This window comes from Peromyscus leucopus, chromosome 9 (assembly GCF_004664715.2).
Source record: "Peromyscus leucopus breed LL Stock chromosome 9, UCI_PerLeu_2.1, whole genome shotgun sequence".
Taxonomy (NCBI): Eukaryota; Metazoa; Chordata; class Mammalia; order Rodentia; family Cricetidae; genus Peromyscus; species Peromyscus leucopus.
In genome coordinates this window covers 59,339,110-59,616,953 of record NC_051070.1, presented here as the reverse complement: position 1 = coordinate 59,616,953, position 277,844 = coordinate 59,339,110, and the positions used below count along the sequence as shown (strand labels likewise).

Here is a 277,844-nt window from a genome sequence, read left to right as displayed (position 1 = left end):
TAACTCCCAATGGCCTGGAGAAAGGAGCCACTGTTTCCAGCTGGTAAGCTTGGAGGATGCGCTGTCTTTCCAAAGGCAAATTTCAGCCATGTGGTACCCGGAGCACCTGAGTTTAAGACCAAGCCCTTGCCATCCCACTGGTGTCAAGTAGATGTATCTGTTGAGATCCTGAATGTGCATAGCAGAATGAGACAGCCTGGCTTAACTAAGCCCTCAGGCCTCACTGCACCCAGCAACAAAAGAAAGTTGTGGGACAAGGAGAGGATGGATGGTCACATTCCCCAGCCATATTCCTATATCTGACTCCTGTGTCTTAGCTATTAAACTGCTTAGTTTGGGACCAAACACAACAGGATTCTGGCACCTGAGGAGAAAGCAGCAAATGGAGGAATGGGGTTGTTGTGATGCCTGAGGACAAAGCATCCCGAGGTGAGTGTGGGCAGACATCTCTAACCTCAGCACTGCTTTATACAGTCACAAAAACCTTCCCAATTTCATGATGACATATACCATCTGTCCATAGGAGCAGTGACTTAAGAACATGTACTTCAGAGCCCTGTTACAAGTGGGAAACATGTAATATGTGTGGATAAATGCCACTTGCTCAGACACATGAGCATCTAAATAGGAGAGTAAAGGAGATGTCAGGAGAGTTGAAACACTACTACCTTGGCAAAGTGCTTCTCTGCTCGTGGCCGTAATGAAATGAACTAAGAATATGTAATTACATATAATTGGATATAATTAAAATAAAGAGACACATCTAAAATACAAGCCTAATTAAAAAGTAAGAAAATTAACTAGGTGGGAATGTCAACAACGCTAATTTCATGATTAGTTGTTGGGTCATATACTTCCAATGAACTTGAATCAGGGTCAGTGTTCAATTCTTAGTGAAGCCACATGGGTCTGTTCTTGGTTCTGGCGCGAGCCTCCATGCTCCGCCTGCCTTCTTCAGAACCCCACGCTGTTTAAGTGAAGCTCAGCATGGGTGACACCCCTTGCAGCCAACTCTCCTTTGCTTGCCCTTCTCCCCCTTTGCCGCCCATGCCTTTCCCTGCCCTCTTCTTTTCTTCTGATGGGTCTTATAAATACCAATCCATGGATGACTAAGACATTATAAAGGAAAGAAAACTTCAGATGGGGATATCTGATGATCCTCTCCACAGCCAATCGATAGCAGGCCCAGGCCCAGGCTTTCTGAGCTCTTGATGAGACACAGTGGGAAGTACTCTTCACCTGGGTAGTGCTGAACCAGAATCTAAGCATGAGGACTCCATTGGGTACATCCACGAAGTGGGATATTCTCCAACAGTCAGCTCCGACGCTTCTGAACTTTCAATGCCATGGAAAAAACAAAGTAAAAAGCAAAGGGCATAAGCCTTTGTTATGGTTCACATCTGTAGTGCCAGAGCTTGGGAAGCTGAGGCAGGGGATTTCTTGAGGCTAGCCTGGAAATACAGAAAGACACCATCTAAAAATAAGTGAATTAAACACATATAATTGATTTGAAAATGATACAAAAAGATCTGGATGTGGCGTATATCCTGTTTGTTTGTTTTTCATTTGTGGTTTTTCTGGTCTACTTAACATGGGCTAGAATCATCTGAGAAGAGGGACTCAATTGGAAAAAATGCCTTCGTAAGATTGGCATGCAGGCAAGCCTGTGGGAACATTTTTATGATTGATTATTAATGTGGAAGGGACTATCCCACTGTAGGCAGTGCCATCTTTGGATGGGTGGTCCTGAGGCATAAAGGAAAGCAAACTGAGCAAGCCTGGAAGAGCAATCCAGGAAGCAGCATTCTTTCATGGCTTCTGCTTCAGTTCCTGCCTCCGATTCCTGCCTGAATCTCTGTACTGATTTCCTTCGATGACAGACTGTGATATAGGAGTGTAAGCCCAATAAACCCTTTCCTCCCTAAGCTGTTGTTGGTCATGGTGCTTTATCATAGCAATAAAACCCTAATGAAGACATGTTACATGTCTATAATCCCAGTACTTGGGAGGTGGAAAAAGAAGGAGCAGTTTGAGACCATGTGAGCTACATAAGACCTATGTAGAAAGATAGATGATAGCTAGCTAGCTAGCTAGACAGATAGAAAGAAGATAGATTCATAGAAGATAGCTACAAGAGACATTTTGGGAAAGTATGGTCACAGATTGCATACCAGCTGATATTACTGAGTTAATTTTTATTTTTCTTAGATCGGATATAATGTGATTACACAAAATACTGTCTCTTTTCTCCAGAAATGCATGCTGAAATACTTAAAGATAAGCCATCTCAAGGTCTGTGGTTTTGCTTCTAGTTGTTTCTTAAAATGTATATGTGAATATTTATAATGTATGCATTTGTGTATAAACAATTATATGGTAAAGGAGAGAACAAACAAATGATTGGCAAATTGTTTAGTTTGGGTAGAGGGCTTTAAAAATGTTTATTGTACCGCTCTTTCAACTCTTACATGGTGAGAATTTTTTCCATTTTCATATGTTAAAAGTTTAAAGGAAACAGGTGTATCAAAAATTAGCATGCAGTCAGGAATGATAGCACACAACTATATCCCAGCACTCAGGAGGCTGTGGATGCAAGGTCAGCCTGTGTTACACAGTGAGTCCAGAAGCACTGATGTACGTTGTGGCATCTGTTAGTCATTCAATAACTAACATGAAAGGTGTGGCTCAATTACCACACGTGGTCTGGAGCGTGCTGGCATTATAATAGGGTCTTAACCCGGAAGGCACAACCGCCCAGCCTTTGAGGATGGTTAGATTTGTCAATAGCCACTGTGGGGTGCCACCCCTGGTCTGGTGGTCCTGGGTGCTATAAGAAAACAGGTGAGCAAAACCATGGGGGGCAAGCCAGTAAGCAGCACTCTCCATGGCATCTGTTCTAGTTCCTGCCTCCAGGTTCCTGCCCTGGCTTCCCTTAGGGGTGAACTTGTAATCTGTAAGGTGAAATAGACCCTATTCTTTCCCAAGTTGCTCATGTTTTGTTTACAGTGTTTTGTCACAGCAATAGAAAACTTGACTAAGATACCAGCTAAATCAATGTAGCATAAATCTTCCATCACCATGAGTATCCGACTGCTCCTGAGACCTGGTTAAGGTCCTCACCCTCCACCATCCTCTGGTCATATTTGACAGCACTGCCTGTCCTCAGCAAGAATCATATTGGTTGGTTGAGCTAGAACCCTATCACGGCTGATGTTCCCTCTTCTTTCCCACCCTCTGACTCCTACCCTTTTCTTTGACTATGAATTCTTACTTAACTAGACTATTTGAACCTGAGCCCCATTTCTCTCCCCTACTGCACATGAGCCAATTTCTTAATCCAGTGCCTTAGACTGCTTGGTGATGCTACCCCTGTCTGTGGGCCAATTTTCTTATCACCATGGTCCCAAGCAATGTTTTTCTTACTCTACTTCAAGTGTGCCATTGAATATTTGTTTTCTGTAGCAGCTGATGAGGAATCGAGAAAGAATCAACTAGTCTACAAATACCACCTAATCACCTTATACCTCTGTCCCCTGACTCCTACATCTCATTCCTAGGAAGAGAAATTCCTCTTGTGCAGGGCCGGACATTGCAGAAGAAATAGAGCCTGTTTATGTGCGTGTTTATGTGTGTGTTCAGTCAGTTCCTCCATGGGAAACACTCATGGTTGTTAGGACAGACTTTCTTCCTCTTTTCTTTTAATTTTTTTATTTTTAAAAAAATTATGTGCATTTGTACATTAGTGTAGGTGCCTATGGATCCCAGAGGTAATGAATGGATCATGTAGATCTGACTTACAGGTTGCTGTGAGACACCCAACATGGGTGGTAGGAACTGAACTCAGGCCCTCTGAGTGATCTCTCCAGCCACTCTTTCCTTTTTTCCTTCCTTCCTTCCTTCCTTCCTTCCTTCCTTCCTTCCTTCCTTCCTTCCTTCCTTCCTTCTTTCCTCCCTCCCTCTCTCCCTCCCTTCTTTCTTTATTTCTCTCTCTGTGTCTCTCTGTCTCTCTGTCTCTCTCTCTCTCTGTCTCTGTCTCTCTCTCCCTCTCCTTCATTCTTTCTTCCTTTGCTATATACTCCAAGCCACCTAAAGCTCATGATCTTTCAGCTTAGCCAACAGCTCATTCTTAACCTCCTTTGAGTATTTGCCTAAACAGGCTTAGAGCTGGCAAGCCTTCCTCCACCTCTGATACTTGTGTCTCAATTCAGAAGTGTCTTTCTCAAGGACTTGAAGGTCAGTCCTATGAACTGTTATGGTTTGGATATGAGCTATTCCTTAAAAGCTCCTGTGTAAGGACTGATTCACCCAGCACTGAGATGACTGGATCTTCATGGGTTAACTTTGCCAGTTAACTTTACATGGACCTTCTTCAGTGAAATCAAACATTTGTTCTGTGAAAACCTGGACAAAACTGGAACATAGTGAGCATGATTGTAATTCTAGCACCCAGGGTGCAGAGGCAGGAGGATCTCTGTGAGTTCTAGACATTCTGGTTTACACAGAGAGTTTTGGCCAGCAGAGCTACAAAGTGAGATCCTGTCTCAAAAGAAAAATGTCGAAAGTTAAATTCAATCAAGAAATAAGAACATTGCTACTGATCTCAGAGAAACACAAAAGACTGAGAAGGAATGCTTGGAACAGCTCTCTGTTGGTAAATTAGGCAAGTTAGATGGAAAGAACAAATTCTTAGACATAAATTGCCAAGATGACCCAAGGCAGGATAGAGTCTGGACAGACCTGCAACAAGAGACTAAATTAGTAATTTTTAGAAGTCTAAGGCCAGATAGATTCTTCTCAATTATAGAAACATTTTTAGAAAGTCTTCACAAACTACTTCAGAAAATAGAAGAGACAGGGACATTTTTCAACTCTTTTTGCCAGGATTACTGTAATGCCACCACACTGTTTCCGGAGCTCAAATCCAGGTCTTCATGCAAGCTCAGCAAAGCACTGTGTCACCAAGAGCATCCCTGTTCCTGTTCTAGTCAGATGGAAGTATTTTCACCAAAGAAACTCATGACTCTTATGCTTTCATGTATCACAGAAATGATGCTTGAAAACAACTGGAAATATTAAATTAATGTGGGGTTCACCTAAGCTTGCTGTGGCCTTCATGGGCACATTTGATACGACCAAAAGGGTACATTTTTGGAGGCTCTGGACTCTGAAGATGTGAAAACACACCGTGTCCTGTGATTGCTTTAAATCACATGTGGAGCTTCTGCTTCACCTACAACCCCCCCACCCCCGCTTCACCACTCCTACCCCGACCCAAGCTGTGGGGATGGAATGGAATCCCCACTCCCACCCCATATATAGCTACTGCTAGAGACAGAAAAAAGACATGGACCCAACCATGCCCTTTCTCAAGCTGCTCTTCTGCAGATGGCCTCTTGTCAACCTCGTTTTGCCATCCGAAGCCCACCGTTAGATAAAGAACACGTCGTACAATCCATAAGCCGCTGGTCATGAGCAGAGTTGAGAGCTATTTTTAAACTAATTAAAAAACGCTTCAACTTAAAAAAAAAAAGTTTGTGTTAATTTGTGAAACCTCTAACCACAAGCCAACCCGTGTAATAGCAGATGTGGAGACTAATTACAGCCTGGGCAGAGCTGAGGCAATGGTCCAGAAAGGCTCAGAGAACAGACAGGCGATCTAGTCTCCCCAGGGAATTAGCAAACACAGCCGGAATGTCTTTCAAATTCAGTACAGCTCCTGATTTGATGGTTTCTAGACGTTACAAAGAACATTAATGAATAAGACAAAGAATCCCAAAGACAGCACAAGTACAGAAAAGATTTAAGAGATATATGCCAAAACAGAACCGCGAAGCCCGCGAAGCGGCCGGCACCGCCTTCCGAAAACCTCCCCAGCTGAGAGAAATAAAAGGGGAAATTTGTCTGAATGAGCCAAATTGCAAATTGTAGTAGCTTGATATCTGTCTGGGAATTTTAATTTGTGTGGTGGTGGTGGGGAACAAACTCAGAGCATTGTGCATGTTAAGCATGGCCCAGCTACACTCTCAGCCTCTGCACTGATATTTAAATACTTAAGGAACTAAGTCTCTATACACTAAAATGTCTGATCATTTTCTCCTTGGAAAAGGAGAATCTCAAATGAAAAGACTGGAAAACCTTACTGAGTATGAAGGACTATAATATTATGTACTTGTGGCATCTTAACTCATGTTATGTGTGTATGTGGTGTCTCTAGTTTGATCTAGTAAGCATATAAACCCATGGTTTTATATGGTAAGCAAGCACTTTAACACTGGCCTGCATCACCAATCCTTGGTCTGTGAGACAAGGTCATGCTATGGTACCACAGGCTGGCCTTGAACTATTTGCAGCCTAGGCTGGCATGTGTAGCCAAAAAATGGCCCTGAACTTGATCTCCTGTCTGCCAGTCTCATGTGCTGAGATTACAGGCTTGTGCCACCATGGCCAACATTATGTAGTGCTAGAGATTAAACCCAGGGCTTTGTATAAGCTAGGTAAGCAATTTACCAACTGAGTTACATACTCAGTCCTTGTTTGCTTTTGGTTTAGTCTTGAAACAGGGTCTCGTTATGTATGGTGGCTCACACCTTTAATTCTAGTATTCCAGAGGCAAAGGCAAGCAGGTCTCTGAGTTTGAGGCCAGCTTGGTCTACAGAGCTAGTTTCAGAACAGACAGCGTTACACAGTAAGACTGTCTCAAAACCAAAAGAAATCAAGGTTTCCCTACGTGGCCCAGACTGTTTCCAAACTTGCAGTTCTCTGCCTCTGGTCCTAAGTGCTGAGATTACAAATGCCTGCCGCTTGACTCAGCCTCATGAATATCATTGGGTTGCAATTATTTATACATCCTGGGTATTAAGCCCTTGTAAGATGTACAAGATGAAAGTATTTTCTCCCTGTGGGTTGCTACTGTTGATTTCTGTCCGCGATGAATATCACTTTTGTATTTTTATACCATCTAACTTTTTATCTGTCTGCTCATTTGTTGGCTGGCTTTTGTGTGATAATCAAGAAATCATTTCTATGCCATGTGCATGTTGGTTTTTTTTTGTAAGAGTTCTATTGTCTTAGATCATATATGTAGGTCCTTGATCATTCTAAATTAAATCATGAGTATGGATGAGTCCAGTTTTATTCTTCACATGTGGATACCTAATTATCACACACCATTGGCTGAAGATGACATCTTTTTCCCCCCAGTGAGTGGTCTTGGGACATTTGTGAATTCGCTGACCAAGGCACAAATGTTTCTTTCTGGGCACTGAGCCTCTTTTGTATCCACGTTCTTTTGATAATTGGCTTTGCAACGACTGTTGATATCAGGAAAAGTGATGTCTTCAACTCAGTTATAAGATTGTTTTGTCTGTTTGGGCCCCTGAGATTGTCTATGGTTTGGAGGGTAGGGTTTTTTTTTTTTTAATTTCTGAAACACACATTATTAGAGTTTTCATAGAGATTGAATTTAATCTTAGATTGATTGCTATGAGCAGTGTTGACATCTTCACAATAGGCTTCAACCCCACGAAAACAGGCATCGCTCTACCCATTTGCATCTTCTGTATTTCTTCCAAGAATATTTAACAGTTTTCAGGGAACCAGTTCGTGCCTTGGTTAACTTTTCTCTTACTTTATTCTTTGTGATATTGTTATGAATGAAATTTGCCTTGTTTATTTTCTTTGCAGATCATTCAAGGCAATAATCTAAAGTTTGGGTGTTGATCTTACATCCTGTAAGTTTAGTGACCTATGGGTTGTAACACACTGCTTCTGTCATTGCTGTTGTTGGTCTTTAGGGTTTCCTACCCAGAGGATCACAACATTTCTAAACAGAAAGAAGCGGTAAGGTCTCTTCGAGACGGAGCCATCTCGTCAGACCCTCTTCACCTTCACCTCAGGGTGTTGTCGCAGCTTCTCTCCAATCTACTATTTAAACAGAAAAGTTGGAGTCAGCTTACTGAAGGAGCAAACCCAAGTGTAAAGTATTCCTGTACGTGGGCTAGAAAGAGAACAGATACCCCCGAGTTCATCGTGTAGGAACCTTTGTGAGCAACTGGGAGTTCTTGCAACTGATTTTCAGAGAGAACACAATTATTAACAGATTAAAAATTGTGTCAAGCCGGGCGGCGGTGGTGGCGCACGCCTTTAATCCCAGCACTCGGGAGGCAGAGCCAGGCGGATCTCTGTGAGTTCGAGGCCAGCCTGGGCTACCAAGTGAGTTCCAGGAAAAGGCACAAGGCTACACAGAGAAACCCTGTCTCGAAAAAAAAAAAAAGTGTCAAATTAAAGATTATATATCCGCTAAGTGCAATTCTAAAATGCAGAAATCATTTAGAACTTTTGAGGTCAGAAGATTTTTCATGAAGCAGGAGTCTACAGGCATTGTTTAGAAGATCTCACTTGTGTCAAATGCTAGAGGGAAGCGACTTCCGTCAGCTGGATACCATGTTTGACAGACTTGGCTGCCTGCTGTGAAGAGGCAGAACATGGACCTCTGCCCTCCCTCTCTACTGCTTTAAAGCAATGGCCAACTGTGCAAATGTTTGCTGACTACACATCTGTAAGAATTGTGTCAACATTTTGAAATTGATTTTTCCTTTGCACGTATGTGTATCTCTGTGTGTGCTGCCATATGTGTGCAGATGCCCATGAAGGCCAGAAGTGGGCATAGGATACCCTAGAGCTGGGGTTATAGGTGACTGTGAGCTTTGGGAACAGAACTCTGGTATTTTGGAAGAGCAGTATGCACTCTTAAAACACTGAGCCATCTCTCCAACCCCAGAATTAATTTAAGTGAACAGCCTTGAAGTTGATTTTTGTTTGTTTGTTGTGGTGTAGGATAAGGGTGAAGAAACCCAAGATGGAAGCCAGCAAAGTCCTCCATGCACCTTAGGATTTTAAGCTTGTGTTTTGCAAACTATGGTTTAGGAAACCTCAAGTTCCAGGTTGGTGTTTGGCACCCTCTGGTGGAAACTTTGAACATATACAGCTCAGATAACTGTCAAAATTAGTAATGATTTATTATGTTATTTACTAAGTATCATTGAACTATAAAAACCCTTTGTGTGGCATTTTCTCTTCTTTATAAATACCTGATAACTAGACGTCAGATTCCAAAGTCACTGATCACAGAACTAGCACAGAGTGTGGATAGACCATAGCCACACAGCTGGCAAGTGGCAGAGACTGAAAGATGTTCTCATCCCTTATGGTGCCCCCCGTCCACTCACCAGATCAGAGCCTGGAGGCTTGGGGGCTCCTCAGTAGCTGGCTTACTATCTCTAGGAATTAACAGACCCTTTGAAGGGCAGTTCCTCCAGAGTCAGTAGGTCCCAAACGGTCAAAGCCCTTGCTTACAGAAAATAGAAGACATAATTAACATACTGTCCAATAATTACATATTCAAGCACAGATTATTTGTTATAATATACTTTCACATATTTCCCATTTAAATCACAGGTAAGGCATCAGAGTGGTCTGTGGTTGCTGTTATTTTGAAACAGGGTCCTACTCTGTTTGGCTTGGAACTCACCCTGCAGCCCAGGCTGACCTTGAACTCTAGACAAGCCCTTTGCCTCACTCTCCCAAGAGCTGGGATTACAGGGGTCAGCCATCATGGCTGGCCAAAGAGGTCTTTTAAAAGTGTTCCTTGGTGATTTTCATTTTAGACTAGCAAAATGAGAGAGTTTGTAATTGTCTATTCCAGAAGGAGACACAGCACCTGGTGAGACAAAAGTCACCAGTGTTTCACAGAAGATGCAAACGAATGCCCACTGATTCCCCCTGACCTTCCCAGAGACAGCCACACAGTCTAGGGTAGCAAAAGGATGGTATCCATGGCTGGATCCAGCCCCAACCACCTGGTACCTCTAGACTTCCTTTGGCACCTGGTAGCCTATTTCCTTGGTTGAGTGAAAACTGAGTGGTGTGAACCAAAGTGTCCTTCAGTAAATGCCCCCAGGCAAGCACCCACATATGAAAGCAATAACATACCAACAAGCAAACGTGTGTTACATCTGTTGGGAAAATGGGGGTTGCAGAATATCCTTCCAGTCCTGTCCCCCTGACTTTCTCTTGCCTCCTCAGCTTCTTTGTGAAGAGCAGAGGTTTGCTCTCTACACTTCCAGGTCCTCTAAGATCTCAACTTCTCTGTGAAGCTTATCCTGACAGCGAGCTCATCATTTTGTCTCCAGTATCTTTTCCAGGCCTGGGGACACCCTGAAGGGGTGCTTCTCAAGCTTCCATGGGTGTGAGACTCCCCTGTGGAAAATCAGACATGGAGCTTCCAACAAGCCCCCAGGTGATGCTGAGCCAGACTCCCTTCTGTTTTCTGTTAATAACCCAGTGCCTCAGCCTGGGACTGGGGAAAAAAGGAAAAAAGGGGTGGGAATGCTTTAGCTTAGGGTTCTGTTTCACCGAGGAGAAGCTCCATCAGTGATGGAACAGAGTCCCAGGGTGGGACAGAACATCATGTGGTTAGACCCAAGGAGTGCACCAGAGACCTGACCTAAGTGACTTTACTTTGAGATATCCACTCATTTGAAGGGGTCCAGGTGTGTCTGACCTTTGACATTACAACACAATGTTGTTATCTACAAAGTCCAAGCCCCAAAACTACTCAACAGAGCTACCAAACAAACAAACAAACAACAAAACCCCTCAAATCATCTAAAGTTTATGATTTTGTAGCATTAAAAACTATCCTGGGGTAAGTGTGGTCCACCCACTCACCTCTTTAAAGGTTTCATATGGTCCCCTCTTTCCTGGCTCTTAGTGGGGTTAAATCTTATCATGCAATTTGGAGACGATAAAGCATATTCAAATCATAGCACCACAGGGTTCTAAACCAGACTTACCACCACAGAGCAGCCTTTGCAAAACACCATGCCCAATCCTTTCCAGGCACACCCTCTCCTCATCTAACCTCTCAAAGCAGAGCCCCACAATTGGAATTTCTAGGAGCAGGCCGTATAACAATAGCAAACATCCAAACTGGCAGACTACAAGTCTCAAAAGCAGAGTGATCGTGATTTGTTTTCACACTTCAGACCAATTCCAAGGACTGTCCCTTCTCACACAATCACAGGACCAAAGCAGATGGGGACACGATGTAAACTAATCTTAGATGTTAGATGTTAGAATCTTCTTTCTGTGTGCTTTTATATCTCATAAGATGATCATAGGAGCTGCCAGAAACCCAACTTGAGACATTCTACTGAGACACGATTTAAACAACCAGGAATCTCACCTAAGGTTTTACAAAAAGCTTGTCTGCATAATTATGAGTGTCCCATTTTCCCTGGGTCTGCTTCTGTGTCTCAAGTTATCTTGGCTCTCAGCCCCAGGTAAGAAGTGATTGGAGCTGTCTCTGAGTCCCGGTGTGGTAGCACAGGTCTGTGATCCCAGCATGGGGGAGCTGAGGGAGCCGGTTGGGAGTTCAAAATCAGCCTGGGTGGCTTGGTGAGGCCCTGCCTAGAGACAAACAAGTAAAAGCAGATGAGCGGAAGCTCTCTATCCTACTTGCAGGGGTGTGGGGATTAGTAATGGAAGGGACCCCTGAGTTGGAATGCCCGCCTGAGCTACAGAAGCACTCATACTATCTCCAAAGATCTCAGTGGGGAACAGCAACAGGACCGACACAGCCAACAGGCGGTTCAGCCAGTGTCACCAAGAAACCTGTGTGCAGCCCAGAAGGAAGGCCTCAGGAAGATCATCAGTGCTGCTGGGCCAATCCTGGAAACACCTTTCTGATGGGGACAAAGGTTCCATGAAGCAAATTCTTCTTTCCTGCGATATATACCGTGAGTCCAGAGTAATACTGTGTCTTCAGGCATGCCTGAGGCCATTTTCTGTTGTTATAACCAAACGCTGGAGGCTGGGTCTTTCCCCCACCCTCATAATGCAGGAGGAGCAGAGTAGCCCGTGGGAACACACACAGGAGAACTTATCTTCACACAGAGGAGTAAAGTGAGAGAGGGCGCCACACTTGCCCTGTAACAACCTGTTCTTAGGATGCTACACTAATCCCTTTGGGGTAGGGAAGCTCTATGGTTTAATCACCTTTGAAGGCTTCACCACCTCACAACATTCTAACACAGGGTGCTGATCTCTGATACATAGATTTGGGAAACAAACTATAGTCAAGTGAGAGGAATCTGTGGAGAGCGGAATGTCTTGAATTCAATGGAGGTGTTCTCTTTTGTCTCTGGTGAAACTTAACTCAGGAGTTAGAATGTGGGATGCTCATATTCACTTAAAACTTGCAGAGTCAGTAGCCTCTGGGTTCTTGTCTCGAAGATTCAAATGATGAAATTCATGAGCAACAGGAGGATGTGTTTAGAAAGTTTTATTGAAGATTCATAGATGGGAGAGTAAGAGAAAGAAAACAGAGTCATGTGTCATAGGAACAGGTTCCCAGTAATGTGATACCATGAAATGTCTATTTTGGGGCTTTTAAAAGCTCTCCAGAAACTGAGGTGAGGTATGGGGAAAAGGATAAAATGGTCAGTCCCATTGGCCCAACCATGAGGTGTTCACGTGACTTCTCTCCGTTTTGATCATGTTCTTTTGTGTAGAAAGAGCCAGAGGAGGGTCCTCGGGGTTGGTACATGACTAGTCTAGCCAAAATGGTGAGCTTGGGGTTCAGTGAAAGGCCTTGTCTAAAAAAAAAAAAATAATAATAAGGTGGAGAGATAAATGAAAGAAGACATAGTGAGTTTAGCCTTTGACCTCCACACCTGCCAGTGTGGATGAGGACATCCACACCCAACATCCATACACTACACGGTGGGTGTGGGTGAGGGAACCAACACCCCCATGTCCATACATCATTTCGAGGTGAGAGAGAGAGAGAGAGAGAGAGAGAGAGAGAGAGAGAGAGAGAGAGAGAGAGATATGCCCTTGGTGAGCTGAGCCTAGTCTTGCTTGGAAGAGACTACCGTCAGCAAGCCCCTAGCGCTGGCGAGCAGAAGTCTGTGGGCAGTCACCAACACGGGCTTCACAACTTGAAGAGATACGTCAGCAAGGCAAAGGTGCAAAAAGCCTTCGCTGTCTTCCCGGGTATTTTCTCCACCTCTCTGGTAGAGAACGAGTGCATATGTGCTTTCGGAGCTCATGCAGGACTTTTGGTGCATCCAACGGACGGACATCTGTTCAACGCTCTTAAGCACCTGCCAGCCAGGCAGCTTCAGAAGCATGCATCAGATAAGCAAGGATTTTTTTTTTTTTTCTCATTGCAAATCACATAGCTACCCCAGTACAGATCCTTGCTGGAGCTGCGTGCGATCTGCTGGCTGAGCTCCCCCGGAGGCTGCTCGTGGAGGAAAACATTCTGTCAGGGCCTTTTGGACAACAGATTCATGTGCTTATTGCTTCACACCTGTGTTTTTAAATTGTTCTCCTCAATTGGAAACTGAAATGGAGGTGTAGACTGCTTTCAGTTCCCAAGTAACGTTAGCATATGTGCCATGTTTGAAACCCAAGCCCCACTCCTGGTCTTGTCTTTTTCTTTTTCTTTTTCCTCCTTCTTTTCATTTTCTGCATTTTTTTTTCTGCTCCAAGGGGGAAAATGGCAAAAGCAAACTGTATCTGCGCAGTGTATGTGTGAATACCCTCCCCTCATCTGGGCTGCTTCCGATTCCGTTCCTACTTTATTCTCTATCTACAAGAGCATCCGGTTCAGACCTGTACCCTCCTGCCCTTCCCATGGCTTGCCTCGCTCCACCTTTCCTCTCTCCCACCTGGACCATCACAAGGACAACACCCTCTCCAAGCTGTCTTGCATCTTCAGTGCCTTTTAACCGATTGTTCGCTCCTCATCCACAAGCATCACTCTTGCTTCTCTGTCTCACGTGGCAAACTTCCGGCCCCTCCTTGGGATGCTGCTGAAGCGTTGCTTATGTTGGAACCACCTCAGTCCCTCCCAAGCTGAAGCTGGTTTCCTTGTCTGAGGCTCACTAACCTCCCTGACATGTGCTCTGAGCGACTCTCAGATCTGCTGTCCTCTTCGCTTTACAGGAACAGAATCACAAAGCATGTGTTCCTGCATGCCCAGCCTCTTGCCATTCAGCGTTATGCCCATGAAAATTATCCACATTGTTATGCATGGCTTGATTCACTCAAGTTCATTGCTCTGTAGTCCAGTGGTTCTCAACCTTCCTAATGCTGTGACCCTTTAATACAGTTCCTCATGCTGTGGTGACCCCAAACCATAAAATTATGTTTGTTGCTACTCCTTAACTGTAATTTTGCTACTGTTATGAATCATAATGTAAATATCTGACATGCAGGATGTCTGATCTGTGACCCCAAGGGGGTCGTGACCCACAGGTTGAGAATTGTTGCTCCAGTAGCTCCTGGAAGTACGTTTCCCCATGTAGCAGCTTCTGGCTCTTGCAAACAGTGCAGCTGCAGACATTCTTACAAATAACTTTTGGTAAGTACGTGTATGTTTTGAACGTGGGCTGCTCACACCAAGTGGAAGTGTTAGGGAATAGTGTGGCAGAGTGGTCACAGTTGCATACATTCTTACACCCGGGTATGAGAATTTTAGATCTCAATACTTAATATTTCCTTTGTAGTTTTAGTCACTAGATTGACGTGGGGCCTAGACCCCATTGGGGCTTCCACTTGCATTTCCCTGCTGACCAAGGGATTTCACCACCTTCCCACAGGCTTGTTTTCTGTGCAATGTCCCTTTAAGGAGACGCTATGGTCTTTTGCTTGTTTTCCTATTGAACAAATGTCTTTTTCAAAAGCATGGGTTTGTAGGACTTATTTATGCATTCTTGATGAAAGATTTTTGGAATATTCATTTTTCAAATTACTCATATCATTCTATGGGTCATATTTGATTCTTTCAAAAATTTTAGATTTACTTATTTTATGTGTATGAGTGTTTGCCTGCATGTGTGTCTGTGCATCATGTGTGTGCCCGATGCCTGTGGAGGGCAGAAGAGGGTGGTAGATCCCTTGGAACTGGAATTACAGATGGCTGTGAACCATTCTGTGGGTGCTGGGAACTGAACCTGGGTCCTCTGCAAGAGCACCCAGTGCTCTTAACTGCTGAGCCATCTTTCCCACCCCTACTTTTTATTCTTTTAATCATGCCATTTAATGAGCAGCCACTCTTCATTTCAGTGTACTGTTATTGTTGTTGTTTTACTCTTGGGGGGCACCACTCAACTCCCAAATAAATACACATGGAGGCTTATTCTTTCTTATAAATGCCTGGTCTTTGCTTGATTAATTTCTAGCCAGCTTTTCTTAGCTTATCCTGTCTACCTTTTGCCTCTGGGCTCTTACCTTTCTCTATTTCTGTATATCTTTTCTTTCCTTCTTATTCCATGTCTGGCTGTGTAGCTGGGTAGCTGGCCCATTCTTTTCTTGCTCCTTGATCTTCCTGCCTGCCAGCCTCGCCTATCCTTTCTCCTGCCTGGCTACTGTCTGTTCAGCTCTTTATTAGGCAGATCAGGTGTTTTGGACAAGCAAAGTAGCACAGCTTCACAGAGTTAAACAAATGCAACATGAAAGAATGCAACATATCTTTGCATCATTAAAACTAATGTTCCACAACATAAATAAATGTAACACATCTTAAAATAATATTCCACAACAGTGTTTTATGTCCAAAATTGAATATATTGAATATAATGTATCTAAAATGCGTTGATTGCTTGGTGCATGCCTAACAATTGTTTTGTGGATGGCGTTGTTTTAATTATTTGAAAAAATTATGTATTTGTCTACTTTAAGGTCACAAAACAGTACTTTTTCCTCTATCATCTGTGTTGTATTGCTTTTCATACTAGGAATACAATCCACCTGGTGTGATAGTTTTCTTTGGTGTGAGGTAGGGATCAAGGTTTACTTTTCCCCATGTGGTAGTACAATTGCCCCAGCAACATCTCCAGAAAAAAAAAATTCCCCTCTCCACAGCCTGTATGCTCAAGGATTTGAATATCATATATCCGCAAATGAAATTATGAGTTTTATCTTTAATTCTGTAGGTGGTCCACACAAGCCTTTTTTTTTTAAAGACAATGATATACTTCCCTCCTGTTAGAGCCACTATTATCATCACCTGCCCCCCAATTTCACAGAAGGAAAATCCAAGGCAAGGAGTTATTAAGGCACTTGCCCAGTTCACAGACAGCTAGCTCATTGCAGGGTGACCCAGAATTGGACTCCAAGAAGCCTCGCTTTGCAGTCTCTATATTCTTTTTGTCCTTATGATATGCTGCATCTCACTAGTAAGCTTCATGGGGACATTAATTTTGGTGATGTTATGTAGGCTGGCTCGTGACTCTGATGGGAGAAATATAGACAGACATTAGTCAGGGAGTACTCGGTGGTGGATTTCCAAAATAGAACAACAGTGATGGAGAGAAGAGGTGGATTTGACCAACATCACTAAACCAAACTTTGTGATCCACCCCAGTGAAAGTCAAAGCAAGGAGGCAACAGTGAGGGCTATGGATACATCAGCAGGGGGGCCAAGGAATGCATCACCTGGATAAAGCTCACACCCCCTCTTCCTCCTCCTTTCTTGCCCAAACTTACCTTCCATTTATTTCTCTTCCTCTACTTTATCCCTTATTCACATTAAGTGTGGGTTTTTTTTTAAACCTTGACAAGGCTGATCTGTGGCTCCTCCAATATCACTCTCTAGCACCAAGAGATTCACCCAAAACAGTTTGGCTCCAAGAGGAATTCTGGTGCCCAGTGTCAGATGTCTGTTTATCACTCCATCCGAAAAACTTCGGGTCGTTCTGTGTCATTGAGTCATATATTCAACTGAAAAGTGTTCACCTCCACCAAGAATCCTCCCCCAGATGTCATCAGCTCTAGCCATGTGTTGACTAAATTTTGATTCATAAGCTAAAACATGATGTCGCACTCCCAACCATTAACATGGGTCGGCTGCCACTCGAGGAACCAGTAGAAAGTCAGGGTCCTACACTTCTCCCTCTAAAGAGCTTTTAAATAGCCTTTCTGTGAAGCCAAGTTGTCTCCCTGGATGCCTTTACATGCTCAGTTCCTGCTCCAGATGGTTGGAAGAAGGTGGTTCTCATGCCATGCTGAGAAGTGATGCGGGAGTGGGTAAAGGGGATGCTGCTGTCTGGTCCTCCCCCTCTGGGACAGAGGCTCATCTCCAGTCCCTTGAGGCACCAGTTGCATAAGCACTTGCCACTGCCCATCCTCTCAGCAGTTCTATGAGTCCCCATAGTCTCTGTTTTACAGGAAAGACACTGCAACTCAGCTTGATCCACTTGCTGGGTTTCACAGCTAGTACTTTGCCATTGACTCACTCCTTCATTTATGTACCACCATATGTTTGGCACTATTCTAGGTTCCAGTAGGTGGAAGATCAAGGATACAAACTCAGAACACTGAGCTCATGCTCTCAACCATGATGACATGTATGTCTTCCTAAAACCCATGGTGTTAGCTTCATAGACACCAGGGCTGAGTATGGCAGGGCAGAGGAAATAGGAAGGCAGGAGGCTCCCTGGCACTCTGTCTCACCCTGTTTCTCTCCAGTATAGCCTCAGGCTTTTTAATCTGTTTGGGCTTCCATCCCTGGAGCCTTTTCTCTACACCTGGCCATCAGAGAAGTTAGCCCAGCACCCCAGACTTGAAGCAATCATCACCGTCACCTTGGTTTAACCTCTTTGTCACCTCTCCCCTTGACTAATCCCTAGGGACAGAGAACATGTTGTTAAACTCAAGGCCCAGAAGAGTCTTGCCTTGCTGTAGTCAGTTCATACATACACCTTGGCTCTCTCTTTCCCCTTATATAGCTCTCCCCAGGTCCCCAGGGCAGGCTCTCTTGCCTTCATTTGTTTACTCATGGCTCCAGGTATCCATAATGTTCACCCTGTACCTCCTGAAGAACCCAAAAGGACCAAGCAGATACCATAACAGGATGTCAGTCTTCTTTCAGAGATCAGGATTCAGTTTCAGTTTCCTGAAACTTGAGCAAGTTGTTTCTGGGAGGCCCATGAACAAAAGACATAGTCCTTGCAGTAGCTCCCTTTCTGCACATACTCTGACCGCTCAAGGTTCAGCCAGTTGTTGACTGTCTGGAACCCCTCACCAACTTAGAGCTACGTGCATGAGTCAAGGACAGAGCCTGGGCCACTGAGTCAGCCCCCACAGTCAGCACATGCTAGGCCAGCCAGCCTCCATGGCAGCTCAAGGACAAAGCCTAGGACTTGTCCAGGCCTGCCCAAAAAATGGTAACTGTAACCCCCAACTAACCCTAGCCAATTAAAAGTTACTACATGGGCCGGGCGTTGGTGGTGCACGCCTTTAATCCCAGCACTCGGGAGGCAGAGCCAGGTGGATCTCTGTGAGTTCGAGGCCAGCCAGGGCTACCAAGTGAGCTCCAGGAAAGGCGCAAAGCTACACAGAGAAACCCTGTCTCGAAAAACCAAAAAAAAAAAAAAAAAAAAAAAAAAAAAGTTACTACATGATTGCCACTGGCATAAACCAATCCTGAGTCTGTTCCTATGTAGTCTGTAGACTCCAAGCCCCCCTTGCTTTAAAAACCCTGCCCCATTGCTACTCGGGGTCTCTCCTGCTCTGTTGCTGCATCAGACAGATGGAGAGGCCCCATTTAACTTGTACTAACGACTCTTTGCTTTTGCATCGGATTTTGTCTCTTGGTGGTCTTTGGGGGACCACGCTACAACAAACCTACTTCGCCATTTTTGGGATAATCTCACCAAGGACCAGCCATATCTCAGTGTCTGCCTTAGTTATTGTTCTCTGTCCAGACTGGTGCCTGCTGACTCACCTGCAGGGCTCTTCTAGGGGTGCAACAGTTGAAGACGAAGAATATGTCCCTTTCCCTGGCTTCTGATGTTCCTAACACACTCCCCATGCCTCTCCCCATCCTGTGTATGGTATATGCATGTACATGTTCTTATGCACATGTGCATTCAAGTGGCTGTGCACAGGCATGCATATGTGTGTGTGTGGGGGGGCTGGTGGTAGATACTGGTATCTTCCTCAGTCACTTTCCAAACCTTATTTTCTGAGACAGGGTCCCTCACTGAACAGGAAGGTCACCTGTTCAGATAGGGTGGCCAGCCTGCCAACACGTTCTGTTGTTACCTCCCAAGCTCTGGGATTACAGTCATCTGACACAGTGCCTGGCTTATTCTGTGGGTGCTGGGGAATCTGAATTCAGGCCTTCATGCCTATGCAGCAAACACCTTACTGACTGAGCAATTTCTCTAGGTCCTATCATTTTATTTTTATTAATTTTAAATGTGTGTGTGTGTGTGTGTGTGTGTGTGTGTGTGTGTGTTTTAGAGGTATTATATATGTGATTGCAATTGCAGATACATGAGGTGTCTGGAGGCATTAGATCCCCCTGAACCTAGAGTTTTACAGGCATCTGTGAGCTACCTAATGTGGGTACTGGACACCGAACTCAGGTCCTCTGGAAGAGAAGCATCTAGTCTTCACTGCTGAACCATCTCTCTCCAGCCCTCCTCTCTTATTTTTTTTGATATAGGGTCTCATTGGGTATCCAAGACTACTCTGAAATTTCCTGAGTAGTCCAGCCTGGCCTCAGATTCCTGATCCTCCTGCCTCTGCCTCAAGAGTGCTGGGGTTACAGGTGTGTGTAACCATGCCTGGCAAGGAAGTAACATTTCCGAAAGCAAGTGCCGCTACTGAGCCATCATCATCAGCCCACTTAGCTCCCAGGGCTCCGAGAGTGGAGATCTTAGCCCAAGGGTGGTGGTAAACTGCGTTGAGAAGGCAAAATTCCCCTTAGTCTTTTCAGCAGCACAATAGCGGCAGGCACTATTTTAAACTCTCTGATAATTTGGTCTTAATTATATGGTTTGCAGAGGCACTAATAAGTTTACCAATCTGCCAGCAACACTAAACACACATGTCTTAGAAAATGCTACCCTTCTTTCTGCTTATTACAGGACTGGGAACTTGGGTAATTGTGAATAATTAAGAGGGGGTGACCAAATGGAGATTCGCAGGAAGTCTCTGGAGATATCAACAGAAGCAGGGAACCTGCAGAGTGGGCAAGGAGCCTCTGAAGGCTGTGGGGGCTGAGACTGTAAGCATCCATCCTTCAAAGCCGAACGGGAAGCAGAAAACCACAACAAGATGGCCAAGAAATTGCTTCTTACCCTATCAAGAGGTCCAGTGAAAGTTTTGACGGTCTCAGGATGCAAAGTGCTGATTGTGATGGTGTGTGACTCTAATCTTAGGGCTCATCATACTGAAGCAGGAAGATCTCAGGCAAGCCTACTCTGGGATACATGGAGACAGAGAGAGAGAGAGAGAGAGAGAGAGAGAGACAGAGACAGAGACAGAGATAGACAGACAGACACAGACAGAGAGAGAGAGAGACAGAGACAGAGACAGACACACACACACAGAGAGAGAGAGAGAGAGAGAGAGAGAGAGAGAGAGAGAGAGAGAGAGAGAGAGAGAGAGAGCAATAGGAGGCTTCTGCTCCCAGTGCCTGTGCCACAGTGGTGTAGACCCATGTGGTTCCTGAGATGGTTCCCACCATCTGCGCAGCTCCCAGCTTGGTTCTGCCACTCAACAGCCGAATGCCACCATCAAGTTACTGTGGGTGTTCCTTGGCTTCTTCACTGCAGAATGTGGCAAATCCCTGCCTGGCAATAGTCATACTTATATCCACAAGCATATGTGAAGCCCCAGCAGACATCTCCACACACAGTAGGGATGCAATTTCTATTCTTTCACTTCTTTCCCTGCCTTTTTACTTAAAACATCTTTTTGAATATGTGTTTTCTGATTGTACCCACCCCACCCCTCCAACTCCCTTTGGAAGCCCCAAAACTTCTTATCATTTCTCTTCCTCCTCTTCCATTAAATCTAATGTGTGGTGCCACATGTGCATAGATATGGCACCACCCACTGAAACAAGGGTAATCTACCAGTAGCTACACACGCTAAAGGAAAAAGGACTCTCTCTCAGCAGCCATCAACTGCCAATGGCCCCTCAGTTGGGGTGGGGCCTTATGAGCCCCATTTCCATCTATGCTGGAATGTTGACCAGGTAGCCATATCCTGATAGGAGTTCTTGAGTGCAACAGTCAATCATGCGCAGAAGACAGAATTTCACAGCATCCCCTCATCTTCTGACGCATACATTTTTTCATCCTCTTCTTCTATGATGTTCCCTGAACATGTGTGTGTGTGTGTGTGTGTGTGTGTGTGTGTGTGTGTGTGTATGTGTGTTATAGATGTCCCATTTAGGGATGAGCTTGCACAGTTTCAGTTCTCAGCACTTTGACCAGTAATGAGTTTCTGTATTAACTATGCCCATTGCAAAAAAAGAAGTTTCTCTGACCAAGCTTGAGAACATCACCAATCTATAGCTATAAAAAGATATTTAGAAGGCAGTTTGATAATATGACCATTCATCGATAGAGCCTGTGACACCGCCCCCCCCCCCAGTTATGAGCTTTTGACCATTGCCAGGCACAAATTCCCTCTTGTGAAACAGGTTTCAGATCCATATAGAAAGTGGTTGGTTATACTCATAACCTTTATGCCACTACTTGCCTGGCAAGTTTGGCTGTGCAGCATGCTGGGTAAAGCCATTGGTGTCCTTTCTCCCCCAGCAGAAGCTCCCAGCACTATGAAAGCTAGCCAGGAGGGGGGGACCTGACTCCCATCGTTGTCAGTGGATCAACTGTGTTTACTGAGGCCATAAATGACTGGTACAGTTCCTGACTCTCAGAAGTGTCTTGATCAATATTTGCTCAAGGAAGGAACATGTAAAATATGCTGTCTCCTACTTCATCAAGAATGTTGAGCACAGAGAGGCTAAGTAACTTGGCTAAAGCACCCAGCAAGTAGGTGGCAAGCGAGGCTTTAATCACGGCAGGGGCGTTGTAACTGCAGCACAGTCAAACTCAACATGACAGATCCAAGCTACAGTGTGGAGCTGGGCTCTGTGCCCTGATCTTTGTCCTGAAGTTTCAGTAATTAGCCAGAACATTTGTTTCAAGCAGGAAAAGAGAACACCCCGGCAGCTGAGGGAGTGTGAATGCCTGACTTCTGCCTAGCTTCTTTGGATAAAATAGAAACTTTGCTTCTCTGATATATGTGTTTAGGCTGATTAAACTCATGTTTGATTACAAACCCCAGGATAAAAGGAAAATAAATATGTTCATGCAGATGAGAGATTCCCAAAGGGAGGAGGGGGGAAAGTCCTCAGATAATCCTGTGGTAGCTGCTGTCCATAGGGGAGTGCAGGGTGGGCTGTCCCAACCTGCCATGGCAGCCTGCATTGAGACCCTCTATGAGGGACTCCAAAAGATCCAGAGAGTGTCCACGGCTCCAGGCACGCCACTCACAACCCTCCCGTGCTGACAAAATCCTGAAGATTTTCTGGCCTCTTCCCTCTGCCCTTTACCTCACACATCAGGCTGTGTGCTGTGTGTTCTCCTCCCTGAGGTTTACCGTCTAAGCCTCCAGCCTACTCCTTCTCAACCTACTGGGAATTAGAAATCAGTTCAGAAGGCCCAGTTGAAATGTATAAATCTCCTGTGAGTCTCTTTGTAGCTCCTTGGCAGGAAATGGCCATTTCCCTTGCAACCCCAAAACACTCGCTAGTTTTCTTGTTCTGTTCATCAAAATCCACCTTTTATTAAAATGACATTTATTTACATGCATCGCTGACTTCTCCTTAGAACCTACAATAATACTCTTTGTCTTCCAGCTCAGGACCTTGAGCACTACACAAAAGTGTGTAAAAAAAAAAAAAAGTCAGTGGATGAGAAAGCCATCTAAGTGTCCAACATAGAAAGCCAAGGTGAATTAAAGGTGACATGGTCCTAAAGTGTGGTTTTTGAGATATCATTAAAGAGATGGCATTCAGATCTCAAAGATGGAAAGAACGGTTTAGTAGGGTGTGACTGTGAACCCCAACACTGAGGAGGTGGAAACAGGAAGATCATGAGTTTAAAAACATGTTCGTCTATATAGTGAGCTCTTGGCCAGCCTTAGCTACATGAGACACCATCTCAAAAAGCCAAAACAACAAAACAAAACAAAAATTGGCATAGCTATCAACCTTCACACTTCCACGACCCTGGCAAGGCCATAGTTACCTACTCAACAGTCCATTTGCTTTCATGAATGTCCCTGTCCTCTTGTAGTAAGATTATGTGGGGCTGTATGAGTCCAGTAGCCAGTGGAATTTCAGCACCAGCAATTCTGCTAAGACAGAGTCAGATGAGCCTGGTGGTAACCTAGGCCTTCTTTTCTGTATTGACTGTGGCCAGGCAGGGGGCCCAGGCAAGGCAGCTACAGAAGACAGCACTTGTATCATCTGGGAATCTTAGTAACACTGTGGAGGAGAGGCATGATGGGAAGGGAAGGATGGGACATCCCTGTGTTGAGTTCCTGGGGCTTGAGTGAGGGAAACACCAAATGTGGATGTTATCACTGCCTTTATAAGTCACTATGCCAATCCTGAGTGAGGTAACCCAGACTCAGAAAGACAAATATGGTATGTACTCACTCATAGGAGGATACTATATGTGGAACAAGGATGACTGGACTGCTACTCACATCACCAGTGAGGCTACCTGGAAAACAGGACCCCAAGAAAGACACGAGGATCGCCCAATGATGGAGAAATGGCTGAGATCTACATGAACAACCTGGACATGAGTGGGAGCAATGAAGGGCGAGGGTCGAGGGAAAGAGAGCGGGAGATCCCAGCTGGATCAAGAACAGAGGGGGAGAACAAGGAATAGGAGACCATGGTAAATGAAGACCACATGAGAAAAGGAAGAAACAAAGTGCTAAAGAGGCCCACGGAAATCAACAAAGATACCTCCACAAAAGACTGCTGGCAATGGCCGAGAGACAGCCGGGACTGACCTACTTTGGTGATGGGATGGCCAAACACCCTAATAGTTGTGCCTGAAACCCCATCCAAGGACTGAGGAATCTGGACTCAGACATCCACGGCTAGGCCCCGGGTGGAGCACCGGGAGTCTAATTAGCGAGAAAGAGGAGGGTTTATATGAGTGAGAATTGTTGAAACCAAGGTTGGATAAAGCACAGGACAAATAACCAAACAAATGGAAACACATGAACTATGAACCAAAGGCTGAGGGGCCCCCAACTGGATCAGGCCCTCTGAATAGGTGAGACAGTTGATTGGCTTGATCTGTTTGGGAGGCATCTAGGCAGTGGTACCAGGTCCTGGGCTCATTGCATGAGTTAGCTGTTTGAAACCTGGGACTTATGCAGGGACGCTTGGCTCAATCTGGGAGGAGGGGACTGGACCTGCCTGGACTGAGTCTATCAGGTTGATCTCAGTCCTCGGGGGAGGCCTTGCTCTGGAGGAGGTGGGAATGGGGATAGGCTGGGGGAAGGGGAGGGGCAGGAAGGGGGAGAACAAGGGAATCTATGGCTGTTATGTAGAACTGAATAGAATTGTAAAATAAAATGATAATAATAAAAAAGAAAATTAAAAAAAAAAGTCACTATGCCAGTCAAATGATTATCAGTGGTGCTTAACAGGGCAGGGCACCCAGCACGTAGCAGGCGTTTTATAAATGCTGGGCCTGGTTTGCCTTTCTATTCTCCCAGTGATGAACCTGCCACTGTCCATCAGCAAGTTATACTGCAGAGAGGAGCCCCAGAAGAAGGTAACAAATAATTCAAAGCAGGCCAACAGCTGGTGATGCTGCTCCAAGGGTGACTCTGGTGGGTTCTTGTGGCAGTGACTCTGTGTCTCTGAAAGCATGGACACAGACATGGAGGAGCTGGGCATACTCCTGAAATGGGCACTTAGTTGCTTTTGCTAAAAAAGGGGGCCTATGGGGTAAACTAAAAGTAGGAGGAAGAATGGACCCTTCTGACTTCATTTTGTGCATGTTTCATCTACTTTGTGGGTATCTGCTTCCCTCTGCACACAAGTGGTGTCTGCCTAACCCATGTCACTCCTCTTCAAGTCTGAAGAAATAGGGATAAGGCATCCGAGTAAAGCTGCAGGTCCTAAACCTGAAGTCCAAGCAAACAGAAGAAGCTCTCAGGAAAGATTTGGTCCACTGTCCATAGTGGTGAGGCTGCACTCCTGGAGTGACTGTCTCCTGAGAGCTAGATCGATCCTCTCCCATGATGACAGTAACGAGGGCTTATTTAGACCTTCTTGGAGAACCAGAACTGAAACAATGCCAACTAGGTCCACCACAACTGACCCAGGACTGCTAATTATGTACGCCTCAAGCCCTGTCCCAGTTCTTCCTCTGTCTAAACTTAAACCCCACGCCGGTACCCCAAGTCAGACTTGGGGAGTCACTGGACTACTTTCTTCGTTCTTCTCTCCAGTGCGGCCACTTTAAATAGCTCTCCCCTCTGCTTTTACCACCACTTGTCACTGTAATCTGCATCCTGGGTACCAGGGGCCAAACAAAGTCATTCGGGATTCCCAGAGCCTAGGTTCTTGTCATAAAAACTCCAGGTACACTCCTAATTTGGTAACTTGACTTTTTAAAAAATATAGTGCAAAGGATGGCCCCCAGGTTCTCACTGATGCTAAGCAAGCACTCATCACTGACCTACGTGCCAGCCCTGTGGCTTCTGGCTCGTTCACCCACTCTTTAACAATTATAACAACGGTTATAACCCATCTGTGCCCTTTTGGGGTAGAAGACACGGAGACACAGGGATTTGTGGACATCTGCCATGACACCAGAGCAGAGGTCTGGAAGGTTGTGTGGCCGGGCAAGAAGGTTGTAAAATGAGGTGAGATTTAGAAGGCTGCAGAGAAGGGAAAGTGTCCCCTTTAATCCTATTTGTCCTACGGGAGTTTTCCAAAGCCAGACAAAGGATCTCCTGTCTAACCCCCGGTCTCACCCGCAGACTGTCCTGGGCAGTCTTTATGCTCCCTTTTCTAGCTGTGCGCACTTGGCTGCACAGATTTGAAAAAGGACAAAGGTTGCTTTAATGGTGTTAATGGGGGGTGATGAGCAAATCATAATCTTATAACCGAAATGGTTCACTCATTCGTGTGAGCTATTGAGAGCTAAATCTCTTCGGTAGGTGGAGAAGAAAAGGATTTGAAATTGCCTGCCACCCACCTCCTCCACAGGAGTCGGCATGCATTAATGAGGGAACACACCGCGCACTCTGAGCTCTCTGCAAAGAGGCTGCTTTGCCAATCGCAAACATTACTGTGACTCGTTAGTTAGGAAGGGTTGGAGAAACCGTGGGGGTGGGAGGCTGGCTGTTGCCTGTGGTGCTTTTCTTCTGGGGCTCCCCAGTTGCCTCTGAAGCAAAAAAACGTCTGCTGAGAAAGGACCCAAGAACAGAGTGATATTTCTGGATTTTTATTCTTGCAAGCCCCTGGTCAACATGTGGTGCCTTGTTGTGGCTCGGTGTGCCCCACTGCCACTTGTGAGCTTATCTGATGGGGAACACTTGAAGAATTTGCAAGTAAGTTAAAACTTGTTGGAAAACAAAAAGAAGTGGACACCATAAGAATAATAGGGCTTTAGGGATGGCCCAGGGGGCTAAGGCCCTTGTCACTGAGGCTCACAACCTGGGTTCAATCTCCAGAACCTACAAGGTAGAAGGGGAGACTGAGTCCCACAAGTTGTCCTCTAGCCTCCACCATGTCCCCTCTAAATAAATAAATAACAAATGTAATAAAAATTTTAAACAATGCCTTAAAGGACAGCATACAAACATATCATGGTCTTTGCATAGTAGCTTAAGATAAAGAACTGTGTATAGAACTACTGTCGAGAAATTAAGGGGCAGAAAATGATCTTAATAATAGTAACAAGAGGGTGGGGAAATGGCCTGGTCTATAGAATTCTTGCTGTGTAAGCAAGAGGGTGTGAGTTTGATCCCCAGAACTTATGTAAACAAGCTGAGTGTGATAGCTTCAGCTTATAACACCCTGGCTGGAGAGACAGACAGGCAGATCTCTGGGACCAACTGGCAGCCAGTGCATCCATTCTGCTCATGAAATCTCAGGCTATCTCAAAAAGTCAGGGTTGATGATGACTTGAGGATAACACTGGAAGTTGGCCTCTGCCTTCCTCATGCATGTGTACACATACGAGCAATCATAAATATGTATACACACACACACACACACACACACACACACACACACACACACACACGTGCAGGTGTGTAATAGTAGCCTTGACTTTGTAAAGCAGGTTGGACCTCACAAAGCACATCATCTCCTGAGATCCTGCAGGCTGAATGCAGGTGAACCAGTATTCTGATAGGTGAGCAAGTGATCGTGTTTGTGATTCACTCAGCTGGCCAGGAACTTGAGGATCACCACCAAAAAGGAACAGATCATAAGTGAGAGTAAAACATTGTGCTTTCAATCTATCTTTTTTGTTCCACTCAACAAATAAATAGAAATGTAGTAAAATAAAAAAAAAAAAAATACAGCCAGGAAGTGGTAGTGCGCACCTTTAATCCCAGCACTCAGGAGACAGAGGCAAACAGATCTCTATGAGTTCAAGGCCAGCTTGGTCTACAGAGTGAGTTCCAGGACAGCTAAGACTACACAGAGAAACCCTGTCTTGGAAAAAATACAACAAAAATAACAAAGATGTACACAACCATTAAAAAAAAAAACACAACTCAAGCAGTATTGTTGAAATGTGATTGATGTAGGGCTCATGGAGGTCAGAAAAGGGTATCGGATACCCTGGAATTGGTCAGGGATTGCTGTGAGCTGCCATGCTGGGGACCAAATCTGAGGAGGGGCATGGGCAAAGATCTATGAAAGGAACTTCAAATCTGTGCTTAAACTGTTTGGGCCAGCCAGGTGCCTTGTGATAGCATTTTATTCAACATGTAACTATGTATGTGACATAGTATTTTTACTGTTACTTTCCTGTGTTTATGTATGTTTGGATACGACAGTTCCTGGCACGATACTGTCTTAGTTAGGGTTTCTATTGCTTTGAAAAGACACCATGACCATGGCAACTCTTATAAAGGAAAGCATGTAATTGGGGTGGCTTACATTTTCAGAGGTTTAGTCCATTATCATCATGGTGGGCAGCATGATGGTGTGCAGGCAGACATGGTGCTGGAGAAGTAGCTAAGAGTCCTACATCTTGACCCACAGGCAACAATAGTGGTCTGAACTAGGGATAGCTTGAGCATAAGAGACTTCAAAGCCCATCCCCACAGTGACACACCCATTTCAACAAGCCACACCCCTTATTAGTGCCTCTTCCTTTGGGGGCCATTTTCTTTCAAACTATCACAGATCCCAAGCTGGAAAGATTTGCAGCCAAGGTACAATAGATGACATCATGTGACCCAGATATGTAGAAGGCAATACATTTAGGTTTGTGAGCACTGTGAAGTTTGCATGATAAATTCACCCGGTGACACATTCTTCAGAATGTTTCCCCTCCATTCAATGATACATGACTGTAGTAATAAGCCAGCCTTCAGTGAATGGCTGTACTTGATAACCACAAAACCCTTTAGGATTGACCAATTTTCACAATATTTTTGTTTCCTTTGAATAAAGTAAAACATGAGTGGTCTTAATTTTTTTCCAAAGTTTGGGGATGTCTCATCTCCTGTACTAAGGACTGGGAAAACACGTATGCTCAAAAATAAAACCCAAGGGCCAGGGAGCTACCTCGGACCATAAAGTGCTTCCACAAAATCATGAGAACCTAAGTTCAATGCCCGGCACCCATGTGAAAAGCCACCGTTGGTGACACTCACCTGCAATACCAAAGTTGGGGAGATGGAGACAGGAGGAGCCCTGGGGTTCTCTGACCAGGCAATCTTGCTTAAAAAATGGCGATCCCAGGCCAGAGAGAAAAGCTGTCTCAAAAGCTAAAGTGGACATGCCCTGAGGAATGGCATACACATACACTCTCACCGTTGCACATGTGTGAACATGTGTATATAGCATACATAGACAAATAAATGAGGAAACAAATAAAAACAATAAAACCTACTAATTCTCAATTCTTTTTAGGATTTTTAAAATAATGTAAACATGTATGTTAAATACCAGCCTTACTCACTCATTCGTTTATGTATTTATTTTGTGGTGCTGGGACCAAACCAAGGCTTCACATGCTCTGATGCTCACCGACATCCCTAGCCCTGTTTTTTGATATTGTCTCACAATGTTGGCCATACTAGTCTCAAATTCCTGAGCTCAGGCAAGGCTCCTGAGTAGTTGGGACTAAAGATGTATGCCACCATGCTCATTGAAGACAGGCAAGTTCAACAGTAGTTTTGGTAAATGATGGTAAATTATTATTGTTGTTATTATTATTACATATTTACTCTGTGTGTGTGTGTGTGTGTGTGTGTGTGTGTGTGTGTGTGTGTGCGCGCGCACGCAATCGTGTACATATAGAGATCAGAGGACAACTTTCAGGAGTCAGTTCTCATGAGCCCAGGAATCTTTTCCTTATCTGTATCAAGGCCAAGAGTGTATCTAAAAAGAACAAGCTACCCTTTGATAGCTCAAGTCAAATCCTACTGAGGCATTTCAATAACACACTGAGAAAACAGATAATTCACATTAAAATAATAGAAATATCTATTACGTACGATTGTTTTAAGCTGTTAAGATAGAAGAAACAATAAAACCTGTTGAAGTGGATGTGTGATGCGGGGAATCAGATATTGCCTACTTTGCTGATCTCTGCTAGAGAAGACTGAATGTTTAATAAAACTCTAATACATTTTTAAACAAAACACTTCTTTTTAAGTAGTCTTAATAATCACAGACTCTTAAAAAGTATTAACTGGGTCACAGACTGCTAAATTCCATATGATTTAAATGCATAAAGTTTCTAGGTGTCAACACAGCTAACACTGATGGTGATTTTGCAATCTTAAAACCTTTAAAAATGTTAAAAATTGAAGCACCTTGAAAATATAAAATAGCAAAACACTAAGACCTGAGGTTTTTTACCAGTGTTTTATACCTTTTAACAATTCTCAGCATATCCTGAAAGTGTCTGTGGTTGACTGTATGCCAATTCATGCTTAATAGTCACAAAAAAATATAAGTGTGTGTGGGATAACAGCAAAAGTCCTGCGCTGTTGGATAGACACAATTTATACTGGTTTCTGTGTTTTGTGTTTTCTTCATCTACAGATTGCCTCCCTCTTCCTGATAAGTGTGTGATTTCTGTAATGATGGTGTGTGTGTGTGTGTGTGTGTGTGTGTGTGTGTGTGTGTGTGTGTGTGTGTGTGTGTTTGGGTATACGTACATGTGGGGAGACCAGAGGTTGACACTGGGTTCTTCCTCAGTTGTTCCTCACCTCCGTTTTTGATACAGCATCTCTCGCTGAACCTGGAGCTCTGCCATTCAGCGTGGCTGGTGGCCCAGCAAGCTCCTGGGATCCTCCTGTCTCTACTTGCTCTGCTCGGAGACAACAGGCGTGTAGAGCCATGACCAAACCTTACGCTGGTGTTGGCAATCAAACTCAAGTCCTCACGTGTGTGTGGCAAGGCCGTTAGTGGTAAAGCCATCTCCCCGGCCCCAGTTTTCTTCGATCTATCAAGGTTGCTAAAGAAGAATTCATTAGCTTCCTATTTTTATATTTTCAAAGTTGAAGGCTACCCACAGTGGTTCTGAGGACTCCACACTAGCTCTTACCCCAACCCTGACAGAAGATCAAAAGTTCAAGGCCAGCCTCAGCTACATACTGAGTTCTAGACTAGCTTGAGCTACATGAAACATTGTCTCAAACAAATAAATAAACAAATAAACAAATGTTAAAAGTTCTTACCAATTGGATCCCCACCACAGGTATAAATGATAAATTGGTTGTTCTGAACTATTTGGGGATTCTCAGCCTTCTCTCGGGAGCCCAACATTCTTGGTACCTACCCCACGATGTTCTAACTTTTCTGACCTCCACCTTTACGTCTACTCTAACTGATTGGCCTGTGAGAGAGAAGCAGAGTTGGGGTTGGAGTGAATGGTTCTCAGGAGTTTTGACCTCCTGGCAAAAGAGGCCCATCAGCTTTTCTCTGGGGTCACAAACTGTGAAGTGTGAAGCTCGAGATGACAGGAGACATGCTTCCTTCATGAGGATGCCCCTGCGGAACAGGAGGAGAGGGACGATGGAGAGTGAGTCTTGGAAGTCTTGTGGACAGCACTCACTCACTCCTAAGTGAACTTGTGATTCAGCAGAGGTACCCTCTCCCCAGCCAGGGACTACTTTTCTTTATTTCCAAGATAAATCACTGTGAGTGTGGGAGTAAGAGGGTTTTCAGAAAAAAGAGAACCACTAAGTCCTCTCTCTTAGGAAAATCCTCTCTAGAGGTAGCCACTTTAATTCAATCTGGTCATCCCAGAATCTTGGCAATCATTTAAATGTCGGCCTACTACAACCGTTTTCTATCCGTGTCTCTTTCTCTTCAAGCAATTGGCCCATGGCACTGATCAAGTAGTGTGTGTGTGTGTGTGTGTGTGTGTGTGTGTGTGTGTGTGCGTGCGCGCGCGCGTGCGCGCGCTTATGCCTATGTTTGTGTAAGTATGCTAGGCTATAAAGGCCAGACCTTTTTTTTTTTTTTATGTCCACACTGGCCAATCAGTAAGGCCCTGGGATCCACCTGTTTCCAGTGCTGAGGTCACAGAGACATGCTGGCTTGTGTGCCATGCCATATTAGGGATCTATTACGTCTTGCATGCTTCCTGTGTCCTAAAATTGGACATGTATCAACCCATTTAACATTCACCACAATCTACATCGTGTGCTAGTTTGTTATTCTCATTTTATGCTCCAAGAAAAGGTAGCCCAGAGAGGCTAGGGAGCTTGTCTAAATTCACACAGCTCGTGTGGAGGTAGATTCAGGTGGTTGGCTCCAGGATTCTTGGTCTGTAACTACCCATGGACCAGGCATGTCTAGAGGCAGAATGTTGTGCTTCTCAGACACTCTTTCTGAGCCTCATGACCCTTCACCCTTCTACCTACCACATAACGTTCTAACTTCCCTCATTCCGTAGGAAGAGGTAAGGTGTTTTCAAACCTGTTATCACTACCTGACCACATTGGCCCAGGAGCTTAGTGATCTGCCCATCAACATTACCTGGAGCCTGAAAGAATAATAATCCCCCTGGTTCAAGGAGGAATTAATCAACTACATGGTACAACATTTTGCAGAATTCTGTCAGAATTTCTTTATACATGTGTTGTGATTTGAATATGAAATAATGTTCTCTATAGGGTCACGTGTTTGAGTACTTTGTCCTCTGCTAGTGATATTACACTGGGATATTATTGAGCCTTTGGGGCCTGGGCCTAGCTGGCACACATAGGGCCATGGGGGAAGGGCTAGAGTGTGTGTCTATGTGTAAGTATGTGCATGTGTGAATGCAGGTACCCACAGAGTGCAGAAGAGGGTGTCAGTTTCCTAGAGCTGGAGTTGCAGGTGGTTGTGAGCTGCTTGATGTGGGTATGGGAAACTGAACTGGGTTCTCGGCAAGAGCAGTACATGCTCTTAACCATAGCTTCAGAGCTCTCTCTCCAGCCATGAATGGTCATTTAAAAAAATGCTTTTCTATTTTAGAAGGGGAAGGGGGCTGGAGTTGTGGGTCAGTGGTTCAGAGAATTGGCTGCTCTTCTAAAGGACCTGAATTGAGTTCCCAACACTCACATGACAGCTGACAATCATCTGTATCTCCAGTTCCAGATGATCCAATGTCCTCTTCTGACCTCTGCAAGCATTAAGTACACAGGCCTTGCATTTACATTTATGCAGGCAAACCACTCATACACATAAAATAAAATAAAAATGTAATTTCACCGTAGTTTGAATCACTACTTTTTTCATGCATTTTATGTCTCAGTTGAAGCAAGTGCTTGTCACAGACAGGACACTGGAAGAATCTACCTCCGGGTATTTGTTTTGAAAACCAAATCCATTAAAACTATAAGGTCTGAGACAATGATTGTCATCTCAAGACCCAGGTGACAAATCTCCTACTTGGATGACAGGCACAGAGACTCCGGGTGTTGAAAAAAACAGATGCCTCTTTATTACTCTGGAGTACAGGGTGGTGAAGAGATGTTATGCATGGTGTCCTTAGGATTCAATATAAGGACCCTTGAGCAGCAGAGGGTCCATGCTTTGTGGATGTGTCCTGATGTGGTCCAAAGGACTCTGAGATCCTAACACCTGGATAAGACACTATCCCTGTGTGGACAACTGATGACAAGCAGAGGAAACCATTCCATTTCAGGTTGTTCTGGGCTGAATTATGTCTCCCAGATTCGTGTGTGTTAGTCCTACTCCTCAGTATTTCTGGTGACTTTGATTGGAGATGGGATTATTGAAGAGCTAATTAAGGTTAAGTGGGGGTCATTTGGGTATGTGCTCCTAATCCAAGAGGAATGGTGTCCTCATAAGAGATTATGATAGACTCATATACAGGGAAGACCATGGGCCAGGTGTGGTGGTGCAGGACTTTAATCCCAGTCTTTAGGAGGCAGAGGCAGGTGGATTTCTCTGAGTTATAGGCAAGCCAGAAATACATAATGAGATGTCGTCTCAAAATACCAAACCAAACCAAAACCACCCCCTCAACACACACACACATACACATACACACACACACACACACACACACACACACACACACACACCAAAATCAAAAGACAAAACAGAGGGAAGAGTGTTTGAGTACATAGAAGTCAGCCCTCTATAAGTTGAAGAAAAAAGCCACATGAGAAAATAACTCTGCCACCACCCTGCACCTTGACCTTGAACTTCCAGCCTCCAGAATTTGGAGCAGGGGATTTCTGTTGCTACTCCCTAAGTCTGTACTATTTAATTCCTCATCATGTAGGTTCTTGTGATCAAAGCCTTTTCACCAGGCTTGGTGGCAAGTGCCTTTACCAGATGAGACATCTCAATAGCCCATTATCTAGTAGATTTGGAAGGATCTGTTATAATTAATATTAACCTTTCCTTATTTAAGTACATTACTTTTAAAACTCATGGTTTTATAACTTATTGAGGAGTTGTTTAAAAACCACTCAATACATTTCTCATTTATTCCTTTTATTATTATTATTATTATTATTATTTATTATTATTACTATTTTGCCCCTCCTCCCCCTTTGTGAGACAGGGTCTTACTCTGTTGCTCTGGCTGGCCTGAAACTCACTGTGCACACCAGACTGGCCTTGATATACTTTGGCCTTTTTGATACACGGTCTAGCTATGTAGCCCTGGCTGGCCTGGAACCATTTATTCTTTCATGGAAGCTTGACTATATTGACTTTTGTCTTGTATACTGAAAGTTCCTTTATGACATTCACATATGTGTTCATAAGCATATACTTTCACATATAAGCTCCACTACAGAGCAGATTGAGAGGAGGAATTAGAAACCAAACCTCCTGTTTTGCAACTGATTCAGCTGAGAGGAGGCAGAACAGACCATAGATACACAATGAAAGCCATGGAAAAGGCTTTTGGACATTGGCGATTTTATCAGCAGATGGCAAGTGTAATTCATTGTAGACAAACTAAGAATTAATTGCAGAGCAAGGAGGCCAGGCCCGTGTTGTGTCTGGGCAGCAGATAATCCTCTAGCACACAGATCAAGAAGATTTAGGGATTATTCCTGAAAAAGCATGAAAACTATCAATCTAGAATCAGGTTCTGGAAACAAAGGCAAAAGGTGTTAACAAAGAGGGTCACAGAAAACTGGAGGTAGAGCCTGCTAATTTGTAAGTGTGTGCTCGGTCTAGCTGGTAGTGTTGTTAGCGACTGTTAGGCAACAAGAAATAATGGGAGAATGATCAAACCAAGAATCAACTGTATTTGCTTACAGGGCCTTCAAGGGCCATGCAGGGAGGTGGCAAGCTATCCTGGTAAGACTTTTGGGCATGGTGGGACCAGATCTGCAAGGATGCTTGAAGGTTTTCACGTTCACACATACTTGCATGCACATGCCTGCCTGTATAGGTCAGACGTTTGCCCACTAATGTAGATCTGCAAAGCCAAAAGTTTTGCTTGGGGTTTCCCTTGTCTCCTGTCTGAGCTGAGAGTCCTTAGTAGGTAGACCTGGGTCTTAGACACTGCTGCATGGCTGCAGGTTATCTAGCAATGATTGCCCCGGCACTGCTGGTTGAGAATGCTAAAATAAAGGGGCCCTCGGCGCCACTTAGCAATGACTGATGATGGCGATCCCTGATGCTCAGTGCCGCTATGTCTAATGTTTAAAAGACCTGGTGGGTGAGCCTTACATGTCAGTTCTGTGCAGACTCAGTCTCACTGTGCCTCCATGTGTATGGGGGGTTGTGGATCCTTTTTAAGTCTTTAATTTTCTTTCATGTGTGTGTACACGTGTGTGAGCCCAGGGGGAGGTCAGAGGAAACATTTCAAGAGTCAATTCTCCACAGCCACCTTGTGGGAACTGGGGCTCAAACTCAAGTCATCCCACAGATGTGCAAGTGCCCCTACCCTCTGCACCATTTGGCCAGCCCTAGAGTTTGTGACTTACTCTGTTTTGAATGAAACTGCATTTTCTCTCTGCTCTCTCCACACACTGGACCTTTCTCCCTCCCAAGTCTTTTCCTCCCTTGTTTAGCTTTTTTTTTTTTTTTTTTTTTTTTTTTTTTTTTTTTTTTTTTTTTTTTTTTTTTTTTTTTTTTTTGTGGAAACATGATCTCCTGTAGCCCAGGCTGACCTCAAACCCCTTATGTATTCAAGGATGATTTGGGGCTTCTGACTGCCCCTCTCCCGCTGCTTTCACCTCCCAAGTGCTTGATTTACAGGCTTTCATGACTCCTCCAGGCTTATGCAGTGCTGGAGTGCTGGGGCCTGAACCCACGGCTTCATGAACGCTAGGCAAGTTCTCTACCGATGGCGCTACATTCCCAGTTTCCTTGTTGAGTATATAGACAAGAACTGGCGATCTACTCCTTCAAATGGTAACTTTCTCTGGTAGGTAATAGTCATAAAATACATAAATATTTAATAAGCACTTAAAAACAAACAAACAAACAAATAAGGACTGAAGAGATGGCTCAGCAGTTTAAAAACACACACTGCTCTTGCAGAGGGCCACAGTTCAGTTCCCAGCCTCATCAGGCAGCTCACAACTGTTTGTAACTCCAGCTCCAGGGAATCAGATATTCTCATCTGGCTTTCATGGATATCCCTGTAACATCACACACTCACACACACATCCCGCCCCCCCCCCCACAGACTTTTTAAAAACTACTTTAGGCTGACCCTAAAGTTTATGTATTAAACTCTGTACCAGTAGATCTATATAAAAGTATCTATATAATATTTACATGTAGAAATTATATACCACACTACAGTAAACATCTGTGGACCCCTCTCAGGAGCTAGAGCATTGGAAACACTGCTAAAATGCCTGCCTATCCGTCAGTATCCTCTTGAGGTTTGTAAATCCTGCTCTAGGAAGATCAACATGGACTGACTGTGTGGTGCTGTGGATGTACAAAGTGATGTGTCTGTCAGAATATGAAATAAGCCTCCGCGTTGCTTCTTGCACCTGCAGCCGGCCTATTCTGCTTCCCAGCTGCCACAGCTTTTGCACAGACCCCCCAAGAAGCACATCTCAACATGACAATGACCCCTTGTTTTTACTCTCTCCTTTCCCACTCAAAGTTGAACTAGCAGTTGGAAGAGGTAGGCTGCTAGAATGGCAAAAGAGTCAAGGAAGTATTTGAATCAACTGGAAACATGGTGCAAATAAGTACAGCTATTGTGCAATTCCATGCACCTAGTGAAAGATGAGCAGGTGCCTGAGACCTGCCTTTTATGTCCATCCTTACATACACTGCACACTAACTGAGGAATCTCACCCAAAATACTTAGGGCTAGAAGTGTTTGGATTTGGGGTTTAGGTGGTTTTGCTTTAATATTTTTCACATGCTTTACTGGTTAAACATCCCTCATCTGAAAATATAAAATCTGAATAAACTGAGTGTGGTGGCACACATCTACAATTCTAGCACTCAGGAGGTAGAGGTGGGAACATCAGGAGCTCAAAGTTATCCTCAAATATGTAACAAGTTTAAGGCCAGCCTGGGATACAACTCAAAAAACAAACAAACAAACAACAATGACAAAAACAAACAAACAAACAAACAAAAAACCAAAAAAAAAAAAAAAAAACCAAAGCAAACAAAAACCAAAGGAAGAAGGACCCAAATCTGAAATGCTCCAAAATCCAAAACTTTTAGAGCTAGACACAAAACATTTCTGATACTGAAGTATTTTTTTAAAGGATTTGTATTAATTTTAAGTATGTGTGTATGTGTGCATGTGTGCATGTGTGTGTGAGCGCACTGCAAATAGGAGCACATGTAGGTGTGTGCATCTGAGTGCAGGTGCCTGTAGAGGCCAGAGGTGTCAGATCCCCTGCAGCTGGAGTTATAGATGAAATCACAGACAGCGCGAGCCTTCTGGTGTGGGTCTGGAAATCGAACTCTGGTCCTCTGGAAGAGCAGCAAGTGCTCTTCACTGCTGAACCATCTCTCCAGCCCCTGACTTGAAAGTATTTACAGTTGCTCTGTGACAGCAAATCAAGGTGCTACATGTAACGCACCTATTATTCTAGAGTCTGGGAGACAGTTCAGGCAGAGTGTGGCTGGGACCTCTACCCAGTGACCCTCATGGCTATGATGAAAATGCTCTCAGGCTTGTACAGACTCTACTGAAGCAGACTGCACTGCCATGGCAGAATTCATTTCCTTGTGAGTCTGGTACTGCAGGTCCTAGGGTTTTGCTGGCTGCTGGCTGAGACTAGTCCCCAGTAGAGATCTTCTCCCACATAGCCACGTGCTAGCTCAAGCTCCAGGGAAAGCCTTCCGTTCCATCAGACTTATGCCATATCAACCACAGATTGATAACCCATCATGGTTGCCATATTCTATTGGCTAGAATCAAGGCACAGGTCCTGGCTGCCCTCAAGAGGAAGGCATGAATACCGGCAGAAGAATCATTAGGGGTGGACTGGGTGGTAGACAAGGCCTTGGTATAGGAAAACCACAACAACAATGACGACAAAACAAACTGTTCAGCAGACATATTTTGTTGACATTTCTTTCCAAAGATCATGTGTGACCACATTAGCAGAAACTTGGCATTCTGCTGGCATTTTAGAACCAAATGATGCATTGTATAGTGCTGTTTGGAAGGAGCGGCTTATTGTATTAGCTAAATTTCAAGCCCTTTAATATGCTCCTGAAAGGGGGTTTAGTTTAGAAAATCGTGAGATAGAACTGATGAGAGAGAAGGAGCAATAGGAAAGCAGAAATTGTTCTAAAGCTTTAAGCTTTATTATTTGTGCATGTGCATATGTGCGTGTGCACACACATGTGCGTGTGTGCACGTCCATGAGTGTATACAGAGAGGTCAGAGGTCAACCTTGGGTCTCTGTTCCTCAAGAGCCATTCATTTGGTTCTGTGAGGCAGGGTCTCTCATTGCCTGGGGCTCACTGATTAGATTAGGCTGGCTGGCCAAGGAGATCCGGGGCTCTACCTGCCTCTGCCTTCCCAGCCCTGGGATTGCAAGTGTGCTCCACCACGTGCAGCTTTTTAATGTGCGTCCGAGGATCGAACACAGGTCCTCATGCCTGTCTGGCAAGCACTTTTGTATCTCCTCAGCACCTATTCTGCTAATTTTAAAAATGACAATTGGTTCTGTTTGGGTTAGGAAAAATTAATCTGAGCAGAATTTTTACTAAAATCAAATGCATTTCTACTAAATAAATATCAAACCTTAAATGCTGGTTTATAGGGACACCAGCTAGTTATTGCTCTAACTTCCACACTTTCATCAGAATTATTTGTCTGAAACATGAAGTTGAGGAGCTGGAGAAAGATGAGAGTGGGGTGTCAGTGGTAAGAGCACTTGCTGCTCTTGCCGAGGACCCCAGTCAGTTCCCAGCACTCATGGCTGACTACAATTGTCTATAACTCTGGGTTCAAGGTGATCTGATAGCCTCTTCTGACCTCTGCAGGTACCAGGCATGTATGTCAGGCAAAGAGTCACACACATAAAATAAAAAAAAAGAAAGAAACAGTCACAAAGTTTAATTTGTCACTTTTCTGATAAAAGCCTATAGGATCAACTTTAAAGTCTCATACCGATATCTATGAACCTTTCTGAACCTGGCCTACTTACCATCTTCCTCTCCTTTATGTGTCCAATGCTATAAACAACCCGCAGTTTCCTGGTCCATTGCTCTTCCATGTTTCTGCCTCAGTACACATCATGCCTCTACTTGGTGGATGTCTTTACTATGTGTCTAGAGACTTTGCTTACAGACCACTAGGACATTGCCTTGCTTGATTCCCCACTGGAGTTATTTATCACAGGGCTAAAACACAGAAAGTGGACAATAAATATTGCTTAGGCACATACCTCAGAATCCACTTATTCAAAGAATTGGAGGAGCTGGTTCCTACACTCAGTCTTGGCCAAAAGGGCAAGAAGCAGCTGGGATGATGGCTTTCTTATGTCTGTGATTTAAGGAAAAACATCATCACATGAATGAAGAATTGAGAATGCAAGAATGAACATGAGCAAATTAATGCAAAGAGGAAGAAGGCATCATGCCGAACTGAAACAGTCCAAGGCATTTTTGCTGAAGGAGGTGAAATTTCAAATACATACTGAAAGATAAGAAGGAATTTGAGCCTTTACTAGCATGACATCTTTTTTTTTTTACAGTAGATTTTCCTTAAAAAGTCATTTTTCTTTGTGCGCGCGCGCGTGCGCGCGCGCGCACACGTATATGGGCACATGTGTGTATATGGGTACACATAAGTGTGTGTAAGTCCAAGGTTGGTGTTGGGTAGCTTCCTCAATTGTCCCCCACTTTATATATGAGACAGGTTCACACTTGAACTCAGAGCCCACCAATACAGGCTAATCAGCTTTCCTGGGCATTTAGTTTGAGTAGTGTGGAATTATCGGGTGGCTACCACATTCATCCAGTATTTCCCTAGGTTTCTCTAGTGGCAATTGTTTTATCCACTGAGCTGTCTCCTTTACCTCCCCTTCATTGAAAATACTGGTTCGAATAACAATGGTAGGAAAAGTGGAGGAGGAAGACTTTGGAAATGACTAAAAAGCAAGATCAGAAGGTCTAGCATGGAGAAACGCAGGATACATGTTCCCAAGAAGGGCAATTCCTTGTCTGGGGTGTGCACTGGCTAATGGTGGAAATTAATAACTGTGTAAGGTGGAAGGAGGCTATGGATGATCTGAAAACTAAGCATGCCATTTGCATTTGGTAAGGCAGGTAATAGTGATCCATTCCATCTTATCTGGTGATGGTAAATGGGCTGCAGGGGAAACAAACAAAATATAAATGGGAGAGATTAGATAGAAGGCCTCTACTTGGATGAAAATAGTTCTTTATGGTTTTGTATTTCCTTATGATTTAGAAATCATCCAATAAGCCTATGAGTTTCTTACCACATGCTTTGTAGTGGGGGCACACAGAAAGTAATATTTTTAACACTCAGAAACTCAACCTGAATTAATATAAGTTCTATAACCAGCAAATACATTCACAAAGAAAGTGTTGACATTGGAATCCAAACCTGTCTGTTTTGTTAACGTCCATTGTGGCTAATTTTATGTAATAGCTTGACTGGTTAAGGGACGCCAACAGAGCTGGGGAAACACTATTTCTGGTTGTTTGGAGAAGGTGTTTTTGGAAGAAACGAACATTTGAATTGGTGTATTACACAAAATCTGTCTTCACCAAGGCAAAATCCCGCCCTCATCTGAGGGCGGGAGGGTGTCAGAGTGAGAAAGGAGAAAATTGAGAGGTGGGAGTGAAGTGATGGCTGGCTCTGAAGATGGAAAAGAGAAATGACCGAAGCATGCTGACAGATTCAAGACTCCAGAAAAGGCATGGAAGCACATCCTCTCTCACAGTTCCCAGGAGGAACACAGCCCGGCCAACACCGAGGGTTAGCCCAGCAAGATGCCTTTTGGAGTTTGATCTTGGGAAGGGTAACACAGTACGTTTTTGTGGCTGTAAGCAATTTAGTCTGTGGCAGTCTGGGCAGCAGATTCAATGAGCGAACAGGAAAGTAACTAGGGAGGGAGGACCAGTGCCTACTTAGCACCTACTGTGTACCATGACTGATCTTACAGAGAGCTTGTGGAGGAACAGTCTATTAGCCATTTTTGCATACAAGGAAAATAAAATGGAGAGCTGAAGTAACTTGTCCAAAGTGCTATAGTTGGGTTGAAATAGGAAATTGAGGGATTGATATCTGTTGTAAAAATGCCAAATTCCTCTCTTCAATCTCAAATGCTCAATCTGGGGACATATGTATCACACTGATTCTCAGAAATGCCTTTTTGATTTAATTTGTTGGTGCTCACCTCTCATTTTCCTTTAGTTGAGAGTAATTAGTCCATTTCACAGAAGTTGTGTATACATGATGAAGCTGTAACACTCTTTGGGAAGTGAACTCATGAAGCTCATATTCTTGCTTAGGTAACACAGATGAAAACATACGTAAGCTCCAGAAAGGTTTCCATCAATTCATCAATGTCAGACTTAGGAGTTCTTAGAGCCAAACAATGTCTTCACAGAATCTTCAATGCTGTTATCAATAATGGCCTCTTAGGGTTTGCTCCTGCTGTATTATCCACCTCTGTGGCACGGTAGGTATGCACACATCACCTGCCACCTCCAAACACCTTCCAACCTTATTATTTTTATATCCCAGCTTCTGTTCACACAATTTTGCCACATCTAGAACACTACTCTATATGTAATTGATTGTTTTAATTATTTCTTGGGCCCTTTTCCCAAAATTGCTTTATATAGAAATAAGCAAAATGAACAGATAATAAACGCACCTCTTCTACATTCTTACAAAAAACAGAGCATGTTCTAGTGCATTGCACTTTGTTCCTTTTGTATAACACAACATTGTAAAACTCATTCTGCATAACTAACAGGAAAAATTGACATTTTCTTTTTTTTTCTTTCTTTTTTTTTTTTTTTAACAGAGCTGAGGACCGAACCCAGGGCCTCGCGCTTGGTAGGCAAGCGCTCTACCACTGAGCTAAATCCCCAACCCCCCCCCCCCCGAAAATTGACATTTTCAATATCACCACATCATATTCTGCCACATACACACTGTAATGTATCTAATAGTTGTTCCCTTGAATTGACATTTGGATCTTTTACCCCCTTCATATTTTCATGTGATCATAAAATGCTACATGAAGAACTGAGTTATATGACTATACATAGACTTTCTTTTTTAAAAGTTTATTTTATGTGCATGGGTGTTTTGGCTACATGTGTATCTGTGATCATGATGTGATATACATGTTGCTGCAACAGTGGCATAAATGTGATGGGACTACCCAACCACTTCATGAGATAGAATGCACATTTGACAATGTTAATGAAGCCAAGAATTTGAAACTAGGTAAGTTATGTGTGCATTTTTGGTTATGGTTTGGTAGTTTCTTTTTTGTCATTGTTTGTTTTTGTTTTCATAATGAGAGAAAGAAAATGAAGTTGGGTGGGTAGAAAAGTGAGGAGGATCTGGGAGGACTTGGGTGAAGGGAAAGAATATGATCAAAATATATTATTTGAAAAAATATTTAAAAATAAAAAATGTAAAAAATATTTTATATACATGGGTGTTTTGTCTGCATGTATATCTGTGTAACATGTGTGAGCCTCATGACCTTAGAGGCCATAAGATCCCCTGGAACTGGAGTCAGAGGTAGTTGTGAGCCCCCATGTGGGTGCTGGGAATTGAACTCAGGTTGTCTAGAAGAGCATCCAGTGCTCTTTACTGATGAGTCATATCTCTAGCCCTATTTGTACTTTGTGATGTGTGCATATTTATCTATAGGGATAAACTTCCATAAGGAAGGTTATTGTCTCAGAGGGTAATTGCATTTGTAATTCGGCAAGTAGTGTCTAATTCTCCTCTGTAGAGTTTATACCATTTTATACCACCAGCCAAAACTTCAGTTCTCTCTCTCTCTCTTTCCCCCCATCTCTCTCTCTCTCTCTCTCTCTCTCTCTCTCTCTCTCTCTCTCTCTCTCTCTCCTCTCTCTCTGTGTGTGTGTGTGTGTGTGTGTGTGTGTCTATGTGAGTCTATGTCACATGGGAGCAGGTGCCCACAGATGCCAGAAGAGGGTATCAGACCTTCTGGAACAGGAGTTACAGGTGGTTGTGAACTACCTGGTGTGGGTGCTGGCAACCAAACCTGGGTCTTCTGCAAGAGAAAGTGTTCTTAATCATGGAGTCACCTCTCCAGCCTAAACTTCAATTCTTAACATCAAATGTCAAAATACCAGGTTCTTTAACTTTACTCTGCCGTTCTGAAAGAAGTTCCATTTCTATAGAAGTCAGTAAAATAGAAGGCAAGGGGATGATAAGGGGGATGCACACTTACTGTAGAAGGCAAGGGGATGATAAGGGGGATGCACACTTACTGTTAGGAAGCTTACATAGGCTCAAAACCATGTGAGGACCGTATGCAGAAGTCTCTCAAAGAGGTTTTGCTGACGGTCACCCCCAGATTGGAATTCAAATGTTCTGTCTCTGAGATGTGTGTCATCACTGCACTGTGACAGGGTCCTTCCTATAACTAACACAGTGAGTGACACGACATCCTTAGGGGTGGCACTAGTGGGTTGGACCAGGATGGTGGTAGAGTGGATGGCACAGGGTATGACTCAGGAGATGTCATTTAGCAGGGCTGTTTATGATGGAGAAGGAACTCCTGAGCCTTTTGGGACTGCTGTAAGATCTAAAAGGAACGATCTGGGAGGGTGTTTAATATACAGTAGGGTTCAACACCAACTTTCTTCTTTGCCTTTCTGAAAATAGCAAGGAATTAAGAAGGAAACTCCAAGGGCTTTCAAACAGGATTTATGTCACAACTTCCATATGGTAAAACCACCTTACCATACCCATAAAAGCTCTTTGAATGTGTTTAGAATTAATTTATATGTAATTGTACCATGCTGTGCTTTTTAGCTTTTCATTTTACATAGTAGTAGAAACATAGGGTCAAATCCTTAACTGACTGAATCATAGAAAGCAAAGGTTAAAAAAAAAAAAGATTAGGAAAAAGCCACACTAGCACTCTAACAAAGGTGCTTTAGTAGGCCTGAGTGGTCACTTAGCACAAGGCCATGTCAAAGCCAAGCTGTCAAGAAAAGGCTGACTAGAACAGGAAAGATTAACTAGGTGAAAGTGGATGGTAAAGCACATGCTTAGCATGCATGAGGCCTTGAGTTGATCTTTCAGTAAGTCTCTGTGGTAGGTTTATTATCACCATAACTGACTGTAGTTTTAGAACCCTCTGGATTGGAGAATATATTCTCCCCTTCCAAAAAAGACAGAATAATAAAATTGTTGAGCCAGCAATTACAAAGTTGAAATCACTTGGAAAGACTGAATCTTATGTCTACTTGAAATTTCAATTGTGACACTTTTTGATTCATAGTCTCTTTTGTAAGCCTTAGTGAGTGTAATTTACTTAGCTAATTTCACTAGTGGATTCTGTTCTTTCAGGGCACAGAGAAATAAGAATCATAAATATGCTATTACTGCCTGCTTTTGTATCTTATTTCATAGCTCCACAGTTTAAATAAAGAAAATATATTTAAAAGTACAAATTAATTGCACTCATTTCCTGGAAGTATTTCAAAATGATTTCTTTTATTAGAGCCACCAAATCTATTTCATGGAGTTTAAGTAGATATATGTTGGCATGATGCAAACATAACAGTAACAATAATGGCAACAATAACACAGATAGTTACCATTTATTTATTGTCTAGTACCTATGTGGTATCATGTTGAGAGCTTTGAATAGATTGTTACTGAGCACATTTTCAAAGAAGGAAGTATTATTCCCATGATATAAAGGTGAAAACCGAGGTTTAAAGAGATTATCTTGTTAATTCATGTTACCAACTTAATGAAACTAGAATCCAAGTTTGAGCAACTGTATTCAACACACGCCTTTAAGGTGTTATTATTTCAAATCCAGTAAAGAAGCAGTCTCTCATCTATATGCAGAAATAATTTTTACCTGTTAGTTCTGTTTTATTACCCAAGAAGGCAAAATGATTAAACTATAATAAGAAATAAAAGACGCAGATATGTGGTTTCTTTCAAAAGGTAGAATTTAGAATCACTTTCTCTAATGTGTAAGTAAAATCCTCTCCAAGCAGTTTTTTCAGTCTTTATAGGGTTTATTTTGGCATATATACTCAGGAAAACTTGTGTTTCACAATGGGGTAGTCTCATCTTTTACAGTCATTCTCAAAACTTGAGGAGCTCCAACACTGTTAAATGTCATATTCATCAAAGCAACTACTAAAGTTGTCAAAGTAATTTTTTTCTACAGAACCTCAATGCTATAAACATGTTGCCTATTTGTCTTCTTAGCATTCTAAAAGAAGTTATTGCCGTTATTAGACTTCACGGAAAGTGGGTTTAAAAATCTACAGAGGTTGATGAGAAAAACCCCGGTGCTTTCTTTTTACTTTTTCTCTTCAAAATCCTCCTTTCAGCTCATCAGTAAGAAGCAAGCAGTTTGCTGTGTCTTCCACTGAAAGAGCATTGTAATTCAAATCCATTCAGTGCTGCCTCGCTTGTGCCATTTGTAAGCCAAGCTTACATAGTATACTGCGCACCTATTTTAATGATATAGCACATTAACAAAAATTTCACTCACTTGAAGCCATGTTTACTAACAGAGCCTTAGCACCTCCCCAAAAACTCTCAAAGACAAGTTTCACACATTGAAATTGTCTGAACAAATAATTGATACATACAGCTTAAGCTCTTTTTTTCAAATTAAGGTCTTTGGGGAGTTTTAAAATTACACTAAAAATAAAAGGTTTGGTGGAAATGTTTGATTGTGCAGAAAACATTCAAGGTCACAAGATGCCCATTCAGTTCTTGCTACAACATGAGAGAGGCAACCAGGCTGATTTCTAGCTAGATTTTTTTCCTAGAATTTTCTTGAGGGAATGTTGGAAACTTTATTACAAAAGATGGGAAAGTTATCAAGTGCCAGGAAAATCAGGAGGTCAATACAGATGAGAGGTGCCTAAAGTGTGAATCAGTAAGTTTGTGGAATCTATGCTGACTTATGTAATTTTTTTTTAGAGCCCCTCAAGATAGGAAAATAACACGGAGGTAAGAGAGAGAAAAAAAAAAAAAACCAAAACAGCTCAAGAGGTGAGACACAGTCATTTTGATTGGGGGGGGGTGTCTAACTACACAATGAGGTCATCCTATCTCCCGGAAGTGACAAGTAATCACCTGCTTTGCACTAGCTCCGCCCCTTCCCTCAGAGGTCCCGCCCCTCCGCCAGAAGCCGGCCGGGTGTTAGGGGGCGTTCCTCCCAGAGCAAAGCTGAGAGCTGCGACGCAGAGGAAGGGGACCCCAAAACGTCTGGCACTGCCTCCTCCAGAGAACACTTTGGACCGCCTCACTCAGCCCAGCGGGATTCTGAAACGCCGAGGGGTCAACCTGATGGGTTTCGGGGTCAACGGAAGAGGGGAAGGGGAGCCCTGGCGGGGAGAACCCCCCGGTCCCCCGCCCAGCAGCTGAGGCACAGGAGGGCGGCCATCTTGGCCGGCAGGGTAGGGCCAGGAGGCTGCGGGCGCCGTGCGATTGGGGGGCTCGCCCGGAAGTGACGCCACCCGCCCGGAAGCGGAGGGGGTTCCCTGGCCCACTCCCCCCCGTTCGTCTGCTCCCCCGCTTCCTCCCCGCCCCCCTTCCTCTCCATTCGTTCCCCCCCTCCCCGGTCCCTGCCTTCTCCCCCCACCCGTCCCTCCCCCCCCAACCTCCGGAGCTGGGAAGAGAGTCAAGATGGCGGCGAAATCCGATGGCGGTGGCGTGGGGGTGGGCTTCGCCCAGCTGCACAACCTGGACGAGGCGGTGGGCAGCGGCGAGGAGGACGGGGAGCCCGGGGGAGGCGGCTGCGGCGGCGGCGACGGCAGCGAGCCCGGCGAGAGCAGCTCGCTGCACATCTGCCACTGCTGCAACACCTCCTCGTGCTACTGGGGCTGCCGCTCCGCCTGCCTGCGCTCGCTGCTGGGCAAGAAGCCGCGCCGCAGCGCCGCCGCCGCCGACGGGGGGACCAGCCTCTGCAGCCGCCCGGGGCCGCCGGCCGCCACCCCCCGACGCCCTCGGCCGGCCGACCGCAGCCCGCGTCGCCGCAGGTGGAGCGGCCGTGGCTCGACTGCCTGTGGATCGTGCTAGCGCTGCTGGTGTTCTTCGGGGACGTGGGTACCGACCTGTGGCTGGCCCTCGACTACTACCGCAAGGGGGACTACGGCTGCTTCGGGCTGACCCTGTTCTTCGTGCTGGTGCCGTCGCTGCTGGTGCAGAGCCTGAGCTTCCGCTGGTTCGTGCAGGACTACACGGGCGGCGGGCTGGGCGCCGTGGAGGGGCTCAGCAGCCGGGGACCCCCAATGATGGGGGCCGGCTACGGCCACGGCGCGGCCCGCGGCGGCCCGGGTGCGGGGGGCTCGGCCACCCCGGGGGCGCAGCGTCTGTGCCGCCTCTCCGTGTGGATCTGGCAGTCGGTCATCCACCTGCTGCAGATGGGGCAGGTGTGGAGGTAAGAGCACTGCGGGGTGGGGGGCGGGGGGCTGCGGCCGCGCGCGGGCCCCTTGGACGGGCTGGGCTGAGCAGGGTAGCCGCGCGCTGTCCTAGCGTCTCGCGACGGTCAATAGGATGCCTGGCCACGCCTTTTGGCCCCGGGGAGGCCCCAGATCCCTGTTTGCCCATCTCTTTCCCTGGGTCGTACTTGGAGGAGACCCTGCCTCTGCCCTCCCTCTTCTCTGCAGACCTCGATCCTGGTTGCCCCTTTCCCCCCCACCGGTGTCCCAAGGTAACCGGCGCTCGCTCTCTGCACTCTGGCTCGCATCCTGGAGGGGGTCGACCTGGCTTCCTCCAGCCGGTTGCACTCGGCCCTGCCACCCACCCCCCCTTCCCCGAGAGACATTTCTTTTCTCCCCCACCTCCCGTTTTCTCTCTGCAGTGGCCGGTGTGGGGCCTCTCCTTAAAGCACTCCTTCATGCCCCTCCTCCTCCTGCAACCCCAGCCCCTGCGAACGGCTCCACACCTCTGCCCTCCTTGAAGGAAAAATGACTTTTTTTTTTTCTGGAATAGATGTGCCCTTTTCCAGTGACAGGGGGAAAAAATGAGATGGTATCTAATGGCAGCAAGCGTTTGATGTTAACTCTCACCTCTGGAAAATCACTGAGCCATTGGGGCACCTATTCTGTTTTCAATGGCCAGGCCTATGTGTGATTTCTGTTTACATCCAAGATGCAAGCTTGGCCTCAAGGCTCCTTCTCTCCCCCCCCCCCTTCTGTAAAGTCCTAGTGCGTCAGGTGCATCCCTCAAAACCACTTGCCAAGGAACCTTAACTGTCTACCTCTCTGCCTAACCACGTAGAGTACCTGACTGGCTACCCCACCGACTGCCTCGTTAATTGTCTACCTTCTGTCCAAGTCACTGACTGATTGCTTCACTGTTTACATCTCTGCCTCACTGACTCCCTTAACTCTTCACCTCACTGACTGCCTTCATTGTCTACCTCACTGTCTACCCTCATTGACTACCCCACCGCCTGACTACCTCGCTGTTTACATCACTGTCTCATTGACTACCTTTCTGGTCTGCCTCACTGATTATCCTACTGGCTTTACTCACACTGACTACCTCACTGACAGGCTACCTCACTGGCTACCCCACTGGCTACCTCACTATCTACCTTTCCCCTGCCTGTCTACCTCACCAGCTCACCAACTAGATTTCTTCACTGTCTGTCTGACTACTTCACTAACTGATTGCCTCACTGGTTGCATCATCATCTCACTACCTTCTCTGTTAACCTCGTTATCTTCATTGTCTACCTCATTGTTTACCTCACTGATTACCTTCACTGCTTACCTAACTGACTGCCGAGTTGTTTACCTCACTATCTCACTGTCTGCTGTCTCAGTCTGTCTGCTTATTGAATACCTCACTAGACTGCCTTACCAAACTGATTACGTTCACTGTCTGCTGACTAGCTCGCTCTCTACCTCACTGATTACCATGGCTGTTCTCACTGACCATCTCACTGTCTACTTTAATGTCTACTGATTATCTCACTGTCTACCGACTGCCTTTCATCTACCTCACTGTTTACTTCAGTGACGGCCTGACTGATTACATTCACTGTTTACCTCACTGTCTACCTCATTGCCTGACTGGCTACATCAAGAAACCGTTGAAACCTTAGTCACCCTGTGCCCTCCGACTTAAATCAGCTTCAGTGTGTTCTGGAACCAATGACTTTGTCAGTGACAGCATTTACAAGGGGAACCATTTTTCTAGTAAAGCCTACACAGGGATGAATCCTTTTGGTACATTTCCTGAGGAGACTGGTCTAGACTATCTTCTATGCGAAGTAGATTTTAGGCCTCAGCACCTCAGCTGATAACTTGGGTTAGATGGAAGAAAGTTTGTGTTTTGAATGTTTTCTTCAGCTCTCTATTCTGACTCATCAGAACATCTGAGAAAGCATGAGATTGAATTAACACATTGTCCTACAGAGTTGATGTGCAGATTCATGAAAAAGTGAGCCTGGGTCTTGATTTTCCTGGTTCAGCCCGGTGACCATTACTCTAGTTGTCTTTGTCTGCAGGTAATTTGTTTCCTGCTGATAAAAAGTTAGGAACATGAGAGTAAAATTTTTAGTTATGAGCATAGCTGGTCAAATAACACGTTCAAAATAAATCTTAAATTTTAAATTTTAACCCCTTCCCTAAATAATTCATGCTGAATCAGTATTGGGGATATAATTGTTCAGATATAATTTGGAGGCTGGTATGAACAGTTAGGGGAGAGGGTCAAAAAGTGGGTATGCGAGTGATCTTGAACTCTCTTAGTAGGGATTTTACAGCATGTATTTGACAACTAGCTTCTGTTTGAACAGACTGAAATTGCTGTCTTCTAGTCTCATGTGTGAATATGGGCAATGAGGATGTTTGTGTCACGTTCAATTTTCTGAGAGAATTAAATCTAATGTGACCCATTCCATCAGTTGGAAGTAAGCTTTTGGGACCAATGAAGTTAGAGTTAAGTGTCAGTATTTTTTGTCAGGATAACCCCCACCCCGCCACCCACCAATGACTCATTTAGCCAAACTTAATTGTGTTTGTGCAAAGTTGAAGTCTAGATTTTGGGACAAACTGAGAAGTTTAGATTAAGCTTTTAAAATTGAAATGGGGTGTTGTATTTCCCCCCACCTTCAATTAACTTTTCAGTCTTCACTGGGAAGAAATTATGGAGGATGCCTGTGTGTTTATTATGTCAAACTTTCAGATTGAATTTTAATCTTTACATAACTCAGAGAGTTACAATATTGGAAGATAGGATAATTCAGCAAAGCTGTTTCATCTCTGTTGCTGCATTTCAAAAGCAGTATTTACTGAGGAAGGATTTTCATTTTTTATTTTTGGACTGACTTTGCTTGAAATGCTCCGAGAACAAAGTCTGCTCATTAATACCTGCTAGGCATGTTGTTTGCATTGAAATCATTCATACGGAAGAGCCTGTGAGAAAGGTTTTCACTCTTTTCTTGTTTCTACCTCTTGGCAAGTAGTTGCTTGTCAACATGTATAAGCATACATTGACTCAGTCCTTTACTGCAGGTCTTTGGCGTTCTGTTGGTTTCCTTTATCATATTTGTGACCCAAATTGTGCTATTTCATGTGGTTACACGGCATTCAGGTTAAGGTTAGGAAATCCATCATTTGATGTGGGCCATATTTCTAAGAAAAGATATCAGTGAAGTTGTACATTGTCAAAACTAATCCCATTAAACACTGAATACTTGTTTCTCTGCCTTCTTTTTTCCGCATGTTTTAAAATATAAAATTTCAGGAGTCTGCTTGGAGAGAATGTGGCACCTGTTTAAGAACATGCTTCCCGTGATGTAGTGGAGCGCTCTCCTTGTCTTTCCTGTCAAGATGGCACATGCTTGACATCTCTGTCATGCTGAGTCCAACTTGGAGCAAGGAAGAATAGCTGTGTCTTAGTTGGGTTTCTGTTGCTGTGATGAAACATCATGACCAAAAGCAACCTGGGAAGGAAAGGCTCACATACCCTGAATGACAGTCTCTTGAGGGAAGCCAAGGCAGGAACTCACACTGGATGGGAACCGGGAGGCAGGAGGTAATGAAGAAGCCATGGAGAGTGCTGCTTACCGGCTTACTCAGCCTGCTTTTCTTATAGCATCCAGGACCACAGCACAGGGATGGCACCACCCACAACCATCTGGGCCTTCCCACATCACTAATTAAGAAAATGCCCTACAGGCTTGCCTGCAGCCTTATGTTATGGAGGCATTTTCTCATTCGAGGTTCCCTTCTCTCACATGACTATAGCTTATGTCAAGTTAACATAAAACTAACCAGCAAAAGCTGTGTTTGTAGTGATTTGGTATGGTGAACCTGCCTCTGAGGAGCATTAGAGTGTGATTGAGACCTATTTAGTGCAAGCTTTCTTGGCACTAATTGGTGAAAATGTAGTTTACTGTGTAGCTTTGTGGGCACTATTTTTCAGGTGCTTTCCCAGGGGTAATGGGTGTGTGAGTCAGTCATAACGACGAGTCAATCCAGACTTCACTTGAGTACAGTGAGCCATTATTAGAAAGTGAGCCCATTTTCTTGGAGGCTCTGGCACTCGGAATTGTGTGACTGAGTTTGCATGTCTGTGGCCATGCTGGTCATGCCATAGCATTTTGGCCTTTGCATTTGGCTCTGCCTTTGGAGGGTGCCCAGCGAGTGTTGTCATAAAAAAGAGTTTAGGCTTCGTGCTCATTTTGGAGGGACAAGTAAAGGGAACTAAAGCGTGCTTTGCACTGCCCCAGTTCCTGGGTAGGGTTGGAAGGGGTGGGTGTGGGACACTTGCTGTCAGCTGGAGTGAACACTTACTAGAAGTAACTCATGAGACTATGGAATGGTAATGAGAGGGCAAGAGAAACTGGGAAATCCCTAAGGACTATGGGAAATACATCAAGTTCTGTTTTATACATGTATCATGTAATTTAAATTTTGCACCCATTTTACAGATGGAGTGGGGTTGGAGGGGTTATGTAACCTTTGCCACTGGTCACTAGTGGAGGGAAGTTTTGGCAACATCTCAACTTTTCTCCCCCACGGCGTTCTTTTCCCAGTGTGAAGGCCATGTGAGCTGGTGTGGCATCCTCAGTGACTTTGCTTCCCTCTGCGAGTTTGCTCTCCTGACTAGTCAGAATTGGACTTGTGGTGCCCCTGATGCTCTGGGGCCACTTGGTAGATGAGTGAGATTCTCTGACACCCTGCTCTTTTAGTCTAATGCATTAGATCCCATTGGCATTGGGGCAGAGTTTCAAGTCTTGTAGCTGATGATGCCATCAGATGTGACACAGAGCTGAGGTTCTTGTCTTGAGAACATTTTCAGCAATCTGTACAACTCTCTTCTCAGGGTAGATGGCTTCTAGCCCTATAAATCCACAACGCCAAGAGGCTTATGTCAGGGTTGACTCCCTTTGGGCTACCATTTATACCTGGAGTTCCATCTACAAGCTTTCTCTATTTATTCTCCGTTAATCTGGTGGAAATGCCACAAGGTTACAAAGTGCTCACTTGTCAGCCTGAGCTGTGCATCAGGCTCACAGCTCACTCCAAAGTCAGATACTCAGATCCATCACAAGAGATTTTGGTCTATGAGTTCTGGGGTTGGGATGGCCCCAGGAATCTTAAAATATTAGGGACTAGAGAGATGGCTCAACTCTTAAGAGCATTTGCTGCTTTTCCAAAGGACCTGAGTTCAGTTTCCAGAACCCATGTCAGGTGGCTCCCAACATACGTGCAAACAAAACACCTATGCATATAAAGTGATTTTTTTTTTTTTTTTTTTTGAGATAAACCTTACTATGTAACCTTGGCTAGCTTGCAGCTCACTATGTAGACCAGGCTGGTCTCAAACTCAATGGAGAGCCATCTCCCTATGCTTTCTGAGTGATTGAGTAAAGGCATGTGCCACTATACTTGGCAAAAAGAAAAAAGAAGGAAAGAAAAAAAATTAGGTAAATTGTCAAAGAAAAGAAAGACTCTAAGTATCCTGAAAATCTAGGTTTCTAGCAAGTTCCCCAACTGTTCTAGAGGGGGTGAGAACTCAGTTGCATCATCTTGAATTCACAGTGTTTACAAGAGTAGTTCTTAAGGAGAAAGGAAAACATTGTAGGTCACTTAGGGTTGTTTTGTAAACTTAAGCTCTAGGCAGATTAGGTTTATTGAGGTAAGACTTATGAAAGGGACTCTGTGGATGGTTTTAGCAATTTTTACGGAGATTTATTAATTGATATTTCTTGTGTATGAATGTTTTCCCTGTATGTATGTATGTATGCATGCATGCATGTATGTATGTGTACTTCTGCAGAGGCCAGAAGAGGGCGCCAGGTCCCTGGGAACAGGAGTTATGGATGGTTGTAATTCACCGTGTGGTGCAGGGAACTGAACCTCAGGTCTTCAGCAAGAGCAGTCAGTGCTCTTTAGCACTGAACCATCTCTCCAGCCTCTGTAGATGATTTTAATAGAACTTAGGTATTTAAACAGTAGCTGACAAGGTTTTTTAAAATCTGGAATGGGGTCGATGAAAATGTAGATTATATAATAATCAAATAATTGCTGTGACCCTATAGTGTGCTTAAAATTATGAATGTTGCTGTGGAGACATCTGACACTCAAAGGCAGTGAAATACTCCGTTGACTCAGAAGTTTCTTTGGAGTTTTGAAATAAGTCAGGGGTCGTTATTTGAACACTATGACGATTTTCATTCTGGAAAACCACAAACTACAAATATCAGGGCTATGGAGAAAAGAACAAAGACAAATTACCTAAAACTAACTTTTTAAGCAGACCAGTAATAAAAGTCATGAAGTTCAGATACAGATAATAGCAAGGCTCACTTGCCATACACATTTCATTGGGCCGAAAGCCTGGGTGATTCTGAGTCTTCCTTGAGTCTCATATGTAGAATCCTTAAAAAAAATAAATAAAACAGTATTGTGTGTGCACACATATTCGTGGAGGCCAGAGGACAAATTGTGGGAGTTGGTTCTCTTCCTCCATCATTTGAATTCTGGGGACTGAACACAGGTAGCAAGTTCCTTGATCTGCTGTGCCATCCTGCTGGCCCCAGAGGAAGGTATTGGTAAGATTCTCAGCATTCTTTTGGAAGGCAGTCTTCCTCTTTGCCATCTTTCTCCTTGTCTGTGAGAACATGGATAGCTAGCTGCAGAAAACGCTGAGAAGATGGGGCTTCAGGCTAGTGCCACTCCCCACATGCTGCTGTTCCCACTTGGCAGTCGCACATGGGGGAGCCTGTGGTGTAGACATGTGACATCCGTTAGAATTGAGCGATGTCAAGATGCAGCCATTGAAGTGTCAAGGTTCTGCTGGAAGTCTAGCTTGGGTGAGATGGTGCAGTGTTCCAAGGTCAAGTGAAAAGGATTACTCTTTTCATGCTTAGTTGGTCCTTGTGTATAGTAAAGAAGCAAAGGGGCTGTTTTAACCCCCTTTTAAGTGTCTGCTTCTGTGACCTCGACACTGGATGAGAAGTGATCCTGTTGAATAGCGTGCCTGGAACCTGAGTGATTTGGGAATTTGCTTCATTTGTTATGTGGTTATAGCGAGGATTTATATTAAAATTCATCTGAGCACACAGTAAACAAAAAGAGCAACAGTAGCCAGTTGTCAGGGAAAAGACTGATGGGTAGAATAAACAGACTGCTTTCTGCAATATAAACAATCTGTTTTCATAGTTTTTTTTCCTCTTTACTTTTTTTTTTTTTTGAAGGATGAGTAGATCTTCCAAATCAAGAAGTTACTTAAGTGGGAAGCAGCAGATCTGCCTGTAGGCTAATCACTGTTAGTTTCTACACTATGGCAACTAACACACATCCTCAGCTGCATAACACAGTAGGAATTTGTGGGCTGTTGCTCTAGTCCTAGCTGCAGGTGGTCTTGACTTGGGTAGCCCGGACATTTCTCTGGCACTTGGTTCCCTCGGCCTGTAGAACATACAGCCGTAGATAGGAGAGGGTGGGCATGTTTCTTCAATGTCTGCCTTGAGTGACACATACCACTTCCACTTAGATGACAGGGTTAGAGGTGAGCCCAGTGGCCATGCCTACCTAGGTCAAGAATGGCTAGCACTCCAGGCCGAAAGGAGTTTGCATTTTGGTGGAATGAGACCAAGAAAGAAATAACTACATAAACCATCTACTCTTCAGGTTACAGTGGCAAATGCGTGTGTCTATGAGAGAGAGGGATGGATGTGGTCAATACACATTGTATGAAATTGTCAAAGAATTAATAAAAGCCCACACACGTATATGCTAATGGTTGTCGAGTCTAAGAAGAGATTGCCTGTTGTGGTTGTTTTTAAGTTGCTTGGGGGCCCTGTCAGGCATCCATTGTGCAGTTACATATTTCCCCTTCAAAATATATTGTCTATTGGGTCTAGAAAATAGTTAACTATTTATTTAATCTTTAAAACTAAGAGCTAAGTTTAATGATTTGAAGCCTGAGCCAAACTAAATACACCTAAATTAAAATGTGCAGAGACATCCCTGAGTGCTGTTCCTCAGGCACTCCTCACCTTGACATGTATGTATGTATGTATGTATGTATGTATGTATGTATGTATGTATGTATTAGTGCCTGGAACTCACCACATAGGCTTCCAGTGAGCTCCAGACAGCCACCTGTCTCTGTTTCCTGGTGCTGGGATTAGAAGTGTGCGTCACTACACTTGACTTTTTTTTCCCTGGGGCTCTGGAAATCCAGCTCAGGTCCTCACGCTTGCTGCGTACTTGGCTGACTGTCTTCCTAGGCCCTGTTGATGTTTTATTGTAAAAATGTCTTTCACAAGGTATTGTGGCCCCATACCTAGTCAGTGTTTCAAGTTTTAAAACTTGAAGCTTATCTGATTTAGAAAAGGCTGAGTTTTGATTTTTAACTACAGCTATTGCCCCTTTAAAGAAATTCTCCTCCTTCCGTGGGACTTTCATTGAACCCAGGCTCTCCAAAGTGACTTTATTTCCACCTGCTAATTTTACAGATCATCAAATAATTTACCTAGAAAACCTTGCAAAATTTTACTTAAATCTGGAACTTTCTATGTACTAAGATATACTGGATACTATTTAATTTTTGTGTTAATAATTCGTGGGGATGGATTAAAATTATCTGAAAATTCCTTACAAAGTTGTTACTTATCTGAGCGTAGTTTCAATGTGAAACTAAACCTAATGTGCTGTTGAGACAGATCAGTATGTTCTAGAAGTTCTTAGTCAAGTCCAAAAGATAGTTTAACAATAGGCACCCACCATTCCAGAAAGGAAGTTTTTAACTGCTGTTTAAAGCACCCCCTCTGCTAATTCTCTACTAATAATGGGTTATATTTTCTCTGATTCTTAAATGGCCTTTAAAACTGGGTCACTGACACATGAAAATACTAACTATATATTTATTTAGCAGCTATTTAATAATTAAGGTTCCTTTATGTAATATACCACCAATGAGCCCATGCAGAGCTCTAGATGAAAATTCTTGTTTCTTTTAAGAAGTCAATTTGTGACTTGTGTGGGTAATAAGATCTTCTCAGATGAGAGGGTCCACTGCAAATTATGTAATGAGAGTAACAAATACATTCCAGAACTTTTGGCAGATTGTGGCAATATACCAGGTTGGAAACATTTATTACAGGAATTGGGATCCTTGTAAAAAACATTTTACAAGGTCTTCATGTGACATTCATGGGGGAGTGCGCAGTTGCTGAGCAGAGCATCTCATACCTAGGGGTCAGAGGTTGATACCCATTTTCATCCTTTAAATGCAAATTAAGGTGGGAGATGAGCTGCAGGCTTGTATTCTTGTCTAGTTTTATACACTGTGCTATAAAAGAAAGATGGTTCATAAGAAGAACCTTGCATCCACATGGCTGCTGCTGGCACACAGAAAGATGATGTGTTTCAGAAGGGTTTGGAAAAATGTGCTGAAGGCTCATTGGTCTGGTAGATGAAGACCGACAGCCCAGAGATGGCACCACCATGGGCTGGACCCTCCCCCATTGATCACTAAATGAGAAAATTGTTACAGCTGGATCTCATCAAGGCATGGGACTGAGGAACCATGTATTACTTCCAGGTTGAAATAGTAGATCATCAGAATTTTAAAAATGGTTTTGAGTACTCACCCAGATCTGATTGATATATATATATATATAACAAATTCATGTTCTTTTTCCTTGTCTTAGAGAAAGGAGAGGCTAAATCCCCTTGGATGTATGAGACCACTCTGCTCTCCACAAGGTGGATATGAGATGTTTGAGAAGGTGGTAGTACCCTATGGCTGTCCGTTTTCCTTTCTCCTCTGCTTGACTGGCGTTTGTGGAATAGGATCGTAAGAAGACCTGATGAACTTACTGGAGACTTGAAGGGACATCTGTAATTGGAAGAACGCTTAGGTCAAGGTGTCTGCCCTGTAGATTGGTGTAACCTCCAAGACAATTAAAAAGCAACTAAAGGAAGACACTTTGTGTTCCTTGCAAGTTGCAGGCACTTTGTTCCTTGTATCAAAGAAAAGAACAGAATACCTAATTATAATAATCTTCTAATAATTATAATATTTTGCATTCATTTTCTTTTAAAAATCTATTTGGGTAAGTACTAGCCTTCAGACAATGCTGGAAAATAGTGTTTAGGCAGCAGCTGGCAGCTCTAATGCTGGGGTGTGTAGCGCCCTGCTGCAGGAAGATTTAGTTGGCCATACACTTTGGTTTCCTTACTGCTGCCCAGATGTGCTCCTGAGCAGCTGTGGGGAAGGACTGTACAGGACAGGCTCCTGCACTTGTTGTGAGTGGGTGGAGCGCCGCTCACCATCTGGAAGGGAGAAGAGTGAGTGTTGGACTCCTGAGATTGGTGGTGCTGGGGACGCCACACCCTTCTGGTGCAGTTGCCATCCCCTTGTCATCTTTGTCTCGTGGGAGAGTAGATGACAGCTGTTGTCAGTTTGCTTCATCAGATGCTTAACAATCGGGCTACATGGGCAGGAGAGTTTATAGGAGGACATGGCGCTGTTCTCAGCCAATGGTGATTTTCCTAGCGCTTATTGACACTTGGTATTTTAATTTTTACTTTATGTGTATGAATGTTTGCCTGCATGGATGTATGTGTACCATGTGCATGCCTCATGGCTTGCAGAGGCCAGAAGAGGGTGTTGGATCCCCTGGAACTGGAGTTACAGCAGCAGTGGAGGTAAGGAAAGTGGTAGAGTGAGTTGAGAAGAAAGATGTAGAAGGTTCACAGTCCACATGTAATTGGACTTACAGCTTTAAATTTAGAGTCTTCCTATGCAGGGCACAAAGTGCTTAATGCGTTACCCCATCTCCAGGTACACTGTTGATAGGCTAGTGACTTAACTATCATTGCAAGATTTTATAAGACTGATAAAATTTGTAGTCTGAAACAGCTGCACTGGCTGTGGGCTGCTTGCTGGATTCAGCCTTCTTTGGGAGCAACTTAGTTATAGTAAATGTTTCTCCATGAGTCATGTGTAGGACTTTCCTGAGGTCTTTCTTTGGGGTTTGCATGCTTTCTGACATTGCTCCTGCTGACACCTGGAGACAGCCATAGAGGAAGAGAAGAGCGTCACAGTTTAAAATGGATTTATGTGAATACTTTTCTGCAGTTAAGAAAAAGCAACAGGAAAACAGCAAACATCAACAAAACCCCCACCTCTTCTGCATCACCTCCGTAGACCGATTTTATTTGGAGGCAGGCATGTGTTTGTGGAGACTGCCCAGAACCACTGTGTCAACCTGATGGCTTCTGGGAGAAGCTTTGGTTGAGAAACGTAGGGGTGCTATTGTTGAGTGTGCTTTGTCCCCTCTCGGCCGTCTTGAATGGACAGAGACCTGTTCTGTGGAGCAGTGTGCACTTTTCCTGTGCTGGGTTCAGGTACCTTTAACCAGAGCATCTGCTCTTGCTGTTGGGGTAGTGTCTACCGTGGCTGCTAATATAGTTGGTTTATGGTGCGGTACAATGTTCTTGTTCATTATTTGTCTTTTCTGAAGTTCTATCCACTCTGGAACAAGGCTTGTTGAACTTCGTATTTTTCCTTTAGTTCTGTTAATCCTTGCTTCTGGTCATACTCTACTTTATTTTCCTTTCTTATTTTTCATGTATTGTATCTTTGATGAATGGACTCTTTTATTGATTTGTAATGTTCTCCATTTTACCTGCCAGAGCATACTGAATTTATAGATAGATGCTGAATTTATATTTTAGAAATTGCTTTAAAGTTTTGCCATTGTAAATACAATGACCTTCTTAGGTACTTTCCATTATTTTGGAATGGACTTAAACTTCCTGTGTCTTGTATTCCTTATGCTTGGGTCTGCTGGTGTTTGTTTTTGTTGTTGAAAGCCCAGATGTCTGAGGATTATGCTCTTTCAGTAAATCTGATCCCCTCCATCCCCTTCTCTAGTATTTGCTTGTTTTTTGGTTTTTGTATTGAGAACTATCACCTTTCCCCTACCCCTTTATTTTTTTAAAGTGTTTTTGTAGGGACCCAATTCCTTGACCTGTGTGGTTGTTTGGAGGTTTATGGTATTGTTATTGTTGTAGTGTTTGAATTTCAGTGTCAGGGATTGTACTGGCTAGTTTGTGTATCGGTTTGATACCAGCTAGAGTCATCAGAGAGGAAGGAGCCTCAGTGGAGAAAATGCTTTGATGAGATCCAGCTGTAAGGCATTTTCTCATTTAGCGATCTGTGAGGGAGGGCCCAGCCTACGGTGTGTGGTGCCATCCCTGGGCTGTTGGTCTGGGGTTTTATAAAGTTTGCTGAGCAAGCCATAGGAAGCAATCCAGTAAGCAGCTCTTTTCCATGGCCTCCAAATCAGCTCCCCCCTCCAGGATCCTGCCCTGTTCAAGCTCCTGTCCTGACTTCCTTCAGTGATGAACAGCAATATGCTGAATAAACCCTTTCCTCCTCAACTTGCTTTTTGGTCATGGTGTTTTGTTGCATTAAAAGAAACCTTAACTAAGACAAATTGGTACCAGGAGTGGGGTATTGCTGTGACAGACCTGACCGTGTTTTTGGGATGATTGTGGAAGGATGTTGGAACTTTGGGCTAGAAGAGCCATTGAGTGTTGAAAGCTCTGTGGGATGTTCTGTGGGAACTTGGAAGGTAAGAATGTTAAGAGCAGTGCAGAAGATGGAGGCCTGGCTTGTGAAGTGTCAGAGGGAAGTTCAAAGACTCAGTCATGACCATTGGTTATTTTGAATTAAGATCCTTTGGTTCTGGTTAGCTGGGACTGAAGAATCATCTGTGATTAACAAGATACCAGGCCTACTAAAGCAAAATTTTGCTTTGCTGGGTTACATGATGCTGGTCAACAGGAGCTAAGAAATTATCAGTGATTAAGAAAAGACTAGCATCACTGAGGTGAAATCTTCTGGAATTTGGTTCCTGAGAGCAGAGGTTTTTTTTTCCAGAGATGGCAAAGGATATACCCTATGCTGACAGTTGTTGGACTTGGTAATGTATAAGCATCACCCAGGTTGTACTAGTTTTGAAGGCATGAAGGAGTCATGGAGAGCAGCTGAAGCTTGCCACTATGAGAGGCCAGGAAAGGCCATTGGTGATGCAGCCTCAGTGGCCATTGAAGGCCCAGGACTGAAGGGGTCCTGCAAAGAAGTAGAGGCTTAGCACCATGAGGAGAGCTTAGGAGAAGCTATTGGTGAAAGTGCAGCCTAGTTGCAGCAGAAGACCCTGGTGTTTTGGTGATGCCAGTACCATGGGAAGACCACTAAGAACAGTAGCAGCAGTGGAGTGGAGCCAGCCAGAGCCTGGAAGACTGTGTGTGCTGCAGAGGGCGGAGCCAGAGAAGTGACCCAAGCCCTTTGGAGGAGTCCAGATCACAAGTGAATCCCAGATAATTGGACATTGAGTTATTTCTACTGTTGGAGTTTGATTTTGCTTGATTTAGATTGTGACAGTGCCCTGGTTCTTGCCTCTTGAAGAAGGTATTTAATTTTGATTTTTAAAGGAGTCCATTGGCGAAAGACTTGAACTTTTAAAGACGATTGGATATTTTAAAGAGACTGAATTTTTAATGTGTTTGAATTTGTAGACTGTGAGACTTTTAAAATTATTTATGATTTTAATATGAGATCTTGGGGATGAATAAGAAAGGGAGGGTTGTGGTTTAACAGTGATGAGTTTGTGTATCAGGCTGACAAGGGGTCGGTTGTCCTGGCTGGCTTTGTGTGTCCACTTGACACGAGCTAGAGTCACCCGAGAGGAAGGAGCCTCAGTGGAGGAAATGCTTCGATGAGATCCAGCTGTAAGGCATTTTCTCATTTTGTGATCTGTGGGGGAGGGCCCAGCCCACGGTGGGTGGTGCCATCCCTTGGTCTGGGGTTTTATAAGAAGGTTTGCTGAACACCCTTCCATAGCCTCTGCATCAGCTCCTGCCTCCAGGATCCTGCCCTGTTCAAGCTTCTGTCCTGACTTCCTTCAGTGATGGACAGCAGTGTGGAAGTGTAAGATGAATAAACCCTTTCCTCCTCAACTTGCTTTTTGGTCATGGTCTTTTGTTGCAGCAATAGAAACCTTAACTAAGATAGGGATTGAACCTGTAGTCTTGACCATGATAAGCAAATGCCATACCACTGAGCTATTCCTCCAACTCTTTTAAAGTGCTTTTTATTTTAGGGTCTCACTAAGGTGCCCACAGTGGCTTTAAGTTTGTTCTTTAGCCTAGGCTGGCCTTGAACTTGTGGATCTTTTGTTTCATCATCCCAATCATCAGAAGTGGGTGGGGAGGAAGGGGGACCAAACAAGTGACAAGCTGAACCCTTCTCTGTCTTTGCCAGTTGGCTCCTTGCTGGGTCCACTTTGACCAGTTAGTCAGACTGGTGTCTGGTACAGATTCCACCTAAGGTGAAACCCCTTAGGGGCTCCTCTTGCGGCTTCTGAGCCGGTAGCCTACCCCAAGCATGTGTATGGTTTCTGAAGTCCTCCCATGGGTGTGCTGCTTTTCTTTCTTCCTCCTCCCTTCCCCAGCTGAGGACTGAACTCAGGGCCTTGCGATTGCTAGGCAAGTGCTCTACCACTGAGCTAAATCCCCAACCCAGGTTTGCTGCTTTTCATTGCCCTAATTCCCAAGGACACCCTTGTCTTTTCCTATGGGGTCTCCCAGGTCTATCTTATGTCTCAGTTGTGATGCTTTATCTCAGGTAATCTTGAGCACTGCCAGCCTTCTTCCAGCCTGGGTGACTTTTGGGCTGGGTATGCAGCAGGTCTTTGTGACAGACCAGAACAGCTACTGACTAATGGCACAAGAAAGTCAGCTGTACTCCTGTTGGAACCTGGGATGAGAGTCCCGGTCTGGGAACGTGGGCTACTGTGCCAGGCAGGTAAGACAGGTGAGAATGCTGTAAGCTTGCTAACCATTTTTAGTTGCCTTTTATAACTGTATATTTAGTTGCCTTTTCCTTGATTCCAGGTTCCATTGGTGGCTTAGCTTTTGACTGATTTGCAGAGCTCTGGTAGACAACTGGCTCCTTCCTGACGTTTCACGTGGGGATGCTTGCTCTGCACTTGGAGCTGCCTCCTCTGCCATCTCCCAGCATCACCCCATCGGACTCTGCAGGAATCCTTTCCAGAAAGCACAGAAGCATTTGCTTCATAGACAGGGATGCCCCATTGCTCTCTCAGACCCTTTTCTTGTGTTTTCACTTTACTTTTACAGGAATGCTACTGTTGCTATTTCCTGTCTTAAGTATAGAAATATTAGAAGTAAAGAAGCTTTGATTCTTAGTTCATTCAGGGTACTGTAACAAAATATTATATTAGGGGTTACTTATGACCAAAAGATGTGATTTATTTATTTATTTTTAAAATGGTTCCAGAGACTTGAGAAGTCCAGGTCCAGGTATTGGCATATTTGGTTGCTCTCTGTGAGGATCTACCCTTTGGTTTACAAATTACCCAGTTTCAGGTATTTTATTAGAGCAACAGAAACAGATTAAGATTATCAGGAGTTTAAGGTCCTTGGATGAAAGAACAGTGCATACCACTCTTCTGGTGTTGTTGTTTTTTGTTTTTTGTTTTTTTTTTTGGCTACTTTGGTTCTTGATGAAGAACTTTGGACGTTTGCTATCTTCATCACCTGGTGGGAAGGACAACTTAGCTCCTTTGGTACTCTTTTTTTTAAGGCCACTGATCCCATTCCTGAGGGTTCTGCTGCTTAAAGACCCTACCCTTTAAGGCCATACTCTTGGGAATTTCGGTGAGATACAGATATTCATACCACAGCCAGTGCCCGAGTTTTGTGGTGTTTTCTCTGCTGTGAAAATACGTTTCCAAAATGACCAAAAAGACGAGTCCAATTTCATTATGTACAACTTTATAGTTATGCTTTTATTGGTAAAACTTAAGTGCAGTTGAAAGTATTATTTTGTCTGTTTGGTAGTTGGTATTAGTAATGAGTTTGCAGATTGGGGAGGTTAGAGCTGTTTAGCAGCATTAGGCACCACTGCATGCAAGCTTCTCAGGACTCACTGTCCTATAGTGAGACAGTGCAAAGCTTTTTATTGAGGAAAGACACAGTCTCATTTTCCATGGGAGTGAGAAATGACCATGCGATAGTTTCAGTGTCTCAAAAGACTCAGGTTAAAATTTAATGGCCAGTGTGATGTGATTGGAAAGTGTTTAGTTCCCTTTCTCATGATTGTGGTACGATAACCAACAAAGGCAACTTAAAGAGGAAGGGTTTATGTGGCCCATAGTTTGAGGATACAGCCTGTCATGGCAGAAAGAATATGGCATGTGAGGCAGCTGACCACATTGTGTCCACAGTCAGGAAGCAGAGAGAGGTGAATTCTGGTAGTCTGCTTACTTTCTCTTTTATTCGTTTGGAGACCTGAGCCTGTGGGGTAGTGCCACCTACATTCAGTGTGGATCTTCCTCCTTAGTTCATCTCTCTGGGAAGCTCACCAGAGATTTGTATCATTTGGATAATCAAGTCGATAGTCAAGATTAACTGTGGGAAGCAGAGGAAGCCCTGAGTGAATGTGTGTTATTGGCATGATAGTAGCCATGTCAAAGATACCAGTGCCTCAGACCTGTGGCAGTTTGTATAGCCTTCCTCTGGGTGAGGCTCAGAGGAATGCAAAGCCTTCTTCCTTTGGCCCAAATTTGAATGTTGGCTGTGTGTGTGTGTGTGTGTGTGTGTGTGTGTGTGTATAAACTAGCAACCACAGCTTCCTTCCTGTGGGATGACTGTAACTTGAGATGCTTCTCTACAGGGACCTCATACTGAGACCTCCTGGTCTGTACAAAATAAATGTACTGAGGTTTCAGGGTCGAATGGAGTTGTTGGTATGTCTCCATCAGATCTAGCACATCCCACCCAATCCCAGCTTTTTGGTATGTGTATCTGTTCTTTCTTCATTCCCTCAAGGGATTAGATTTCCAAGACCAAGCCGGGCAGTTAACCATCCAGGAAGTGAGACTTGTTAGGAACCCATGTGATTGTCCTAGGGCCATTGTGGGAATGGGGCAGTTGTCTTTGAGTGGGCTCATTGTGGAAGCAGTGCTCCTTCTCTTGGTCTGTGTCTTACGTGCCTTTCTGCCTGCCATGGGGTGCAGCAAGTTTCTTGCCAGATGCCACTGCCATGCTCTTGGACTTCTCAGCTACCAAAACTATGAGCCAAGTCATTTTCTATTATTTATAAATTTCCCAGTCTCTGGTATTCTGTTATAGCAATAGAAATAGACTAAAATAGACCATCTTAATGAAAATTTCAGGTCTTTGGATGAAAGAATAGTATATATTGTCTTCCTGGTGTCTCTTGGCTACTTTTGTCCTTGATGAGGCATTTCTTGTATTGGGATTCACTGTTAATTTGCAGAAGTACAGTGTATGAATTAACATATATTCATATTGAAGACTGAGTTGGGGAGGGAGGAAGAAAATGGATTGCTAATAAGTTGTGACCCTAGTATGCTATTAACCAGGAATGAGTACCCTTCTCTCAGCAATCCTTCCACCCTGTCTTGTTTGTCTAGGTAGGTATAAACTGAGCTATAATTTGGTAAAATTCTCCCTAAAACCACAGGAGGTAGTTGACCTGACTTCCTTGTCATAGGAGGTGAGGTGCAGGTTGGATTACTTAGTACTGGCATGTTTCTTCTGAGGGTTGCTTATATCCAAAGCTGTCTTAACCTGTTGATACCTTGAGTACTTGATGTACTCAAACACACACACCATCTCCTTGGAGCCTCCCACTAGTGAGTGAAGTGGGAGTGTAGGCAGGTGGGGTTTACCTGTAAGCTTCCGTGCCTTGTGCCCTGAAGAAGGGGTGATGTATGTATGGGAGTCAGGTCTCAGGTGTCCAGGGCTGATACCTGTCTGCTGTGTCACGTGTGATGAGTGGGCGATGGAGAAACAAGCGAGTGGTAAAGAACAGTGGAGTTAGCGGATGGAAAGAAGAGGCCATCTTAGATCTAAGGTCTTCACTATTGCAGCGCATATGTCTGGCCTTGTGTCTTCCTTTGTATTTTGGCCATACGTTGTATATTTTACTTCTTGTGATGCTGGGAATCGATAGGCCAGCACTTTTTCCCTGGGTCATACCCTAGCCAGCCCACCATGTCTTTTAAATGGTGACTTAAAACAGGAACCTCTGAATTTTGGCTTCATTTTTTTTTTTCCTCCCTCCCCACCTCTTCATATCTTTCGTTTGCCCCCGCAGGAGTCCATAGGAGAGAAGACTCAGAATAGCTTAACTGTAGGGCCTGTTTCATGGAGAGGAGAGGGGCTAATGACAGCTCTGAGTGAGTACTGGGGAGAGAGTCTGAACCCCAGGGGCAGAGAGGAGGAGAGAGAGTCGAGCAGGTACTCTCGTAATTGACCTCATTCCTAGCCTGGTTGGATGGTACTCAGTGGCAGAGTCAGAGCCTGAAAAGGATCAGAGAACTGTGGACTCTGCTTGAGGCACTTTCAAACCTCACTGCTCTCTCAGAATTGAAGCTGAAGCCTGTGGGATGATTTGACTTCCTGCCCCTGAATAGGCAGACCCAGTGGGGAGTCAGGGAGGAAACAGTGCTGGCCGGGCTGCTCTTGCTTTCGCTGTTGTAGACAGGAGTGTTGCAGGAGAGGTGGAAACACACTTCTTTCACATTAGCCTGTGAGCGAACTTTGTAAGGGAGTGGGCCTGCTGTACTAGTGAACGGTGTCCTTTTGAGGTTTCTGTATAATTTTGTTCCTTCTGTATCTTTTGGTTAGGGCTAGGGCAGGGACCAGAGAAATGCCATTTGGACCTGTGTGCTAAGGTAAGCCGCGGAGCTGTCTTACCATCAGTTAAGGGAGGTAATTATAACACCCACCCCCAAAGGCAAAATGCATATGTGTTTGGTGCTTAGCATAAACGAAGTAGAATGTAAAGGTTGTTAGAAACCAAACAAAGGAGTGACAGAGCATGCACTCAGCAAAATGATGGGTGCTCTTCCATCCAAGGGCCTCTAGCAAATCCAGTATGTATTTTTGTATTATTAATTCTTACCTCTTTGCCCTTAGATTTTATTGTAGGACTTAATTCTATTTTATGGGCATTTCTGTCCAGCAGATCCCGAGAAATATTATGTATTAGAGACAGACATTAGAGGATGCAGATTTGGTTAGGTTTTCTGAGCCTTTTAACCCTAGATCAGCACCCGGGGCTTGACAGTAGCCATCAGACACAGTTTGGTGGGCCAGTTGTATTTTCCCTGCAGCGTCCATCGTTTACCAGAACGAAGCACATTTGGTAAGTGTGCAGCTTGGATAGGAAAGGTTGAAAACACTCGGGGTAAGATGTTGTCATGGACAATATGAGCTGCTCAGTGCTTATACTTTACATAAAGCCTTCCCAAGTTTGAAAGAACAGTGGTTAGTAGGGGCATCCCTCACGAGAAGGGCTTTCTGACAGTTTTCATATTCAGTTTGTTGATTTATGACCATTTTAAATGGTTCGGAGTTCAGCAGAAAATAATTCTGGATTATGACCATTGGTTTTAGTGTAGAATTATGTTTAGCAAGAGGTTCATGTTTCTCTGTTTTCATGAGCAGGGTAAACAGATCGATAAAGTAGCCTGTTTTCTCATGAAGAAGAGCTGTTTTCTTTTTCCTTACATATCTTTCGTGGTCCATAGTAAATGATAAGCATGTAGTGATGTCTGTGAGGGATGTTCTGGTGGGATTCGGCCCTGTTTTCCTAACACTACAGGAAGAACATTGGTCCTTGGTTTCATAATGGTTTTTCACCCAACGTCTAAGCCTTTTTAAAAATGGAAACAGGATAATAAGGATTTGAACCCAGGGCCATGTGCCCGAAGCACTCTGCCAACTGAATTATTTGCCAGCCTGTACAAGCCGTTCTTCGGTAGCTCTTTGGGCTGTTATAAGGTAGAGCCTTCCTAGTCTATCTCGAGCAAGTTCAGCTGCTCAGTTCCAGATGGCTGGAGGATCTGGTGCCTCGTGGAGCTTTAGTCCTTCCTCTGCCTTCATCTGTCATGTGCTCTTGATAGCGCTAGACCTGTTATTCTCGCCCATGCTTTGAGGAGGAGTCTGCATCGGAATGAATACCCAGAGTGGTACAGAATAACCTTTTAAAAAATCAGTTCTTTTAAAAAATCAGTTATGATTTTAGCATCAAAGCCAGAAAACCTCTATTCATCTGGCTTAAACAATAAGACTTTTTTTGAGATGCACATTTCTTCATATTTGGACATTCCTGTGGTTGAAATACATGGCACACTTTATGCGTGTGTCATTAGGGCAGCAACAGTTTTTCCATTGTTGGCTCATAAGATAAAGGTTCACTGTACCATTGATAAGTCTTTTATTTGTTGAAGAGAGAGATCTCAGATTTCAGGAGTTCTTATGTGCAAGGTGGATCTATGCTGAGTTATTTTACTGGCTTGATTATGGTAAGGACCCTTTGATAGATGTGTTTGGCTTATCTTCTTGCATGAAGAGGTAGCTGTGGTTCTGAGCCTCAAGTCATCGGTGTGTAAGTGTGTAGAGACTGAGGGAAAAAGAGAGGCCTTTGTTTTGCCTCTATGGGCCATGCTGGCCTTGAACTCATTGAGCAGCCAAGGAAGACCTTGAACTTCTAATCTTCCTGCCTCTATCTCCTGAGGGCTGGGATTACTGGCATAGCACAACCTGATTAGGTTTTACTTTGTGTTCTTGTATGTGTATTGTGTGTGTGGTGCACATTTGCAGTGTGTAGTGTGTGTGTGTGTGTGTGTGTGTGTGTGTGTGTGTGTGTGTGTGTGCATGTGCATGCATGTGTGCATGTGTATGCTCATGTATGTGGTGGGCCAGAGGTTTACCTTGGCTGCCCTCCTGAGTCAGGCTCTACATTATACGTTAAGGTGGAGTCTCTCACTTGAACCCAGAGCTGGATGATCTGGCATGTCTGCTGGCCAGCTTGTCCTAGGAAATTCCTCTTTTTCCTAATCCCTGGAATTACACCTAGCCACCATAGCTGCCTAGCATTTACACTGGGCATCTGAACTCAGGCCCTGTGCTTGCACAGCAAGTTCTGTAGCCACTGAGCCACCTCCCCAGATCACCTGTGTTCATATTTAAGAGGAAACAATTGTCTAGGTTGCCCTTCTTGGTTATGACTTCCTGAGAACTACTCATTGACTCTCTGACTTGTGTGCCCTTGATTGAGAGCTTGTTAGCATAGAGTCCTGGGCCATCCCCCAGTATTCCTGATATAGCGAGGTTGGGTGGTATGTGCATTCCTCATAGTCTCCAGGCCAGGGAGATTGGCCCAGTGTCCCTCTGAATGCATGCTTGACTGATCTGTCACAGTCTAGGGCAGTATGGCTATGGTTATTTATTATGAGTTGTACAAAATGTTATTAGCAGTAATGGTAAATTATCAGTAATCATTCAGAAGGGTTTGCTTAAATCACATAATACATCAGATAGATTCAAGATGATGTTTGTGTCTAATAACATGCTTTCTTGAGGAGTGCAGAAAAGTATGGTTAGTTCACTGGGACTTGAGAGAATGGACTATACATGGTCAGACAGAGTGCGTGTTAATGACATCTTAGTTAAACACCAAACCGAGCCAGTGAGCCCAGGATTGCTAATGACTGTTTATGTGACCCAGCACTCTCATTCTAGGAAGAAGTATAGTTAGAGCTGGTTGTGAGGTGTGCACTTGTAACCCTTGCACTTGGGAGATGGAAGCAGGAATATTATAAGTTCAAGGCCAGCTGGGGCAACAGGAGCAAGACATTGTCTCAAAACAAAAACAATAGGAAGATAGGGTTGTGTTTTTGAATTGTGTATAACCCACACTTTGAACGGTACATCGTACTTCTGACTGCTCCAGACAGGTCAAATCTGAGAGGCTTGTGCTATAGGTTTGACTTGTGTACAGAGGTTGAGATTTGTGCTCTGGAGATTCTTCTTTCAGTTTCTGGTTCACCTTTGCCTATGTTTGTGTGGTTGATGTATTTGAACGCTATGTATAGAACTTAACATATGCCAGCCGCATCTGTTACAGTCTTTTGTCAGTCCTACATTTCACTAGCTGGCCTTCCTTGTCTTTATGGGCATCCTGGTGGGCAAATGAGATTGAGAGCAGAGACCTGTGGCTAAATGTTAGTTGTTTCTGGATGTCATGAGTAGAGGTGGGTTTCCTCATTAGAGCAGTTGTAATGGTCAGGGTTTAATGGCAGGTTACCAATAAATACAAGGGGTTTTATTTAGTAGTCCCAGAATTTTCAGCAAAGCCAAAGCAATCTGAGGCCAAGAACTGTGCCATAGTTGACCGAGATCCTACCTGCCTGTTTCTGGCCTTGTCCTGGCATTATGCTGACCTGTTGGCTTTATGCTGGGCTCTGAGCTGCCTGCTTGCCCCGAGTGTCATGTGGTGCGATCCCTTTGCTCCTCTTCTTAGCTGATGCTCCTTAGCTTTGAGGTTTCACTCTGAATTTTACAGTAAAGTTTTTTTTTTTTTTTTTTGGTTTTTCGAGACAGGGTTTCTCTGTGTAGCTTTGCGCCTTTCCTGGAACTCACTTGGTAGCCCAGGCTGACCTCGAACTCACAGAGATCCGCCTGCCTCTGCCTCCCGAGTGCTGGGATTAAAGGCGTGCGCCACCACCGCCCGGCTTACAGTAAAGTTTTTAATGGATCTGTTCATCCTAATTTATGATGGTAGGTGCACTGCTTTGCTCTACTTGAGATAGAGTTGCTGATGGCCACCAACTTGCCCTTCCCTCTTTCCCTGGGAGGGTGCTTTGCCTAGTGTGAATCTTGAAAGGAGGGTATTGGAGAGCTTAGATTTGAAGTCACCCATTTCACACTAGAACTTTCAAGAAATGACGCCCATAATTAAAATAACGTATAAGTCGCAATTCCTGTGGTTCCAATGGACGTTATAAACTTTCTGCTTTGGCTTGAGTAGAACACCTTTGTAACATGCCTTGTATGACTGGAGCTGGATGACTGGCTGGCTCACTACTACTTTGAAGTTTGGAAACCGGGAACCTGAGAGGTTTGTATTTCTATATGAAGAGAATCTATAAGCCTCTTATTTTTTATAGTTGTAGGTTACAGAGCACTTGTGAAGGTGGCACAGGGTTGCCGTGCTCTGCTTATTCACCTCTCTTGTTAACATTTTGTGTTACTGTCCATAAATTGTCCAGACCAAGAACGTGAGACTCCGTCTAGTCCCACGAGAACAAATTCCCAACCATGTTGTGGCTCTGCAGCATATTGCCACAAGTTAATAGATAGCAGTGTATGTCCTCCCTGTACCGGGTGCTGTCCTAAGATGGGGACAGTCATTTTAATTTCTATAGGGTCACGTACTCTGAGGAACTGATAATTGCTGTAGACTTTTTCCTTCCAAAACACAAAGATACTCAAGATTTTGCATACAGTTTTATGAGTTCACATATTTTTAGACTCTTAAGACTTCAATTAAGAAGACACAGTTTGTTGCTGGGTGGTGGGAGCAGAGGTAGGCAGATCTTTATGATTTTTGAGACTGTCCTGGTTTTCAGAGCAAGTTCTAGGACAGCTAGGGTATACAGAGAAGCTCTGTCTTGAAGAAACCTCCCACTCCACCCTATCTCCCCTCTCCCCCAAATAAGATACTGTCCTCTGTGACTTCAGCCACACGAAAGTGTCATGCAGGCAAGGAGATGGATGTGTTGCACACCTTGAGTGAAAGGCCTTATTTAAGGAAACAGGTAGTTTGTGAGCAAGACAGTAGATAAGGCAACTGAGGGCTACAGGATTCTGAACTTGGAGAATGGGCAAGTTAAATCAGAAGGTCTCAAAAGGTCCCAGAGAGAGAGAGCTCAGAGGTTATGAGTGCAAAATTTGTATACTTTCCTCCCTGAGGACTTGAGTTTGGTTCCCAGCACCCAAGTCAAATGGATGTCTCACAATTATCTGTAACTCCAGCTCCAAGGAATCACATGCCTTTGGCCTCTGGGACATTTGTACTCATATATATAATCTCCATACACAGACACATGGCCACAATTAAAAATCAAATGTTTCTAAGTCTCCTTTTTTTTTTTGTTTTTTTTTTGTTTGTTTTTCGAGACAGGGTTTCTCTGCGTAGTTTTGCGCCTTTCCTGGAGCTCACTTGGTAGACCAGGCTGGCCTCGAACTCACAGCGATCCGCCTGGCTCTGCCTCCCGAGTGCTGGGATTAAAGGCGTGCGCCACCACTGCCCGGCCAATTTCTAAGTCTTCTTAATAAAAAGGTCTGAAAAACACAGTGGCTGTGAAGGGCCTTGGGGTGACAATTCCATGTGATCCTGGGGATCCAGAGAAATTTGCTTTATGTAGAAGTGGGAGAGTGATGTGTTCACTGAGATTGGAGAGCCAGTAGAGAGATGAAGCAGCTGAGGGCAGTCAGAATCCCAAGATGGTTTGGGCTGGCGACTCCAACCCAGGATGGACTCACTGCCTGAGGACAGCATGGCGACTGTGTCTCATTCATGGTTCTTGGATGTGTGTGTCTTGTTACTTTTCCTGTCTCTGACTACGTACCCAGCAAGAGGCAGCCTAAAGGAGGATAAGGTCTTACTATTATTCTAGACTGAATATAGCCTATCACGATGGGGGAGGTGGTGAACAGGAAGTGGGGCCAGGCTATCAAACCTCCAGGTGGCCTACTTCCTCTAGCAAGGCTCCGCCTCCTGAAAGTTTGACAGCCTTCCAAAAACAGTGCTGTCACCTGGGGACCAAGTCTTCAAACACACGTGCTTAAGGGAATGTTTGACATTCAAACCATAGCAGTAGCATGTAGAACAACCAGACATCTAAAGCCTAGATTTGAAATGTGGCCTCCCTTTGATCTTGCTGTTAGTGCAGTAACTGTGCTTATTTAGTCCTGCCATTGAGGTCTTTGCTAGGTTCTGGTGATGGAAGCGTCAGAGTCCAGGCCCCTGATGAATTGTTGAGATAATTAAGGAACAGCCATAGCAAGGATAGCCTGAGCACCCACCATCTTCATGCTGCCGGGAAAGAGAGCTGAGGCCTGTGACTTAGATGTTTGGTGCCTCCTCACTCGAACTTTCTTTTTCCTGATCTGTAGTCTGTAAAGAGGAGTGACTTCTATGGTGACCTCTTTCCTCTTAACTTAGGCCATGGTGCCAACTGTTACCTTTTAGTCCTATAAATGCTATTCATAAAGGAACTGAAAGCCTTTGTGAGGGAAATGATTCCTAATTTAAAATGTAGTGATTTTTGAGCATAAATTTGGCTCCCTATTCTACAAAAGGAGGTTTTTGGTCAAGATTGCAAAGCCTTTTGTGTGTTTTATTAACTGACATTGGAAATGATTTAAAATGAAGCTTCACTGGGTAGACATTCCTTTTGTGTGTCTGTTTTCCTTGTGGCCTCTTTCTTGGGAATACTCAGAAGCTGTGTGTTGAAGTTTTATTGTTTTAATTATGGGCGTCATTTCTTGAAAGTTCTATGTGAAATGGGTGACTTCAAATCTAAGTTCTCCAATACCCTCCTTTCAAGATTCACACTAGGCAAAGCACCCTCCCAGGGAAAGAGGGAAGGGCAAGTTGGTGGCTTATGAGACCACAGTAGAATTTTAGGATACAGTTTTGAGTCCCTATAGAAATAAAGACTTTAGTGCTGAGAATTTTGAAGCAAGAATGAATGGAAGTAAAAGGACAGCCGAGGGAAGAGCGCCTTTGTCTTCTCTTGAGAATGTGAGGGTGGACCTTACATATGGGCAAGAAGCAGTAGACAAGGACCCATCACATACTCTAGAAATTCTGTTAATTTGAAAGAAAACTATGTAGATACTCATTGCTACCTTTCCAGAGTCAGCCACACTGAGAACTGAGGGTGTGCTCTCACGCTGCCCTCACTTCTGATGGCCGTCACACAGTTGTGTGAGGGTGTGCTTCCTAGTCGTCTTTGGGCCTGGCCATTGGCAGCAAGGACTGCTTCACTGACTGTTAGACTTAGTGTTCCGGTTTACGGTGTTGATGTTGACACACACTACAGGTAGCAAGGACTCTGCTTCACTGACTGTTACACTTAATGTTCCTGTTTACAGTGTTGATGTTGACACACACTAAAGGCAGCAAGGGGAGGAGCGCAGGAGAAGGTGCCATTTGAATCTTCATTCTTTTTCCCGTGGAGTGGGGCCATGCCCCCCTCCTGGTACTGTTGTGTACACAGTGTTGTCAGCCGGGAGGGCTCTCCGGAGCATCCATGTCCAGAGGGTTTACTAGAGATTGGGTACATAGACTTAATTAATTGAATGATTATCCACACAGGCTTAACTTCAGTCTCCAGGTCTACTGATAATCATGATCAATAACTGTTACCCTAAATCATGTGAATTGGCCTTTGTGGCATGGCCAGCCTCCTTCTAATAATATAGTATGACCAACTCTTCCCTAAGATCGAATTGGTCACTCCTAACAAGGATACTTACTATATCTGATACAGATTACCTCTCAGAAATGAAGAGCAAGGATCAAACCTTGCACTGAGCAAGGCTAGCTTCTGCCTACATGCAGACTGTGAAAGGATTGCCTTAAGTTTGTTTTTGTTTTGTTTTTGCAGGGATCCTGAATGAGAAGGGTAGAAGTCAGAGAAACTGCTAAGAAGTCTGTAGCCGCAGTCCAGAGGGGATGGTGACTGATGGGGTGATGCACCTAGCTCAAACCTGGAAATATTCTGAAGGAAAGGGATGGCAGGATGTGTTGATGGGTAGATGTGTGCATGAGAGAAAGGGGAGTCCAAGTTTCTTTAAGCTTTTGACTTGAGCTATCTGAAGGATGCTGAGATCTAGGAAAGCCAGTTGTCCATCATAAGAATGAAATGCCTCCATCCTCATCACCAGTGGAGAAGCAAGCGATCATTAACACCAGCCCTGTGCTGACAGCTTAGCAAGAGTTCTGTCAGTGATCTGAATGAATTATACCCTCTACTTGATTGGTTGTTTTCAGTTTCTGAAGCATGCTTGGTTTTTTTGTTGTTGTTGTTTTGTTTTGGGTTTTTGTTTGTTTGTTTTTGTTTTTTTGCTTTCTTTGTTTTGAGGCAGGGTCTTACTGTGTGTAAACCAGGTCGACCTGGAGCTTGCAGTTCAGCCTCCCAAGTGCCAGGATTGCATAGTAGTTTCTGGATGTAAAGTCATTTGACCTACTGAAACTGGCCAGATCTTTAGAAAGTCTTGCTCTGCATGTTGTGCGTGCTACAGGGCCTGCGTGGCTTCATGTTTCTTCATTTCTCTCTGTTGCCTTTGTTTCATGGTCCCTATTGATCCAATCAATTGGTTTATTTGGGTCAATTGAGAAGAGTTGTCCAGGGGAACTGTAAATATTGAGCTCAGTCATTCATGTTGCTTCACTAAGTGCTGGGAGTTAGTTACAATTCGCTGGATACTGTGTAATAATCTATCTGTAATTCCAAAATTAATTTTTCTAAATAGCAAGACTGTGTGCATCACACTGCGTCAGTTTTCTGGTCACAGTGAAGTTACAGCTGTTACAGCTGTGTGTGCATTGTTCTGTAACAGCACACACCTTGTCTTGTCATCTTTGACAAATCTGTCTGCTCACATTTATGTTACGTTCAAGCCCCAGTGATCAGTACTAATTTTGTTGAGTTATGGGTAGTGAAACCAGTTTGCTTAGGACTGCTTCGGAAAGTTACCACTGGCTAGTGACTGGTGACTATGTGCCCATTGCTTGGATGACAGGAGTAACCACTACAGACCTTCTGCTCAAGGGCTGGTTGAGGAGCAGCTGCTCAGTTTCTGACTTCTGGTTGCTCACTTAATTCTCTGTCTTGCTATATATGAAAGCAGTTAGGCTTTACTGAAGTTAAATAAAATGGGAACGGGAAGCTTTGTTCAGAAGACACATGCATTTGGCAAAGTTCAGGAAAGCTTCCCTTGCAAGAGAATCTTGTCCTGGCAGCAGCTCATCATTCTGGGGTGCCGGATATCTTCCCCACTATTCTCCAGCCTCCTGGGAGTATCTGCACCCCAAATACAGTATCTGCTTAGCTATAACCCTGAATGGAATGGGTAAGCTGGTAACAAGCCTGGTTAGTTTTTGAAATCAGAGATGGGGAGACCTTTTAGGATGTTTCAGGATGGACCTTTGTTCTTAAACTCCCTGAAGTTCCTTAGCTGATAGCACCAATTTTTCCTATATTATATTGGTAGATATTTTTCTTATGATATTATGTGAATTCTGTATACTTGGACAAAACCTTGTAAGTGCCCTTAATGTAAATAGAAGAAAAAGGATCTTGCTGGAAGTAGTAGCACATGTTTGTATTCCCACCACTCAGGAGGCTAAAGTAGAAAGATGGTGGGTTCAAGGTCAGTGTGGGCTACGTGGTAAGATGCCATCTTAAACAAGGGCTGGGTATAGCTCAGTGGTGGAACCTAGCATGCACAAGGCACTGAGTTCGACCTACCTGATGGAGGGTGTATATGTATTTTTTGTTTCAATAGTAATGCGTTAATATATTTGATTACTAGTGTGCTTATTTCCCCCTATAATATTGACCTTTGATTATCAGTCACATTCACCCTTCAGTTTAGTGTATTTTGAATATGGTCTCTACTCTCCTTTCCATATTCTCCGTAGCCACACTTGTAATGTTTAACCAGCCTTATTATCATTATTTTCTTGGCTGATGGGAGCGATGAAGAACTTTAAAAGGCTAACTTGTGATTTTTAAGGTGAGGAAATGTGTGAAGCAGGACTGTAAGTGGAGTATGGGCCAGCTTAAAAATAGAAATAAAGTAAACTTGTTGCTAGGAGATCATCAGACAGCTCTTAGGCGGACAATTTTGAAGTGAGGTTGTCTGATAGCATTCACTCCATGGCTGCTCCATTGCCCTCTGCTTCCTGGTGTCACCTGGGCTTTCAGGGAACAGTGTGTTTACATGGTGGAATTAAATTAGATTGTTCTCTGAATGATTGTTTGCTAAGTTAAAATATTGCCACTCTGAAATGACTAAACAGTAAGAAACTACAGAAGGTTTTGTTCAAGTTCTGTTTTACACCGCTAATGTGAAGTCTTAGAAAATACATTCTAAAGTAAATGTAAATATTTTGAAATGTAGTGACTTTTTATATATACATACTCTTGCCAAAATATGGCATTGTGATTATATTTTCATTAGTATATCTAATGTGGGTTAGAGTTTAATAAACAGTTTAAATTGGGAAGTAATGGGCTGATGATGAAGCTGAATTCTGCCATGTTGAAGGCTGGATTCAATCATCTACACTTTAACAAAATTAGAGAAGAGAAATTGAATAGAGTGTCTTTTTTACTTAATTTTACTCCTAGTTTTTGAGTATTTGGGAGGCAAAAGTTGTTGTTTTCCAAATACCCAGTGAACAGGTACATTGTTGAGGAAGAAAGGTAATTGGGAAGAATATCCTGGGGAGATTAGGGATTGTGCCTGTTTTAAGGGACACTCACAGTTTAACTTGGTCTCTTTGTTCCTTGGAGGATTTCTAGTGCCATGGGTGCCTGTAAATTAAGCAGAGCAACATAAAACTGCATTGAATGTGTACAGTAAGCAAGGCATTTTTATCTCAATTGCAGTTAATAGAAGGAGGAAATGTAGATTTCAAGGTTGGAAGGTGTTCAGAAAAGTCATTCTGTCTCGCTCCCTTTCCCAGTCAGTATACCAGTGAGGTGGAAAGAGTTATCAGAGTGAACCCGCCACACCTCGTCTAGCTGGAAGCAGACACGTCACGTCTTGACTTGTGAATTTGTGTAAATGTAATCATAGGAATGGCACAGGAGCTGAAGAGGTGTCTCCCTATTAAGAGTATGTGCAGCTCTTACAGAAGACCTGAATTTGGTCCCTAGTGCCCATGTCTTGTGGCTCACTGCTGCCTGTCACTCCAGATCTGACATCTCTGTCTATCCTCTCCAGTACCCATGCCCAGGTGCACACGCTCCCCCCCCCCCACCACACACACATAATTAAAAGTAGAAAGTCATTTGAAAAGGGTGATGCAGACCCTTGGTGTCTTAACATCTTAGGTCAGTGTCACTGGTGGCTTCAGCCCCCTGTCCTGTAAGCTCTCCTTTCCTGTGTGTGTGTGTGTGTGTGTGTGTGTGTGTGTGTGTGTGTGTGTGTGTGTGTGTGTGCTGCTGCTGAGGACCGTGGTGGACGAGTGCTGCTGTGGCCACCTGAGCCTGCTTCCTGGACAATTGCCTTTTGTGTGCCCCAGAGGTGAAGCTGCTCTGCCAGCGTTTCATCCGGACAGATCTTCCCTCCCCTTTGCTTCGGCGTCTGCTTTTTTATCTTCTTTACTGTTCTCGTTTGCTTCTTTTTTCCTGTCTGAGGATTGTCTTGCAGTCAGTTTTGGGAGATACTAGCAAATATTTCGATTAAGTAATTGTGTTCACATGCATTTCCCCTAGCAGATAGTTTTGCATCATTACTAATACTTATTATTTATTTCATTGTACTAATGCTGTCAGGGAAGTAATATTCCATGCCATATTATCATGCCTCTGTTTGATTTCAGAACTTCACGGTCAGTCTTGTGTGAACAAGCAGAGTTCATCAGTGTGGACTTTACGGTCATTTTGAAGTTTACAAAATAAATACACTGGAGTTTTACATCACATTTGGTTGAATTTAAATTACAGAGCCTTCTGGGTCAGAGTGGCACTTGTTTTTCCAGTTGCTTTGATGTGTCTTTCCTGGCCGGTAATTGAGGTGGGTAGGTGTTGATGTAGAAACGTTCCATGATGAGTGGATTCCCTGTGTTATGCTTTTAACATAGCTTCATTTTATTCTTTCCTGGCTTCTTCAATTTCAAGCTTATCTATTCATTTTCATTTGTGCTTAGTTGCATATGCATTTAAAATTTTAAACTTTGTTACAGATTTGCGAGTTACTTTTAGATTTTGACATGTTTCCACTTTAATTAAAATTTCTTAGATAATGTGTAATGCTGTCTTGGATTTCTCTTTTGCCTAATCACCATTTGTAAGCAAGTGTTTTAAATTCTGTGAGGTTACGGGATTTTGTTGTTACAAATCTCCAGTTTTGTTGCATGATGATCAAGATGCTAGAATTCTTTTGTAATCCATTAATAGCTTTTATTGCTCTAGTATTTGTTGAAAGTCTCTGTTGTGGATATTTGAATAGAGACACAGCTGTCTTTGTGCTGTAGTTAATGTGGTGATGTGTATGTGTGTCCTGACTGTTGTTTACTCATTGGTTTTTGCTTGTCTTATCTTTCAGGACCTAAGAGGTTTATGAAAATACTGACTTGGCTTTTTTTTTTTTTTTTTTTTTTGGTATCAGTTTCTTTCACTATACAGTTATAAATATATAGTGTGTACACCTACACAGTTTTAGCAGTTTTGTTGAGGACTGATAAACTGCACGTGTAAAGTATAAAATTGGACATTTTTGAATATATATACATATCCATGAGGCTTAGTGTCACAGGAATCAACATATCTCTCCATCACTCCTTGTCTTAGTTAGGTCTGTTAAATCACTACATTACGGGTATCCACACAAATGTTTCTCAAGTTCTGGAGGTTGGAAGTCTGAGGTCAAGGTCTCTGGCATGGTCAGATTCTTGGTGATGGCTTTCCTGGCTCACAGACTGATGGGGAGGGGCAGAACTCTCTGCTGTAGTTATTAGTCCCATCACCTCTCAAAGGCCCCACCTCCTAATTCCATCCCATTGTTCATTAGCATTTCAACATCTGGATTAGGGGGAATATATAAACTGTTAATTGCAAATGACATGCCTCTCCCACCTTCAGAATGTCTCCTAGCCATCCTTCATGTCAGGCAACATTGATGTGCTTTCTCTCTCTATAGGGTAAGTAAGGTGCTGCATCTAGACTTTTATAGTAGCAGCCTTTTACTCCATCTTCCTGTTTGGTTTCTGTGACTTAGCACTGTTACTTTCAAATTCATTCGTGTTACGTGGGGTTATTAGTGCATTCTTTTTATTGCCCAGAAGTGCTGCAATTGTATGAAAACACAAATCTATCCATCTATTCATCTGATAACGGACATTCCCGTTTCATGCAGCTGGGGGCTGCTATAAATGGATAGGCTCTCAACATTTGGGAACAAGTCTAGGTAGACATGTGCTTTATTTCTTCTAGATAAATACCCAGGAGTGGGATATCTGGCTCATACAGCAGATGTATGTTTAAAGTTTTAAGAAATCACCAAACCATTTTCCAGAATGGTTGAGGTATTTTTCATTTCTCTCAGTGGTACAGGAATGGGTACTTGCTTCCCACCTTTGCTGAAGGCTGCCATCAAAACACACCAATGAGACCACACCTTCCATGTCTGAGATGATAGATTTATTTTCTTTAGTTCTGGAGTGGAGTAGGACAGAGACCCGGGTCCACAGGGTTGGTTTTTCTCCAGGACTCTACTTGACTCTCATGGTCCCTTCCAGGTGCTTCTGGGTTCTTTCCTCTGCCTGTATACTTCTGGTGCTTTTGGTCTGTTCCCTGGCTTTGTTTTACTTGAGACTCTGGTTGCCTGTGCTAGACCTAACATTTCCTTCATCCTTCATCCTTCATCCTTCATCCTTCATCCTTCATCCTTCATCTTCTTCCTCTTCCTCTTCCTCCTCCTCCTCCTCCTCTTCTTCTTCTTCTCCTTTTTTTTTTTTGTTTTTTTGAGACAGGGTTTCTCTGTGTAGCTTTGCGCCTTTCCTGGAACTCGCTTTGGAGACCAGGCTGTCCTCGAACTCACAGAAATCCGCCTGCCTCTGCCTCCCGAGTGCTGGGATTAAAGGCGTGGGCCACTGCCGTCCGGCCCCCTTCATCCTTTTTATTGTATTGTCATTTTCCTTTCAGTCTTCCTTTCTACCTAGTTTCATCACCCCATGTCTGAGTTTTTTAAAAAAAATCTGACTTAAGTTCTTCCATATCTGGTGTTATTTCAGTTTCTTTGGGTTCCTTTTTCTTTCTTTGTTTTTTAAAGTTGTGTATTTTTGGTGGCTTTGTTATGAGAGTATTTGCTCTTTAGCTTTAAGAAATTAGCTTTTCTTCCTTAACAACTTGTGGAGTGTAACTTAGTTTTTTTGTTTTATTTTTTGAGACAGGGTTTCTCTGTGTAGCCCTCGCTATCCTGGAACTCACTTTGTAGACCAGGCTGGCCTCGACCTCAGAGATCCACCTGCCTCTGCTTCCCAAGTGCTGGGATTAAAGGCGTGCGCCATCACTGCTGGGCCTGACTTCGTATTTTTGATGCTCATTTTTATGTAAAGTGTTTTCTTCCCCTGGGAAGGAATTGTGTGTGTTAGGTTAATCTTTTGGCTTTCTAGGGTTCCTCCACAGTGCTGTGGCACAGGCATCTTTCTCTCTGAAGTTTCCTGCATTCCCTTTATGTGTTTACCTCACCCATTTCCTCTATCCATTTCCTTCTGTATTTTTTTTTTTCTTTCACTCTGCTGCCCTGAATGGCCTGGAACTCATTATGTACACCAGGCTGCCCCTACTGCACAGAAATCTGCCAGGCTCTTTTTGGAACTCTTGCTTATTAGCGTAATTACCTCTTGTTTTAGCTGAATTCTTGCTTAGCTTAATCACCTCTTGCCTCCTCCTCAGGTGCCTTGCTCTGGAAGGGAAGCCTTTGATTCTGTATGTGAGTCAGTCCAGATCCGGGAGGGCTAGCCCTGCACGCCTGTGCTTCCAGCCTGTGAGGAGTGGGGCTGAACACCCCCACTGTGGTCCCATGAGCACCTGTACTGTTGGGTTTCTGGTCTGAGCTGGCAGACTTACCGCACTGTGTGCCCTCTGCAGTGTCCTCTGCATCCTGTTTTAGGGTGTGGCCCATGGCTGGCATTTGTTCCTGTTTGCTGATGTCCACAGGGTTCTTGTCATCGGGTGTGTCAGAAATGATGTGTGTGAGTGTTTCTATAGTCTTTCTATAGTTCATTTGGGAAAAAAATTTTTATTTAGAGAAATAAAGATTTTTTTTTTTTAGCTTATTTCACAGGCATAAGAATCTACTTTTACTTTAAATTAACAGCCTTGTCATGAGGCCAACAGAGTAAAATTGTTAAAGCTTTACAATTTGCATTTAATATTATTAAAGGTTAATTGTTTTATTGTGAAATTTCTAAGCATTGGAGAACTAATTGCTTTTATTAGTCCCTAACAAGTAACTCAGAGTTATCTGGAATGTGACAAGCAGCTGAATATGTATTAGTACACTATTGAAAATCTCATCTTGAGGTCAGTTTTTATCATCAGTTAATGAACTGGTTCAGATACTTCAGCATACAAAGTGCTTCTGGCTCTGGAACATATGTTATTTGTTTTGTATACTTTTGCCTAGAGAATATAGAATACTTACTTGTAATAAAATTAGACACTTTGCGAATCCCGAGAACTAGAAACTTAATTACCAATCATAATCTCCCTGTTTTCTTCCACTCAAAAGACCCCCTTGGCTTGAGAGTGTTTTGAATAGAAGTATATATAGATTTAATAAAAGTTTTCATTTTATGTATGGTTCTGTATTGAGACTTAATAAAATTTCCCTTGTTTTCATATTTTACTGTTTTCAATCTACTTTAAAATAATTTCTTGTTAAAAATGTGCTTTTTTATGTTATATGTTAACATGTATTCTTTTTAACACGGTTTATAGTTCCTTTTAACAGTATAATAGAAATAAATACCTTTTTATATCATTAAATCACATTCAACCACAAAATTTCATGGCGTATAGTATTTTATTGTTTGTACTGTAGTTTAATTTTTGGTTTATCATTGGTCATTTAAGCCCCTTCTAATTTTTGCTGTTATAAATACAACCATAGTAGATACTTCGTGTTAATAGCATTGTGTATTCAGGATCATTTCCTTAGGTAAATAATTTTGTATATTTGTATTAGAGGTGGGGGGAATAAGATATGCAGGATGGATTCAGATAGCTTTCGTAGATGGTTATATGAGGGGATAGGGATGTAGCTCAGTGGTAGAGTGCTTGCCTAACATGCAAGTGCTAGCCTTGATCTTCATCAACCCCATCCCCAGTCAATACCAACAGAGAGACAAGAGACAGAGAAAGAAAATTAAGTGAACTTACATTCCTACCTGCAGCAAAAAGGACCATACAAATGAAAATGCCAGCTAGTATCTTATACCATATTGTTTGTTTTTGGTCTTTTGCGGGGGCTCACCACCCAGCTCCCAAATAAATCACACATGGAGGCTTGTTTTTACCTATAAATGCCCAGCCTTAGTTTGGCTTGTTTCTTGCCATCTTTCCTTAACTTAATTATCCCGTCTACCTTTTGCCTCTGTGCTTTTCCCATTCTCTTACTTCTGTAAATTTTACTCTTACTCCTTACTCAGTGGCTACTGTGTAGCTGGGTGGCTGGGCTCTGGAGTTCTCCTTCACTGGCTATTTCTTTCCTCTTCTCAGATTTATTCTTCTATTTATACTCTCTCTTGCCAGCCCCATCTATCCTCTCTCCTACCTCAATATTGGCCGTTCAGTTCTTTATTAGACCCTCAGGTGTTTTAGACAGGCACAATAACACAGCTTCACAGAGTTAAACAAATGCAACATAAAGGAAAGTAACACATCTTAAAATAATATTCTACAAAATACCACACAGCTGCACAACAGTCAGTTAATGCCCATTGTGGCTATGGAATAAATGCCAATGTCATAGGGCACACGGTTATTTATTTGCAGTAGTGGATGCTGAGTTATTGAGCAATGTCTGAGGCTACCCATTTAGTATATGCTTATATTTAAGGTTTTAGGATAGACAGTCCAGGTAGACAAGAAATAGCATACGTGGTCACTAGTAGAGAAAGATTGGGGACCCAGAGGAGAACATCAGGGACAGTGAGGCAAGGAGGTTATCACAAAGGAGTGGATGCTGTTTTGCATGTTGAGTAAGAGTTCTCCAAATGGACCAGGAGCCAGGTGAGTGGTGACTCCAGGTGGATATAGAACAGCATTGTGTGTCAGTGCACAGGGCTGTGAATCTCATGGGTACTTCTAAGGAAATGGAAGGGATTTGGAGATGGGGCTTTTGATTAGAAAATCAGATTAAAAGATAGACTTTGGAAGTCAGCTCCCACCTTTTGAAGGGTTCTTAGGTGGAGGAGAGAGAAATTAAATGATAGAAAGACCTAGAAGATGAGAAGGAAGACAGAAACACAGGATAGCTTTGGGAGGGCCTGGATCAAAACCCAACAGCCACTTCACTTATTCAAAAGGACTTTTTTTTTTTTTTTTTTTTAATTTGTTTATTTACTATGTCCTGTCTGCATGTATCCCTGCAGGCCAGAAGAGGGCACCAGATCTCATTACAGATGGTTGTGAGCCACCATGTGGTTGCTGGGAACTGAACTCAGGACCTCTGGAAGAGCAGTAAGTGCTCTTAACCGCTGAGCCATCTCTCCAGCTTCTCAAAAGGACTTTTTATAACAATGCCAAGTGGCAGGGCAAAAGACCTCCCTCTTGCAAGATCAAAGCACACCCTACAGCCAAGTGTAGACCCTTCCAAACACCTGGTAACCACGCCCATGGTCAAATCATTTCATTATGCAGCAATGCTGGGTAAAGCAAGCTCAGATTCTCTGACCCTAAGTTCTCACTAGGAAGCCTCTGTGGGCTCCCACAAGAGACCAATTTATAAATGGCCTCACTGGCAAAGTCGTGGACTTAACATTTACTCCATGAGTTATGATCAATCTTTGCTGGGTTTAAGTCAGGGAATGTTCGATTGAAGATGTGCATAAGCATATTTATGTTTAGAGGGTATAGAACGATGGTAAAACCCAACATTTCCTTACATTTCTTAGAAGAAACCAGGCTATTAGGAACAAGGGACAGTTTGGGACATAGGGTTTCAACTGCTTCCTTCTTTCCAAAGAATGGCTCTAGCCCTGCCAGCTCATTTTTACCAGCAGGGGTTGATTATTAAATGCCAAGTTCTTCATTTAGCTTATACTGTACTAGCATTTCCTTTCCTTTCCTTTCCTTTCCTTTCCTTTCCTTTCCTTTCCTTTCCTTTCCTTTCCTTTCCTTTCCTTTCCTTTCCTTTCCTTTCCTTTCCTTTCCTTTTAGTGTGTGTGTGTGTGTGTGTGTGTGTGTGTGTGTGTGTGTATACTTGTTTATGTGTGCATGGGTTGGCTGACCCATGAGGGGGCCTATGGGGGCCAGTGGTTGGTTATGGATGTTTTCTTCAGTCACTCTCCACTTGGTTTTTTGAGACAAGGTCTTTTTGAATTTGGAGCTCACCATTTTGGCTAGACTGGCTGGCTAATGAGCCCCTGGGACCCACCTGTCCCTACCCCTACCCCCTCAACCCCAGTGCTGAGGTTATAGATATCACCTGGCCTTGCTTTTAAGTGGGTGCTGGAAATCTGAACTCAGGTTCTCATACTTTACAAACAAGCTCTACCCACTGAGCAATCTCCCCAGCTCCTGTCACATAATCTTCCTTTGTCAGTCTCTTCGGAGAAGCTCCATCCCTCTGCTCAGGGTCTGTTCTGAAGGGCCTTGCATCTCCAGGAGGAATATTTTGCAGTCTTTGGCGATGAAAGATGGTGTTCACATACTTGCCCAAGTATCCCAAGTTAGATCCAGTGTAGACAGTAATGATGTATTTTCCCAAAGGATCCAAAACTTGCCCCTCTCAAAGCTGTGCCCTGTGTGAAGTTGCTATCATGTGTCAAGGTCTGCTAGAGTAGGCTTCTAGCTGGTTCCCAATGTAGCAGTGACAGTACTGTAGTTCTGATGCCTACATGCAGTTAAGCTTTTAATAACTGCAGTTAAATCACAGTGTTTGGCCCTCATGCTCTTGTACTGTCAGCCAATCCTGTTTAAGAAAAGGAAAAGGTTGTTTAAAAGTTTTATATATAGGAGTGTTTGCCTACATGTGCATCTGTTAGCACATTTATGCAGTGCCTGTGGAGGCCACAAGTGGGTGTGTCAGATCCCCTGAGACTGGACTTATAGAGAGTTGTGAGTATGTGGGCGCTGGGAATTGAACCAGATCTTCTGGAACATCACCTGCTGCTCAGATAGCTCTCCCGCCTAAATGTTGCACATTGCATGCTTTGTGCTAGTTAGTTTTTTTTCTTGCCATGACAAAAATACTAGAGAAAGATGACTTAAAGAAAAATTTTACAGCTTCATAGTTTTAGTCCACTGTCACTTGGCACTTGGTCCCTTTGGGGTCCTAGTAAGACAGAACATGATGGCAGGTAGTGTGTGACAGGCAGAGCTCAGTGTGTACTCAGTCATAGAAGTGCAGGAATGAACAACCAAGCATGCCATTGGTAGCCTGCTTCCTCCATCTGGGCCCACCTCTTCGTTTCCAATCTCCTGGCCATGGTCACACATTGTGAATCCAGCTGTAGATTCACTTGCTGACCAAGTCCAGTCACTCACTAAGAACCCCACCTCAGCACTGTGTTGGGAACCAAGCCTTTTTAACACACAAGTTTGGGGAAGACACAAGGAAATCTTTATGACAGTATAATTATCCTATTTTATTATTAGTTCTTACTCTTTTATTGCACCTAACTCATTAATTAAACTTTCTCAGAAGTCTGTGCATACAGAGAAAACATGGTGTATGATGGGGCTTGATACTTTGCAACTTTAGCCATTATTGAGGCTCTGGGGATGCTGTTGTGCTCATAAGGGAGCAGTGAGTACCATATGTTTAAAATGATGTGCACACCATTCTCCTCCTGCAGGGGAGGAGGCCTTCTGGCCCCACGGACATGCATGGAAAGATTTCACTCTGCCCTAGTTCACCCGGATTTTATGCTGCTACTTCACTCAAGAGTAATTTTTAAAATAAGCTATCTTTTTTTTGGAATAATAACATTTAATATTTCTAAGGAAATTTCCTGTTCAACATCATAAATTTAAAACAAGTCAGGAAAGTCTACACCCTCTACATTAATAACCTTTCTTCTTCGTATCTCTCACTTTTCCAGTAAACACATTCATATTCTTTTACACACACACACCCCACCACATGAATATAAAGAGACGTAATCCAGATTAAAAGGGTGCAGTTGAATTATCTGCACAACAGAGGAATGCCGGAGCTGCAGCGCTATGGAAGATGGGAGACACTTGCTGAGATCTACCAGGCTGTGTAAATTCAGAACTCAATGCAGTATTAATCCTGGAATGTTTTCTTCATCGAGATTATAGCATGGGGCAGGGATTACCACAGCGAGATGAGGCGTTTCTTTAGGACAGAGTCTCTAAAAGGGGGTACTGACTTGTGTAACCAGACTTCATGTGAGGTGCTTTTATGCTGTGTGTGATGCCATGGCACCAGTTCTTGCTCGTCTGCTCAGAATTCAGGTAGTGTGATTATGGAATCTGTTTGGGAATACATTTGGCACCCCTGTGGTGTGTGTTAACATTGCTATGGTCAGATGGAATATATGTAAAGAACTGGGGTTCTGCCATTAGAGTGGCTTATTTAGTGAATGTGTCCATGTGTGTGTTTTGAAAAGGCCCCTGCCAGTCTTTAGTGGCTCTTAGTAGGCTGGGCATCTTATGGCTGGTCATGGAAGGCTCACAGTTGGTACAGATAGTATTTCATGGGCACTTCTTAGTAACACACTCGACCGAGAGCATGCCCAGAACAGAGTTTAGTCTGCAGTGGTCTTTGACAGATATCATTGAGTGGGAATAAGAAACCTCTTACAAATCGGTCAGTGAGGGGGTTTGTTTTTTGTTCTGTTCATTGAAAGTCAGAGACAGAAGGCCGAGCAACTTTTGCAGTGAACAGCTCTTACACCTTGTCCCAAGGAAGCCCAAGGACACTACAGCTCTCGGCTGTGGACTTTGCAACATCAGTACACCTGCACCAGCTCTGTGACACATGCCTGCCTCTTGCCCTGATCCTGATAATTTCCGGGGGTGGCGGCAAGTCCTGGGAGGGGGGATGAGGGAGACAGGACTTCCCTTTAAAAGTCCCCAGTGCTCTGTGTGCTGATATCTTGTAAAACGCTTGTACTTTGGGGGACATAAAAACCACAAACTGTGATGTGGCTATATGTGAAAAGGAACTGAATTTTGCTATAACTTTGTATCATTTTGGAAGTACTGAAAAACTAAACTGTGACATTTCTGATGGCAAGTAAAACACCCCAAACAAACAGGTTAGCCACCCATCTGAAATGTGAAGGCTGTTCTAGACTCCAGAGCCCCTGCTTTGCTTGGCTTTCTAAAAGGTGTGTTTTGATTACATAATGAGGTAACTTTCCTCTGGCTTTGGAAAGTTAATTTTAGTAATTCAGACTGTTTATGTAAGAGCTGTGCTAAGGATTTCCCCTTCAGTCTGGAATTGAGAATTTGAACCAGGAGTCTAGCTTTGTGCCTCAGACATTGCTATTCCTGTTAAATGTCACTTATGTGAAGGTTTTTGTTTTTTAAGTAAATGATGAATTGTTAAGACATTTCTTGTCCATCCCATACTATCTTAACAAATGGATACAAATGCAGAATCCCCCAGTCATGGGTTTAGGGTGAATTAAACTTCAGAGACATCCAGGTATTAAAATCTGCCTGTGTAACACCTGACACTAAGTGGATGTCATCTTTTACCACATGTCTTCTTGACTGGGCCTGTAATCAATGCCAGCTATGTGGGAAGCTGAGGCAGAGGGTTCAGTCACAAGCTCAAGGCTTGCCTGGAAAACTTCGTGACATCCTGCCTCAAAAGGGGGCGGGGGGGGGGGGCTGAGGATGTAGCTCAGTGGAGGTACTTACCTAGCATACATGAGGCCCTGGGTTCAGTTCCCAGTAAAACACATGTGCCAGGAAACCAGCCATCCAAAAGAAGTGTCTTCACAGTGTGGCTACTGTGTGATTGTTCATAGCCCCTGGATGGATTAGAACTAGTTATTAACCCAAGCTCGGACATCCATTTATCTTTCTGTGGAAGTAGAAAGCATCTCTGTCTGTCTGGTGATGTACAGGAGATCCCCTTAAGGTGCGTGTGACAGGAAGTTTTAAAAAGGCTGCATGCTCAGTGAGACTGACTGTGTTCTGTACCTTTAGCCTCGCCAGCGAGTGGTGCCCCATGGATGTCCACCATCTTTGGAAGTGCAACTTGCACAGCCCACATGATCCACTTTGTTACTTGTATTTATTTTTGTGTAGGGGTGTGTGTGTGTGTGTGTGTGTGTGTGTGTGTGTGTGTGTGTGTACTTGCATGTGAGGTGATTATTGGGTGTATTCCTAAAATAATCCACTTTAAACGGGCCTGTTCTGGGTGGACCCTGGAGCAGCCACATGTGTCTGCCCTGTGACACAGCAATTCTATCCTGGATGTTACCCAGTAAGACCCTATTTCTCTGAACAGGATGTGTATGTTACAACAGCTTTATTCATAAGATGCTGACAGTGGAGTGTTATGTCTTGAAAGGGGTCCTGTTTACACGAGGTATATACTCACTGAGTTGAAACCAAAGCTAATGTTTGATTTCACTGTTGGCAAATTTGAACTCATTTTACAAGAGAGAATAGAGCAAACTGTGAATCCTAATTTTCAGCAACTCCAGCTGCTGTGCCAAACTAGAGGAATAAGAATAGAAGGAAACTAGTTAGCAGCACTTAAATCCTGAGAGGCGACAGTAGCTTGGCTCCTGTGGTAATTGTGGGGGTAGGTGGGAAGTGGTGTGATTCTTGGCGAACTTTGAAGGTAGAGCTGATTTGCTGTGTTGACAGGTGTGACTATGGTTGGCTGATGGACATGAATACTTTGGCAGGAGAGACAGTTGTAAAGGATGCTGAGGGTTCTGGTGGGGGTGGAGCTGCCATTTAATGAGCTGGAAGAGCCTAGGGGCAGGTGTGTAGGAGGGCTGGGAGTTTGAGTCTGCAAAGATAGATGCCGGAGATTAGGAATCTAATGGAACTCGAAGTGTAAAATCCAGAGTTGTCAGCCTGGTGGTCAAGTCCTGAGACTGAGTGAGTGAGTGCCAACAGAGTGAGTGGGCAAAGCAAGCCTGAGTGTCAAGTACCCAGAAACAGGTAAATGAAAAGGAGCCAGCAAAGGGGAGTGGAGCAGAGGTCTGGCCTCTGGAGGAGATGCAAATTCAGAGTAGACTGGCATGCTTTTTTCCTGTCTCACAAGGAAAAACACAAGTGTTAAGGTCTTTTTACTTCCTCTGAGTTTCTTACTTAATTTGGACCATGCTCATTGGCACAGTCTTAACTCTGTGTGCATGCATGGAGGTTGTAGCTGGGTATCAAGTGTCTTTCTTCATCACTCTACACTGGAGCTCAGTGATCAGCTAGGATGGCTGGCTGGTAAACCTTGAGGACCCTGTCTCTGCCTCTCCCTTGTTGGGATTACAGATGAGTGCCACAGTGTGTGGTTTTTATATGGGCACTGGAGATCTGGACTCAGGTTCTCGTGCTTGGCATCTCTCAAGCAGTGGAATGTCAGGAAGGCAGTTGGTTGAGGTATTTTAAAGCCGTTTTATCCCAGTACCAACTAGAGTACCCTGTGCTTGAGGTTAATTTACTCTGTGTTGTTAAATGTATTTTAGGGAACTGCTTGCTCTGGGTTCTGTGTGCAATAAACGAGTGCTTGATGATCATGTGGCTCCCTCTGTGGCTTGCTTGCATGGAATGGATGCATTGAGCAAACGAATCAATTACCTGGCTTCCTGTGATTGTATACCAGTCTTCAACGAGGTTTGCCTGCTGGGGAAAGTGGCAGTCACTGGTCACAGGACTCTTGATGTTTCCTGGTCCCCTCCAATGTTATAATTCACTAAATATTGCCAAGCCCGTATTCTGGGTGGAGTCCATTAAGATGGAGTTTGAAGATAGCTCCAGGGAACCATTCTACTGAGTCCACCCACAAGGGTGTCAGTTTCTTAGAACTTCAACAAGTTACTGCAGTCCTCTTCTGGGACAGAAAGTGCTTTTCTTAGACATAGCTCTGGTGTACAAAGCTGATAGTAAACGTTGAGTTTTTCCTCAGTTTGAATTTTTATTTTGACAGCCAAGAAAATAGAAAATGAAATCATGAATGAAGTAGAGTTATTTTTCCTTCCTTCTTCCCTTTCTGTCTTTTACTTCCTTCCCTCTTTATTGTGGAGACAAGGTCTAGCTAGCTATGTGGCCCTAGCTGGCCTGGTGCTTGCTGCATGGTACAAGCTGGCTTTGACAGCCATTCTTCTGTTTCAGCCTTCTGACCTAGAATTATGGGCAGGTGCCAGAATACCTGGAGCTTCCATTCTCTCCCTCCTTCTTGCCCCCTCCCTTTGCCATAAGTGTCAAGGTAGAGCTTATAGGAGGCCAGACCTATCTGTTACTTGTTGGAAATACAGAGAGGCTGCAGCTCCCAGCAGGTTGGTTGCAGGCCAGTAGGACATTACCAGGGAAGCACCATAGTGGTAGGTCATGTTGATAGAAATGTGTTCAGAACCCCAGAGATTGTCAGTGTGATGGACCTTGCACTACACATCATAAATAGGGTCCTGGACATTTTATGAAGGATTGATGACTGGAAGAGGAATCATATGATAAAGCACAGATGTAGACCTGTACATGGGGAGGGGAGTTGAGGATGGATGGCGCCCAATGTGGGGCTTGAACCCACTACCCTGAGAGTAAGAGTCTCATGTGAGGTGTCAGTGAGGTAAGGTTGGCTGTGACTTGTCCTGTGCCTCTGACCTCTCAGCTATCACTACAATATGTGGCTCCACGTTTTTTTTATTAATAAGACCATTTAGCAATTCATGGGATTACAAGGATGGGAAAGGAGAACACAATAGTGTCTCCATGTGTGCAGCTTACTGTGCAGCCAATGATCATGGCTTCTCTCTTTAGAGCAAGAGGCCAGAGCCAGTATCAGTAGGCAGCAATGACTGGAAGACAAAAGCCTTTGACTCTGTATACCCACTGTGAACACTGGGTAACCTTTAAATCCAGCTGACACCTCTTTCTTCTTGGTGGAAACTTGATTTTGTAATTAGCCCTCCCTGTTACGTCTTTGTCTTTCAAGTGAGGCAGACCCTAGCTAGAGTCTGTGTGTGGAAGGAGATGAGGATACATTTCAGACAGTGGCTGGAACCATTTTTTTGGCCAATGACTGGCCAGGCCAGAAACAGGTGTGGTCAAGTCTTTGTTTTTGGACCATTTGTGTTATAACAAGATAGCAGAGTGTATTCCATTTTTCGATTTAAAAAATTCAAGAGATTTGTTTATTTTTATATGTGCCCCCTTCCGTGTGTGTGTGTGTGTGTGTGTGTGTGTGTGTGTGTGTGTGTGTGTATGTGTGTGTGTGTGTGTGTGTGTGTGTGTGACAGAGGCCAGAAGAGGGTATTGGATCCCCTGGAAGGAGCTGTAGTTACAGGTGGTTGTGAGCTGCTGGATGTGGGTGACTCTGGTCCTCTGAAAAGGCTGCAAGCTCTCTTAACCACTGAGCCATCTCTCAGCTCTGAGGCTGTGTATTTTAAAGGAAGAGTTTCTTTAACCTGAAGTTGTGAGGTCAAGGGTGCAGTGCTGGCATGTGCTCAGCTGGTGAGTGCCTGCTGTGGTGTCACGCGCTGGGGGCAATGTAGAAAGGAAGAGGGGGTGCATGTGAAGAGCAGAGGTGCAGAGTGCACAAAGGGGCCAGACCGCTGCACAGCCACAGACTCAACGTCTGGTGCTGTTTCTTGACAGATATCAATCCCTTTCATAAGTGTGGAGCCCCTCAGACTCCCCTGCCCTACAGCGCCATTATGGGAGGTGGAGGTTAAGCTTCCATATGAGTCTCCATGTAGACAAAAGTATTCAGAAGATGTACTGGAGCTCTTGGGACACAAGTATTTCCCTTAAAAAGAAAAAAGATTGAAAACAGCAGAGGAATTCTAGTGGACATGGCCAGATGTGGACATGGCCAGATGTGCACACTCAACCTGGCGGGTTGGGAGGTCTTTGGAAGCTAAATCCAATCCCATGGGCTGATGCAGAGAGAATCTGGGCCCCAGAGGATCTAAGTAACACTTTCCAGAGGCTGGACCTGGGGACCTAATGAATGACAGAGCAGATGAGTCTGCCTCCACGTCAAGCCATTAACATAAGACCACACGGTTTGATTGACTAGTTTCTACCAGCTGTTCTCAAGTAGAAACAGTGACTCCAGGGAAAGAGTCCTTGGAGAATGGCCACTTGATGGCATGGAAGTCCAGCATTGGGCAGAGTTTGAGGAGACTAGACTTGTCCTTTGTACGTGGGAGATTCAGGGTAGGCCATTCTGATTGCCCGGCAGGAGCCCTCTGAGGTTGAGTCTTGGAAGGAGGGGAGGTGAGCCACAACGACAAGGCTCTGCTTCTGTGCAGGGGTGGGTGTGGAGCATCTTTTCATCTTAATTACTTCAGTGTCTGTTCTCTGTGCTTGAATCATTTCCAGAAAGGAGGCAGTGGGAAACAGTACTTAATAAAAATCCTTCGTTGTGAGGATACGCTGGTTTAGGGAGATGGGTGTCATGGAATTAGATGTCAAAGTTTCGTCTAGTTGTAGTATCTTAAATGTATCACTTAGTTGTTCCTGTTGGAAAATGGACCAGTTACTCAAACTTCATTACTAGTAATGAATGTTTGGGGGATACAATGAAATGATGCAACTTTGGGAAGTGATAGCAGTGGTGGGCATTTATTTGAAACTTTTTGTGCCATTTCAATTGAGAGTACATTGTTTATGTTGAGGTCAGATGAGCAATTTCAGAAGCTGCGAGAGGAACACAGACCTGGGTAGGTGTGGGGATTTGTGAGTTGCTCTTCTTTCTGATTGTAAGCTTCTGTCCCCCACCTATTGTTACAAGACCATTTTTCTGATCACTGTTTTCTTCATCTCTTGTGTGTGTGTGTGTGTGTGTGTGTGTGTGTGTGTGTGTGTGTGTGTGTGTTTAAACCGTGCCTAGCCCTGAGCAGTTGGTGAATAGGGACAGTTTGTCTTTGGCATTTCCTGTCTCTTGATGGAGCATTGCAGTTTTTATGTACAATGCTTTTGTCTTGTTCTCAGGAAGCTGTATTGATCTTTCCTGGGGAGCGACAGACTCCAGAGTGTGGTCATTATGACTCTGCAATGAAGCTTATCAATCTTGTGTTTCCTGCCTAGGAAGCGCCATCTGCTCTGCAGTGATTATTCTCATATGCAACCATGGGATTGTGTTTGGGTGATCTTAATGTATTACATTCCCCGCCCCCTTATTTAAATGCTATAACCACCGCCATCCCCAGAAATGTCCCAAGACACAGTTGGCCTTGATATGCCCTGAAAATTGTACCCTGTTGCCATGCCTCTGCCAAGGCCTCCTCTGCTCAGATGGGTGGCTTGCTGTTCCGTCCTCCCTGCCCTGTGTTGCTCACTCAGCTCCGTGCTGGTGTTGCTGTCTTGAGCCCGATGGTAATCGCTCCGAGTGCCCTGTATTTCGTCATATGCCAGGCCCTAGGGACAATGCACCGCCCTGCGGTGAGCTCTGGCCCTTGCCCTGCTGTCCTTCCCCTTTGCTCCAGCTTCCCCTGTGGCCTTCAGGGATGCCCCTTCCCACTGTGCTTTTAATTCTTGTCTTTTAATTGTGTTCACCTCAGCCAGCCCTGAGGGGTTCTTGCATGGTCAGAATTTGCTTTCTGTCATTGGGTGATGAGTTGGACAATCAATTGCAGGACTTTCTTGAGCCTTGACAGATTTATTCTCATTCTGTTGGAGAGCCAACATGTGGTTGTAAATATTATCAGGGTACCATTTGTTGTCTCCATACATGTATCTAGCACGTCCTGCTCAAAATAGGATGATAGAGTTTTGCTATTGTATGGAGCATGGACTTAAATTTTTATCACGTTTATTGATTGATTGATTGTATGTAAGTGGACACATGTGTCGTGACATACATTTGGTGGTCAGAGGACAACTTGTAGAAGTCTGCTCTTTCCTTTCATCATGTGAGTTCTAAGATTAAACTCAGATCATCAGTCATGGTGGCAAGCACCTTCACCCACTGAGGCCTCTTGCTAACCCAACTTTTTTTTTTTTAATTATCAAATATTGCTTCCTTATGCTATGTTGATAACGCGTATTGTACTTTGCTCATAATCACTCCCATTACCCTTTCTTGTCCCCACTCTTTGCTGGTCCCAAACATTCCCCCTTGATTTTTATGTCTTGTTTTGAATTAAGATTCCACATCTAGGAGAATGCACATCTGTTTTTCTGAATCTGGCCTATTTCATTTAACATAGTGATTTATGGTTCCATCTATTTTCCTTTAGATGACATAATTCTCTTCTCCCTTATGGCTGAATAAAATGCCATTGTGTGTGTATTCTTTGTTCATTTCTCTGTTGGCCAGTACCTGGGCTGATTCTATAACTTACTTGTGAATAATGCTACAGTAACTTGTATGTGTGGATATGGCAATATAAGGTGTGGACTTAAAGTTTAAATTTCTAAATCTCAATATGGCACTTAATAAGTTTGGTTATTTTATAGCGAGGTTAAGAAAACGTGTGCATGTTTATTTTTCCTTTCTGATCTTCCTTGGGATCCTAAGTAGTATCAGCATTGTATGTGGTTCCAGACACTTGGTGCCAGCGATTCCAGGGAGCCTTTGGGAGCTGCTTGCTGATGCAGACTGTGTTCCTCTAGCGTTACAGTAGGATAGTATTAAAAGCTTTTCCAAAAACTTCATTTTAGATGTTAAGTTCTGGCTGCTATTGTTTGGTTGTTTGTAGCATGAATCTTAAATGGTCTTATTAATAAAAACAAACCTGGAGCTGGGTATTGGGGTCAACACTGGAAGATCCGAGAAGCAGAACAAGCCACAGCTTCCTCATCTTGCCAATTCCTCAGCTGATCCTGTTTCCTTAGACTAGAAACCTCTCAGCTGAACTGTGCTGCTCCAAAACCTAAAAGCTTAACCTGCCTAGTTCCTGGTTTTCAGGCCTTACATACCTTTCGGCTTTCTGCCCTCACTTCCTGGGATTAAAAGCTCACTTCTTGGGATTAAAGGCATCACTCACCATGCCTGGCTGTTTCCAGTGTGGCTTTAAACTCACAGAGATCCGCATGTCTCTCTGCCTCCCAAGTGATAGGATTAAAGACATGTGTGCCACCATTTTCTGGCCTCTATATCTAGTGGCTGTTCTGTTCTCTGACCCCAGATAAGTTTTTTAGGGTGCACAATATTTTGGGGGAACACAATACCACCACAGTTGTTTGTATTATTTGAAAGTAGTTTATATTTAGTGTGTTTAGACCTGAGCTATTTAATCGTGGCATACCTGTATTTGTGAAGGCTACTAGTGAAGATACTGCTGGTCTAGGTTAGTCTCCTGGGGAGCATCAACTGTCATCTCACTCTACATACATTTTCATATGTGTCTTATTTAGGGTTTTATTGCTGTGAAGAGACACGATGACCATGGCAACTCTTGAAAAGGAAAACATTTAATTGGTGCTGGCTTACAATTCAGAGGTTTAGTTCATTATCTTCATGGCAGATGGCATGCAGGCAGATAGGGTACTAGAGAAGGAACTGAGAGTTCTGCATCTTGATATGCAGGGAGCAGGCTGTGTGCCACACTGGGCATGACTTGAGCATAGGAGACCTCAAAACCAGCCTCCACAGTGACACATTTGCTCCAGCAAGGCCATGCCTCCTAACAGTGCCACTCCCTGTGGGTCAGCATTCACACACATGTGTCTATGGAGGCCATAGCTATTCAGACCACCACAATGTGTGTCTCTTAAAAGACCTGCCTATTAGTGTATTTAGTATGTAGTTAGCTGTGTGTTTAATAGTATTTTAACAGAGTCAGCTTAAGCCTGTGATTGGGAGAAAACATTTACGCAGGCATATGGGAGATAGAAATAAACGTCCCAAGCACTCACCAACAGAGCAGGGTGCTCAGTGAATCAACACATTCGTAGAATTACAATAACACACACAAAAGCTGTTTGTAGACACTGCATTTTTGTCAGGTGCTCACTGCCTCTACAAATGATTGTTTATCATCGTGTGCACTGTTGGTGGGAACAGAAAGTGGTATGGCTGTTGTGGGAAACAGTATGGTTGTTCCTCAGACAAAGGAATGGAATTGCTGTACAATCTAGAAATTTCACTTCTGGGTATACATACTGAAAAATGGAAAGCAAATACTTAAAAACAGATCCTCAGTATCTGTATTCACAGTAGCTTTAGTCATAGCTGCCTGAAGGTGCCGGCAGCTGCAGGGCCCCTGGGTGAGTGAGTGGAATATAATCCAGCTTTGGAAGAGAAGTCCTTTTGCACACCACGCATGGATGAAATGTGAGCGCGCGCGCGCGCGCGCGCTCACACACACACACACACCAAAATAAATTAAAAAAAATAAACAGTTGCATGCTCCGACTTTGGAGGCACCTGCCTAGGCAGCCATCCAATTAGAAAGGAGGGAAGCTGAATGGGAGATGGTGGTCAGTGGGTGTGGCCTGGGCTTTACCAGGTGAAAACCCTTGTTGGAGATGGTCATGTACCAGTGTGAATGCACCCAGTACCTCGGAGCTGTGTGCCCCAGAGATGGTTAAGATGGACAACCAAGCAACAGCTCAGTTGCAGATTGTGCTTTGGGTGGGGAAGGTAAAAATGACCATGACATGGGGAGGTGGAGACAGGAGTCTCTGGGGAAGTGGGTGAGACAAAGATGGCCGCATGTGGATGATGACTAAAACTGGATGAGGCTTGTCCATCAGGGTTCTCTGTGCTCTTCTGATTATTGTGTATATATCTGAACATTCCCATAATCGTTTGAACGTTCTTGTTTGTCGTTCAGTTAAGAAGACCACTTGCTTTTTCCATGGTGAATGGGTGCTTCAAGAGAGAGGTGCGAGCTGGTGTGGGATGGAGCTGGTCTGCTCTTTAGTGCAGAGGCTGAGGAGAGCGCAGCTGTGGAGGGAGGGAAGGGAGTTTTTCTGCAGGCAGATAATTTTGAGGCACCCGTGTGGTTTGCACTAAAAAACATGAGTCCTCTGAATGTCTGATACATGGGCATCAGTTCTTCATTCCTGCAGAAACCTCTCCTGAAGGGCTTAGTCGGGTTTTATTTGTCTTTGCTTCGGGAACCACAGTGTCTCAGTAAAGTTAATCTGGAAAAGACCATGGCAAGCCCCTACCCTTAGCTGAGGAGCTGTTGGCACTAAATGAAAAGTCACTGTCCTAAAGGGAGCTACTAGTAAGGTGTCCACGACCCAGGAAACACCCCACATCCATGCACATGCAGGCAACCCTGAGAGGTTAGTGGGTTAAGTGGATATTTTTTAAGAAACATGAAAGTAGGAGGGTGTGTTTGGAAGAAAGGGTCAGAGGTTGGGGGTGGGGGTGGTGGATAAGAAAGAGGAATGGAAGGTGAATGTGGTCCACATACATTATAAATAATAGTAAGTTTTCAAAAAGTGAATAATTTTTTAAAAGAAAGGAAAAATACAATGGCATGTATTTCATGGAGCAATGTTTAGAATGCCACCTCCCCGCACCACACACATAAAGAACCCCAAAGCTGGATTCTGTGTTGTGGCCCAAAGACTGCTTTCATCCCGATTAGAGCCTAAGACTCTCTTGCAGTCAGCACAGGATCTTCCTGTGAGCAGGACCCCCGTATCCAAGGCTCCCACACCAGCTTTACTACCGAGGCAGCCACATGCAGATAGAAACAGCCTGACATGTGCCTACATGGAGCTCCATAGTGTGCAGCCTGATCGCTTAAGACATTTTCTAAAGACAAAAATTGTACATAAGAGGGTTTTCTTTTCAAAATTTCTTTATCAATAGTATTTAAGTTTTATGGCATTCTTACTTTTGGTTATAAAAGCATCTGAGTACAAGACCAAGAGGAAGGCCGTTTTGTTGGAGTCATATACAGATGACTGTGTTTAACTAATGTGGGAGCTAATTCTTGGCATCACTGCGACGAGCTGATGGACTTTTAAAAGGAAGCCAGGGGCTGCCGATGTGGTGCTTTGGGTAAAGGTGCTTGCTGCCAAGCCTGACAACCTGAGTTCTGTCTCTGGTACTCACATTGCATGGTAGAAGGAGAGAACCAACTTCCTCAGCTTGTTCTCTGATTTCCACATGTGCACCGTGACGTAAGTGTGTGCCCATACACTAAATGTGTTTTGTTTTTGTTTTCAATTGGCAAAGAGGAGGCTGGAAAGATGCCTCAGCAATTAAGAGCAAGTATTACTCTTACGGAGGACCCAAGTTTAGTTCCCACCACCCATATCAGGCAGCTGACAACCACCTGTAACTCCAGATCTATGAGGATCAGATACCTCTGGCCTCAGTGGCGTCTGCACTCAAGTGCGCATTAACCCACACACACGTAATTAAAAATGAAGTGAACCCTTCAAAAGCTAGCAAAAAAACTAACATTGACAGCTTGGTTTTTGGTAGGATAATATTTTCTAACATACATAACTCTTGGATTAGAGAGATGGCTCAGTGATTAAAGGCTAGGCTCACAACCAAAAAATATATAAATATAAAATAAGTAATTCTTGCATTTCTTTTTAAATTTGTACCTATAATTCTAGGGAAATTTGAGCCTATCCTGTCCCACCTAACAGAACAAGGTGAGATTACTTAGTTCTTTTTTCTTTTTTTCTTTTTTCCGTTTTTTCGAGACAGGGTTTCTCTATGTAGCTTTGCGCCTTTCCTGGAACTCGCTTTGGAGACCAGGCTGGCCTCGAACTCACAGAGATCCGCCTGCCTCTGCCTCCCAAGTGCTGGGATTAAAGGCGTGCACCACCACCGCCCAGCTTTCTTTTTTCTTGATAGAACGTATTAATCATAATTTTCATGCTATAATGTACAAATGATGTTGGCCAGTAACTTTTAGCATGTACTGAAATTGTCAAAATGGAAAGGAGAGAATATTCCATGAAGTTTGGAAACAACTCATCTATGACCCAAGGGAAGGGTCTGTCAGTGACTGACAGTTGTGAAAGCGAATAGTCACATTAGTAGCAGTTAACACTAGGGAGCATTGGCACTCAACATTCAGAGACTGTTCAGCACCAAGGACAGCGGCACAAAAAGCCGTGGTGTGAGTGGTCATTAGGGAACATTACCACTCACCCGTGCAGGGACTGGTCAACATAGAGGACAGTCAGGCTGTAAGTGGGGATTTGTTTAAAGGAGTTTCTTGGAGTTCCTGCGTGTTTTGTCAGAGTCCAGGGAAACACCACAGCAAGGTTTCATTCTTGTGTTGCTATTTCCGGGGCTGGTTCATCCACGACAAAGTCTGAACACTTCCTGTGTGCAGAATTCTATGTAATTATTGAGAGATGCCAAAGGGGCAAAGCCTGCAAGAGCCTGTGCTTTGTTTACCAAAGTATCTCAGGAGCTGTGACATCTGAGCAGATCTTCTGCCTGGGAATGCTCAGCTGGCCTTAGGGGATAGAGGGACACCAGGAGCAAGAGGTGAGGGTACTGATTTCAGCTCCTGCATTGGGAGTAACAGTCCAAGGCTTCTCTGTTGCCTGGGGTTGTTACTTGGGTTAGGGCCGATTTTCTTCAAAATTATCCCCACATCATCCAGCCTGATGTACCAAGATACCACATTTTGGTCTCAGGACTCAAAGGTTCAGGTCCCTACCTGGAATGCTATACTGTTCATACTTTCTACTTAGCCACCTCCTATCCAGCCCTTAGGTCTCAACTTGGACACAGTTCTTCCCAGTCCCCAATCAGGACTGTGTGTGATCCGAAACCTACAAGCATGACTAGTCCCAGAGAGGCAGGGCAGAAGGGCACTGGGGTCCAAATGGAGTCTTTCAGGAGTACCCCTCAGCCCTAGACACTTTTTCTTCGTGAAAATGATCATTTCAAACCAGCGAATGTGCCTGATGGTTTGTGCAATGACAGAAATCGCTAGCAGTCTCATCTTATCCACAAAACCCTGGTGTATTGTCATTTTCCAATAGACACCTAATGAGTGATTAGATACCATTGGAATATGTCAGTCAAGAAGTTGGTGATGTGCACGGGGAGGAGGTTGTGGGTTGTTCTGGAGTCTGGCAGTGTGCTTGTGCTTATGGGAGTGGGAGGAAGGGATGAAATAGTGTCTGGGGTGTAAAGACTACAGGAGAGGTGGGCAGAGAGCCTGAGAGAAGAGGCTTGTATTGACTTGAGATGAGGGAGAGCACTTTCAGCAGCAACCTGCCATAGACATACACTGTTCCCCTGGGCGACCACCTAATGACAGGTGCCTATGGGATTTTTCCAATCCTTGCATATACTTGTTTGTGACCACGTTCTAATCATACAAGCTTCAGGCCATCCTGTGTTCAAGTCTATTCAGTGTTGATTTGGGGCCACTCTGAGGACTGTGAAATCAACCAGGGACTTTCTGCAGTGTGTTGTGCTTGGCTTCCTACCTGAGAGACATTTTCTCCAGTGGCATTTTACTGGGAGGTTTGGCTCCAGCCCTGTATTCCATTCGTAAGGGTAGGTGTCTCAGAACAAGGCAAGGTGGAACATATTTGCAGAGGTGCTGGGTTAGAGCCTGCCATCTCTGAGAGGTCCAGCAACAGCATGGGTTTCCTGGGCTGGTCGTGTCTCTGGGTGGAAGATTTGCTCTGTGATTATCACTAACGTTGTGGCACACACTGTGCTATTGAATAGCTTGTTAAGATCTTGGAAGTAAAAAGCCAAGCCCTGTGACATGCCCCGTGTGCGCTGAGCCTGTAGCATAAGTTTACTTTGCCTGGGTTGTGCAGACTGAAGCATATTGGAAGAAGCAAAAACGTGGCCAAGTTCAAGAAGCATGGTGGCCAGGCTGCATCAGCAGTTACCCCTCCCCCCCCCCCCCCCCCGTTCTTTGACACCCGGGCTTCTCTCTGACTGCGCATGAATTCTCATGTTCACAGTGGCTCACAGTAGACCTGACTGAGAGCCAGCAGTTTCTATCCATTTTCAGACACCTAATTTGTAGAATTTTGAAATGCCTAGTAAAGCACCTAGGGAAATATTTTTCTAGAAAAGTAATCATTGTTCATGATATAGAAATTATACTCTAGAACCATGAAGTGGTAAGTGAAAAGCTGTTCTTCGGGGATAACAGCTTCTTGGACAGCCACCCACAATGCTTCTTTCTCTCCTGTCTTTTTTCTTTTTTTTCCGCTGCTTCAGATAAGCAGATGGCTTATGTCTCCATTCAGCAGCAGCAATTTGTGCATCTGCTGATGTCCCATGTTTCTGTAGCAGCAGGAGAGGTGGTCGCTTCAGACCTACTTCCTTGTGTGCCTTATGATTGTTTTCTTTGGCCATCTGCATGTTGACAGTAATGCCTGTTCTATAAGGCCCCTGTAAATATTTTGACTTATAGGAGAGAAGAAATCGGAAGGATATAGTACTGGAACTCAGATTTTGGGGTCTAAATTAGCTTTTGTTGTGTACTGCTTTTATCATGTTGAGATATGTCCCTAATATCCCTAATATTCTCCAGGATTTTTTTTAACCATGAAGGCATGTTGGACTTTGTTAAAGTATTTTTTTCTACATATAATGAAGTGTTGTATACTTTGTGTCCCTCCATCTATTTATGTAGTGGATTACTTTATTGATGTTTAATTCATCCCTGCATGTCTATGATAAAGCCCACTTGATCATGGTGGATTCTCTTTTTGATGTGTTTCTGAACTTTGTTTGCAAGTATGTGGTTGATAATTTTTGCATCTATGTTCATCAGAGAGATTGACTTATAATTCCATTTTCTTTTGGATCTTTGTCTGGTGTTGGTATCAGGATGCTTGGTGTGGAATAATCCTCTTGTACATTGTAAAGATTTGTCACTTGAATTGGTTTACTAAAACACCAATTGGCCAGTAGCTAGGCAGGAAGTATAAGTGGGGTGATCAAATTAAGAATGCTGGGAAGAGGAAGGGTGGAGTCAGGAGTTACCAGCCAGATGCAGAGGGAGCGGGAGATGAGTGTGCCATGCTAATAAAGGTACTGCCATGTGGTAGAGCGTAAATAAGGAATATGGGTTAACTTAAAATGTAAGAGCTAGTTAGTAATAAGCCTGAACTATGGGCGGAGCATTTATAATTCATATAAGCCTCTGTGTGGTAATTTGGGAAGCAGCTGATGGGTATTTGGGAGTTGCTGGAGGAAAAGAAACTTCCGTTTACAGATGCTTCTGGCTTTGTAAAATGAATTTGGAAGTGTATTTATTTATTTAGCACAGACTAACTTGGGGAGTGTTGATGTTAGTTCTTGAAGGTCTGGTAGAATTCTGGGCTTATCCATCTGCCCCTGACTTTTTTAGTTGGGAGAATTTTAGTTACTGTTTCTATCTCATTGGTTGTCATGTTTAATTATTTGCTTCTTATTGGTGGAAGTATTAAGGCAACTCTATGTAGTTAAAAGGGAGGTTTATTTTGTGATGTAACTTACAAGTAAAGGGATAGGTTACAGGGTCCAGGAAATGTGTAGTGCAGTCCAGCGGTGTTCTCTGGAGAACATCGCTTCTTCTTGATCGAACTTTGGTAGGTCATATATCTAGAAATCATTCATTTATTTTGCATTTAGTAGAATGTACATTTTTAAAGTACATCTTCAGCGGTTCTCTGACTTTCCTCAGTGTCTGTTGTAATGTCAACCTTTAACCTCTAATTGTATTAATTTGGTGTTCTCGCTCTCTCTGTGGATTTGGCTAAAAGTTTGTCTCTTTTCTTTTTTTTTTTTTTTTTTTTTTTTTTTTGAGACAGGGTTTCTCTGTGTAGCTTTGCGCCTTTCCTGGAACTCACTTGGTAGCCCAGGCTGGCCTCGAACTCACAGAGATCCGCCTGCCTCTGCCTCCCGAGTGCTGGGATTAAAGGCGTGAGCCACCACCGCCTGGCTAAGTTTGTCTCTTTTCAAAGAACCAACTTTTCATTTTATTTGTTCTTTGTATTTTTCATTTCTATTTAATTAATTTCAGTCCCAGTTCTGGTTATCTCCTCTCATTTACTCTATCTGGATGTTTGTTCTTGTTTTTCCAAGGCATGCAGTTAGTAATTTGAGATCTCTCAAAAATTTTTGATGTAGACACAGCACAGTAAACTTCCTCTTAGGATCCACCATTATTGTGACACATGGATTTTGGTGTGTTGTGTTTTCATTTTCACTCAATTCTAGGAATTTTTAAATTTCCTTCTTGATTTTTTTCAGTGACCTAATTATCATTCAATACCATGGTTTTTAGTCTCTATGAGTTTATGTATTTTCTGTAGTTTTTATTGCAATTGGAGTTCTGTAGGCCAGTTTTACGCTGAGGGACATCTCTTTCTATTGGTTTGGGAAATTTTCTTATTTGGTTTTTACTGAAAATATTCTCTGTGTCTTCATTATACAATTTTTTCCCCTTCTGTGACCATAATCTGAAGGTTAGGTCTTTTTTAGAATTTTGATTCTATAGTTGGTTGAAGTTTGTCCAACTCACTAGAATTCCTTGATCCCATCTTGATGGAAGCCATTGTGACATTCCTGACGAGGCAAATGAAGTTTTATGTTACTGTAATTTAAGACTAAGTCTAAGCAAGGTGTAGTAGCACACATCTTGTACTCAGGAGGTGGAAGCTGGAATGGGAGGCCACAAGTTCAAGGCCAGCCTTATCTGTGAAGTTGAGGCCAGCTTTTCTCTCTAAACCAGAGAAACTAAAATGTGCCTTCAAGTGTCAAGATGCCTATCATCAAAGGCTGCAACCAAAGTTGAGGTAGTTAAGTTATGGGATTGAAACACATGGTGTGGAATCAGTCATGGTATTTGTTGTTTTGGATTGTAATTTGAATTAAAAAAAACAAAACTAACACTTGATGCAGAAAAGGGGACCGTGGCACAAAAATGGATAACCAACCTAAGGGGAGATGTGGGCTCTGGGGAGGAGAATGGAACTTCCCAGCCATACCTATTTGTCTGTCTGTCTGTCTGTCTGTCTGTCTGTCTATCTGTCACAGAGACTAGTATAAAAGTGAGTTAGGTAGAGCTGCAGGCTGGATGATAGCTTCTCTCTCTCTCTCTCTCTCTCTCTCTCTCTCTCTCTCTCTCTCTCTCTCTCTCTCTCTCTCTCTCTCTCTCGGTTTTTTGAGACAGGGTTTCTCTGTGTAGCTTTGCGCCTTTCCTGGAACTCACTTGGTAGCCCAGGCTGGCCTCGAACTCACAGAGATCCGCCTGGCTCTGCCTCCCGAGTGCTGGGATTAAAGGCGTGCACCACCACCGCCCAGCTTTTTCTTTCTTTCTTTCTTTCTTTCTTTCTTTTCTTTCTTTCTTTCTTTTCTTTCTTTCTTTCTTTCTTTCTTTCTTTTTTTTATAGCTTCTCTATTGATGCAGGACAAGTTTGGAAGTGTTAAGTAAACAAACATTTTAGGCTTAAAGCAGAAATGCGCACCTATTAATTACATCTTCTGTGAATGTACTTCAGGTTGCTAAGGAGGCCCTGTGATATGGCAAAGGAGGAAGTATGGGCTGCTTACAAGTAGGAGCTATTTCCTTGACTCAAATTTGCATCAGAGGAGAGAACCACATGAGCACATGCCTGATCTGATTTGCTTAGGACTTGTCCATGATGAGAATTTAGATTATCCCAATAGTTATTCTAAATATTTAATCATAACTTACAGTGTATTGCTTTAGAGCACACATCTGTGAACTTTAGAGTCAAGCCAATATAATCTATTAACATTTGTCTAGAGTCTAAATTTAGTTGAACCTCAGGAAAAGTTCTGGAAGATGAACTGACTGAAATATGTGTGGACTACTCTTGTTGCAAGATGAAGGTAGAACTTAAGTTGATCACAGAATTAAACAATGCCGTTGATACACACAGACACCAACAATAGTGTCGATGCAGAGGCTACTTGTTAACTTAGGAACTGTAACTTCATGGTATTTATGAATGGAATTAAAACCCATAAGCTGCTTGTCTTCATTATACAGTAGGGAGGGCTGATTCCAGGGGAACTAGCAGCAGGATTTCTGAATTTTAAATCACAGCTCCAGCAAACTGAAGTACTGAGTAAGTGGCTTTTGGTCATTTTGACCATTGAAAATAGCCCGAGACATGTTTGGCATCAGAACTACCTTTATTTTCCAGGAGAAGAATGAATTTCAAGATTAACATAGGATTGTGAAAATCGTGCTGGGTCCTGAAGCTTAGAGGCTAGTGATGCGGAGCAGAAAGACTTGGGGTCCTTGGTGGGGTTTGTTTGAGTCCAGTTGGCCCTTGCTGTCACTTCCTGGATTCTGCTGCCCTTCAGGTGGGAGCAGCAGCCCCCACTGCCCTGGGTTGGCGGGTACCCCATCTAGCACCTGCCTTTCCATCTAGAGCTCGGGCACATGCTGTGTTGCCTGGATGAGCCAGTGCTCGCTTTCCCCGGAGAAGCCGGTCAGTTTGCATGAACTGCAGAACGCTCTGGAAGCCAGGAGTTCTGAAACCTCTATTTCTTCTGTCATCCCACTGTTGTAGCTCAACCGTATACTTTGCTTTCTTGCCCTGTTGTGTATGTATACACAGATATATGTGTCTATCAGTAACAAAGTTAAATTGTTAACTTCATTTGTATCTTTAATTTAATATAAAAGTAATGTATCCTAGTTTCAAAAAATGAGTGAAATACTGCTTTAGCTTTGTAGATCAAACTTGGGATTGTATGATTGTCGTTGTTCCAGCTTTTAAAGGGATAGAAGGGGGAACCTTCCAGGGAGACTGGAGCTCTGATGCTGCGAACAAAGTGTGCACATTGATTCTTCTGAGGCCAAGTTGCTTCTGCTACTTTGCATTTTAGTGTCACGTTAGAGTTTCATTTCATGTTCATTTGTTCATTCACATGTGTTTTTATTTTTAGCTCTAAGCAAAAGGCATGAGGCCTCAGCTGAAATGAGGTGGCTTTGAGGTCATCCGATTTCTAGACGTGTGCGGTCACCTGGTCCTGAAAGTCCTCTACACAGCATGGTAATGGCAAAATCTAAGGGATGGAGAGGGGCCTCATGTCCCCACCTGCCCCACCCCCACCCCAGTGCCTCCCCTTGGAAGATGTGAAAATCCTTAGCTTACCGATGTTCCAGACTGGGTCATATGTTAACATCAGAAAAGCACAGGCATATCAAATGTTTTAGGTGTGTGTAAACCAGTTTCTGTTTTGGTTGTTTGGTTTTGCTTAAGTAGCAATAAAATATATGCCAAACGAGAAGCCCTGAGCCCCTAGGAATTTGCATACTGAAAACCCAGTAGGATTTGCTCCTGAACAAAAGGGAGTCCAGGCTTCCTAGGATTTTTGGTGCAAAAGAAGGAATTCTTTCCAGGGTATTCTCTCCTATGATAAAGAATTTTGATGTTATGTATGTGTGTGTGATTTGTTTTCAAAAGGTAAATCACCTTTTGAGGATCAGTTATTTTTTATTTAATTATTTTACATGTATCAGCTCTGCTTTAATTGTTAATGTTTAGAATGTTTTATGTGTTTATGTAGTTTGTAGTGGAGGGGAGTAGAACTGTGGGATAGATAGCTGTATGTATGTGCACATATGTTAATATTAGGGAAGCGTTCTTGGGGAGGTGCCATCTCTTAGTTGTTTGCTTTATTCTCATGGACCAAGCCCCGTTAAGTCTGCTAAAGAAACTGTGCTTCGAGAAAGGACTGGGCTTGATTCTGGGAAAGACTGAGATTCTTTGCTCAGATTCACAAGGTGTCCTGAGCCACTAACTCAGAGAAGGGGTTCTCCGAGTCAGTTCACATTCTGCACCAGATATAGTTCCATCCGCTTCAAAATACCTCACAGGTTTGCTGCGTTTTAGCCTCAGTTGTGAAGTGGCTTCAATGCTGAGCTCTAAGGGGGGCAAATCTCATCCTAGTCTAGCAGATCATGCAGAAGGCAAGTTCCAAATTGTTACCCAGTGGACAGTTTCATTTTAAAGCAATGCCACGTTCCATTTCCTGTTTCCTGTCATGGATGCTCATCAGCACTTCTGTGCATTGCTTCCCATTGGTCTGTAGTATTTTCTCAGCCTGTAATCTTACGTGTTGGGAGTGGCAAGATTCAGGGAAGGATTCCCTTCACATCTGTGACATTTTATGATGAGAGGCAGTTGTTCACCTGCACCAAGATAAAGCCCACCCGCGGAGCTCGGGCTCCAGTGGGTCACCCAGGAGAAATGCACCGTGTGTGTCTCAGCTTGTCCTCACTGGCAGCCTTGTCCTGTTTAGACAAAAGCAGCGATTAGCAGGTTGTTCCTGTATGCAGGGTTCTCTTGGAAGGGAGAACTCGGAGTTCTTAGTTTTCTATAGAAGAATGTCCTGACCTTAAGGGGCATGTTTTCTAAACCACAGTGGAGGAGTCGGTCATGGCTCCTTTTTGTGTATTAACAGTATCTTAGAAGAAGGGGCCGAGCTGTAGATTTCTGTAGTCACAGTCCCAGCACTTGAAAAGCATAGCAACATGGTAAGACTGCCCTAGGTGTGGGATGTGGGAGAAGATCTTAATGAGAAACAGTTACTGGCATTGCTGATGCCTGTATGTTTAAAAATTGTAATCTCTACATCTCTGGCTGGGCTTAGTGGCCCACGCCTGTTATCTCAGCACTCCAGAGGTAGAGCCAGGTCCATCTTTCTGAGTTCTAGGCCATCCCAGTCTATGTAGAGAGTTCTAGGCTGGCCAGGGCTACATAGTGATCACTCACTCACACACATTCTCTCTCTCTCTCTCTCTCTCTCTCTCTCTCTCTCTCTCTCTCTCTCTCTCTCTCACACACACACACACACACACACACACACACACACAAACATGCACACACACCTGATTTCTTATTACCCAAACCAAATGGAATTTTTGTTTTTTTGTTTTTTAAATAGAAAAAAAGAAAGCGAAGCGAGCCCGCTTGGTTATGCTGGCCCCTATTGAGTTAGAAGACGTGGTGATCTTTAATGCTAAGTGCTAGAAGTTAGCGCGCTGGAGGACACACACCAGCCACTGTCACTCAGCTAAAAAGTAGCTTCGAAACATGTGACTTGTTCAGGAAAAAGCCCGTGGCTTCGTTCACGGTTCCAAGAGAGGAGGACAGGACTCTGCCATTAAAGACTTAGAAACGTGAAAAGGTGTTGACCCAGCCAATAGGGAACAAGCAGGTGGCACATATGAGTGTAGCTGGATAGTTTATATAGTTTTATATAGAGGTATAGTTTATTTTGCTGTGTGGAAACTGCTTTGTTTTAAAGTAAAGCTTAAGAGCTAATGTAGCACCAGTAAAGCATTAATGTTGAAATGTTTGGAAATTTATAGAAGTCAGTATTGACCTTTTCTGAAAAAGCCTTTTCTTTTGCCCTTGTTTAATTTATTTTCCCTTTTTTGTTTTTTAGGTTTGCAATTTTTTTTGGTGATGGCATGTTCAGAATCTTGGATCCCTAAGTTGAATGTTGGAAATATGTAGGAGCCTTGGAAATGATGTTGTTTTCCTATTTTCATGTTTTGGTGGGTGAATCAGTAGATTAATAAATGCATGTGAAGGAAATCCGTACCTGTCAGCTGATGGGGGTGTCTCAGGGTTGTCGCCTGTCACCTCTCGTGTTCTGGGCAGTGTGGGTTTCCTCCCGTCATGCTTTGGTTAGAGCGTTTTCTTTCCCACGTGCCGGCAACGCGAGCTGCTTAGATCACAGGGATTATTGATCAGGAGTTAAGAAGAGAAGAAAAAACAGTAAGTGACAGATGAAATTCAGTAATTACAGCATTTCGACCTGGAGCATATCTCACAAGGTCTGGATTAGAATATGTAGATTTCTTTTTCTCAAATATATGTGTGGCCAAATGCTGCCAGTTTTCCAAACTAGGCATTATTGTAGATCAGAGGTGCTGACATCGAGGGAAGAAGGCTGTTCGCTTTCACTTCTTCCCTCCCTCCCTCCCTCCCTCCTCCCTCCTCCCTCCCTCCCTCCCTCCCTCCCTCCCTCTTGTCAGGTGGGTGAGTTAGTGGGAAGGGGTTGGTGGTCTGGATAAGGGAGGGAGAAAAGGCCTCCGTTTCCTGGAAGGATTAATTTCCCTAAACAACAACAAGAATCAGCAGCGGCTGGCTCCCTTCCAAGTGTGGGCTGCTCTCATGTAGAATGTGGGTGGGGAGTAGTCAATCACCGACAGGTGGATGCGTGGTATCGAGTGCAGATTACAGGGGCTGTAGTCATTGGTGGTCGGTTGTCCATGCCTGCCTCCTCTGCACCTCCTGCAATTCAGAGACTTGAGGATGCTTAGTTACTTCAGTAACTAACTCAGGGGCTTAGAGACTCGGTGGTCAGTATGAATGCGTCCCTACTCTTTACACCCTCACTGAGGAATAGCGATTGTAAAGACCACAGTTAGAACAACTTGGAAGGATGAAGAACACGCAGGAAACCGCAGAGACTGAATGGTAGCTCAGGAGAGTTGATGGCGAGTTTTATTACTGGTGAGTTGTCCATTGCTCCTGGAGTCCTTACATGCTTGCAGCCACAATTACCCTCAGATTTCTGTTAGGGGGGTTTTCAGAAACTGAAGGGCTGTACTACTGCCAATGACTCCCTTCTAATCAAAGTTAATTACATTATTCCCCCCTTCTTCCCACCAGCCTTTCCCTCCCTTTTCAGTAGGATGAATTAGATGATACTTATTTAGTAGGAAGCACACTGGAAAATACTGGTAGACTGTTTTTGTTATATACCAATCTCTGCATGTGTTGTCTGTTTAGCTGCTTTCTGATTACAACTGCCTTTTAAAATCTCCTTCTGTGGCCCTTCTCTCAATAGAGGTTTCCTTTTAGCTAGTTCTAGCCACAGTATTGATTGGGCCTGGGTATCTAATACACCCAGAAGGAATTAGCCAGCCAGGAAAAACTTTGTCCCTACCAGAATAAATATTTTAAAGACCTTCTTAGATTCTGAAAACCATGAGTCCAAAGGGAAGAGACTTAAAGAGAAACCCTTCTGAGCCTGATGGTACAGAGTGAGGGTGAGCTACACACTGAACTGCACAGAGTGGATCTCAGGGAACAGAGTGCATCCTAGAGGGGAAGAGAATGCTGGGATGTCTTGGACAGGAAGCATTCCGTGTTGTCATGGGTAGCTTTCATGAGCATGCCATCATATTTAAGAACAGTGAGGCCAGTATTTGGAAAGATCGATGTATTGCTTTTAATGGTGAATTTGAATTATTCAGCATGTTCTAAATGTGTTTGTGACTCAATGGTTAATTTAATTTCAAATAAATACCTTAAATACTAGAGAAAATACATCATCAATAAAAATTATTTTGTTCCTGTTGTATAACTTTACAAAATAATAGAGTATCATGTATAGTGAGGAACTGAGGCCATGGATATGGTCATGATGGCCACCTCCCAGAAGCTTCTGGATAAAACTTTAAGACTGTATTCAACTTTGTTTTACTTGTAGCACTGATTAGAGAGCATTTTAGTGTGTCTCTTGGGAAGTCTGTCCCTTCCTGGGTCACTGCTTCACAGCCTTGGTACATCGCATTCCAAAGAGTAACAGATCTGTTTGAGTTACGCCTACTAACAGAGACCCGGAGAAGGTGAGTGGAGCAGCAGCCTGCTGTGTCGGCGAAGTTGTAGAGAAACTCCACGTGGAGATCTGCTGGAAGCTGGGGCTCCATCACCAGCACAGCCACAGACAGAGCATCTCTGTGCAGTTTCTGCACAGGTAGGGACATTGGTGTGTGAGGATGTCCTGATCTCACACTCGTCGCTCGCTCTGACTTTGATCTCCCACACCGGTTCTCTGCTTCCGAAGGCGGGACCTGCAGGCTCGAAGGCCGCCCACTGCCTCTTCACCCAGAGACCTGCAGCCACAAGGTGGAAGCCTCCTAGAGAAAGGGCGCAGATCCTGCAAAGGCCACTTCCAAGGACAAGTGGAGCCTGAGGCATTGGACATGGCCGTGTCTTCTGTTGATGGTGTTTCATAAGAACTTGCATAGTAATGCCTTTGAACATGCCCAAACTTTCCCCCCTGAATTACTGTAAAGGTTTTCTCAAGTGCGACCTTTTATTGTGTCAGGATATTAAGTTCTTGGTGTCAGATACTTCTTAAATTATGTAATAGTGACTGGAGATTTGGCACTCTGTTGTGACTTGGAAACTTGAAGCACATTTTCAGGAAAATTGTCAATATTCCCAGTGGACTGGCTTTCATTCCTTTCAGCTTTTCTGGTGTGTGGTCCTTTCTGAGTTTGTCAGCTGGGAGGAAGGACCCTCCGCTCTGCGTTCCCACTTGGTGGCTGCCCCTGGCTCGTACCACTCCAGATCTGATTTGTCAGAAAGTCCATTTGGACAGCCTTCCTCTCTCCATGGTGCAGTCTCAGGTCACCTCCTTGTTCTGTCAGTTGTGGGAAATTTCTTGCACAGCACAGCTTCATTCTGAAGGTGGAATTGAGACTTGAAGAAACACTGCCCCTGGAGAAAGTGCACAGAAGAGTGCCATCAGGGTGACACCAGCAGAGCATCCTGGGTGGCCTGCTCTTTGTATCTGAGATGAATTTGACTGTCATTTACAAACTGGATGTACAGACATAAAATAATCTCATAAGATGTATCATTAATGTCAGCAAAATGCACCTGTCACCTCTGAGGCATTTCTCTGTGTGTGGTCTAGAGTTGATGATCCATTCTGCTGCAAAGGCTCCAGGTCAGTTAACCTGACTGAAAGATATCATTTACTCAGCATCTGAGCTGTTTTTTATGTCTCCTTTGAGAGTTTGCTACTTTGGACTTTTATGGTTTCACATCCACAAGAAGAGGGTCCTGGAAGGAGAGCCTGAGTTGATTCATGCCTCAAATATATGCTTTCTGTGGTGACAATAAAAACATTGAGTACACGGTCTCAAGGGCCTGTGGAAATTCAGCTGCATCTTTCCTGCTCATCCTTCCTAGGCAGTTCCATCCTGGTTCCTTCTGCCTCTTCAAAATGGTGCTGTTTGGCTCCCAAGTCCTGAGTCCAGATAGAAGTATCGACACACAGTTCAACCCTCTTTCCCATTGTCAGGTTGCACTCTGCTAAGAACAGGAGCTTCACATCATCCTTCTGACTTATTCCTGACGTAGTTCCGTCTTCCTTCCTGAAGAGAAACAACACTTCTAGACAATAGGGACTTTGGCTGTCTAAGGGATGCCTCTAAAAAGTTCACAGAACTGTATTCTAAAAGTGGCCTCTCAGTGTGCTGGTCACTGCTGTTGTGGCTTCCAAGGAAAACTTCTCCAACTGCCATGCTATGAAGCCTAAAGGAGCCTGGCCTGCCTCAGGCATGGGAAGACCCAGAGCTGACTTATGGGCATGGAAGCTTGCTGGGACTTGAAGAGAAATACTCCTGTGTTTAAAAAGAAAAAAAAAAAATCACACAGAGAGAGTATCTATGTCAGGAAGATTTGTCAAGACCATAGGCTAGCTTTTTAGGCCCACATGAACCCACATTGAACCTACATTGACTACCCAGGTGTGTCTTTGTAATCCATTATGTAATCCTTGGAAAACTACACTAACATTAAAAAATAAGATTTTATACATCTCAGAAACAATACAGATGTGATTTGTGAACAGGCTGTACTGCTTGTAATAAATTTCTGATTATTGCTTAATAAAAATGAAATGATTTGATTATCTAAAACTCAACACTTTGAAATTATTTGTGGGGGTGGTAAGTGTATGGTTGTTTTTACTTTTCCTGTAATATATGCATATTTTCTGCAGCTGCTGCTATAAATCCTGTGGTCAGGTCACATGTTTTCTCCAGAGTCTAAGCGCTCGGCTGTAGTCACTAAGTGCTTAGGGTACTAGAAGTGTATCTCAAGGTTTTCTGTGTCCATGGCAAACTTTGTCCAAGTAAAGTAGCTGTGTACTCTGAAAGAGATTTTTAATAAGTAAGGGTGAGTGTGGCATGTGGTTCAGAGGGTAGGGAAAGACCCTCTGTCTGGAATGAGCAGTGGATAAGCTGTGTGCTGCATGGCTAAAGCCAGTCAGAGGGGCTCATGGGTACCAGAGCTCCTGCATGACGGACAGGGGTCCTACCTGCAGCAGAATACAGGGAGTAGAAACACAAGGATACACAAACACTTAGACAGTTAAAAATAACAGTTTTGAATTTGAGTGTTAGTCCCAGCATTCAAAAGGCTGAGGCTGTAGGATTGCCCTGTTGCAAGGACAGTCAGGGCTATAGAGTGACTTTCAGGATAAGAGCTCTTAAAAACAAAAAACAAATTTTATGCCGCTCTCTGCTGTATATCAGGTTCATAAAATGAAAAGTTTATGCTATTGAGTTCTCTTAAAGACAGTTATACAATTTCTCATTGGTTTTTGAAGTCAAAATCCTGGGGGGCACCATGTCTTGGGAGTATAGGTCAATATTAGCATGTTGACTGAGTTCTGCCTAAAGGGCTTGTTTAACTTTCAGGTCCCCTATTAGGGTTTATGAGACCAGTCAAAGGGGCTTTGACCATTGCTTTAGCTTGCTCTTTGGAAAGATCTTTGTTTTTTAAAAGAAATCTGACATTGCAACAATGTCATCCTATTTGAACCAAGGCTTGGCCAAGAACTTTCTGGAAGTCTCTCACATTACCAATATGTTAAAATTCAACTGAAAACTCAGATGATGCAAAGATTCATGACAACCCAGACTTTCAGGAAATGATTTATGTCACCCTGTGGATTGTGGTTGCTAATTGTGTGTGTGTGTGTGTGTGTGTGTGTGTGTGTGTGTGTGTGCGCGCGCACCCATGCATGCATGTGTGTGTGTATGTGTGTGTGTGTGTGTGTGTGTGTGTGTGTGTGTACACCTGCGTCCTTGCATGGATGGGGGTCAGGGGATACTTTGCAGAAAGCGAGGGAGGCTCTCCTTCTACCATGGCTTCCAGGGATTGTACATGGGTTGTCAGGTTTAGGTGGCAAGTACTTTTGCTCCCTAAGCCATCTCTCTGGCCCTCATTAATCAGTTTTTCACACTTCTGCCTATCTGTGTTATCTTACAATATCAAGTTTAAGGTTGATCTTTACGTGCCATTGTCCTCTTTAGCTATATGACGTTCATTAAGAAGTTTTAAAGAACTGAACCAAAACCCACGGAGGGAAAAGACACCAATATGTCCATGTCGCCTTTGAGAGGTGTAGTCATCTTCATCTTCCCAGGGTAGTGGCATTTTCTAGAACAACTTAAGTGCAATAATGCCAGTTTCCATACCTTGTCTCCTTAAGAGCCAGCATTGTGCTAAGTGTGTCAGGGAGCCAGTTTCTGGAGAAGACAGTATTCCCTGTCTTACTCAAGAGTAGGGCAGGACCTTGACCCACTTGGGTCTTGGAGGCACAACATTCAGCGGAGGCTCCATGACCTTTGACCAGGTGCACAGCACTCTAGAGTTTCTCCCTGGTCCCCCAGGACTGTGCAAAGTTTTTCCTGGGTTGCAGACTAGAGGAAGTTTGTTCTACTCTGTTTTCCTTAGATTTCTTTTTTCTTAAGAAACCCACTGTTGAATTCTCAAGCCCTGGGCTGTCATTAGTGAGGCAGTCGCTTCCTCCATTCATTGGGACTTAAAAGCAATGAATGAAATTACCAAATAAATGAACTTGGCTGGAGGGGTGTCTCGGACTCTGGGTCACATTGCTCTATATCCTCCCACAGGGCTGCGCAACCATTGTACTTCATAGAAGATATTATTTGCTGTTAAGATTTTGAACCAAGCATTTTTTTTAAATATTCCCAAATTGCAGCAAAGATTACTCATGGATACCTATTGAAATACTTCTTAAAATATGGCATCCAGAAATTGGTAGATTTGTGATTTTTACTTTGAAGAGGAAACACAAGTTTCTGACTGTCTTTGAGAGTCTCAACCAGGAAGCTTACCTGTTTCTCTGCCTTCCAAGCCGTTTGCGTTTGTGGTCAAATGATATCTCAGGTCTCCCTTGGAAATGGGAGTGGTGACACTGGGCGGTGGTGGCGCACGCCTTTAATCCCAGCGCTTGGGAGGCAGAGCCAGGCGGATATCTGTGAGTTCAAGGCCAGCCTGGACTACCAAGCGATTTCCAGGAAAGGCGCAAAGCTGCACAGAGAAACCAAAAAAAGAAAAAAAAAGAAAAGAAAGAAAGAGAAATGGGAGTGGTGGGTTTTTGTTTGTTGGCTTGTTTTTTTGTTTTTTGTTTTTGTTTTTTCCCCAGAGCCTCTGTAGCAATCCAGAATCCTCATCACAGAACAGGTTTTCATACAATTTTAAAAGCCCCATTTGTGGAATCTTTAGAGTATACCAAAATGTTGAAGACACTGTAAGATGGTTCCCCATCTGAAGGGAATGGGCAGTTACTGAACAACCAGGCTGTGTGGCCTGTGTGCAACTTGTGGGTGGCGCAGGGCTGCCTCCCCCTTTTCATTGGCCTGATTCAGCAGTTGTAGTTCTTGTTTTACCCAGCTGATGGCCAATGGTGGAGTGTGCTTTACCTGTCTGCTGGCATAAGCAGAAAGGTTTTACAGCTCTCCAGGAAGCCACTGCAGCTAATTGTAGTTTCTTCCTTGTAGATTTTAAGTTTTAGGTTTTTCTGTTTAAATCGAAATTGAGTTGAATTCATCCGAATCTGCCATTTCCTCTAAAAAAAATAAAATAAAATTTTGCCACCAACAGTTGATCTAGGAGCCCATTTGGAGACGCGCTCTTTATTGTGGTACACTGCTCTTAAAATCTGAAGAAGAAAATAAACCCGATGGTTTGGGCTTGATGGAGCAGAAGTGTGTGTAAGGACCATTCCTCTGTAGACCTCACTATGCATTCTTTTTGCCCCATGTTCTCTTTGGAGGAAACTGTAGAGCATCTTGTGAGTTTGGAATCAAGGGCACCAGGAGGAAGGACAGGATGAGCAGCCAGGACGGAATGAAATGAGACTCCTTGGGGTATAGGCAGGGTCGGTACTGGGGTATCTTTACAGCTGCCCCAAATTCTTGGGTTCTGCATCCTCTTCGTCTTGCTTGATGGGAACTTGGGTTCCCTTAGGCTGCACTAGTGCTGCATAGTCATTAGGTAAGCTTTCTGCTATCCCGAGACTCAATCCGGATGATTGAAGGGAACTAGCTCTTGCCAACTAGAAGCTTTCATTTTCCATCACCTTTCTTCCTGCCCCTTTCAGTGAGCTACGCCAACCAAAAGCTTTCTTCCAAAGACTGTTGGAGACTCGTCTCAGCTGGGTGTGCCAGCTACGTCTCTTCACTCTTGCATTGATGCTGTTTCTCAGGTCTCAGGTACTGCTCTAGTCTCTTGGCAAACAGACATGATGAGCATAAGGTTTGTGTTTGGAAAGGGATAAACTTGTGAGATGTTTACTTGTAGAATTCACTTAACATGTTTTGGACCTTGACTGACCACTGGCAACACAGGGAACAAAACCATGGCGGAAAAGCACCGTGCTCAGCATTCTGTGGGGAGACTGAGGCAGTACTTGGTGATGACTAACCATGTCAGGGTAGGTGTCCTCCAGAAAGTGTGACTTGAGAAATGTTTCTAGACATTTCTGCTTTTTTTTTTTTTTTTTTTTTGGTTTTCCGAGACAGGGTTTCTCTGTGTAGCTTTGCGCCTTTCCTGGAGCTCACTTGGTAGTCCAGGCTGGCCTCGAACTCACAGAGATCCGCCTGGCTCTGCCTCCCGAGTGCTGGGATTAAAGGCGTGCGCCACCACCGCCCGGCTCATTTCTGCTTTTCTACCCATCCCTTGGCCCACACTGGACATGTGTGCCAGCTGTGGACAGTTGTCTCTCTGTGTTAGCCTTGCCTGATAACCCAGGCCCAGCTCAGGCGTCAGCTCCATGCCAGTCGGGGGTTGTGATGCTTAAATGCAGAGGTTCCATCAGAAGGGAGCCATGTTCCTTAGGGATCTGCCACTCAGACCCAGGACATGCAGCCAGACGTGAGAGAGGACAAGCCTAAGGAGAATCCGAATGAGACCAGGGTCGGACCCCACATTTCATGCTGCAGGGAGGATGTGCAGATGTGGTCCTCTGCAGCCTCCCCTGTGAGAGTTAGTTAATGCTAAACGGGGCCAAGATTTCTTGAGTCCTGTGGACAGGCTGGAATTCCTGGTGAGTGCGGGACAGAAAGTAAGTAGTCAAAGTTTTTTTCCCCATCTCTATACCTGTTTTCTTCAAAACACACCTAACTTGTTATAAAATCTGGATATGATGTGCAACCATTACTTTCCATTAATCGTCCTTGCTGACCAGCCCCTCCCCTTCTTTTGGGTAGCACTGGGTTTGAACATAGATGTCGTACATGCTAGGCAGACCACTCCACTCCTTGTCTGTCATAGCCCCACACTTTTTTTTTTAAACCAGCATTATGTAAGTACACATTACTAAGATGAATGCATCCTTTTCAGTGTCTTCTCTGTGTGCATGGAACCAACATCTTGTATAGCTCCTTGTCACTGGGACAAAATACCTGACTGAATCAGCTTAAGGGAGGGTGTGGCAGTAGATCATGACACCCGTACCATGACACCACCTGCGAAGCAGAAAGTTAGGGCGACTTGGTCATGACCCACAAGCTGCACCACTACAACTCTTGGTCAGCTGGCTAGACCCTGTGTCCAAAGGTTCTCCAACAAGGCAAAATACCTCTAGCAGGGGCCTTGTTCTTCAAACGCGTGAGCCAAGACCACTTCATGTCCAAACCTTAATGTCCCTACTGCTGGAAGCTCGGTTTACAGTTCAGATTCCTTCCGGGTTTTCTCTCCTGCACACTCTGTTCCCCTGACCTCCCTCCTGTGTCATTTCTGCCCTTACTCCATTACCTTGGTATAAGTCGTTGGCACTTGGAAACTTGAGCTGTCTACATCTGAGATACACTATCAGGATTCAGTGCTTCCAGATGGTCCCTCTGAATGGTGCGTACAGGTTTTAGAACACTGAAGCTGAATGGCATCTCCCTTTGGAATTGTCAGTCTGTGCTACCTGTCCCAGTGGCTCATGACGTTTGTTCCCAGCCAGGTTTTGCATCCCTGATTCTAAGGCCTGCAGAATTTCCCAGCCTAGTGTGAAACTGCTTTGATGGCAAGTTTTCCTAGTTTAATTAGGCAGATCAAAGAGAAGTGCTCTCATGGCAGAAGTTGAATATCTACATCGAGTTCGGATGCATCTCTCTTTCTAGTCTTTGCAGGGAGGTGGTGTGAGTATTACTCCATCCTCCCTGTCTTCAGGGAGTGCACCTTTGGGGTTTGGCACAATTGCTGTGTTGTGCTTAGGATTGGCAGTGTTGTTCATCTTCCGAAGCTGCCCTCCCAGATCATCATAACATTTCTAGATGCTTTCTAGATGAAACCGTTGGGCACTAATTGCAATGAGTGGAACTTTCAGGCCCCTGCCCGATCACATAGCTTAACTTCTACTGAAATCATTAGTTCTATTTTCTGTCAAGATGAGCTCCATTTAGGAATTGTTACTTCACCATCTCTTCCATCTCCAACCTTCATCATGCCTCCTCAGGAACTCACAAGCTTGGCTCTGCTGTTGGGAGGTATCCACCAGAGAAGACCACACGGATGCGGTTCTAGTCAATAGAAAGTCTTTATTAGCTGCCCGGGATTCCAGTGCAGTCCTGAGCCTTTCTCAGTGAGCTTTAAAACATTGGGGGGGGGGGGAGATAGAGGGAGGGGAAAGAGAGAGAAGACCATTCTGGGTGGACACAGTTAGCCAGAAGCAGAATGACAGAAACCAAAAAGCAAGGTCAGTACATTTAGGGACTTGCCTAGGACTATGGGCTTTGATGGACTAGGTCTTTGTTCTTGTTTTTGGCAGGTATTCTGCCCAGGTGCTGGGGTTTGAGGCCTGAATGATACTTTCATCATGGTGTCTGTTGTGCTAAGGTCTGGGGCCTACTAAGGTCTGGGGGTCTGCTCCATTCCCCACTAGTTCTATGGGCATGAATCAAATCGTGGGCTCATCTGAGGGCAGGAGCTTATTTTGTCTTCTGAACCCCAGCTCGTAGTTTAGCAGAATTTATTCTCTGTTTTGCATAGCTAAGTAGGTGGTTGAGCAAGCAGGGTCCTATAGTGAGAGAGAGGAGCAAAAGGATTCATGGCCCAAGCATGCCTGTAAGTGGAGTAGTTATCCAGGGTGACCAGTGAACTATGTTTGTTAGTAGTTGTTAGATTCTCGATTTTTTTTTTCTTGAAGGTTATTTCTGACCATGGCTAAACTTTCTCTAATTACCCCTGACTAGTGGGCATAGAAGCAATAAGTACACAGGGTAACTAGGATCTGGAGAGGCCCCACTGATTCTAGGGCTGCTTTTTGGGTGGCCAGTTCTACTGCCCTATTCCCTTGGGCCTCTGGGGGCTCCTCTGTTGATGCTCTTGGTGGTAGACAATGGCTACCTCTCTTGGCACTCATATGGCCTCTGGTAGGTCCATGATTTTTTTCTGGTTTTGATTTCCTTTTTGGCTGAGGTGAAGAGCCCCTTCTCTCTCTCTAGAAGCCCCTATGGACACTGGCCATGACTGTCTGTGTATGCAGTGATGACTTTGCCCTATTCCCAGCAAAGTCACTGGGTTAAATGCCAGAAGCTCAGCCCTTTGTGCTGAAATCCCTGGGCGGAGGGACTGGACCCACTCTGTCCTGTCTAACTGGCCCCAGCATAACTGATTTCATCTTGAATAAAACTGCTCCCATCAGTGGGCAGTATCTCTTCTGCGTCTTGTAGCAGGATATCTGTTAGGTCAGGTCTGACGGATTGGATGACACCAGTCATTTCCAGGTGAAGCGGGAATCAGGAAGTGTGGACAGGGGCTGGAGGCTCCCAACCTGCCAGCCCCAGAGCATAACAGAGTGGAGCCGAGGATGTAGCAGCTGCAGCCACAGGGAAAGCGGCAGCTGGGGCCAGGGCCCTGCCTGAGGTGGAAGCTGACGCTGCTGGAGTCTGTCTTTCACCAAGGCTGTAGGTGTTTCCACATTGCCAGCACCCGCCTGGATGAGCTGAGCTGTGAGTTCTTGCTGGCTGGAGCTGGAGAGGCCAGGGCATCTCCCTTCACCAGGTTGGTGACGGGGGTGACCCTGTCTGCATCCACTGCCACATCACAGAATCATACCCTGCTGTGCCTCCCTTCCGGTTGATGGAGTCTGATGACCCTAACATGGCTGCCGTCTTGGACAGGCTTTTTGGGTTATTGTCTGGCAATAGACTGGCCCTGCTGATGGCTGAAGCTTTACAGAATTGGATGCAGGGCTGGCCCAGAAGTGCTTGATAGTGCATTATTTGGGCACTGTACCTCCACCTTTCTTGGGTCCCCCCTCAGGAGAGCCACTACAGAGTGTGGGGCAGTTAGGAACAGTTCCTGGCCCAAAGCCTGTTTGTCAGCTTCTTTTACTAGCGTGGCTGTAGCAGCAACTGCCCGAAAAGAAGCCAGAAACAGAATCGAGTCTTTTGGATAGATAGGCCACTGGCCTCTTCTAGGGTCCTAGTGCCTGGCCAAGGACCCCCTTTGTAGGATGTGGTACCCCTCTTCCCTCTTTTTTTCCTGCTGTCTCTGGCTTTGCCCTCTGGGGTCTCTTTTTTATATTTTGTTTTGCCCCCCCACACACACACACATACCCAGATTAGGATCTACTTACATCATCAAACCTTCTAACTTCTGCAGTTTCTTTTCTAATATCTGGGACCAACTGAGTAACAAAACCAGTATTTTCTAGCTGCTCTCTTTAATTCTTTAAAAAAATGATCCCAAACCTCCTGACCTCGACCAGTGTTGGGGGTCCCAGTCAGGTTGGGCAGGGAGGAAGACCTCTCTACCGAGGTCGCACTGGACTTTTCCGAGAATAGGGGTTCTGAGTTTTTCCAGTTACATAGATCACTGGTTGAAGAGGAGACATAAATTTATGGAAGAGAAGGGAGTTGAACTTGCTCTTCTCTGGCTTTGACCTGGAGAGCTGCTCACCCTTCTCCCGGCAAAGCCAGTTGCTTAGAGGAGGCAGGGAGGGAGGAGAGGGAACTCTTGGCTAGGGGAACTATCTCCTCCTCCCTGTGCACACTCCGCTGAGATGGCAGAGGGTATTGGTTGAGAGACTGGACCCCTCCCCACATTCCACACAAAGACCAGGACCAGGACCCCAGGCTCATGAGTGAGGTTGAGAGAATTTGTGGAGGTTTGAGATTTCTCTGGGCAACGTGGCCTAGCCAAAATGATTCAGGGTGTCCAACAAGAGGGCACAGGTCTTTAGCTGGGGTTTGGGGGTGGGGGGTGGTCTCTCACCAGATAAAGCCACTAGTCAATGCAGGGAAACTGGTGCGAGTCTGGGTGGTTGGGGTTTCCCAGTCACTGTGTTCAAGATGGCGTGAACCACCACTGGGCTACCCAACTCCAAAAGAAGGGGAATCCATTTCACAGAAGGTCCAGAGATTTCTTGGAAGAAACACCGTATCTGTCCTCGTCTACAAAATTCCCCTTGGGCAGTGGCAGCCACCAGCCACCATTACTGCTTGGAGCCGCCACTGGCATCACCATAGCAACAGCAGCAGCTGCCTCTGGAAAGGGGTGTGGTTCCGGTGGATGGCCTGGCATGGTTTATGAGCCTTTGCGAAACTTGATAGGCATCTTGGGGGCAGTGGAGGCGATGGTCCCACAATGACTCACTCCTCTTTCAATTTTAGATCTGTTTCTCCAACCAACAAAATTGATAGAAACACCTAGATCTACACAGAGACACATAATAAAGACAATCGGGGTGGCCACCACATATTCATACACCTGAACAGGGGAGTCTGGGGATGTCTCACATAGGACTCGGTCAGCAGCCACTTCTGGCCTCTCCTTTGTGCCCTAAACAGAAGGTGTCTTAACCAGACTTATCTCCAGAGGTGACAGATGAAGCAACTTTCAATTTGTTTCCTTTTGGGATGGAGCTGTTGGATTCCTTTGAGGCCATCCATAGTCAGCGATTGGTCAAAGAGTCTCAGGGCCCCAGAATGTCTCAGGTTGCACACCCCTTAGTCTCTTGTCCGCTGACTGCACTTTTTTCCAACTCTGGGGGGCTCGAAGACACCTGGTGTCTTGAGGTCTGGTCTGTGGGGATTTCACTGGGGCCTCTAGAATTGTGAGGTAGGTATCCACTAGAGAAGATTACTTGGACCTGGTTCAAGCCAGTAGAAAGTATTAGTTTATCCAGTTAGTCCAGTAGGTGTTTGGGACCTCGGTGCTTTTAAGCACAAAACTTATCTTGGTTTGGCATACCTCAGCTAGCAGAAGAGTTAGCCAGAAGCAGAAGTACAGAAGCCAAAAGCAAGGTCAGTACATTCAAGGACTTTCCCAGGACTATGGACTTTGATGGACCAGACCTTTGTTCTTGTTTTAATCAGTGTTGCTGTCTGTGTGCTGGGTTTCAAGGCCTGAATGGTACTTCCACCGTGGTATCTCCTGTGCTAAGGTCTGGGAGCCTGTAACACTGATCCAGGTTCCTGTACTGATACAATCTCCCTAGAGAGTTCTGTTAATATGTCCCCATCACAGTGGCTATGATGTGAATTGTAACTTTGATACCTCCAATAAATACAAATCCAGACTAGGAAGTGTCTCTGTTCAGTTTATGACTTCTTTATCAAGACCTAAGCAATCCCTGACATATTAGACAAGGGTTCAAGGCCAGCCTGATCTGCATTTAGAAGTCAAGAACATACAGGGAAGCAGTCCCTAGAGTGGGGTCTCCAAGTGTGGTTGTCCAGTAGCACCATTCCAGCCCCAGCTTTGACTTGGGGGAGTACTAAGCATAATCAGTTAAAAGCATTTCAGTGGCTTGATGCAGTTCTGAGATACTCACTGGGAAGCAGCCATATATCTGCTATGTTGCTGGAAGCCAGTGTTGATAGGTGCTTGGCAAGTTGTCTGAACATGTGACTTTGGTGGATACCTGCTACCCTGGGCAAAGCACATCCGCATGGCTGTGAGGATGGAGAGCAGTCACAGGCCTGGGTGTTCATGGGAAGTGGTGGGCTTTGTGGTTCTGTTGCCATGGCACATGGCAGAAAACGGGAGCCAGGCTGCTGCTGCTGGGCATCAGGGGAAGAGTCCTCGATAGTCTCACTTCCTTCTAGACCATATTAATAAAATTCTTGTGGGCCCTCTTTGAAGTTAAGTGAGACAGACTTGGTTCAGAGTGTTTTCTGTGGAGAACTTTTCAGAATCTTTCAAGATCCAAAACGTCTATTAACACGACATTGACAACGCCAAAAGAGCCTGTGGGACGGGTCAGCAGGTAAAGGGGCTTGATGCCAAGCCTGACAACCCGGGTTCTAAACGCAGGGCCCACTTGGAAAGGCCGAACCTATTCCCACAGGTTTTATTCTACACACCCTTTCATTTTACATAGGAAGTACATGCCTACATACATACACAGCAACTAAATGAGTATGTATATATGTGTTCACACACACACACACACACACACACACACACACACACACATTGCTGCTCTCTCCCCCACGTAAGATTCAAAAGATAGCGAAAAAGAAAATCTATTTCTCTAACATTGTGAGTAGGCTAAAGTTTAAGTGAACAGAACTGTTCTCACACAGTAATACATGAATCCTTCAATAATAAGCCGCCCGAGTGCTCTAAGGACCTCTGAACTTTCTCTGAAGAATATTTTAATTGAAAAGAAAGACATCATGAAAGTATACATGAATACACAGCTTGCCCTAGTTAGCTTTATGTATCATCAACTTGAAACACCTTCAAGTCAACTGAAAAAGGAGTCTCAATTGAGAGATTGCCCAAATCAGATGGGCCAGTGGGCATGCCTGAAGGGGGTTGTTATAATTGTTAACTGATGTAAGAGGGTCCAGTCCACTGTGGGTGGCACTATTCCCTGCACAGATTGTCTTGGGTCGTGTAAGAAAACTAGATAAGCAGTCCCATGAGCGAGCCAGCAATTGTTCCACTTTGGTTTCTGTTTCAAGTTTCTGTCCTGACTTTCTTCAATGATGAACTGTAGCCTGCACACTGAAATAAACCCTTTCCTCCCCCTGAGCCTGCACACTGAAATAAACCCTTTCCTCCCCCTGAGCCTGCACACTGAAATAAACCCTTTCCTCCCCGTAAGTTGCCTTTGTTTAGAGTGTTTTTATCACAGCAACAGAAAGAAACTAAATCACAGCCCTAATTGTGGAGCTGGGCTTTCTGGAAATTTCTGGCACCTGGCCAAAGGGCTCTGGGCTCCAAAGATTTTGTCACAATGTTTAAAATAAAAAGATATGACACACTTGAAGATGTAGGAGGCTCGGATTGATGTTTAAACTCCAATAGTGTTCTGTGTTCTGTTTGGTCAACTCAGGAGAGGTGGCAGGACCTATGCAAAGGTCATAAGACAACTCTGAGGACTTGGTTCTTTCCTCCCACTGTGTGGATTCCAGGGTTCAAACTCAGGTCATCAGACTTGGTGGCAACCACCCTTACCAAGTGAGCCACCTCACCTGCCCTCAAAATTTCTTTTAAGCATTATTTAAAAAAAAAAAAAAAACCAAAAAACTATCTTCCCAACTCTGGAGCAAAATGATTCTGAAAGTTATTCTTAATTGTAGACTTAATTGGAAGATGATGGAATTGCTAGTTGGCAGCAAATATTTTGAGACAAGTACTCCTCTTTATTTGGTTGTTATCAGTTCTCAACAGATTCTGGCACCAGACTCACCAGTCTGGCATTTAAAACTTAGCCATGCCTGGGCTGCATCTTCAAGCCACTGAGTCAGTTCTGTGAAATACCCTGCAGCCTCAGAAGAGCTGGGTTATATCTTTTGTGGCCTTTGGTTTACACATTAAATTGTATCAGTGTAACAGATGTGTTTGGCCATAGCCCTTACCCCGAGTTAGCGGCAAGGATTTTCTAGATTCTGCACAGCATTGCCTGGCTTCTTTCATTATTTGTGAACATGACTATTTCCAAGTTCTGTGGCTGACTTACTGCCCGACTTAGGCCACTACACTCTAGTAGCTTTTAGTAATGGGTTGTGCAAAGTATTTAGTGACACTTTCCATTTGTGTAATTATATAGAGCACAATTCATTGTTGTTTGGTCTACACTATAATCACAATTGAAATGAATTGTAAAACTGCAGATCACTCACCAGAATGGTGGTGTCCCAGCACTGGAGAGGCAGAAGCAGGAAGATCCCTGCAAATTTGAGGTCTGCCTAGCAACGCCCTGTCTCAAAACCAACCAAACAAAACCAGAAAAGAGAACCCGAAAGATTTATTATCTGGGGAAAGAACGTGAAACAATCCACAGTCTCATCTCTGTACAAAATGAAAGCACTTGTTTGCCTTCACTGGGAACCAGTCTTGTTTCTGCTCCCCAGTTGCATTATCCATTCATTCATGATTGTACAAGGCAGTCTGCCTGTGAATCAGCCTCTTTTGTCTTCTTTTGTGTCTGTCTGGTGAGGATTAATCTGTGAATGGGAAGCAGCTCATCTGCCTGCAGTGGGTGAGAGACAGGCAGACTTTGGCTTTGGGTGAATCAACCCCGGAGTCGATTCTGGTGATGATAATGACAATCTCGCTACCTCGTCTGCTTGTGAGGAAATTGGAGTTCTGTGTGGAGGCTGCAGTCCTGTCCCCAGGTGTTGGTACCATGAGAGAACCATGAGAGAGCATCACCAGCTCCCTGCACCACAGCAGATGATTGGAGGCGGGGGGTGGGGGTGGGGGTGGGGAGAAAGCAGAGGAGCTCAAGGAGAGTTTTTTTGTTTTGTTTTTGGGGTGATCTGGTTAGTGTGTGTGTATGGATTATATATGCCCCAAGCCAAAGATCCTGAAGTGTGAAGCTCTAAATTTCGTGTCAGCAAGCTTATTACATATATGAAATTTTTAAAAATGGAGAGAGCTTTGACATGGAGTCGTCACTGCAGTTTTTATATCATTTATATCATGAATTTGAAACACGTAAGCCAGATTTCAATACATGTTAGGCCATGTTAAGAAGAAAAGGGTCATGTCACCCACAGTCAGTCTTTAAATTCCATTATTTAGTGTATATGTATAAACGTGTGGGGGATGGCACATGAAACATGAAGAAGTCAGAGGACAGTTTTCAGAAATCATTTCTCTCCATCCGTTATGCGTGTCCTGGGGCATCAAACTCAGGTCTTGAGGCTGGGTGCAAGCACCTTTACTCAGCCACCCCAACGCCCTGCCCCAAATCTCTTAATACTGTTGCTGAGACTACAGTCTGTGATGAAGATGGACCACCACCTGTGTGAGATGCAGTCTGCTGATTTGGGGGCTGGAAAGCAACAGGGCTTTGGAGCCCTAGGGCTTGGCCTTGGCAGATTTTCTACAAGCGTTCCCTCTGTGTGTGAGCAGAAAGCCAAGGTAGATGGTTTGCCTGGAGCTGGGAGCTGGAATACTGGAGTGAGGGAACATACCTCGGGGTCAGCTGACCAAAGCCAGTGGTGGGCAATCTGGTAAGTGTCCCCAGGGCCTGCCATGGAACTGTTATCAAACATGGCCGGTCACAACCCGTACCCCAAGTCACGTCTAGCCACCCATCCTCAATAATCGAGTAAAAAAAAGACAGTAGTGGAAAGTGAAAAGAAGAACTCAGTGTAGCCACACTGGGAAGATGCCTCTTTGGCCATCATTACCCCATTAGGAGAGGCTTTTGTTGGCTTTCCAACTCTAGCAGAATACATGGGCAAGCGAACCAGAGGAGACAGGCTTGTTTGGGCTCATGATTTCAGTACATGGTCGCTCTGCTCTGAGGCTTCTTGGCCTGGAATGAGGCAGAGCATCCTGGCAGGGAGCATGTGGCAGAGCAGAGAGAGAGAAAAGTGGGGGCCTGAGACAAGATGCAGCTGTCAGCAGCCACTTCCAGCAGCCTTGTCCACCTCCTTTCTAACCCCCTCCACCCCCCAGTAGTCTGTTAAACTGAATTCATCAGTGGTTAGATGAGGCCAGAACCCTCATGACCCAGCCATTCTTGAGGGTCTCATCTCTGAATCCTCCTGCACTGGGGACCAAGCCTTTGACACAACTGTTAGGGAACATACCAGACCATAACTGGGCCCGGCTGACTGCAATGTTTATTGTTCAGGACCCTCAACCCTGGCATTCTTTAATGAGAAACCTACTTATTGATTGTTGCAGGTCAGGAAAGTCCAAAGAGGTTGAAGAGGAGCCTCAGCTCCTTGCTGGCTGAGGACGTTGGTCTCAACCCAGGAGAAAGCACATCCAGGACCCTACCCCTAGGCCTCTTGCCGGGCTCCACAGGCAACACCACGACAGCTCCTGACACTCCAGTGCAGTAACCCATTCCCTCCACCAAAGGTGGCATCACTCACACCATGGCCGGTAGATGAGCCCACCCTTCCAGCCAGGGTTCTCACCTAACCCCTCAAAGCTCACAGGGGATCTCAGGTCAAAAGTGTTGTGTGTACTCTGATAGCAATGCAGTGAGCCACAAACAGAACAGAATAAAACATAGAGCAGGAATTCTTTAGTGGAATGTTCCTTGGCTTGTTGTTCGTATGTGTGTGCATATGTGTGTGATTGTATGCTCAATGAGGGGCAGTGAGAATTTTATTTAATTTTTTTCTGACTCCTGAGTTGTAAACAGGAAAATGTCAAAGAAACCTGAAAGTGTTTTTAGGTTCAGCATAAGGTCATGTGAGACTTGTAATTAAGGTTATATATGGCCAAGGAGAGTGTTTATATTTTCTACTACAGTAACAGATCAGCCCTTTCACTCCAGTGGGTATGTCACACCTGAGCACTTTTGGGTCCCCAAATTCTGATCCCCACAAGAGATTTTACATAAGAAGTTGTGCTGGTTAGTTTTTACATCAACTTGACACAAACTATACTCATTTGAAAAGAGCAAACAGTTGAGAAAATGCACCCTCCAGATAGGTCTCTGGATAAGGCTGTAATGTATTTTTTATTGATAATTGATATGGGAGTGTCCAGATCACTGTGGGCAGTATTACCTCTTGGCAGGTGGTCCTAGGTGCTATAAAGAAACAGGCTGAGCAAACCATGAGGAGCAAGCTAGTGAGCAGTGTTCCTCCATGGCCTCCACTTCCGTTCTGTCTGTAGATTCCTCTGAGTTTCTGCCTTGATTTCCCAGGATGAGGGACTACAATATGTAAGATGAAATAAACCCCTTTCTCCCAAAGTTACTTTTGGTCACAGTGCTCTATGGCAGCCATAGAGAACTCTCCCTCCCCTCCTCCTCCTCCTCCTCCTCCTCCTCCTCCTCCTCCTCCTCCTCCTCCTCCTCCTCCTCTTCTTCTTCTCTCTCTCTCTCTCTCTCTCTCTCTCTCTCTCTCTCTCTCTCTCTCTCTCTCTTATTTTTGTGAAACAGGGTCTCATTATGTAGCTCTGACTGTCCTAGCACTTGTGTAGACCAGGCTAGCCTAAAACTCAAGAGATTCACCTGCTTCTGCCTCCTCGGTGGTAGACACAGCCATCAGCTGTGTCTCTTCCACATTCAGTTTTCCATCAAATTAGGGGTTGGTGATGAGTATTTTGTGAGTTGTAGTTACAAATAAAAATGCAAGCTGGCTGTGCTAGTACACACTCTTAACCTCAGCAGTCAAGAGGCAGAGGCAGGAGGATATCGGCAAGTTTGAAGCCAGTTCGTCTAAAGAGATAGTTCTAGTTCAGCCAGAACCATGCACGTAGATTCCACCCCAAAACACAAAGCAAGCACAGGGCACATAGGCACCAAAAGCATTGTTAATCGGTGAGATGGGGAGGGGGAGGGGGAAGCCCCGATATTTAAAAGTGTGTGAAGGGAACAGACAATTTCATGCATGGTTGTGTTCATGTCTTTGTGTGTGCAGGGAACAGACAATTTCATGCATGGTTGTGTTCATGTCTTTGCGTGTGCAAGTACACGTGTGTTCACGTGTGTGGAGGGCAGAGGACACTTAAGCTGTCCTTCCTTAGGTGCGGTCCACTTGTCTGGAATGTCCACTGGTCTGGAATGAACCAAGGAGTCTAGGCTGCGTGGCCCCAGGGATCCTCCTGTCTCTTCTTCCACAGTGCTGGGATTCCAAGTGTGTGTCAACTTGCTTCCCTTTAAAAAGTAGGTCTGGGGACCAAACTCAGGTCCTCAGGCTTGCAAGGGAAGACATTTTTTCTGGCTCAGCCATCTTTCTCAGCCATTAAATGAGATTTCTGAAGAGGAAATAAAAGGATCAGTGAGTACATTAAAAAGTGTTTGGCCGGGCGGTGGCGGCGCACGCCTTCAATCCCAGCACTCGGGAGGCAGAGCCAGGAGGATCTCTGTGAGTTCGAGGCCAGCCTGGGCTGCAGAGCGAGATCCAGGACAGGCACCAAAACTACACGTAGAAACCCTGTCTCGAAAAAACCAAAAGAAAAAGGTGTTTGATCTCCCTGTAACCCAGGAATGTGGACTAAAAGAATGTTGCTCGTGTCTATCACAGGGCACACATTACAGGCAAGCATGTCTGGCAGCAGTGCACATGTTCCTGGTGTATGTGCAAGTGTCTCCTCTTTCAAGTGTAGTTAACAATATCTAATAAAAACGGAAGCTGTGCATGTGCCTATCGCCCAACACGCGAGCAAGGAGTATGCTCCATGGTACTAGTTTTGGTTGCAAAACCATTAAAAATCCTAACCAGTTGTAGGTATTCATTAGTAGAGTACTATACGGCTGTTAATTAAAAGCTACATTGGTACCATAGGAAAATCTGAAAAAAATATTGACTGAAAGAAGATACGTATAGGGGCTGGAGAGATGGCTCAGCAGTTAAGACATTTTCTGCTTTTGTAGAGCCCGTGTCGGGTGGCTTACAACCACTTGGAACTCCAGCTCCAGGGGATCCAACACCCTCACTGGCCTCTAAAAGCACCCACCCTCATATACACGTGCACAGACACATATACACACACGGAACATTAAACAACAAACCTACTTATATAAGATTTAAAGCATGGCGTACATTTATCTTTCATAATTTTGCATGCGTGTGTTTGCATAAGTAAGTAGTCAAATTAAAATATTCATGAGTGATTAACAGGAATTCAGTGCTGTGTCTCCTAGTCACAGGAAAGGTCTGGAGGATGTTCAGGTTTTCAGTTGTGTGGTCTTTTAATATCATTACTCATGTTTGAAATGTTTCATTCTTAGAAAGTGCCTAGTCATGAATGTGTCATATTCCTTTCTTCCATTCAGAAAGCTTGAGGATCTCCATTTACCTGGCTGATAGAGTTCCAGTCCTTCCCAGAATCCCAGGTTAGATAAGGTCTTAGCTCTCTAGCCTCTTGTGCCAGCACTTGCTTCCATGGCCTTGATATCCAGCCATGCAGTGCCAGATCATGTTTGTGCTTCTCCACGCCCATGTCGTGGACTGTGTGGTTTTATTAGCTGTAGTCTGCTTGCTCCTCTACGCTATGACTTTACACACTTTCAAAGCCTATTAAAATGTTGTCTCATTCTTTCCACCCATTTACCATCCAGCCATTTATGCCCAACCCTTTTATTCATCCATTCAGTTATCCCCTATTCATCCAACTATCTGTATGTACTTATATCCATCCATCATGTATCCATTCATCCATCTGCCCAGTCACCCAGCTTATCCATCCATCCACCCATCCACTACTCACCTACCACTCCATTCAACCATTCAGTTATGTATCTGCTCACACATTAATCCATCTACCCACCTCTCTAACCATCCACCATCCACTCAACCAACCTTTCATTCACCTGTCCAATTATCTATCCACCCACTATCCATCTTCCCCTCAATCCATCCACCCATGCATGCATCTGTCTATCCACCCATTCACTCAACCACTGTTTCATTCACTTATTCAATTATCCACCTACCCATCAACAATCTACCCACCTATCCATCCCTTTGCCCTCCACCCATTTATTGGAGGGCAAAGGGATGGATAGGTGGGTAGATTGCATCTTTAGTAGGCAAGTAATATACGACTTACCTTAATTTTCCCTATCATAGGACCTTCCACAAGATCTCTGTATTGCTTCGTATCTGTAACATGGATTTTAGTCACATTAGCATTTATCTTCCTAGACTATTCATTTTTAATGCCTTGTACTTACAGAAGCTCATTAAATATTGGCTGAAGAAATAAATTAGTCTCAGGTTGTCTGTCCACAGCACTGAGATCAATGTTAAGATGATGGCTCCGTCTTCCTCACTGGACTCGGAATACTTAGTATCTTTAACTCACTGTTGCACGTTGTTCATGTGTATAGCAATCTCTCACATTTGTCATGGGCAGGAAAGGAAGGAGGGAGGAGGGAGTGAAGGAGAGAGGGAAGGGGGATGGCTGGGTACCAGACCTGTCTTTGGCCAGTCTACTCTCACATTGACTGGAAACCCAGACTCCATGCATCAGATGATCTTGCTTCTCTGGGGATTTTGCATTTAGTCGGAGAGGGAAGGAAGTGCCATGAAAAATTAGTAACCTGACAGAGAAGTGTGAGGTGTGGGCCAAATGAATAATGCTGGCATCACGACCTGAGATGGCCCATAATGAAACAGCTTGTTTTATGCTTGGCTATGTGAGATTCATTCTTTTGCAAGAGGATCTGGGTCAGAATTATCATTTTATGTCAGATTGGGTTTCTGTAAATCTTATTTCCCCCCCGTGGTTCAATGGATGTTTAACAACATCTCTATTAAGTGTAAGCTCATGTACAGGTGCAGATTCGAAAATACCTTCTGATACTACAGTTTTACATGGTGTGAGCCTCAAATAGCTTTCTGACCTGACACCAAATGGGATTTTCTTTGCACTCTTTCAGACAGGTGTCTGTGAATTCTTAGAGCTGCGGCCTCCCTCACGGCCCTTGCACTGCTGTCTTGGAATACGGTTTTCACTCCGATAGCGGCTAGCCCTGTGTCTCCACCCATCAGGCTCAGCTTACTTTACTCACTGGGTTTTTTCCCTATCTGGGCAGGCTGCTCGAAGACTCTTTAAGTTGGAAGGGGTCTTTGCGTAGGCTCCCCTCTTTACAGGGCAGAAGTCCTTTCTCTGCCTTCTGCGCTTGAACACTTCTGGTGATGGGAAGCATACTATTTCTCATCCATGATGACCTTTATGTGGAGGCCAGATGTTTTGGGCTGTCTGGACATAGGCGAGTACATCTTGGTATGTGTGAACATAGTAGGTGAGCTGGACTCTCTACAGGCATAGGACACACATAGGATTTCAGAAAACTCAGGCTCAGGATCTGCTCATACATCCCAGTCTTGGAAATGGAGAATTTGTCAAACCTTCCACTGAATCATAGCATCATTGGAGCACTGGCCTCAGGGTTAAGATCATCGTGAGTGGCACGTGTCACTTAGCATTTTGGGTGGTGAATAATAGAATTCAATTCCAGCTGTGTGTGAAGGGGTAGGAAGTAAGAGCGTGAGGTACAGGGCAAACGTGGGGGAGCCGTGGGCAGATTAAAAGAGGGACCAGTCCTCTCTGCCGGAACACGTGGCTGTGAGTTCCAGGTGTGACCCGGGCTCTCCAGCACCCCCATAGGCAGCACTGCTGACCAGGCCAGGTGGAACCTCACATCCCTTCCCTCTAGTTTTGTCCTGAGCAAAGAACAAAGGAGGGGTGTCTGGGGGGCAGCATTTCTACCGTGGGTTAGAGCCCAGCAGATGTGGCTGTCATCTGAACAGCCAAGAAAGCAGCAGAGCTCACAGGCTTGAACTAAGCCCCACCGTGTCTGTGTTCAGGGATAGCACATGGCTCACCGAAGAGGAAACACTTGATTGCTTTCCTCCACGCTGTCCCTGCTTCATGCTCCAGCATGTTTTGTGGCCGGGGAGGTAAATGTGAGTTAGTAATGGAAGCAGAGCCAGGTGAGCCCAGGCCAATATGGTTCAGTGACTGCCTGACAAGGGGAAGCTGGAGCTGGCTTGTGGCACGGGATTCCCAGGGACCAGCCAGTTCTCCCAAGACCGTCAGCCTTGTACATGTCTAGCCGTCTCTCCTGAGTGGATCACAAAGAACACAGAACATGGTTGGAGTTTGAAAATCGAAATGAGCCTCAGAACACCTTGAAGTATGCTATGTTGTATCTGCGTTATGGCCAGTATGACAAAACCTTTGGAACCAGGACATCACGTTTGCCTTCAACCAAGAGTCCCTTACCCCTCAGCTGTGCCCTTTCCTGGCCCAGGCCTCAGGCCTACCACTCACCCTCTCAAAGTATCTAGGCATAGTCCTACCCTAGTTTTCTCATCTGCTCACCTTGCTACTGTACCCCTTGGCTATACATCCCTCTTCTCCTCAGGATCCTTCCCTAGGCATTTGTTCTCCAGTTTGATGTAACAGTTGGGTCTTCATATGGGGTAAGGCAGGGTGGTGCCTCAGATTCTACAGTTTGTTTGCCTAGTCTGGCTGTCTGTGGAACATGGGCACAAACAGCAAGTGTTCTTTTCACCAGCAATGTTTGTGAAAGACCACAAGTATAAACATAACCAGGCCTAAAAGCTTTGCAGAAGTGATGGAATTCACAGCTAGCATAAGAGAAGGTACGGGTCGGCAGGCTGGATAATTAATACCCACAGTAGACCAGGCATGGAGTGATTAGAAAAGCCTTAGAGGCAGGCCTGCTAGTGTACCGCTGAAGGACCCAGGAGACAAGGCCCATGCCAATCAGAACCCCTATCACCATAGGCTCGGGAGCTGGACTGTGATTTATTTCAGGGCTACTGAGGCTGGCCTGGCTGGCAGGGGGAGTGCCTGGAGTATTTACCATTTGCCAGGCAGAAGAATATCTGCCCAGCTTGCCATATGGCTGCTGACAGAGACGCGGCCTCTATTTCTAGAGGTACTTTTTAGGGATCAGATCGTTTAAACATGTTTGATTTGGTTTGTGTCTTCTGATTGGGTGGGTGTTTCAATTGCCAGCCTGTAGCAGTTTAGGAATTTTCTGTCTCATGCCAGCCTTAGTTGTCCAGCCCTAGTCAGGAGTAGGGGGAAAAAAAAGGGACCCACCTTTGTATACCTCCCAAAGCCAGCCTTGCTGAGAGGTAGGCCTGATGGTACTTCTCCCGGGAGACACAAGAATGCTGAGGGATAGCGGAGGATGCTGTGGGATAGCCCAGTCCAAGCATCTCACCCTCGCTGCTCACTGCAGCACTATGGGAGGAAGGTTGGCCATGCCGAAGGACACCTGAGCTTTGAAATTCTGCTCCGCCACTTGTCTGTGCAGTTCCAGACGAGCTGACTTCTTGGAGGCCCGGCTGCCTCACCCGCCTCGAAGGGTTGTGAAGATGAGTGAATAGCGACGACTGGGTGGCCTTCCTGCCCTTGGCAGCTGTGTGCATTGCCTGCGATGCTGGGGGCTGCAGGCTTAGGAGTTTTGAGAAGATACTTGGAGACCAAGGTAGCTGGCCATTCTCTTCGGGCTCCAAGTGAGGCTGGCTGTGGCTTCCACCTCCCTCCTCCCCATCTGCAGACTCCATCCCAGCCTGGAAGTGTGGTGGCCGCTGGACTTGGAGGATTACCAGCTGGGGCTCTCAGTCTTACAAATGAGCCCAGTGTTCCCGATTAAGGTCTTGACCCCAAAGCGCTCATTTCAGAAGGGACCCCCTTAGTTTCAAAGCAAAACAAAAAGAAAACAACAATAGGAAAACACCTGATCTTTTCAGCAGTGGTCACCTTGTATAAAATGCAGGCTGGAATGTGGAGAACAGAAGGATGCACCTAGATATACCTTCATGATGCAGCCACTAAAGGGCTTTTGTGCTATACAGAAGACCTCATATTTATACATGCCTTATGAGGAGAGAGGAGGCACAGGCTGGTAGAACTGGGTAGTTGCTGCTAATTCACAGAGGAACTGTTGGCCTTCTGTCCAGGGCAGGCCTTTCAGGGACCCAGTAAATTGAGCCTTGAGCACTTACTTGTTCAAGGCCCTACATTCAGATCTGAAGAACATTTAGTTTACCCTGGGAGTAACCAGGTACCTTCATCTAATGTGGGGAAATGTGAATAACAGAAGACACTGCCTTTCCCGGGTGTCCTCCAGCCCCCTGATCTAGGGAAGCAGGATTCTCTTGGTAGACTTTGATCTGCCATCTAAATGGCTATTGATATGTGTATGTTGAGCTGCTTATACAATGGCTGTGCCATCATTTCTTGGCATTTAGGGTAGGTTGGACAGCCTTGTGCATCCTTCCCCTGGCTGATTCTTGGGGTAGGCAGGATCTCCTCTGGGAGGCCTTTTCAGGACCCTATAGCCAGGGCAACACCTGCTCCTCCTCTGCCACAGTCAGCCAGTGTCTCCCATTGATCAGTGAGAGCAGTGGCCAGAGTCACATCTCATTCCACACTGTGTGTCGACAGAGCCCATGACCCAGTGAGCTCTACATTGACACAGTGTCTGCTGATGTGACTGAATCAGAGAATCAGAGAGAGAACTGTTCAACTGTGGTGGAGCTCAGATGTGTCTGCTTTCACAGAGTCCCAGCATGGTCCCTGGACTATGTGGATGGTGTCAAGGCTATGGTTGCCCATGCCCGGTGTTCTCTCTCTCTCTCTCTCTCTCTCTCTCTCTCTCTCTCTCTCTCTCTCTCTCTCTCTCTCTCTCTCTCTCTCTCTCTCTCCCTCTCCCCCTTTCACTTCCCCCTCTCCCTGTCCCCCTCCCTTCCCTTTCTCCCCCTCTTCTTTCTCTCTCCTCTCTCCCTCTCTCTGTCTCCCTCACTCCCTCCCCTCTTCTCTGGCTCTCTGCTGCTCAGCCCATCAGTGTGGCCCCCTGTACACAGTAATCACCCTGGCCTTGGGCCCTTGCTGCTCAGTCTCCTGTCTGCGTTGGGCCCCCTGCACCCAGTACTCTGTGGTCTCAGCTACGCATTCCCCTCCTCAGTCTTTCAGACCCATATTTCTAAGTCCTCTCTGCATTGTCGTTCTGTTTGCTCCTCTCCTGGGTCTTCCGTTCCTCCCTGGGATGCAGCGAGCGACACTGAAGACTCTAGACTGTAAGTACAGTCACGGAAACTAGCGGGCCCCCAGACACAGAATCCTGAATGAGACCAAGAAACAACCTCAGGGCCTAGGTAGTTTCCTCTCTGGGAGGCAATCTTGCAGCTAGAGTTTGTATCCCGGAGATCCTGGAGAACTGCCTACTTCTTGAGAAAGCAAAGTTTCATTAATTTTCCTTAACTGAGGGTTGACAAGCCCCTTTCACAGACCCCTCCGCTGAGCCTCCCAAATTACCCTGTGAACTTGGCATAGTTTTCGGGGTGATGCCTGTCCTGTGGATGTGGTACATTCGCTGTTCCTCATGTTTGCTGTCCCTAGTTACAGATGAGGACACAAAAGGTTACAGGAGCATTGGCAGTAATGCACATTAGGTCACACAGCTGATAGGTGGCAGAGGCGGGGTTCGGATCTCAATGACCAGCCGGTTCCATCTTCGCTCGTGACCCTCCTACATCAAGGCTGTGCCCCACCTTGCACTAAATTCCCCCCTCCCTGTCGTCCTCACGGGAGGTCATGAAAACCTTTCCCATTTGCCTTGGGACCATTGTTTTGGTCTAAATGTAGAAGACGAGGAGTTCAGTCTACTCTCCATTCATCCAAGAAGTTCTAAAATGTGGAGCGTTGTGCTAGGGTATAATATACTGACCTAATGTGTGGTTTGGAAACTGGTTCTAGTAATAATCTGTCTCATTAATTAGATGGTAAGCCTGCATTGAGAAGAAAGATTACCAATCATTTCCGTTGTTTTTTTTTTTTTTTGCTACAAATACAGAAAATGTGCTTTCTAGTCACCAGATAAGGAAAACAGATGATATCACTCAACAAGACATCACCAAAATGACTTCAGAATTGGTTAATTTGGTAGCTCAAAGTTGACATCAGAGAGCCAGGCTCCCTCCATCTTTTTGCTCTGTGACCCCGGAATGTCAGGCTGGCTCCCTTCCGGTGCCTCCTTAAGATGGAATAATGAGACGATGTAGAGGACAGCTTCCCCTTCCCACACACACACACTTTAAGGAGGAAGCCTTCATAAGCTTCTACCCAGCAGGTGTTCTCCATGTCTGACTGTCTAGACTCCATCCTATTGCAAGTTTAAAACGAGCCCCTGGGAAGAGAAATGGAGTTTCTGAGATTGTTGGAAGCAAATGCGGGTTTATCCTGAGCTTGGTCAGTCCCTTTCCCCTAGGGGAGGAAGGTCAAGGTTTGAACGCTTTGAGCAAGGAAGCAGGGAAGGAGTGACTGTAGGTGGTGAACTTGTGCGAGAGCCCAAAGTGCCCTTCACTGAGAGAGTTATCTGTGCCTCTTTAGGGGTAGATTGAGTGGGTTCAATGCCGAGGGTACGCTAAGGTATTACGGGCTAGGGCACGAGGAGAGACAAGCTGTGCAGGAAGACTTCTAGAACGTATACACTGCATCAGACCCTGCAGCAGAATGTGGGGCAAGCCTGACAAATGAGAGCAAGTGGAGAGGGGGTTGGGTGACCGTAGGCTCTGCTCGCCTATGTCCACACTTAGAATGAAAGCAGAGGTGTGTGGGTGGCACGTCAACTCTCATGAAGCTGGCAGTGAAGTCATTCCCTGGAGATCTCCGAAAGAAGGGGCATGACTGATCCCTGCGGGGCGGCACCGGCCAGGTGACCCCCAGGGCCTCCCTCCTGTTAGAGCTGTTTCTGGCGTTAAGTCTCTTCAGAGGATCCCGGCAGCAGACACAGCACTTGCCTCCATTAGCAGCCGAGCAAGCGACCGTGCTTGCTTTTTATTTGAAGTTTCCCCTTTCACTAGAGAGCCAGCAGAATCTAGCAAAGAAATACAATCAGTGGGATGCCAGAGATCTGGGATTAGAGTCCAGCCTCCACTGGGGAGTGGCTTTGTAGCCGAGGTAAGTCACTTAACCTCAGCCGTCTCGTTCCAGTGTACGGGACTTGACTTAGTGTCATTTAAAGCTTTCTGTTCTCTCTGACATGTTAGACTTGCTGGTCCAGAATCGCCCTCATGCGGGCTGGGCAGGCTGTAGTGTTACACACCATTGGGGAGCCTTGCCATGCGCGGCTCAGCAATCAATGCCAAGGGATAGTTTTGATCAAGTACTCATCCTTAAAGCCCATCACAGCCACAGATTATTATTAATAGATATCACAGCTATAATTGTTTGAAGACCTACTATGTGCTGGGTGCCTCTTCAGCTAGAGCTTCGTGCTGGGCCCCTCTTCAGCTAGAGCTTCCTGCTGGGCCTCGGTTTTGCCTTCAGGTCATCTGAGTTCACCTGTGTGCCCCTAGTCTGGTTTCCTTTCTTAAACAACTGGGTCACACACGTGACAAGCCGCGAGCAGCCTAGGCAGTGCATTCACAGGCGAGTGAATATGAGTTCTTGGTTTTCGCTTGTTTGTTGTTTGTTTTTAAAAAACCTTATCTAAACACACGTTGACTTTCAATCCTGTTCTTCACATCCTGGCACCTGGGTGCTGTCAAAGCTGCGAAATCTCTTCAGGGCACCCAGGCCACCTGCCAAAGAGAAGACATGTGCTGTCCACTAGATGTTAAAATCCACTACCCACTTATCTCGCTCCTGTCCCTAACCAACATCGTTTCCCCCTGAAGGGATTTTGTAATCCTGTCTATGAAATATGGAAAACCAGCTCTTTCTAGATTTAGGAGATTGACGTGAGGGTTGAGGAGTCTCCCCTGTTCCCCACCTTCGATCGCTGGCAAAAGACAGCTTCCCTCTCCACCGCTGGATTCCCTGCAGAGGGTTCTGGGTGCCTGGCAACTGCCACGCAGAACAGGCACATGTGCTGAAAGAGAGACTGAACCTGGCCTGTCACCTGTCATGCATGGCCCTGCCCTTAGTTCCTCTCGATGGAGCTCAGGGACCCTAGGTAGACCCTAGTGTCATGGGATGAAGCAAATTGCTGGCACTGAATGAGTTTTGTGTAGACTGGTCTGAGACAAAAGGATGGAGAGTTGGAAGGGGGCAGAAAGGAGGACAGTGGAGTTATTAAGGGGCCAGAGGAGGCCAGGGAAAGGCCATCCAGGCAGAGTGATGAGCGGGGAGTGAGAGAGAGATAGAGCAGGCTGCAGGTGGGAGCAGGGAGCAATGGATGCTTTGAGACCTGGAGGATTGACTGTACCCCACAGAGAGAGTCCGTTATTCGGAAGCTCTTTCTCTGGACCAAATCCAGTCTTAGGAGCTGGCCAGCTACAAATGTGTTGAGGAGACTCAGGATACTCAAGTCCCCCGTCCCCCACTGAATGTTCAGAACTTCTCCCTTCCCATCAGGCTGGCAGCAGGCCCAGCACCCACACAGAGTGGAGAAGCTTCTTTGAGCCTCAGGAAAAGCTAGAATGTTGCTAGCAAGTGCCTCTTCATAGCAGGGAGTAAAATAGATCCCACACGGTAATGCTGGAAGCTAGTGAAGCCTGATCGCTGATTTCAGACTTGGATTGAATGAGGCACAGGCAGGCTGGTGGGCGGAGCTCTAAATATACACCTTAAGCTCATCATTAGGATGGGGAAGATGTTTCATTAGCGTTAGGTGCTATGTAAATATGAAGCACTTTCTGAATAAATATTTGCCTTTTTCTCCCCTTCCAAAATTAGGATATGCTGTACGGAAAGTAGTGTGATTCTTAGACACAGGAGAGTTGTATTTTGAGAGTGTTATTTTAAAATGGCAATGTAAATTATAGCGGAATTCTGGGATCCCGCCTGAAAATAAGCCACTGGCTTCTGTGTGCATAGGGAAGCCATGAGTGGTTGAGACTGTCCATGGTGCATCTGTTCTCACTCCTGAGAAGATGTCCACACGTAGTGTTCAGACCAGATCTCAACTCCTTGGGTTTGGAAAATATTGATGGTGCAGAGTGAAGCATAGTGATGCCCATGAGTGCAGACTGTGGATGGACAAAACTATAGAGAGTCATATCTGAAAACCATCTGGAGGTCACTCTGCAATGTAGTCTGTGTTTTGTGCTTGGAGGGGCATTCCCAGTGCTGTGTGCTAGAGGAGGCAGAGGAGGCGTGGAAGCCAGGAGAGATCCCACTGAGCAGCCACTCTCTCTGGGCTTCTCCAGTTGTCTCTGGTTTTTCCTTTCTCCTCCCTTCTCTCCTGTTCTCTCCCTCCCTCTCCCTCTCCCCCCCTCTCCCTGTCCCTCCCTTCCTTTCTCTTTCCTCACATAGCCCAGGATGACCTCCAACTCATTTTATAATAAAGACAAGAATGAACTTGGATTTCTGATCCTCCTGCCTCTACCTCCTGAGTTCTGAAACTTCCTACTTTACAGGGTGCTGGGTATTGAACCCAGGTCTTCCTGCGTGCTAAGAAGGCACTGTATTGAACTGAGCTACGTTTCCAGCCATATTGGTTTTCACTCTTGGAGACCAAGAGTGAGAAAGAAGTGCCTGCTCACTCCCTCGAGGGGTGCACTGAGCTAGCCCCTTTCTGCATCTCCCAGCGGTGTGTCGAAGAGGCTCCTTCATGCTCTGACACTGTCCACTGCAGCACCAGGTAACTTCAAACACACAGTGCACCGCTGCAGCTCCATAACTCGTCAAAGGTGCAGGAGTGAGCAAGCAGTTCTTTCTCGTCTTTGGTCTCCAGGAAACTGCTCTGCCAAATGATCTCCCTCTCAGAGGATCAGAAATCCACATTTGTGCTTGGATACAAAGTGGGTCTGAGGCCAGCTTGGGCCATGTAGGAGAAGGAGAGAAAGAAAGAAAATGGCAGCTGTCAGAACACAAGGTGCGGAGCCACAGCTACAGGAGAGAATCTGGGCTGAAGGACGGCCCCACCACAGGCTTGTCTGAACTTGCTGGCGTGGGAATTTCCTGAAAGGGTACAGCCCCAGGGGAGGAGTGAAGCTGATACATTTAATTTCTCCATTAAAGTTACTTAAGTGTCCACGTTTTGATGTGTGATCAAATCATATCTGAAAGACACTGGGCCAGATCTATTCCTGATGAACTGCTGTACACATAATGGAAATAATTTCAATAAAAGTCTTATCCATGCTAAGACCTTAATCAAGGGATAACCTATTTGACACTGGATCACAGATGATGTGTAATTCAGCCCTGGCAGGAATAGATTTATTCCATTTGAATGATTAATGCGTGAGGAAGTGGAGGTCAGGCCGAAGTTAAAGTCTGTCTTTTGGATTTCTCCAACACCTTTTGGGTTTTAGTGGGAGCAGCTTTCACGTGCTTTTAATGCTTTTCTTCATAATACCTTCCCCAAAGCATGAACTGCTTTTCATCAGAGCTGCCATTTTTGAGTTGGATAACCCAGAGAGCCAGGGCCTGCCTCTCTGCACCCCTTAGAAGAGCAGAATACTGCTGGTGCGTGAAGGCCATGGTTTTGCTTTTATTGAATGCATTAGCTACTTTTCTCACCACGGTGACATGATACTGAACATAGATAAACGGGGGGGGCGGGGGGGTTGGGTTCACGGCTTCAGAGGTCATCAGTCCCTCATGGAGGTGATGGCATGGCAGCTGAGGGCATCTCTGATGGTGGGAGCGTAGGTGCAGGCTTGTTCACATTTTGAAGATCAGGAAGCTGAAGGAATGGAACCGGAAGTGGGGCTAGGCTGTAACTCTCAAGGGCCCATTCTGAGTGACCCAACCTTGCCAGCCAGGTCCCACAACCTCCCAAGCAACATCACCAGCTGAGGACCAGATGTTCTGATTCAACCATAACACCCAAAGTTTTGCCTCAGAAGGTGTTGTCCCTGATGGCTACAGACTGCCAAGTTGCTTCATAATCATTTGCCCTTGACATGCCTGGTACATGTGTTATCATACCCACGTTCTTCTGTGGTCCTCAGTTTCCTTCTGTGTAAAATGAGAGTGCTTATAGCTCTGCTCTCCTTCCCAGAGTGATTGCTGGCCAAACCAGGAGACAGTGCCTAGCAGATCCACTTCAGTGGGACCCAGAAGTCTCAGGTCATCACGTTCTTCCCGGGGTCATCTCTTCCTAACCAGATTGGAGCACTTCTTACAGGCAGGGACTTTCAACCCTTCCCCCAATTCGCTTCCCCACACAAGATGGTGCTTGTGAGACTCTAACTGATTGGACAGAAGCAGGCTACACAGATGGTTCTGAAGACTAGCTTGGGGGGGGGTTACCACGACAACCAGCTAGGGACAGGCTCAAAGCAGTGACAAGAGTTGACATCCTGAAGTTTTGAGGATTCTGTTCTGCTGTTTAGAGGATGAGAGGGAGAGAGTAATTAAATTGCTAAAATGACCCCAACAATTATATCTGATCTCTCTTAATATGTGATAATTTTTTCCCTCCTAAAATATGGCCTTTTTTTTTTACAGAGGGTCAGGTCCCAGCCTGCCACATGCTGTAACTTGGGACAAGAAGTTTGCATGGAGGCTGCTTGGCCAGGAGGATGTCCACAAGTGACTGAAGAAGCTCAGGAATTCTAACCAAGCAAAGAATAAAAGATAGGATTAAAGTCCTCAGTTTAAGGGAGCTTGGGGAGCTGGCTCAGTGATTAGTGCACTTAACCATGCAAATAGAAGGACTGGCATTCAGATCCCTAGAACCCACATAAAATGCTGGGTGAGTGTGGTGCTCTTCTGTAATTCCAGCCCCAGAAGGGGATGGGATCCCCTGAGCAGGATGCCTAGTGAGAATAGCTATGCCAGTGAGCTCTGGGTCTGGCCTCAAGAAACCCTGCCTTGATGAGTAATGTAGAAGAGAGATGGAGGATTGTTCCCACCATCAAACTTGGGCCTCCACATCCACAGGCACACAGATGTGTGTGCATGCATGTTCACACAATACAAACACGAATATACACATGCATTACCATACACACATGAAGATGGAAAAAATGATAATAAAATGTTGTATTTGAACAGACTTTCCCCCCTTGTACCGGAGAGGAATGTCTGCAAACAGTTTGGGGTATTGTCCGCTCAGGAAGGGCACTGCCCTTAAACATGCATTTTTCTTGTTTAAGGGGTTCGAGGACTCTGTGTAGTTATTTACTCTTCACCTTTCCTCTTCCAGTGCTGGGGACGGAACCCACAGCCTTGGGCTTACTAGGCAAACACTCTACTATGGAGCCCAATCTCGGTCCCATTTGAAAACTGGTTGGTTACGCTGTGGCTAACAGTGGGCTGGGCACTGGCTGCCCCACTCCAGTGCCATTGTTTCTTTCTTCCTGCAGGGTCACCTGACCTCTGCAACAAAATTGCAAGGCGTGCTCAGCATGATCCAGTGTTCTACCTCTTCTTTCTCAGCCTTCCTTCTGGATCCAGACACATTTCTCCATCCAGAGACTGCCAGGAGTTGGTGTGGTGTAGATTTCCAGGCTTGTGTGAATTCCTCATCCCTTACACAGAGATTCTGTGTCCCTGAAGATGGGACACTCATGGGATGTAGTATGCTACAGCTGGCCTAACTCGCTGAGGAGTTCACTCAGAAGCAGAGCTCTGCTTCCTTACTGTTGAAAGCCACACTTTTGAGTCTGGGTTTTTTTTTTTTTAATGATCTGGATGTCCTCAGATGTGGTCCTGTTGATACTTACCTAGCTGTTGGACCTTCTGTCCATTCAGTGAATGTACTTCTTTTAGCCATTTGTGCTTATACAAGCAAGCAAGCAAAACAAAGAACTGTACATGTTGGCCTCCACTTCACTGTGGCCTTTTTTCTTTCTTGGTTATGTGCCTTTCTGCCTAGGAGGAGGCGGTGGCTGGAAACTGTTCTGTGTCTTGATGTCCGTTCCCTGCTCCTAAAAGAAGGGTGAGATTTTCACAATCTGCCAGGTCTAGCTGTCTGGCCCCTCCATCAAAGGTCTTCGTCTGACCTACAAGCTCTTTGATTTGGCCATCGGATAGTGTGTTGGGCTGTCACCCTGTCAGTGAGGATAAAATGTTTGAGGACAAGGCATCAGTCACCCTCAGGAAGCTGTGTTTGGTTGGGGGCTGCCTGTCTACTCTGAGGTCTGATGCTGGAGGTATATGTTGGCCTGTCTTATTATTCTTTGCATGTCAGGACTCTTCATGTGAGCTCTCCAAGACAGCAGCCAGGTAGCGCATGCAGACCACCTGCTCTTGTCTTGGGCAGCCTCTCTTTAGTGGGCCCGGACACCCAGGTCTGGTGAAGGCTGCCTCATAGTGTCCTGGGGGAGGGTCTCATGCTTCTGCCTTTCCCCCTTGGATCTCATAGGGCCATAGCTCATGGAGCCCTCCCTCCTACGGAGTTAGTACTATTCTGGGATAGTGAGGAGACAGGGGAAGAAGGGCAGAGTCACTCTAGTTTGGACCATGGAACCAGAATTAAAAGCTCCGTGCCCTAGGACAAGTCATTGGAAATTTTGGGTCTCATTTCCTTCTCTGTAAAATGGTGACAATCACTTAGTCCTTCATAGGTCTCTCATGTGTTGACAGTCACTGGTGACATTGCCAAAGAGAAGACTCAGGACTGAGAGACATTCAGTGAGAGTGAGTAAGAGAGAGAGAGAGAGAGAGAGAGAGAGAGAGAGAGAGAGAGAGAGAGAGAGAGAGAGAGAATCCTTCCCCCTAGAGTTCTTTCCCTACACTATCCTTCCAAATAAAAATAGGTCTGCCTTCCCAGTAGAATCAGTGAGAACCAATAAATCCTCATATAAGGCACCAGGAAGGATTGTAGTGTTCCCTAGAAGACTCTGGTAGCATACTGATCTAAGGGTGGTTTGGGGTCAAGTTTAAGGGGTCAACTTGGGGCACTTTCTTTGGAGGGCCATTGTTTCCTCTCAGCTGACCACCTGGTCCCTTATTGCTTCCGGGTCCTACTTAGGCCACATAGGTGAGCACTGACAGGGGAGTGGGGAGGGGGGGCTGCTCCTAGATTCTGCTCCCTCTTTGATGTCTCTTGGGGTCCAAGTTCTGAGGAACACGTGAGGGGTTCCCCCCTCCTACAGCTGCAGCAGCAGCCTGCACTCATGCTGGCACAGACCGGAGCGGTTGCCATGGGGACCAGGATCTGTGCCCAGATGCATTCTCTGAGCGAAAAAGATGGGATGGGTCTCCTCCCTGGAGAGATGGGGGTTTTGCTTTCTAGAGGGGATGGAGGGAAAGAGCCACAGGCCCCTTGCCTGGTTCTCCGAGCCAGACCTCGAAAGTCCCCTCCTCCAGGAGATTCATGGCCTGTGTCTGGGGCTCCTGCTTTGGAGCATGCGGAGTAGCACATCCACCCATAGTCACGTCTTCCTCATGGACCCTCTCCTGGCTACAGTACAGAGAGAGAGGTACTGGTCTTCCAGGACCACTGTCGATTGCCCCAAATGCTTGGGGTCACATGTAAGGGAGAGAACCTTATTGATGACTCACTAGTACTAAGTCGTCTCCAAGTCCAAGACTCCACTGGAGTCTTGGATCCCTGACAGTCCCCAACAGGGGAGGTGTGAGTGGTAAGGAAACACATGAAGTGACTCCTCAGAAGAAGCAGCCTTCACAGAGACAAGTGAGACTCCAAAGACACACTCCTAGGCATGCCTGTACTTCCCATAGGCCGGGGATGCTCCCTGTCTGGGGATAATGTTGGGCTTTCTCATCCTAGTGGTTGGTGTTCAAGGTTATAATAGGCATAAGACCCTTGTCTCTCCATCTGTCCTGCGATGCAGAGATGGACAATCTCTACCAGGGTGCTGGGTACTGGCTGGATGTCTCCGGACTCCTCCTCACACTTCTGTGGGGCTTTCACAGTCTGTCTCCTCTGAACTAGGCACTTGACTACAAGTAATGCATAGTAGGCTGGATTATGGGTTAGAAAGCTGAAACTAGGAGGCCAAGGTCACATAACCACTTACTTGCTCATGAGTTTCTGGTCTAACTCTTTTTAGTGACTCCTGGCATCATCCTGCCCCAGTGAATGGTGCAGCAGTCTGATAGACCAGAAGGTACAGGTTCAAGTCACTTAAAAATTTGAAGTTTTAGATGTGGTAAAACACACGGAGCACAGAATTTGCCATCTGCAGTATTTGAAGCGGCCCAGTCAACTGTCTCACATACGTAGATGCTCTGCTTTCATCACCGACGTCCATCTCTCGAATCATTAATCTCCTGAACCTGCAACTCCGCTCCGGTGAATCAGTGTTGCAGACTGCCCGTTCTCCTCACCCGTGGGAGCCCCATTCTGCTTTCTGAGACTCAACCGCCCTCAAAATGGCATTCAAGTGGAATCAGTACTTGTCCTCTTGTGACTTGCTTATTTCTCTGTGTAAAGTACCTTCAGGGTTCCTCTGTGTGGTAAACACGTGTTAGACCGTCCACCTTCTTTAAGGCTGGATAATATACCACTGTATGAAGACCTCATTCTGATGACTCATCTGTTGATGGACAGTTGAGTTGTTTTTGTGTTTTGGCTTTGTGGTGACTCATACTTTAGTGAGCATGGGTGCGTAAATGTCTTCTCAAGGTCAAATCACCTTTTAAAATGGATAACTTGAGAACAACGCCACTTGGCCTACCTCCTAGGATTGTTGTGACAATGTGTCACAACATTTGTGAAGGGCTGGATTCCAAGTCATCTCTTTCATTAGCCTTGACTGGGCAGACTCAGCTTTCTCTAAGAGGAGAAAGTTTGAGATACCTTCCTTAATCCCATCCCTAGAAGGAGCTTCACAAAACAGAGGAAACTAATTAAAATACCAGTAAGGGTGTCCAAGTGTGTTGTGAGGGCAGATCTTCCCACACCCTGCTTCTTTATGTATGAGCCCCTTCCAGAACATTCTCTCTCACAAACCCAGAATTAACATGCAACTACCAGGCACCTGCCATCCCCCAGTCCACCTGAGATATAAATGATTAACCTTTGCACCCGGCCTCAGTTTTCTTTGTTAACACAATCAATTAAGACAAATTCAACTCAAATTTCTAATCAAGGGACCTGTGGCTTATAGATGGAACCTGCCTTTTTCTCATGAGTTCAGACTATAATGGGACTTCTGTGCCTTCCAATACAGACACTGCAGGTCTCTGTTTCCCTCTTCACCCCCAGCCAGGGCCTGTGAGCCCCTTAAAACCTCTGCCCAGGAACCCCAGGGTGGTTTAGATTGCTCCGGTACAGTTGTCCTCAGTGCTCTGCCTGTGTCTCCTTTATCCTGGACCTCCACACTGCAGCTTCTCATCCTGCCCCAGGCACAGCTGCCCCAGATGCTCTGGAAGTTGCTGCATTTGGCAGCTGTCCACAGTCTCCTCCCTGGGTCTGCATGCAGCCTCCACTTTGCAATCTCTTCCGGAGGCCCAGACCCCACAGCTCTGCTTCCCATCGCACTTGGCCATCAGTCCGCCTGCTCCCCTCTCTGGACTGGGAGCTTCCTGGAGCAGGGAAGGTGGTCTGGGCACATACCAAGTACTCACAGGACACTTGTGGATGGAATGTCTCCCCTGCTAGACATGTTCTTGGGGGCAGGAATGGGGTTCAGCCTCCATTTCCATTTCTTCTCGGTCCCCCATATCTGATGGAGCACCTGGTGTATGAGAAGAACCCAGAAGATGGCTGTCTAGATAAATGAGTGAATGAACGATGGGTCTGGAGCCCCTGTGAGCTTCGGGTGGAGCTGGGTGGTTCCGTAAGTGGATACCGCTGACACATCACCATCATCACTAAATAGTTACCATAGTGACCTCTATGGGTGTGGGGCTGTGATGGAGCACTCTAGACGGGGGAGACCTGAGGTGGGAGAAGCAAAAGGGAGAGCTTGAGCAGAGTTGGCAAATTTGTGTGCACACTGGCTTCCCTCCTGTGTCTCCTAAAGCCGAGCACAGCCTCTCTGCTGTCATGAACCTCAGAGGGAGGCCATTTGAAACTACTACACCCCAGCTCCCCTCTCCTCAAGAATACCTCAGACTGCTGCTTCAAAGAGTCTCGCCTTCCTGTCCAAAAGTGAACAAGTGAAGCTTGCGGTTCCTAGTCTTCCATAATGTCCCCGGACTGGTTTTTTCTATGCCTTTCCCCCAGCTGTCTTTTCAAACCACCATGCAGACCACTGGGTGTTTGCCATGTGTCTTCTTTGTTTCCTGGCAGCATTTTGGAACCTACTGCCTGGTCCCCCAGCCCATTGAGAGGCAGCAGAGCCCTGGGCACCAGCCTGTGCCCACTGGAGCCTGCCTCCAGGGCTGTCACACTTCCCCCATGGAACTCCACATTCCGCCCTGGTTCCTCTGAGTCCGCCGAAGGCTCCCCAGCTGCTTTTTGGCAAGGTTTGCTTCTTCTTAATCTTTTCTCACAACCTGTGACTGATCTGTATGCATTGCAGGTATCAGGACCTAATGCATCTTTTAATTCTCTATTATTGATGGAAATTTGGGGTCTGGGAAACAAACCTGGCTTTGGGATTGACTTTCATCAGTTTAATTTATCTTTCGTATTGACCAGTGCCCATGGTACATGGAAGACCAGGTCTGGGCTGTTGCAGATAAACAAAGAGTGTCATTACAGCTAAGGGACTGTTGTAGCCTTAGGGCACATCCAACTCTGACTTTCACCATAGTCGTTCAGTCTGAGCATCTCTTCGGGTTGGAAGTCGAGACCTCCATGGGTAGGATATGCATCCAAAATCTCTCGCAGAGCCAGCCCCACGTCTAGCATGAAAGTGGCCCTCAACTATCATGCTGAATGCATCTTTGGTGCTCACTGTAGACTTGAGCCTGCAAGACCATATACACACATGTGGGAATGCCATGGCACTATGGCTTGAGGATCCTGGACACCAGCTAATGGACAGTCGTCCTTCACAGTGTCACACTGTGCTGCCTGTGGGTTACTTTGCCATGTGGGGCCAACTCTGGTAGGCATACTTTTGGCAGGATTCAGATATTCTGCCTACAACTGTCCAACCTCCTGACCATTGTCATCTTCCCATCCTGACACGTGTGTTCTTGACTGGTAGATGGGGCCTGTGTTTTCTTGACCCAGTGGGGAGATGGGCTCGAGCATAGATTTTTTTTTCTCACTCCACTCAAAGTGAGACCTTGGGACTCTTGCCTCCCTCTGCGGAAGATGCCTGGCTTTGGGTAAGCCCCAAATCTCTGTGGTAGCCTCCAGAACCCTTGTGAAATGTGGCTGTGGGGAGAGCATGCCTTCTGCTTCTTCAGGGTTACCAGAGCGGGAGGAGGCTGAGTGTAAGAGGGCAGCGCTGTCATGAAGGTGGTTTATTATCACTGGTACTGGTTGACTGGGTGTCAGAGGGTTGGCTGGAGATGCAGCCACCCCCGAATTTACAGCCTCTGGGGAAATATGTTCTGGGTTCAAACATTTAACTCTCAAACTGGCTTGTGGACAGAGTGGTTTTAAAAACTAAGCATTTCCCTGTATCGTGACAGCATGTTTCTGTCTTAGTCTTCTACTAATTTCAAGTTTTTTTTGAAGGGGGGAGTGCATGATTTATCTTGTCTGACTTCCTGGAGTAATGTGTCTATCGAGCAGACATGGTGTTGGTAGAGGCGGTGTGGGTATTCTGTCATGTTAATGAAGAGCATGTGCACATGGGTCATTCCCCAAGTTCAAGGCCCAGGATGGCACTGGAACTTGTAATACTTTGCCCAGCCTCCTCTAACAAGCTCTGCTGTCTGAGAGGCTTTACCAGCCTTCGCTTATTTCCTCCTAGCTCTGGAGGCTGGAATTCCATGGCCAGGGTTTGCACAGTTCAGCCTCACAGATGATGCCTTCTTCCGTTTTTCTCTCATGGCCTTTGTGTGGGTGCCCCTACCCTAATCACTTCTTATTATAAGAACACAGGTAGATTGGGATTATTTTCCCTATAAGATTTTCTTTTGTGAATAGAAGGCCCAGAAGACAAGAGTACTTGCTTTTGCAGAGGACTGGAGTTCAGTTACCGGCACCCACATCAGGCAGCTCAGATGTCCTGTAACTCCAGGGGAATCTGATGTTTTCTTCTGGAATCCTTGGGTCCCTGCACACACAGGTACATGTATACAGACACAAATACATACATACACAGAAAGTGAAATATTTCTATATTTCTATATATGGCTGTAAGATTTTCATCAGAATGTTAACGTTACGAAGATTAGCCTTCCCGTGAGGGTGAGCTATGGCACGGGTTATACTTTCTTGGAAACCCATAGTGTACCTTTGTGTATTGAAGGCTCCAGACAGTGTAGAAGCTGATCCCCTGCCCTGAAGACTCAGAACTTGATCCACTCTTCTTCATTTCACTTGCTCATTGATTCTGTCTGGAATGCTCTTTCCAAAATGTTAGTGAGCTCGTATCACTTTGAGACACTCTTCATGTTCAGCATTAGAGTCGGGGGAGGTGGGCCTGGGTTGTGAATGTGGTACACTAAGGACTCAGACTCAGCATGACGGTCACCAGAGGACATGAGAAAGATGGTCGAAGGTACAGCCACCAGCCTGGAGTCTGCATGGCCCTGGGGACTGACAGCACCAGCTCTACCCAGGGATATGGGGGAGGGGGTCCCTGAAGGAGCCATGCTGCGGGTGGATCTGGGGGAGAGTCACCCTTCGGGAGGAGATGGGCCGGGGACTGCTTCTGCTCAGGGGTCCATGAGCCAAGGGCAGCATGAGACACCCCGAATGGAGATTCTTGCAGACAGCCTCTTGGCATGATTCAGGTGTTCTGGCTCTAGCTGTCCAACCTGTGGACCATCAGCACCTATCCACCCTGACGTGTGTGTTCTCCACTTGGTCCTCTGTCTATCAAAGGCAGTAAGGCGTCTCCTCTTTATCGCACTGAAGAAGAACCGGAAATGCATTCTTCTTTGCTCATGTTCCATACTTTGTGTTACCTTCAGTTGATGGGGGTGGGGAGGGGAGAGGAAGACCAACAAAGAAGACTAGGCAACCGCTCTCTTGACCCAGTCATGGTTAGAGACTGAATTCGTTCTTAAAATGGGACAAGAGAACTGACCCCTGGCTAGGAGAAGCCCGGAGTGGGTGACAGATGGGAGCATGGAGGTGTGAGAGCAGATGAGAATAGACTGAGGTGTCACCTGCCTGGCAGATGCCTCTTTGGAAGGAAGAGACCAATTATTATCAGTGTGTTGGGCACCCGGGGATCTGCTGTGTTCCTTGCTAGCACTTGAGGCCGCGGAGGCTGGAGAGGTGGCCTGGACCCTGCATTAGCCAGGAATGGACGGTTTGCTGATGGGAGACCTCGTGGGCACCTTGTCAGAGCAGCCAGCTGGGCTAGAGTCAGCAGTGCCAGCAGGAACCCATGTTCCCTTGAGACTCCCTGCCACCTGCTTGCCAGGCATAGGCGATGTTTTAGGAAGTCTTTCTCTCAGGGAAAGGCAGAAAGGACAGTCCAGTCTACTACAAGTGAAAGCCACACTGTCCCTGATCCACACGAGCATGTAGGTGTCAGGACTCTGGCTATGTGACCACTCGGAGCTGCAGGAAGTAGCCTAGAGAGAAGAAGAAGAAGGAGGAGGAGGAGGAGGAGGAGGAGGAGAAGAAGAGGTGTCATGTAGACAGGAAAAGAAAGCTTTTAACAGCAGCAGGGTAAGGAAGGCAAGAGCAATTGGGAAGCAGCACAGAAGAGTCAGCACTGTGAGTGTTGGCAGCAGGACACCGATAGCCAAGGCCCTTCCTTCATTGTAGGGCTGGTGTTTGCCGAAAGAGGTTTACTCTGATGTTGTGTGCCAGGAATGCTCATCGCTGGTCATCAGGTCAGCCACAACCACCCCATATGACTAAGGTTACCTTCCGGGTGCCTCTGGCTGAGGGTAGCCACAAGGCTGTTTATTTCTGACCTTCTATGATGGCAGAGCTGGAGGGGTCCTTCCTTGTAGAATAGGCAGACTCTGGGGTGTCTTCTGCGATGCTGAGAGGGCCACAAAGAACAGATGGGCAAGGAAAGCAACATGCTTTCCAAGCCGACAAACAACCATTGAGTCAGGGACTGAACAGGCCCCGGAGACCTAAGAAAGGGACTGGAAGGTGCTCATATCCAGCTTGGGACAGACCCTCAGCAAACTGGTGTCTGATCACTGTAACTACAGCAGAAATGACTCTGAGTTGTCTAGCAGGAACAAGGGCACGAGCCTGACATGGTGACAGGGTTTTACATTGGACCCTCACTCAAGGATAGGCCTTTTATCCTTCTGTGGGTTCTCTCAGATCACTGAGTGCTCACCTCGGTGACCTTGGACCATTCCCGTCCCCTCTAAGTGTCGGGTCCCCTTAGAATGTCATGAACCTTGAGATCCCTTTGAGCACCAATTCCATGCTTTCAGATGCACGAAGACTTGGGGCTATTAACTACACCTGATGCAGACATAGTATTTCTTTTTCTGCAGTGAAGACAAGCTGTGGTCGATACCTCTTTAAAGGTGGTTCATCCATGCAACTGTGTCTCTGGAGGAAAGGGACAACTCTCCACGCCCTGCAGCATAGTAGCACAGCATAGGCTCTGGGGTCTGGCAGATGCCGACACCTCTGGGTCCCAGCTTCCTCATCTAGAAATGGCCACAGGGTGTTCTTCATTTGTTTTGTGGATCAAAGGGCCCTGCATGGGAAAGCGAAGGGCAAACTATGAAGTGCCGTGTGCATGCTTTCCAGGGAAGTTCTTCGTGGCAGCTGGCTTTCCTAGCTGTTTGATTGCACAGCAAGGATGCTCTGAGCTGGTCCTGAGAAGTAGCAAGGACAGAAGAGAGGTACAGATGTCTCTCTTGACCACAGAAATATCACTTGGAAAGTTGTGTAGCCGTGAAGTCCTGTCCCCAAAGAAGAAGTGATAAAAGATCAGCAGGTAAACTGCAGAGGAAATTGGAGAGTGGGAACAGTATCTTTAGAACAAACTGATCCCAGAGACAGTTTAAGAAGTGTGACCAAAGACAGAAGGCTGCTCATGATGCTGGATGAGGCCTGCTTCAGTGAACTAACCTCAAGGATAGAGGGTTGTATAGGCCCCTGAATGGCTGCTGATGGCTGAAGAGCCCCTTGAGGGTGACTCTTAGTGGGAAACAAAGAAGCAGCAGAAGTCAAGTTACGATGTATTTGGAAGAACCCACACTGATGGTCATGTGTCCCGCTTAGATTTTTGTCAACTTGATACAGCTAGAGTCATGGGGAAGAGGGATACATCAGTTCAGAAAATGCCTCTGCACATGACCGAGGCAACTTATAAAAGAAAGTCTTTAATGGGGCTTACAGTTTCAGAGGTGTGGAGTCCATGATGGCAGAGTGAAGGCATGGCGGTAAGGTCAGCTAAGATCTCACATTTCAAAACCACAAGCATAAGGCAGAGAGCACACTGGGAATGACACAGGACTTTTGACATGTTAAGCATTCCCCCAGGGACACAGCTCCTCCAGCAAAGACACGCCTCCTAGTCTTTCCCAGTTTCACCTACTGGGGACCAAATACTCAAAAATATGATCCTTTGAGAACCATTCTCATTCAAGCTACTACAGCCTCAATCAGATTGGCCTGCAGACAAACCTGCAGGACATTTTCTAGTTGATAATTGATGTGAAAATGTCCAGTTCACAGTGGGCAGTGTGTGGGTGGTCCTGGGGTGTAAAAGAAGCAAACTGAATAAGTAAGAAGAGCAAGCCAGTAAGTAGCATCCCTGTCTCTGTGTCAGTTTCTGCTTGAGTTCCTGCCTTGGTTTCCCCTCATGATAGGTTGTAACCTGTAAGCCAAATAAACCCTTTCCTCTCCAAATTGTTTTTGGTCATGGTGTTTTTATCACAGCAATAGAAAGAAAACTAAAGATACCATGGGACTCTGAAGAAAGTTTAACATAGGCGCTCAAGGTGACAGGGACATTGGGGAATGTAGCGTTCTCTTACCACTTCCCTTCCTGACTACATTATATCTAGAAACCCTGAAGCTTGAAGAGGGAATAAACGAAGAAACTAGTCTCTCAGGCCCATGTCATAACTCTACTGTATGTGTTAGTCACTATGAATGTACATGTGGACTTCTGTGGTGTGTGGAAAGCTGCCATGTTGTATGCTGGGCACACCCTGGGTGCTTAGGGGTTTGTAGAGGATAGGTCAGGTTCAAAGTCAAGTTGACAGGAAAGGAGGCCTTCGGACTCGGGTAGGTTTGGAGGGAGAGGTGGCTTCAGGTGAACGTGAAGAAAGAGAAATTCATTCCTGAGCCAGGATGGAATGAAAAGGCTCTTAGGAGGTACTCCTTGACCAATCCTTGGATCTGAGAGGTTAAATAAAATTTAAGTAAAAACGTTAATAGAGTGAAGGGGGTGATAGACAAGACTGTATGGCTTATGGGCCAAGTCTCTTGGCTATGGTTCCCAAATGCCTGGAAAACATTCCCTTAAGAGGGTAAAGGAGCCGGGGACGGTGGTGGCACACACCTTTAATCCCAGCACTAGGGAGGCAACAGGATCTCTGTGAGTTCAAGGCTAGCCTGATCTGCAGAGCAAGTTCCAGGACAGGCTCCTAAGCTATACAGAGAAACCATGTCTCAAGAAAAAAAAAAGAGGATAAAGGGGAGGCTGGAGAGATGCTCAGTAGTCAAGAGCACTTACCCCTCTTCCAGAGGACCTGGATTCAGTTTCCAGCACTCATATGTGGTTCACAACCATCTGTAATATCAGTTCCAGAAGATCCAGTGCCTCTTCTTATTTCCACAGGTACCAGGCACATACATGGTATACATACATACAAGCAGAGAAAACACTCATACAGAAGTGAGAAAAAGTAAACTAAAGGGATCTAGAGCTGAGATAGAAGGCCGGATAGAATAATTCATTGACAATCAAGTTAGCCAGTGATGTTTACGACCGCATGTTCAAGTTCTTGGGAAGTTCTTTCTGAAGAATACAGAAACCAAGCCATGTGTGCATGCATGTGACCTCAGCACTAGGGGAAGCAGAGATAAAAGGGTACAGGAGGTTCTATTTTTAAAAAGAAGGTAGAAAATTGAAGCTGACAAGATTCAGGAGAGAGCTCACCACCATGGTCTGCAGTGGAAGCATCCACGTCTATGATGGTGGCCAGGGAGACTCAGGCCTGTCATGGTTTCATCTTTGCCTTGGGTGCTGGGCAGCTCCGAACTAAATTTTATGCAACAATGTTCATTCTTTCAAGTCCAGCCTTTAAAAAAGATGCTCTAACTATTCCTCCCTCCACCCACATATCCCTATTCAGCCTGTCTTTGTCTTTTTTAAAAAATATGATTTTCTTATTTGATGCTGTGTCATATCCTTTAGCAAGAAGGCAGTATTTTTAAGGCATTTCAAGTACTTTACTACTAGTAAAGAGTACTGCCATGCACACCATGCTTTCCAGGATTAACTGTGGGGACTGTGTCTTTGGCTTGACCTGTTGCAACACCTCCAAGCTCAGTTTTCTGCTCAGTGACAATAAATTCCCTTAATCCAGGATACATGCATGGATCCACACATACATCCTGTCAGCTCCTTAATTGTTTTTTTTCATGTTGTAAGTTTTATTGTGTATATCTCTTGTGTTGTGAGTGATCGCAATCTATTTTGGTTGAAAGAAATGTATTATAAACACTAGAAGGGAAAAAGAAATAAAAGAATAGAAAATGTATTTGAAACATCAGGAAGCTTGACAGGGGGCTGGAGAGGTGGCTCCGTGGTTAAGAGCACTGGCTGCTCTTCCAGAGGACCTGGGTCCAATTTCCAGCACCCAAATGGCAGCTCATAACCTTTTGTAACTCTAGTCCCAGGGGATCCAACACCCTCCTCAGTCCTCTGCAGGCACTGTACTCACATGGTACACAAACACACATGTAGGCAAGACACCTGTACACATTAAATATAAATAGATCAATCTTTAAAAGATTGAAAAAAAATTGACAGCAGCTGAGACAATTATAGCTGAGACAATGGTGGCAAATGAAATGTTTAAAGAGGTAAAAGATTGTACTAAGTGATTTGCAGTTCTTGCAATATATTTTTATATTCTTTTAATTATATTTTATTAATTCATTTATTCACCTCCATGTGCATACATATGCCACAGTATGCACACAGATTTCAGAGGACAACATGTGGGAGACGCTTCTCTCTTTCTACCATGCAAGTTCTGGGGATTAAAATTAGGTCACAAGGCACCTTTGTTCACTGGTCTGCAACCTAATCACTATACTTTCTTTCTCAAGAGGTGTTGTGAGCAGACTTTGCCCCTTAGTATGAGAGAGCTTAGGATATCCATGGTCAGAAGTCTCATATTCTGCTGTGAATGGCAGCAGACAAGTACTGTCTGTGTTTACCATCTGCATGGCTTGACTTCTCTAGAGTTATGGGCAGAATGGAGAGGGAGACTTTCTCTCCTCTCCCCTGGCTGAATGATTGATGGGAGGGAGCGTGCCTCAGAGAGTTAAGTGGAGCTGTGGTTGGTGCTCTGGGGAAGGAGGAGATGCATGAAAGATGAAGGAAACGATTTATTGGAAAAGAAATAAGAAACAGGGCACAGCAGAGAGGAGCTGGAGGACTTGAAAAGGCAATGTGGGGAAGTGATGCAGGAAAGAGGGAGAACCAGAATCGCAATCTAGAAGGACGGATTGATGGACAGGGCTATAAAGAACCCGAGAAGACTGTAGGAAATGGAGGGTGCAAGGCACTCAGTAAGCTTATGTCACACCCAGCAGTAAACTCAGAAGATTAAGGGAAATTAAGAGCTTGAGGACAAAGTTTGAAAAGAGAACGATGAGTTCACGCAATTTCTAATTGGAAAAAAAAAAAAAAAAACCAGGGCCATCAGTTACACCCAGATGTCCATGAGAATAGCTACTGAAGAAGGAGAGAGATAGACACTGATTCCAGGGTCTGGGGACAGGTCCACATTGCAGAAGAGGATAGGAATAGAGAGCAAGGAGGGGGAGGGTACCAACATTTTTTTTTTTTTTTTTTTTTTTTTTTTACCAAGCTCTGTAGCTCTGTGGACCAGGAGCTCTTGCAGCTCCTACCTCAGCAGTTGTCTCCAGTAACCAGCCCCTCTCCCATGTATTCAAATTGATTTTTATCTGCACATGCCCCACCCAGTCCAGCCCGCCACACACATTGTGTGTGTCTGTGTGAGGCTGATGCTAGGTGTTCCGGTTTGTAAACACTGTCATCGTTGCGTTGTAGTGGATTAAAATTTATTTCCCATACGCACAGGAGTGCCACCAGTGTTCTGCCTGGGGGATTCTAGAACTTTGGTTGCTCCATGCTCCATTTCCAGGGTTATTGGATTCATTCCTAGCCAGTGCCTAGGAAAAGGGGATGGTGGCTCATGGCTGCAATTCCAGCCTCTGAGAAGCCGAGGTAGGAGAATTGAGAACTCATGGGAGATTAAAGCCAGCCTGGGTCACGGAGTGAACTCCTGTCTCTGAGAGGGAGTGTTGGGGGAGGAGGCAGATAGAAAACACACACACACACACACACACACACACACACACACACACACACACACACACGCACTTGATCATGGGAGAATTTTAGGGCCAAGCCTAGTGGTGGTGGTTGATTTCACTTACCTCCCACGAGCTTTAATTCATTAACACAAATGCCCTGATTGCTAAGGAGGCTGAGAAATATGCTTTGGCTGTGTTTTCAAGGAAAAGGGAGGGGGCAGCTTTGGTAGATAGATACATACATAGAGGTTAATAGCAGTATTTTCTAAAGTTTCCTCCATAAAATAAGTGAAGCTCAAACTATAACAACATCACCTCAGAGGGTTATGTTTACTTCTGGAGTCTTTATTCCTTTAAAAGATTTGCAAGATGATCTAACTGTACTGAACTTGAAAAATCGATCTCCCTTTTTTCTTGGGTCCTGGGCATGGTTGTTTTGAAGTAAGTGCCTCACAACCCTGTGTAGCTAGAGGTTTGGGGTCTTCATATTTCCTCTGTAAAGGCTTTCTAAGGGTTGGGGTAAGTGAAGGCACATGTAAATAAGGTCATAAGCTAGGAAGAAATAGGGCTCCATTTGTGCACACTTGGTTCATAGATCCCAGGTTACATTGCCCCTGGTTTTCATGTTATTTTGTCTTTTTTTTTTTTTTTTTTTTTTTTGAGCTGAGGACCGAACCCAGGGCCTTGTGCTTGCTAGGCACATGCTTTACCACTGAGCTAAATTCCCCAAATCCCCCCCCCCCGGTTTTCTTGAGAAGCCAGTGGCTCTCTCTTACCTAAGCTTTGGCTCTGTAGACTGCTGGGGTACGTTAGTCTGCCTCAGTGTCTGAGGCCTGTTTCCCCTAGTACCTGGGCAATGCTAGCCTGTAACAGGGCAGACAGCTTACAGCTTTTTCTCCTTTCTCGTTGGACTTCCGAACTATACCCGACTTGCTTTCTGCTGTCATGTCTAGTTTCTTTCGGCAGGCCTAGTTTCCTTAGCCCGTCTATTCTGCGGAATTCTGTGTTTCCAGATCCTTTTGCCCTGGATGTATTAGCCCAGTGCTGTCCTGGTTTCACCCCGTGAGCTGCTTGCTTGCTTGCTCTTTAGAGGGAGGGGCATGGCTGAGGGACCCAGCAGGCTGTGAGATAAGAGCAGCAGCAGCTCCTGCTGCGATGTCCTGGTCTGACCTACACACACACACACAGATCCCCTGGAAGGCCCTCGGTTGCAGACCTGGCAATGTGGCTGCTGGCAGCAGCCTACCCTGCTCTCCTGTACACCCAGTCTCCCTCCTTCATCTTTGGACCAAGTGTCTTAATGGTCCTGTCTGACCCTCAGCCCCTGCGCCAGAAAGATGAAAATGATTTCTCAGTCTCAGTTCTCCTCCGTGCTTTCTTGGAACCTTGAACAGAACACTTGGGGCTTCTTTACAGAACCCCATCAGTGAAATCTCAGCACCCTGGACAGACGCTCCCACTATACACCACTATACACACTATACACACTATACACACACACACACACACACTATACACACACACACACACACTGTACACACGCGTGCGTGCGTGCGTGCGTGCATGTGTGTGTGTGTGTGTGTGTGTGTGTGTGTGTGTGTGTGTGTGTGTGTGTGTGTGTGTGTGTGTGTGTGTGTGTACCCAGTACCTTGGACAGAGTTCTCGGGAAACAGCTTCAGCCCCTGGTCAGGGCCCCATTAAAGGTCTTCAGTGCAGGACTGAGGCTTGTGAGATGGCTTCAGGACCACGGACAGAGACCTTTCCAAAAGGATGTTGGGTACCCTGGACAGCAGCACCGGTCAAGTCCTGGCTAAGATTTCAGAATGCTGGACAGAGCCACTCACCCCAGTGTTGTGGGTCTGTGTTCTCATTGCTGCTACAAAGCATTCTCAGTTCTCAGTGGAGGCACAGATGTCCAGTGTTGACCAAACAAATCAACTTATACTGAGACTCACCCAAACTTGGGGTTGGCCTTCATGGGTCTGCACTGCTGTCAGCTAGGATGGCTAGGTGATGACTTCTAGTCAGTCTGTACTTTTTTTTTTTTTTTGAGACAGGTTTCTCTGTGTTGCCCTGGCTGTCCTGGAACTTTCTCTGTAGACCAGGCTGGCCTCGAACTCAGAGATCTGCCTGCCTCTGACACCATTGCCTGGCATCTGTTCCCACTTTTACTAATCTGGAGAATTCAGAACAGCTCTAAGCTGTTGCTCCAGCTGAGAGTTGCCGCTGTCCCTGTGCTGTGGGGCCAGATTTCAGGGTAGTGCTGCAGCCCAGCTGTTTCACGCTGAGCCATGAAGCAAGTCATTTCTCATCCGTGTCCTGTGCAGACACCCCAGCAAGATCACAGACTTTACACCTGGCTCTCAGTCCCACTGTGACCGGGGACACATTGTTTCTCTTTTCTGGATCATTTGTAAAATAAGGATATTATTTACTACTCAGAGCTGTTATCATAGCTGGTATCAGGATTAGCATATCCCTGTGGCACCCAAATTGTCTCTCTCTCTTTTTTAAAGCTGTCTCCTTGCTTACACTTGTGCTTTGTCCTCAGTGTGTGTGTGTGTGTGTGTGTGTGTGTGTGTGTGTGTGTGTGTGTGAGTGATGGGGGATACATTAGGTATCTACATCAGAAGGCTTTCTCTATTGCTTTCTGTCTTATTTTTTGAGACAGGGGGTTGCCAGTGGGCTCTGGGGTTCTTTCTACCCTTGCCTCTCCTGCACAGACTCACCACACTGGTTTTTTATGTGGGTGCTGGGGCTTGAAATCAGGTCCCCATGCTTGCTTTACCCCACTGAGCCATCTCCAAGTCCCAATAATGCTTTTATTCTATTAGTAAATGGATCTTTGTTTCATAGGTGAATTTTAATCTAGACCTTGTCACCTGTATCTTGCAACTGTCAAGAAAAGTGAATGTCTTGTGTTGTGGGAGAAATTGGAGCTGAGTGACCTAGAGTGTTACCCAGTAGTGTCGCCTGGTTTTGTCCTTCACAAGCCCTTTTATAGATATGGTTGCCTTGGCCAGAGTGCCATAGGAACCCACTGTGGACCTCTCCACACCTTTGCTGGTGCGAGATGTGAAAAGGCCAGTGACCAGGTGATAAGGGCTCCACTCTGTCCACTGGTCTTGGTTCTCGGTCTGCACACCATGGTCCTCCCTGATCCCTCTTCCCACCTGCACGATGCCTGGAAGAGGTGTGATGTTTCCCCAACATGGAGCGCCCAGTTTGTAAACAAACCCTGGCGCTGGTGCTGCCACCGCCCTCGCAGCAGATGACTCTGCAGCCGCCCACTGGGCGGGGCCTCCCTGGAAGCAGAACAGACAGGCAGGCTCCAGGCTCTGCGGTGAGGCAGAGGCGCCCAGTTGGGGCCCAGGGGAGGAGGCGAGGAGGCCTAGAAAGGGAGACACCTCCCTCCTCTCTTCTAGGGCATGCCTCCTGTTTATGTCTTCCTCCCTGCTGGCCGGCCTCCCTCTATCCTTTCAGCCTTTCCTTCCTTCCTCCTTATTTTCTTCCCTCGTTTTCTCCCATCTCTCTCCCTGCCTTTCTAATCCCCCCTTTGATTCCAGTGAGCTTTTCCTTCTCAGGACTGGGACGAACACGGCCCTCCATTGTGATGCAGTTCAGCTGGGTAGTGCTGTGGCAGCGTGCCCATGCCTGGGAAGTAGTTACTGCCTCTGTCAGTAGGTGAAAGAAAATGTAGCTATGCCAGGCATGTGTTAGCCCGAGGCAGCCTCTTCCTGTGTGGATAGGAGGTGAGGTGGGCTGACCAGATGGACAGACCTGGGCATGGAACTTGGCAAGCCGGGGCAGCACCTCCCTACATGATTGGCTGTGCAGGAGTTCTGGGCTCTGAGGCCATTTCCTGTCTGCTAAGTGAAAGTTCCTGTCTTGGAAGGACAGTTGTAAAGACAGGAGGAACGTGAGCGCTAACTGAAGGGTTGCTTGTAATGTATCATACATAGTTCATCCTCCGCTGAGAGCACCCCAGAGGGCAGGCAGGCATTGTTAGGGGCTGAAAGGGTGCTCTTCCTGAGTGTGTGAGGGGATCTAAATTTTTGCCGAGGAGAGGACAGTACAGTGGGTTTTGAAGGCTGGGGAGGAGCCCGCTAGGTGGAGGTGGGAGGGCAGAGGAGGTGGCTAATACAAAAGCAGAGAAGTTGGATGGTCCCCCTGGCTGTGCGCAGCAGCAGCTCTGCGCCAGCCACCACTGCCATGCGGATGTGCTGGGATGGGGCATGTGATGTGGAGCAAACACTGGCATGACTTCTCCTTCACTCATTTCTTCATTTAATTCAAAAATTTAATTCCAAAAACCGTGTGGTTTTTGAGCTCCTACTATGTGCCAGACACTGCTGATGTTCATCCAGTGAAGGAAGGAACAGAAATCTCTCCCATGTGCAACTTAGGCGATGGGAGACAGAGCGATTGAGAGGTGCTAATGACAGAACAGGATGGGGGTTCGTGCCGAGCAGTTGGTTATCGCTGCTCTGGGGTTAGCATGGAGAGAAAGCGGGAACGGCTTCCCGGGATCAGCACGACTCTAGGGGTGTGAGGAGGCTTTTGAGCATCCAGGTGAGTCATGGTCAGGATGCTAAGGTAGCTGCTGATCTCAGGAGTGAAAGGGGTGGAGCCAGATAGTAACCAGCAGTGGGAAAGGAGAGCACGAGGATCAGATGGGGAGGCAAGACCTCAGCCCTAGGTTGTGAGCCAGAGCTGTCCTAGGCAGGGAGAAAGTGAGCCAGGGGTACATGAGGGGGGCTGGTGAGGGTCACAGAGAATCCACCCTCTTGCTTCGTCTCCTGCCTGGAGACTAATGAAGGGCAGTGAGGGTTCATGCCTAGGCCACTGGCTGGCATGGGAAAGGGGTAAAGCAAAAGAAGAAATGAGTGCAAGGAGTTTTGAGTGATTGCCAAAAGTATTGTCGTATCAGGTCACGCTCGTGTCTCTTTTTGTGGGCCCCTCAGACTCTGGAGCTCAGAGGTTGGAGCCACCTGCCTTCCCCGGAAGCTGGGCCAGGATGTCCTTCCTCAATGGGCATCACCTCAGAGCAGCTGGGTGTCTTTAAACCAAGGGTTCAAGATGCGCAGAGAAGCATGTGCCCACACTCAGCGTGCCCCACATATATGACCACATAGCCACGTATTCCCAGTGGCTCTCAGAAGAGCTTGTGAGCACCTGGCATTTTTGAGCAGTCAGGGGACTCAATAGTTCAGCCATGTGGAGCATGGAGAGGAGATGAGGAAGTGGGGGAACTTGTGAGAAATGTGTTTGCAGCAATCAGTGTAGACAAGAGCTTCCCGGCAAACGTGTAAATAAAAAGCTTGTGGCAATGCCCTGGGAATGGGAATTGGCCTGAGCTTGGCTCTGCCTCCCTAAGTTAGATGCATACTGCAAGATGCCTCCTAAAGTTGGCCTCTGTCTGTCCAAGAGCCCTCCTGTGTGGGCATCCAGCAGGGGAAGCTGCTAACATGAATAGACTACAACAGGCCGCAGGTAGTGGGGATTTCCGGCGAGGCTGTCGCTCTCCTGTGTTTGGCTGGAACATTGCATGGAGAAACATATGGAAGAAATACTATATTAACAGGAGGTGTGACCCATGGCCCCAGGGCTGGGCAGGACAGAGGTCATCTTGTCCCTCAAGGTTTTGGTCACTCCCTGGACCATAGACTCCCGGTGCCGCAATGCTGCCGCCTGTCTGTAAGGCAATGTCGTCCCTCCAGTGTCTACTCTGGTGAACCCAAGAGCTTGTAGAAATGCAGATGCCCTTTGGTGGCAGCGGAAGCTATTTAGTGTATGGCATGGGGTCGTCATGTGTCACATGGAGTAGGCATCCACATGTCTCACGTGGAGAAGCCATCTGCATTCATCCCCCACAAGAGCTGAGCTTAAGTGCCCTAGCTACGCTCTCCAAAGCCTTCAGGGCCTGGCTTTATCAGCGCAGTTTAGCCAGACTCTAGTTCTCGGGATCTCATTACCAGTTCCCCACCCTCGAGACCCGACCTCATTCATCACCTCTACCCATATGGCTTCCCACGCCGGCCTACCTACAGGAAGAGTCCTGGATCCAGCCCACAGGAGCTCCATCACCATCTCTGGCCATTTTTACTTGCTGGCCCCATCTGGATCCTTGACTCTGAGTCCCCCACTTGTCCTAATTCTATCAGGAAGGATCCCGGTCCCTCTCTCCCACTCCAGTGCCCCACACGCCTCTCTATCGCCCCCTTGGATAGAGTGTCCTACTGCCTTATCAGTTGTCAGGAGCAGCTGTGCCCTTGCTGCCTTCTCCCACAACTGTGGGGCGTTTACCCACCACCCCCACAGCTTCCCAGAGTTTTCTTGAGTGCGATCAGCAGGAAATATTAGATAGAAGGATTTATAGCGGAGAATCTTGTGGAGATAAACAGATAGAAAATAAAGGATAGCCTCGAGAGGGCCTGGAACCTATTCCAACGGGCCCGGACTGTCTCTGGCCCAGGGTTTTTATAGAGACGCCAAGGGGTGGAGCAAAAGACCTCCTCCCCCAGCACAGCCAAGTGCAGACCATCTCAGACACCTGCACTCAGGCCCGTGGTCCTGATCATCCTCTATTTGGACCTGCTGGGTAAAGCCACGAGGAACCCGAGAACGGGCTCCCACACACAACCACCCCAGCAAAACCTCTGGGTGCTGCCATCCACCTCCCTGTGGCTCCCAGCCTGCCCCTGGGCACTCACCATCTACAGTGAGGAAACAGCTGGGCCCCAGTTGAGGCTTCCACCTGGCGCCCCAGGGCCTTTGCATGTCTTAGGGTGTTTGTCCCATACTAGGCACCCATACTTGGGGCTCTCAGGGCTCTACTGGCTGTCCCCACTCTGACTTTCACCCTCTAGTGACAGCATGCTGTATCACCCCATGTCCTCTACCCTTCTTCTCGCCCACTTATAAGGTGAGGCGGTGGTACCGGGCCGTCCCCTTCAGTGTGGACAGATACTAGGCTTCCTAAAGGACAGGCAGGGATTATGGGTGATGACGGGCCCATTCTAGAGCAGGATTGCCTGTGTTCCAGGGAGTGTTCCAGACAGGTTCGCAGGACCAGGGACCCCTCCTGCAGTTGAGGGTCTTGGCCTGGAAGCCTGGAATTCCTGCACCTACCCACATGCTCTTGATGAGGTTGGTATACGTCTATAGTGTTAGCAACCATCGGCAGTGCCCAGACTGAAGCAGCGTACAACCTGGACATTGGTCCTTGAAGCAATTTCTTGTTCAAGGTCATAGAGCCTGTCAGCTGAGTGTCACTGTTGGGTCTCATAGCTTCTGGTTGTCATAACTGGAGAGTTTAAGACTGAGTCACTCTGAGCTGTTTGTCTCCCCCTCTGGCCCTGCTCGCCGTTCACTTCCTGATGTGACTTGCCTGGGCCCGTTGGGAAAGGCCATATCCAGAGGAGGCGGGTACACCTTCTCTCACATGTAACCAGGGGCTGCCCTCCTAACACTAGTCCTGTCTTTTGAGTTCGACCCCTTGACTCCCCGCATGACATTCTCACCATGCCGTGTTCTTCGTGAAGCAGTATATTGCAACTTTTCAAAGAATTACAGAAGAAAAGGCGTGCAGCTAGCCTACACGTTTTGTGGCTCTATGGTTCCGAAGTTCAATATTTCCTGTGTATCATCTGACACTCACATGTCCATGTGTGTTAGAAAGCCCAGTGTATATACACTGTTGAGGTCACTGAATTCTAGTGAGCAGAGAGTCCCAGAGAATAGCTCCCTCCGGGCTGGTGAGAGGGCTCAATGTGTGTAAAAAAAAAAAAAAAAAGCCAAAAAAAAAAAAACAAAAAAACATGCCATCAAGCCTGATGGCCTGAGCTCCAGCCTCAGAACTCACAGAGAGAGAACTGACTCCCTGCTCCCAAGTTGTGTTCTGACCTCCATGTGCACTATGGCACACACACACACACACACACACACACACACACACACACACACACACACGAGGCCCCATCCACTTAGTGGGCTGCTTTGCTTCCATTTCCCTAGTGTGGGGGTGGGGGCGATATTTAATAAAAGGAACCGAAGGGGAAAATGAAATTTTGTGGACTGGGGGATGTTTTTATTTTTATCCACAGGGCTGTGTAAGTGGATCTTGGTCCCTGTGGGAATTCTCAGGACCAGAAGGCTAGAAATAGATTTGATCAATGAAAGTCGTTTCCAGACAGAACAAGCCATTGATAAATTCTAGCCCTGCCTGGTCAATCAGGCTCATCTGTTTCTGGGAGACAAGGAAGAGGAAGAAAGGGGGGGGGTGACAGGGAGGGAGTGGGGGCAGGAGGATGGCGCCTACTGGGAGGAGGCTCCTGAGTTGGGCCTCCCCAGAGTTTCTGCACGCTGCCCCCCTCCTGCCCATGAATCTTTTATTTCCATGTCTGGGAAGGAGGAAGGGATATCTGTCTAATTAGTGTGAGAGGATCCGGGATTGATCTCAGCTGTGATTGATGGATTCATCCCAGCTGCCAGCAGGGTAGTGGGCGACCCCAGGGAGGATGGAGTGGATAGTTGGCTTCCTTAGGGTGGCGGAGACTTTGGAAAGAAAATGAACCCTCTCCCCACAACCTTAGCCCCATTTGCCAAACTCTCCTACTGTGACTGAGTGTGGAACAGGCGGAGTGACGTGAAAGTCCCTAGAGTGAGTGTTAATGTGGCCAGGGGAGTTTCATCAAGCCTGCCTTCTCACGGGTCTTCCTAAAGTTCAAGGCTGCCCCAGCCAGCGTCTCTTAGACTGTCCTTCCTGCTCTTCCCAGTACTTTACCTAGATGGGGAGAAGTGGCCTGGGAGACAAGTGACATGATGAGGACATGGTGGCCCACGGTGAACTTGAACTCCATGGTGGTGCTCGGGTTCTCTCTGGACCTGGTGGTGCTCCCTGGTCACTCAGACTTGCTTGTTGCCTTGGACCCAGGACTTGTTGACGTCAGGCTAGCACTCTCAGAGGTTGGGGAGCTTGCCTGAGGTCCCTTACCAAGACTGACAACCTGCGGGTGAATAGTAATAACCATACCAAGACTGACAACCTGCGGGTGAATAGTAATAACCATACCAAGACTGACAAGACAACCTGCGGGTGAATAGTAATAACCAGTGTGAGTGGACCAAGGTTTTAGTTGGCAGAGGGGTCATGTCTTGATGGCAAAAGCAGTGATTTCTGACAAGGGTAAACTGAGTCACAGAATAGAACAGAGAATGTTCTTTCTACTGCTCTGCAGTGGGTGCTGCCCTTGTGCCCCGGCTTGTGCCTGCTGGGCTTTCCTCTTGATTCCAGACGAGCTTTTAAACATAGGGAGCTCAGCCTGAAGACTTGGGTCGCATTTTGCTTTCCTGTTTTCTCACCCATTTCTAGACGCCCTTTGGGTCTAGCAGCCCAGTGTGTTCACTGCCAGCACTAGCGTTTCCCTCCCAGGAGGTGAGGTCCCAAGCCTTGACCTGCTGACCCCAGAGGGGTCACTTTTACTGGATGCCACTCTGTTTCATTGTTTAGTTTTGTTGTGTTGGGTTTTTGTTTGTTTTTGATTGGTTGGTTGGTTGTGTTTGTTTGTTTGTTTGTTTTGATCTCTGACTTCCAGGAGAGACTTCATGGGTCACTCGGCTTGAACCAGCCCCACATGACTGGGGTCCCCAACCCTTCATCCCCTTAAGGTTTGGGTCTTTAGCTTCATGAGAATGGGGCCTTCAACCCTTCATTCCCTTAAGATTTGGGACCTTCAGCCTCTTAAGATTGAGGTTTTTGATCCTTCCCCTTCTCAGGATGGGACCACCCCGGGGGATCCTGACTCTGCCACCCCCATCAACAGGTACCATGTGCATATGAGCTATGCACTCAGACATGCGTTTCTGCGCTTGAAAAGACTAAATGAAAAGGTCCCACCAGACAGCTTGGAACTTCCTGTGGGTTCAATCCTGATCCAGTTTAAGCTCCTCCCCAAGCAAGAATAAACAGGGGTGATTCTAGAAGGTTCCAGGCATCCCACAAGTCTTCCCAGCCACCAGATCTCCAGGTAAGGCTTTTCCAAGAATAGGACACCTGAAAATACAGCACCTGGACCAGAGAGGCCTCCTGGGTGCCACAAAGCCAGACTTCCCCTCACAGATGTTTCTAGCACTGAGGCTTGACCACATCTACCTGCTTGGTGATGCTACACACTTGTCAAAGGGACACACACAGGACTTGTCCTGATCCTGCCCTGATGGATGCCTTGTGTTCTCATAAGCTGCAACTTGTGGCCATAGGGCACCTGAATAGCCAGCTGCTCTAGTAGCAAGGAATATATTGGAGGCAAGGGAGGTACTGAGCAGTGGATGCAGACCAGGAGGAAAGGAAGCAGAGTCTCCGGGCTGGCCCAGGATGGACAGTCAAAAATACCACCCAGGGCTCACCCAAGCGGGCTGGGATACCACTAGGACATGGAGCCTATATGCTAAAGTCCATGGGCCTCTTAGAGAGTCCAGAATGACCCAGAAAGTCAGGACCCTTCCCCCTGCTGTTGCCTGTGGCCTGCATCCAGAACATCAGACACTCAGTAGCTGTCCCCACCAACCTATTTCTAAAGCATCTTTAGGTCCATGTAGCCTGGACATAGCCCTGAGGAACCTCTACAATGGGCAGTACTGTCTCCCAGGAGCTGATTGAAAGCCATCTCAAGGTTACATGACTCCATGGCTACCCAACTGCACTGCGAGCTGAACTTATGGACACTTTGCATTGGGCCCCCCCAGGTCTCCAGAGCAGTTTTCAGGGGTAAGGGAGAGACTACTCGGACATGGGGAAGTTGGGTTCAGACCCTGTTCACCCTATCATACCACCTGGTGCCCATTCAAGAGCAGAGGTTGTCAACTTTGGAATTTTCTTACTGCTTCCATACTGGTGAGTTGTCTTCCACCCACGACCGCAATTTGCTCTTCCTGAGAGGTGGGGCCCGGTCTGCCATGCTTCCTGCTGCCTGTCTGACACCCCGAATCCAGCTGGCTTGCCTCCGCACTTGCTTCCTGCTTGCTTGCTTGCGGATCTGAGTCACAAGGATACAGGTGGCTCTCAGGAACGCTTTCAAAGTCACCGGGTTTTCAGAGATGCTTCCGACCCTCCCTGTTCCTTTCCACCTCTTCTGCGGGTACAGCAAGGTGTGATTGGGAGCGTGGATCCTCCCAGCCAGCAGCACTTCCTAACGGCAATACCTACAATTCGGATCTTACTTAAGTCTGAGCGCAATAAGGTCTGGAACAAGAGGACACGATTCAGCCTCTTCCCCCTCCCACCCCCCCACCCCCAGTTCTTACCTGCTCTAGTTAGAAAATAGCTTATCCTTTCTGAGATGCAGGATGAGATCTGATTACCACTGTGGACTCTTTGAAAGGTAGGGCCTCTACGAGGAGAGAAGGTTCTTAGGAGAGAGAGGTCAGTGCCTTTCTTACAGAACTGGATTCATTCTCACTGGACTGGACCAGTTACCTCAGGAATGGGTTATTTTAAAGGGGAGCTGATATAGCGTCCTGCCTCTGGCATGCCTGCCTGGGGTTCTTCATCTTCACATCACGAATGAGAGCAGCAGGAGGCCCTGGTCAGCACCAATGCTCCTGGAACAATCTCCTCAAACATATCTCTCTCCTTTATAAATGACTCGGCCTCAGATATTCTGTTATAACAACTGAGCCTGAACTAAGACAAGACTTTTGCTCTCTGATACTGAAATACATATTAAGAGGCCTCAGCATGGGATTTTTGCCAGTCTTTAATTTCATCAAAGGGGCACAGGGATCCTGGGGAAGCAGAGGGATGGAAAAGCTTCTGCAGAGTGGGGTGAGATCTGAACTTCCCTTCTAGGGCACGTGTCCTAATCAACCCATTTCTTTAGAATGGTAGGCATATGGTTAAGACACAGGGAAGGCTGCCTCCTTGCCAAAGGCATGATATGTAATATGACCCGCCAGGGAAGAACAGAGCTCAAGCCTCACAGGCCACAGAGAATCAAGACCTTCACACCAGGATCTTTCCAGCTCAACATTGTTACTGCCTGGCTGCTGCTTGGCATGGGGCGTGAGGGTGACAGAGGGCAGTGTGGTAGAGTGGATTGTGCAGTGCAGCCCTCCAGAAGAGTAGCTTCAAGGTATGACAGGACTGCCTTTGACAGCCTCATCAGCAGGGCAGTGGGCACCTCTAAGCTTAGTGTGCCCATCTGTGAAATGGGGTCCTTCAGCATCACCCAGAAGCCTTTAAAGGGTAAGAAGGAAGGTTCCCACCTATGTGTTCCTGGGGTTGTGTTGTTAGTGACAGCCTACAGTTGCTGCAATTATGGCTAGATCTTCATTAAAATTTTTATTCATTTATTCATTTTACATACCAACCACAGATTTACATACCAACCCTCTCTCATCCCTCAGCCTCCCCCCCCCCATCCCACTTCCCATCCCCTCCTCCAAAATGGTAAGACCTCCCATCGGGAGTCAGCAAAGCCTGGTACATTTAGTTGAGGCAGGTCCAAGACCTTCCCCCCTGCATCAAGGCTGTGCAAGGTGTCCCACCATAGACAATGGGCTCCAAAGAGCCAGCTCATGCACCAGGGATGGATCATAATCCCACTGCCAGGGAGTCCTTAAACAGACCAAGCTACACAACTGTCTCGCTTATGCAGAAGGCCTAGGGTCCAGTTTTATGCAGGCTCCACAGCTGTTGGTCTGAAGTTCATGAGTTCCCACTAGCTTGGTTCGGTTGTATCTAAGTTTCACCATTGTGATCTTGATGCCCCTTGCTCATAGAATCCCTTTCTTTCTCTTCAAATGGACTTCTGGAGCTCAGCCTGGTGCTTGGCTGTGGATCTGTTTCCATCAGTTACTAGATGAAGGCTCTATGATGACAGTTAGGGTATTCACCAATCTGATTACCAGAGTAAGCCAGCTCAGGCACCCTCTCCACTATTGCTAGTAGTCTAAGCTGGGATCATCCTTGTGGATTCCTAGGAACTTTCCTAGCACCAGGTTTCTCCCTATCATGATATCTCCCTCTATCAAGATGTCTCTTTCATTGCTCTCCCACTCCGTCCCTGTTCTGGCTTGACCATCCTGTTCCTCTTTTATGTTTTCATCCCCCATCCTCTACCTTCTATTACCCCCCACCCACCCCCAGTTTACTCAGGAGATCTCATCTATTTCCCCTTCCCAGGACAATTCATACATCCCTCTTAGGGTCCTCTTTGTTACCTTATGGCTAGTTCTTTAAGAGTTTAAAAACTTACTCTTTGACAACGTCATACATATATAAATATATAAAGTACTTTGATAATATTCCCCCGTTATCTTTTCTTATCCTCTCCTTATCCTGTTGAACCTTGCCAGGTAGTGTCTCTCTCTCTCTCTCTCTCTCTCTCTCTCTCTCTCTCTCTCTCTCCTCTCTCTCTCTCTCACACACACACACACACACACACACACACACACACACACACACACACACGTCTGTCCTGCTGTATTTAATTAGATTGCTTACAGAGCATTGGTTTTGACTGGGGCACAAGCAGTTTACTCATGGCTACAGTCTCTCTCTTTCCTCCTCCAGCAGCCATCAACTGCCTATGGCTCTTCAGAGAGAAGCGGGGCCTCATGACTGCCCTCCCCGTCTGTGCTGGAACAGTGATGGACCTAGTCTTGTGCAAGTAGCCACAGCTGCTGTGAGCTCATGAGTGCAATGGGCATGGCAAGTCCAGAGCACGGCATTGCACAGCATTCCTGCCCATCCCCCAGCTCTCACAGTCTCTGTCCACTCTCTTGCAATGTTCCCTGAGCCTTGAATGTTCTGTTTAAGGCTGATTGTTCAGTGGTCACCTATTCTTGGCACTTTGTACAGTTTTTTTGTCTCTGCATTAACCGTTGTCTTCTACAAAAAGAAACTTATCTGACTCAGGCTGAGAATAGCACTAATATATGGGTGTAAACATGAAAATTTAGATTTGTTTTTAATCGTGTGTGTGTGTCGGTGTATGTGTGCATCTGTGTGCAGTGCCTATAGAGGCCAGAAGAGGGCACTGTATCCCCTGGAACTGGAGTTACAGGCAGTTCTGAACCACCATGTGGGTGCTGGGAATTAAAAGTGGATCCTCTGCAAGAATAGTAAGTGCTTTTAACTGTTGACCATCTCTCTAGCCCTCCACCATGAATATTTAGAAAGCAGTTTGACACCATGGCTGTTTAGTAAACCAATGTGGTAAGATAAACATAAAGTTATCTTAGCCATTTTTAAGTGTACATACAGTTTACTGTCATTAAGTCCCCAATACCCTCTGAACATCTTCATTTTGTAGATCTGAAACTGGACATATGACATCTGAGCTCCCGTTTCTCCCATTCTCCTTTCAGTTGCTATGACTTGAACCATCCCAGGATTCCTAATAGGAATTTAAAAAAAGGAAAACTAGCTAGATATGGTGACATATATATCTTCAATCCTCACATTTGATAGGCAGAGGCAGACAGATCTGTGAGTTCAAGGCCTGGTCTCCATAGTGAGTTCCAAGCCAACCAGGGCTACGTAGGAGGACTTTATCTTTTTTACAAAGGCAAATTGGGAGCCCTAGAGATGCCTCTGTGGGCAATGACTCTTGTCATGCAAGCCTGACAACTTAAATTCAGTCCTGGGACTCACACAAAGGTGGAAGGAGAGAACCGTCTCCATAAAGTAGCTTTCTGACTTGCATAGGCAGACCATGAAACCCACAAGCCCCCTCCGCACACAAATAATAAATACTAAATCTATGGAAATGGAAAACTGGCTATGGTACATCTTAAATTTCATTCTATATTTTCTCCTAGGCAATATAAAAATATTCTTCATGGTAGGAACACCACTCTGCTACAGGAAACGTAGAAAGTCACATGCATCCATGAGTCAACACTGGAAAGCCAAAGCCTGTAGTCAAAGGGTCCTCAGAGTCTTCTGCATCCTCTTCCCCAAGCAATGGACAAAAACTGTGTGTTGAAGGTGCACAACAGGGTGTTTGGATATAAACATACATTGTGAACTGATTACCATAATCAAGCTAATTAGCATACCCATCACCTCACAGGCTTAATTTTTTTTTCTCATGAGAACATTTTAAAATATGTCTTAATGGGGATAGGGAGAAGGCCCAGTCAATGAAATACTTGGCCTCCAAACTCAAGGGGCCAAGTTCAGATCCCCAGCACCCACATCTGGGTGGGGTGGGGTGTGCCTGTAATCCCAGTGCTGGGGTGGTGGCCACAGGAGGAGCCTTGGCACTCACTGACAGCCAGGCTAACAGAAGTGCTAAGCTCCGGGTTCAGGAAGAGACTTCATCTCAAAAACTAAAGTGGAGAGCATTTGAGGAAGAGACCAGACATTGACTTCTGGCCTCTGCACGCATGCACACACATATCACACACACACACATATCTCACACACACACACACACACACACACCTCTGCACACATGCACACACACATATCACACACACACACCCCTCTGCACACATGCACACACATATCACACAGACACATCCCTCTGCACACATGCACACATATCACACACACACCCCTCTGCACACACACACACACACACACACACACACACACACACACACACACACACGCAACTTAGCAAATTTCACGCCTTCAGTAATTGCATCATCTTGCAGATTTCCAGAATTCATCCCTCCTGTCTTAATGGAACTTCGTGCCTTTTGACCGACCTCTCTGCTACCCACCATCCAGCGGGCCCCCCCCCCCTAACCACCCTAGCCTCCTTCAGGCCCATGATGCTGCACTGTGTTTGTCTTTCTGCATCTGTTTTTTTCCTGCTTAGCATGATACTTACTGAGGTTTGTGACCTCATGAAGCATCTGTCATTCTCTGACATGAGAAGGTTGGCCTGAGATAGCAGTTTCCACCAGTTCAAAAACTGACCAGAAGTGGACTGACAAGCTGGCTCAGTAGGCACCACACCCGACAGCAGCTTTCAGTCTCCAGGACCCATCTAAATATGGCGACATATACCTTCAGTCCTCAAACTTGACAGGCAGATAGGAGAGAACCTACTCCTAAAAGTTGTCCTCTGACCAACACACACACACACACACACACACACACACACACACACACACACAAAGTTAAATGTGATAAAAGTCTCAATCAGTTCTAAAATGAAATGCCACCGGATGTCCCCCCACAAGACAGATAGTAGTAACAGATTTCATACACAGGAGCCAGCCTGTCAGTTAAAACTTAGAATGTTCACTGCCATGTTGCTCAGTGAGAAAAACGGGCCCACCTGACAGCTTATGATGGGAATCATGGGTTCTGGTGAACAGCGTGCTTGCATGTCAAGTCCTGGCATGCGATCACTTCTTTCTCATGGACAGAACGCAGTGTTCGAAGATGCTGACCAGCTCAAGAGCACAGCAGTCTGACAGATCAAGTTGTGATCGGAGAGCTCTTCACATCTTGGATGCAGATGCTGGGCAGAACTGTCACGTTTGTTGCTGTAGGAGTGAGGTCATAATGAATAGCAGATCTTCAGGGCACTGGTACTTGCTGGGTGGCGGTGTCCCCAACCGAAGCAAATTCATGCCCACTTACACAGAGTTTAGTCCGACAGGCATGCCCCTACTCTGACCTTTGACCTCACGAAAGATACTACACAGCTTCCACCATCACTGGTGGCCCTTGATGTCCTAAGGTGTCAAAATTATGTACCCAGCTTTGAGGGTGAAATTGTGATTTGAAAACTTAGCTCTGTCAACCTGATGGAATTTGCCTGGAACTTCTGTTGAACCCTTTCCAAAGACTCTCTTCCCCATAAACCTGGAGAGAAATATGCCTCAGTTTTAGCATCAGATTTAGTGTGGGAAAATTTCAAAATTCAGTGTGCTGTCTCCAGGAGGGTTTTTAGAAAGGCAGGTGCCTGGATCCCACCCACAGAGATGTGGTCTTAGTAGGTCTGAGGTAGGGGGAGGCCTGAGAGTTCTGTTTATGACAAGCTGTCAGGAGTTCTGCTGGCAAGATTCAAGTTCAGCACTTTGAAGACTTCTTCACCAGAGCTCTCGTGGGACCCTCCTTACTTTAAACATATGTGACTGTGGGTTCCCTCTGGTCTGCCATCCTCTCTTCTAAGGTACGGCAGACTGGACTCCAGAAACTTAACCAGGATGCTCTGATCTTGGAGATGCTTTTCTCTCTCTTTTGGGCAGGAAGGTTTTCTCAGGTCTGGTTTCTTGCATGCATCTAGTCAGTCATAGTCTGGGTGAGGCCTGTTTCTGTCTTTGTGAAGCTGTGGCATTTCAGGGAAGCCATTTATGTCCCATCCCCAGTTTCCCATCTGCAGCCTCAAGTCACGCCTGTAATTCCTACCATACCCACAAAGATGATGGATTTGAAGATGACTTGTAAATGATTCACCAACTGCCTGTAACATGTAAGGAGAGATCACCATCTGTGACCTCTCGGGTTTGGACCCATCCCAGGTGAGGACTGTGACCGTGAGTGTCCTTGAAATCATTCAAGATAATTCTGGGCAGATAGGACATTTTGGGAGGAGCTTCAAGGTGTTCTGGTTCTAGAAGGTTTGCTGCAGAATAGAACGGGCACTTTGGCCTGTGGGTCCCACTCTAGCGTGCCCAGGAGTCTCCCCCCATTTGTGGGGATTCACTGAGCCCCTGCTTACTCTACTTACATCCGTGTCCCCTTGGGCCCTGTCTTTCCTGGAGCCACCCTTTGCATTTTGGTCTTGGGCTCTGCATGGCTGCTGAGGGTGCCAAGCTGATGCACTGCAAGAGGAAAGCTCCATGATGCTGCTGATGCTGGCGGTGATGCCGATGGTGCGAGCTGAAAATGGGCTGCTACGTCATCGTCGTCATCGTTATCATCATCATCAGCACAGCCATCAGATCGCTGGCACCCATGCTGGGTTGGCTGTTGGTCATAACTTGTCTCTTGAACTTATGACAGCCTCTTGAGGTAAGTATCCACCATGCCCATTTTACAAATGAGGAGACAAAGGCTCAGAGAGAGTCAATCACTGATGTGTACTAGCCTTCCCCTACCATTACAACATACCTAAAGCGAGCTACTGCTGAAGAAAAAGGGGTATATTTAGCTCATCATTTTGGAGGCTAACAGTGCAGACAGTGTGGTATGGGCTAGGGTGAGGTCACGTGGCAGGTGGCAGGGGCAGGTGTGACCACATTGCCAAACAGGAAGTAAGTGGGAGGGGCTGGCCCCAATCTTCATCACGGTCCTCTTGTGGGAATCCACAGAGAAACATCTCCATCTCTCAAGACTACATTCCCAGTTGACCTGAGGGCTCTTGTTAAACCCATTCACTGAAAGGCTCCACAGCATCACCCCAAAGTGCCACTCTAGGTACCTGGATTCCAACACAAAACCTCTGGGGTGGAGGAACATCATTGGATGGCCCAAAGATGCCCCAATACTATGTCTGTATATGAAGCACAGGGCCTTTGGGATGCCAATAGGAAGTGTCACCCCTTCACCCACCATGTGTGGCCTCTCAGGGTGGGATCCTTTCCAAGTGATGCCTGACAATTCATAGATTCACTGTGGCTAGGAAGTGGGTGGGACTGGCAGGATATAGAACTCCCTGTGCTTGCTGGGTTGGGTTGAAGCCCAGAGAAGCCTAGCCATGGTAGATATCACACTCCCCACTTCTGCCCATCCCCTCTGTGTGGTGAGAGGCAGGGGGAGCTGAGAGAAGCTGGCAACTGTCCCACTGGGGACTTGATGCTAGTTTTAGGCTTTAATCTTGGGGACAGAGTTGTCGCTGTTTCTACCCGGTTATAGACTGTTATCTAGCTGTGCTTTCTAAGTTCCACATCATTCCCTTCCTGGGTTTCTAAGTCCCACATCAAGCCCTTCCTGGGTTTCTAAGTCCCATATCAAGCCCTTCCTGGGAAGCCCTTCCGCCTACACGCACACAACACTGCTGTCTGGAAGGGAAGCACAGCCCCTCGCTCATCATCAGGAAACTGATCACTGGCTCCTCATTTGAGCCTCATGGGCCCATTTCACCTGAGGCTGCGAACAAATACAGCTTCTTCCTGTTCCCTGGAAACGCCGGGCGCTTCCTGCCTTGTGCCCTGCCTTGTCTCTTCCTTCTTACTGTTTGACCAAGGGAGGCTCATTCAAAGTTCTAGCCCAGGTCTGGCTTTCTCGGGCTGTCTTCTTGGGTCTTTGAGATGTTCCGTAACTTGAGGCTCCCCACCCATGCGGCATTTCCCACCGAGCACCTCCCGAAGCCCCCCTTCCCTTCCCCTCACCTGCACTGACTACTTCCCATGTGTCCATCCCCCCCACCTAGGAGGTGGGTTCCGTCTAAGCAGCCCATGTGTCTGGTTTTATTTCGGTCTCGACTCTGCTCTGCGTCCTGTTGACACTTGTAACTGCTGAGTGAAGGACCCATGGTGCTGGATGAAACACTGTCCTTGGAACTGAAGGTTCCGGTTCTAGTCTTGGCTCTGCCAGCCCCTCCTGGTCAGCTTGCTTCTCTGCAGGCCCCAGATTCCTCTTTTGTAAACTAAGGGGCTGAACCCCGGAGAAGCTCTGCCTCTAGTAATCCTCAGAGCCACTGGGGATCTCGCTAAAATGTGTGATCCTGGGCCGCTCTTGGAGTCACCATCAGAAAAAATCCAAGTTAGGCCTTGGTGTTCTGCATAATTCACAGGCAACCAGGAGGTGGAGTGATGTAGGAAGTTGCCGGACTATCCTTTGAGCAACTTGTATCCAGGAGACTTTGAGAGGTGGGCAGAGCTGAGAAGGGAAGAAAGGACTCTACAGGGATGCCTGTGGTGAATGAGGAAGGAATCATCCTCATCGTCACCAACCACCACCTTTTTTATCACCAAAATCATCAGTGTTACTATCGTCATCACCATCAGCACCAGCACCACGGTCTTTATCTTTGTGATCATCATCACCATAATTACCGTCATCTTCATCACCATCCTCCTGTGATCATCTTAACCACCAGAACCATCAGCAGGATTACAGTCATCACCACATCACCATCATGATCACCGCCGTTGCCACTATGATTGTTTACATGGTTATCATTCATCACCTGTATCGTTATCATGTTCACCATCCTCACCATGTCCGATACCTTCCTCATCACCTCATGATTAGCATCAATATCAATAATATCCTCCTGACTTCATCATTAGAACAACTGGCATCACCACAATTGCCCTCATCATTGTCACCGCCATCGCCATAATCTCCTTGATCATCATCGCCGTCTCTTCCATCAGCAAGGACGCCACTGCTCAGTGCTCACTAGGGATCACTTGTGTTCTCATCTTTATGGTCATCACTTCCAGTCAGTCCTCTGCGGGGTGGGGGGATTGTGAGTTAACATCTAAGGGAGGCTGGGTGTGGTGGCTTACTCCTGTACTCCCATAACTTGGAAAGACAAGGCAGGAGGATTGCTGTGAGTTTAAGAGCAGTTTGGATGACGTAGTAAGTTCCAAGCCAGTCTGGAGTGGGGTGCGACCCTGCCTCAACAAGGAAAGGGAAAGTCCTAAGAAATTTTTTTTTTATTCCTAGAGACTTGGGTTCCAGTCTGCAGCGCCTCCCGCTGCTGAGCCATCTGCTGCAGGAGCAGCCTGCGACTTTGGGTGGGGACACAGGGCACCGCCTCCCATCTCCATACTTCACTCTTTACACCAGGCCTGCTTCCTGCCAGACCCGGCCTTGGATTCCATCCAGACCGCGTTTCTTTTCGATGTTCATAAAACAAAGGCTTGATTTTTTTTTCCTTCTCTCCAAACCCCTTTCTGCCCACTCGGAACTCCTGTGAAAATAGCATTCGTAGCCACGCCTCGGGCCGATCTGTGTCCTTGTGCTCAGCGCACATGCTCTGCCTTTCACACCACAAACGGCTTTGCTGGGGGGGAAAAATATGTTTTCTCTCTGCAGAACTGCCATTTTTAGGCAACACATAGAAGGCAAGAGAGACGAGTTCACTTTTCCTTCCCCTGGAAAACCCCACCAAGATGTTGTTTGCCTTTGCTTTCTCTGGAGGGGAGATATTTTTTGACAGCTTTCATCACTAATCTGGCTCTCGGCCCCACAACTAGTGCCAGCTTGGAAAGGGAGCAGAAGAAAGCTTAGATGAGCAAAGACAAGATTTTCCCAGAGGGGCACAGCACCCCGGTGCTCAGCACTCTTAGGGGCCCTGTGGCAAGCCTCGCCTCCCACCCCACAGGGGCTGCCCTCCTCACTGAGGGGCCTGAAGGGGAACATACACTGGCCTTGTAAAGCCCTGGCAGGATAGGGACCGGCCACTCACTGAGGTCTCCAGATCACCCTCTTCAACATACTTCTTCCGGAACTTTCATGAAGTAGGATGGAGATGGGTAATGTGTTTGGGGGTTTCGAAACCCCAGCCAGAGACTGATTCTGCCTCAGTACTGTCCAGCCCAACACTGGGAAGAGCTCAGTGGAATCAGCATCATGCTGAGCGTGGTGTTTGTGGGGAAATGTGAGCAAAATCCTAGTTCCCAGACAAGGGTCATTTAGTTAGAGCAGCTTGGGGCAGGTGGAGATAGAGGTAATACTTGAGCTGACTACTAAGGCAGGAGGATTACTCTTTTAGGACACGGGCCTCATCTGAAACTACTGAAGCCCACTGTCCACACTCATCTCTTCTCCCCGTGCTAGCCCCGTGCACCCCCTTCTGTGGCTGGAGAGAGAGAGAGAGCCCTTCAGATGCTGGCAGCAGCTTCCCAGGGGCCGGCCTTTTGCTTTCCCAGGCTCCCTTCTGAGATCCTCACAGCCTTGCTGTTCCATCCACATGGTCCCAGATCCTACACTGCTGCTTGACACTGTGGGCCCAGTGGACCACGGCCAGGACAACACCATTGCTTTTCCACTCCACGCTGTCATCCTGCCTGCACCAGACCTTCCTGCTTAGCCACCTCCTAGATTCCCAGAATCCCACTGCACTGGTCCAACAAAGGGTTGGTTGTCCAAGGAGTGGAATTGGGCCTTTGGGCCACACGGGTCAGAGGGTAGTATTTCAGAGATCCCAGGCACTTCTTTCTTTTGTTATCTCTCTTGGTGGTTTCTGTCTCAGCACCAGATTCCAGCTGGCTTGTCTTGGGTCGGGTGTTTTGATGACGAGGGGGCAGGATTCAAAGAGGGGCCTCTGATTGGCTTGGCTTGTGTCGACAGCAATCAGTGGGCAGGCAGGGTCACCTCATATGAGGACATCAGGACCCACTCCTTCAGAATCAGAAGGGAAGTCAGGGAAAGAGGCCACTGCGAGCTGAGAAAGAGCCCTCAAGTGCCCCCATGTCCTCCATGCCCGCCACTCTGCCTTCAGTTCGTGGTCCTTCTTCTCTGGGCCCCAGGTCCCACATCTTGAAAAGAGTCAAAAGCTCACTCCTCGGCCTTTTAGCCAAGATCAAGCACAAAGTGCCAACTAGACTGAGATTATTGTGATCATGAAAAACATACACAGTAAATGACAGCGACCTGGATGTCCCATGGCGGGCCTACGTGCCTTTCTTCAGCTCTTCCCCACTTGAGGGCTTTCACGTGGGGGCATGGGAATGGGAAGGTTATTGTCTGCTGTCAAGGTTGAGGGCGGTGGGCACCGAAGACGGCGGGATGCTTCCTCTGGTAGGAAATGCCATTGGTTCCCAAGAGACACCAGCTGCCAGGCTTGTGGCTCTGGACAGGAGTGCCGGAGGCTCTGGGTAGTCTGGGAGGATTGACAGGTCCTATGGCTTGACTTGGGACTGTTCTGGAAAGTCTGTTGCCACTCATGTGGACATGGAAGAGGGAAATGAGTGCTCTGTAGGTCTGGGCCAGAAGGTCGAGCTATTTGGAGGTGAAAATGAGCCCAGCTTGGGCAAACGATACAGAAAGCTAGAGAAGGATCTATGTATGCAGTGTGGGTGGGGCAGGCATGGGTTGGAGCCCAGTGTTCTGCAGACCGATTCTCGAATGAAGAGTAGATGCCCACAGTGTGCACTGTGGAGTGCTGCCTGTGCTGTGCTGGTTTACTGCAGGGGGATTGGGAAGGGGATCCTGGTGGCATGGAGGTCACATAGACCGTTACTGTCCTGTTGTGGGTGGAAAGTGGCCAGAACCAGTGTTGCTGACACCAGGGGAGGAAAGGCTAGGCCAGGAGGAAGTTGGAAGGGGACGTTGAGAAGGAAAGCGGATTATCAGAGGAGCTGGAGTTGCAGGTTCCTGGCAGTGGGGGGCCTGGGATCCGAGGAAGTGCATTCAGGAATTAATAGACAGCACCCAGAGACACAGAAGAAGACAGGGGTCTCTGCCCGAGGCCAGATGTTCGCTGTGGGGGTCTAAGGTCCTCCATCCAAAAGGAAAAATGTGACTGAGTGTGTGACTGGGCCTGGAAGGGAAGGTATAGAAAGGATGGTGGAGCATTGGGTGGGATTCTTGGGAATAGCGCACGTGAGAGGAAAGAACAGGTTCATCCCCCAGGACTGCTCTGGGTCCACCTCACTGGGCTCTTCCAGTTGCAGGACAAGGATGATACCAGGGGAAAGAGAGAGGCCTTCTCTTGTTCCTTATGGAGCTCACAGCTGAAGAAAGTGAAGAGACTGGTCCCAAAGGCTGCTCAGGGGTCACCCACAGTGGGGCCCAGAACTATCTCAGCTACTCACAAGGAATGTGACTTTGGAGCAGCCATTCCACGCTGACTTCTGTTTCCCCATGCCCATTGGGGTGATGGCGCAGAGGAGGGAAACAGCACAGGAAAGACCTTTGTCCCGTTCCTGTCATATTTATTTAGAGACATGGTTAGCTGTAACTGTTACTGAGGAGACAGGTATCCATCCCAAGTGCTAAATGCTGTGGGCAACTCCTGTGATGGATGATGGATGGCTGAGCACAGAGATGGAGCATTTAAAAACAACAGTAACGTGATGAGCTTGCCCAGGACACTATGGCCCATTCATTGTCCTTCTGAGCTTGTTACAAAACACATGGCCAACAGCTACCATGCTGGGGAGCACCACTGTCTCAACACACAGGCAAGCTCTCTCCCCACTCTCCAAGGGGAATTGCAACCCCTCGGGGCTTCACCTGTCACTCATCCAGGTCGCTCACTACCTGGTATATATTAGTGCGATTAGATCGAGGACTTTATGTCACACACCACAGTGTGAATTCAGAAATTCCAACCTGTGAATTCATAAACTTGCAATCACAGGTCCATCCATGCCAACCTGGGGATCAGTCTTTTGTTTCACAAGTGACTTGTGTTCGCCTCGCTTCCCATACTTACCAAGCCTGGAGTGAACACTCCACTCAAGACCTCTCAGAAGGAAGGATTTGCCCCTGGGCCCCTCTGTGCCTTGCCACCTCTCCCTAAAATCCAGGTGTCTAGTTCTCAGCCGCCCTTGCTGGGCCTTCAATCATGTTTTCTGAATAGACTGTCAACCAAAGGCACCAGCTCCTAGCAGAAAGGAGACACGGGACAGACAGGCTCTGAAGTCAGGGCATGTAAAAACATGTTGAAAGGCAGAAGGGACATCAAAGACAACCACAGAATTGAAGTTTTGATTCACTCAGACACAAGCCTGGTAGGGGTGAGTACAGGGTACTGGCGGATGGATACGTTTAAGAGAAGTGGTTGGAGATGTCTGGAAATCTGTCCCGGGCATCAGAACTTTTGTGAAATTAATTCTGCCTAAAACCTGTGTGAGGTATTCCAATCGCTAGCAGAAGGGGGTGCTGTTCCCTGACCCCCTCAGTCCCCCATTGCAGGAGAGAGCTGCCTGCCACTCCTCTTGTGGGCTTTGGTTCCTGGAGACTGTGGGGAGGGAATCTCAGAACCGTGTCTGTGGAGACAGATTGGAAACCCAAAGCCAAATGTCAGTCCATTGTGGCTGTTCTGAGGAGTGTGGAGTGTCTAGCGGGCAAAACTAAACAGTGGCTTGCGGGGAGTAGGGGCTGAGCAGTCTGCATTCAGAGTGTGCGAGAGTCTCTGAGATCCCAGCCTGCCTGCTCTGGCAGAGCGGCAGGGGGCTCAGCCATGGAGAACTGTGATCGGCATGGGTGCAGGATATGCCTTTGTGGATGCAAATTCCAAGCAGACATTCATAGAAGGGGCAGGGAAACCTTTATGCCCCAGCTTCCTTCATCCCAAACCGACCCAAGCAGCATCCAAGATGGAGTTGGAAATCGTGTCCTTGGGTAATAAGTCATCCTCAACCCAGGCCTGTCCTCAGATGCTGAAGCTAGGACCTGCCTCTGCCCCTGCAGGGTGAGTCATGGTGTCCCAGCCCACCAGCATCAGATGATGGGGAGCCCATGAGGCACCCAGTCTGTCCTAAGGCAGAGTGGGATTAGGGAGCTTTAGGTTTCTAGCTTACATTCTGCAGGCTGTTCCTCCAGGCAGGAGTGGAAGGCAGGACGCTGGGGCTGTACCTCCTGGGAATTGGGAATTGGGGACTGCACAGAGGTACAGCCATCCTTCCACCCCCATACTTCCACCCCAGTAATTGAGAGAGTTCCTGCCTCCCGTTTTTTTTTTTTCCCCCCGGCACATCAGAGGCAGCGGCTGAGCCTTCGGTCAGGAATCTGAGCAAATTGGAGCTGAAATTGTCTCAGCAGGTAAGGGGACGCTCACTGTCAGCCAGTCTCTGTGGATGAGCAGGGAGGAAGGCACATTTCTCTGCCTATTGATGCTGTCGCCTCCACAGCCCACCCCAGGAGCCCAGACCTGCCCTCTGCATTAGAGCCCTGGCTCTGCCCCAGCACCGGGGCTGGTACACATGTCCAGGAAGAGCTGAGTACCGACCAATTCATTAACTGCTGATAACAGGTAGCAATGTGGAAATGGCCTCTCCATTTCTGTAGGCTCCCTGGCATAGCTGGGGAAAGCCCGGGTTTTGGAAATAGTCACTTAGCGCTTACAGGACTTTGGGCGAGAGAGCCAGCCCTTCTCGGCCTCAGGCTCTGCACCGTGGAAAGGCTTGCAAAAGCACTTGCCCCTCAAGAAGGAGGACCAGATCTCGCGACCCTAGAACCCATGCAAAGTTGGGCAGGTCTTGGATCTTAGGAGATGGGATTCCAAGAGCAAGCCGGCTGGTTAACTATTCAAAACCAGGAGCTCCTAGTTCAGCCGCAGAGTGCACTCAGGAAACAAGGTAGGGGGTGGTGGAGGAAGACACCCATGTCAAACTCTGACCTTCTCATGCCCATGCGCACACTCATGGGTGCCCATGCGCATGCAAACATGCGTGGACTCCCTAGAGGCCTTGGACACCTTGGGGGCCACTGGGCTACTCCACACACTTTTAAATTAATTTCTTCAACTAGCATCCAAGGCAATTAGCTTCTCTGTGACCTTTTCTTGCCTAGGTCATTATGCCTTGTTCCTTTTCATTCTCCTCCCTCACTGCCCTCCCACATACCCTGTGCACCCTTCTTGCTGATCCCCTTCCTCTCTACAAATGGTCCCACTTCCTGCTTTCATGTTGTGTATATTTCCTTCTCTTGTCTCTCTCCCTTATAACCTCCTCCTCATTCCTAGTCCCCCTTTCTAGTTTTATCACACACGCGCGTACGTGCGTGAGTGTGTGTGTGTGTGTGTGTGTGTGTGTGTGTGTGTGTGCGTGCGCGCGCGCGCGCGTGCTCTTGACCAGAGAGAGTTTTGTTCTTAGCAGACAGAGTGGGAGTCTCTGGGTGCACATTCAAAGCTACTGTTCTTGCTGGTGGTAGCCACACTGACCCAGCAGGCTTGGTGGCGACCCCTAGCCCTTGCACTGGTGTGCTCATGGGGACACTCCTCTGTGGCTTCTTTTCCTGGATCATGTGTTATTAGCCTTTGCTGTCTTTCACATGAGTAAGGGGGGTTGTACTGTGTGTGTGTGTGTGTGTGTGTGTGTGTGTGTGTGTGTGTGTGTACCCATTTGGAGGTGTGTATGCATGTGTATGCACTGTGTGGGTGTGTGTGTGTGTAGGGCCATATATTGATGCCTGGTGTCTTCTTGATTGCTCTCCCCGCCCCCCTTTTTTTTTGACTGAAGAATGATCTTCCACTCAAGCCCAGAGCTGCTGACTGGGCTGGTCTAGCCCTCCAGATCCCATCTCTGCCTTCCACGTGCTGGAATGTCAAGTGAGCCACCACACTAAGTTGGTATTTAATTTTTTAAAATTTTACATATATGGGTGGTTTACATGTTTGTGCACTACATGCATGCAATGCCTGTGAGACCAGAAGAAAACACTGAATCTCCTGGAACTGGAGTCACAGATGGTTGTGAGCCATTGCATGGATGCTGGGAAGAACTCAGGTCCTCTGGAAGAACAGCCAGCGCTCTTAACCACTGAGCCATCCCTCCATCCCTCCTCCCCGATAGGTGTTTTGTGTAGGTTCTGGGGATCTGAACTGTGGTCCTCATGTTTGCATGCCAGCACTTGACCCACTAAGCTGTCTCCCCAGTCCCTTAGACTTCTTTAAGAGACGTTGAAGTTTAGGGGGATCCTACGTGACTTTGAACTTGCGTTTTCTGCTTCGAAGGGGCAAAAAGCTAGAAGCCGTTATGAATTGTCCTGGGCTCTGAGGAAAAGCAATCAATTTGTGTTTGTGTTATGAATGGAAGGCATCACTTAAACAAGGCAGTACCTCTGCCTGTGGGTTTATGTTAAGAGCACCTTTCACTGGATGGAGCTTAATGGGAGCCAGAGGCATCCGGAAGCTCTCAGCAGCTGTCACTGTGGCAGGTGCATGTTCTGCTTCCTTGCATGATCATAATCCAGTCTTGTCTCGGCTATACAAGCCGGTGTCAGGGTTCTTAATAGCCTTCCTTTACCCTGTGGCACATGCAATGTCCACTCTTGTTATAATATTTTGTGTCTTAGGACACAGAGCTTCTTGTCCGATGCTCATAGAGACACACCTAGTCTCCTCCCCAAGGAGGCAGAGATGAACCAAGGCCTGGGAGAATAGTGGTCGAGGTGCCTCATAGCCAGGAACATTTGCTCTGTAGAAGGTTCTGAACCCTCAACATCCTGACAGCAGATCACACCACCATCAAGATGATCACCTTCCCATGGTGTATACTGTGGGGCACCCTTACCTCACAGTAGCCTGGAGCTTAAGTCAGTCTCTGAATCAAGGGGTGGCTGAGACTTGGAGAACCAAGGGAGAGGAGAGGGTTAGGGGACAAGAATACTCCTCCCTAGAAGCGCTCAGAGGGTTTCTCCCTGTTAAAGCCACGAGTCTGATAAGGGCGCAGTGCTGTGCAGGCTGCAGGCATGGGGGTCCGTCCATGTTCCTGTTTGTTCCTCGAACACCTGACCCAGCCCTCAACACCTCCTGTTGAGAGCACGGGGCTTAGCCTGGGTCTGACTAGCTGGGCTCCATTCTTATTTCCACAGTGACTAGACTGTGGGTGGGTCACAGGAAAGGAAGTCAAATGACACCAGACGATGCTCAGAATGTGACATGCGTACCAGCTCCTGCCTTTGCATTACTTGAACTTGGGCCAAGCGCTGGCACCACCAAGAGCACCAGCATCCCAAGCCTAACTCCTAAAGCCTTGATTTGAGGGTCCTTCGTTTGGTACTTGCCTTTAAGTTCCCTGTTCCAGATATCAAGGCAGATGCAAGTCCGGCTAAGCCAAGGACGGGGGCATGACTCGATTGGGGAGAAAGGCCTCCATGGGCATCTTCTGTCCTCTCTCCAATGATCTCAGCCTTCCATGGACAGGCATGCGCCACCTGCCTGGCATGACAGGCCATTCAGCTCTCTTGCTTTTGCAGTGGCTACTCACTTTTTTTTTTGGTTTTTCGAGACAGGGTTTCTCTGTATAGCTTTGCGCCTTTTCCTGGAACTCACTTGGTAGTCCAGGCTGGCCTCGAACTCACAGAGATCTGCCTGGCTCTGCCTCCCGAGTGCTGGGATTAAAGGCGTGTGCCACCAATGCCCGGCGGCTACTCACTTTTTATCTAACCTTCCCTTTCTGCTGTCGGAGCCCAACTGGGAAGCTAGAGCCATCACCTCAGATCACTTCTCTTTTCTGGGTTCTCATGGATTGTGGAAGTGAAGCATCCTCAGGGGTCAGCATCTGAGCCTCCATGGGTACCCAATCAACACCCCACTCCTTGTGGAAGTTGGAGCCAGTTTACTGTGTTAGCCTCTGTCTCCAAGAGCTGTGCCTGCTGCCTTGCCTGGGCTTGTGGAGGTCAGGACCCTGAAGACTCTGCCAGCCACATCACCTCCTTCTCCTCCTCCAGGCACAAAGAATGGTCACTGGGCCTGGAATAGCTCTAGCATGGCTAGGGGACAAGTCACCCAGACTCTGGCAGCCTCATCCTCAATCTTGTCTCCTTTGCCCATTGCCTAGGAGCTGCTCTTCCGTCTTGGCAGAGGTAGCAGTCCACCTCCACTTTTGCCTAGCTGCTGCTCCGAAAGGCAGAGTGCAAGTTTCCAATCTAGAGTCCAGAGGGGGAAAGGGATCAGTCCCTGTCTGTATCTCAGCAGCCAAGGGCTCTGTGAGTGACTGTGGGGTGACTCATTGTCTCCTCATTTACCCTCAGTGAAAGTCTTCAAGTCAACTTGCCCTTCACATTGACTTTGGCTGCTGGTACACTCAAACTCTAGGAAAATCAACATGAAGGTGGCCAAGGGCTTGCCTTTGAGGGCCATACACCACATGGGTGCCAGGCACTCTGAAGTCTATGTGACCTAGCATAGACTATCCTCACAAGGCTTTAAATTGCAACCAGGAAGGGGGATATAAATTTTACCCAGGGCTGGAGAGTGATGAAAAATCCTGAGGACATTGTCTGAGCCTTTGTGGGTAAGGACAGCTCAAGGGCATGGCCAGGCAAGGGGTCAGCTCTGGGCAAGCACTGGGAGATTGCTCCTCTGGTAGAGTCTCAGCACTGGGGAGGGGTTTCTTGGGAAGCAACATGGAGGTTATTAGGCAGAACGTGAGTGAGTTTTAGAAAGAAGGCTAGGGCCATGTCAAGAGTTTGGCTTTGTTATTGTTGTTGGCAGTGGGGAGCTATTGATGACTCAGGGCACAAGATAATTGTCCATGTTTCAGAAAGACTATTTTGGTTATTGCATACATCATCCAAAGACCTGCATGTTAAAGGTTTAGTCCTGAGCTTGGTGCTGTGTGAAGGTAGTGTGGTCTTTAAGAGGTGGGGCCTGGTAGGAGGTCTTAGGTCATTAGGATGCCTCCTCCTTGAGGGGATTGTGGGGTGCATTCTCTTCCTCTTTCTTCTGTAGCCAGACAGGTCAAACAACTCCTTCCGCCACATGTCCTCAGTGTTACCCACTGTTCCGCCATAGGCCCCTCTGTCGTGGGCCAAAACCTCTAGAACTTTAAACCGAAAGAAAAACCTTTCCTTTTTGAAAGCTGATTGTTATAGGCATTCACTGAAGGGTGAAAAGCTGACTGACGTGGTGGTGGTGGTCTGGGTATCTTTGATGAGAACAATAGCTTTTGACAAAAGAGCATGTGTCCCTCCCACGTATCTTCTCAACTGGGACACATGTCATGGCCTGGAACAGTGGAAACTTCTGGAGTCACCTGGAGTTTCTCTCTGGACCTCTGGCAGTTCTCAGCTGCTGGCCCTTCCTCTTTGCCCCTTCTGCTGCGAGCAGTTCAGTTCTGGAATCTCTCCCCCAAGCCCGTGTGTTGAAGATGTCTCCAGTATGGTGTTACTGTGGGGTGGTGTGGACTTAAAGAGATGGAGTCAATGGGAGGTTTTTTGGGTCACGGGAGTGGGGGGTTGGGGGGGTAGGCCCCCTTCTGCTTCCTTTCGCTTCCTGACTGAGTTACTTTTCTCATTGCTGGAACCAAGTGGCCTGCCAGGAGCAACTTAAGGGAAGAAGAGTCATCCATCACGGTGGGAAAGTCATGGCAAAGTTCATGGTAGAGGCTCCGTCCATGTGGCCACAAACAGGAAGCAGAGAAAATAGGCCAGAGCCAGGGACCTTCAAAATCTCACCTCGCAAAAGTCTCTACAGCCTCTAAAATAACCTCACGAACTGGGGGCCAGATTCTCAAATCATGAAGCTGTAGGAGACGTGCTAGACACAAAACAATGCCAATCATGAAGTACATAAGCAGGTTTGCTTACTTCACACTGCCATAATATGTGATCTCATAATATGTGGCCTCATAATATGTGATCTGGAATCTCTGAAACAGGGAACCGAAGCTTACTTCTTTAGCAGGGCCTGGTGGACCACATCTGTAATCTCAGCCCTTGGGGCGGGGGCACAGGCAGGGGCATCACCAGCTTGGTCTATATAGCAAGTTCCAAGGCAACCATGTCTCATGAAAACCAAACAGAAAAAAAGCAGACCAAGATCTCTTCTTTTTAACAGTTGTTTATCTGGGGGTACTTGTTATAGCAACAGGAACTATCTAGCATACCTCCAATACAGAGGCGTGAGATTTAGAAAGAAACACTGGCCTAGCATCCTGGTGATGGAGGCGTCTGCCCTCTAGCCTTCCATCACCTCTATGGCTGCTCTCTTCCTAAACTCACAGAAGAGGAAGCCCCACCTGGGTGCCACCCACTAACTCTTTCTGCAGGCTGAGAATGGTATTCAATCCTGGAGGGATGCTGAAAGCCAGGTCTTGTCAGGAAAGGTAGGTGTGAACCTGGTTTCTTGAGGTCACCATGGTAACCACCTGGAGGCAGGAAGGGAGCTGGGAGTGGAGCAGGCCTGAGTCACACTGAGGAGGAGGCTGTCCCCTGGTGGGTGAGGGGATTCAGGGCAGACAGAGAGAGAACTGCTTGCTGTAACCGTGAATCTTTGCCTTCCGTAGCTGTTCCTGTGGAAGTCTCACACGTCCGTGGGGTTGAAATCTGACCCAGAGGACTGAGGGTCCGTCCACCCTGTGTTGAGTGCCTGGGGACAAGTGTAGCAGAAGAGACCGGGTGGAATGTTAGGCTACCTGTCAAAGCCCTTCCCAACCTGGTCTTTGATGACTATCTTAGTTTCTTTCTCCTCAGGCTTTGATAAAAATACTGCAACAAAGGCAGCTCAAAGGGGAGAAGGTGGATTTGAGTTCACAGTTCAAGGGCACAGTCCCTTGTGTCAAGGGAATCCAGGCAGTGGGAACTTGAAGCAGTTAGTTACACGCCATCCACAGTCACAAAGCAGAGAGCAGTGAATGCTAGTGCTTAGCTTTCTTATTTTATACAGTCCAGGTAATGTGTTATCCACAGTCAGGGTGCGGCTTCCCACATCAATTAACCTCATCACAGTAACCCCTCACAGGCATGCCCAGAGGCTAACTTAACCTATGTAATCCTTCGTGGGTGTGCCTGGAGGCATCTCCTGTGATTCCAGATCCCGTCAACTTCACACTGACCCCCCCCCCCCCCGTTATATTTTCTCAGGGCATTCTTTGTGTCCCTGACCCCACTGCCACCTCAGGGTTCCATGATCCAGCCCAGCTGCCTTTCTCAGAAGAGACCAGGACTCACATTAGTACCTCAGCCTGATTTGCCTTTCCTCTGGGGGACACCCTCCCTCCATTTCATCCTTAAGCTTCAGGGGCAGATGTCTCTCCATTATGATGTCTCATCATCTTATACTCTTTCCTCCTCTTCCTCCTTCCCCTCTGTCTTTATCTTATTTTTTGAGACAGGGTCTTGGCAGGAAACCCTAGCTGTCCTTAAATTCATGGCAATCCTGCCTCAGTCTCCTGAGAGCTTGGATTACAGACATGAGCCACTACACCTGGCTGAGATCTCCCATTAGTAACCTCTCCCAGGTGGCTGCCATATGGATCCAGTTAGGTACTGAGTGGGTATTCTCTAGTGAGTAGGCATGTGCCCGCCTGGTCTCTGGGTAAGAAGGCCTAGCAGTGTTCATCTACATGGAGCTCTGCAGACACTCCTTGGGGGTGGGAGTGAATGATGAGTCGATGAATGAGTGAGTCTGATGATGCCACCAGCCAAGCCCCACAGGACTTGAGCTGTGCTTGGAGCATCCGCACCTGGCATTTGAGCTTGGAAGCTAAGCTGCTGCTGCTGCCGTGTTTAGAGAGGGGCTCAGAGCCCTTTACAGGTTGTCCAGCTTAACTGCATTTTTATTTCATAGGTGGTCAAAGCTCACATGCTGTCCTGGCCAGACCAGATCCTGGATTGTCCCCTTAGGACATACATGCATAGCCTTCTGTCCATCCATGCATCTGTGTGCTCTCTGTGTGTTATCTGTTTATAAATACAGCTGTGTTTACATCTGTCTCAGGCATTTGCATGTACCTATAACCTATGTAAATGTGTAATGTATAGTAATCTATCTTTCCTACCCAACCATCTCTCATCTATCATGTCTGTCAGTCTTTCCATCTGTGATCTATTATTGTCTGCATAGCTTTGCCATCTACATTTAAGTATGATATCTCTCTGTCTGCCTAAAGGAGCCTCGCTCAGAATTTGGGTGGCCTGGGTTTGAGAGTCAGGAAATTGGGAAGGAGCTGGGAAAGAGGAAAGAGGAGTTCTTGTAGCTCTCAGGCCTGGGAGGCGTGATGCTGGCCGAGATGAGGTAGTGGAGAGACAGATACCCTGGCGTAGAGCCGGGCACTGCACAGAGTGAGGGACTAGGAGCAGGCTGAAGGTGTGCTGCTGCAGCTCAGAGGCAGGCTGCATGCGGGCCGCGGGGACGGGGCCTCCAGAGAGATGGTGTCATTCACGGTGAAGACAAGGAGGGCTATTCTCAACGCCCCCGCTGAGGGCTCCCAGCCTCATGTTCTCAGCCTGTGTGGGAGGGAGATTGAGGATCTCCGGACATGGACTAGGACATCCTGGGGACAGCCCCAAGACATGGGATGGAAAAAAAGAAGGCGGAGCAGAGAGAAAGAAGAATCTCAGGCTTGGGTGAGGAGGGCGCCCCCTGGCACCGCTGTGCGCTCCGTGTTGTGAGCCTCCAGTTGGCCAGACCTGGAGCGCCACGTCACCCTTCTTCGGCTGCGGGGCTGACTTGATGCGCGGAGTGATGGTGGGGACACCAAGGTCTGGGACCTGCCTAACCGCGTCAGGACACGGGCAGAGGTGAAGAAGGAGGTGGCCCCCGGATTCTCTCCGGAGCTGGCTGCTCTTCACCCGGCAGCCGCCTGCTGTGCCCAGGAGCCTCCCCGCAGGAAGGCAGCTACAGCGAAGAAAGAACAGGGGCTCCGGGCTTTGGAGCAGGGGTGTCTCAGTCAGTGCAGGTCTTCAGAGAGAGCGAGCCGCCTTGTCTAAGTCCAGTTGCCGGGTCTTACAGTCCCATCGGAAGGAGCCGAGAGAGCCGCTCAGGCTCCAGAGTGTCGCACCACTGCCCGCCAGCGGTATCTTGGCGCAGCACTTGAGGCGGGCGGTGCTGCGTTGCTCCACCGCCTCCACCTGTACCTGTGTCTGGGGCGTTACTGCAGGGAGGCAGAAGTTGGGCCCAGGCCTATCCCTCACTCCCATTCCCATGCCTGTTCGCCATCTCCACTCATTTCCTTAGCTTCATACCCCACACCAGCTTTCTCGACAACCTTTCTTCCAAGGCGAGCCAGCCAGTGTTGGGGGCGGAGTCAGAGTATACCAGGAGAGGATTTGCTGGAAGTGGAGAATATAGATTCCCACCAGCAAACCACTTGGACATCACGGTGTTTTCCCGATTGAGTGCCTTCTGGCGAACAGCAGTGGTGCCTTGTGTCTCCAGTCCCAGGGTGAGACCAGCCCTGGTGTCTCATGTGGACATGCTTGTTCCAGATCCACACATTCTGTTCCCTTTCGCGGCTTCTTTGGCTCCACATTCCATTGGTCCGAGTCATGAGTTCTGCATGAAGTGTTTGCAGATGGCTTCACGTTCCACCTTCTAAACAAGACACAGTCCCTCTTTGTGTGACAGCTGAGGCCCACGGTGAGGGTCTTTCTTGTTATCGGGTTCCTTTCTCTGTGTCCTGGGACCTTCATTTGGTGACCAGGCTATTGCTCGTTGGACAGCGACTTTACCCAGACCTATGTTGATTGGACCCCAATCCTGGCTTAATAACTTGCTCTTCTTTTCTCTGTGGGAAGATGGAGCCGAGAGCAAACCTTGAAAAGAATGCAGAGCTCAATGTCCAGTGAGCCTGCCTGCATCCCTCAGGGCTTCCAGGAAGAGACAACAAGGCAGGAGGAGGGTTTCCGTCTGGGTGGCGGTGTTAGCGACCGAAGGGCTGCTCCTCTAATGAGTGTCCTCTGAGAGGCCTCAGGGGGTTTTCTGGCCTTCCAGGAAAGAATATTTCTAGGCCTACATGGGTTACCACCTTCCCTTCAGATATTTACCTTTTGTGGTTAGTCCCCTGCCTGCTTTTGAACATATGGTCATTTTTAAAACGAGAATCGATTTTCCCAGAAAGGGAGCAAAAGAGCCCATGTGTTCATGGGGAGCCTTTCCTTTCTCACCTGTAATAAAGATCCAGCTTCAGTGGGAAGGGCAAATGCTTAGGGGCTCTGGAAATATGGATTATGTAAATGAGCTATTTAAGGACCTTTAAAAATGCTGACCGGGTCTGGAGTATTTACTGGCTGTTAGAGGTGTGGATTGTCTAATGGGCATTTGGGGACCTTTAAACACTGTGATTATGACGGATCTAGAGAGCTACCAAATCCCTCCTGGCCTCTCAGGTCTGTCTGCTGGTGAGGAAAAGCGTGCTTGGGCAAAGCAATGTTTACATGGCGCCTGGGGTCCATGCTACTAGTGGCCTGACAGAGAAGGGGAGAGATTTAGAGAAGGTGGTGGCCTCACAAGAGACCACTTCCAGTGGCTTGGGTCCCATGGGCTAAGAAGCAGAGCCATAGACAAGCTGTGTCCTGAGGTCCACATAAAAAGCCCGCTGTTTAAAGATACCCTCTGAAGTAGGTTTTGATTTTTTGTTTTGTTCAAGTCCTTTTGCAAATTGTGGGTAGAGAATCAGTAGAAATACGAGGGTGCTGGCTCTAATTTCACTTCTCTCACCGGTTCTAGAAGCATTAGATTCGGGGATGGCAGGGTTTCCCCTGAGCAACAAAGCTCTGGGTCAGAGTGCCAAGTTGCCATTTAAAGGCAAGGGAACAGATATTCAACCTTGGAAGCATTGTTTGTACCATCATGTTGGGAAGAGTCTTTGGGTGATCTCATGCCTCCCTAGGCCAGGCTGGCAGACTCAGTCTGTAAGAGCACCCAGGACACAGTTCCAGTCCCCAACACACAGCCCTTCTGACATGGCCTCTGGACCTTTGGAGGCCATTGTCCTTGATCCTGCATTGTGAGCAGTGGAGGTCAAGGTACTTCTCTCCTGGTCCTCTTCTCCCTTTCTGCCCTTCTCCATGGAGCCTGCTGGCAAAAGCCATGGCCATGAAGGTCAGCCCCCCTGACCTCTTCCAGAGACCAGGGCAAATCCTTCATCCCTCTAGCCTTGACACCCTTCTCTCTAGACAGAGGTGGTGATGGTGCCTCTTATGATTGCCAAGAGGATTATGTATGTGCCCTCAGGGCTTCATAGTTGTTTGCTTCGAAACCCAGACTCCCATTTTACCTTCATGCCTGAGTTGCTATGTGGCCTTGGAAGATTTACTTCACTCTCTGGGCCTCATTTTACCTTCAGACTGAGGCATCAGGGTGGTCTGCTGATGAGTTTGGGTACCCACATCTGCTCTCCAGGAACACTGTCCTGCCTCTTGCTTGGGGTATCAGGATTGGATGGAAGATGTTCCAGAAGTACAAAAGAAGGCTGTTACACTGGGATTGTGGTAGTATGGATGTTGAGGAAAAGTGGTCTTAGTGAGGGTGAAATGGACCCAATTGTGGTAGTCAATGATTCTAGAACAGTTACTGGGGCCCCAAAGTTAACCCAGGGAGGAGGGGGTTCTAGATGGAAGGGCACAGGTAAGAGGCCATAAGCTGAAGCAGGAGTGGAAAGACGGGGAACCTGAGAGTTGTGTTTCCTAGTCTCCACTTCTGGGTCTTCTCCAGCCCCCCCCCCCCTGCGCATAAAAGGCGACAGACACAGTCACGTGCAGGGGTGTTGGGGACATCCTGCACTCCTAAACCGCAGTCTTTCTTTGAAGTTGGGTGATGTGATTAGCCTCAGTTCACAGCAGAGACAATGGGCAGAAGGAGAATGGAGCAGCTTACCAGATGGAATTGGTTCACCTGCCCGGGAGCCCTCAGCAGCTGAGACCCCAAGGTGGCTTTGGGGTGTGTGTCCTTCCCTATGCCCTCCAGTCCAGGCTGGGCATATGGTCTGTTGGCCTAGGGTTGCTTCTACAGCACTGGTCTAGACACAGGGTGAATGGATGGATTCTTCCCTATGTGTTTTGATGGGCTTCAAGGCCTGGCCTTTTACATCCCAGCTTCTCCTCATCCAGGTTCTCAGTGGGCCTGATCATGACTAAGGGGATGTGTCACTGCCACCTCCCTACGGATACATCCTCCCTCCTCAGTTATCCATTTCTGTTCATCCCTATGACTGTACCCGGCGGGCGGACACCTGGCCTCTCTACACAGACGCTACTCATACCGCTCTCCCAGTGTGCTGGGAACAGCTCCTGGATCATGTGTTTGAACCCCTGCTGGTGGTGCTGCTGGGGAAGGTTGCCCGAACTCTTAGGAGGTAAAACCTTGCCAGAGAAAGTAGGCCACTGGGGTTGGGCCTTGAGGATTGGTAGCCCTGCTGCATTTCCTGTTCAGTCTGCTTCCTGGTTGTCTACACAATGTGACCAGCCCTCTCCTGCTCCTGCAGCCACGAAGGCTCTGCCATGATGGATGTATCCCCCGGGACTGTGTAAGCCAAAGCAAACCCTCCCTCTCTCCCTTCCTTCCTTCCTTCCTTCCTTCCTTCCTTCCATTGCTTCCTGTCACGTGTTCCATCCGAGCCGTGAGAAAAGCAGCTTACACGTTGGGTGAGCACAGGAGCCTGAGTTCAGATCCCTAGTGCTCAAATAAAAAGGTGAGTGTCGTGGTGTGCACTTTGACCTCAGCGCCTTGGGAAGGAGCAGTGGAGACAAGCAGGTCCCGGTGGTCTGCTGGCCACCCAGCCTAGCCATTGACAAGCCCTAGATTTAGAAACAGTGCCTCAACAACAACAACAACAAAACAATAGAGGAAGGCATCTGGTGTTGACCTCTGGCCTCCACACACATTCACAGACATACACACACACACACACACACACACACACACACACTCAACACACATGTATACAGCACACACAAGCACGCATGCATGCATATACCACACCCTCCTCCCCACTCATACTTCTCATTCTAGAAATAAAAGGGTTTACATACATACAGAGAAAATTCTCTCTAATGAGCTCTCTACCTACCAACCATCTGTCAACATTTCATCTAATTTCACTTCAGTGTTTTCACTCACATTAATGAGCACATAATGTAAATACAATTCGTTTCCAACATTTTCTCTTCATTCCTTATTGTGACTGTTTCCTCCGTCAGACATTATGATTGTATTTGAATGTCCCTCACGCTATTTCCCTAGAAAAGGTGAAGCATAACAGTTGCTTCCTTAATGTTTGACTTTAACTCTCCGCCCATTTCTCAGTGGTGTGGGAAAATCTCTTCCCCAACACACTGGCTCCTCGTGACAGTGATCGCCTCTCTGGAGATCACAGCTCAATTTGGGGGATTTAAAGGCCACTGAGCACAGGAAGGAAGAAAAAGAAGGGCATGTGTCAGAGTTTCTTCTGTCTCCTGGATGTGAAGTATCCGGTACTGGACAGTCTTTGTGTGTTCCTAGACCAGAAATCAGGGCTTATGAGTATTTAGGAGTCGAACCCCCAGCACACTGGTCTGAGGCCATATCCAGCTATGGGGTTGGCTTGTCCCTGTTAACATGCTCCAAGAAGCTAGAAAGGCAGACTCTAGCTGTGCATCTTCCCAGGAGGGCCTGGGAAGATGGAGCCTGCCCTGGGGTCATGGAGAAAATGAGCAGTGCAGTAGGAGACCTGGGCAGAATGGACCCCCAAGTCTCGGGGCTGGGCATCTTGCAGCCTCCCAGTCTGCCTCCCGGAGACGAATCTTCATCCCTAGCCTTATCCTTGTCCACCACTTCACTATACCCTCCTAATAAGTCTGAATCAAATTTTTTGGCTTTATATTCATAAATTTGAAGTGGAGTTCTTAACAAGCCTGTCAGTAAGATGGAGAAGGGCGGGTGAGAAGGAGAGGTGAATTCGAGGAACTGGGGCTATTTTTAAACACATCCTCATTATTCCAGAGTTTGCAGGTCACCAGTGCCAGAGAAGAATCCTACAGATGTGACAGCTGGTGCTAAAACAATTAGGCTCAAAATGACAACCCGGGGCTGCGTGTGCATGGGTGTACGCGCATGGGCACGTGTGTGGCCAATCCTCTTCTTCCCCTTCGATTGCGAGGAAGATTTCCTGGAAATGTCAGGTGCAGGGCCAGCTGTGTTGGTGGGACCTGGGACTTGGGCACTGAGTATGCCAGAGCTGGACCACCACCCTCTTGCTGTGCATACATGACTCACCCCTTTCTAGCCAGCCTTCTTGTCTGTTAAATATGGGTGGGATCAGGACCTCAGTAGGCACCCCTTTATCTCCAGAAGGCATCCTGGGTCTAGAGCTCCAAGCACTCTGATCCAGCTGTTTCACAGTCAGCTTGAAGCCCTGTCCCGTCATTCCTTTCCGGTTTCAATCCTGTCCAAGTATCCTCTTGAGTTCATGGGGTAGTTGCTTACTAATGGGGAAGGGATGCTTCATGTAGCTTCTTTCCTTCATGATCTCAGCCACTTGTATCCCCCGAAACAGACCTGCCTTTTTCATTTCCACTACCCGGCACCTCTGTCCAATGTTCCTCATTCCACTTGCTTCCCATTGCCTCAGAGATGTTTGTACCAGTGGGCCACTGCCCATGGCCATCCTTTAGGCAGAATGGCCTGAGAAAAGAAACATGAGGGACATTGAGTATCTTCCTAGAGAAAAACCACATGCAGTTAGAAGGGCTGTGAGGTGTGTATATGTCTGTCTATCTCTGTGTCTCTATGTCTGTCTGTCTCGTTATTGGGGAATGAATAGTAGATTTAAAAGTACACTGATTATGGCCTCTACTTGTCCTAATGAGAGTCCCTTATTAAAAATAAAGTGTGAAGCCGGGCGTTGGTGGCGCACGCCTTTAATCCCAGCACTCGGGAGGCAGAGCCAGGCGGATCTCTGTGAGTTTGAGGCCAGCCTGGGCTACCAAGTGAGCTCCAGGAAAGGCGCAAAGCTGCACAGAGAAACCCTGTCTCGAAAAACCAAAAAAAAAAAAAAATAAAAAAAATAAAGTGTGTGTGTGTGTGTGTGTGTGTGTGTGTGTGTGTGTGCGCGCGCGCGCGCGTGATGCACGTGTGTGTATAGGTATGCTTCCCTGTGTGTGCACATGCAGATGCAGAAGTCGATGTCAAGTGCCTTCTTTGCCTACAAGTCCTCAAGTTCCACCTGCCTTGATTTCCCTGACCAGCACTAGGTCCACTGATGTGCACCACCATGCCTGGCTCACATTGGGTATCCACACCAGGTCTTTATGCTTCTGTAGCAACCAGTCTGCCCACTGAACCACTTCCCTAGCTCCAGTCCAATCCTTTTCTATGGAGCAGAAGAGTATTTGCCCGACAACACCGTCATCCATGCACACTCCAATTTACGCTGTCTGTAGATGCGGGAGACAGGAAGCTAAGAGAGTGTGAATGGAGGGCTGCGTCTCTCTCCTTTTCACAGAAGAAATTTGCAAAGAAACGTCTCTGCTGAGCTTCCCCCGTAATTGGGAAAATTCATTTCTTATTCTGCCTCTCCTTTCTCACCTAGCTCCAGTTACATTTGAAGAGTGAAAGGTAAACAGAGGGAACGTGGGAAAGTACCTCAGAGCTACTGCTCAGATTAGCTGGGTGGACATATAATGCTGTCGAGCACTTGACAGGGAGCCAAGTGTCGTCTAAGGCCAGGGACACCGGTGAGAGGCAGCTGAGGGTGACGATGGCCCATTTCCCCTGTGAGTGCCCCTTGTTAGAAAGTAATAACAGAGAGCCACAGAGAAATATTTTAGTCAATATCTATAAGAGATGCTATTGATTTGAGAAGATGATAACAGAAAACGATTATGGAAGAAACGTGATTTTCTAGTCATTGCTTTTTAAAATTTTCTCGCTCCGTCTGTGTAGATCGGTGGGATAGAATTCCAGTTTAGTTGTTACGGGGGTTCATGGAAAGTGTGGTGGTTTGCTTTAGTTGTCAACTTGATATAACATACAATCACCCCAGAAAAGTTTATCAACGAGGGATCGTCTCCATTGGGGTGTTCTGTAGGCTTGTCCATGGGGGAATTGTCATAATTAGCTGATGGGGGAACATCTGTCCCTCTGGGCATGGATGGCACCATGCCCTAGGCAGAGAGGGCCCTGAACTGTGTAGAGGGGAAAAGTCTAGCTGAACACAAGCACTCTCTCTGCTCTTGACTGTGGGTGTGATGTAAGCAGCTGTTCCTGCAGCCTTGACTTCCCTGCTATGATGGACTGTAACCTGGGATTGTGAGCTAAAATAAATCCATTCCCTATTAAACTACTTTTTGTCAGGGTATTTTCATCACAGTGGCAGAAATGAAACAGAACAGAGAGGATATGTCTTGGCCTCCCTTTATCATGTAGATCAGTTGGCCGAGACCCAAGACGAGTTGACCTATGAGAGCACAAAGACCACTGGGTTCCATCTCTCTTAATTGTACCTGCTACACAACTAGATAGCATTCACTGGAATAGAGGTATTTCCACAGAGTTTCCAAACCTGGCAGCAAAAGCATCCAAAGGAGAAGACGTGAGATTTGTAAGTAATTCCCAAATAGTGTGTAATAAAATACCACAGGCGGACTGGTTTATAAATACCAGACATTTCCTTCTTCTAGTTTTGGAATCTGAGAAGTACAAGGTCAAGGTGCTGGCAGATGCAGTGTCTGGCGAGAGCCTGCTTCCTGGCTTCTAGACAGACACGGTTTTGTTTTTTCTTCACATGGCAGAGGGGCAAAGGAGCTCTGTGGGGTATTCTGTAAGGGCAAGGATCCTACCTGTAAGGGCTCCATCCTTAGGATCTAATTACTACCTAGTCACCACTTCTGATACTGTTATCTTGTGGATAAGGGTTTCACACATGAATTTTGGAAGGATAACTGTGACGTTTGTGGATCAGGAACCGGCAAACGCTCCATCAGACTGTCGAATCACGTTCACATTCTAGTCAGCGGGACTCATTCCCAATGCCACCGGGTGGTGCCCTGAGCCCAGCACAGGAGGAGAGTGACTTTGTGACAGAGCTGACCTTTAGGGAACACATCTATTTTGTTTTGTTTTTCAAGACAAGATTTCTATGTGTAGCTCTGACTGTCCTGGAACTCACTCTGTAGACCAAGCTGGCCTTGAACTCAGAGATCCACCTGCCTCTGTCTCTCGAGTGCTGGGGCTAAAGGTGTGCGCCACCATCGCCCCCAGCTTCTTTTTATAAAATCTATTTTTAATTTTTAAATTTTATTTATTCCTTGACACTGTCATACACATGTAAATTGGCCGCCTCCATTCCCATCTTCTTTCCCCCAGAACTGCCGGACATCCCTAACACAGCCTGCTGCCTTCATGTCCGCTTCCATTTTGTCTTGTTTTGTGTGTGACCCGATGAGTCTATTAGCACTGTCTGATTGGCCCTGTTGACTTGATCTCACGCACGTAACAAAAGCTGCCGTGAATTCGTGTGTGCAACCACCATGTCATGTCCGGGACAGCCTCACTGCTCTCCATCTTTTAGCTCTTACACCCCCCTCTTTCATGATGTCCCCTAGACTTGCATGTAGAGGCTGATATAGATGTCTCATTTAGGGACGAGCACTCCATAGTCACTTATTCTTGTTATTCTGATCAGGTGTAAGTCTCTACATTAAGTGCTGCTCACTGCAGAAGAAGTTTTACCAGTCAAGGTTGAGAGCAGCATTAGCCTGAGGATATAAACATTAATATTTAGATATTGGTGAAAATATTAAGGCCACTCCACGTAGTTAAAAGGGAGGTTTATTTAGTGGCATAACTTACAAATGAAGGGATAGGTAGGTTGCAGGGTCTGGGAAAGACATAGTGCAGTCCGGTGGTGTTCTCTGGAGAAATCTGCTCGGTCTACCTCCAGTGTCCAGGGTCCAGGAATCAAGAAAGCTGGCGCATCTGGATCTCAGGTCTTCAGGGTCCTCTCTTGGACCTGCCTTGAAGGCGTGACAGTTACCAAAGCCTCAATGGGGGTTGGAACTTCCAGATCAGAGCTGGGATCAATTTGATGATAAATCCATTTAGTAAAACAGCCATGGTGGGTTCTCTGCTAGGGTCTGTGACCTCTGCAGCTATGTCTTTTTTTTTTTAAACCTGGTTTACAATACCAATTATGAATTACCTCTTGTGAATCAGACTTCAGATCCAATCAGAAAGTGATTGGTTATCCCCATAATCTTCATACCACTATTGCCCCAGGGAACATATGGGGATAATATCTATAGACAATTCGTAATATTTAGCAGCATGTAGGTCATCTTTCCTACTTCCAGTGCCCAACCAACCCTGTTGCATTTGGTTCAGTCACTGTCCAGTATCTAGGCTTGGATAAAAGTCATTTTTTTATGAGTCTCAGACCCATATGAGGCTGGAGGGTGTAAAGAGAGCTACTCCTGGCTCTACTTAATGTAGTAGTCCTGATGATGGAAACAGGTCTCTTCTCACTACCACTGATAGTCCCATGCAGCCCCTAAATACCAAGCACTCTCCAGAGGCAGAAGCTGGGGTAGGTCTAGGACTCAAGAGAGGACCACTCATTCAGGCATAGAAAGTAGATGTTAGGTGAGGGGTGGGCTGAGATGGTGTTGTAGTCCTAGCTACTTTCCTGGGACTTCAAGATATGAGCAACTTGGGGAGGTGGAGATGTCACCATTAGTAAAGTACTTGTCACACAAGAATGAAGACTTGAGTTTGACCCCCAGAACTCATGTAAATAAAACAAAGATAAGGTGTGGTAGCACGCACTTGTAATCCCAGTGCTTGGGAAGTAGAGATAAGCTGATACCTGGGGGCTGTTAGCCTACTAGCCTAGTGTTATCAGCAAGCCTGGGGGTCCAGTGAGAGACCATATCTCAAAGACAAGGTAGATGACTCCTAAGGTCACCTGAGGTTGACCTTTAGTCTCTGTGTACACATGTGTGAAGAAGCATTAGCTGGGAGGTATCTTTTATGTGTCTACACACTGTTTCTGCTGTTGTATCCCTTTCCTGGGCTAAAAGGAGGAGGAGTCAGGAGCTTCGGAATCAGGCAAGTTTTTATTTGGATTCTTGTATCTATTAGTTCAGTGAATTGAACTAGATGTAGATGGGGTGGTTTCCCTTCTGTGGCCATCCTGCTGGTTTAGCAGAGCCCTCCAGGTATGAGTGAAGGTGAGCACTTGATGGCCACCAGCTTCTGAACCAAGGCAAAGGGGGCATGAAACGCTCTCAGAGCTCCTGATCATAGAGCCAGTTCCTGTTTTCAGTCTTGGGGCAGCTGGGACCTGGGGGGGGGGGGGGTCAGGCATGAATCAGTCACCAGACAGAGCCTCTTCCACTGTTTCTCTGACCAAAAAATTTCCTGCAGTTACTCCTCTCGCCCTGGATTCTGAGATGGCCAGACCCCACTGACTTCAAGCCCCAATCCTCCTGAATCATATGAGAGCATCAGATTGCAGAAGATGCAACTGAGTCATTCTGCAGGAGAGGAAAGCAGGCCAGCCTGGGGACTGGCTCTGCAGGGGTTGTCCCTGGAGGTGAAGTGCCATCTCAAATTGACAGTGTCTGAATCAGGATTGATTTAAATTGGGGATCTAAGGGTTTGGTTCTTAGTGCCCACCCCCTGTCATATGACCACGTGGCACAGATGTGAGTGCTTTGCATGTGAGCGTGAGCAAGGAATTGGGAATATACACCCATGGGCGAACTGGGTATTCAGGTCCCAGCCAAGGGGGTGTGATTTCTAGTGATGTCAGGTGAATGAAATGTGGAGTAGTTTCTAGAACCTGTGGTATGGATGACTGAGGCTTTGCTGAACTGGGCTCAGCAGCTGCAGGATTCACTCTGGGAATCTCCATCCGTGGCTGAGGTTGCATGTGATTCTGTGTAAACTGAACCCCGGGGAGGGAGGGAGCCCCAGACCCCTCTGAAAAAGCTGGGCTGTTGGGTCATTGAAACTCATAGAGAAACGTTCTAGAAGAGCATATGGTGGTATGAATAGGTCAGGAGTCCAGTGTGCTTGGGGCTAGCGTTGCTGAATGTCAGGAATGGGACAAGGCCGAAGCAAGAGTCCAGGAGCAGAGCAGAGAGGGAACTCAGAAGGCAGCCACTGTTTTGCATCTTGCTACACCCACCCTATGCTCCCTGTACAGTAGCCTTAGGCGCAGGGTCCCTGATCTTGCCATCATGGAGCATGCCATCATGACCTCTCTAAGAATGCATGCCCTATGCTGGCTCACCAGCCAACCAGCCACCTGACTGAGAGCATCTTGCAGACGGAGGAGGTGCCCAGGAGTGTAGTATGGCTAGCCTCCTGCCTTCCCCTCCCCTCCTTGCCAGCTCTCTCTCTCTCACCCATCTTTCTTTCCTCCCTTCCATGACGTCACCTCTCGCCACTGCCCTCACATCCCCGTCCCCTGGCTTCCTGGTTGCCCGGCTGCTGCCGCAAGTGGTAGGTGCTGATTAAGACGGATGGATCGGTAAGAAGCACTGGATGTGACTTGAATAAAAAGCAGCACAGCCTCGCCTGGATGCAAGGGCACACGGCCAGTAAGCAGCGTCACTTGGGAGATGACTTTACTACTGGAGCTTGTCCTTAAAATAGCGAGCATCCCCCATTCCATTTCCATCGCTATTTCTATAAATGAAGACACACACACACACACACACACACACACACACACACACACACGTACACGGAAAACTAACAGTGCCTCCGTTCCCCAGGCCCTCCTTCCCTTTCCTTGTTATTTCCAGCAGAGATCACAGGCTTATTTTCCCAAGACACGGAAAGAACCTTCAGTCCCTGGGAAATGCTGCCGTTCTGTGACCTTCCGAGGTGGCTTGTCACCTTGGGTTGGCGTGGGGGTTGGCTTTTGCTCCATCAGAAACTTAATAAAAATCATGAGGATATATTTGGTAATGTCCTTCTGTGTCTTGGGGGTACCTGGAGGACAGCCCTTCCCCCATCTCCTGTGTCACAGCTGCAGTGGCAGGAGTCCCCTCCGAGACTTTCACTACAGATACAGAACTGGCTTGGTACACAGTCGCTTCATGGTGGCAGGATGGAGGAGGTCAAGGGATTTGTTCAAGGTTAATGGCAAATGGGGGTTTCTAGATCCAGATCCCTCCTCCTGGTGTTTACTCATGTCTTTCCCTCTCTATGATGGAACAGGAGGGACTGCAATGCCTTTGACGTATGAGGTTCACTTAAAGCCCCACAGGCTGATGTTGGTTCAAGGTCAAGCCCTGATTTTCTCTGGTACAATTTTTCCTTGCTTACAGACACCCCAGATATTGTTTCCCTGTCCTTCTGCATAGATAACTTGTTAAGGAGTTGATAAAGATAAGGGTTTTGACTGAATCAGGGGTGGATTTTAGATCCATGGATTTTCAGATTCATGCATTTTCCATTCTAACAATTAGCCTCTAAAATCTATTGGCACTAAATCTCTCTCTCTCTCTCTCTCTCTCTCTCTCTCTCTCTCTCTCTCTCTCTGTGTGTGTGTGTGTGTGTGTGTGTGTGTGTGTGTGTTGTGTGTGTCTGAGAGAGAGAGAGAGAGAGAGAGAGAGAGAGAGAGAGAGAGAGAGAGAGAGAAACGAGAGAGAGAGAGACAGGAATGGACAGACAGAAAGATAGAATATATGTGGGTTTATTGTTAAATTATGCTATAGATTTTACAACCATCTATTAATTTTTGTAACCCCTGTTAAAAATAATTGACAACTGAGCAGCAACAGGCTGGAAGATGGTGATGTCATCTCTGCTATTTATAGATCTCCATTCCCTGCAGAGTGCAGATCTTGATATTTAGACCGTGAAGGCCTGTGGGTAGGATTCATGCCCAGTTCTGTGTTTCCTGCTGTACCTCTCACATGGCTGTCTTAGGACATCCGTTGCTAACCACCTGTTTATAGACAGGAAATTAAAATCCAGGGTCTCAGTAGAGATGGGAGTTGTCCAGTTCTATTTTCCTAGTTTTTTTTTCCCCACTAAGCCACAGATTTCATATATTTGGAAGCAGAACTGGAGAAGTGGTGTTTGAACCAGTTCCAGATTAGGTGTGTGGTTAGGAGCAAACAAGAAAAAAATGCTGTCCTGTCCAGAATGGCGAAAGAAAGCTGAAAGAAAGTCCAAAATATAGCATGGAGACAAATTACTGAAGACAGACTGTGAAATTCCACCTCTAGTGAAATTTAAATTAGAAATCATGATTCCAGGTTTGTTTGTGTCTGAGGTGCTCTTGACTGCCCACTCAAGTGCACAGGGAACCCTGCCTGGACTTGAGCCATTCTCTGTGTAGAATGTATCCTGGAGTGGTGTGTTTATGCTGACTTTAGTTGTCCACCATAGATTCAGACTCTGGACAATTCTGAGGACCCCGAAAACATGAGCACAGCTTGTTTAGACCTTAACATCCAAATCAGCATTGATCCAGAATCAACTTCTCTGAATTGCCTTTGAATGGGAATGGTCCCCAGGCCAGTCATAGAGAGAGGATCAAGGAAGTACTAACTAGACTTTCAAAAGCAAAGAGTAAATGATCTCACCCAGAGCAAAGATTTCAACACTGATGACAGTGTGAGCCACAGTCCATGTGACCGTAGAAAGCTACTGTGTGGACCAGAGCAGGATTTTAGAAGCATGGTCAGCATGTATCTTCACCACAGAGAATCTATGGTGCCCATGGAGCGGAATTTCAGGACCACGGCCAGTGCCTCACTCAGTCCTGAGCTCGAGGGTGGGGCTGTGAACTGCTACTGCATTCTGTCAGAGCAAGGAGCTCTTAGCTGAGCTCCTGGAGTTCAGCTGAAGAGAGGGAGGAGGGATTATAGGAGCAAAGGGGGTCAAGATCGTGATAGGAAAAGCCAGAGAGACAGCTGACCCTAGCCAGTGGAAGCTCACTGACTCTGGACTGACAGCTGGACAGCCTGCACGGGACCGAACTAGGCCCTCTCAGAGAATGTGGGTGACAGTTGTGTGACTTGATCTGTTTGTGTGGCCCCTGGCAATGGGACCAGGACCTATCCTGGGTACATGAACTGGCTTTTTAGAACCCATTTCCTATGATGGGATGCCTTACTCAGCCTTGATGCAGCGGGGAGGGGCTTAGTCCTGCCCCAACTTGGTATGCCAGCAGGTGTTGACGACCCAAGGGAGGCCTCACCCCCTCTGAGGGGTGAATGAGGGGTGGGGTGGGGGAGGGGAAACAGTGGTTGGTATGAAAATGAAAAAAAAATTAAATAAAAAAAGAATACCAAAAAAAAAAAAAAAAAAAACAGAACAGATATAGGGAAGCGGGGCACCAATTACTCTGCAGAAACTTTCTCAAGTCCCTTGCAATTCCTTTATGCTGGAGTGTTTTCTTGCAACCTCTGCATTGAAGACCCCTCAAAAACATAACCACCACTCATCCAAACACTCATACAATGTTTCTGTTTGTTGTAACATACTAGATTTGTTGTTTCTACAAACTCTTTATGTAGCGGGGTGTATCATGATCTCAGAGCTTGATAAGGAATGCTGCTGTCTGGAAAGCACGGTCAGCTCCTGTAGATCACATGCTAAGGTACTAACATGACCAGACCACGAAGGTGTACTCTGATCACCCAAATGCCGACAAGTCAAGCCTGCTTCAGAAAGCCCAGTCCAACGACACCAGACTGCTTCCACCATTTCTTTACGTGGCATCTGTGAGACTACTTCCCATTCATAAAGGGCTGTTTTTTTGGAAATAGTTGGCATGATCCAGAATCACCTGGGAGATTGGCTTCTGGGCATGCCTGTTGAGAATTTTCTTGATCGGATTATTTTAAGTAGGAAGACTCACCCACTGTGGGTGGCAGTATTTCCAGGTTAGGATCCTGGCTGTGTAAATGGAGAAAAGCACCAACAGTGTGTACCCATAGCTCTCTGCTTCCTGATTGGGGGTGTGATGTGACCAGCTGTTGCCCTTAATTTCCCTGCCACTATGGGCTGTCCTGTCAAACCAGGACCAAAATAAACCCGCTCCCCCTTTAAATTGTTTGTTTCAGGGTATTTTCTCACAGCCACAGGAAACAGTGAACATGATTGGTGACCAAGGCAGTATGTTTGCACACACTTGCCCTGTTATCGTCATGACATTATTCATAGTACTTTTTCTGGAACACACGGCAATGGCTACATATTGCGGTAAAAATTTCACATGTATTATTATCTGATTTAATTTTTAGAACTCTAGTTCTATGAAGTAGATATTGAGATGAGCCAAATTTTATGGATAAGCCTCAAATTTAAAGGCTCAAAACTTCATGGTGCACTTACTTTGAGTAGTAGCGTAGGGACTTGAACCCCTTCTTAGAGCCACACTGCTGTGTTAAGAGTGGACATTTCATTTTTTATCTTGAACTCCACATTACTCCTTTTAATCACTGAAATTAATTTGACTTTTAGACCTGGATCTGTGGTCTCACGTCTGATAGGGCTCAGAATTGGGGGCTAGCCTGATGCAATCAACTGTTACATATTATTGGAAACCTGTGTGCGATGACCCTCTAGATGCCTTGTTTTCTCACAGGCAATCAATGGAATTATTAGAAAAGTGTTAGCCTGTGTACAACCTGTCAGCATTGGGCAGCATCTCACTGCTCTTTCCCCTCAGTCCAAGAAAGTGATGTGTAACTCTGTCCTGTTATAATACTGGGCATTCCAAGTAGCTGAGATCACCTGGATATCATGTCAGCTTCGAGTGTCACCTCAGGTGCACCTTACCTGGCTGAGGATGTCATCCCACATCAACCATCAGCATAGAGGAGGGGTAAATCTATACCAGGTAGCTCCCTCTAGTGTCAGGACAGTCCCACAGCTAGTGTCAACTAGTCCTCTGTGTGTCTAGCCAGGGTGCTGTCTTTTGCCTTGTGCTGTGAGCCATCTGGAATGCTGTGCCGTTTGGCTCTCAGGAAACATTTCATGTGCTGCTAGATAGAAGGGGAAACTGTGCCTTAACTCTGCAGGGAGTATAGAACAACTCCCAGTCAATGGGTCTTGATTTTCTGAAGGTATGCTCTGTAGGGAAGAATGGGACCAGCAACTCTTTTCATTTGCTCTCTTTTCATTCTTTGGTGCCCAAGTTCGTGCCAGTTTCTGCAGTTGTGGTACAGCTTATCTCCCTTGGCTATGAGATGCTGGCACATGGAGATCAGGCCCCGGGGTTGTCCCCATATATGAACGACCATCATGGAACATCTGCAGTCTTGCTCCTCACAGCTCTCATTTCTGAGTGCATCCATGGTTTTTCATCCTCGGTTATAATAACTAGGTCTCTTAGCAATGCTTGTGCCTAAGGACTATAATGTCTGCTGATAATTCCCAAAGAGCAAAAAGGAAAAGGTTTTAGAGAAGACTAGAATTCACCAGACAAAATGGTGGACCTTCTTGGAGAGAGCTGCAGAGTTTGTTCACTCACTTGTTGGCAAAACAAAGATTCATTGAGTATCTGCTTTGTGCCTGGTGCTGGACAGGCAGAAGAAGTCAGTGCAAGCAAAACGGATCCAGATGCAGTCTGTAGGAGAGAAGGGAAGATTGTAAGAGAGGAATAACCCAGAAAACATTGTATCAAGAAAGGAGGTTGAAGATGTGAGCAGCTATTGTTTGCGGGGGCTGAGTGTAAAGTTTTGCTTGATATGGCCAAGGAGAGCCAGGATCTGGGCATGAAAGAAGCATGGCTCTCTTATTTATGCCACTGTTAATAATGTAATCCTACTGAGTAAGCAGCAGAGAGACTGAGAAGATTGATCAGTGAACAATATCATCATCATTTTGGGGTTCCTGGGCTCAATGTGGGCATGAGTTCCATACTAGCCAGGAATACATAGTGATACCCTATCTTAAAAACAAAACAACAACAACAAAAAAACCAAAAAAAAAAAAAAAAACCAACAACAAAGTAACCAACCAATCAAACAAACAAAAACCACCAACCAACCAAACAAAAACCACTCCAGTCCCAATATAGGACTCAAGAGGTAGCTCAGTCAATAAAGTGTTAGGAACAGACAGAATCCAAGTCAAAAGCCAAGTGTGGTGTGCACTTGGGTCCCAGCGCTGAGGAGCTGAGGAAGCAGAGATAAGGGACGTTGGTGCTTCACTGGCTGGCTAGCCTCGCCTCCTTGGCAAGTTCCAGGCCAGTGAGAGACCCTGTCTCAAAAAAAAAACCCACAAGGGTCTATAGAGATAGCTATGTGGTTAAAGGTACTTATCGGGGGACTAGAGTTTGAATCCTGGAACCCACATTGTATGGCTCACAAATGCCTGTAATTAAAGATCCAAAGGATCTCATGCCCCTTTATGGTCTCCACTGGTACTCATGCATACATACATATATATATATATATATATATATATATATATATATATATATATATAGAGAGAGAGAGAGAGAGAGAGAGAGGCAGACAGGAGAAACACAAAGACAGAGAGACACAGAGACAGATATAGAGACATAGACACTCTGGACACTAAGTGCTTCTTCAGGGCATGGTAGCAGGAGGGATTCATCTCTTCATGTCTTCCCAGTAGTCTCTTTAGGATCTGAAGCTGTTAAATAACATCATATTCAGTACTCATGAATTGTTTAGATTGTGATATATGACACACACGGTTAAACCTTCACAATGCCTTATTTCCAGCCTTACAACAAACCTATGAAAAAGATCTTAATGTTCTTACTTCATAGATAAGGAGACTGAAGTAGAGTGAGAAGAAAAGGAGTATTGTCCACGGTCATTCCCCTGACACGTACAACGGCAGTTCAAAGCCAGGTGCGTCCAAGTCTAAACCTTGCTTCTTAACCACACTCTACTCCCCGCTCATACACACATCTCTGTGCCTTTTCTCCCCCTTAAAAAAAACCTATCAAAACACTCTGTCACTGAGTAGACTTCCTCTACCTTTGGGTCGGAGAAATGCTTGCAAAACTCCCCAAGCTTACAGGAAATGGAAAGACAGTGGGCTCTGTCACCTTTCATTTTTGTTTGTTTGCTTGGTTGGTGGGTGTTTTTTCCCCTGTCGGTTGTTGTTCTTGGTTTCATGGTATTTTTTTTTCACGAAGAAATGATTTTTAAATCATGTTTGAAGATATGAAGCTATAGCTCAGTTGGTGGAATGCTAGAGTGCTTGCCTAGCAGGTCTGAAGCCCAGGGTTTCATGCCAGGCACACACCTGTAGTCTGAGAACCTGGAAGGTGGAGGCAGGAGGGTCAGTTCGAGGCCAGTCTGAGATCCATGAGACGCTGTTTTTAAAAAGATCAACTTTGGGCTGGCAAGATGGCTCAACAGATAGACACTTGTTACCAAGCCTGATGGCCAGAGCTTGATCCCTGGAATCCACATGGTGAAAGGAGAGAACCCAACCCCACAAGTTGTCCTCTGACCTTCACATATGCACTGAGACAAACACACACACACACACACACACACACACACACACACACACACACACACTCAAATAAATAAAACAATAAAAATTACCATTGTAGGTTGTTTTCCCCCTAGATATAGCATTGTATAAAGAAAGGCACCATACAAGTATAAAAACATTCCCCTGTGGGTTCTCTCATTGTGGGCTAATTTCATTTCATGTTTAAATATTTCATGCATCTGAGATTTACTTAGCATGTATTACAAAGTAGGCACCTACTCTTCATTTCTCCTAATGCCGGATGGTCTGGGCTATTACCACAATCAAACAGTCCGTTGCTCTGCCCACCTTTGTCATCTACTGGGTTCCTGTGTGCTTTGCAGTCTAATTCTGCATTTTACAGTCTAGCCAGTACATCTACCTAAATCTTACGCATTAGTACTACACTGTTTTATTATTCTGTAGGCTTGTAATAGTTTATCATCTGATAGTAATCTCCTTTTATTACTCCTATTTATTCTAGAAACTTCCTAAATATTCTTATTTATTTTTCTCCATGGATTTGAGGATCAGCCTATATATTTTTTAAAAAAAGCCATTAGCTTTTATTTGGTGGGGTTCATGCTAAATTTGTGAATTAAATCAGAAACAGTTTATATCCTTAAAGTACTGGAATTTCTTAGCTAAGAACATGAGGCATGTTTCTGTTGCTTAAATCTGTTATTCTCAGACTACAGTTTTAATGTTTCCTTCTTACACATTGCTGACTGAGTATATTTCTGTGTGTCTGATTTTTATGTTACTTTCTCTCTCTCTCTCTCTCTCTCTCTCTCTCTCTCTCTCTCTCTCTCTCTCTCTCTCTCTGTGTGTGTGTGTATTTGTGAGGGTGCATATATGTGTATGTGCACACATGTCTGTGTATGTGAACTGAGGGCCAGACATGGACATTGGATGTCTTCCTCAGTCACTCTCCACCTTATTTTCCGAGAAGTGGTCTCACACGAAACCTGGAGCACCCCGATTCATCCGATTCATCTTGACTGTCTGGCCGGCCAGCCCCAGGGATGCTCTCCTCTCTGACTTCCGTGTGCTGGGATGATAGGCACATGCTACTGCGTCCACTTTTTAAACATGGGAATTAAATTCAGGTCTTATGCTTGCAGGAAATCTCCTTTGACTCACTGAGCTATCTCCCTTTGGGTTACTTTTCAGTGACTTTTCATTTGATGTATCAGATATCCTGTATATCAGATATCCACATTATGATTCATACCAGTAGCAAAATTACAGTTATGAAGTAGCAACGACATAATTTTATGTTGGGGGGGGTCACCACAGCATGAGGAACTGTATTAAAGGGTCTCAGCATCAGGAAGGCTGAGAGGCTCTGCCCTACCGTTTTAGTCATCTATTAGTCAATTCTCTCGAGTGTCCAACTGAAAATTTGCCCAGTTTTTCCACCTTCCCAATTTTTATCCCATGTTTTAGTTCAATCAACTAGTACCTTCAGATCTATACTAAAAAATTGTGTTGGTAATAGATATATTGGGGTATATCTAGTGTTTCCCAAATAGACCGGTTATTGTGGCCTTACAGGTTGACAGGTGTTTGTGTGGGCGTGAGATTCTGTATCTACGTAAGAATCCCATTATGTTTTCAAATGAAAACAGGAGTTTCCTCTTGATTGGGAAGGGGCATCCCATCTTATACGATGCCTTCTCAGTGTCTGCGGTGATGACTGTGTGATCTCTCTCTCTGTGGATCCATTAATATGGAAAGTTATGGTAATGATTTCTTGTGCATCCGTGTATTTGTGGAACTCATGACTCATTTGTCTAGGATGTGTCATTCTCTCGCTCTGCTGCTGGCTTCTGTTTGCTAATGTTTTATTGAAGCATTTTGCAATAATATTTCTAAGATTGGCCTTGGCTTTCATTTATGTTTCCTCTCTGTGGGCCTCGCTGCCAGTGTTATGCTAATTCCACAGAAGGGCTTTCTCTCTGAGTGCTCCTTGCCTCCCTATGCTCTGGAACATTCTAAAGAGATTTCGCACTCATCTGTTGCTTAATGATGAGCTACAAGTTTTCCATAAAACCAGTCGGCCAGGCTGAGGAGACAGCTCAGTCAAGTGTTCGCCACACACGCATGAGGATCTGTGGTTGATCTCTAGAACCACTGGGAAAAGGTCTGATGTGATGACTTCGGCTTAAAACCCCAGCCCTGGGGAGGTGGAGACAAGATCCCTGGGGCTCCCTGGCCTAGCAAATCAGGAACTTAAGGCCCATAAAAGACCCTGTCTCAATAAACTAGGCAGCAGGTTCCTGAGAAGTGGCACCCGCGACTTGTCTCCAGACTCACACCTCACACATACATACCCATGCAACCATATACACACAGAGAAATAATAATTTTTAAAACTTGACCCAGTTTTTTCAGCAAGGTTAGCTCTGAAATGATTTCCTCTATAATTGTTCTCTTTCTTTCCAGAGATTGGCTCTGGGAATCCATAATTTTCTGTATTTCAGTTCAATTAGGTTCACTGAATTAGCCACATAGAATGAAACAAATAACTCTTTCAGGATTCTTGTAGTGATGTCTTCTGTGTCTGCGATTGTCTTTCTTCCTCTTCCTCCCTCCCTCCCTCCCTCCTCCCTTCACTCCTTCCCTCCTCTCTTTCACAGGGTCTTGTTATACAGTCCAGCTGGCCTTGAACTCCTTGCCTCTGCTTCCTGATACTGAGATTACAGGCAGGCGTGAGTCCCCATACTTGGCTTGCTATTTCTTGTGTGTGTGTGTGTGTGTGTGTGTGTGTGTGTGTGTGTGTGTGTGTGTGTGAGAGAGAGAGAGAGAGAGAGAGAGAGAGAGAGAGAGAGAGAGAGAGCATTATGCCTTTTTTTCATTTTTCATGGATATGTCTAGTAATTCATTTTATTTTCCCCCCAAGAACAGAAATCTTGAATTTATTGATCAGTTATTTGTTTTTAAGTTTGTTGACTCATTGATTTTTATCAATAACATTTCTGCCCTTATAATTTCTCTACATTTATTTTACTTCATTATTTTTATTCCTGGATCCCTCCTGGAGTCCAAAGTGGTGGGACACTTTTCTGGGGAATCACAAGCACGATTCTTTGCATGCTAAGCAGGTTTCCTACCCCCAGTCAACACCGCCAGCTCATGTGGAACACTATCAGCTGGGGGACATTTTCTTGTATATCTTTCATGAACTACAACCTTGTAAGCTGGCTGGTAGGGAACTTGTGGGGTTTTGAATGTCCCCCATCTGTTTGAATACTTGCTCCCCAGTTGGTGGAACTCTTTGGGAAGGATTAGGAGGTGTGTCCTTGGTGAGGAAGGTGTGCCACTGGAGGCAGGCTTGAGGTTTCTAAGGATGTTTGTCATTCTCAAAGTGCTCTCTGCCTCCTGTTTGTGAGATGTGAGCTCTCAGTAGCTGCTCCAGCTGCCTGCCACACGACTTCACCCTTTGTCACGGACTCTAACCCTCTGAAATGGTAAGGCAAATCAAATGCTTTCTTTTATAAGTTGCTTTGGTCACAGTATCTTATCACAGCAATAGGAAAGTAACTAAGACAGACCCCTATGGAACAGATAAACTCCACACTGATAGGAAAGAGCAGAAACAGGGGTCCCCTGGGACCAGTGGCACCCACCTCATCCCAGTGCAACCCCCTAGACCTGCAGCCGGGTCTCCCCGAGTCTGCTCCCTCATGCCAGCCTGTGCCTTCCTTTGGCTGTCTTAACAGCAAGGATGCAGCAGGCTGGATCACCCTATGTGATGTCCGAGATGCGTCAGGGTACAGGCTTGGGTCACCACACGTGAAGCCCGAGATGTGTCAGGGACAAAAATCTAGGCATCATCAGCGTTTGATTCTTTTCTGGACCTTCAATAATTTCCTCATGAAACAAACTGGCTCCAGCAAGACGTCCCCTACATCATGGTTTTTACACCAATATCCATAATGAGAACGTCTGTCCATTTCCCCTCAGCCACAACAGGGCCACTCGGGTGCCTGCTCAGCCTTGGGAAGGCTGACCATAAACCTAAGGAGCATGGTGTGAATTCAGGGAGAAGCCCCCGGGTGTGACGAAGTGGGAGCAGGGGCTTTCAAGAGTGCTGCTCTTTCTCCTTTTTACGAAGGTGACACCCGAAGTCCCGAAAAATTAATGTGCCTGTCACTGTGGGCTGCTTTATATTATTATATCTTAGATGAGAAAATTAGGACACAGGAAATTGCCCCAGATTTCCTTCTTTCTTGGGAAACTAAGCGTTTCCTTTGCTTTCTTGGAAATGGTTTTCGGTTAGGGGGAATCAGAGCGCAGCCCGGCTGGAGATTCCATAGAGTGTGGCTGTGCTGTCCAGCATTGGCCTTCGAAGCAGAACCCATGGGAGGGGCCTCGTTCAGGGGTTGAGGTGGCCTGGGCTGGTGCTCTGGTTGAAGCCCTTGCCCCTGAGATTACCCTCCACTTGAGGTTTAGCAGCGGCCTCAGTCCTCAGTTTGGATGTCAGGTGCCTCACTCTAGGAGCCAGTAGCCTTTGGAATTCTTGACAGTCTCCAAACATTGACTGTGTTTCTGTGGTATATGGGTTGGAGGAACCACATCTCGACCCAGTGATAGGTCCTGTTATTGACCGCAAAGTTACACTTCTACTAAAGACTAATAATCACAGAAAGATGTCAAGTCAGAGTGTGAAGGGTTACCTTAGTTACACGGAAGAAATTGCAGGGACGGTGTGGTCAGCCGCTCCAACAAGCCGTGAGGGGAAGGTGGGTGTCGCTGCTTGCTTACCTGTAAAGGGAATTCTGTTTAGTTTTATGGCAAGTGCATGGCAGTGGCTGAATTTCAGGGGTTCACTCTAGTCCTGTGGACCTTTCCTCTTTCTAGTATTAATGTTTGGGTTTGGTTGGTTCAGAGATTTGCAGATAGGGGATTATCTTTTTTAAACTGCTTCCCTCCAATCCCACTACCAACGGGGGTCCCAAGGGCTTCCTGGAAAACCCAATCCTCTTTCACATCTCATCGTCCTTGTCCTTCCGATCTGTCACTGCCACACCAACCAACCTCATGTTGGAAATGTTTCCTCTGCTGTGTTCTGTGCCTCTGGTTCAGGTCACTGCGGGCCTCACCTGGAACAGGGAAGGCCCCAAACTACATGACCTATTGGTTTACTAGCCCTGCACTAGGAACTGTTGCCAACTCCATTCTCAGAGAACCTAGCAGTTCCCTGTCTGTGCACTCAGATCCACAACTATCTGTGCACACGCCATTGGGAGCTGGCGCACTTTGCCTCCTCTGAGTTTCAAAGTAAGTGACTGACCCTTGCTCTTCCTCGTGTATGGGACCATCTGGACCTAGCTGACACTGAGTGAGAGAAAGCATTCTCTCCTGTCCTGTGGCCACTCCTGTGCCTAGAAGGCATCTGAATGGGACTGTGGCCTCATGCTCAGCACCCAGCTCGACCATTTCTAGTTCTCCAGAGGCTTTTCCCTCTCTGTGCTTCTCTTCTTGCAAGCTCCTTGCATGGAGTCTTGGGTGCAGAGTTCTTGGGAGCATGAGTTCTTTTAGCAAATATGCATAGGACTTCAGAAGGCCCTGCAGGAATATATGCTCAAAGGGCAGAGAGTGGTGTGGAGCAGGTTGGACCCTGAGACCCCAGGAGTCCCATAGGCAAGGTGAGGCCTTTTTCAGTGGGAGAGCAGAGGAGGGTGTAGAGAGGTGGCGATGAGGTGGGAGCTGGGCCCTAGGTCAAGCAGGGCTTTCGTCGGAAAAGTTGGACTATCGGGGAAATGGGGATGGGAGGCCAGATAGGGATGTGACCTTGGCAGTGAGCCACTCCTGAAGCAGTGCCCCAGGGTGTGGGATTGTTCCAGGCTGTGGCTGAGAAGGGAGCAGGATGGGGTTCAGGGGACCCAGAAAGTTGAGCTAAGTTGATCATCTTGCCCATGGCACAAGAGTGACCGAGGGCAAGGCCATGTGTCAGCCTCTTGTGCAAGACAGTGGTGGAAGCTGAGGGCAAGCACCTTGAGCAAAGCGTAGAACCAGGGCAAGGAAGGCAGAGGGCGGGGACAGAGAGGAGGGAGGGGGAGGGGTCAGAGAGAGGGCGGGGCAGGAAAGGCAGAGGGCGGGGACAGAGAGGAGGAAAGGGAGGGGTCAGAGAGAGGGCGGGGCAGGAAAGGCAGAGGGCGGGGACAGAGAGGAGGAAAGGGGAGGGGTCAGAGAGAGGGCGGGGCAGGAAAGGCAGAGGGCGGGGACAGAGAGGAGGGAAGGGGAGGGGTCAGAGAGTGGGCGGGCAGGAAGGCAGAGGGCGGGGACAGAGAGGAGGGAAGGGGAGGGGTCAGAGAGAGGGCGGGGCAGGGAAGGCAGAGGGCGGGGACAGAGAGGAGGGAAGGGGAGGGGTCAGAGAGAGGGCGGGGCAGGGACCCCAAGGATAGGAGGGTCCAGGACTGGGCTGAAGCCTGTAGACCAGATCAGAGACTAAAGCACCTAGCCAGGCTGTCTTTAGCCAGCATGGGAGTGTCTGTGCTCTCGCTCTCTTCCTCCCTCCCTCCCCATCTCCCACTCTGTCTCCATCCTCCTCTCCATTGTCCCCCCCACTGGAGGAGAGTGCTTCAGAAACCCTAGTAATCCCAAGTTGGGGGCTGAAGAGATGGCTCTGGGTAAGAATGCTTTTTTTTTTTACAAGCATGATGACCCAAGTTTGAATTCCCAGCACCCACATAAAAGCTGAGCACAACCACAACAAGTAATTCCAACATTGTGGAGTAGCAGGAACAGGTGGATCTTGGGAAAGACCCAACTGAAATGGCAGCTTTGGGTTCAGTGAGAGACTCTGTCTCAAGGGAATAAGGTTAATGAAAGAGCAGGATACCTAACGATCTTCTCTGTGCTCCACATGCGAGAACATGGATGTACATGCTTACATACCACACATGACTACAACACATACACTTTAAAAAAGAGAAGATTATACCTAGAATACACCTGTTCCCATTAAATCAGCCCTCAATAAATTATTCCCCCTCCCCCATATCACATGTATTATTCAATTTGTTTTAAATGGAGTGCTTGTCCCAAGATGTAGAAATCCATGGGAATTTATTAAGACTTGACAAGAGTTATTGAATGTTCTATTAAGTTTTCCAAATTGGCCAGTGTTGAATGGCTTAAAAATTACTCATTAAGGGATAACATTAAATACCAATAAATTGCATGGTATATTTATGAACTATCTTTGAAAGTCATTAAATATGCATATCGGGCAATAAATCCATTCTCTCCTGTAGGTCTGTTCTGAATGGTGGCAATTTAGGGTTTAGGTAATAGTCACGGGGTGGGCTAGCTTGCCCCTGGGTGTCGCTAGGACTTGGAGGGGTGGGTACCCAGGAGCTAGAGCCAGACCCTTTCCAGTCATCATCCCTGCTACTGGAATGAAAGGTGGCTAGACCAGGTAGACCATTCTGATTTGTGATCTTTATCAAAGGGTGGAAATCCAAAGGTCGGAGGGCCATGTGGTGGAGCGATACACTGTATTCTGTAATCTCGGCCTGTATTGCCACCACTGGCTGCAAAAAAACACCTGCCATTCACTCAGAATTAACTGCCTGGTCCTGGAAGGCAAGTGCTCTTAACCATAGTCACCACAGCTCAGTAATTCCCTCACTTGATGCGCTTTGCTTCTGTATGACCCGACACTGTCTTCAGACTAGAATCATCCTCCGTTACTGCCCCTGAGGAGGGTCCTCAGGACTCACACATCCAGTGAGAGTGGTGACAAAACTCCATTCAGCCAACCATGCAGGGCTCAGCTGTAGGCTGCTGGAGACTTCCGGCTGCTCTGCGGGTGCAGGGACAGTATCAGCTGTCACCCATTCTGAGTCACACCAAGGTTGCAATGTAGTCTCATTCCAGACTGTCCAGTGATGGGGAACTCAGCACCTCCATGACTTGCTGTCAGTCTGGTTGCATTCCTGGATGGCTGTCCTGGAATAAGAGAATCCTAAGCTCTTCCGCACAGATGCTCTTCAGCTGTCTACCATAGGGCAGAGTGGTCCTGGGGTTCCCCAGGCTGCCATGGCCTCTAGACTTTGCTACTGAGTGCTTTCTTGGGTTCTCGGATTGTGAAACAGTGTGCTTGCCTGAGCATGTGTGGCCTGCTAGTCAGCGTAACAGGTGGGGAGCCTGCTCTGTAAGAGAGTTATAGTCCGACGGGAGCTCCTGGGGGATGGAAAGGCCCATATTTGATGACAGAAACACCTCATTAGTTCTGTGATCTTGAGTATGACTGATCCTTTGGGGGGCATTCTTAGATTGGTGGCCATGCTGCTTTTTGTGGGGCAGTAGCGTAACTGAATAAAACCAATGGGGAAGGAATGGCCACCTCTGTGGAGTGCATGCTTGGCGTTGAGTGCCTGTTGCACCCACACCACTTGGGTCACCTCAGCCCTCCAGTGAATGGGGGGACCCATGCCTTCTGTTCTCAAGCAGACCCATCAGCTTTGGAGAAATAGTAATAATTGTAAGATATTTATTATTAAATAATAACAAGTGGATTGTTATTAAACAATACATTGATACCAAATAATAAATATTTATTCTTTAACAATAATAAATAAATAAATATTTATTATTAATATTGCTGTTGTTCTGTGTGTATGTGGTGTGTGCAGGTGTCATCGTGTGTTGATGTGGGTGAGGGAGGATATGTGTGGATATGTGTATACAAGTGTGGAAACCAGAGGACAACCCCAAGTGTGGAAACCAGAGGACAACCCCAAGTGTGGAAACCAGAGGACAGCCCCAAGTGTCTTCTTCAGTTGTCGTCTACCTTATTTTTTTGAGACTGTGTCTCTCACCACCTGGGACTCACCGATTTGGCTCGGTTGGCTGGCCAGCCAGCCCCGGATTTGCCTGTCTCCACCTTCCCAGAGCTGGGAGAACAAGAGAACGTCTCAATGCCTAGCTTCTGTGTGGGTGCTGAAGACCCAGCTTAGGTGGCATGCTTATGCAGTGAGCCCTTCACCAACAGAGCTGTCTCCCCAGCCCTGCTTTAGAGAAACGGAATCAAAACCCTCCTAGGGAGTTTGGACACACAGAGGTACAAAGGGAGCAGGAAAACGAGCAGAGGGCTGGCTTAGGAATAAGGAAGCCACCGAGCCACTTCGGGGGAATTGAAGTCCGGCATTCCAGCACCCTGTGGTCTACTGTCCCACAGGAGAGCTAGGGGCTTCACTCCTCCTTCACCTCACCTTTTGCTGGAATGAACGTTTCCCTCTTGTTCCATCCCACAAGCAGCCACACAGACCAGTAAGAGTCCATGTGTGACCCGAGTGAAGCTGGCATTTCCCGCCTTTCAACCCACAGCATAAGCAGGGCAGGAGGAGCCTCAGCTGGTCACTGGAGGATGAAGGTGGGAATACATTCCTCAGCTTGGTTCACTTGAACCCACCGTCCCCAAGAACTGCAGCTATGGCAGACGTCCGGGCAGCAGTCCACTGATGTAACTGCACATGCTTATCATCTGGGGAGCCACAGGAACAACCAAGCTCATGGCTGAAGGCTGTCTCAGCATCCCGAGTGCTCCCCCAGTGGACTCCAAGAGGCGTTAAGGCCTTCTCTAGTGAAGTGTGTACCAGAATATCCTAGAGCACTCACAGAAACCAACGTTCTCTGATCCCACCCACAGAGTTGGTCCTGGAGGTCTGAGGGCAGACCCTCAGAACTGCTATCGCTAATTCATCTTCTAGGTGGTACTGATGCAGCCGGTGCCAATACAGAGTGGTGAGGCTATAGCAGGGCTTCCATGGGCATCCTTTGGGAGCTCATTTCAAATGCAAAAATATTGGGCCTCACCCCAGACACTCTGGGAGCAGAGCCCCGCCATCTCTTTTGCAAGCCTGCCCTGAACCTTAGTAACTCAGATGTGCCTGAAGTTTGAGAGTACCCCAGAAGTTCCCAAAGCCCGGGCTGGGAGTGAGTTGGGAACCAAGAGGAGCTTGGAACCTGGGCATGCTGAAAACCTGTCTGTCTCCTGGGGGACCTGGTGTCCCGAGCTTGTGTGAGGCAGAAACAGTGAGGAAGTTGGAAGTGCTTGGCCTGGGCACAGATCGGTTGCGTCCCCGGCATCTTTCGGTGGTGACGGGAGCAGGAACGAACATCTGCTCGGGAGTTCTCGCCTTGGCGTTCAGTGCAGAGGAAGAGTGAGCGGAGTAAAGTTGCCAGACGGCCTTCTGTTGCCCTGCAGCTGCCAGAGGCAGGAAACCCGAGCTTCCAGGCACCAGGCCCCATTCCCCAAGTCTCCAGGGAGCTGTGTGCCATCTACCTTTTCCTCCTGGAAAGGGGAACAGGGAACTGGTTCCATAGGGTCTTGCTTGCCTGAACTTACTGTGTAGGAGGACCATAGACAGTCTGGTCCCTATCTGAGTTCCTGTTCAATATGGCTGTGTGTGTGCCCAGCATTGTGATAGGCATCCACGGCTACAGCGAAACAGCTGCCCCTAGGCTGTGCCCCAGACTGGGTAGTCTGTGACCTCCACGGCTCCAGCCTCTCCATAGGTGCAGACTTGGCAATATGCACAGACGAGAGCCACACTCAACAGGCTGGCACCCTTGTCAGAACACAGGGAGCCCCCTGGACTTCTCAGAACTGAGAAAGAAGGCTTAAAATGGATGCTCTAGTTTCATTGCTGTTGCTGTGATGAAATACTCTGATGAAAACCAACTTCTGGAAGAGAGGACTTATTTTAGCTCAGAATTCCAGGTATAGTCCATCACTATGGGGGAAATCGCAGCAGCAGGAGCCGGAGACAGCTAGTCACATCAGTCCAAGTCAAGAGCAGAGAGAAATGAATGCGTGCATGTTCACTTGCTTGCACTCAGCTTCATCTCTTCACTCTTACACAGTTCAGAACCTCTGCCCAGGGAATGGTACCACCCACAGTGGGCTAAGTCTTCCCACATCAGATAACCTAAGACAACTCCCACCCATACAGAGAGACATGTCCACGGGTCAACTCAGTGCAGACAATCCCTGATTGAGAATCTTCTCAAGTAATTCTAGGTTGTGTCAAGTTGACAGATAGCCATCACAATGGACATCGGTCCACAGGATCCAGAGATCTGCCACCTGCTTCGCTTAGAGCTTCCTGGCTAATGAATGGGTCCTCAGAGCCTTGACCATGTGTCTTCCTGAGTGGTCAGCCAAGAGCGCTGTAAATATTCTTGCTGGGTTCTCCAGCCTGTCAGTGGCTCTTGGTCATCCCTTCAAGAAACGGGGAAGGGAACATGAGCTGAAGAGCCAGCAAGTCTGTGCAATTGTCGTGGCTTCTGGGCTGGGGAAACTGAAGCAAAACCCAACCTGTCCCCGCTCAGGTGTGTACCACACAGAAGGGAAAGCGCTTCAGAGAATGAGACTGGCAGAAATTCTGGGGCTCCTTTCAGCACCAGGAAGCGGGTCTGGCAGCCAGACCTATCCCCGTCGCTGCCGCAGAGGCCAAGGGCACAGTGGACCCCCCAGTTTCCTGTCTCTGCATGACCGATGACACTCCCACCAACTTCTGGTACCTTCTGGTGTCTCAGCCCTCACAGCTACAGAAATATTGGAGGGCGTGGCTGCAGCAAGAGAAGATAAGCATGCTCCTATCTGCTGGCTGTTTATTCTGTGCTGACAGCCTACATTCAGTCTTTACTCTCTGATGGGGACGTGGTGCCCACGTTACAGAGATGGAAATGAAGGCCTAGAGAGGGGCATGACTGTGAGTTTCATTTCAAATCCAGGGTCCCAAAGTTCATGCCGTGTGTACTTCACTCACTCGGGAAGTGATTCACTGGGGGGACTCAGTGCTACACTCCATTTTAGACACTGGATTCAGATAAGAAATCCCATCCCACATGGTGTGGCCATACCCCAGTAAGGGCTGACAAACCACACCCTGAAATCTCAGGCAAGCCGTATCTGAGGTTGCAGCTGGGAAAATGTCTGTAGAAACAAAGAATGTGGACCAGGGACAAAGACCCTTCAGCAGGGTGCCCAGGCGAGATGGCATTTCAACGGGACCCTGAAGGGGAAAGCCGCGTGTGTGTCTCTGGAGAAAGTACTGTCTGCCAAGGGGGACAAGCTAGTGCAGAGGTCCTCAAATGGCTGGAGCCAGGGGAAGGAGGGTATCACGGGAAAAACAGGGCCGGAAGGAGCATGTTCAGCCCATTGTAATGGGCAAGGGTGAGTTAGGGGACCCAGAAAAATGCCCGGGCTCAAAGGATGGTCATACCTTGGGAATGCAGGCAAGATGCAAAGTTGAGATTCTGTGTATCTCCAAACATAGAAGAACCACAGGAAGCTCCCTGTGAAAATGGAGTCAAGAAGGAAAGAGACAACGAACCCGAGGCCTCCTTCCCTGTGAAAGATGGTCAGCACCAAAAAACGAACAAAACCATACTGGGGGGGCCTCTCCTCAGGGGTTCGTGGCAGCTGCTAGTCCCACATAGTGACTCTGCCTCCCAGCTTGGGGTGGGGGGCGCAGAAATGCAGCACAAAGCTGATTATGGAACAACTTGTAGTATGTGACTTAATAACCCCTCTATTGTATGATATTATGCTTCAGAAAAAAAAAGCCTTTAAGCCTGCTTAGTGCCTACATTTTCTTCTTTAAAAAGGCGGAAAATCAGTCCCCTCTGTGTGCTCCAGGGGAGCCGCCTCCTCCCAACTCCTGCACCTCCCAAAGCCATGATTAGGCCAAGGGCCTTGCATTGTGCTCCAGAGAACAGCATGGGACATGATGGGCGTTCTGAGGGCTTAAGGTGCAAACAATCCCCCTCCCCCAAGCCAGGGACAGCATTGATGCTGAAGAACACAGGGTATAATGAGGCACTCATTTGTGCCCAGTGCATACAGAATGCCCCATTTTGCTGTCAGGGAATGATGTTTCTCAGGGGTCTTCGGTGTGGTTAAAGGCCCTGGCCTCACTGCCTGGCCTCCCTTTGAGCTGACAACAGCACCCATGGAAGTCTGCTGCTGCCCGGGAGAAAAGCAAAGAGGTTGTGGGCAAATGCAGGCCAACCCTCTGAGGAAAACTACAAAGGAACACAACTGAGGGCCTGTGATGTCTTCTCCATGCCCCGGTCTGTGGCTGACTCCCTTAAGACCCAGGTGCAATTTGACCAAGAGGAGGCTGGTGCTTTGCCGGGTCTGTCGGGGTAGGTTCCACGTATAAGGATCTGAAATGGCAGCCTCGAAAATGTTTAGTATTGTTTTGTGTGTGTGGTGCATAAATGTATTTGTGTGGGTTTATGTGTGTGTGCATGGTGGTGGGCGGGCATGCATGCGCGCGCTTGTATGCTTGTATGCTTGCATGCGTGTATGCTTGTGTACATGTGCATATGGAAGCCAGACGTTGACGCCGGTTATCTTTCTCAATCATCCATCACTTTCTCCTTAGAGACAGGGTATCTGACTAAACCTGGAGTTCACCCATTCTGCTAGGCTGGCTTACCAATGGGCTTGTGGGATCCTCTTGTCTCTGCCTCCTCCTAGTGCAGAGGTTATAGACAGATGTAAGATGCAGCCCCTGGCTTTTATACAGGTTCTGAGGGTCTAAACTCTAGTCTTTATTCTTGTTTGGCAGACACTTTAAATAACTCCCATAGCCTTGACTTCCAAGGTCTTTATTATCACTGCATATTTGCTGGGCATTCCCTCCCCGTCCTAAGGACGCATCCAGCTCTGGCTTCCAAGCCCATGGCTACTCCTGCTTTCTCCTCTAGTCACAGCTAGCAGGTCTGCTAGTCAGACCCCAGCTCTGTGAAGAAGGCAGCCATCGTTCTAAAGTCTTTCTAGCTCGAGGTTCCCATAATGCCTCATTCAAGTTCCCACTACCCCATGCTTGGAATGTTGCCAGTAGCCAATTGCCTGCCACATGGCCACCAGATTCCCAGCTGGTCGGCACACCAATGCCACAGTGATCTTCTTAATTGGTCAATTGGCTCTTGCGGCTTCACTGTTGAAATCTTATCAGTGGCTTTCCCTTTGTGTGTAGGGAAAGCCTGACTTCTTAGGCTGGGTTCTGTCTCCTCGCTCCACCTTCCCTGAGACTTCAGGCAGTGACATATGCTGTTCCTGCTCACCCATGGCTTCTGCCTGGAGTTCTCATTTGAGCCCAGAACCAGCATCCCTCACCTTGAAGGGATGAGTGGATGAGGAGATGAGGGAGTGAGAGAGTGGCTGGATCTTGAGACAACTGGTCTTGGGTGTTGGACAAGGCATAGGTTCTCTGTGACCTTGAGCATATCGTTTGACACCCTGGAATCTTTGCTTCTTATCTGTAACTTGAGACTCACATCCCCCTTCACTGGAGTGTGTTCAGGATCCAGCGAGTCGATTATGCAAAAATGGCAGCCAGCCCGAAACCTAGTGGGAATTCCAAAGGTTTTCCTTTTTATCCTCTGTGGAGATGAGCTTGCTCCTTGATTAGAGGGAAAGCCTGGGGCTCACTGCCTTAATTCCCTGCTCTCCCCTTCCCCTGTCTGTGGGGACCTCTGCCTCTTGCCCTTAGACTCTAGGCAGCCCTCCGCCAGGGGGAAAAGCCTATGGGATGCCCACTCTCTGTAGGCTGGCAGACTTGAGGGTTCCTTTGGAGGTAAATCTGCTTCTGCCTGTGGCCCCTGGAGTGACCCACGGGGCCCTGTGGGGGGTGGAGCAATCTGAAGAGAGTCAGGACAAGTCAGGCCTAGGATGAGGTAAGCAGGGTTTCACCTGTCCATTCTAAGATCTTCAGGTGTGTATACACACGGCCAGCTCCAAGAGAGTGAGTGCCACCTTAAATACTGCACCCTGAACACCTTGGGTCTTTACCGGTCCTGGCCACAGAAACTTGTGTTTAGAAAGCCATGGATAGCCTCCGCTGCTTATTCGTGGATTCCTTCCAGAATATTCCTGCCATGGGAACGGTCTTAGCCATTGTCCTATAGTTGGGAAGAGACACCATGACTGTGGCACCTCCTATAAAGGAAAACATTTAATTGGGGCTGGCTTACAGTTTCAGCGGTTTAGTCCTTTATCATCAGGGTGGGGAGCATGGTGTCATGCAGGCAGACATGGTGCTGGAGAAGGAGCTGAGAGTTCTTTATACAGGTCCACAGGCAGCAAGAAGAAAGAGATACTGGGCCTGGGTTGGGCTTTTAAAACCTCAAAGCCCACCCTCAATGACACACTTCCTCCAACAAAGCCACATCTCCTAATCTCTCTCCAGTAGTACCACTCCCTGATGACTAAGCAGTCAACTATTTTAGCCTATGGGGGCCATTCTTTTTCATCACGAGAACCTAGAGATAAAGACCCAAAAGAATGGCCATCCTGTGCATGGTTCTTCCTGCCTTCCTGCTGATGCTGAGTCACAGAATGCTCTGTCTCCCAAGCCTCTGTGCAGGAGGTGAGGAGGATAGAGCCCCTCATGGTATCAGTGTCCTTACAGAAGAGTGGACGATGGAGAGCTTTTTCTCTGTCCCTGCATGTGAGAACACAGCAAGAAGACACTCATCTACAGGCAGGAAATGGACACCTATCGGACCACCAGCTGGCAGAAAGTGGTGTTCGCCAGGAGCTAAATCTGTCAGTACCCTTGATCTTGGATTCTCTGACCCTAGTGGTGAGAACCAAATGTCTCGTTAAAGCTGTTCCCATGGTGGTATTTAGTGGTGGCAGCTCATGCTGGTCCAGGGGTCCTCCTAGCATGCTCCCGCCTCCCCGACTTGGGCCACAGAGGACAAAGGTCCTCTGTGCACAAGCTTATTAGTCCTGGACTCCTCCCTTTGCTAAGTGGGAACAGGATAGGTAGGGCAGCTGTGTGAGCTGTCGTTGTCTCTGTGAAATCTCCCGTCTAGGGACCCACAGAGCAGTTGGAGCCCATGGTGATCCACAAGCAGAGGTCACCATGCAGGGTGTAGAGAACCCTGACTTGTTACTGGCAACCTGACCTGTGGTCTCAGTCCATAAGAGGAACTAGGCTCTGCACGCAGCTTAATGTGGAAATGTAGAACTGACTTTGCACAAAAGAGGAGACCTTTGTCTACTGGCCATACCATGTCTTTGTCCCTGTCCCAGTGATGACAGCCCCTAACTGCCTTTCTCCAGAGCCCTCAGGCCACACACCATTTCTTGTCAAGGGACTGGATTATCCCCACTTTGGGCTGGGAAGGAGGAAGGACAAAGATGAGAGACGCAGGCACACTGGAACACTGCTTGTGAGTCTGGTGGCCAAGCTGAGGCCAGGCCAACAGCCGGAGTGAAGTCTGCCTGAAGTGAAGGAGTTGGTTCAAGGGACTCCACTAGCATTCCATTTCCACTTCCTGAACTGACAACCTTGATGGATGCCAGCTTGCTGCTTCCTCTAGTGATGTAGCTGTACTCAGCTGTGGCTGTCCAGGCTTTACGATGACCCTGTCCAGAGAAACTTAGCTCTGATCTCCCGTGGGGGGTGCTGCCCTAGGATGTTCATCCTCCCATTTGATTTAACCAAAGATAACGCCACATAAACCAGCCAGTAGGACACTTCTAATCTCCTAATTGTGTTAGTTTAGTGCCTATGCCAGAGGGCCAGATTCAAATCTGAATCCAGGGCTTCAGATCTCTGTCCCCCAAGGCTTCTCACAGATGGCTCAGACAGAGCCTTCCTTTTCCAGATGACTGGGCCTGGGCATCATCCAAATGGGACTTCCATCTCATCAAATGGCCTGCAGAGCCTAACTCAGACTATTTTGAGATTCAAGGGTGAGGTAAACAGCATCATAAGCCCTTTGGACGCTTCAGCCTGACTCAGGCTAATGGTCGGGGAGAGCAAGAGACTTATCGGGAGTCCAGGGCACACAGAGAGGCCCACACATATTCCAAATCACCATGAGTTTCTTCCGTTCATTTTAACTTAGTAAATACCAAAGTTTAATCACGGTTTTCTTTTTCATAATGCTTTGGTTCAGGTTTTTAAAACTTTAATAGCACGAGAGGTCAATTTTAGCTTTGACGTATTTGTTGGCTCAAGTTCTTAGGATAGAAACAAGCGTTTCTAATCTGTGTGAACATCCCTGGCCTCTAGTCTGGTCTGACCTGTGGGGAGAGGCCCATTCAAAGCCCTGATAAATGCCTCCCCCACTGTGGCGATGGATGGCCAAGAGCTTTGGAGCCAACTCTGCCGCTGGGAGACGGGTAGGGTGGCACACATCATGGCGGGTGTTCTCTCCATCTGTCCTGCCTACCACACACATTCTTTCCTGTTGGGAGCAAAGTCATCAGCATCTTAGAGCTGCTGCATGTCTGTCTGCAAAGGCAGTGAGAGGCTGGTATTGGACCTCCCCAGCCACCTGGAGCCTTCCTTGGTGGAGAAGGGACACCATGTACTGAGTGGCTCCTCAAGGCTCCCCGAAAATCTGGGAGCCCGAGGGTAGAGAGGCTTCAATCCTTCCACCTCAAGATGCAGTCACTTTTTGAGACCCTTGCTTAGGGTTTTGGTGTAGGGATTGTGTGGGGGGGGGCGGTGTGTGAAGGATTAGACAGACTGATGGAGTCCTGGACAGACATTTTAATGGGGTGACTTCCCTGTGAACTGGATGACCCTAATAACAATGAGTGAAACTAAGGGGTGCAGGTAGGATCAGGGGACCAGGTCCCCTGGCAGAGGGTGGTCTTGGACATTCCAGGAAGTCCATCTGATTGCGGCAAATAGGATTTCAGCGTACATTTGATCCTACTGAGCCTTGGGGTCCTCATTTGTGGAGTGAGACTAATACCACTTTCCTTTGTCACAAATGCAGAGGAACCAACCCTGTGGGAGAGACTAAACTACAGTGACTTGTGCCAAGTGCTGGGGGGGGGGGGAAGAGGGGGAGACACATGCTTTGCGTCTGAGCATGATCTTGGGTGGGGTCCGTTTCTCCTGTAGAGGAGAGAGTGGTGTGATTCCTGCTGCAGTGGTGTGCATGTACCCCCATGCCTTCTGTCTTCGGCAGGTCTTTCTCTGGTTTGGGGGGATAATTTGGTAAGTCACCATCATCGTAGTGTGAGCTGGGTTGGTCTGTGTTTCAGGAGGGAGTGGAGATCTTAGGAAACCTAAGATATGGATGAGGTAACTGCCGTTCCTAGACCAGGACCCTGGGTGTCACTCTGCCTTTGTCACAGCGAGCCTGGGGCAAGCTTCTCTGTACCCTGACTCATTGTAAAATGGAGACACTCGTCACACTGCTTCCGATAGCTCTCTGGGTGTCTCTTGGTGGAAATAGAACCACACAGACTCTCGACTCGCATGACTTCAGCCAAGCTGCTTACATCATGCCTCAGTTTCTCTATAAAAGGGGACCATGATATAACATTCCTCATAGGTGATAGGAAATGAGTCCACTTTCATGATGCATGTAGACACATCACAGTCTTTTCTTTTTTTCCATAAATGCCTGCTTAAAGAGGCAGGGAGAAGCCCGGCACACTCCTATAACCCAGCAACTGGGAGGCTAATGCAGGAAGATGGTGAGGTCAAGGGCAGCCTGGTCTACATAATGAGACTGTCGCCAAAAAAATAAAATGCATGAGACAGTCTTGGGAAAGAATACCACACAGCTAAAGGAATTGTGTGTCCCTTCTACACGCATCAACAGAGCAGAAGTCTCAGAAGTAAACTCCGTATGTGTGTCTTATATGTGTGTATTGCATATCTTTGTGTGTTGTCTATGTATACTATGTGTATATTGTGTGTGAATGTGTGTGCTCCGTGTGATATGTATTGCATGTGTGTATGGAATGGTGCATGTGTTGTACATATGTATTGTGTGTGATAGAGTTTTATGTGTGTATTGTATGTGTGTGAGTGTGTTCTGTGTGTGATTCATGTACCTGTGTGCACACACATAGGCTAGAGAAGGACATAGATTCCTTGATGGATTACTATCGACCCTACTACCCTGAGACAGAGAGGTGGTTTGAATAATCATGTCCCCCAGAGGAGTAGTACTATTTGAAGATTAGGAGATGTGACCTTGTTGGAGGAAGTGTGTCACTGGGGGTAGGCTTTGAGGTTTTAAAAACCCATGCAGGCCTCTATACCTATTGTCTATCTATCTATCTATCTATCTATCTATCTATCTATCTATCTATCTATCTATCATCTGTCTGTTTATCTGTGGATCAGGATACAGCTCTCAACTACTTCTCCAGAACCATGTCTGCCTGTGTGCCCCCATGCTCCCCTCCTGAATGATAATGGACTAAACCTGTGAAACTGTAAGCAAATCCCCAATTAAATGTTTTCTTTTATAAGAGTCGCCTGGGTCATGGTGTCTCTTCACCATAGAACAGTGACTAAGATACAGAGTCACTCACTGAACCTAGAACAAGGCTGGTGACCAGCAAGTCCCAATGTTCCCTCTGTCTTCACATTTTACTGCACTGGGGTTACAGGCCCAAACCCAGATTTTTACATGGGTGGTAGGGCCCACTCAGACTCAAATCCTTCTCCTTATAGTGACCATTCCTATCTACTGAGCCGACTCCCCCCCCCCAACTAGATTCTGCAGCATGCCTGGGCAATAGATATTTGACAAAGATGCCAAGGCTATTAAATTGGGGGGAAACGCTTTTGGAACAAATGTTGCCAAGACCACTGGATATCCAAATGCCAAAGAATTCAGTGTAGCACACACACAAACTAACTCACAGCAGATCGTAGACACAGATGCAAAAATGAAAACTATAAAACTTGTGGAAGAAAATGAAAGAGAAAATCTTCATGACCTTAAATTAGACAAAATCTTAAGCATGACAGCAAAACACAGGAGATAGTGGGAAGCATAGCCATGTTGGACTCTATCAGAATTCAAAGCCTTTGTCCTTCAAAGGACCGCATCCAGTAGATGAAGAGACAGCCCACAAAGTGAGAGGCAGTGTCTGCAAACTCCATATTTGATTAAAAGTTTGTATCCAGAATAGAGGATTTTGTTAAATGAATGGACACGATACTTCTCTTCAAGACCTATTTATTTTATTTTAGGTATGAGTGTTTTGCCTGGTGTGTGTGTGTGTGTGTGTGTGTGTGTGTGTGTGTGTGTGTGTGTTCCACATACATGCAGTTATTGAAGAGGCCACAAGAGGGCATCATATTCCCCTGGAACTGGTGTGAGCCACCTGATGTGGGTGCTGGAAACTGAGCCCAGGTCCTCTGCTGAGCAGTCAGTGCTCTTAACTGCTGAACCATCTCTCCAGCCCTCGAAAACGCTTAATAACAGAGAAAATATATACTCTATAAATGAACAAAAGACTCCAATAAACCTTTAGGTACATGTTTCTCTGAGACATACTAACAGTCAGTGAGCAAGTGGAAAGATACTGAGCATCACTAGGCATTAGAAAAAGATGCATGGAGGCCACAGTGAGAGACCACCCCACGTCACTAGCAGAACTAAAATGAAATAAAAAAAACACAATAGCAACTTCGGCAAAGATGTGGAGAATTGGAATCCCCACACATTGTTGATGACGCGTAAAACTACGGGGCCACTGTAGAAATGCCTGGAAGCTCCTCGGACAGTTAAATGTAGAGTTAATCTATGACCAAGCAATCCCAGTTAGATAAATACCCAAGAGAAGCAAAAACATACATCCATTTAAAAAAAAAATCTGTACATGACATTCATACCTATGTGCTTTACCATAGATAGCATCAGCTGGAAACAATAAACATCCCTTGGATGGGTGAGCTAACTGTCCCAAACCTACAGTGTGAAAGACTCAGTGACAGAAAGGAGTGTGGCGCTGACACCTGATACCCAGCCAGGGACCTTGCAGACACTGGACTGTGCCATGCATCCTGAGTCCTTTGGACGGCGTATCTAGGATCTGCTGACCAAAGCACATTGGCGAATGGCGAGCCATTGCTAATGGGTTCAGGATTGTGGGGTGTGTGCTAAGGTTTCGGGAGGAGGCTACGGTGCTGGTGCAGGATCCCGAGAGTGTACCGAAGCTGTCACATTGCACACCTGGAACTCGAGTGAATAAAGCCGTGGGCAAAAGGGAGGAGTCGGTCGGATCACCCAGCATTCCCCCCATCACTTTACAATGAGGTGAACAAAAATGTGCAGGACTGTGGGAGCCTTGCAGCCCTCACAACGGAGTAGTGGCTTCGACCGGCAGGCGCATGCCCCGAACAAGAGCTTCTGACATTTCTCTCCCCTGTGTTTCCTGGGGACTTGTTGCTGGTGTCGTGTGCATGACCAAGTGTATCATACGCTAAATACACAGGCCCTGGCTTCCCTACCGGAGAGGAGCGTCCCCGGTGGGCCCTGCAGATGAGCTCAGACCTCTTCTGTGTGGAGGTGGGCTGAGACGTAAGGAGGGGGAGAGGACACTGGGGAAAAGAGAGGGGTAAGGGGGGTCCTGTGGCAGACCTCGGACAACATCTGGAGGAATAAGACACCTGCGTTGAGGGTCCTTCTCCGTCCTGCCCCCCACCACCTGGCCCAGAATTACCTTCTATACCAGTTTCCCCTAGTTCCTTGAAGGAGGGGGAGGGAAATAAATCTTCTGCCCCCCACCACCACACCCTTCCTTCCTGATGTCAAGGGCCTGACCAGGCTTGGATTCCTCATGCCCAGCTCAGACCAGGCAAGAGAGAAACATTACTCCTTCTACCCACCAGGGACACCATGTGAGGAGTTCCCTGGATGGACCCTGTGTGATCCCTTCGCTGATTTGTGTCTGGTCAGGTGGGGCCTAATGAGCAGATGGCAGGGGACCCTGGGAATCACTGCCCCTCCTGCCTAAAGGGTAGATTAGTTCTGGTCCTATGTGTCTATCGTCGGCATTGGGGGTGGGATGTGGGAGAGGTCATAAGGTCCTGCAAAGTAGCCTTTCCATTTGCCTGGGAGAACACTGAGGCTCAGAAGTTGGGGACTCCTGTAAGAGAGCAGGGACACTTGGGAGTGAAAGCTAGGGGAGCCATCTGGGTGCAGTGTGCCAGGGGCTGTGACTGTTATTTGAGATGAACTCTTTCTGGCTGCAGCCTGCCTGCCTGCCCAGAGTTGCTTCAGCTGTTCCTCCAGCCTTCTCCTTCTCTGGACTGTTTGCAGAGTGCAGCAGCTTGCTCCAAGGGCTCCGTGTCCCATGCCACTTCTGTCTCCACTTCCACCCCCCCTTTCCCATCCTGGCATTATGTCCTATTACTATTTACTCCTTGGCTTGCTGTGTGCCCCAGGTGGAACCTGAGTTCCAAGGGTGGGGACCTGGGATGCTGTGTGCTCCAGACTTCAGGTAGCGGGTTCGGGACTAGCTCCGGGAAGCTGATGTGGCTGTTCAATGTACAAAAGGCAAGACACTAGTGAACGCCAACCCCCCCACCCACCATGTGTGACTTTGGACAAGTGACTCACCATCTCTGTGCATCTCCTTTCTCCTGGGCAGAACGGCATGACAAGAGAAGCTGCCCGGTGGGACACATGTGAGGGTCGGACAGGATGGCATGTGTGAAATGTCTAGTGAGCCAACTGCTTCAGGAAGTGCTCCGCGATTGCTCCTGGGTGACCTTGGGAGGAAAGAGCTTGGCCAGAGAGCAGAGAGTCCTTGGCGCTCGCCAGCAGTATCGTATGTGGTTGCTGGCTTGGGTTATTTCCTAATGTGCTGAAGTGCAAAGGGATGAATTATTCATATCTCTGTCTGAGGAAGAGCCTGGCTCTTCTGTCCTGTGCTTAACACGAAGTTTAGACTAGGACCATGGTAGGGCTGTGTCAGCCAGTCCTGTTAGAGAATCATGGAGGCTCAGAGGAGGTGACTGAGGCCCAAGGTGGGGATGTCATTCTGGTCTTCTTTGTCTGTGGGGATGACAGAGAAGGCAGGGATGCATAGCCCTCACGCAGCTGACTCCTCCACCTCATGGCTCCCAGAAGGAATGGGTGCTGCCTTCTGCATGGGGTCCCTGGAGAGATGGGGGATTCATGAACCTGGTCTGGAAGGAAGGAGCCCTACCACAATACCTTCAGTAGGGCTTTTGGGTAGCCTGTGGACTCAGAGCTCTGGGGAACCCCTATGCACCCCATTGGCCAGGCTGAGACAACCTAGAAGTGAGGGCTGCTGGTGGGCAGTGGGGGGATCCCACCTCTGGTCCCCACCCTTCTGTCCAGTCAGGCTTGTCTGCACTACACCGCCTGGAGAAGAAAGAGGCCGACTTCAGAGTTCCTGACTTCAGAGGCTCCTGGGGAAAGCGGGAAGAGGGTGGGTGGAGCCCCAGGCAGGGACAGGACGGAGAGCTGAGCCCCTCCTTGGGCTCTACCTCCACCTGGCATCTGCCCTGCTCCCAGAACCTCTGGCGCTTTGGGGACAGCACAATCCGTACATTCTGGTCTGTGCACTTGGGTGAGCTGATACCATCGGTATGATACCATTTTACAGATGATTCTTCTCATCTGTAAAATGGGGACAGCTGTGGATGTGCGACATCGAGGACAGTCATCCTGTTGGAAGCTCTCCCACAGTCTTTAGTTCCTTAGTGGCTGGGCAAGCCCTGGCTCTATGCATGGTGTATGGGAGCCCTGACTGCCTAGTTTAGGGCCTGTCCACAAACAGTCATGTCCTCCTGGGTGCAGGAACCCACGGCTGGAACCCTGGAGAGGAGCCAAGGCTGCAGCCCACACTCTGCTGCTAGAGGGCCCTACTTCCCTCTGCAGGAGAGAGTCAGATGCCATGTATGGTGGGGACCTGGAGAAGGTGGGGAGGCCACATGGAGGGGTGCCAGGAAAGCCGGAGGATAGAAGCACACAGTGAAAAGTGGAAACTGCTAAGTGGGCACGTTTTCTTGTTTGGTTTTCAGACAGGGTCTCCGATAGTTGAGGATGACCTTGACCTTTTGGTTTTCATGCCCGAGTTGTTTCCCCAAACCCAGATCCAGTGGTCTCTTTCCATAGGAAAGGGTGAGCATTTGAGCTGAGCTAGATGATCCCTTTGCTCAGACTCCCGTGTTGGCTGGTCCCACCCCAGCCCTGTGGCTCCGCGGTGTTGATGAGGTTGCCCAGAGCCAGCCAAGGGAGAAGCCTCAGCTACTGAGTACTGGGTGCTCTTGGTGGATGGGGGGGCAGAGAAATGAGGACTGAGAGGAGATGCAGACTTTTCTGGAGCTCAGGAGACTGGGCATGTTCACTGCCGTTGCCTGCTTCCAGAGGTTGCTCGATGTGCCTCTCCACCCTTGCCCTGAGCCACTGGGAGGAAATGCCATCTCATGCCTGCTCTCTGGTTTGTTCTCCCTAGGCCGCCCCCCCCCCAGCTCAGCTGATATCGGGACTGGGAGAAAAGGGCTAAAAATAGCTCTGATGTGATGCATTGCACACAGGGCCTGAGCTGGCAGCTGGCCCTCCACCTTTCCTCCATGTCAACAGCTTCTCAGCTGGAGTGTGTGTGTGTGTGTGTGTGTGTGTGTGTGTGTGTGTATGTGTGTGTGTGTGTGTGAGAGAGAGAGAGAGAGAGAGAGAGAGAGAGAGAGAGAGAGAGAGAGAGAGAGAGAGAGATGCTCCAGCCTGGCTGTGGAAGGTTCTAGAACCCACCCTCATACTCAGGAGACAGCCTGTGGCCCTGAGTCCTGTGGCCTTTATGGGGCTGTGTTGGTGACTGTTCCTGGCCTGGCCCATCTAGACCTGGTCTTTGACATAGGTCTGAGGGGGTTGGAAGGTGAGGCTTGTGCATAGTTGTTCTGAACACGTGGTAATCACTAGAGCTCAGAGAGCTCTGGAGGTCCGTAGCTGCAGCCCTGCCCTTGGAGCTGAAGGATCTAGACCAGCTCCCGCTCTCTTACACTGTCCTCCTGTCTCCAGTTGCTCAGTGCTTACCGGTGCTCACCCCACCTCTGCCTGCTCTGCCTCAGCTCCTGGCCCACCCCGGCTATCCATCTCTGGAGACATGTGCCGCCTGTGCTCAAACCCAAGCTTGCTGTCATCGAAGGGTCAAAGCAACGTGCCATCAGAACAGACACAAAGGCTCGCCCTAGCACACCAACTGCACACGTACCCCAAGTTTCTAGACACCCTCTTGAGGGTTAACATGTGTCAAGAGAAGCCTCTGTGTGCCCAGGTGACCCCAGTATGGGGTGAGTGTTGAGGAAAGGTGAGGAGAGCTGTGACAGACAGCATGCAGAGAGGCTTGCATGGTGGGCATAGACATGCTCCCCAGCCATGCGGAGAGGCATGGGCAGGCCATTCTACTCTCTGAACTCCAGTCGCTTCACCTTGGGGCTAATAGGTGATCTAAACCATAGCATTGTTCAAAGGAGTGAATGAAGTGGGAAGGGAGAGGGAGGCAGGGACATCCGGGTCAGTTCATGGGTTGTCTGTCCGGATGCGTCCTCTTGTCTTGGCTTCTTCATCCTACAGCATCCAGGAGAGCATGTGAGTTAGGACAGGTGCTCAAGATGGAGGAAGAATCCAATGAAAGGAAGCTGTACACTGAGGCTCCCATGGTCAAGGCTCCCATGCTGTTAAGACACGAGGACAAGGGACAGGAAGTAATCTGGCAGGGCATTAAGTCATCTAGAATGAGGCCAGACTGCCCAGGGAAGATCCTGGGCAGACAGTAATGACTGGACCTAACCACCATGAGGAGTCTAGGGGTGGAGAGCCATCAGGTGAGAGGCACATGCAGGTAGGCATAAATCATGGGATGTAGATCCTCAAGACACATCGGCACAGGCCCTCAGGTGACTAGATCTAGGCTGGCCTCCATTTTCTCTGTAAAATGGGAATGATGAAGAACGCTAGATAGGCAAAATGCCTACACAAGCCAGGCAGCCGATGGCATCTGTCCCAAAACTGCTCTCCCATCCTTTGGGCTACTTTATCCTACAACTACCATAAAAGCTACCTATTCTGGCTCTTTTGAGCTTGAGATGTGCTCAGAAATGTACATGGTACATAATGAAGGCAATTCTCCCCTTTCCTCCTTAGAAGATGCAGATCTGAGAACATCACACTTCCAAACCACTGTGATAGGTCAGACTTCCCAAATCAGCCTGCACAGGTGGTGAAGTAAGGTCGCAGGGACCAGGTCAGCAGAAAGGCCAGGGCTGGCAAGTTGAGCCACCAGTGAGCTCAATTGGTTTGGTGACCATTAGCTCAGCTGTCTTGACCATTAGCTCAGCTGTCTTTAAGAATGTAGCCTGGTGGTGCATGCCTTTAATCCCAGCATTTGAAAGGCAACAGCAGCTAGATCTCTGAGTTCAAGGCCAACCTGGTCAACCTAGTGGGTCCCAGGCCAGCCATGACTATATTGTGAGATCCTGTCTCAAAAAAAGTAATTGAGGACAGGGTATCATGTACCCTGGGAATCCTTTCTCCTCTCTCACTTGACTCCTGAATAAAGGAGGCTGCTTATCTCTGTGAGATGGTCCAGTTTCTTGGAGGGGCCCCACAGCACAGCATGTTTTGGCTTTTCTCTGAGTCTATCCACCTTCCTTCTGGAGGCCATGATCATAGTGAATAGCCAGGACCAGGTACTTTGCAGGGCAGCAGGGGACAGGCAGATCTCCCCTTCGGCAATCCAGATTGGCTGTGGATACAACACTGTGCTGATGTGACAGTGTCTACAGTGTCTGTACAAACGGGACTCGAGTGTGTATGTGGTGTGTGTTTGGGTGTGTGTGCATGTGTGTGTGTGCATGCTCTGTAGACAGTCCATGCCGAGTGTGAATGTGGAGACACGTGCATTTGCAACAGAGCGACATGTATGCAACATGTATGGATATTGTGAACACTGTGTGCGGAGTGTGTCTTGTGGGGAGTGAGCAGTTTCAGGTGTGAGGGAATATGTTCCTAGCACCCACATGGGACAAAGGCAGAGGCACCTCAGGCAGCCCCACAAATGTGGCTGCGTGTGTTCAGATGTAACACAGCACAAAGGCTTTTTCAAAACAGCAAGGAAGCCCCACAGGTGGCTGCTTATTATTAACTTCAGAGAAAAATCCTGTTCTGCCTTTGAGGTTGTCTTGCTGGGTCTTTCCAGAAAGACACTAAACAGCTATTGCCATGAAAAGGTCAGCCTGCTGTCCCACAGGTTGTGCCGATGATGGTGGTGACCTTGGACAGACCAGTAGGGGCCTGAACGTTGCTGTGGCCTTAGGCCTCAGAGGCCTCCTTCCGGGGCTCAAGGGGTAGTAGGTCATAGGTCATGCTATAGCCTGAAGATCTCAGACTTTTAGTCAAAGCAGAGGCTCTCATAGGAAGCCCCAAAATCTTGGATCCTAGTGCCTCCAACCTCTTCATAGCCTGTAAAGCTCCCAGGAGCCTAGGGAGCATGCAGATAGCAAGCCTTACAGACAGGAGGCTGGGTCTGGAGCCTGGCCCCGCTACCTCTGTCAGCTGGTGATATCCAACAGGGTCTTCCTGTGTGCTGGATACTGGTAGAGACTGAGGATCCATGAGGGTGCCTAGCTGGGCTGAGTCCTGCTCTTGGGTCTTAGGACCCCACAGGGAAATCAGATCTTAATCTTAGATAACTTAGATCTTCTGCAGTGTCCACGTTCATGAGTCACAGATATCACCTAGGTGACCTCTTCTGGTCCTTTGACTCAGCTTCCTCATCTCCAACATGCCATGATGCTGGACTCATGGAAGTAATGAAGACAGAACAGGGGCTTGCCATGTGCTGCACGCTCCTGACTGGTGGGGCCAGCCCTCATGCCTCTGTGAGCCAGGTCCCCCCCGCTCCTGTCACCAAGCTCAACCTACAGGGAGTTCCGCATCTACAGCAGGAATGGGTAGGCAGGATATGTAGAGTAAGTAGCCTGAGGCAAGAGGAGAGGTCCACCCTCTGTCTCCTAAAGCTGAGTACTGTCCCAGGAGCCATCCATCCTTCTTTGGTGTGTGAGAGGCTTGGTCTTGTGTGGCCCAGCCAGTGTAGCATCAGGGATGATGATTGTCACCTCACCTGACTCCAGTTCTGATATACCCACCATCAAGGAGGCGATTGTACAGTGACCCAGACCCCAAGGAGACAGGCCAGAGCTGGTGGCTTGCAGTGGATTCTCCGATCCCTCCTTTTGCTTTGAAGGTGGAGCAACTGCTTACATCTGTGACTCCAGCCAGCAAAGGGGACGCTGTGGTTTTCTGGTGAAGGGCTCACTAGCCTACTGCAAAAGGAAAGCAGTTGGCAGCTAAGGTCACAGTCATCATGTGCGAGACCCCTGCGTCCTGGATGAGCGGTTCTGCAAGTCGGCAAGAGATGTTAGGTGTTCCAGGGCCTGGTAAGACCTCGGAGCCCCTCGAAGAGCATTTGGTTTTTGTGCTCGCTCTGCTTCCAGAATAGCTAGCTGTCTGCAGATGCTAAGAGGAGAAGGGGGCCTCCCCTGCAGAGCCCAGTCTGCGACCAGGTGGCCTGCTCTGTCACTTTGGGTCACAGGTGGAATTCAGGGCCTTCCATAGTCTCTGCTCAGACTCTGTTCGGCAGATCGCCAGTGGCTTTCTGGGGCTGCACGGACCCCTGATTGACCTGCAGTCTGTAGAAGGAAAAGCCATAGTAACCACCATGGGGTTGGAGTGGGGAGACTGGCTGCAGGCCCTTGTTGGCAGAGAAGGGAGGTGGACCTGAGGGGCTCAAGCTTTCTCCTTCCCTCTCCTGTTTTTCCCTTCCTCCCTCCCCTTCCTGTCTCTGCCTCAGTTTCCCCGCCTCTGCTCCATCTCCTCCCTTTCTTTCTTCCCTCCTCCCCTTTCTATTTCCTGTCCACTACAGTTCGACCATGTGACAGTCCAGATTACAATGCTTCAGCGTGTACAGTTGTGTTGTGTGACACCATCCCACAAGGCGACTGCATTTGGAATTTTGAGTTTGGGTCTTTTCCCTGGGCTGGGCTGGCCAAGTGCGGTTCCGCCCACTCTCTCAATGCTGGGCAGTGGGCAGTGAGCCACGGCACCCAGTCAGCCATAGCCACCAGAGAAAACAACCCACACTCCATAATGCACCATGTTGCTAGGCTGCACACTCTAGAGGTCAGGTGTATCCCAGGCGTTTTTGGCTTCTATTTTCAGAGACAGGGAGATGGACTCCAGTTGTTAAGTCTACTATGGCACCAGGGTCTGCAGGACATCAGGACTCTAGTCCCTGCCGGGACAGGCCCTCCTGGACAAGGTGCACATGGAAGTACACATGTCCTTAAAGCTTCTAGCTTCAAGTTAAACTCACACGGACTCACACACACGTTCCAGGCCTTCCTTGGTGCAGCTAGATATGGGGTTCCACCTAGATGGGGAGCCCCTGTTTGGCCCCTGAAGTCCAGGAAAAATCTAAAGTCAAGCATTGAGGACCAATTGTATGACCTACAGGCAGGGCAGAGCCCCAAACCCCGACACTGGAGAGATGCTTTCCTGAGGGTTTCTTGGTCTACAGAACTAGGGAATGAAAGCTGACCAAGCACTGGATTGCCATAGGAACCTGGATCAGGACCCTGAGGACTTAGAGGAGACTGAAGGACTAAGGCCAGGCTGGGGTCTCAGGCTCCCTCTGAATGAGCCAGATGGGACCCAAGAGGTGGGCTCCAGAGAAAGATCGTTGCTAGGTGAATGTGAAGGCTAATGGTTGCTAAAGTAATTCAGCTTGTGTCACTGTCCACACAGATAGCAAGATGGTCTCCTCTCCAGAGCTGGTTTGGTTCAAATGGACGTGTCCTCTAGGTAGTGGCTATTAGGCCGGTCCTATTGATGCCCAATAGTCCCTACCAATTTATTCCAAGTCAGGAGGCCCAGAGGTGTCCAGTACCCCCACAGTGATCTTGCTCTGTGTCTGAAGTCATCTCCCAGGTCGGTGGCCAGGATTAGGCCCAAAGATTTTGTTGAAGAGTGGGTGGAATGGGGGGTGGGGTGGCTAGAGGTGGTAAACATCACTTGCACAGCCCTTCCTAATGTCTCCTTGCCTGTTGGGCCCTTTGCTGTCCCCAGGCCTGGAGTTCTGAGCTCTCAAGCTCTGGTCTGTAAGCAGGGGATTGTGGACTTGCTCCTGGGGAAAGTGAGAAGGCTCCAACTAATTAGCATCTGGGGACAGACCATGTGCTGCGGCCACTAAAACCTGAGTTAAGTCCTCACTCCCAGGGATCCTGTGTTTATTTTATATTCATAATTTGAATTTTTTTGTTAAGTTGAGAAATGGTCTCTCTGTATTGCCTAGGTTCACCTTGGACTCCTGGCCTTAAGAAATCCCGCGTCAGCTTCCCAGGTAGCTAGGACTACTTGGGAGCACATGCCAAAATTCTGCTTCCAGAGTTAACTAACAGATAAAAACATAGTGCGGCTGATTTAAAGAAGCCACTTAAACACCTGTCCAGTTCCAAGCCTTATACATCGCAGTTAACTTCTACGTACTTAGAATGGCCACCCTGAAGCCACAGAGCGTCACTTAGGGCTTTATACTTTCAATGTCAATTATATTTTTTATTCACTTACCCACTGTCAAGAAAGAAAAACTATGACAGAGTTGAAGCTAGAAAGCAATAGCTTTATATCTATTTTCATAGCTCTTGTGTCCCTTTGCCTACATCCCAGCCCTCCCCATCACCTAGTATTGTCCTCTCTTGGTCTCCTTGCTAAATGTTTTGCTGTGCCCACACTTAGACCTGCTTACATATATGATTATATATGTTGTAGTCTAGGAGCTGCATGTGAAGGAGAGTGAGAATGTGTGGGTTCCCCCCAACCCCGAGTTTCAGTCACCTCACATTGTCTTACACTTTCCAAGTCCATTCATTTTCCTGCAGATTTCATTGTTTCCCTTCTTACAGCTGAATCGTGTTCCATTTTGTGTGTGGACCACATTTTCACTCTCCGTTCATTTGTTGATGCACAACGAGGTTGGCTCCGTTTCCTTGCTGTTTCAAACGGAGCAGCAACAAACCAGGATGTTCACGCAAGAGAAACCACTAGCAGAGTGCACAGACAGCCCACAGAGTGCGCGAAAATGTCTACTGCTGCACCCCAGACAGGCCTCATATCCCAATTTTACAAAGATTTGCAGAAATTAAACACCAAGAGGAAACCTGCTAATCCACGAATAGGGTAATAAAATGAACAGTTTTCCAAAGAAGAAACACAATTGGCCAATAACTATTTTTAATCCATCCCTAGTTGTCAGGGAAATGCAAATTAAGGCTACTCTGAGATATCACCTTGCCCTCATCCGAAGGGCTATCACCAACTCTGACACAAATGGAGAGGCTGTGGGGAGAAAAGAACCCGTTCACACTGGTGGGTGTGCAAGTCAACACACTCATTATGGGAATCCATTAGGAGATTCCTCAAAAAGTTAAAGGCAGTGCTACTCTATGACCTAGATGTCTCTCCTGGGCGCTTACCCAGAGAACTCCATATCTTAATAAGAGAAATACTTTTGCATCTTTTTTCCCTACCATTTTCTTTAACTTTGAAGTTAGTTTTTGTTCAAGTTTAAGGAGTGGCCTTTGACAGCCTCCCGGTGACCCTCTCAGCTTGCTAGGCCTTGTCCTGAGGAGCTGCCGCCCGCTTTCATGGCTTAGGTGCCGATGTGTGTGCGCACGCACGCACGCACAGAACATCCTCAGTGTTGCTTGCATGAGTGTGGGTCTGCGGTCATTTCCTGGAGCAAGGGTAACTTGCCAGTGGCCACGGCACTGAAGAAAATGTGGGCTCAAGTTCTTGGGCAGCTACGGGGTTTATGGATGTTTTATCCCGTCTACAGCTTGTCTTTCATTCTCTTAATGTCATGCACAGACAAGTGTTAAGTGTTGAAGTTTGCTGGGTCGGCTTTTGGGAGCATGTACAACGCCTCAACTAATGCGGGGTCATAAGACTCTCTTTTCTCTACAAGTTTCCTAGTTTTATATTGCAGCCTATGCTACGTGGTACGTCAGTTGTCCCGTGTGATTAACTAATTGTCCCCACACCTTTGGGAAGAATTCCTTTTTGCTGTCAAATCCTCTGTGCTCCTTTGTAGGCAACCAACTGGCCTCGTTCACATGAGTCTGTTTCTAGACTCTGGCCCGTGTTTTCCTCTTTGTCAACACTGTCTCGATTATCTTAAGTCCTAGAACGCAGATAATGTGAGTGTTTCAAAGTTGGTTTTGGCTTTTTTAGACCCTTTGTCTTCCATACACTTTTGATAATATGCTTATCTATGCTCACCTGCACAAACGGAGGTTGCTGGGATCTTTCTTAGAATTACGGCAAACCTAGTGTGCAGAGGTGGTAAGGGGTGAGGGAACTTGCTGCTCTTGCAGAGCACTACTGTTTAAATCCCAAGGTGGGTCACTCACCACAGCCTATCCCAAGGGGATCTGATGCCCTCTTCTGGCCTCCATAGTCACCCTGTCCTCATGTGCACATAATCCCCCACCCCCACACACAATTCAAAATAATAAAATAAATCTTTAAAAAATGAATTACTTTAAGTCTTCAGCTTGGGGGTGGGCAGTTGCCATCTCAGTTATATCCATGAACGTGGTATGTCTTTGATTTCTTCTAACATTGTTTACCTTCATTATACACATATCTCTCATGCCTTCTTGACTTACATCTAAGAATTTCATTTTTGGAATATATAAATGTTGTTTTTTTTATTTCAATTTTCAACTGTCCATAAGTAGTCTACAGAATCAGGATTGATTTGTATCTGCTCACCTTGTTCTGTGAGATATTTCCTTGTAGGTCCTATGAATGCATTTGTGCAAGCTGTGAGCTCTTCGGTCTCAGCCTCTAGCAGATGGAGATGTGTTCACTGCTTCTGTAGTCTGCTTGTGTCTTCTGTATATAATTCTTTGTCTTGGGAGGATGAACTGGCTGCTGCTTCCAGCACGAGGTCGGGTGAGGGTGAGAGTGGACACCATCGCTTTGTTCCTGGTCCCCAGACAAAAGCATTCCTCCGCCTTTGTGTGTGGTGTGTGATGTTCGCTGTGCAGCTTTATTAGCGTCCTGCATCTTCCTCGGATTCTGGGAGTTTTGTTCTAGGTTTTGCTTGTTGAGTGTTTTTTTTTATGATGAGTAGTTGTTGAATTCTGTCAAAAGACAGTTTCTGCCTGGGTTGGTGTGCTGTGTGGGTTTTGCTAATGACAGAGTCTGCATTCATTGAATTTGAACAATTGCACCAGACTTCCATGTTCAAGATAAACCCCATCTGGCTTTGGTGTACTTTTTTCCTATATATTATTGGATCCAACTTGTGTTTCTAGTCTCATTATGTTGCTGTGATAAACCACTGTAACCAAAAGCAACTTAGAGGAGGAATATGTTTATTTACCTCCACTTCCAGGTCACAGTCCATCACTGAGGGAAGTCAGGACAGAAGCTTAAGAGAAACTTGAAGCCGAAACCATAGAGGAACACTGCTTGTGGGCTCTGCATAGCTAGTCTTCTTCTGCAGCATCTTCCTGGGGAATGGTTCCACCTATAGTGGCCTGTGTCAATTATCAATCAAGACAATAACCAATAGCCATGCCCACAGGCCAATCTGATATGAGCATTCCTTCAGGTGACTCTAGCTATAGGCATTTGCTGTTTTTTTTGTTGAGGATTTTTATATCTTGGTATATGAGGTATATCGTCCATGGTTTTGTTTTCTTGTACTCAATTTTTTTCTCATAAGATAAAGGCAAGTGTCCTTTACTTCTCTATTTTCTCAAAAGCAGTGTGCAGGCTTGTGCTGTTTATACTGTAAGGGCTGTGTAGAATTTACTATATTTTTAAATGAGGGGCTGTCTAAGGTTTATGCATCACAACACTTAGGCTTTGGGAAGGACCATTTTCCAAATCGGAGCTTTCAAGCTGAAGGTGTGCGAAGCAGGAGCCCGGAACTGTGGGTCCAGACGGGCAAGCCTCTTCTTCAGCCTCCTGCACCTGGGAGAGCTCTAGCTAGCTCACAGTCTGGGTAAGACTTCCGATGAACTGTGACTGACTGTGTGACCAGGGAAGTCACCCAGCCTCTCTGGGCTGCAAATCAGCCAACAGGGGAAAAAAAAGGAAAAGGAAAATGGCAATTATTCTCCCTGAATGCTGATATCAATTGCAAAGATTCTCTGAGACCAGAGAGCTCTCCTGGGAGCAGGGAGAGAGAGTTTGATGTCAGGACTTGCGTGGCACAGAAAGGAGCTGATCAGAGGTGGGGATAAGTCAGGGGAGGCAAGCACCCTAGCGAGCACACACTCAGCCAGCGGGTTCTCTCCCATGTTTTCCCATGGACTCTCATGTTCCAGACCCTCTAGAGGGCAAGATGGCATGCGTTCATTATTTCACCTTATCCTGGGGCCCTACTCTGGACTAGGCACCTTCTCGATGAAGAGACCAGGCCTCAGAGGGTGGGCAAACTGTATTTCCCCACTCTAAGGATCAGAACAGGATGGACCGTGTTCAAGAAGAAGAGACAAATGGGTCCACCAGAGAGCTGTGCAGGTCTGGACTCCAGAGCCCCAGGCCCAAAGCCAGAATCCCCAGGTGTGAGCCTCTGCTCAGCTGTTTGCGCAGCTGGGTAAACTGAGGACGAAGTCTTTGCTTCAGAGCCTCAGCTGTCGATCTGTGAAGTGTGGTGATGCCGCCGCTTCCTTGTAAATGGTTGTGAGGATTAAGCGAGTTAATGCTCTCAGCTCATTAACTCCACACAATTGCCCAGAACCATGCCTTTGCACTCAAATGCAGATGACTATGTGTAAAGCATGTGCCATACTTTGTACACTGTGAAGCCACACACTTGAAAAAAGGATGATATCAAGTACTGGCAGGAGTCCAGAGTGCCTCAGACTGCCCTTCTCTGGGCGGGGGGGGGTAAACCTGGAGTGGGGGTGGATGAGGGTAGGTGTTAGGGTGAGGGTGCAGTCTGAGGAAGGGACCTATGAGGGGTCACGCAGTCCTGCAGTGTGAATACGGCGGCGACCTCCCGGCTCTTATACTGATCACTGCAAGCTCTGGTGCTTCTAAAGGAGAGACTGTGTGACAGGATGTAACAGGAGATGATGAGGTAGTAAATCCAGGAGCAGCGGGGTGGGCGGGCGTCTTCTCTCCTGGGCTGCCTTCCTGGGTTAAGGCAGCTTTCTAGTACCTTCAAGGGGAAGGGGAGACCTTGGTACCTACCATACCTTCAGTTGGGACCCTGGTACATATTGACCAACATGCACCGCGGCTCGCAGGTGTGCCCTGCATCAGGCACTGTCGCATAGGAGGGCGCGGGCCCTAAGGTATGAGATCACCGGCGTGGCGCCTCCTTTTTGTAAAACTTAGGGTCTGGCGCCACCGTGTGGCCACGGGAGGAAGCCGCCTCCACGGAAGAGAGGCCGTCCTATAATGCTGCAGGGCGACCTCACAGGGCCTGTCCCTGCTCAAGGGCTCAGGAAAGAGGTGTGGTGTCCTGTCACCCTGCAGCTCATTCCCTACAGCTCCTGTGACTGACAGGGAGGCAAGGTCTAGTGCAGCCCAAGGAAGGATGCAGTGTCCCACTTGCCCTGGGGATGACTGGATCCATGTCTCCAAGAGCTGTTGGGATACTTGCACACTAGAGGAAGCGTTTGGCACCATACTGGGGGGGTGGGGGGTGGGGGGCACTTTTCATGGCAGGAAGTCAGAAAGCTCGGATGTAGATTCGGGGATGCTCCCCCCCCCCCCACATTCCCAGAATGATGGAGACAGAGGACTCAGTTTAGACTCTGGCCTTAGGGTCCTGGTCTATAAAATGGGCTAGGCTAGGTCTGTGTCCAGATCTAGTTTATTACAAGCCGGCAAACATCCTTTCTGCTGCCAACTGATGGCCAAGACTATAAGATGGAAGAGAGAGCAGCCAGCTGAGCGTGGCGATGCACAGTATTCAGGAGATGGAGGGAGGAGGGCCGGAAGTTCAAGGTTATTCCTGGCTATGTAGCAAGTTCAAGGCCAGCCTGGGCTACGTGAGACCCTGTTTCAAAAACAACGACAAAACCGAGCTGGGAGAGAAGAGAGAGAACATTTGCCCTGTGGTCTGAATGTCCTGAAGTCCCAGGCTCCACTCTGTTTCCCTCTTTGCTGTCACCCCAGGGCAGAGGCCTGGGGGCGCTGGTGACCAGGCGGTGTGGCACCCAAACCCAGGTACCCTGTCCCAGGGGACAGGTTCTGACTTTGCTCCTGTGTCCCTCTGGGTGGGGGTGGGGAGGGAGTGGTCTTTCTTCTTGTACCTTGAAACTCTGACACAGGAGAGGAAGGAAGCAATCAGGGCATCCCCCTGGGACGCCGATGGCTAGGCTACTCGTCACTACAGCGGACAAGTCACTTCTGAGAGAGGCAGAGCTGGGGTCTGAGTGTACACGGAGAGACCTGGGTGGTGGCCTGTCTCTGGTGTGGCTCAGTGCATGTGGGCAGAGCCGAGTTTGGGTCAGGGGATACTTCTGACTGATGCGATACACAGCGCCACAGCTCTGCCAGACATGCAGCTCTTCTTCCCAAAGCATCGCTCAGGGTCGGCTTCCCCATCCCCTTCCACTTGGGAAGACGGCCGCTCCTCACCGGGTCCTGCCCTGCCCACTACGACGGTCACCACCCCCTGTCCCACCTAATGGCCTCTTCCTAAACTTTGACCCTTCCTCCCTCTCTTCTTCTCCCGTGTTTTCTTGTCTTTCTCTCTCCCTCTCTTCTCCCTCCTTTCCTGACTGGATACATAGGCCCTGTTTTCCGGTGTCCTTCGCGTCTCCAGCCCTCCCCTGGTTCCTTGATGGTATAAATCTACAGAAGCACCTAGTACTTCTGTACATAGAGCAGCCATGAGCATGCAGGAAGTGCAAACTCATGATAGAACCAGAATGTGGTGCCCAGCTTCACCTCAGCCTCAGTTTCCCCACTTTCGAAGCGGTGGTAAGAAGGCCTGCCCATGAGGCACCTGGCTGAGGCCTGGCACACCCGGACCTTCCCCAAGTCCCTCCCTGATGGGGTCCTCTGCAGTGCGACCTTAACTCTGCAGAGACGAAGAAATGGTGTTTATCCCTACTTCCCCAGCGGGGGATCCGTTCAGGACAGTTGCCTGAGCCTCCATGACATCTCTTAGGGATCTATGAGGAAGCCCTCATCTCTGTTTTTTTGGCTCCCGGCTGGAGCTCACTGTGGCTGCATGGTTATTGGAGTTCACAGCCTTGGCCCAGTGCAGCATGTCTTCCAGGCTATTGAGCTTTCATCCTTCCGGGTTCAACACCCAACTGCCATTCTGGAGTGTGGCCCACCACTTTGCAACTGGAGAGAGCAGCGCTTCATGGTTTTGAACTGCATTACGAACATGCACTTTCCAGTCTGGCCTTTAAACGTGGGTTCCCATCTGTCCAGTCTTTGGGCAACGCCCTGACACTGACTGCCGCGGGGAAAGCTTTTCTCTTACCAACCACCTGCCTTTCACATTTTTGTCTCCAGCATGCTTTGTGTCCTACCGCTGAGATGTCATGAGATTCCCAGCATGCACTTGTTCCCTCCACGGGAGCCACACTAGGCAATGAGATGTTATCAGGGTGCCATCAGCAGGTCCCTACTCATGCGGGGCTTCTGTGCTCCAGGGGGAAGCAATAGAGGCAGATAAGAAAGAGTTCTGAGAGAGCAGGAGAGCTGGTGAGATGTTGGAGGTGAGATGAGGCCCCCAGGAGGGCTGAGGGTTTTACTCTGAGCACTAGGAAACCAGATGGCAGAGGGGGTCTCCCTGCCTGCGCTTTGGAAACTTCCAAGAGCACTCTGGCTGCCACCCGAAGAGGGGTTCTTACGGAGCGGGAGTGGGCAGCATGTGCCAGGGAGGAAGTCGATGCATGGAGAGGGCAGAGAGGTCTAGCCAGCAGGCTTGAGTGGGCAGTGCCTGAGGGCCGCCAAGCCTGAGGAGGGATATCAACCCTGCGCTCCATCTGTATGCTCCCAGCTCGGGAATGTGTGTCACTGTGTGTATGGGCTCCCTACAGCTCTTGGCGGCCAATGACCTTGGGCCAACTTCTCCTTGACCCTCTGTTCAGCCATCTGAGCCCACGTAGGGGAGGGAGGTGACCTTTCTGAGGCCCAACTAGTTCTTACGGGAGTATGCCTGCCTCCTCCCCATGTGGGCGTGGCCAGCCAGAGAGTGGCACTTAGGAGCATCACCAGCCGGTTCCTTCTCTCTTAGGAGAAACAAAAATGCCAGCCCTACTGGAATGTCCCCCCCACCACCCCCCTGACCCTATACCCCAAGAAGCCCACTGACCTCTGACCTCATCTGAAATGTTCAGCTGATGGGCCTGGGACATCATTTAGGCAATGCTTTCTTTTCCTGTATGTATAAGTGGAGGCCAGGATGGGGAGGACCGGCCTTGGGGTCCCTCACTGGGCCAGCTCCCTCCCGTGACTGGCTCCTCATGCCTCACTACTTTATCCTTTTGAAGCACAGAATCCCACCCGAGCCCCTGGGGACTTCTGCAGGAGGTCTCGGGGAATGCCAAGGCAGGCGGGCTTGGGATGGGGGGGAGCAGGCTGTGGTCCTTCGGCAAGCCCCACCCCCACCCACACGTGTGTCCTCTGTCCCATGTCTCCCCCACAGGTATATCCGCACCATGTACCTAGGGATCCAGAGCCAGCGGCAGAAGGAACACCAGCGGCGTTTCTACTGGGCTATGATGTACGAATATGCGGATGTCAACATGCTGCGCCTCCTGGAGACCTTTCTGGAGAGCGCCCCCCAACTGGTGCTACAGCTCTGCATAATGATCCAGAAGAACAGCGCAGAGACGCTGCCCTGTGAGTGCCTGCCCGCCACTCTCCCGGCATCACCACCATCCCCCACCCCCACCCCACCCCGCCTCCATCCCGCTGCAACTGCCTAGGGGTCCTGACTAGTTCAGATGTCCAGTCCCACCCAGCCCACTTGGCAGATGGCAGGGCCCAAGTGGTTCCTCAATGCCCCTGCTCCGGAGGCGCTCTGTTCCTAAGAGCGCGTTCCACGTGTTTTTGGACAGCGGAGCCAGCCTGCCCCTGGCAGCTCAGCGTCCTGGCGATCTAATCAGGTGTGAGGCCCCCCTTGGCTGCGCACTGCCCTGGCCCCTGGTGTTTCCACATCTGCGGGATGGGGATAATCAGGCCTAAAGACAGCACGTGCCAATAACACTGAGTCACGGCGGGTCTTACTTCCTGGTTTTGGACGGTTTCAACTTCAGGCTCTCGCCTCCAGTGCATGTAGATGCCTCCGCTCATTTGTAACCACAGCCTGAAGTGGTGGGTGCTCCAGTGAGCACACACAAAGGGACCCCGTGCTCCCCACTGTGGCCCCAGGTAGTCCCCATGGGGGGCCTCAGAGCATTGTCCAGAGCATGTAGCAGGGAGTCGGGGATGCCTCAGAACAGGCCCCTGGTTGAGAAGTGACCTGAGGTGGCACACGGAGAGAGAAATGGGATGTTTAGAATGGGGGCACTTGGGATATGTGAGTCATAATATTTGAAGGGATGGAGAAGAAGAAATAGCATAGATGCCAGTGTGTACTCCTGGGGATGCCAGTGTGTACTCCTGGGGATGCCAATGTGTACTCCCAGGGAACTGTTACACCTTCAATGGGCGAGGAATGAGAAACATTCCATCCAGTCACGGAAGGACTGTCTCTAGAGGTAGTGAGTGTCTCGTGGCTAGGTGTATTCAAGCAGAGACACTGCTGAAGGAACCAGACCCACACGTCCTAACTGCTGAGGCTTGCAGGAGTCCCCATGGTCTGGGATGGCAGGGCAGCCGGGGGAGAGCCCCCACACACACACTACTTGCCCTCGCTCTCTCTGGCCCCGTGGGTCGCTGGTCTCCTGGGCTGTCATGATACCCCCAGACCCCGCAGTCCATAAGCTGTGTCTTGTCATTTTTTTTTTTTTTTTACTGTAGTTCCACTCCCTGACGGTCTCAACACTTTACACATGAGCTCCTTGGCCCACTGGCCCTGCCTCTGGTTGGTTGTGGGATAGCTCCTCCCCTCTCGGTGCCATTAATGCCGGCAGTATTTAGAAGTATGCTAAGGCTGTTACCATCTCCTTGCTGGTTCAGGTTCCTGCCATCTTGGCAGGCATTCTGGGTTAGGGCGGGTTTGGAAAGCAGCCTGGGCCGCTGGGAAAGACAGAGAGCCCACGTACAAACTTGAGCTCAGCTGTGTAGACTTAGGATGTGGGGCGATTCATTTCCCAGCTGTGTTTCTTTATCGGTAAGGTGGAAATAAGAATTGCTTTGGGGTGTTGTGAAAGCTCGTTGAGCGGTATGCATACACCGCCACAGCACATAGCCGAACATTGTAGACTGGCGCGATTCTGGGAGAACTTTGTCGCGTGCAGACACGTTGCTGAGGCCTGAACTAACTGTGGGGCTGGAGGGAGTCCCTTAGAGGCAGGGGTCAAAGAAAGCCTTTACTGAGGGCTCTCGTTTAGGCTGGCTGTCAACAAGGAGAGAGGCAAAGAAAATGGCCTTCTGTGCTTTGGGAATAGCATGTCCAAAGGCCCTGGGGTAGGAAAAAATTTCCTCTGTGCAAGACCACGGTGGTGATGAACTGAAAGTGGAAACATTCAGCGTGGCTAGAACTTGGTGGTGGGGCGGGAGGGGTGGCGTGGAAGGCGGGCTCCAGAGGAAGAGCCTAGTGGGCCCCACAGAAATTCACAGACATTCTGTGCCAGAGGCCGTGATTTCAGCAATTCTGTAGTTGAACGTTTCCATGTAGAGATGAAGAAGACAGAACCGTCTGAGGAGTCCCACCAGTTAGTGAGACTCGGCTGTTGGACCTGTGCAGTGGGATGTAAATCCCTTGGGTCTGAGCTGTCTGCGCCCCTCCAGTCTCTCAGTCAGCTGGTGGGCGAGAGTAGAAGTCCCTGGATGGGGTAGGAACCTGAAATGGGGTTGGAACCTGAGGTAGAATGACCTGTGACCCCAGAACGGGACTAGATGGCATGCCACGGACCAGTTGTGCTCAGGGAGCACCTCGGAGGCATGATTCTTCCCAGGAAAAGTCTCTCTCAAGGCAACCCAGGGATGGAGCTTTCGTTTACTTTGTGTTTTGTTGAGACAGGGTCTCTCTGTGTAGCACTGTTGAGACAGGGTCTCTCTGTGTAGCACTGGCCGACCTGAAACTCACTAGATACATCAGCCTGACCTTTGAACTTGCCGCCATCCTCCTGTTTCCACTCTGCCTCAGTTCTGGGATAACAGGCATGTGACAGCATGCCCAGTAGACTTTGCTATCTTACGTGACATGCTGTAACACTTGGCAGGAGTAGTGGGACTCTGGGTAGAGGTGGGAGATGCCAGCCACAGAAGTCATTGGGTCCAGTCCCTTGTTTTATACACAGGAAGATGAAGGACAGCCAAAGGAGAAGCTGCCCGAGGTCACACAGCGATGAGCATGCACACAAAGGGACTTGTATGTTTCTCGGTGCCCTGAGACAACTGTCGTGGCATGTAGGGCACCTCCAAACACCATGCCCAAGGAGTTACCACCCTCACTCCCCCCCCCCCCCCCCGCCCATTCCACAGATTGTACCAGGGAAAATGGTTTGGCAGGAAAAGGAGCTTGATGGGCAAGCCTGGGGACCTGAGTGCAGTCCTCCAGACCCACCTGAAGGGACTGCACACATTGTCCTTGGGTCTACATAAGTGGGATGTGGCAAGCAGGCACCTCCCCCCCCACACACAAATAAATAAACAGAGGTAACGCCAGACAACGTATAGCAGAATGAGTCAAGAAAGATAAGAGTTTAAGAAACATAAAACACACTGAAGCATTGATTTTCCTTTAAGCAAACATGTCGTCTCAGATACAGTTCCATGTCTTTCTGTCTCAACCGTCAAAGCCCCCTGCTGGTTTCTTCTTCCGGTCTTCTTGAGTTGTGGGCTCTGCTCACATCAGACCCTGGGGAGATGGCTCGGTGGATGAGGGGCTTGCTGGGCAGACACAAGGACCTGAGCTCCACCTCTAGTACTCATGTAAAAAGATGGGCACGGCCACGGCCTTGTGCCTGTAACATCAGTGCCATGGGGGGTGAAGACAAGGCATACTGGACATACTGGCCTCCAGCCTGGCTCCAGGTTCACTGAGAGACCCTGTCTCAAGTGAATGAAGGGGACGGTGATGGAGCAGGACATCCAGTGTCCTCCTCTGGTCTCTGTGTGCACACATCACACATGCATGCGTGTGTGAACCTTGAGCCTTGGCTTAACATGTAGCAAGAGCTCTGCTAGCATCTGGAGCACCCAGACAGGCAAGTGCCTCTTCCCTTTCCACTGTCCTGCTAAGTTGAAATGCCCAGCCTTTCTCTCCAACTGTCAGCCCAATGAGTGAGCCTTTCTTCCTCTGGTGGGGACAAAGAGTGTCACACAAGAAAACTCAGTTTCCCCTTCTCTGTCTCCCCGGCCAAACTTCTCCTCAGCGGAGGTTGGAGCTCCCTCGTGCTGGTGTACAGGTGGAGAAAGGCTGGGGCCTGGTTCTTGGCTGATGCATCCATGGAACTGCATGTCTTTCCTCCTGGAGTTCTTTCTTCCTATGTAAGAAATGCTTTCCAGTCTCTTCCAGTCTGGTTCATACAGGCACTGGCTCAAACCCTTAATAGAGATTTATTTCTGGAGGCTTGGTGTCCAGAACATGGTGCTAAGACATGGTAGAGGTCTTCTTATGACATCATATTGCATCACAGGATAGCTTGGGTCTCTCTTCCTTATAAATCCACTCATACTATCATGGGGGCTCCAGCTTCATGATCTCATCCAACCCCCATGACCCCCTCCTAAAGACTCTACTTCCCAATGCTATGAATGTATACATTTGAAGATTAAGTTCCCAGTATGAATTTCCCACAGACGTATTCAAACCATTTGTTCATCCCTTGGTTAACATAGAGTGAGGCTGGAAAGTGGCTGTGACTTGGCTATGGGAGCTGAAGGGCACAGGGCTATGCTATAGACCAGATCTATGAACTTCCTGCTTTGGCTCCTTGGAAACAATAAGTAAAAATTGTGCCTGAAACACCCATCTCGTTGTATCCAACAACTGAACCATCACTCGCCATGCTGAGTCATGGTTGTCTGTGCCAGAGCTGCCTGATGGACCCCAATGGAGCGAAGCTCCCCTCTCTGACTCATTAGCCCTGGTCTGCCATTCCCAGCAAAACAGTGGGATCACAGACGAGCGGCACACAGGTCTTCCATGGAGAATCTTAACTCCCTGAGTGCCCATGGCATCCTGTCTTCGTCTCTACTAAAGAAAGAGGTGTAACGTTATGTTGGCCCCTCTGGACGCCTCTTTATGCATCACTGGACTAGAGCAGCACAGCCAAGGGATCTGTGTCCCCAGGATGGCCTCTCGCCAACTCCTCTCCTGTTCTCTTGTTGAGGTCATGTCATGACGATTCTGCTTGGTGTCGACACCCAGGACCCGCTGGCCCTGAAACTCCAGCTCTCCACCCTTCTAGCTCCAAATACCTCACTGTCTAAAGCCACAAGGAAGTAAATCTCTGTGCTGGTAAACAGAACATGTAGCAATTTGACAGAGCTCTCCTGTGTCCCCTGCCTCAGGGTAGCCCTTTCAGCTCTGGTTACTCTTGACAACTGAGAAGAGGAGAGAGACTTAGAGAAAAATCAAAGAAAAGCAAGCTAAATTTATCTTGCTGATCAATGCAGATAAAATGGTCTTTGGCCATTTTGATGTGTTTTTGTGTCAGACACTGGGATGTAGTCCCACTGGCCTAGGCTTCCCGATCCAGCTCAGGAGTCAAGGAGGATGCTGGGAGAAGATGCGGAGGGCAGCAAGTTCAGAAACCTGAGCAGCAACTGCAACTGGATCTTCATTCCTTCCTTTGGCGGGGGAGGTAGTTATTAATCACCTCCTGTATGCCTGGCGTGGTGTCAGAGCTGGGGACAGATACATCAGGAATCAGAACACACTCATGTCGCATTCCTTCATGAAGCCGGAGGGCCATGTAAATGAATGATAAAGCAAACATTTAATTTTCTCTCTTAGGGAGTGCTAGGAGCCTGAAAGAGAGCAATGAAGCCAGGAGGAAAGATGGAAAAGGCAGCAGAACTCCCCATAGCTTTTAGTGGGGTGGCGAGGGAAGCTCGTGAGGTCACCAGGTCACCTTGGTGACAAGAAGTGCAAGAGAGAGAACTTCAGTGAACGTGGGAAAGTGTGTTGCGGAATTCAGGAGGACCCAGGGTCGAGGACCGAGGGCAAGGGGGCTCCCTGTGTCTGAAATGCAATCGGGCCCCTAACAGCAAAGGCCAGAAAGAATGGGGTCACCTCGGTCTATGTCCCTAGCACCCCGGGGTCCTCATGGGGCAGGTGGGAAGCTGTGCTTGCACAGCTCAGCTCTGCGGTAGAAGCCCACATAGAGAAGACAAGGAGTGGCGCTAGCGAGGTCCATTGGCTTGGCCACCGGGAGGGGTGCCAGGCAGACTCTCAGCTCTCCTTTGGGCATCAGCCATGGGAGTGAGGGCAGCAGGGATTCCCAAAGTGTCTCTGCACTCTGGCCTTCTCTGCTGCTAAAGAGGAGGAAGTGGGGAAAGTCTTCAAGTCGTGCTACTCAACCGTGAGGCCAGATGCACACATCAGAAGCAGGACTTCCGAGCCTTGTGGCACAGTCCAGGAGAGCGGCCGCAGAGTGAGCTTCTACGGAGTCACCCTGAAGATTCCAAGGAAGGATCGCAGTGCCCTGGGGCAAGGGCTTCCCGCTGCCAAGCGCTCTGAGCTGGCCCTTACTTGTCCCCTGGGTGGTCTGGAGACTGTCACCTAGAAGAAAGGTGCTGTCCCCTGTGAGCACCGAGCGCTGACCTTGCTTAGCACCCGTCCTCAGGGAGCTGCGTCCCTGGGGGGGGGGGGTCGTTCCATCACTCTCTCTCAGTGATCCTTTGCAAACTGCAGCCAACCTCTTCTATCCCCCTTCTACTCTTGATACCAAAGAAGCACCCAGTACAATAGCTGATACTGATCCTGTGCCATCAAAGGCATACCTAGTTTTTCCAGGTGTCAAGGACTTAGGTCCCAGGGGGGGAAAAAATAAATAAATAAATAAAATAAAAAAAGGTTCCCAACACTCAGCCTCTCTCTAAGCTGTGTTCCCGCCTTTCTGTATCAGGAATAATGTTCTCTGCAGTCACTCACAGAGGATGTCAACGGGATAAAGACTTCCCAGTACTGGGCTCAGGGTACTGTGATGGGCAAAGCAGAGAGGTCTCTGTTCTCTGAGGGCTCATGTTCTAGTGGATACAGGCAAAAATAAATAGGTACATGAATATAACTTCGAGAACATATGGAAGATATATATGTATATATATATATGAAGACAACATATGCTTATACTCTTTATAAGCATTCTATATATATTTGGTTCATATACTTATGCATGCTATATATATATATATGTGTGTATGTATGTAGAAATAGTATATCTATGTACGCACAGTTATATAAAAGGAAAGATTCATTATTCATTGTATATTCAAGGTCTGTATTTTTACCCTTGGCTTACAGAAGAGAAATTAAGTCTTAAGTAGCTTCATTGCCCGAGGCTATAGGCTTTACCCAAGCTAGATGTCTGTGGCAGAGCCCATGTTCCTTCCAGGATATCTCTCTGATTCCATTCAAATGCCATTGTGTTTGGGAGGGACAGGGGTGGGAGGGGTTGGGTGTGGTCTAGTTCTTTGCTCAGTGAGAAGGGGTTTGCTAGATTCCTCAGGGAGGGCAGATGAAGAGGGCCTTCTTCATGTGTTCCAGCCAAGCAGATCCAGGCTCCCACAAGCCCCAACCATGCAGCTGAGTAGCTGACATTTGTTTTAGAGTCTCGGAGGCTTGCCTTTATTCGGCTGGCTGTGGAGATGGTATTTTGATATTTCTGACAATGTCTTAGGAGGGAGTGTCCAGGGAAACAGAAGGTGCATCTAGCTCTTCTGCTGGGTGCTTTACATGCTGCTATTTGACCTTCAAACTCTTTGAGGGGAGAGCCGCGCCCTCCCTGGGGTGCACCATGTTCCCAGGGTGGCCCTCTGGGCAACTCAATGAACCCCGATGCCCAGAAGAGCTCCATGGGTGTTTCCCACCTCCTCCGGCTTTGTTGGCCATAGGGGAAACACAAGGAGGGTCTGTGGCTAAGACAGGGTGATGGCTCCTTCCTAGGAACTTCATTAGTTGTTTGCCTGTTTGCTGTGACCAAATGCCAGACGAAGGCAGCTTGAGGAAGGAAGGCTTGGCTCTGGCTCACAGTCTGAGGGTCGAGTCCATCACGGTGGGGTAGCATGGTTGCAGGGGTGTTAATCACTGCATCTGCTGTCAGGAGGTAGAGTGAGATGAATACTGACGATCAACCTATTTTCTCCTTTTGATTCCGTCTGGGACCTCAGCCTGTAACACGGTGCTGCTCACTAAGGATGGGCCTTCCCACTTTAATTAACCCCGTCTAGAAACTCTCTGACAGACATGCACAGTGACTTGCCTCATGGTGATTTTCCAGTCTCCTCAAATATTGATAACCAATATTACTATCAGAGAAAAAAGAAGGAAAGAAAGAAAAATCACTGGGCATGGTGGCGCACGCCTTTAATCTTAGCACTTGGGAGGCAGCCTGGTCTACATAATCTACATAATGAGTTCCAGGACAGCCAGGACTATGTAGAGAGACCCTGTCTTAAAAACCAAAACCACAACAAATTACCATCAGGAGAATCTGCACTATTTATCAGAGCCAAGAGACAGTTTGTAGTGCCCTGGCCTGTGTCCACACTCATGGACCTCCCTCTTTCAGAGTGACCACCCATCCCTGGTGCCAGGTGCTATTTGTTTGACTTTCATAGAACACGGAAGGATGTGGGAAAGTCCTATATCAGATCTCAACCTCAGTGTGATTAGATCTAGGGGCAGATGATTCTTCGTCGGGGGCTGCCTTGTTCACTGCGGGGTATTTGGAAGCCTCTTTCGTCTCCACCTACCAGGTGGCAGCAATACCGGTATCCTGAGTTACAAGAACCAAAAATATCCCCCAGACACTACCTAACACCCAGTATGGGACAAAATCACCCCACTGGGGATAACTGTCTGGCTATTAGAGGGTGATGATAAACATTGGCCGAGTATGGTTTGCCACCGGGGTCGGTCTGCCTCCTAATGTTGAACCTATAGCTGTCACGATTCATGTAAAATGGGCTTTGGTGATTCCATGAAGAGCCCTGCACTAAGAAGATGAATCTGATCACCTGGTGGTACCTGATCGGAGGGAGGCAGGCCAGCGCGACAGAGGGGAATGTGTCAGGGAAAGCTGAAAGAAAGTCATGAAGATGCCACACCGCTGAATTTGAAGACAGAGAAAGGGGCCACCAGCCAAGGGATGTGGGCAGCTCCAGAAGTTGAGAGGCAAGGAAGCAGATTTTCCCTGGTGCCTCCAGCTGGCACTCAGCCCTGCCAACGCTTCAGAAATCAGACCCTGACCTCCAGAACTGTGCAGAGATAAATGTGCTTGTTTTCTGCCAGGACACACGTGGTCCTTTGTTCCCTTAGTCACAGGAAACTGAAGTAAACGGAAATTGTGGGGAAGGTACATTTTAATGAGCAATTAAGACCACTGGGCCCACTAGTCTCCGAGAATTCCAGGTGTCCACCTTGGCCAGGGAATCAGTGGCTTTGTTATCAGAACTTGCATTTTTGGCTTAGCTTATGAAACAGCGTGTGTAAGGCGTTTGCTCAAGAATCATGTTGGGCACTATTCTGCTGGCACAGAACCTGTAGGAGTAGGTAAGACAGCTTTTCTCCACTCAAAAGTAAAAGTCGAGGTTAGTGGGATGGCCCAGCAAGTCACGTTTGAGCTCCAGCACCTATATTAAAAAACAAAAGCCAGGCACAGCAGTCCATGCCTGAAATTGTAGCACCGGGGAGGCAGAAATGGGAAGATCCCTGGAGCTCACTGGCCAGCCAGTCTGGCTGAGTAAGGAGCTCCAGGTTCAGTGAGAGATCCTGTGTTAAAACTAAGGTGGAGAGGGGCGTGGGGGTGGGGGGAAATAAAAAAATAAAAAATAAAATAAAATAAAAACGAAGGTGGAGAGTGGTTAAAAAAGATGCCCAGTGTCAACTCGGAACCTCCACATGCATATATACACCCATGCATATGCATCCATATATGTGTACAGGCACACATGACCATGTACACACACACACACATACACACACACACACACACACACACACACACACACACACACACACGCACACGGAGATCAAAAACCAGTTCTGTCCAAAGGGAAGTCATAGTTCAGGGATGGAGTGGGCTGAACAGTCTGCAGAAAGTGGTTTTGAAGTAGAAGCAGTGGAGGGACAATGTTTGGGATGCTGTGGCAGGGTCAAACGTGATTTTCCATTGTGCATCCCAGTGGGTGTCCAAGGAGGAGGCAATGCCCATGCTGAACTCTTAGAATGAGTAGGAGGTGGGCAAGCAAAGAAAGCAGGAAAAAAAAATCTATCTAGGCTGAGGCAACAGCAAGACGTCAAGATAGAATGGTACATACATGCAGCTTATGTGTCTGTTTGCATGCACTCATGTGCATCCAGCTTTTCTCTGTGCTGGGTGTTAGCCAAGCCCTGTCATGGCCATTTTCCTTCCTCTCTCAATCATCATGGACTTCTCACAGTTGAAAGGGTGGGCATGAGCCCAGCATCTCTTTGAGGGAAGGGGCAGCTCTTGGCTGGCTCTGGAGCTCATGTCAAAAGCATGCTGCCTTCCTGCCTCAGAGAGCAGCTTGGCTCACCAAGTCCCGAGCCTGGCCCTATGGGGAAGAAAACTACTGGATGTTTTTTGGATTGTAGCCCAAGGCAATTGGGATTTAGGAGTTAGGCGTCTCAGGCTTGCACCTTCCTACCCAATAGCTTACTAGATTAGTTGTCTGATAGTTTAACTGATAGTTAAAAACTGATGGTTTTTTTTTAAAGATTTATTTGTTTATTATGTATACAGTGTTCTGCCTGCATATACACCTGCAGGCCAGAAGAGGGCACCAGATCTCTTTACGGATGGTTGTGAGCCACCCTGTGGTTGCTGGGAATTGAACTCAGGACCTCTGGAAGAACAGCCAGTGCTCTTAACCGCTGAGCCATCTCTCCAGCTCGGTAGTTTAACTATCTTAAGGAATATAATTCATGATGATCCAAGCATGGCGAGGCAGCAGCACATCAGGAGACAAGTGCAACTGAAGACCGTGAGTGGGGCTGGGGAGATGGCTCAGTTGGTAACATGCTTCTTCTGCAAGCTTGAGGACTTGAGTTTACCTGGCACTCATGTAAAAAGTCGCACATGGTGGTTCATTCCCAGCATTGGGGAAACAGATGGGAGGACCCCCAGGGTTTGCTCATCAGCCAGCCTCACCAATTGGTATGCTCTAGGTTGAGTGAAAGACTCAACAACAACAACAATAATAATAATGTGATGGAGGAAGACACCTGAAAGCAACCTCTGTCCACACACATATGTACCCACACACATGTACATTTGTGAACACATATACGCACACAAAAAGAAAGAGTTTGTAATTCCCAGATCCAGAAAGAGAAGCTCATGGTGCCCTGGGGTGTAGTACAGGGAGCCTTGTGGCAAACAGGAGGCAGAGATTGAGGGAGGCAGGAAGGGAGAAGATTGCCAAGGGCTCTTACTGTGGCTTCCACAGGAACAGCAGGCAGGTAAGTAGGCAGAGCAGTTCAGGGATGGCTGGTGTGAATCATGTGCGCTCCTCTACTCAGAGGGCAATGTTCTGTTTGTCCCTGGCTTGGGGTGATAAGGGCAGTTGGCAGGTGGACCAGAGGGTGACCGTTTCTAGAAGAGGTGGTCTTTTATGCTGAGATTGGAAAGCTTGCTCTCAGGCAAAGCCTGCTATCCTTGGGAATTACCTGACCTCTCCAGGGGCAGTAAGACCACAAATCTCAAAGCGTCAGAACAAAGGCCTGCTGAGCCCAGAAACCATGCTCTCTGAGCATGAGGTCTGTGAAATGGAGACACTAATAGGCAGTTAGAGATTATTATTCCAAATGAGTGAAATAACTCAGGGTTTGGCATAGCACTCGATGCTTTGGAAGCCTTCAGTACAGGTGGTACCCTTTCTCTTTCTTCTGTTTCCAAGCAATTCTTCCTGAAATACAGAGACACAGGTTGGGGCTTCCCCAGGAGCACCCCTTCCCACAGTTAACAAGTAGGAGATTGTGAAAGCTGACTGGATCAAGCTTCTTCCCTGGGGGTACATGTTGCAGAATCTGAAGCTAGCTGGGGACCCTTGCATGGTTAAAAAAAAAAAAAAAAAAAAAAAAAAAAAAAAAAAAAAAAACAGGCAGATTTTGTGCATAAATTCTAGAGAAATTCCTCAAAGTCAGCCCTGCTCTTGGGAGCTAACCTTTACTCACAAGCAAAGCAGCAGAGGAGATTTAGCATTTGTGTATGACATGGCAGCGAATAAATGGGGAAGGAGGAAGACATGGGGGGTGAAGGTTGTTTTGAATGTGGTGTTTGGGGGGGTAAGAAGCTGATCTCTGAGTAAAGGTCTCAGTGAGGTAACATATGGCCGCAAAGTGTGAAGACCTCAAGCAGAGACAATGCCCTGGGGTGTAGTGGTCCTGGAGGGGTTGGCACAGCTGGACTCCGGAGAGGAAAAAGGGACTTATGGAGGCCTCCATACCACCAGAACCTATATCTGAGCCTTCTGGAGATGGACTCCTGGGAGGTGCATGTGGGGAGCTGGCAGGTGCATGTGTAATTCTGAGGCAGTCTAGATTGAGTGGAACCTTGAAGGCCATCTAAGAACCACAGCTGGGCTGGAGGGATGTGGCCCGTCAGTCATAGCAGGCTAACCATGCAGAGGTTTGGAAGCCTGGGCAAGTCTATAGCTTCAAGGTCCTGTGATTCATTTCTCCTTGCTGCCTGCGGGCTGTGGGTCTCCAGGGAGCAGCTACTGGCTATTCTGGAGTGTTTGTGGGGACAATTGCCATGTGGGCCACAAGCTTACTTCCTGCTCCGCACCAGGGCAGTGAGTGAGCCATGAAGCTCCCTGCTGGGAACTTGTCATAGCTAAACACAAAGCATTTAACAGTCTCTGGCCTGATCTCTGCCATGCACCAAGTGGCCAAGCTCTGGGTGAGAAGAAACCTTGGATAATAGTCCCAGGTCTAGCTAGGCAGTTTCCTGGGGCCTCGAGACTCTCCTGTGAGCTCGTATTGCCCAGGGAAACACTGATGTTTGGGTTGACCTCAGGGATGGAAATCTTCCCAGGGAGGATGAACCTGCACTTCCTGCGGGTAAGAGAGCACACTGTAGCCTCAGATTAATCATCTGGTAGGACAGTGGCCACAACGGATTCTGTGAGGGTCACTATTTTCACACAGCGATCTGGGTATTAGTCTCCTGAGGGAGGCTGAAGGGGCTTTAAGAGCCTCCCATTGGTTCCCACAGAGCCTACATTACATTCTCTTCTACTGCAGCAAGATTCAAATCTCCGCGCCTACTTTTCCACCATTCACCCAGCCCCTCACAAAGACCAGCAGTGTCTAAGAGCTTTATAGCATGGGTCACTTTCAAGGTCCAATCTTGTGTCTAGTTTCCTGCTAGGTGCATGATTTGGAACATTTTCTTAAATGTCCTTTTAAAAAAAAAAAAAAATGAAGCTGGGCGGTGGTGGTGCATGCCTTTAATCCTGGCACTCAGAGAGGCAGAGGCAGGCAGATCTCAGTGAGTTCGAGGCCAGCCTGGTCTACAGAGTGAGTTCCAGGACAGTCAGAGCTAGACAGAGAAACCCTGTCTCAAAAAAACAAACCAAAAAAAAAATTAATTAAGGGGCTGGAGAGATTTCTCAGTGGTTAAAGTACTTGCTACTCTTGGAGAGAACCTGGGTTGGGTTCCCAGCACCCATACTACCTGTAACTGTATTACAGGGGTTCTGGTGCCCTCTTCTGGCCTCCCTAGGTGTCTGTACACACATGGTACACATACAGACAAGCAGGCACACACACACACACACACACACACACACACACACACACACACACACAAAATAAATTTAAAAAAATTAAATAGAAAACTACATTAGTTTAGCAGGGCCACCATCACAGAGTGCCACAGGCTGAATAGCATAGCAAAAATGACCTCCTCATGGTTCAAGAGACAGGAATTCTGGATCAAGATGTCAATGGGCAGCTTCTCTTGAGGCTTCTCTCCTTAGATTCCAGGTCCTTTGCCAGGTCCTCATGTGGTCCTTCTCTGTGTTTTTGTGTCCCCAGGGTCTCTTTTTGGCCTCCTCTTCTTATGAGGATGCTAGTCATGCTGAATTAGGGTTACCCTTATCATCTCGGTTTGCTTTAACCTGCTCTGTAATGACCCATCTCAGTTGAGCTGGATGGGGTGGCAAATGTCTGGAATCCCAGCACTCAAGAGGCTGAAATAGGAAGATTGTGAGTTTGAGGCCAACCCGGGTGACAAGATGAGGCACTGTGTGAGAAGCAAGACAAAAACCCATCTCCACTTTCCTAGGTACGAGGGGTAAAGACTTCAACACAGAGATCTAGGGAGGACCCAATTCAGCCCATTACCAGTACAGCCTCCACATGGTCCTCCTAAAAAGGTTAGGAATTAAATGTTGGTCTTCAGAGGGTCATGCCCGTGTTTTCCTGGACAGCTGGGCATTGACCATGAGTATTATAACACAGGGGAAGCCCATCTTCTGTACTGGTTTTTAATCCATATCTGTATTCTCCTACATCATCTGGCTGCCCTCAGCTAATGGCTTGCCATCAGTTGAACTAATGGTTCCACGGATTTGAGAGGCCACAAGCTTTATTCAAAGAAAAGATGTGGGTGTGGCCTGTACAAGCCATGAACATTTACTCCATCAATTGACAGTGATGTGTCCAGTGTTGCAACTGAGTCTGGATGAGTTCCTTGGGGATGAGTTGAAAATAGGTCTATCTGATACCTGTGCCATTGGCTCTTAAGCCCATGGGGGATAAAGGTCACTGTCTGGTGAACATCCAGGGAGAAACCTACTTCCTGCATGGAGTCTTATGAGCCCGGATTTTCTTAGCTCTTCAGTGAGATGGACTAAGGCCACCACCAACTTTGGATGAAAGAGATGTGATGGAGCCTTGAGTATAGTTGGACCTTATGGTGATGTGGGGAACTAAAAGTAGTAGGAGTGAGGGTTTGGACATCTCCAGGCCACCCTCCTCCTTCCTCGATCCCTGCTCTGTGTGGCTATGAGGCCAGCTTCACACCCCTTACCTGCCTGCCACACCCACTCCCAGGCTCTAGCATGCCTTTTGATTTAGGGGCCTCTTTGTACTCCCAAAGACAAAGCCTGTCATTCCAAGCCCCAAGGAGTCCATGGCCAGGAAGCAGAACAGGTTCTGCCACTGAAGCAGGCCAATGACCTTCATTACAAATGACCTTGGGAGCTTTAAACACTCCAGCTGTCAAAAGGACAAGATGGAGAAGAGACAGCATCAGCAAGCAGCACTGGGTAGCAGGATGAATGCTATCCTATATTGCATGGCCACTGGTCCTCAGGGTCATCGTGGGCAAGGCTTGCTGGGGGATGAGCAGATTGGGAAGCAAGTATGAGGAACTCCTCTTCCATAAGCCACGTGGCAAGTCCAGACTTTACCAAGTGAGAAATAACTGAGGTTCTGAGATGAGACCATGGTGCTCTTCCTACTTCAACCTATCAGCGAGGACACAACCTGTCTCCAAATGTTCGGATCACAAACCATGGGTGATCTCTGGGATGCAGACCAGATGCCTTGTGTGTAGGACAAGTAGGCAAGGCATTCAAGTATTCGTTATAGAACTTTCCAGAGAAGTTGGATGAACATCCACCATCACTGCTCTCAAGATATTTTTTTGATTGGTTTCCATGGAGAAGTTGGGTTCATGCCTCATCCCTCCTGTTTGTTTTGTATCATCATTGACATGAGCAGCAGCATATGCTCCTGGTGGCACTCAGACATCCAGATGTTCAATGCTCTCTGTGTGCTGCCCACATGCTGGGGTTGCTATGGCTCCTGGCATACTATTTTACTCTCTGAGACCCAGAGAGGAGGCAAGGAGGGAGATTTGTGAGGTGGGCAGGATCATAATTCTGGACCCAGCAAGCAGAAGGACTTTGGTTCCTCCTTGAAATTTGGATCATTTTGAGATAGTGTGCAGGGACCCAAGTGAAAGGATTGAGGCATCTTTCTTGGTCCCTTGAGTGCCTGGATCTGATGTTAACACTAATGGGTAGTGCAGCACTGATTTCTTCTTGGAAGACAGTAATAGCAGAGTCATGCTTGTGAGATTAGACAGTTTGTTAAGGAGACCATCAATGGGATGATAGCTGGGCCTCAAGTTGCATTTAGTTCTGAATTTTAGGAAGGATCATACAAGGAGGTGCTAGATGCTCACTTGGGCTAGGCATGAGGAATTTGGGGATGATGGAGGAATCCTGTGTGAGGGGACATTATGCAACCATGCTTGGTGGATGACTCCTTGTTCACGGGTGGATTGGATCATAACCAGTGGCTACCATTGCCATTTCATTTGATTTGTTCACAAACATCAATTCAGCAACGTTAGAAAATTGCTGAGAAATTTGAGTGCTTTCAGGGGTCAGAGACATCCAAGCTCCCAGAGTCTTTGATGTTGGAGGATTTGCTGGAGGATGAACCACAGAGGCCCTGGAAAACATCACCAAACCCATGGAAGGAGTACTTCCAAAGCAGGAGGTCCCTTCTAACCTGGGAGACCAGAGGAGGGAGGACCACATGGCAAGGGAAAACCTCCAGAGGACCTGGGCAAGGGCAGCTGAGAAAGCAAGAAGAATGCGAACAGAGGCCAATAGAGTGACACAGGTGGCCAGCTGAGGGGCAAGGGCATCCCACGATGGGTTTAGATGGCTGATTAAGGAGAAGGCCAAGTGGAAGGAGGTCTGGAAAAGGGCACTGGGGACCTTGAGCAAGCCAAAACCCAGTCCTTTCACAGAAAGAATGATCGAGGGAGGAGCTTGAGCTAGGGCGGTTGTCAGTAAGCTTTCACAAACCTAACGCCACATCTGTAGGTTCTCGGGACACCCGCACTGGCCATGCATGCATCCACATGCAACAAGGACCCTTCAGGTGGAGAGTGAGTGGGTCCACTCGTCACAGATGTTGCCCCATTTCCCAACTCCAGGCCAAGCAGGGCCTCTCCACTCTGCTCCTGAGCCGCAAGATTCTCAAGTTGCAAACAGGGTTGTTGAAACCGACTTCAGACCTGCCCACGGTTGTCAGTGTAGGAAGCAGCTGGGACTCTGGTCCAGTGCCTGATTTTCTCTCTCCTTCCTCCTCTAGATTGTGTGTGGGGGCGTCTCCTCAGCCAGGAGTTCCGCTGTGTCCGCAGTAGCTATGCGAGGTTTTAACTGTGTGGGTTTGTGTCTTTTTGGCAGGTGTCTCCTCTGTGACTTCCCTGATGTCCCTGGCTTGGGTGCTAGCCTCCTATCACAAGCTGCTGCGGGACTCCAGGGACGACAAGAAGAGCATGAGTTACAGAGGGGCCCTCATCCACCTCTTCTGGCGCCTCTTCACCATCTCATCCCGAGTTATCTCTTTCGCCCTCTTTGCTTCCATCTTCCAGCTGTATTTCGGGATCTTCGTGGTAGTGCATTGGTGCGCCATGGCCTTCTGGATCATCCATGGAGGGACAGACTTCTGCATGTCCAAGTGGGAGGAGATCCTCTTCAACATGGTGGTAGGGATCGTGTACATTTTCTGCTGGTTTAACGTCAAGGAAGGGCGGACTCGATACCGAATGTTCGCATACTATACGATAGTCTTGACCGAGAATGCTGCCTTGACGTTCCTTTGGTATTTTTACAGAAACCCGGAGAGCACTGACTCCTATGCCGTTCCAGCACTGTGTTGTGTCTTCGTTAGCTTTGTGGCTGGGATTGCGCTCATGCTCTTATACTATGGCGTGTTGCATCCCATGGGGCCGCGGGCTAAGGTCTTTGCCAGCTCCTGTTGTGCCGAGCTGCTCTGGGGCATCCCTTTGCCCCCCGATGTTGAGCCCATGGCACCTCAGACCCCTGGGTACCGGGGAACCCAGGTCACTCCCACCAGAGCCGTGACGGAACAGCAGGAGGACCTCACGGCTGATACCTGCCTGCCTGTATTCCAAGTGAGACCCATGGGGCCCTCCACCCCGTCAGGGCGTCCTTACCACCCAGAAGGGCCCCTGATTAAGATTGACATGCCAAGAAAGCGGTACCCAGCCTGGGATGCGCACTTTGTAGACAGGAGGCTGCGGAGGACTATTAACATCCTGCAGTACGTCACCCCCACCGCAGTGGGCATTCGCTACCGAGATGGGCCTCTGCTCTATGAGCTGCTGCAGTATGAGTCTTCACTCTAGAACACCTTGACCCAGATTGAGAAGGGGACCTTAAGTTTGGTTGCGGTCAACGCCGCCTGCAAGAAATATAACCCTCCCTTCCCCCAATACACAGAACCACCACCACCACCGCCACCACCACCAACACCACCACCACCAACACTACAAAACGATCAATAAGTCACATCCCCTTCAGATAAGCTTTCTTTCCAGTCACTATATGTACACAAAGATATTCTCTATGTTTTGTAAGTAAAAACAAAAAGAAAACCTTTCTTTTGTTTTTTACACATAAGAAACAGTATTGAAAAAAAAAATAATAATCCCACACTACAGTTCCTAGGGTGGAGAAGGGGGAGCTACCTCCTCTCCGAAAGAAACAAAAAAAGTTTTCTACTTTACACCAAGTGTAGATCATTTATGGGATTGGTGCTGATTGAGAGAACAAAACAAAACAAACAAAACAAAACAACAAACAAAAACCTTCAACTGCCTTATGCCCTTAGGTGCTGAGTTTCGTTCGGTACTGTCATGTTTTCTCACTCAAAGAAGCTCTCTGGTAACTTTTGCACCAGGAGAGAAAAAAATCAAATAATCAAATGAAACAAAATCTACCAACAAAGCAACCGAATTAAAACAACAACCAGATACCAAACCAAAACAGCCCTTCCTATCTAATGATTTGTATTGAAAACAAACAAACAAACAAACAAACAAATGAATTGACCAAAAGCAACGGCATAGAAGCCCCTCTCTTTATTCAGTCTCTCTGGCCCCTTCCCCATTTTTTGCAAAGCCTTCCAGAAGCTAAAGGGCTACTTGGATCTCCACTGGCCGGAAAAGCTACTCGAAGGCTGACTATGTGCCATTTTTACATTTGCCTAGCAAGAATTGCATTGTTTTCCCATAAAGACAAAAACAAGAATGAAACCCCCAAACACCCAATTTGGTAAATTCTAAAAGCAGATCAAAGGAAATGTCCATAAACACCATCAAAGAGAATCCGTAATGATAAAACTCAGCATGGGAGCAAAAAGAATGACATCAGTTCAAAGGCACAATACTGAGTCCGTGACTGGTGACAATGATCTCTTCCATCACTTTAAGGCTGAGAAGGGTGTGTGTGTGTCACGTGTGACAGTGTGGGAGGCCTCTTCTCTTTTCATTTGGTGGGAAGCCTTAAATTGATCTGGAAAGGATTTTTCATTTTTCATTTGTGCTTTTGAAAAAAAAACATAAAGAGGAACACTAGAATATCTATCTATCTATATATATATATAAAAAAAAAAGTCAAATCGTATTAACCAACCCATTTCACAGACTGGTGCTTCTGTCAATGTGGTTGGCTGAGACTCATTCAGCCTGGTGCATTTGGGGTGAGTGGACTCTGTGTGTGTGTGTGTGTGTGTGTGTGTGTGTGTGTGTGTGTGTGTGTACACCTGCTGCAAGGTCTTGCCAGAAATACACAAAATTGCTCTGAGGCAGCTGCTGTGGTAACTGGGAGAGGGAATGGTGAGGGGCTGGATTGAGAGGTGGAGTGAGTGGCATCTGGGTGTGGTCATCCACCTGGAGAGCAAGTCCCCACCCAGCAACAGAGGCTGTTCTTTCAGGCCCTGTGGCTTCGGGGAGGATTTGAATCCACTGTTTATGTTCTCACTATACCAAGGTGAATTTCTGGAGGTGTCACAAGTATGTCTGACCATTTGTAAAAAATTTACATTTGTTTTTTAGAAGGTACTGTTCCTTTCAAGAGTATTTCTGTTTTAGGGTATTATTTTGATACCATTCTATCTCTACTTGGGCATACAAAAAAATTAAAAGAAAAAGAAAAAAGAAAATTAACCATAAAAAGAAAAATATCTCCGCAAAAGATATATATGTGTAAATATATATATATCTATATATACATACACAGTATTTTTAAGTCCACACTGTTAGTCTTTGTCGTCTGTGGGTGTGATTGCTTTTTAATTCTGGATGTAACTGTTCAGGGTGCAAGACCTCACACTGAGCTATACTTAAGAGAAGTTTAAAAACTGAGGAATTTTTTTTTACGTTTGATGAATTTTTAAAATTTTCTTTTAAATAACTATTCAAAAGAAGTCCCTTCTTGTCACCCCTCCATGGTTTATCCCAATCTTCTCCCCCACCCTTAAACCTTTAAACATATATTAGATGTGAAACTAAATGCTCCCTCCTTTGTCCCACCCCCTTATCTCATGTGTTACCACAACTCTGCAGGCCCTCCCTAATCTGGGGTCTGGGGGGGGGGTGCGCCTACCTGGTCCCTGCTCTGGGAAGCAGGATACAACAGAGCACACTTGGGCTGAGGTGAAGACCAGCTGGGCTGCCTCTGCCTGGCAGGGAGCGAGCCAGGGAAGGAGGGAATGGCTTGAGAGGGCAGTGACCCAAGGGGGCTCCCTACAGGACCTGTTCACTCTGTCTTTCTGCACCTGCTGGGGCTCTGTCCCCAAGCTCCAGCCCATGCTCTGCTCAGCCTGGGGAAGAAGAGTCCATTTGTGGGGTGGCAGGGCATTCCTTTGGCCAGCTTCGATCCCAGCTCTTGTGTGTCCCAGGTCCGGGTCTCTGTGTGCCACTGTAATGGCTTCCTTGACGCTGTGCAGTGCCACACGTGTGCTCCGGCCCTCTGCCACGACATTTGTTTGTCTAGTCTTAGACGTGTCCCCATTGTTTTCTCTCGCTCTTCGATCCCACCGTTGGCTTCAGTCTGCCGCCTCTGTGTGACCGCTCTATCTTTAGCGCACCTGCTTAAGCACACGTGTTCAGGTTTACATGAAACTTAGACGTTGTGGGTGTTGGCTGGGGGGCATCCAGAGTTGGGAAAACAGTTTCTGCAAGCCTCCTCTCCACCCACCCACCCCCAAGCTTGGGTGGATCTACCTTGGGAATCTTCAGGTCTCTCAAGGACATGAGAGGGGAAGTTAAGGGGATCGAAACCCATCAAACCTGCTCCCATTGACTCCTTTGCCCCAGAATTTCTGATCTCGCAAACACAGTCTGTCTCTACAAAGTGGCTCCCTGCAGGTCAGACTTGTCTCATAATTGGAACCAGGGATGTTACGAGGAATACACAAAGCCCAAGTAGATTGGGGGCCAGGAGACAGCAGGCTCCATCTTCCCTATAAGTGTCCTAATCAAGGGAAGAGACATCCCCCCATGGCCTGGAGGACTCTGTATCCTACTCCATAGACACAGAATCACCCAATTCTTTGTGGCCCCCGTGGCCTCTCAACAGCAGTGGCCCCTGGGTGGCTAAAAGAGGGCAGATCCTGTCTGGTGCCAAGGACAACTGTCCTGGTCATATGCCTTCCATGCTACAGGCTTCAGACCAATACAAATCCAATTCTCAGAAAAGCATACCGGTATTTTTAAAGGCACCAAGTCACATCACTTTCTCCATTCTTGCTCCAGCCTGACCTGTTGTTACCACCCAGATGTTGGTCTCCTCCCGAGAGGCTCCAGGAAGGTCAGGTGCCCCTTCTTTACTCATATCTGAGCTCCCTCTGCAATTCCTCATGTCCCTAAAAGAACTCATGACTTCTTTCCCCCTTGTCTATTCTGTGCCTCACTACCTGGCCTTGATGCTTCTGGGCCTGAGGACAATTTTTCTACCCATTACTTTGGAGCAGAGCAAGATGGCTGCTGCGTGCAGGTTTGGGTCCCTGGTGTAGAGAAGGAGTCTAGGTGAGAATAAGGTTAGGGTGTATCCAGTACTCTGCAGTGCTAAGTCTTGGGCCAGGTGCTTGTGGGTGGTCATCTTGCATCTGTTTGTACAGCAATTGGCAAATTCTAAAATAGCCACACCAGATTTGGCTGTAAAGGGAAGAGAGGTCAGTGTAATTCCAAGGATCCAAGTAGCACTTGGAAAACTGCCAGGGAAATCTCAGCATGCCCCAGGGAATCCTGGGAAAGACAATCCATAGGAGAAGGAGAGGACTCTGAGGAGTCAACTTCCCCAAGTACCCAACCAGCCTCCCAGGGAGCAGTTCTAGGCACTGCAGATCAAACACCTGCCGATTCCTGGGCTCCACTCTTCTCGAGACACAACATTGTTTCCTGCAGGAAGGAAGCTAGGCTCAGCCTTTGGTCCTTTCACCGAGGTGCAGCTGGACCTGAGGTGGGCATGATGTCCTTACCCTATCTCCTCTTCTCAAACTGAGCTCTGTCTCAGTTTGGGCAGCCTTCCTTTCACATCTACAGCCCAGCCTCTGGAAGTTGGCATTGGTCATGGTTATCCAACCACAGGCCACAGCCTTATCAGCTCATAAGAGCATCCTAAGTCAACATGTGCCTGTCTCAACTTTGAAATGTATAACAATGTAAAAGGCAAGCCCGTTTTCTTATAGAGCTTCTCTAAGCCTTTCCCTGAGGGAAAGGAAGATGTAGTGACAAAGTTTGCCTCTCCCTCCCCATCTCTGGCTGTTCTAAAGGTTTCTGTTCTCACTTCGAATGCTGCATCTGTTGCTACTGGCTGAATATCAGAAGATATTGACTTGACCTAGTCCCAGCTTTCTCCTCTGCCCACATGGCTCTTTCTGCCTTACTCAGCTCCCATGCATCGTCTTCTTTCTCTCTGTCCCTTTCTGTGCAGTGACTGGCAGGACACAGCAGGAGTGTTCTGGAGCCAAAGGTCATGAGTGCTATTAAGGATGGCTCCAGAGCAGCAGACAGACTGCCTCTCCAGGAGATTCTCCTTCTCCAAGCCAGCACCTGTGTCAAGGGCTAAGAATAGACCACAGGGACAGGAGCAGGCAGCATCTAGGGATGCCCATTGCATGAAGAAAAATGTGAATGCCCAAGTAGGAGATGCTGTCCTGGCTGGTCCCCAGCAGGAGTCCCTATCCCCCTCCTCAAACTGAAGTCAGCCCACAATCTATGTTCCAACCTTCTGGGAGGGTAGCTTCTAGAACATCACCCTCCAGTCGAGGGAGAAAAGATATTTATGACTTCTCTTTTGGTACAGTGCTGGCTGGTAACTGGGAGAGCACCTGTCTCTAAGTAACCTTTGGCCATCTGTCACTGCGGATACAGACCAGCAGTCAGCCATCCGACTCTGGTCCATCCTCAATGTAGCCCTGGGGCCCTCAGGCTTGGAGACTTGTTTTAGCTTCACACTTCCTAGGTGCTCTGCCTAAAGCCAGAAAGATCAAGAAGGGCCACAGGGCTGATCCAGGGCTCCGCTGTGATCATGGATAACTCACTTCACCCCTTGATGCCTTGGTTTCTCCATCAGTAAAGTGGCCGAAGAGCAGGGATGCTCTGAAGGTTCAGTCAATGCGGCCCGTGGTGAAGGCATCTCATAGGAAGAAGGGTAACCCCACTTCTTGGGAACTAGAAGTGTGGAAAAAGAGGAGGTTTGAGATACACTCAGCACCCTGAAGCCCAGGAGGGAAGCAAGAACGACATGTGGACAGGGAGCGAGCCCAGGAGTAGTCAGGTATATGAAAGCACTGTTAACTCAGTACAGTAACATCTGGCCAGGGACATCTGGTCACATGACTCCTGCTGGGCATTTGTCAATTCTTAAGTCCCATGATGTTAGTTTTTTTTTTCTGAAAGATGAAGGAAAATACAGGCGAGTCTGCTTCTGGAAATAGATATTCGCTGAGTGTCTCATAGACACGGGGTGCGATGAGCAGAGAGGGTCTGGAGATGGTGTGGGAGGTGGCCAGAAGCTCTTTGGAAAGTCTCTCTTGCCTTTGTTCAAAGCCTTGAGGTTTCCCTTCTCAAATGGACTCATCTCCCCCGAACCCCCTGCAGAGGATGGAACGCCCAACTGTGCTTTTCCAACACCCATCTTGTCAGCTACACACGCTGGTGCACATGGTGGGTCTTCACCACGCCCTGGTGTGCTCTGCTTGGAGCCTGCAGGCAGAACTGCAGAGATGCATGGGGCTGGAGAGTAGCATGCGGTTGCAGTCCTTTTTTTCCTTTGCGTATCTTGTCCTAAATTGAGATATTTTTCTCCCTTACAATTTGAATTGAAAAAGTTAAGTTCAAAATTTCTTTTCCTGTCCCCACCTATGTTTTTCTTTTTTTCTTTTTTGCTATGGTTTGACTGTTATCGTTTCAAATACCAAGATACACTTGTAACAAGAAAATGGACCCATCTTAAGAACATCACTGTTCTTAGGACCTAAACCAGAGTGAGAGCAGGTGGGAGCCATGGAGGATATGAGCACTCAGGGGTGCTGCCATGATACCAATTCTAAACTGGTTCCAAGGACCGTCTTGCAAAAGAAAGCTATAGAAGTTCCGGTTCCCATGAACCAGTCCACCTGGTCCTGGCCAGGTCAATTCTGGTGTAGAAATTCTCACCAAAAAATTACAAAAAAGAAAGAAAAAGTCACTTTTGGAGACTGCCCCAGAGGAACAGAGTGCTCTCAAGGGCAGGTCTTGGGTACTGCTGCCAAATTCTTCTGCCCTTGTCCAGGGAGCCCTGGTCTGACTCCATTCCCACCTGTTCTGAGTCTGGTCTACAAGGTTAATGCTATTCGGTGCAAAAAAGGATCAACCAGCCACACTCTGAACATCAGTAATAGCTCCTCGGAGTTTGTCTGATTGTGTGTAGCAAGGCCAACCCCGCTGGCCTTATCTGTTCCCACAAGGTATTTCAGGTGGCAGCCGCAGGGAAGGAATGCAGAGACCCCCCCCCCTGCTGCGCCGGTGTGCTCAACTGTGCTCCTTCTGACTCCTGAAAGGATCCTGCAGCATTTGTGAACGGGAACTCGGAGATGGACGGAGATGGACGCTTGGAGCCTGGGAGAGCCTCAGTGGATGGTAGGCAATAAGGAAGAGGCAGGATTCCGGAAGTAGACTCAAGGAGATGGTGTCCAGCTGGTCAGTGCTTCCAAATCCCCCGGGGGCAGAAGCAGCAAAGTGTATTCTTTTCAAATGCAGGAAATTGATTTTACAGAGTGACCTCTTTAAGCATTTTCCTTGTTTTAACAAAAGGGTCAGAGAAAGCGTTTAAATAAAAGCATGGTGCTTTCTCATGGACAGATTGTGTCGTTGGTTACGAAAATGGCAAGACTCTGCCCTTTTGCAAATGTACCCAAGTCAAGTCACTCTGGGGCCAATTTCTCTTTCTGTGCCATGGGAATATTGCTTACCTACCTCACAGGGGTGTTGTGAGGATAAAGCAGTTTAAGGTTGGGTAAAGCACTTTGAGGATAACAGTGTTATGGTTACCAAGTTGGCTTTCTCCATTTTCAGCATCAATGGAGCACTGACTGGGTACAAGGTGCTATATCCGGGGTGGAAAAGGATCACGGGCTAATTCCTTATTCACTTCCATTTAAGTATATTTTAAAACGATAACAGAATTATGGAGTTGTCTCAATGTGGGGCTATATTACCGTTCTCCCCGAAAGGCCACTTTCTTTTCAGAGATTTTGAAAAGTGGGGCTCCCTGTCCTCTGGCTTCTGTCAGAGAATGTGTTCCTGAGGTGACTCCTCCCTTTGTGGGAAGAGGAAGACAGGAATGAGCTCGTGCACCCTGGGACCAGCACTTCCTGCTTTGGTTCTGTTATTTCAATTATTCCTCCCGGGCTCAGTATGGCAGCAACCCTCCTCTCTCTTTAGATACCGAGTGAGTCCCCGTGGCCATCCTGGAACAGCTTGGTACTTCTGGGTTTGTTCGTCTCCTTGGAAAGTCTGGTACTCTGTTTGCTGGAAAGTCTTGGCTTCCAAAGACGAGGATCTTTGCCAGAAAAAAAAAAAAGTACAACTGTCTTGTTTGCTTTTGTATTTTGGTGGTGGTGGGGGAGGAGATTTTCAAATCTCCTATAAAAGGCCTCATATAAAACAAAGCCTGTTTAAATTTCTCATTTGGTTTTTCCATGTGCATTGAGCTCTTCCCTTCCCAACACACGCTAAGGGCCAAATGTGTCTTCTAACAAAGAGCACATCTTAAGTTGTTCAGGGAGCCCCATGGCACAGGTTCCCTTGTGTCTGCAGAGAACCAACGTCTTCCTGAGCTGAGCAAGTGGAAATTCTAGTCCCAAATCCGGGATGCCTGGAAAATCCCTGGCCTATTAGCTTTGGGACTACCAGTGTCCCCCCAAGTCCTCAGAAACTCTCCTGCCACCAGAGAGCCTCCTTAGAATCTGGTGGGAGCATCTGCTTTGTCTTAGAACCAGAATAAAATCACCCCTTATTTTTAAAATTGTCCTATGATGCCAGTCTGAAGAAAGGAAAGAATTACTGTTTTCCTTAGAAAAGGGAGAAGGGACAGAAAGGGAGGGTTCTTTGTCTTGATGAGGACTGGCGAGGTCTGGAGGGAGTTTCATTAGGCACCTGAGGAGCACTAGATGATAGGTCCTTGTGCTTCCAGTCCTGAGCCTTTGGCAGGGGTAGCTTCAGTTTTGAGCCTTCTGAACTTCTGGCTGCTTCACTGTCCTTTCTCAGTGTGAACAAGCACTTCTTACCCCATGTTGTTGATTCCAGAAGACCTTCCTCCTGTGCTGCCAGTCCTTATGTACGCCTCCTTCCAGCGACCTCTCCTCCTTCCCCTCACCCCTGTGGTCCTTCATAACCCCAGAATCACACGGGACTTATTACATCCAACTGTAGACTATCTTCAGGCCCTGGAAAAATTGGTAGGATTTCTGTTGCCAACCCCGACTATGAGCAATATTTCCACTATCTTTCTTCATCCACAGAGTGTTTTCTGGAAAAACAAACTTTCAAGAAGACCACTTTCCTAGTAATCTTATAGCAAAGCTGCTCCCTGGGGTGTGAGGAGAGAAGTTAGGAGGTGGGTCACCACAGATGAGAGTTCAGCCCTGGAGAGGCAGCCAGGACCGCTCTTCACACTCAGCCTGGGGCTTCTGCTGTTAGGAAAATGATAGCTTTGTTATCAAAAAAATCATATATTAAGAAAAGGAAGGAAAGAAGGAAGAGAGGGAGGGAGTGAGAGAGGGAGGAAGGGATAGAGAGAGGGAGAAACAGAAAAGGACCCCCTATCATCTTTGGGTGTCATTAGGTTGTCACGGTGTTGTTTTTTGTTGTTGTTGTTTTGTTTTGTTGTTGTTCAAAACAAATACATATCCCACCCCTTCCCCTAAGTTACAGGATTTTCTGGCTCAGTGTCTTCCTGATAGCAAGCTCTGGTACAGGCTTCCTGCCCCACTAACCCACTCTGTTATGTTCTGGCTTTTCTTGAGCCTTCTGAACTCAAGCCCTCCATCAGAAGACCAGAATCTAGTTTGCTCAGAATGGTGGCAAGCTGGGATCGTCTGCTTAGACTTGGGCAAGCTTTCCTTTTGGAGGCTCGTCTCCTAGCTGTCTCCATTTCAACCCAAAAATTCTCCGGGTGCGGCTGGCTGGCTCTTCGAACTTCTCAGGTAGTTTGGAGCCTTGAGTGTACACCATTGGTAATTTCTATGAAGGGCTAACCTCAGTGTGTCCTGCCACACTGACCTCTATCCACTCTGGGCACTGGTGGTTTGAAAACTAGGTTGTAGTCATGGTCTTGGGTTTCAATGAAGCAAAGTTCTAATTCATCTTGAGATTCCAGGGGTTTACTCCATGGACCAATGAGCAAGTATCTTCTGTCCACTAAGATGAGGACCTACAATCTGGCAGTTCCAAGCTGCCACTGGTGCCTTGGCCCATCCCTTCCTGATTACACAAGGCCTAAGGCTTTCCCAAGGCACAGACACCCCATATGCCCACAGGACACTCTCTCCTCTTCTTCCCTATCCCTGATGGTCATGGTCAGTTCTTCCCCCAAGAGGAGAGGTGAGTGAGTGGACTGTAGTGCCCCAAGCTCAGCACATACCCTCCTTACCCTTGACTGTGCCAACATGAACCACAGTTTCCAGAGAGCAGAAACCAGTCAGCTGAGCTTTCCAAATACTCAGCTTCCTAGCCACCTACCGATAACCAAATCCTGCATTGGAAACAGTGTGAATGAACCAGTTTCTAGCCCCCATTTCTTGGAAACATGTCTGTAAATTAGTAGCTTAGCCTAGGCATCAGGAAGGGCTTAGCAGCATCCTTGCCTTTGATCACATGGGCCCTCATGTGCACCCTAAGAGGGGGTGGGGAGAAGCACATCCAGGGGACATGCATTATGGAATCCTTTGGAGGGAGACTACAGAATCCCGTATCTCTTGATGCTAGCATATGCCAATCAAAGTCCTGGCATGAGGTTAAAGCAGGGGGAGAGGAAAGATAGCAAAAGATAGATAATCCAGGCCTAGAGGCTGGAAAGGAATTTCAACCTGTCACCATAGACTAGCATACAGACTCCCAGGGGGAAAGCATTAAATGTGAGCTCTATGACCTTGGGCCAATTATTTAGCCTTCCTACTTACTGATTTTCTGGCTTCCCAAAAGGCTTGTTTCAATTTTAAAGTACTCAAGATGCCTGATTCAGAAACTGAACATCCAGTAGAGCGAGGTAGAATCTGGGAATTACACAGATGCATGGGTAGACTGGCCGATACCATGGGAAGGAGCACATGACCTTGAAGATGAGGAAAGACTTAGAGAAGACAGCTTCCCAGCTGAGCCTTCCACTGGTTTCCATCAGAGTACCACAGCCTACAGCCTCTCAGTGCCACGAAGTCCACCTCTCGCCCAGGGTCCTTTGGGAGACAGTAATGATGACTAAGTTGGATTCCACTTTCTTGCTACCATCACCGGTGGCCAGGAGCAGCAGCAGCAGCATCCACAGCGCATAGATGAGCCTTCAGACACCCACTGCCATAAGTAGGAGTACCCGAGGCCATTAGGCAGAAGAAAGGCAAGTGGGGTGGTGTGCTTGAGGTCAGTTTT

The 277,844-nt window shown here is 47.0% G+C and overlaps 1 protein-coding gene and 2 long non-coding RNA genes across 3 annotated transcripts; 2 read left to right on the top strand and 1 right to left on the bottom strand.

The window, feature by feature from the left end:
- Positions 1-46,868: 46,868 nt before the first annotated feature.
- Positions 46,869-272,203, top strand: Xkr6 (XK related 6). Its single transcript, XM_028884160.2, is given in 4 exon segments — positions 46,869-47,162; positions 47,165-47,652; positions 249,221-249,417; positions 266,095-272,203. Coding segments are annotated over 4 exon segments (1,914 nt in total). The 5' UTR covers positions 46,869-46,898; the 3' UTR covers positions 267,060-272,203.
- LOC119088518 lies at positions 105,015-109,224 on the top strand. The gene is made up of 2 exons (XR_005092173.1): positions 105,015-106,671; positions 109,073-109,224. It is a non-coding gene; the product is annotated as an uncharacterized LOC119088518 (long non-coding RNA).
- LOC114703358 lies at positions 208,395-234,313 on the bottom strand. Its single transcript, XR_003736131.2, has 3 exons — positions 233,116-234,313; positions 215,424-215,511; positions 208,395-208,846 (listed from the first exon to the last, which is right to left on the bottom strand). It is a non-coding gene; the product is annotated as an uncharacterized LOC114703358 (long non-coding RNA).
- Positions 272,204-277,844: the final 5,641 nt, after the last annotated feature.